Here is a 288,358-nt window from a genome sequence, read left to right as displayed (position 1 = left end):
CAGTTGCAATGTATGGCTGCGAAAGTTGGACCATAAGGAAGGCCGAGCGTCAAAGAATTGAGGCTTTTGAACTCTGGTGCTGGAGAAGACTCTTGCGAGTCCCTTGGACTGCAAGGCGAACAAACCGGTCAGTCCTAGAGGAGATCAACCCTGACTGCTCTTTAGAAGGCCAGATCCTGAAGATGAAACTCAAATACTTTGGCCACCTCATGAGAAGGAAGGACTCCCTGGAGAAGAGCCTAATGCTGGGAGCGATCGAGGGCAAAAGAAGAAGGGGACGACAGAGAATGAGATGGCTGGATGGAGTCACTGAAGCAGTAGGTGCAAACTTAAATGGACTCCGGGGAATGGTAGAGGACAGGAAGGCCTGGAGGATCATTGTCCATGGGGTCGCGATGGGTCGGACACGACTTCGCACATAACAACAACAACAACAACAATTAACTTAACATTGGTCTGTCCTTCAAGTCAACTCAGAGGTTCCAGTGGTACAAAATGATGCTGCTTGGCTACTATCTGGATTTAGCGTGCGTAGAACACTCATTCGGCTGCTCATCAGTTACTGGGCTCAATTCAAGGTACTGGCAATCAAGTACAAAGCCCCTGAGACCAAGGAGGATGAATTCTGTTTCTATCAGCTGCTGGATGTTTATTTGCACCACCTATATTTTTAATGGAACTATTTTACTAATCGTAGTGGCTTACTGTAATCTTACAATGTTGTTAGCCACCTTGGGATGCAAGTGAGGGGAGGGATATAAATCAAATAATAAATAAAAAATAAATACAGGGCCTTGGACTCTCATACCTGCAGGACCACTTCTATTCCTTGCCATGACAGTTTTGTTCATCTGATGAGGACCTTCTGTAGATACTGCCCTGCAAATATGTGAAATCAACAACTGCCTGTGCAAATGCATTTTCTGTTAATGCCCCCAGCTTGTGGAATAGCTTGCTTAAGGAAGTCAGGAAGGCCCCACACCTATTTTAAATAGTTTGTGGAATGCCGGAATTGTTCAGGAGGACATTTTAATATAATATAGGGCTATATTATAATGCAGTGCTTCATGAAGGTGCTTAAATAAAAAGAATGGGTCTGTAGCCTGCATGACTGTACAGTATATATTATCTTTTTGTCATTTATTATCTTGCTTTCACTACATTATTTTCTACCTAGTCCATGTCCCTTTTTGGCATTGACATAATGTCTATTACTTATGCTTTCTTCAGTTTATCAGATGTCTTCTGAGTACACCGGCTTGATGTTAGCCATTCAGTGGTGTCGGACTCTTGGTAATCTTTTGGCTCAGCTGTCTCCACGTCTTTCAATCTTGCACCATTCGTTTAGATTGTATAACACATTGGGCGGTGCCCATTTTGATCATAACTAACCACCATGTTCTCTGTCAGCCTGGTTTCCTTTTACCACTGACCAGTCCTAGCATAATTGCTCTCTCCATTGAGTTGGATCACAAAGTTCGCCAAAGTAAGTGAGCCGGAGTTTCATAATTACAGTGATCAGGCTTTATGTGCTGTAGTATTTCCTTGGTCATGATTTTTGCTATCCATGGAATCCACAGAAGCCTTCTCTGGCACCAGAGTTCAAACAAATCAACTCTCCTGTCCGGTTTCCTTATCGTCCAACTTTTACAGCCATAAGTAGCTCCTGGAAATATGATAGATTGAACTAATCTATATTTGGTAATGAGGCTAATGTTCTTGCTTTTCCATACTCAGTTCAAACTTATAATTGCTGAGCAACCTAGAGCAATTTGACATATTCCATACTGCAACCAAGAGCCTCTTGTGGCGCAGAGTGGTAAGGCAGCCGTCTGAAAGCTTTGCCCATAAGGCTGGGAGTTCAATCCTAGCAGCCGGCTCAAGGTTGACTCAGCCTTCCATCCTTCCGAGGTCGGTAAAATGAGTACCCAGCTTGCTGGGGGGTAAACGGTAATGACTGGGGAAGGCACTGGCAAACCACCCTGTATTGAGTCTGCCATGAAAACGCTAGAGGGCGTCACCCCAAGGGTCAGACATGACTCGGTGCTTGCACAGGGGATACCTTTACCTTTATACTGCAACCATCACTCTGATCCATTTGTGATCCAAGAAAAATTAATTCTCTTTATAATTTGCTATTGTGACATGTCTGTTCTTTGAGGTCATATTTTTGTCTTTAATTTTTAACATTTAAGAAAAGGCCAAATGTCTTGCTTTCTTTACTGATTTTTGTAATCAGCTGTTCTCAGCCTTCCTTTAAAAAAAATTAATATCTTTATTTTATCAGAATTTACAAAAAGAAAAAGTTTCAAACATAGTATTCCCCCTTCCCTTTGCGACCCAATCTTTTCTTATCTCACGCCTCATTTAGTGAGTCCAAATAGAAGCGCCATTGCTCTCGAAATTCTTCATCAGACTATCTATTTACCATAGGTGTAAGTTTTGCCATTTTTGCCAGATCAGCAAGTTTGTCTAGTTAAGAGTCAACCATTGGTATATCTTGGGATTTCCAATTCTTGGCTAATACTAATCTTGCCGTCGTCATAGTGTAGAAAAATAGATTCCTGGTATGAGGGGGAAAAGATTCCAGACATATACTTAACAGCATAGATTCAGGTTTCAATAGAAACTTATGAGTAAAAATTTCTTCTAAGATTGCATGTATTTTGGCCCCAAATCCATACACAATACCATATCTCCATGTATCAAAAAAGGAACCCACTTTTCCATGACATTTTCAACACTTATTATCACAACCTTTTGACATTTTTGCCATTACATTTGGTGTTATATACCATCTGTAAAACATCTTCTCTCAATATCTGACTATTAGTTAAATTAGGCGCTTTGTGTCAGGAACCAAGCAGCTGAGACACAGCAGATTCACGCAATAGGCATCACTCTTGAGCTTCAGGTTAAAGCTTTAAGCAAAAGTATTTATTTGGAGAATCAGGATAGGGATTATCACATCATGTAAGCTCTTAGGAATCTTGACAGAGAAAGGGGCTTCTATAGAATATATACTTGGATTGGGTAGGGGGGGGTAGAGGTAGCATTTTGGCGGGAACACGGATTTACACGGAAAAAGGCAATATTGCTCTCTGATCTAGAAGATGCCAAAACAGCCCATCTCAACATCTGTTGTTTGGGCTGCATTTAGCCTTGAACGAGGAGATAAGGGAGGGACTGTGGGATGAGCCTTTGAAATGCAAGGAGGAGATGGGAGGGGGACTGCCAAAAGGACTTAGGGAGGTGCCACAGCTCAGTGGGAGATCCGGGATCATAAAGAAATAAAACAACCTCAAAGGGGATGGAAACCACACGTCAGGAACTAGGGGTTCATGACACTTTGGCTCATGTATGCTCCCATGATTCTAATGTAACAGTGGTTCCAATATTCTGCATCTATTTAATCATACAATTCTTAACCACTTCTGTTTCGGTTCATATCTTAACAGGAATTTATATATCTTGACTTTGTAAGTGTGGTTTAGTTTGTACAAGTATATTCTGAAATTCTGGAAAGGGAGCTCCCAGTTCTACCAGTTTGCTAAACTCTGAGTTGAATCTGGAAAGCAATTTGTTGTACTCTAAGCATTGAATATTCAATCCTCTTAAGTTTGGGATGTTTTAAAGTTTTCCTGTCTTAGTTAAAATGTCTTTATATTTAATCAGGAAGTGTGCCTCCCATGCCTGGATGGGGTGCAATTAAGACTGGCACCAGTATCCAGGATTGCAGCTGGTAAAAAATGCGGCTGCAAGGGTCCTCACTGGAACACTGTGGAAGGCCCAAATTCAGCCGGTGCTACACCATCTGCACTGATTACCAGTCTGCTTCATTATCAAGTTTAAGGTTTTGGTTCTAACCTTTAAGGCTTTACACAGCCTGGGTCCTACTTATCTGCGGGATGGCTTATCTGCTTATGCCCCCTGCAGGGCTCTTTGTTCTGCAGGTATGAATTTACTGGTTGTCTCAGGCCCCCCCGGACATACACCTGGCCTTGACCAGGGCCAGGGCTTTTTTGGCCCTGGCCCCAACCTGGTGGAATGAGCTCCCGGAAGAGCTATAGGCCCTGCGGGATTTGTCAGCTTTCCACAGGGCCTGCAAGATGGAGCTCTTCCGCCAGGGATATGGTTGAGGCCAGAGTGGGACCCGATGGTCTCAGCTGAGGATCTCTAGCTGAAATCAACTAAGTTCCTTGCTCCCAGATAGAGTGATAGACCCATGCTGAACGGAGAGGGGAATGGGTATGTATTTTATTGTCTGCCATCTTTATATTACGTTATAGTTCTAATTTGTTTAATGGGTGATTTTAGGGGATTTTATTGATTATATGGATTTTGTAAACCGCCATGATACATTTGAGAGTGCCGGTATATAAATATAAATACGGTAAATAAATAAACATCAAGAAATAAATAGTGATGTAAAATGTTTTTGGGGAGGAGAAAATAGTATTTTAAAATCATGTTTTAAGGTATGAATTCATTTAGAAATATGGGTTTTGGAACACAGCTTCGTTTCTCAGTATCTTGCATGCAATCTATAGGCAGCAATAATTTATTTCCAAAGAGCACCATATGTGAGCAGGAAGCCCTTTATTGTCTATGTTGGATAGCTGCCTGCCTTTACTGCTGTAAATCACTTAGCTCTAGAGAAGGAGAACTGGAATAGCTCTGATGTGTAGATGTTACTTACACAGCCTCTGCCAAAAAAAGGAATTACTTCCCATAACAGACAAATGGACAAGAAGATTATGGCATACAATGAACAGATTTACATATTTGAAGCTTATTTGAGTGAAAGTATGTCAAAAGTACGATGACACCCTTTGTATTTTGGAATAGAATTAAACCGGAGAAAATGATAGGAAGTTTTGGATCTGGACCAAATGTAATTTTTCACTATGAACAGTTTAAATTTTAAGGAAATCTAAAGTCCTGTTCAGAAGAGAAAGTAACACACTTCTTGGTCATTACTGAGGCTTAGTTTGACCCATTATGCATGGGGGGAATAACGCACATTCGGGGTGGAATGGCGGCGACTAAAATCACCGATAACGCACGGAGCCGGCCGCAACCGGCCGCAGCTTTGGTGCATGCCGCCGAAAAAGCCACGTTAGTGAAACACGGAAGAAAGCGCAGCTTCCGGGTGACCGGGGCGCAACCAGAAGCGGCACTGGGATCGCCGCATGCATAATTGGTTACTCTGGGTTTTGCTGCCGTCGCGCCCCGTCCCGTGCATAACCGGTGTGCTTCGCGTCTTCCCCCTCCGTGTTTTCCATGTGACCCGAAATCGCCGTTTCGGCGGCCGTGCATAATGGGCCTATATGGTATTTTCTATAGGCCAGGGCTTGCTTTGTATTCTCATTGCTAAAAGTTTTATGCTTCTTAATTGAGTACTCTGGTAACCTTGTGAAATGCTCTGTAATTCAAAACTAGATGTTTTAAATTCATTGTTTTGACTGCAAGACATATATACATATAACTTACATAATAAGGATCATTGTTTAGAAAGTGAGGATCTAGAGCAGAAAATGTGTCTATAAGCTGACTGTAACAATGAAGTTACAAATGACATATTCATAACTCCTTTTTAAAAATCACTTCTTGCTGTAGCTCTACAAAATTTGGTACTTCTAAACTTCCTATTTTGATTGACTTTTATGGTCAAGGGTGAACAGGAAACCTAAATATTTATAGATGAGGTATTCAGCTTTAATTTTATTGCTTCCCTCATACTGTTGTTTACAATCATTTCATAATTAGGGGTAGTATAAGAACTTCAATGAACATTATTTCGTGTACTGAGAATTCCAGTTCAGTTCTTGAGTTCATGTGGAAAAATGACGTCAGGATTTCATTGGACCAAGTGTATTAGTACCTTCTAGAGTTGCTGATTATACATACCATATTCATATAATGAAAGTACTTGGAATGAAGTAGTTCCAGCGAATGGCGTGAAAATATTGAAATCTAGATGCAGTAGTAATGTTGAAATCTGGTTTTCTAGGCCTGTTCAGAAAAAAATTCTGTTTAATAATTACTCAAACTCCGTGGTTTACAGTAGTGACAAGGAGTATAAGTTGTCAGTGCAGTCACATATAAGTGCTTCCTTGGTGTAGTCTTCTGTGACAATAGTATGCCCCATATGAGAAGAATAACTGAGGTTGAACAAGATAAATCTATTTATCTGGTACTTTACCAAGCTACATCCGTTATTTTTTTAATCTAGAGTGAGAATTGTGGAAATTAAGTCTTTTCGAGTGCAGAAAACAGGTCCTGGACCATTTGCACCAGGGGTGGCTTGTGTTTTAGCTGTAAAGGCTAAGCTACTTTGTCCAATTAGCTGCAGAAGTAAGAAATCTGCAATGTGAAGCTAGTAAAAGTAAGTGCTAATTTGCCCATAGGCCTGGCTGTAATAGGTGATAGCCATATCAGCAAGTGGTGCAGTGTCTAGAGAGCTTGAACCCAAGAATAAGATCTGCATTGGCCAGATTTCTGCTTGGGAGTTCCTAAGAAAATAAGGGCTAAAGAAGTGGTTCTCAATCTTCCTAATGCCGTGACATTTTAATACAGTTCCTCATGTTGTGGTGATCCCTAACCATAAAACTATGCAAGTATTCTTTCCCATAAATTAAACCGAAACTGACCAATGGCATGAAGATCCATTGTTCATTGTTGTATATAAATTGTTTTTTTTCTGGGGGCATTGCTGGAGCGGCTGAGCAGGCACCTGCATGATGTCATGAACCCCGGTTCCTGACCCGGACTGTTGTCACAAAGCCATAAATCGCTTGTTGGTTCCTGTCCTCCCTCTGCATACCAAAGTGTCTCACTGCCAGAACACCTTATCTATTCCTGCTCTCACTGACTTTGCCAGAAGCTGTGAAGTCTCAACACTTGTAATGGCCCTTCTGAGAACCAGTGTACTTTCCCGCCTTGTGCACCCCTCTTCGCCCTTCCCCTATTTGGTCTCCTGTATAAGTACCCTATGTGGGGCTATTGATCCTTTGTCTCTGCCAAAGAGGTTGTTCATCGAATTTTGCCTGTAGATGCCTTCTGTGTTAGTCTTTTGGATAAAGTTTCCCTTCGGATTTCACAATCCGTTGTGGTCTTGGGGATTGGCCTTTGCAAAGACTGTTACTTGGGTGCGCCAACAGCGGCAGTGCCCCCCCCCGGTCAAGATGCTCACCCTGCCGTGACCCCTGTGAAAGGGTCGTTCGACCCCCAGGTTGAGAACCACTGTGCTAAAGAGAGTAAATATCTAGAATCTCTAGTCTGACATACACAGACTGAATATTTTTAAATGATTAGTAGGTATATTCAAATTTATATTTTTTGTAGTTTTGAAATATTTTAATAATTGTAATTCATTTTGTAATGGCTTATGGCTATATGCAAATAAGCTGACTACAGCTTGGGAGGTTCTGCATTGTAGGGGCCAAATTTTGTATTTGGAGTGCTGACAAAATTGCTCATTAAACAATGGCTACGTTGAAGATTTACATGCATCAGACCTAAAAGAGACAATTATGGCCTATGTGGGTGGTGTTTGCAAAATGATGAAGTTACCACATACAAAACATCTGTATCACTTTTTCAAATGGGAGCAACTTCATGGTCTCTCTATCTGGGCCAATTTTAGTCCTATACTAAACTTCCTGCACAACAGGAAGTAGTATAGGCAGAGGGTCCAGGGGCCACACAATGAATCATGCTTGTACCTGTTCTCTCCCCTGTGCAAGAGCTAATTTTGGTGCTGCTTTGAAAGCAGGAACGCTTTCAGAAATATCCTGGGATGAAAGCTAGGAACCTCAAAGCGGGGCCTGGTGTTCTCTTATAGCTATTAGTGATAGTGATGGCTGATGTCCAGACAAGTTTCCTTAAAGGAAAACCAAAAGAAAGCCTGGAGAGGACAGGGACCTTAATGAGGTACAACAGCACAGCAACCATCTTTAGATGCCAGCCTCCAGGTAGGACCTGGAATCCCCCAGAATTACAGTTTATCGCCAAACTACAGATATCATTTCCCTTGGAGAAAATGGCTGCTTCGGAGGGTGGATTCCATGGTACTGTAACCCACAGGAGTCTATGCCTTTCCTGGGGTCTATCCCCAAATCCCCAGGAGTTTCCCGACCTGGATCTGGCAACCCTACTCCTATGGCACCGTACCCCGCTGAGATCCCTGTTGTTCCCGGGCATATGCCCGCATCAGAAGTGGGCTCTAGTCTAGTCCGAGAAAGCTGATAGTAAAGTAAAGCGCGCACGCGCAGGTTGATCCTGAATTTGCTCGGAGCCTGGCCGTTTAGTCGCCTCAGACCGACAACCTCCCGGATCTCCTCGCCGCACTTGGCTCCTCCGAGCACCAGGGGCCGCTGCGAGCTCGCCTACGGAGGTGGGGGCGGCCTCTCCTTCCGCCCTCGGTTCCTCGATTCCTTTCCTCCGTTTGCGTTCCGGGGATGTCGCCGCTGAGCCCGTGAGGGGTCGCGCCAGACCGAGCAGGCGGCCGTGCTGTTTCTCCGCGCGGGGCCGCCATGGGCCGGGAGTCCAGGTGAGCGGAGGCCGCGTCGGGGGAGCCCGGGCGGGCGGGCGGGCGGGAGCGGGGCAGGGAGACGAAGCCGGCCCAGGATAGGCCTCTCTCTCGTGGGGAGCGGGCCTGGCCTGGCCTGGCCTGTAAGGCGGCCGAAGGAGGAGGGGGGCTCTCCATTCGGTTGCCCCTCAGCGTCTCCGGGCCCTCGGGGGCCCCTGGTGCTTCCTGGTGGTGCGAGGCGTTTGGAATATCCTTCCCAGCCCCCTCGTGCTGCTTCTCTATTGTGGACTTCTTTGAATCTCGATTTTCCAGTCCCTCTTTTCTCCAGGCCTGCGGATGGGGCGGTAGTAACTATGATATACTAATGTACTTAGTGGATTTCCGTTCTTGTACATTTCAGCGGCGCGTCTGTTGTCACTTATTGTTAATTGGGGATTTAGAAAATATAATTAAGCTCCAGTTCTTAGTGTGGTGGTTACACAAGCAGTAAACATCATTTTAACAAAGAAATAAAATACAGTGGAACTGTGAAGTGCAAAATTTTACCTTCTGTTTACTGTGGACTTTCTGGAATATATGCTCAAACAGGGTTCCAGGAGCAAGAAGCTACTACAATTACCTTGAACCTTCTGTTCCTATTTACCCCACACACGGCATTTATTTATCAAGTTATGTCAAGTAAAGTAGCGATCCCCAACCTGTGGGCCACAGACCACATGTGGTCCGTCGACTAATTGGAGGTGGGCCCCGAATGACACCTTCTCCCCCCCCCCCCCGCCCTTTACTTCATCACCCCCGGCCTTTACAACACACTTCGGGTGTCATTGTCTCACTCCCAGATGGGACTATCTTGATGCAGAGAAACAAACTCACGGTTCCCACTGATTTGTCATTGTCATGAGTTAATATTTCCATGAAAATAAAATGTTCCTTATGTTCATTGTTGTGGCGTGTCTGTATCTTATTTTGAAGGGATGTTTAAACATTACCATAGCGATCAGAGAGCATTAGGGCAGTGGTTGAGAATAGAGGAGTAAACTCTCCCTCCCCCCTCCCCCACACCGGGCCTCAGTAAAATTGTCAAGCGTTGAGTGGTCCCGGTGATTAAAAGGTTGGGGACCACTGAAGTAAAGTATCCCCAAAAGTCAGAGATTGGGAAAATAGATAAAATATTGAGTTTTAGTCTAATTCTGAGGTAAAAACTATCATTTTGAGCTGTGCCTAGAAATGTATTGGCAATTCAGGCTTTTAGGTATAATTGTTGCATGCTCATACTAGATCAGCCATGGTAGGATCCAAGCTGTTGTGTTTTTGTGGTAGTGGAAGCTTTGACAGCCCCACATACAGCAGTAGTGTAATCATAAACTTAATTAGAGTACTTTTTAAACCTTATCTCCCAACATACTCTTACCATAATAGATTTAGGCCGTGATAAGCCATTGTTTGTTTAGAGAATCTGGAACCATGAATTTAGCCCAGTTTGGTGTAGTGGTTAGGAGTGCGGACTTCTAATCTGACATGCCAGGTTCGATTCTGCACTCCCCCACATGCAGCCAGCTTGGTGACCTTGGGCTCGCCACGGCACTGATAAAACTGTTCTGACTGAGCAGTGATATCAGGGCTCTCTCAGCCTCACCCACCTCACAGGGTGTCTGTTGTGGGGAGAGGAATGGGAAGGCGACTGTAAGCCGCTTTGAGCCTCCTTCGGGTAGGGAAAAGCGGCATATAAGAACCAACTCTTCTTCTTCCTCTTCTTAACCAGGTCTTTGTGACAGCCCCAGAGTGGTTTTGCTGATTAGGTGGGAGTTAATTAATTTTTTATATATTTTTTAAAACATTAAAAATGTATTGGGTGATTGACCATATATGGTCATATAGACCAGGGGTAGTCAACCTGTGTTCTTCCAGATGCATTTGTTGGCAGGGGCTCGTGGGAATTGTAGTCCATGGACATCTGGAGGATCACAGGTTGGCTACCCCTGATATAGACAACCCCTCCCCCAGTAGCCAATGATGGGCATGGAGGGGGTGGAGAGGGGCCCCCAGATGGCCATGGCTTGCCATATGTGGTAGTGATTGGAATTGGAATACAGAGAAGTAAGTACTCTCATTTTTACTTAACTGTGAGTGGGAGAGGGACATTGGGGGAGGTGGAGGTGGCAGAGTGGCATAGGCCTGCCCTGGCCCTGTTTCTGCAGGCTCACACCTTTGATGAAGGAAAGCAAACTAGTAGCCAACCCAGAACGCAGGCATAGTTCTGTTAACAAATAATCTCGAAATACTTGTGTGCTTTCACTTCCAGGGCTGTGGGAGTGGTCTGGTAATGTCACATCCAGTGGGAGTGTCTGGGTGATGCCACTCCTGATTATATGTAATTTCCAGGGGGGTGGCAGGAAGATGTGGCCTGCTGACATAATTTCTGGGCTTTCTCGCAGCCTGAAGAATGTTTCAAGGGTTTCTCAATGACAAAAAGGTTGAGAAAGGCTTATTTAGCCTGTGGTTTTTAATATTGGATTGATGTATGAATGCATGCAGTCCTATGAATAGTTGAGGTCAGAATACACATACTGTGGTTATCGAGATATCTAATTTCACTTAAAATACAGTGGGGGGTCTCTACTTGCATGTATTTTAAAGTAGAACAGGGCTAAAGGGCTTATACTTGTTTCATTTTTGTTTAATGTACAGTATGGTTACTTTGAGCATTTCATTCCTGCTTACAAAAATCTCTCAACAACTATGACTATATCTCCTCTAGTATTCATGAAATTTGCACATCAGGTGTTGAAATTCTGTTAGAGCAGTTGAGATAGCTGGTTATCTTGTACATGTGAAGCCTGTCCTTTAAGGCAAATGGATTCGCTATGGTTGAAAGCCAATTTCATACTACATAAAGTACGTATCTCTTGTCTGGCATGGCACATTGTTTGTGCATATGGCCTATCCAAACAGTTAATACTGTCTGAGTTTCAACCGAGCAAAGGAAACGATAAAACAAAGAATCCTAGATATCCATCGCCAACAGGATTTCAATCAAGTAAAAAATCCACTTTTTCCAATGCTTCCACTTAATAATTTGAGGCCATTACCTTATTTATCTAATCTTGTTTTCCCAGAACATAGGAGATCATTTACTCTCTTACGATATAACATGCTCCCATCCGCTTTTAGGGAAGGCTTATTCAAAAAAATACCCATCTGTGATCGTTTATGCATCTGCCAGGATGGGAGCATTGAGACATCTGAACATGTATTACTCCAATGTAGGCTATATGATCAATTCAGGGGAGAACTTATACCTTCCCTACAGAATAAGCCCAACTCAGAGGCAATCACAGACATGTTGTCAGACAAAAGCACAGAAATAACTTCTGTTGTGGCCAGATTTGCTTGGAGAGCTATCAAAACAAGGAAGAGCTGGGTGGATTTGGAGCAACTTAGGTAGAGATAGTCTCAATTGCTTGAGATAATGCTTGTGAGTTTTAAAACCAGAATGATTCTTATAGCTGGAACGTTTTTATCTTCTTTTATAATATTTTAGTTATCAATTATTCTTTTATCTTGTTAATGCCAGATGTTTTTATGTATCTTGTAATTTGACTACTGGTCTAGTACCATAATAATAAAGACTTGACTTGACTTGTTTGTGCATTGATTGTAATAGGTTGCACATAGATGTGGTTTTAAGAAAAACTGGAGGAAAGCATGCCTGTATTGTGGCCTTTTATGTTAGGCAGAATTAAGGAGTTTCATGCAGAATCAACAGAAATTGGTCCACTAGAACAGGGGTAGTCAACCTGTGCTCCTAATTTGCTTACCCTAATTTATCTCTTTTTCTTAGATCAACAAAGCAGCAGTTGTCCAAACAAAAACAGTGAGTTAATCTGTTTTAAATTATAGTTTTTGATCTTTGTAGACATATATTTTGATCTTTGTAGACATATATTTCAGCCTAGAGTGTTAATTGGGTTCTATGTATGGCAAGGTAAAATAAGCTTCTTGATGAAAAAGCTATCACCGTTTCAGCACACATTTTCTCTTTTTCCTCTTGCACATTCTCCACATCCTCCCGCTCTCCATTTTGAAGTGTGCACGTAAGAGGCTATCCCATCTTTTCATTGTGGGTGAGCACAGAATGCATTGAAGTCTGCTGTGGGGACAGACTAGTTGGCCTGATGAAGCTGCCAGGTCTTGGTTTTTTTATCTCCTGTCCTGATCAGTAAGCCATGTGGGATATGACGCCCACAGAATTTAATGCACATAGTGTGCTTTACTGGAAATGCTTCAATGGATATTAATGTGCCATTTGTTTTGCCTTTTCTCATTATGCCATCAGTGCTTTAGTTGCTCTTCTCTTCTTATTGTTGTGCCTCTTTGCCTGGAGACCTGCTTTATATGAATACTAGATTTTTCAAATCTGAAAATAATAGGGGGCTGCAAAGGACCAAAGCTATGTTAAATCAGCCTCCCTACCAAATTATAAATTATACCTTAAGGCTAAAGAGTCAGTGACACCACTGAACATTATCAAGAGCTAATTCGACAATTAAAATGTAAGGTTATTTTAAGTTTTTGTATCCTTTCATAGTACTGCATATCTTAACTGTCGTGTTTATACACTGCCACAGGCATTATCGGAAGCGCTCCTCATCACGAGGGCGCTCTGGTAGCCGTTCAAGGAGTCGTTCTCCATCTGACAAAAGAGCAAAACGTGGAGATGACAGACGCTCTAGAAGTAGGGACAGAGATCGCAGACGTGAAAGATCACGCAGCAGAGATAAGAGGAGATCTCGATCACGTGACAGGAAGCGCGTAAGGTGAGCCTCACACTTTTCTTGTATGGGTAAAGTAAGTTTTTGCGTGTTGTTAAATTAGTCTTAAAACCTGATGCAAAGATCCCCAGTGTCATACTTGTGGGTGCCATGATGTCTGCCTAGTGTTTTTAGAAAGTGGGTGGGGCTTTGCTCAGCAAGGCTTCTGATTGGTCATCAGAGATTCAATTGGCTGCACAGATTTTTTAAATGTTGCTTTGGCTGGAGCTGCCACCACAGCACAAGGATCTTGACTTTGTATGAGGGTGAGCTGCAGCACCATTTTGTAGTTGGCTCCACCTTCAGCGGCAGCCATTTTGCACACCCATTCCTATGTCAGAAAAAAAGGTTGGGGACCCTGACCTGATATATGTCAGATGCTGTAGTAATATCTTTGAAGATATCTCAGAAGCTTTAATTAGTACAAAATGTGGCAACATTTCATTGTATTTAGACAGTGGTTGGGGCATGCAAAATTCTCAGTGTGAGCTGTGTCCTGTGCTGTGTCAGTTGCACTAGATGCATTTGTTTCCACAATCAACTCAAAGGGTTAGTTATTATCTTTAAGAGCTCTCATACTTACAGGACTGCATCTACAGACAGATTCCCTACATCAGTTGCATTTCTAAGACCGTTTATGCACTGGAGGTTTCATGCCAGGCTGCAGGCTGGAGTTTTAGTCATAGCAGGTTGCCCCACCTGTTCCTGCACCCACATGGGGGAACACTTGACTTGGTGCACCTCATCCACTTCCAGTGCATAAACGGTCTAAGACAGATTTTTGTTTGTAGTGTTCTCTTTTGTATTGTATTGTCCATATAGCAGCAGCCCTCTGGAATGGTTTACCAAAGGTGGGTCTGAACAGCAAGACAGGGTTTTTTTAGAGGGCATTTGATGGTTTGAACTGTACATGCAGATCTAGCTGCATGTGTATGTATGTTAATCTGGGTTGTTGGATTTTTTTTGTTTTGTGGTGACAGAAATACCCTTGCTTAATGTTAGGAACTGTTTTTGAGTTAGTATAATCACTTTTAGCTGTTGATTACTTGCAGTAGTTAACTTTAATGTTTCAGTGATGTACAGTGTGCTCATTTAGTCACATGAAGGTGCCATATACTGAATCAGACAATTGGTACATCAAGGGCAGTATTGTCTATTCAAACACTATTCACTGGCTGTGGCTCTCCAGTGGCTTAAGTGGAGTTCTTTCATATCAACTGCCACCTGTTTTTCTTTTTTAAAGCTGGAAATACTGGGGATTGAACCTGATCTGCATCCCACTGAGCCATGACCCCTCCCAAGCAGTTTCTAAAGATATTGTTCTCACAACGTTTTGCCATCCAGTGTCCAGAAACTGGTGTTACATTCTTCAAAGAGGAGTTGGTTACTGAAATAACACTTTTTCAAACCAGAAGAGCAATTTCTGTATAGTACTGCTTAAAGACCTTTTCTACTTTTTGGCAGGCGTTCCAGAAGTAGAGAGAGGGAACGGAGTAGAGAGAGGAGACGATCACGAAGTAGAGAGAGGAGACGATCACGAAGTCGAAGCAGAGGGAGACGATCCCGATCTTCTAGCCCTGGCAAGAACAAGAAAGTAGAAAACAGGTAACTTATTGCTGTATAGTATTTTATACAGTTGTGCCAATAAAATATCCAGGACAAAGTAGAAAGTGGCTGCTTCATTTTGCAAGATATGGATAATTTTTATACAATTAATTTAATTTAATATGGTGTTTATACAATTAAACATCATAAATTAGATGTATTTCCAGACAAGAGAGAGTCCAGCATTAGTGTGCAGGAACATCCACTGTTTCTCCCCTTTTTTTACACCTACTGGCAGTCTGGGGATTATTGGGAAAGATTTTGTTTTGAGATAAGGAGCAGCACAGAACATATTTTCAAAAAGTCGAGAAGGAACTTGTATTAAAGGAATTTCTGGAGATGGAGAGACTAAGAAGTAGAATGTTAAATAAGGCAGGAAATAATGTGAAATAACTCCCTCTGTAGCATAGGAAGGAGCAGTTAAAACAGTCTTTGAGCACTGAAAAAATGTTTGCATTGCCTCCTTCTCGTATGCTTGTATCAAGAAACATCACATGTGCCCTTCATACATAATCCCCTGTTTGGATCCAGTTAGTGCAGAATTTAGTTCTACAGACTTGTTTATAACCAGTTTGAGAAATGTTTTGTAATTGCCATCTTTCATGTATTTGTTCTGCTTCCCCTCTACTTTTGTGGATGCCTTTACCCCTTTAAATTTAAGCTCATGGTATTTGCAGTAACTTATCTGTCCATTTAGTTACATCAGGAGCTTCATTTCTGCATTTTTGCTCAAACCCCAAGCCCTTTCCCACATCTCTGTTAAGTCAGCTAACTAGTTGTAGAAGGAAAGAGAGTGCACAAGATACTTCAAAGGCATAGGAGAAGGTAATCTACAGCAGGGCTCCTCAGCATGATACCTGAAGCCACCATCGTGCCCACCATTACACTTCCTGGCCCTTGCCATGTTTCATAGAAAGTGGGAGGAGCCATGGTAAGGTAGGGTTGTCATTGGCTGTCATCAATTAAAAGGAAAGTTTTTCCACTACCATAACAGCCACTATATGATCAGGCACGCAGGTGTGCATCTTTGTTACCTTGGTATATTGTTCTACTCAGTTCTTTTTCTCTGTCCTTCCCTCCTCCAGGCTTTCATTCCTGTCATGTTAATGCCCTGCAATTCTTTCACAAAGCAAGGACAAGCCTTGGCGTTGCCTCCTGCAACAGCCATTTGGGGTTTGGTTCCACCCTCTCAAAATTCCAATGGTCCCTGCTGGCTGAAAGTTTGGGGATTCCTGATTTATGGGTTGTGATGAATGCTGATACAGAGTATTGATGCCTGTGGCTGGTACAGCGTATTGGTCCCATTTCTATTTATTTTATTTTATTTATTGAGATTTATATACCGCCCTCCCCGAAGGCTCAAGAGAAAGATTCCATCACTAGCATCATGGATTCATAGGATCCAACCCAATGACTAATCATTAGAGTGGACATAAATCCTAGTCTTTTTATTTGTGGAAATTCCTCTGCCCACAATCCAAAACCCCCAGTATAGTATTATTTATTTATCATTTGGAATGTGTTTAAGTCCAGCTAAGAAAATAGAAAACTGGTGCTTATAGGGAAAGAATGTTTAGTATTTATGGGGTTTCCCTACAAGCACCAACTATTTTTTCTATTTTCGTAATGTGTGTAATGTAAGAAGAAGAAGAGTTGGTTCTTATATGCCACTTTTCTCTACCCAAAAGAGTCTCAAAGTGGCTTACAATCGCCTTCCCTTTCCTTTCCCCACAACAGACACCCTGTGAGATGGGTGAGGCTGAGAGAGCCATGTTATTACTGCTCAGTCAGAACAGCTTTCTCAGTGCTGCGGAAAGCCCAAGGTCACCCAGCTGGCTACATGTGGGGGAGCGGAGAATCAAACCCGGCTCACCAGATTAGAAGTCCATACTCCTAACCACTACATCAAGCTGACTGAGATCCTATGATTATCTGGCTGCCAGGCAAGAGATGTTCAGAAATGGTTTGCCATTGCCTGCCCCTGTGTCACAACCATGGTTTTCCTTGGAGGTAGCCCTTCCAAGAGCTAACCAGGACTAATCTGGCTTAGTTTCTGAGATCTGATAGGATCATTCTTGCCTGGGCTATCCAGGTTAGATATATATAGTGATGATTAACACATACATTAATCTTGACATAAAAAGATAGATGGTATAGTATCAAAGCACAGGAGAAATGTATAGAGCTGGTTATAACTGCAGAACTGAAGCAAAAAAATAATTTTCCCCTGGAGCAAAGATTCTTGTGCCAGAGGAAAGCTCTGCCACTAATAAGATGGAGTCACTGAGTCCAGCCTAACACCAGGCCCTGAGTTTATCACACTGGCGATTTTCAAGCCACCTTAAAATTAGAAATAGTACAGATGTAGTGGGACACCAATATGGCAATAATAAATCCAAATAGAGTTGTCTCTCTTCAGTTTCAGATGTTTTTAAATTCTTACTTCATATAAGTCCCAATGCGTTTTGCTTGCTGGCTTTGTCAAGGGACAAATTATTAGTGTTTCAGACAAACTTCATATAAACAAATACTTGTCTCTTGGACAGAGTATAAGGTCATATTAACCACAGCTACTCCTAGCTAATGGTGTCTGGAACCTTTTCATATTTGTTTCTTCACTGGAACCTACCCCTCCCAGTTCATTCATTTTTACCTTAAAATTAGAGACTTCTTTAGAACCTGCTCCCTTTATTCCACTGGGCATCTCTTTATGAGACCAGGCTGGGGAAAACTAAATTAGTCCTCTTTGTTCAATAGGTCAGAGTTCTAAAAATTAAAATCAGGTGTGTGAAATGAGAAATATTAGCAAGTATGCAGTTAGGTTATTCATTTAAACCATCTAAACCATACCTGAAAACTATATCAACTTTGTTCAAAGTAATAAAAATCACATTTTAAAACTTCAGTGATGCAAATTCTGTCTTAAGATAAGCATATGGTTTTTGTTAAAATAGTTCAGTGGGCTCTAAAGAGAACTTAATAAGATTTTACCAACCAAAAAATGATTTCTACATTTATTGCCTTGGGTTAGCACATGTTTCAATTGGATTTGTCCTTTTTGTGGTAGAAGGAGTGGGAATAATAAAAATCCATAATAAACATGATAAACGGTTTTCATATTGACGCTGTGTGTGTCCGATTCTGAAGGAAAGGGTTTTTTGAGAAAAAAATCAGCCGGCACTAATTCCTTAGAGGACACTAACACTTCCAAGGCAAGTGCTAAATCACTTAGAAAAACTAGCATTCGTTTTTTTTAGCTGATTTGCACATGTTGCTGCCTTCAAGGAGGTGTAAAGTAAACATTAGTACCCTTAGAGTATTGACCCTTAAGTCTTCTGGAAATGAAATTTGCAACTGGTAAAAAAAAATAGAACTAAGTATATACTCCCAATGGTTGTATGTCTCTAAAACTGATGCACTTGATAAGAGATTAAGGCTACAATCAAAGTTGGCTTTGCAGCTCACTTTCCTTTCCTGCTCCTGTCCCTTGGAAGGCCATTTGAGATGATACCCAGAGGCTGTGGTAGAAAAGAATGCCTAGAAATCTGCAGTGGACACACTGACATTATGTTCTGATTTCAGGCTGCAGTGCTGTGTATAATTAAAAGTAAGTCCCACTGAATTCATAGAATTTGAACACATAGAATCGGGGTGCAAGTATATAAGCAACATCCTGTGCAGTGTGTCTAAAACCTTTGAAATCGGTGTGGTTTGCATGCAGTGGGCTATTTCAGGCAGATAAGTCATTGTGTAATGTCACTGTTTCTGTTCTTTCCTCATACAGCTTCTCAGGTGAAGCTCAAGTGCCCTGACAGTTAACTGCAGCTCTTGAAATTGTCTTTTCAGATCACGATCTAAAGAAAAGGTAGAAGGAGTAGAGGTTACCAAGGAGAAGAAAAAGGAGAAAGAAGACAAAGAAGAAGAAAAGGATAAAGATGTTAGCGTATGTACAGTGACATAGCAAACTGTTCTAATCAGGAAGACCAGGATATAAGAATAAAGATTATTATTAATAATATCAATAATGATTCTGGTTTTCCAGCTTTTAAATCTGGAAAGCCTCTTTAGTTTCCATTCCGGACAGAGCACAAACATTGTTCGGTGTTTTTCCTGATAAAAGAATATAATTACTTAGCATAGGACTTTATAACAAGTAGGAGATAAACTGCAGCTGGAATGTGACTACAGTCTAATAATGTGGCCACTTCATTTGGAATTATGATAATCCAACTCAGGTGGTGCTGTGTGCACATTCTTTTGATTGGCATTTATCAGCAAATCCCAAGAAAACAACAAGCATCCAGAGCTTTTAATATAGTTGTTCCTCGTGAACAGCTCACATAACTGTTTGGCATATATACACAAGAGTTTCCACCTCTGATGATTTGCTGTTATTAAGTGTCATCAGTTTCTTGCAGTACCCTGGGAGCCATTCTGTTCTTCGGCTGTTAGGTTGTCAACTGTTCAGTATGCCATTGAAAGTAGCTAGTGATCATCTGGTTACCATGTTTTTGCCATGTGTTGGTTTTGTATATTTGCTCTTATTGATTTCACCAGTGTTGGTATTATTTTTTATTTATGAGATTTTTAGGCTGCTCCTCTCCAGAGGGTCTCAGGGCAACTTACATCAGGATATTTAAAAAAAGCTAATGCAAAACATCTAAAGCAACTATATACTAAAAACAACCTTTTAACATTACTGTGGTTGCTCTGTCTTGAGCACAACCAAATGCCACCTACCAAACCAGAAATACCAATTATGATGACACATTGTATAGCGTGGCTCAAGATGAGGGCTCACAATCTGGGTTGAAACAGCACCAGATGTGGGGCAGTCAGGGGCCCCAATATCGATGCTAGAAGTGCGATCCTGGCTCAACTAAATGCCTGGAGGAAGAGCTCCATTTTGCAGACCCTCCAGCACTTCAGTAGCTCCGTGACTGACTTGTCAGTGATAAGTAACTTTTCTTTGGATTGCTTTTTCCCCCTTTAAAGAATTTTGATCAGAATAAACTGGAAGAGGAAATGAGAAAACGAAAAGAGAGAGTGGAGAAATGGAGAGAAGAACAACGCAAGAAAGCTATGGAAAATATAGGAGAATTAAAAAAAGAAATTGAAGAAATGAAGCAAGGAAAGAAATGGAGCTTGGAAGATGATGATGGTATTTTTATATAACTTATTTGAGGAAGAATAGGCTTTATGTGAACTTATATAAGCTCATATAAACTTTATATGAGCCTCTTGTGGCGCAGAGTGGTAAGGCGGCAGACATGCAGTCTGAAAGCTCTGCCCATGAGGCTGGGAGTTTGATCCCAGCAGCCGGCTCAAGGTTGACTCAGCCTTTCATCCTTCCGAGGTCGGTAAAATGAGTACCCAGCTTGCTTGCTGGGGGATAAACAGTAATGACTGGGGAAGGCACTGGCAAACCACCCTGTATTAAGTCTGCCATGAAAACACTGGAGGGCATCACCCCAAGGGTCAGACATGACTCGGTGCTTGCACAGGGGATACCTTTACCTTTAAGCTTTATGTAGCTGTTGAACGTGGCCTAAAGGCCTACCCAACCATAACGGAGTTTTGGTGGGATGTGAGGATCAGGATGATTTTTGTTCAGGGGAACTCTTGGACATATTTTGGGTCACTTCCTGGAATATGCATCTGCAATATGGAATGTGACAAATTCAAAGAGGATGGTTCTGCAGGGCTTATAACATGTCTGGAAAAGCTTGTCCTGTGCAAATGTAAATTCATATTCAAAGTGGTGCCAGAAATAGCAACCTGAGTAGGAGACCTTGTTTGACTTAGGTGGCTAGGGAAAGGGTAACTTACATGGGACAGCTGATCAATACTGGAAAATGAGGAGGCCATCACATGATGGTTTAGTAGATTGTCCTGGTGATTTACTTGTGTAGTGTGCTTTGTAATAAAAGTGGGACTAGAATGGCAGCCTGCTGAGTACGTTTCACATTTTGAGTAATTATTTTACCAGATGCTTTTGTAGATAAATGTACAAAACTATTTGAAAGAGAGCTTCTAAATTAGGTTAGCCAGATTTTGCAAGATTTTTTTTCAGAAAGTTCTCTCTCCCTTCTCTAAGTCCAGCTTAGAAAATGTTTCAGCTGTGTCCATGAAAATGTGTTTCTAGAATAGTTTTGAATAGTATTAAATGAATAAATTGTTGTCTATGTATTGGATAATATTAAAACACCCTCTTTTTGGATTAGATGATGATGAGGAAACAGCAGAAGGGGAGAAGGAAGGTAATGAGATTGAAGATGAAGAATTGGATCCATTAGATGCATACATGGAAGAGGTCAAAGAGGAGGTCAAGAAATTTAATATGAGGAGTGTAAAAGGTGGAGGTGGAAGTGAAAAAGTACGTTTCTTTGCACAGAATTTTCTGACTTGTAGATTTTATGCTTTATCATTTTACAATATTAAGCAAAGATAGAAAAAGATTTGCTGAATGTAGAATGCTTAGTACTAAATCTTTTTCAGAATTCAATTTGAATATGTGCGAATAAAACCAATATGCATATAGTTGTTTAGAAAGATGAATAATTTTGTAAGTTTTGTGCAGGATGCTGTTGAGTTAATTTCACTTCTTTGTGACCTTCTTTTTAGAAAACTGGGCCAACAGTTACTAAAGTAGTTACTGTGGTTAAAACAAAAAAAGCATCTCCAGAGACCGAAAAGAAAAAAGGAGAACTCATGGTGAACGACCAAGATGCAATGGAGGTAACTAAAATGGCTTAGATTGAAGTGGGTCTTTCCTTGGTAAAACAAGACGTTTTAGATTATTTTTTTAACAACTATAGAATTGCATTTAATTTCATGGAGCAGACTATACTGAAGGTAAACGTAAAGGTCATGTCTGACCCTTGGGGTGACGCCCTCTAGCGTTTTCATGGCAGACTCAATACGGGATGGTTTGCCGGTGCCTTCCCCAGTTTACCCCCCAGCAAGCTGGGTACTCATTTTACCGACCTCGGAAGGATGGAAGGCTGAGTCAACCTTGAGCCAGCTGCTGGGATTGAACTCCCAGCCTCATGGGCAGAGCTTCAGACAGCATGTTGGCTGCCTTATCACTCTGCGCTACAAGAAGCTCCAGACTATACTACGCTGCCTTTATTCTGGAAGTCAAGCAAATTAAGCCACATTTTGTTTAAAATTGATAGTATAAAATAATTTGGAACCAAGGGAGGAAAGAAGTGTGACAGATAGTAGGGTAGACTGCCAGTACGATTAGCACTACAGAGAACAGCAACTGTGGAAGGTGGAGACCATGCTTAGGAAAGGAAATCCCTTCTGCCTAACCACTGTAAATTTGTTAGCTACCTTCCTATATTTGAGTGAAAGTTTAGATTTGTAGGTTGCTACACTGTTTTCTGTGAATAGATACTGGCCTAATTCCTTGTTAGGAAGATCTCCAGAAAACTTGTATAAGGAACAAATGTATTAAAGTGAGCCAGTAAACTTGTGTTTTTGGAGAGATCTTTATAGCAAGTAGGGGTTGATGAAGTGATAAAAACAAACTGCAAGTTCTTTTCCTGAATGTCTGTGATTTTGTACTCAACAGTATTCCTCTGAAGAGGAGGAGGTTGACCTTCAGACTGCGTTAACAGGCTATCAGACCAAACATAGGAAACTACTGGAACCAGTTGATCATGGAAAGATTGAATATGAGACCTACAGGAAGAACTTCTATGTTGAAGTTCCAGAATTAGCTAAAATGACTCAAGAAGGTAATTGTTCAAAAAGCAGGTAGAGTCAGAGTACTTTTACTGGCACAAGAATGGCAAAGCATAGAAACTAAAATTTTGAACAATTACACTTACACATTCTATGATAGAAAGATTTTCATTTAATATTGCAAAGAGAAACTTAGCTACTTTTAGAATTATTGCTGAGCCCTTCACACAGTATTGTTTTTATCCAAAAAGCAGCTATTAAATATAATTGGTTGGCTTCTCCAAAGTGTGATCATGTAGTGCTTGTTTAGGTGTTCTCCCTCACCAGCAGCTCCTTTTGATCAGTGAAAAGCTGATGTCAGCAGATCTGCATGAACAAAAAGTCATTCAGGACAGGGAGTTGCAATGTAGTGAGGGAAATTAGACCTTCTCTTGCCAATAGTGCTGATGCAGGAAGTTAGTTTATGTAATTTCTCTTGCTGCAGCCTTGCATCCTGCCTTTTTTGCTTATTTTTCCATACGCGGGTCTCCTGACTCCAAGCATCAGTTTTTTACAGCCAAGAAGGAATTACTGATTAATGCCCCCTATGCTGAATTGGACAGCACTCTAGAGTGTCCCCTGACTTTGGGGTGTAAATTTGTACAAGAGCTGGAAACAATAACAGAAGAGAGGGAGTCTGAGCCATGCATGTGTCTGGTTTCAGATCCAGCTGAGGACACCAGCCCTCCCCCCAGCTCCCAGTTGTCAGGGCTGAGAAAAGGTCACAGCCAGGCATCTGTACATTGTGCTTGCCTCCAACTGAGAATTCTCTTCCTGAGCAGAATTTTGTATTATATATGTAGATGCTCCCCATGTAGTGCTTACGCTTCTGTTTTTTCAAAGCTCTTTTCAATAGTGCTTTCTGATGTCCTTTCTTCTTTCCCCATGTTTCAAGTAGACATTAATGTAGAAAGGTAGTTACACTTATTTGCCTTATGTTTTGCAGAGGTGAATGCATATAGGCTGGAAATGGAAGGAATTACTGTCAAGGGTAAAGGATGCCCTAAACCAATCAAAACGTGGGTGCAGTGTGGCATTTCTATGAAAATACTGAATTCCCTGAAAAAGTAAGTGAGCAATATAATGCATTTTGTCTGTCTTATGGTAGCTATGACTCTTTCTGGGCATGGTCCTTTTTGTTTGCAGATAGTAATTCTAGTTTGCCCTAGAATTATCATGCTTGTGAAAGATTTTAGGGTAGATCTAGGATATGAGCTATTAGGTATCATGTAATAACTAATTAGACAAATATAATGCAAATACAATGCTCCGTTCACACACACACCTAATTATTTTTGCTCTCTTTAAGGCATGGGTATGAAAAACCTACCCCCATCCAGGCTCAGGCTATACCTGCAATTATGAATGGACGTGATTTAATTGGCATAGCTAAAACCGGAAGCGGGAAGACTATTGCTTTTCTGTTGCCCATGTTCAGGCACATTATGGATCAGCGGCAATTAGAAGAAGGAGAAGGTCCAATAGGTACTGATGACTTTGTTATGACATTCTTTTGCAGAAGTCTTTGAGTGCCAGATTTGGGTTAAGATGAGACTTCAGGTGATCAATGAGAGAGAAATGTAGGCAATAATTGTAATGCCAACAAAATACCATAATTAACATCACCAGACTGGTTTCTGTGGGGAATGAGTTCTATCATTTTGGTGACACTGTTAAAAAAATGCCTTGTGGCTAACCAGCAATATCACATGAGGAAAAGAGCCTCAGAGGCAGATTTTAGGATGCGGGTAGACCCCTAATGGAAAAGTGGTCCTTCAGGTTTCCTGATTCCAGAGCATTTAGGATTCAGAACTGGCACTTCAGATACAGGTACATTCTGACCACCATTTCTATATTGCATTTGTTTGGACTCTCACTGTGTTCATATACATGAAGCTGCCTTATACTGAGCCAGACCACTGGTCTTTCAGGGTCAACTTTGCCCACAGCTCTCCTGCATCTTAGAGGTCTTTTATTCATAACCTACTACCTGATCCATTTAGCTGGAGATGCTAGGGATCAAATCTGGGATCTTCTGCATGCAAAGCACATGATGATTTTTATTATTACAACCCTAATATTTGTTCTGTTCAGCGGTCATCATGACTCCTACTCGAGAGCTGGCTTTACAGATTACAAAGGAGTGTAAGAAGTTCTCAAAGACTCTCGGACTTCGAGTTGTTTGTGTATATGGAGGAACTGGAATAAGCGAACAGGTGTGTATAAAACTCCCATCTTTTAAATTTCGTAATTTAACTCATGTAGACTTTAGAATTTGTATAAATCAGTTTTACCTAATTTCATATTTGGATCTGTCTTGAGCTGTAAGAAGTTATGTATGCAAAGCAGTAAGTCCTGCTGCAAGGCAAGATGAGCCATTCAGGGGTTAATCCACAATCTCAAGATCTCAGACAATAAGTAAGGTGTCTGCAAAGTATTATAGATGAATCAAATGAGCCAAGCCACATGCTGCATGGAACTATAAGCTCCAGACTGAGAGTTTTAACACATCCTTTATGTCTATAACTTGGCATTTTTAATGCTAAAATAAGTAATTTAAATATTTTTGGGTTATTTTTCATCTAGATTGCTGAATTGAAAAGAGGTGCTGAAATAATCGTTTGCACGCCCGGCCGTATGATTGACATGTTAGCAGCTAACAATGGTAAGAATGGAATTTTTCAATTAATTATATTATTTGTTACGCAATCTTCAATTTTTCTCTTGCTTTAAGACGTTTCATTGGTTGAAGCTGTGATATCTAATATGGTGTAGGTAGCCATAACATGGTTCTTTTCAGTGCTTTTTGGAAGGGATCCTAAGAGTTCTTTGAAGGATAGAAATGGATTAGTAGTTTAAAAATATTTAAGAGTTAATGCGTGCATTTTATATTTCAGTTTCAAAATTGGCATACTTCAGTTAAAGATTTCTGTAATTTATTCTGAAGTAATGCTGCCTGCTTGCAGCTTGCGAGAATCAATGTGATTGATCAGTTCACATTTGTCTGAATACCTGAAGCTTATTATATAAAACTAAGTTGTCTTATTTGATGCAACTTAACTAAACTAGAGATATTGCAGCTTTAAAATACTTTTTACTGTAATATTGCATGCTTGTCATATTGTTTGACGATTTATTGTAAAATTGTGCTTCAAAACCTCTACTAAACTGTTGACATTTGACTTCTGTGAGAAAAGTCTCTTCAAGAATTATAGAGCTGTGCTTCTGGGACTAAGCCGTCAAAGGTAGGTGCATCAATGCTGTTTGCAAGTAATGAATATTTAGATTTAGATACATGACAGTGAAAAATCTGTTTTATTAATATCCTGTAAATTATATACTTTAAAATGTTGTGTGAAGAGAGCTTTTTCTGTTCCAGTTTTGAAAAAGGTCTTTCCCTTGCTTCAAAATAACTTGCCACTCCAGGGTAACTAAGCCAATCAAATGCACGTATTTAATATCCATCAATAGCTAGCTGGGTGAATGTCTATCTTACATATTATTTAGGTGAGAATAGAGGTTATTTAATAAATATGCACTTGTGCCTTTGGGGATCAGTTCAGAATCAGAGCACCCTTTTGAAAGGGAATCTGGTAGTCACTTCCATTTTCCTTAGGCAGAGAGTTCTATTAAAGTTTTGTAGATGCAGAGTAGTGGGAAGGCCTTGTTTTTTTTGCCCCAGTCCCTTGACTATTCATGAAGAACAATAGAAGCAGCAACAGACGCACTTGAAAAACATTCCTAAGCCCTGTTTTTAAGATACTAGGTTTTCATAATGGCGCAGAGTGATAAGGCAGCAGCCATGCAGTCTGAAAGCTTTGCCCATGAGGCTGGTAGTTCAATCCCAGCAGCTGGCTCAAGGTTGACTCAGCCTTCCATCCTTCTGAGGTCGGTAAAATGAGTACCCAGCTTGCTTGCTGGGGGGTAAATGGTAATGACTGGGGAAGGTACTGGCAAACCACCCCGTATTGAGTCTGCCATGAAAACACTGGAGGGCATCACCCCAAGGGTCAGAAATGACTCAGTGCTTGCACAGGGGATACCTTTACCTTTAGGTTTTCATAAGTCTTCCCCATTTCTGAATGTTCAAGCTTTGGTGTTAAATTCTTAGACTGATGACTCCTAGTTACAAAGTACATGAGTTTAGATCCAACTGGGAAGTACTTACATGTATTTTGGAGAGAATGTTGCAGATTTGTGTTCTAACATCGCACAGGAAGGTCTTTTATCTCTGCAGCTACTTTTCAAGGACTGTAGTAAAGGAAAAAATCAGTATCTCCTCTGGCACCCCAACAGTATATGTGGAATTCCTTTCTGCTAAACATACAAACATACATGCATTTAGTATCATTGAAGTGTAGTCTGAAATACATTTTGTCCTACATTACCCTAAAAGCAAAATCCTTGTATGCATCTTTGTGAGTGAGCTAATTATTTAAGATAAATTATTTATTATACATAAGTCCAGTAGTCACTGTAGGTGAATGATTCTTGTTTTTTAGACTTACGCCCTTCTAAGCCCATTGATTTCAGTGGCCTTTACTAGAGTGTAATTCAGATTAGGTTTGTACTGAAATTGACTCCTTAGCTTTTAACCTGTGTTTATAGATGTAAAAAGTTTTGCTTATTCAATTCTATACTACTCATTGGTTAATTATGTAGAACTATCAGTGATTATCCACAATTTAATGGGAGAAATTCTGCATGTGTGACTAATTAATGAAAAGGTTGTTGGGTTGCGTGTGGTCAGATTTTTTCATCCATTATGAATATTTCACAATATGTCTACATGGAGATGTTCTAAGGCTTCTTCAGTTGAACTTTGCCTTCCACACATGCGCTGTAATCTCTAATATGTTTTTTCCTAGGTGGCGCTCTCAGATAATGGCTGATGTGGCTCGTTGCTTCACCTCAGTCTTAGTTTTATGATGTGTTTTGGTGAGGGCTGTTTTCTGAATTTTACAGGTTCTTCTTCCCCTATGCTGATATGCAAGAGAGGACTTTTACAAAGTAATAATTGCCAAATTGTTATTGGAAGAGAGAGGGCATTTAGTGAATTGTTTTTCTAAACTAGATATTATTTAGATGCTAGTCAGAATCTGTATCATTTTATTATTATTTGCAGTTGAGAAAAATAGGCTTCATGTTTATTCTGTTTCCCTTTGTCTTTCTCTTTCCTTTCCACAGGTCGAGTGACAAACCTTCGAAGAGTGACATATGTTGTCCTTGATGAAGCTGATAGAATGTTTGACATGGGTTTTGAGCCTCAGGTGAGATCCAAAAATACCAAGAAGCAAAAGCCTAAAAAGGGCTGATGGGGAAAAAACCCTGATTAAAACAGAAACAGATTAAAGCAGCCTTGTCACATAGCATGATGAATGGAATATTGTAAATCTGATAAGTATGCAATGTATTGGCAGTTTAGGTAGCTCTGTTGTACAGAATTAGTCTAGGAATATTTGAGGGTGTAGTCCAGTCTCACCCAATGTCCTCATTTGCATTGTTCTATTTAAACTTGCTAATTTTCACTGCACCCTTAATGACTCAGAGATATATTTTATAATGCAGGTGGAAATAGTGTTGCAAGTGGCATAGGCATTGGAATAGGAGAATGGCCTACTATTGATATTTCAGGTAGCCCTGAAGGAACAAGCTGTTGATGATACTCTGATTATTGGATCATTATCCTGGCCTTGAAGCTAAGGAAGGCTGTGTAGAGTCAGTGCATAGTCAGAAGACTTCCTTGAAATTTGTGTACACCAGTTTGAGTTTTTCCTGTTGGGGGAAAATAAATTATCAGGATATGTAATACTTATAAATAAGAACATGCTTGCTCCTCAGTTAACCAGGAAAGATTGAAACCGAGGTATCTGGGCAAGAGTTTACATGTGTACTATACCATGATACCACTTGAGGGCACTAGCTCTTGCTTCAGAATGCTAGCACACTTATCAAAGCAGTTGGCCACCGCTGGCCTACAAGCAGAGGCATGTTGAAACATTTCTTTTGTAGAATACATAGGCTGTATCTTAAAATGTGAATAATTTGATTTGAGGATTTTGATGGTAACCTCAGTTTCATTCTTGCAATAGGTGATGCGCATTGTAGACAATGTAAGACCTGATCGCCAAACTGTTATGTTCTCTGCTACCTTCCCAAGAGCTATGGAGGCTTTAGCTCGTCGAATATTAAGCAAGCCCATTGAGGTCCAAGTTGGTGGCAGGAGCGTTGTCTGTTCTGATGTAGAACAGAAAGTGGTAAGTTGCAGAACTTACACCCCTTGTAGCTCCTGCTTTTATGCTAGCAGATAGTTCATAATATTACATATATATTCTCCTTTGAACTGTTTGCAGGAATAGGATCATAAAATATATTAATTTTAAAATTAATGTCTCAGTATTTTATGATAAATTTCCATTATCTTTAACAATAAAAATCTTGACATTCAGAAAAGTAAATATAGTTACTGGGAAGCCTTGCTCTGACAAGAAGACAGAGGGTCCATTTAGATGTTTATATCCTGCTTTTCTCCCCAGTGGGGACCAGGAGCAGCTTCCAACATCATTCTACTCTCCTTCACTTTATCGTCACAACAAACCTGTGAGATACTTGAAGCTGAGAAATGGCAATTGGCCCAAAAGTTGAGATTCATACTTGGGGGTCCAGGATCATAGCACAACACTCTGCAACTAACTATACTGTGATGGACCTGGCTTAAGTCTCCTTGTATATTAAAAGAAAATTGTTGGATTCCTTGGCTCTGTTTCTCTGGTTGTGGAGGTTTCTGCCAGCAGGCAAGGCTTCTTACAGGAAAATCTGCCATTGATATGCCCCAGATATGCCCTTCAATGTGCAAGGAGGAAAAGCGGAATGCTATCTTTGTTTCTGACAAATAAACACAGGTCAAGTCAGGCATGGCTACCCATAAGACGTTGTGTGAGTGTCAGAAATAGGTTATCTGACAGACTCCACATGAAATCAGCAAGAGACATGGGAGTAATGTAATCATTTGCACAAAAGGACCGGGCAGGACTACTGGACTACTGGCAGATGTAGTTAATTATCCTGTATTATTTTTTCTTGATAAAGTTATAATCTAGCAACTTCCTTCTGTCTTTAATAACTGGCACATCAAACTTCCATTAACAGGAAGTCCTCACACCTGGACTTCCCCTCCCAACCAGGTTGCAAATGAGATCCACTCCTAAGGACTCACCCAAAGTCTTTCATTGACCCCAGATCCCTAAATGGCCCATTAGAATTTCATTATCAAAATCTGGTTCACTCATTAACAAACCTCTGCTTCGACATTGCCTTCCTGATAAGATCAAGGCTTTGTTTTAGGGCTGCCTGTCCCTAACTACAAGGTACAAAACAGGAACCCACAATTTTTGATCCTATGTTCCACAAAACCTAGCTTGCAATACAGGCTGCCATTCTGTTGCTCTCCATCCCCCCTTCCTGCTGCTATTCTGGATCAGATAAATATTAATATCACCCAATATTCCTCCATCTTTCCTTTCCTTTTTTTTTTTTTAGGAATCTGTATGTTTTTGCTTGTGTGTGCCCAATATTTTCCCTAAATAAATCTTGAGTGTAAACTTGTCATCATTATTTAAGAAGGGTTTCTCCCAGGGAAAGAATCCTGCAAAAATTGGTGTAGTGGTTTGATTCCCCATTCCTCCACATGTAGCCAGCTGGGTGACCTTGGGCTTGCCACAGCACTGATAAAGCTGTCCTTACTGAGCAGTAATATCAGGGCTCTCAGCCTCACCTACCTCACAAGGTGACTGTTGTGGAGAGAGGAAAGGGAAGGTGGTGTAAGCCACTTTGAGACTCCTTCTGGTAGAGAAACACAGCATATAAGAACCAACTCTTCTTCTAGAGAGATCTTACATTACCCAGCCTATTGCAGTATTCATAATTCCCATAATTCCCTCTGAGGGATCTATTTTGGGTAATACCATCAGCCCAGTGGAGTTCTTGGAGATCAAGCCTGCTGTTTTGCCTGTTCCTCTGCCCGGGGGTCTCTGTTCTTCCAGTGTCAGAATCTGGCCTTGATTAATAGCACCCATGCAGCAGAAAAGCTTACTAGAAGGGATAAGGAGCGATTCCTCCTTGAAGATGTTCAGAAAGAAAAGATGTTTAATTGATGTTTGGGTTTTCTTGGGTTGCATTCTTGAGTATGTTACTTTGAATGTATTTATTCTTATTGTTTGTTGTAGAATATATGGCAGTATAATAGCTGCCATGAATCCTGGAGGGGGGAACAGGGGTATAAACTTGCTGATTAAAAACTCATCTAAGAAAGAGATCCAGATCACATGCCTTGGTTAATAGCTGCTTGATTTCTGTGGTCTCACAATCCCATCTTTTTTCTACCTAAATTAGTGAAGAGTAGCAAAACGATAGTAATGGTAGGGTGGGAGGAGATCTTGTATATCAGTTCGGTGAGTAGCCATATGCAGTATCAAATAGTAGCTATTGCACATCAGAAACTAAAGCAGAATTCACAGGATTGGGATGCTTAAGAAATGAATGTCAAAATGCTTGGATTGAGCTGATTTTTAAAATTACAAATAGAGTTATTGATATTTAGGGCCAATCTTATTGGAGACTAGTTAAAGTAGTTCTGTGTTGCTGTTTTAGATTGTCATTGAGGAAGAGAACAAGTTCTTGAAGCTGCTTGAACTCCTGGGACATTATCAGGAAAAAGGAGCTGTCATCATATTTGTGGATAAGCAAGAACATGCAGATGGATTGCTGAAAGACTTAATGAGAGCCTCTTATCCCTGCCTGTCACTGCATGGAGGTCGTATAATCTTTGTGCCTCTTAACCGTTTGACTAGATAAAATAATAAGAGCATGAACTGTTCTTCAACATCAGTGTTGTCTGTTGTCTTTTCAGGTATTGATCAATATGATAGAGACAGCATAATCAATGATTTTAAGAGTGGAGTCTGCAAACTTCTTGTGGCCACATCTGTAGCAGCCCGAGGCCTTGATGTAAAACACCTTGTGCTTGTAGTCAACTACAGTTGCCCCAATCATTATGAGGATTATGTACACAGGGCAGGCAGAACTGGACGAGCAGGCAACAAAGTACACAGCTTTTTTTTTACATGTTCAAAGCTATAGTCTGATTAAGAAGCTTATATTGTTTGGCATCACAAAAGTTTACGGGATGTCTTCTCTCCCTCTAGAGACCTCTGCGGTACACCTATGACACTGATGGCTGTATTTCCATAGATTAAATTTAGAAATCATGAGTGATGTTGTAATATAGCTTATATTTAGTTGCCTCAATACCTTAAATTATTTGTGTGTGTTGTCCTATAGTTTACTAGAATAATGGCCTTAAGTATAACTTTCCGCATGAACTAGTTTGTTTGGCTTTAGTAGATGCTGTTTCCATGACAAACTATACATTTGATTTTGATGACAGATAGTTAAAATTTTAGTATATGTGCTGCTGAAGATAGTTAAATACAAAATTTTCTTTGATTTCTCTTAAAAATGTCAAAAGTTCAGTATTTGTTTTTAAGCAAGATGTAATTAGACATCAAAGAAGTTTTTATTTGCATACAGATACATAAACATTTATCATTAACAGGGATATGCATATACTTTCATTACTGAAGATCAAGCACGATATGCAGGTGATATAATTAAAGCTCTGGAGTTGTCAGGTACTCCAGTTCCTGCCGAGTTGGAGAAACTTTGGAATGATTTCAAAGATCAGCAGAAGGCTGTAAGTAATCATCCTTTTGATGTTGGTTTCAGTTTACATAATTATACGCACCAGGAGCTAGGGGGTGATTTCACCGGGTTACTTCTCCATGATACAGAACTGCGCCTCCCATGTGGTATGGCAAATTGTTCAGAAATGTTCCCTGTGCCTCACTATTAGCCAGGGGGGCTCAAATGGAAGGAAGAGAGCAGGAGACAACTGAATCTCTTAACTCTTTCTGCCTGAATTTCTGATTCAGTCCAAATTAGACCATGGAGAAGTCTTGTATCAACTACTGTAGATTGCAGATGATGTTTTTCAAAGAATACAGTATTCCTTGTGTATAAAAATCTAGATCATCAAAGACCAGACTGGACGAGAATTGTTCTTTTATGATTCTGATTTTTTTTTTTTACTTTCAGGATTTTTTCCCTTCTTTTTTTACATAGGTTGAGCTTTTTAAGTTCATTCTTTTATGTATGTAGACTGGGCCATTATTAGTATGTTGAAAAATTTTGTACATAGCCATAATAAATTTAACACAGTGCTTAGGTTTTTAGATTTTAAATGAAAATATTTACAAAAGGATAAAAGTCAATAGGCTTGATCTATGAACTCTTTCAGACTTGTACTATCTATTCCTCTTAAGAAAATGGTAAGAGGGTGCTGGGAGGAGCTGGACTCATCATTAAACCACCAATCAGGGAGGGTGTCCTGGCTGTCTCATCCCTAATTTGCCATCTGTCCAACAAACGGCCAATCAGGAGGGATATCCCACCCCTCGCATCCCCCTCCAACTTCTTCCATATGGAAGAAATGCAAGCCCCCAGTATGGTAGGCAGGCAGCTGGAGCTGGGAAGGAGGGCAGAGGGTCAGGGGCTGCAGCTGGGGATACTGTGGGGTGGAGGGAGGGAGCCCCCGTTAGCACTCCTGCTACCTCAGAACAGCTCTGGCCACGGCCTTGCCAGGCCTTGGCAGGGCTGTCCAGGGTGGTGCGGCGAGGAATGGGATCCCTGCCAGCGCTCCCCCGCAAAAAAGGCCTGCAGAGGCCTCAGTGAGCCTTTGGGGGGCTGTGGGGAGGAGGCCTCGGCTGGCCTGCCCAGGGCAGGGGAGGGAGGCCCTAGTGCATGCTGTATTGTTAGCTACAGCAGGCTTTGTTGCTATTATATTAATAATAATTGGTGATCTGTTCTGACTCCAAGAGAAGATAGCTATTCACAGGTTACAGCCCATGAAAATCACCAGTGATTTTCCCACAATTCACAATTGTTACTCTTTTTCATCATTATATGGCAGCATCATACTAATTTCTGTTGGGGCACGTTCTGGGTTGGCTTACATTTCTACCTGTCCAATTGAATCCAGTGTACATTAGCATGTGCAAAATATATTTTTTTTTACTTGCAGCTGATTTTAATTTAAGCTATATCTTTAAACCGCTCCGCGGTATTAAATAAAAGAGTAAGGGGTAAGTGGGAGGAGAGTGGGCGGGTGCTGTCCGGGATAAAACCTTGGAGGAGCGAATCAGGAGCCGCAAAGCGGCTCCTGATTCGCTCCTCCGCCACTCCAGGACCAGGTGGCCAATGGGAAGGCGCACAAAGCGCGCCTCCCCATTGGCCACTTGGCCCGCGCCGCCAACTCTCCACTCTTCCAAGGCTGCCATCGTCGTCTCAGCACCCGCAGCACCGTCAGTCAGCCACGGGCGCTGCCATGGCCGCTGCGGATGATCCTCCCCACACACCGCTGGCCTGAGGGAAACCTCCTTTCCCTCTGCCCGCCGACACCCCTTCCCCGACCTCTGCACTCGCCCCTCCCCCCCTGCTCCTCCCCAAATGGCTCTCCGCGCCCTGCCAATGAGCCCTTCCCACCCCGGCCCGCACGGCCCTTCCCGGACCCCATTCGCTTACAATTTGCCCCCACGCCGCTTTGGTCGCCTCCCCGCTGCCGCCGCCACGCCACCAAAGCCGCCTGCCCACATGCCGGTCCGATTCCCTCCGTGCCATCGCTGCCGCCGCTGTCGTCCCTGGCCCCTGGCCGTACCGATAGCGACACGCCGGCCCCACGCGCGCCAATGACGCCAAGCCGGCCCGCGCTTGCCTCACATCGCCCCCGGACCCTGGCCACACCGATGGCTACAGGGCGGGGCCACGCCCGTGAACAAAGCTGAGCCGGCCCGCCGCCTCTGCCACACCTCACTGCAGTCGCTCCAGGACCTGCCCTCACCGCTGGCTACAGGCCGCGCCCGCGCCCTCTAACGCCGCAAAACCGAGCTGCGGCCGCGCCCACGCCCATGCCTTGCTGCCCTCTTCCTCCGGCCGTCGCCCTGCCGCACGACCCGATCCTCTGGCCTGCGACCGCACCCCGGGCCTACAGGTACTAGCGCCCGCTGTATTCTACGGACAGCGGGCTTTATTTCTAGACTGTTAGATAATTTGAATTCCCAATTCTACCTTTGGAGTATCCTGTATTTGTGTAATAGAATACTTAGCATGATTTTTAACAGGGGTAGATTTTGCCCTCTACAGGCCTGCTAGATTGGCAGAACCAGAGTTCACTGGCACTGTGGAATGCCTGATACAATACATCTTGACATCTTTGTAAAGAAGCAAAAAGGATCTCAACAGTTTTTTAAAGGAGTATTTATATGTAGAAAGTGGTGTTTGATCAATTATTCTTTCTTTCTTAGGAGGGAAAAACAATTAAAAAGAGCAGTGGTTTCTCTGGCAAAGGGTTCAAATTTGATGAAACTGAGGAGGCTTTGGCTAATGAGCGAAAGAAACTACAAAAAGCCGCACTTGGTTTGCAAGATTCTGATGATGAGGATACAGCAGTTGATGTATGTATTTAAACTTTATTTGCTTTTTCTTGTTATCTAAATTTTTTTCTTTCATTCAGGTCCTATTGAGAACCTTCATGAATTCTCATGATAGTGCAATAAAGTTTATTGTCTGTGGCCAAAGGCTGTTACAGTCTGGCACATATACATAGCATAATTATAAATATCAACATTAAAAGTCTAAAACATCAGACACAGTCTCAAACATTAAAACAATCTAACTGGAAAGTACTACTTTTTTTAGATGCAGTTCTAGCCTGTATTTTTTGGCTGCTAAAGAAAACAAAAGGATCAGTATCCGAGAGTAGAAAAAGCAGAGTCTCAAGAGTCTGAGAAAGAATTTAAGCCCTTTAAAAGCACTGTTAGAAATTTGGTTCATGTTATTTGCTTTTTATAGTAAGGCAAAATAGATAGCAATAAAGGTTTTCCACTTTTCCCCACAACTCAAAAGGAGATGATAAATTTATTTCTCAGAGGTGTTCTTCATGTAAAATGGAATAGACTCACCCTTGCCAGATACTTGCATCTTTTAACATGCCATTTATTTCCCTTTCGATACATATTTCTCTGCATTATATCTTATTGACTTTTCTCTTTTTAAATAGATTGATGAACAGATTGAAAGTATGTTTAATTCAAAGAAAAGAGTGAAGGACATGGCAGCACCAGGTGGAACATCTAATGTTCCTGCCCCAACTGCTGGAAATGCAGAAAAATTAGAAATTGCTAAGAGGTTGGCATTGAGAATCAATGCCCAGAAGAATCTTGGAGCCGAGGCACAAGTATTGGTCTCTTTTCAATTTAAGGTCACCCTCTTCTACAAAGCAAATTTTTCCAAATGTTTATTTTTTGCAAACAGTTAGGCAGCAAATTCCTCATTTTCTGGATACCTCGAGAGACGTGGATATGATCGCATGTTTTATAAAGTTCTGTACTACCATCAGACTTATTGGTGGCCTTGGTTTGTTTTGATTTGTTTCCATGCAGGCATAAATTCACACAGTGGAAAAATAAATTCAGGTTTTGTAGTCTTGAAACAGAAGTAAAAATTTTTATTTCTCTTATTCTTGTGCCTACCACATGCTTATAATGAAATTACTGTTGAATTACTTCTGTAGAATTTGCTAATCTTGCCTGCCTTTAAATATTCAATTGGGAGACATTAGATAAAGAAAAATTATATATGGGAGGTTTAGAGAATGGAAGTTTTACTGTGTATCTGTTTGCAATGTTTGAAGTATTCTTTATGTGACTGTTGATGCAGAATTTCAAATTGCTATTGGGAGTAATGTAAAGGGTCAAAATGTTTTATAATCCTTTAAGGGATTCTAATTAACATTAGTTTATTTGCAAACATACCTATCTATGTACCCATTGTTTTTTATATTCTGTATAAAGTAATTTGTGAAGGACTATTTCTGCATGAACAGGGTTTGTTGTTGTTGCTGTTGTTGTGGATGGTTTTTGGTATGCTGAAAAATTTCCATTACTCAGGGATTTACATTTGCAGTAAATCATATTGGAAGGGATCTCCAGGGTCATCTAGTCCAACTCCCTGCACAATACAGGAAGTCAAAACTATTTGCCCACCCACATTGACCTCAATTTCATGCCCAAGTGATCCCTCCCCCCAAAATCTCCCGAATCCAACCTGGCCTGGAGGGTATTCCCCTAGCATCCCACAGACCGTTTATGCACTGGAGGTTTCATGCTGGGCTGCAGGCTGGAGTTTTAGTCATGGCAGGTTGCCCCACCTCTTCCTGTACCCACATGGGGGAGCATTTGGACTGTTGCACCTCATCCACCCCCCATTTGTGCTCCTGCACGGGAGCTGGAGCAGTGAAGTTCCCAGTGCATAAACGGTCACAGTGGTGATCAACCATTTCCTGGGTATGCAAGGAAGGACCACAAGAGACAAACACTGACTCATCCCTTCCTACCCACCCACTCACAATCTGCTTAAGTCCATAAAATCAGCATTTCTGTCAGATTACTATCTAGCCTCTGCTTAAAAACTTCCAAAGAAGGAGACCCCCCCCCCCACCTCCCGAGGAAGCCTGTTCCACTGAGGGAACCGCTCTGACAGGAACTACTGGGTGTTTAGCCAAAAATTATTTTGAATTAATTTCAACCCATTGATTCTGGTCCGATCCTCTGGCGCAACAGAAAACAACTCTGCTCCATCTTCTATATGACAGCCCTTCAAGTACTTGAGGATGGTTATCATATCACCTCTTAGTTGTCTTCTCCCCAGGCTAAACAGACCAAGCTCCTTCAACCTTTCCTCATATGACTTGGTCTCCAAACTCCACACCATCTTTGTGGCCCTCCTCTGGACATGCTTCAGTTTGTCTACACATTTCTTCAGTTGTATTGCTCAAAACTGAACATAGTACTCCAGGTGAGGTCTTACCAGAGCAAAGTAAAACAGTAACATCGCCTTGCATGATCTGGACACTGTACTTCTGTTAATACAGCCCAAAGTTTGCCCTTTTAGCCACCGAGTCACACTGCTGACTCACGTTCAGTGTATAGTCTACTAAGACAACCCCACCATGTACTTCTGCCAAGACAAGCCTTGCCCATCCTATAATGATGCGTATGAGTTTTCCTAGTTAAATCAAGAACTTTCCAACTATTGAAATTCATTTTAGCCCAGTTTTCTATCTGAGTGCTTTCACCTATCCACGTATATATGCTTTACATAAATTTTTAATAAAAATTGAATTGGCTTCTTTCATAACACACTCCACACAAGAATATATAGCAGCTTGTTTGTGTTTGGCCTCAGAGAGGAATAAATAAAGTACGTTAAAAAGAGTGAAGTACACCAAATTGCAAAAGAAAACTAGAGTAGGGCAATAGATAGGAATGGATATGAACCAATTCATGAGCCAGAATTCAGCATGAACTTGGCCTGATTCTTAACCCTCCAACAACTCTGCAGGGGAGGTGCCTTCTCTGAACATTTACTGGGCTTTTGTCTGGTTCAGTTTGTCTGTTTGGGCCATTTAAACTGAACACTTGAGCAGGGTGGATCTGCTGCGAGTTATTTAACCCATCTGTTTAACTCCCCTTCATGAAGCAAAATGGACCAATGAAATGGCTGCCAGCAGTCTGCCTACCAGCTGTTAGGTTTAAATGGCATCATGTGGCTTAATTTGGATATTATGACATAGTTTACTACTTAGCCACAATTTGCTTTTGCCTTATATCTCTACAGTTATGGTGGTTGTTCATTTTGTCTGCAGAAGAGTGCTTGCACTCAAAAGTTCACACCTTGAATTAATCTTTGTTGGTCTTAAAGGTGCTATTGGACTCTATTGTGCTATCTCAGACTGGCTACCCACTTGAATCCATTGCTAATGAGTTACAGTACCTTCAGAACCGTATGCTATGTGTTGACTCCCCATTCTTACAGCAGCCCCTGAACCACACTGTTCTGGTGTATAACTCTTTAAATGGCAGCTTTTCTGGATGAGTGCAGGGCTCTGTCAAAGGGAGAAACCAATAATTACGTCAGTGAATTTGCTGAATTCACAAAAGCATTTGAGCTAGCCCACTATGATCAATGCAGTGAGTACTGCTGGCCTGAGCATTCTCATGGCAGAGGTAGTATCTCCCCACAGCGGTTGTACCAAAGATATGAGTATTGCATTTCTGATTAGTGTATATGATTTCGGCATGAACATCGTAATAGCTATATCAAACATTTCATATGTGTTATGCTGTGTCTGCTTTCTTAACTTAACTGTTGAAGTGCTGTGATGGTCAGAATTAAGTAATTTAGTTATCTTGGGATAACAAGGTATCAGCCTGTAAGCCTGTTCAAAGATTCAGGGGGTAAACTGAACTGAAATTGAGGGAGAGAGGTGTTAGAAGCTAGGAGCTCATGTAAGTGATCTTCCTTATGCAGAGAAATAGTTAGTGATCTGTGAATGATCCAAAATAAACAGTGAGTTGGTTGAAATGCCTTGAAATTCCTGATTCATATAAACAAGCATTGTTATTTCAAAGTAACTGAACGTTAGTTATCTCTGAGAGAAACTATACATTCTGATTTATATTGCTTTTTAAAAAAACCCAGCACTTTGCATGTGCACAGAATGTTTAGTGTGGATATGCAAAAATATTACAAGACAATAATGCCCAAATTTTGACTCATTTTTCTACTGACTTGTACTGTAGTATGTTTCTGAAATTAGTTTTTCTTTTCTTAAAAAATACCTTATTACAGGATGTGATGCAGCAAGCGACAAACGCTATCTTGAGAGGAGGTACAATTCAAGCTCCAACTGTGTCTGCAAAAACCATAGCTGAGCAGCTGGCTGAGAAGATCAACGCCAAGCTCAATTATGTGCCGATTGAGAAACAAGAGGAAGAAAAACAGGAAGGGGGACAAAACGAGTCTTTTAAGAGATATGAGGAAGAATTGGAGATCAATGACTTCCCACAGGCAAGAAGGATTTTTCATTAATGGCTGTTGTGCAGCACAGCACTTTGGTTATAAATCATATGCATATATTCATTTATCCCCCTGACACAGACTACCATCACCACCCTGAGCTCAAAAGGGATTTCACAGGTCTCCTGTTGTGGCTACTGCCACTCCTATAACTAGAACTTTTCCTGGGGAACTCCCTTTTTTGCTCAGTATCTATTCTTAGACCAAGCTTTCTGATAAGGCTGCTAAGTTTTGTGTATGATGTTATCTTGCTAAGGAATTTGTCTTTTAGATCTACTGTTCAGTAAGTTTTAACTGAAGAACTGTGAGCAGAGCTCCACTTGTGGAATGGAACTTTCCCTCTCTTCTGTAGTCCCCCTGGGTTCTCTGAAACACTGTTCCGAGAGCTGAGCAGACGCTTGGGAACTATATGGATGCAGCTCAAGAGGCTGAGGGTAAAGTCTGTGGGAACTGCCAGCATATCCCCAACCCTATATTTTTTTCCTTTGCATCTTTTGTTCCACAGACTGCTAGGTGGAAGGTAACATCAAAGGAAGCATTGCACAGAATAAGTGAATATTCTGAAGCTGCCATTACCATCAGAGGAACATATTTTCCTCCAGGCAAAGAACCCAAGGAGGGAGAACGAAAAATTTACTTGGCTATAGAGAGTGAGTATTACTCTTCATATCTGATAATATAATATCCTTATACTATACTATATAACATCCTTCTACTATACTATAACTTCTACAGTTATAGTATAGTAGAAAGGAAATGGCAATTGGAACATGTTCCTACTGAGCATTAAACTTATGTCAGTATCAAGTGAGTTGTGCTGTAGTAAAAATATTTACTGGCACAGTTTGTACAAAATTCCTGCTGTTTCAAAACAAAGAAGAGAAAGATCAAATTTTGTTCTAGAAGAGTAGAAGCAGGAGGTAAGATATACTCATTATGTCAGTGGAATGAAAGTAATGGTTAATGCAAAGAATTGTTTGTAGACATACACAAGATATATATGATGCAATCCTACCTCATGCTGCAGAATATTTGCTGTAGTCATGATCAATTTGTTGTGACAATAAACACCATTTTTTAAGAAAGCCAGTGCTTCAGAACTTACTTAGTAGTGTATAAGTTAAAGAAACCAGGAAATGTGATCAGTCCATATCTCTGAAATTGGCATCTTTCCCTGTGGTGACTCTCCATGACCTACTGTAATGTGTTGCTCTGTTTCTTATGTGGAGCCATGGGATAATTCATGTTCAAGACACCTTGCAGAGTACATCTGGAATTGGCTTGAGAACTCTCTACATCATCAGGAGTGTACATATATTAAGCAACACCTAGTTTTAATACTGTTTATTACTTGGCATTTTATAAGCCAACTAATTTCATTAGTTATACCATTTCTATAACCTGAAAGCACAAAAAAGGCATTATAATGGCTCCATGAAAAAATTTGAAGAAGAGCAGTAGTAATTCATTTGATATTGAATGGATACTGTGTAATAGGTTAAACTGGTGGTAATCTGTTCTTTGTATGGTTACTGGAATTGTATTGGATGATGCCATGGAAAAGACAATGTTATTACTCCTACATAATAAGCATAGATAAGCATAAAAACAGTCTAAGGCAGAAATGATTTTGCAAGGATTGCTACTCTGCAGTGCCCCTCTTCCCACTGGGTTTTCACTGTGATTTATATTTATTTATTTCTCATGTATTTGTATACTGCCGTCCCATGTGGCTCAGGGCAGTTTACATTGAATAGCAAAGAACAATACAGTATAACTCAGAAATAACAGAGAGAACATAGTTTGAGAACATCAACATTTTAACAGTCCCATGGTTGGTCGACTCCGGTATTTGCTTCATGGAGAGGGGTTCAGGGTGGCCTGTAGATGTTGTTAGTTTTGGTCGACCTCAAATACCTGGCAGAACAGCTCCCTTTTGCAGAATTGATCTTACTCCGGCAGGGACCCTGTTGTCCTCTGGGAGCTCATTTCACCAGGTGGGGGCCAAGACAGAGAAAGGCTGAGGTCAGATGAGCTTCCTTGGGGCCAGGGATCCCCAGTTGGAGGTGGTGGAGCATAAAGCTCTTTGAGGGGTGTAGGCAGAGATGCCTATATAAGCTGATGGGAAGCTTTTTATATCACTGATTTAAATCAGTCTCTTTCTTTCTGTTTATTATTGCCTGGATTTGTACCTGCTTCAGTTGCTGCAAATTAAAGTGCTTTTGATTGTTAGATACAATTAAGAATGATAATTGCATACTGATAATTTTTTAAGATATTTATCATCATGATGTATGAATTATTAAAGTAACTTATTGGCTTCTTGGTATTGTTTGCTTCATTTTGATAAAAAGAGTTTAAAAGTTTGACTGTCTGCTTCCAGGTGCCAACGAATTAGCTGTGCAGAAAGCAAAAGCAGAAATCACTAGACTCATCAAAGAAGAGCTCATCAGACTGGTACGTTAAATGTTCCTGAAAGTAGCATATGCAACTTTTCTAATTGCTTCAGAAACTTTAATAATTTGATAGCATGGCAATGTTATGTCCTCAATAATACCTTAAAGCTATCTATATTTAATATTGCACATCCAGAAATTATTTTGTCTTCTGTTATTTTGAGGCAGAATACCAATGGGCTTTTGTGCATGAAAATTCTAGTGAGTTAGCAGATATGTTCATCTCCAATACTGGTTTTGATCTGATACTCTGATCTGTGCTATCCAAATGCTATTATAGTGCCAGCTTCCTTTTGTTGTTCAGTATCATTTACCTTCCCAAACAGACTCAATTTTATTTTGTCTTTACCTGAAAGGTTTTCCGTTTCTCTAATTAACATTAGTTGCTCAAATAACAACATACACTTTTCTGCTTTGCTCAGTATTGTCTATTGTGGTGTTCACAACATCAGGCTCTGTAGCTCTCCCAAAAAGGTTACAACATTGAGTTTATTTTTTGAGCTTTTTACATTAATAATTTCCAGTTTAGGCATATTTTAATGGTTGTTTCTGAATTGTTCTAGTTACGCTAGTTCACTCAGTTCGTCAATAGTATATCTGACTGCATACTTTTCCTTTTTTTTCTTTTGCAGCAAAATTCATACCAACCTACCAACAAAGGAAGATACAAAGTTTTATAAATGCTTGAAGTAAATCTGTCTCCCAGTTGCTGATTTGTGAATGTTTGTGGTTTCTCTTTACCTTTGCTATTTACTCCGCTTATTGTAAATTAAGGTTTTTCTTCAAAAAATATTGTCATGCTGTATTTTTTTTTTAAGATCAGAATTGCTTTGTCAAGATCTTTGTTTTCTGCGCAGAGAAGAACAAGTTTGGTAGAGAGCATGATTCTTTAAAATATTGTATGCTTTCCATACTACCTATGTGGAATAAAACCCATTATAATTTTCCTAGAAGATTGTGATACAGCCTCAGTTTGGAAAAGCTTGATATGGGGTTGGAAGTTCTTACAGTTCTTTTTGGTTCACAATTTGGAGTAATGAAACAAATGCTTTAAAATCAGGGCTGAGTTTTCTTCACTTCTCCTTTCCTTTCGGTGTAAAAATTCCCAATAAGATCACTAAGAGCTTGTGATCCCCCTAGAACAGCTCAAATACATTTTCTGCAAAATGAGATATTTGGGGTTGCACTTATATGCCAGGATATTTACGTATGATTGCCAAGTTTTTTTTTAGAATTATGACTGAGAAAGGAGAGGAGAATTGCTCATTTGATCAAGGTAGCAATAAGAAGGGTTAGTAATTCATCTCTCTCACACATATTACTCTTCCTGTCTTAATAGTGCCATTCTAAGCAGAGTTGCACCCTTGACTTCAGTGGACTAAGAAGGCTGTAATTTGATTGTACTGTTAATTATTTACCCAGCTGCTACTTACTCTGGGGGGGGGGGGGCATATAGATGTGATAATCTGTACCTGATTCTCCCACCCCACCCCACACACACACACAGTAATTTTGGGGTTGGGAAAATTTTAAACGCCATGTTCTCAGTCATATTAGCACTGATTCATTCAAATACTTAAAATTTTAATTAGTCTTTGATCCCCAGGCATAATATATAGTCTTGCCATCAGACTAGCTTTCTGTAAATATCTAATCTCAGGCTTTTATCCATAAATTATGAATTTATTATTTAATAGAATAATTGCACTTTTATAACAGGAGAAACCTTTTCTTAAGAGCAGTACATAATCAGGCTTATAGTGTGTGTATGTTTATATGTATACATTCTTTTTTCTCTGTAGGATTAGATGAGAAACATTAGTCAACCCTATCCCCTATTGGTCATAGACTGTACTGGAATATAGTTGCCTATTTTTTACAGTCTTTCTGGGGAACACTTACTGGGGAATCAGTTCTACCAGTTTCAGATTGCAGCCTGCCTCTCCCTGGTTCACACTCCTGTTTCTTACAGAAACTCAAAATGAAACATTTTCAGATTCTTGTAATTTTGGTTTAATACAATTTAATCAGTGATGGTGTATTTAAATAATGGCAATTACTACTGGCGTGAAAAGTTGTCAGTTGTCAAAAAAAATTGTGGAAAGGTGTGTTGCTGTGGGACAAAATCCTAGTTTTAAATGTACAAACTACGTTACCTTAATAAATCAGGTTTTAGACTGAACAAATGTCAAGACCAACTCATGGACTTTTTTTTTTGGTAAATTTATAACAAGATTTTCCTTTAAATACCTTGGGACTCTTCTTATAATATCAGACTTCCTTACATATTCTTTTAAGATTTTGCACTTTTAGATTAATACTATCTTGTCATACAGTGGGACTGTGGCTGTTTAAAAGCACTTTCAAGGAGTCCTAAAATTAATTGGGGGTAGGGGAGAAGAGGCAAAGGCATGGTTTTGGTTTGAAATGTTTTATGTTTGTACTTGAGAAAGGCTTGCTGGAGTCATTTTAAGATTTAAAATTGAACTCCTGCTTGTAATTTTTCAGTTTTAGAATGAATGCAAGGTCTTTGTAAAGAATAATTTCACTATATAAATATTTTCTAAATTCTTCTTAAAATAAAATCATTGTAGTATATTTTTTTTCTGAAAATGTTTTGAAAAACAAGCTTTTGTCCTACTTACTTGGCTACAGACTTTGACATTTCCCTTTCAGTAAACTGTTTTACCACATTCAAAAAGGTTGAGATGCAAAGAGCCTTTCTGTGATGAGCCAGTGAAATAAGAACTGCAGTTGTCAGACTGGAACCCTACTGCTGCATAAGACTTCATATGCTGAAGCAAGAGTTGGTTTGATTTTTGTAACGCTGCAAGTTCATTGACAAAGCAGTATATCTGCAGATGTAGAAGGAGCTGCACTGAATATAGATTAGTTTTCTCAGTGAAGCATCTTTATGAAGGTTGTGCATTGGAAGCACTGATCAAAGCTTTCTGTAAGTCAGTAGGAACAAGTACTGACTAACCATCAATTTGTCACCCTTTTCCAGCATAGTGTAACGGTTAAGAGCAATGGACTCTAATCTGGAGAACCAGGTTTGATTCCCCACTTCTCAACATGTGGTCAGCTGGGGGACCTTGGACTAGTCACAGTTTGCTTAGACCTGTTCTCACAGAGCAGTTCTGTTAGTGTTCTCTCAGCCCCACCTACTTCACAGAGTGTCTGTTACAAGGGTAGGAAGGGAAAGGTGCTTATAAGCCTCTTTGGGACTCCTTCAGGTAATGAAAAATCAGAATATAAAACAGCTCTTCCTGATTTTCTAACATATCCCTAATTTACTAAACGACCAGTGGTCTTACCTGTGAGGGGTCATTCTCCCCAGAGGTATAGGAAGACATCTTGGGTTGTTCCATTCTCCGGTTCAGGGAGGCAGGCTCACATTTTCCCCTCTCCTTCTTCCTGAGTGTGTGTGCCTCTCTGCTCCAGTTCGAGACTTCCACCGCTAGATCACAGTATTCGCCACTCAGATCATCACCCTAAACTCAAGTGAAAAATAGGAAAGGGAACAGAAAACAGTAAAAGGTGCTAACAGGCCAACAGTAATAGGAAGAATAACAACTTGCAACTTCTAGGGGGGATGAAGATGTCTTCCTATACCTCTGGGGAGAATGACCCCTCACAGGTAAGACCACTGGTCGTTCTCCCCCAGAGGCGGAAGACATCTTGGGACTTTCCCGAGCAGTGTCCCCAGGGTGGGAAGTTGCTCACAATGAGATGACCTCCTGTAGAACCACTTGCCCAAAGACAGCATCAGTGTCTATCTAATGGTAGTCTATGGTAGTCTAATGGTAGTCTAATTGTAGTCTATCTTGTAGTATCTTGTAAAAGTGGAAACCAAAGTCCAAGTGGCAGCCTTGCAGATTTCTTCCACTTGCACATTAAGAGATGCTGCCGTAGTTGCCACACTATTCCTTCCGGAACTTGGACTCTCGAGGCCTTGTAAGCTTCCACAATGCAGTCATTCAGACACTTACTGATTGAGGGTTTGGACATCCTATTACCCTTGTTTGGATTTGTGATTGATATGAAGATCAGTTCTGTCTTTCTAAACTCTGCTGTCCTAATCAAAAATGCCTTCAGAGCCCTCCGTATGTCCAAAGTATGCTAAGTCCGTTCAAGAGGATACTTTGGGTCAGGAAAAAAAAAGGATGGTAAGTGAATCTCCTGAAGCCTATGAAAGCTAGAGTTGATCTTAGGCACGAAGGCCAGGTCCAGTCGAAGTGTGATCTTATCCCTATGGAACGTGCACAGTTTTGGATTGGATGAGAGAGCCCCCAACTCTCCAACTCTTCTGGCTGAAGTAACTGCAACCAAGAATAAAACCTTCATCCTAAGAAACTTCAAGCTTATTTCAGCTCTTGGTTCAAAAGGAATATTTCGTCAATGCACTGAAAACCAGGTTGAGTTTTCATGTAGGGAATCTATGACGTATCGGAGGCTCAAGCACTGAGGCTCCCTTCAGAAACTGGATTACGTGGGGATGATGTGATAACTTCTTCCCTGTAATTGTTGGGAGTATGGTAGCTATCACTGCCACCTGTCTCCTCAGTGTAGCTGCCTTGAGACCCTGGTCAGCTCCATCTTGTAGGAAGGCCAAAATATTACCTATGGTTGGTGAGTATAAGGGAACTTTCTTCCTTCTGCACCAGCCCCTGAAGACCCTCCTCATGAACCCTCCCCTGAAGACCCTTAGGACCCTCCCCTGAAGACCCGTATACTCATAGATGCAGTTTGTGGATGCCTTCCTTGCCGCCAACATGGTATCAGTCACCTTTGTTTCATATCCCTTCTTCACATAGCGCTGCCTTTCAGCCTCCAAGCGGCTAAGAGGTACTATCCAAGATCTGGATGCCAGATCGGACCCTGCTGCAATAGATCCAGCACCGAAGGTAGGTGAAAGGGATCAGTGATAGCCATCTACAGAGTTGTGGAAAACCACAGTCTTCTTGGCCACACCGGGGCCACCAGTATCAAATCTGCATTGCCCTTATCTTCTGTAGAAGCCGTGGAATTATTGGGACAGGTGGGAATGTGTATAGAAGCCCCTCCGGCCGAGGAGAAGTCAAGGCATCCATTGCCTCTGCTTGATAATGTAGATATCGGGAGAAGACTCATGGTACCTGATGGTTCAGTTGAGATGCGAAAAGATCCACTATTGGGACTCCGAATCTTTCCGTGATGCTCAGGAACACTGACCTCTTGAGTGACCATTCTGTCTCTGAGAGAGTAGACCTGCTTAGCCAATCTGCTTGACAGTTCTCTACTCCCCGAATGTGCTCCACCCGTAGAGATACCAGATGACATTGCGCAAAGCGAAGAACCTTCAGCGCCTCTTTGTGCATCTGGACTGAGAGCCCCCCTGGTGGTTTATATATGCACGCATGGCTATGTTGTCTATCCTTATTAAGACGGCCTTGTTCAGCAGAGATGACTTCAACTTTGAGAGAGTTAAGAACACTGCCCTCATCTCCAAAACATTTATGGGGAGACGACTCTCATGGGGTGATCAACGCCCTTGAATCAGGTCGGTCCTGGATGTGGTGCCCCATCCGGTTAGGCTTGCATCCGTGAAGATTTTCTCTTCCTTCAGAAGAATAAACTTCTTTCCTTTGGAGAGGTTGTCTGTTTGGGTCCGCCAACGCAGACTGTCCCAAACCCGAGAGGACAACTGTAGCAGGATGTGCTTTCTGTGCACGATGCTCACGTGATGGGGACACAAGAAGGCTTGTAGCTCCCGTGAATGAAGCCTGGCCCATTGGACCATGTCCAGGCAAGAGATAGGCCCATCAGTCTCGCTAGAGTCATGAGTAGGGAACAGTCTTCGTTGATGACCTGTGTTGCTAGGTCCTGTATCTTCTGAATTCTCGTTTCTGTAGTGAAGAGTGCTCCTGCTTGCGTGTCTATCAGCACACCTAAATGCTCCATCCTCTGTGAAGGTGATAGAGAGCTCTTCTGGAATTTGACTATAAACCCGAACTTCTGGAGAGTTTCTACCACCAGGTTGGTATTGGTGATTGCCACCTCCTGTGATGGAGATCTTATCAACAGGTCGCCCAGGTTTGGGCGACCTGTTGAGGTTCCTCAGGAAGGTTCCTTGAGGTTCCTCAGGAAGACTATGGGATTTATGAGGACCTTTGAGAATACTCAGGGAGCCGATGGCAGACCAAAAGGGTAACGCCCGGAACTGATAATGTTGGTCTTCTACACAAAACCTGAGAAATTGCTTGTGCGAGTGATTTATAGGCACATGGAGATAAACCTCTTGTAGATCTAACGAAGTGAGGAACTCTCCATGTTGGATGGCTTCCTTTATCGAGAGAAGGGTCTCCATTTGGAATGTTCTTGTTTTCACCGCTCGAATGAGTCGCTTCAAGTCTAGTATTGCCCTCCAATCATCGATCTTTTTTGGAACTGTGAAGAAAATAGAGTAGAGGCCTTTTCCTCGCTCGTGATTTGGGACCTTTTCTATTGCCCTTATTTGCAACAGGTGGGCAATGGCTTTTAGTGACCTTAACCTTTTTTCTGGATGACTGCTCAGTGGTGAGCGAAGGAAGAGTTCTGGTGGCGGATGTATGAACTCTATTGAATAGCCCTTTGAAGTTACTTCCTTGGCCCGGTTGTCCTGGACATGAGCGGACCACAGCTGTGCGAAATATTGTAGTCTGCCCCCCACCGGAATGTCGGCATAGTCAGTCCTTGGACTGTTTAGGATCTCTGTCTGTCTTATCAAAGCACTGGCTTTTGTAACCCTTCTGGCCAAATCCACCCCTCCTGTAGGGTTGTGATTGAGACCAGGCTTGCCTTCTATCCTGTCTGTTTCTAGGAAAGGATCCACTGCTCCAAAAGGAATACTTTGAATAAGATCTGCGATCATTCTTCCTAATAAACCTGGGCATGCCCCGCTTCTTCTCCTTTGAGTCAGTTAAGACCCTGTTTAGAGGTTCTCCAAATAATTTCTCCCCATGAAATTGATAGGCAGTGACAATCACCTTAAACCTGACATCTGCTTGCCATGCCCTAAGCCAAAGTACCCTGCGTGCTGCAGAGGCAGAAGCTATGGTGCAGGCATTAAAAACTGCTGCATCCAGAGTAGCATCACTGGCAAGTGACACTCCCTGCAGCATTCTATTGGCTCCCTCAAGAAGGTGCTTATCCTTCTCCCCCAAGAGCTGGATCATCTTCCTAGCCCACACTATCATGGCTCTCATCACAATTGAAGACACTGAAGATGTTCTCAGCACCATTGCTGCAGCCTCATGGGCCTTGCGTAGAGCAAAATCTGCTTTCTTGTCCGTGGGATCCTTTGCGGAGCCTTCCCCATCTTCTGAGAGTAGACCAGGTGCTTGTAAGGCCACTACTGCTGCAACCACGACTGGAACCTGCAAAAAACTTTCAGTGTAGTCAGGAAGCGCGTACAACTTTTTAGCATAAGATGGGAATTGTTTATTTGCCATAGGCTTGACCCATTCTTTTTTTGTTTGTTTTAATTTGTCTTTCAAAATAATCAGGAAAGGGTAATATTCTGAGAGAGTAATCCTCTGGTGGAAAAAACTCTGAATTCCCTAATGGTCTTTTTGGTCTGCTAGGCCCTTCCTCTGGGTCCTCCAGAGGGTTTGGCTTTAAATCAAGAGCAGCTAGTGTCTTATCTAACAGGGAGGAATAATCCTCCAACTGAAAGAAACGTTTTGAAGGTTCTGGGAGTTCAAAATCAACCTCCAATTCTTCAACAGTAAGAAAGACGGTGTCCTGTCTAGGATTAGCATTAGAATCTGAATCAGAGGAGTGCTGTGAGACCATGTCTTGTGGCTAGCTCCTCTTCCTTACTGCCTTAGTGGGCCGTGAGCGCCTGGGGTGAGATCTTCCGAGTCATAACCCCTGGAATGAGGGGGAGAGGGAGAAGAATCCGAATGCCCCTTACTCCTATTTCCCAGAGCCCTCCATGTGGGATGGAGTTGACTGGAAATGGATTGGTTAATGGCCTCTAGCAAGGCATTTGGTAAAAAAGCTTTGCCCATCGGGCCTTACTGTGTCCTGCGCCACTGCACCAGAGCCAGTAGGGGGTCGTTCTGGCTGCCTGGGAAGCCTGCTGAGCTGCTTCTTTTTCGGTGGGAAAATGGCCACCGCCATTTCCAGCCATGTTGGGGGGGGGGGTGCGCTCTGCCGCAGCTGCAGCCGATTTTCTAGTGCTCTTTGAAGCGCAGTCCGGCTCCGACCAGACGCAGGACAGCCTTCCCAGGCGCGCCCGCCGGCCCCGGGAGCTGAACGGTGTGTCCCTCATTTCCTTCCAGCACATGTACTGTGACATCCTCTTCAGAAATAAATTTCTCCTCCCTTCTAGTTGCCATGCCTTCTTCTTAAAACGGTACAGCCGTCCAGGCACAGTCAAGGTGGGTGGGGAGTCCCAAATGGCTCGTAAAAAGCCGCTGTCTCACCTTCTCTATGGTAATATCTAACATTCTTTGCCTCCACTTCTCCTTGTCCATATTTTCTATGTCTATACATGTGAACAAGTTTAGAAGTAGCAGCAGCAAATGGAGCATAGATTATTAATGACTGCTCAGGTTGCCATAATCTATTATTATTATTATTATTATTATTATTATTATTATTATTATTCCTCACCTCTCCCCGGAGGCCCGAGGCGAGTTACAGATATATAAAACCCCAATAAAACATACAATGAAACATAAATATATATCATACATAAATCCCCAGACAATAGAACAAGATGCGGTAACAACTCAGTTCATAACTACTCTACCCCTTGGTAACCTACTATCGAGGGGGAGAGAGGACAGAGGGTGCCAGATCGAGTCTGCTACTGCTGCTGTAAGGAGGGGCTAGACTCAGACATCATGGATGGAATTTATAGCCAGGGTGCTCCCCCCAAATAGGACCTGGGCACCTGCTTCCTGCTCACTGGGCAAATAGAGGCCTATCACCTAGATTACAAATTCTGGAAGCAGCAGCAATGAGCCACCAGCACTCCCAACCCTGGCTGGATGGGAGGAAGCCCACCTGGAAAAACCCCTCCTCATCTCCTGGGACCAGAGAGCGAGCGGTGTCACCAACAAAGACTTTGCATGAAGTGTGGGGGATCAGGCCATTTTGCTGCCAAGTGTCCCAAGAAAAAATGATGACAGGGTAAGCTGTCTGCCACCAGCCCAGACCCCACAGCCAAAACAGCCCACACATCTGCTAGGTCCCAAGCCACAGGTTCTACTCGCCCCGGTCTGTATAGATGACTCGCTAGGAGAGGGCCCCCAAGAAGAGGAGGGTGACCACATGCCCACATTGCTGCTAGAAACTTTCCCGACCCACAAAGTGAGGCACTCTTCGGCAGGTCATACTGATAGGTATTCTGGCGCCTCCACATCGAATCCTTTCCCCTATCTTGTTACCCGCCAAGCTGATCAACAAGAGCAGTTGCTCGCAGATAGATGTGCAGGTTTGCGTACACTCCAGCTGTTCAACCACCCTGATTAAGCTGGAGTTGCTATGAGATTTGGGTCTAGAAACGGTGAAGCTGGACAAGGAAATCATAATGAGGCAAGTGGATGGGGCTCCAGTGGTGGGGAAGGCCATTTCCCAGGTCACGCTCCCCTTAGTTATGGCCATAAGGGTCCACTGGGAGTGTATCTCCATGACCATAGCACCCATTGTGGGCTTTTCAATCTTGTTGAGGATCAACTGTTTGGATACCCACAGACTGGGATGAGAAGGTCTTAACTTTCCAGCACAAGTGCTGCCTTCCCCACTTTTGGTTCCAGGATGAGGATGGAGACTCCCCTAAGGTCCGTGGTTGGGGTGGCAGTTGGGGAGGGCAATCTCCTGGCCCAACTCAACCCCTGGCTGAGAGCATTGGGTCTCCATACAGGGAAAGAGAGGAATGAGATCCCATGTTGCTACCGTGATCTTACCTGGCCCTTCTTGGAGGAAGAGTGCAACCAACTTCCATCTTATCAGGCCATGGACTGTGCCATAGAGCTGGTCCTGGGGCCACCTTGCTTGAAGCCAAACTATATAACATTAGCCCTTCCAAGCTGGAGAAAATCAGGAACTTTGAGGACAAAAATTTGGCAAGGAGATTTATCCAACCCACAATGTCCCCCATGGCTGTTCCAGTGCTGTTTGCTAAGAAGAAGAATAGTATCCTCCATCGATGCACAGACTATCAAGCCATAAATGCTACCTCCCGAACAAATGCATACCCCCCACCCTCTCATCAAAGATCTACTGAGCAGTTTGGGAAGTTGGAGTGTTTTCACGAAACTTGACCTCAGGGAGGCTTATTACCGGGTCCGTATCGCAGAGGGAGATGAGTGGAAGACCACCTTTAACACCCTCATGGGACAATTCAAATATCTCGTGATTCTGTTTGGGTTAAGTGGCTTGCCGGGAATTTTCATTAATGTCATAAATCAAGTGTTGCATAATTTGTATCGGGGTGGTGGTTCACTTGATGACATGTTAATCTATAGCAAAAGTGAGGTGGAGCATATCCCCTAGTACATGAGGTCCTTAGGAGACTCAGGGGTAACAAACTTTACGCCAAACTGTACAAATGTGAGTTCCACAAAGAGAAAATCAACTACTTGGGGTGCCACATGTCTGCAGAGGGTATTCAAATGGACCCTGCCAAAGCACAAGATGTCCTAGCTTGGGCATCCGCACACATCAGGTACCAGTTCCAGTCATTCTTCAGATTTGCACATTTTTACTGGGATTTCTCACCCAGGTACTCCCAAGTTGCCCTCCCCCTCAGTGACCTTTTAAATACCAAAGCAAAAGGGAGACAGAGAAAAAACCAGGCTCATCACTGGCTTGGATAGAGCAGTATACCCGGGCATTTGAAGAATTCAAATGCTTGTTTACTATCAAACCAGTGCTGGCCCACCCCAATATGTCCTGCCCTTTATTGTACAAGTAGATGCTTTGGACTCAGTGGTGGGTGGGGTGTTGTTACAGAAAGATGCAAACAGGAAACTGTGCCTGTGTGCTTACCTGTCCCGCAAATTTACCCTAGTGGAGAAGAATTGGGCCATCTTGGAGAAAGAAGCTGCCACTGTAAAAATGGCCCTCACAACCTGGCAGCATTTCTTAGAAGGCTTCAAGGAGCCCTTCCATGTTAGGACAGACCATAAGAACTTGGAGGGTCATCCGAAAACCCCGCTAGCTAAATGCCACACAAATCAGATGGACAGAGTTTTTCTTGTGGTTCAACTCTACTCTGAGCCACATTCCAAGCTGCTCCAACTTTCTAGCAGATGCCCTATCTCGCCTCCCTCAACATGTCTGCGGAAAAGAGGAGAGGGTAGATACTGTGTTCAACTCTCACGAGCCAGGGCTCCCCCCAAACGTGAAGCCAGGTGTGGGCAGGAGACCCCTCCACCCGGACCTAAAGGGGCAGATGCCCAATGGTTTCCACCAGGTGCTAGCTTCCAACCCCAATCTAGACAGTCTCAAAAGTTCCATGGCTGAACACAATGGGTTATGGTACCACCAGCCAGCGTGGGGGGAGGGGAGGTGCCCGTGGCAGAAGGCACCTCCCCCCCGTGCTGCACCGCTGGCTGCTTCAGGTGCAAACGGCTGCTTTGGACAACCCTAATCTCTGTGTGTAAGATTGAAGCAAGTACGACTTTAGTATGGAGCCTGGCTGTATACAATGGATCATTCATTATGTTTAGGATGGTAGTTAGAGTCCTGTAGGTACATTTGTTAGTCAGTAGGTAAGAAAAAGAGCTCATTTTATGTGCTGCTTTTCTCTTCCAGAAGTCTCAAAACAGCTTAAAATCACCTTCTCTTTCCCCTCCCCACAACAGGCACCCTGTGAGGTAGGCGAAACTCAGAGAGCCCTGATATTACTGTATCCATCAGAACAGCTCTATCAGTGCTGTGATGAGCCCAAGGTCACCCAACTGGCTGCATGTGGAGGAATGAGGAATCAAACCCAGCTCACCAGATTAGAAGCTGCCGCTCTTAACCAAGCAGGTTCTGCATCCATTGCTTTGTTTTACAGTAGAGGCCAGAAAATGTATTTCTTGCATAGATTTATCAGGTTGACGATGTCGTGAAAGTAATTGGATGCCTGGTGGAATATGTCCAGGGCTTCTTTACCCTGTAGAGTCAACAAAAATGTCATCAATGCATTGCTGGTATAAGAGGGGTGTGAGTGGGCAGTTTAAGAATCATTGCTCCAAATCAGCAATAAAGATGTTAGCATACTGTGCGACGATGCAGAATACCACTGATCTAAAGGAACAAGCTCTCACCAAATCTGAGGTAATTATGGGTGAGATCAAAATGGCACAGTTTGGTGACAGTCAGCTGTGGTATTGTCAGAAGTCATGTTCCGTATGGATTGTAATCTATCTTTGTGTGGGATGTTGGTATATACAGCATGGTTACTAAAATAGTATTTTCTGGAAAGCTATTTAAAGATTCTATTTTGATCTAAAAGTCTGTGGTGTCATACAAATAACTAGGCGCGTTGATGGCAAAGGGTCTTAAGACAGCCAGTTTGGTGTAGCGGTTCGGAGTGCGGACCTCTAATCTGGCATGTTGGGTGACCTTGGGCCCCAACCTTTTTATCACCAGGGACCGGTCAATGCTTGATAATTTTACTGAGGCCCGGGGGGGGGTAGTCTTTTGCCGAGGAACGTTGCCACCACTTGAACCCTTGCTCCACTTGCTTTCCCGCCGGTGCCCCAGACTTTCCGCCACCTGGGGGGGGGTTCTGCTAGCAACAGCTGTGCAGTGCCACGCTGAAGGGGAGCCCCAGCCATGACAGCCACTGGAGAGCATCAAATGTGAGCCGGTAGCAGAGTGGCAGGGCAGCCCCCGAGGCAGCAGCCAGGGAGGAGGATGAGGAGGAGCCGCAGCCCAGTACTGACTTATCCATGGACCGGTCCCGGTCCCCGGACCGCGGGTTGGGGACCAGTGATATAGAGGATGGAGCAGAGTTGTTCTCTCTTGCCCCAGAAGGACAGACCAGAACCAATGGGATGAAATTAATGCAAAAGAAATTCTGTGTAAACATCCGGAAGAAGTTCCTGACAGTTAGAGCAGTTTCTCAGTGGAACAGGCTTCCTCGGGAGGTGTTCCTTCCTCAGTGGAACAGGCTTCCAAAAAATCTTTGGAAATTTTTAAACTGAGGCTGGATAGCCATCTGATGGAGAGGCTGATTCTGTGACAATTCAAGAGGGTGGCAGGTTACAGTGGAGGGGCGATAAGGTTGTAAGTGTCCTGCATAGTTCAAGGGGTTGGCCTAGATGACCCAGGAGATGCCTTTCAACTCTATGATTCTAATTTGCAGCTATTCACAGGTCTTACCAGGCTTTATTCCTGTTTTAGCTATACTTATTGCTCAATTACTTATGCATCTTTAATTAGTCCTTCCTGGCAACCAACCACCTTCCCAAATCTTTTCACTAACTATATGTAATAGTTGAGGAAGTCTAGTTTCAGTGTATATGAAGAAGTATGCATGCATGTTAAATCTTATACCCAATTAAACATTACTGGTTTTAAAGGTGTCACTGACTGTTTACGCACTGGAGTTTTTATGCCAGGCTGCAGGCTAGAGTTTTAGTTGTGGCAGGTTGCCCCACCTCTTCCTGCACCCACATGGGGGAGCATTTGGCCCAGTGCACCTTATCCTCCCCCTATTTGTGCTCCTGCACGGGAGCTAGGGCAGTGAAGTTCCCAGTGCGTAAATGGTAACTGGGGTCAAACTTTATTGTATAGGGTTTGAGGGGCCTTCTTAAAACTAGCCAAAAGTAATTTGGCAGAGTTTACGGGCTTTGTGTCGGGAGGCCCTTTCAAGTTTGCACATTTCTTTTTACATCTTCATATAATCAAAAAATCACCAGTTGTCTGTCATGATGTATTTCCATTTTTGTCTCACACTATTGTTATATTATCGCTACACTATTTTCTTAGCTTCTTGTGTCAACGCATTTCTGTTTCAACTGCTGTTTATTCAGATTTTAAGAAGTCTAACCTTGCCAATTGCACGTGCATTTGAGCAAAGACATGAAGCTGCCTTAGACAGATTCCGTTAGTCTATCAAGGTTAGTATTGTCTGCGCAGACTGACAGTGACTGACCAAGAATTCAGGCAGAGGATTTTACACCACCTTCTACCTTCTCTTTTGAAATGGAGGTGGCATGTCTTGAACCTAGGACATTCTGCATGCAAAACAGATACTCTTGTCACTTAGCCATACCTCTCCCCTGCTTGTTTGTCCACTTTTCATGTTCTTCCCCATACTGCATTTGTCCTGTGTTAATTCAGTATTCTCCTGTTCTGTCCAACTGCCTCCTACCATTCCTTCCTGTTTTTAAGTAGTCTCATCATACTCATTTTCAAACTGATAGGGCACATATATCTTCTCCAGTGTTGTACTGTGCATGTATGTGGAGCTTTAGACTTAAGACCTGAGGGCAGCCCTACGCCTTACTTTTATTCTTACATTAAGCACCTGCAGGTATTCTAGAACTACTCCTGTGCTGCCTGCTGATCCTCATTGGTAGCATTTAATTCTAACAGACTTGGAGAGGGAGAGGGGGTGTGCATGCCTATGTGTGCATGCACATATTCACTGACTTTGTTTTCCAGTCACATGACTGAAGAGGAATGTACTGTTTCACTGATTATTTTTCTTGACTAAGAGCTCTTCCAAATATGGTATCAACTTAAACAAGTTTGTGTTCTTAAAGGTTAGTGTTTTGTTGAGGAAATTCTGACTTCTACTTAACCCTGCTTTAGAAGAGCGGGAGGGTGCTCTTTTGCCACATGCTCTTTTATTATAAAGGCCACAGATAAAATTTGAGTTAGAGTGCATGTTTTAAAAAATACTTTCAAAACTTCATACTGAATTAACCTTTTCTTTGGAACACATTCTGCTAAACAAATTCCCTGCACAGGATCAATTCTATAATTCTCTCAATACCGCAAGATGGAAATGGCAAGCAGAATGGAGAAGAGGGGGTTATGCTATATGTCAAAGAGTGGAGTTTCAAAAGGTACAGAATGAACTTTAACATGCTGGGTTCCATTTTCAGTGGATACTAGTGATATGTAATGTATATTTAATTTGGTACCTCCTTCCCAAATATTAGGGATTCATGGAAGGGTCAATGAGTAGAATCTCCTGAAGTCATTACTCCAGACTGCATTCATTCTGATTTCAGGGGGATGAGAGTACACATGTGAAGCAGAAGTAAACTGTAACAATAACCCATCCATTCTGCACACACTGCCCCCAAAATATCTGTCAAAGCAAGTGTGATGCAGTGACAGAATTTTGGGTTTCGATATAGGAAAACCCAGTTTGGTTTTGTTGGAACCCTTAGCCTCACATGCCTCAAGGTTGCTGGGAAGCAAGAAAACTGCTCCAAGATGTGGATGAAACTCGGAAGTAGCAGAAAGAAGAGTTCTTTGAAGAGCAAGAGGCACATTGAATAGCAGATTTTTAAAAATCCAAGTGACAACAAAATAAAACAAAATCACACGTCTTATGTTAGGACTGTCAGAACAAATTTTTGTTTAATGTTGATTTCATTATGGTTATCTGAGAATACCCCTAATCTATTTGTTGAGCAACTATAATGTTTAACACCTATGCAATAGTAAAACAAACCTTTTCAGGTTTTTATTCTAAGAACCAAACTATCTGGATCTTTTAATTTTAATTTATAAAATGTAGCCATGAAGCTTACAATTGGCTGTGGAATTCTGCAGTCCTCCTGATAAATACCCTCCTCAATGAAAGCCACCCCAAGGATTCTGATGTTGTAGGTGAATTATGACTCTACCATGGACCCCTATATTCAATATAAGGAAAGAAGTACAATATGATTAATTTATATGTGAACTTATTTTTTTTAAGATTTAAGAAACATCTATAATTTTATATTACGTGATTGATGATTGTTTTAAACCACTTTGTTACCTACCCTTAGCTATACTGGAAGGGTGGGCTATAAAAATAAAGTTTTTAAAAAATTATTATTGTTATTTCAAATCAGGCACTGCAGATGACCACCTAGTTCACCTACATGGCTAGACAAGCTATGTCTCTTTTTGTTTTTTTCACGCAAGGGAAGAATTGTTTTTTAATACCCTGCTTTTCACTGCCCAAGGGAGTCTCAGAGTGGCTTACAATTGCTTTCCCTTCCTCTCCCAAAAACAGACACTCTGTGAGGTAGGTGGGTCTGGGAGAGCTCTGAAATAACTGCTCTGCAAGAACAGCTTCTAACAGTATTGTGACTAGCCAAAGGTCACTTAGCCAGCTGCATGTAGAAGAGTAGGAAATCAAACTCAGCTTGCCAGAGTAGAAGACATCACTCTTAACCACTACACCAAGCTGGAAAGATGTAGAGCTGTATTCCACCATAATTCAGCTGATGGAAGCAAACTGGTTCCCACTTCTGTCCATAGTGTCCTATGCCTACTAAACAGCTGATGCTGAAGTTTTTGTGATCCTCATGAAAGTGATTCGTTGTTATCAATTAGGAAAGGAAGCAGGGAAACAGTAAAACTTTGCCTTGATACAGCTCTTTGGTACCAGTCTTGGGTTAAGAAGCCTACCCAACAGCATTGTATCACATTACAGCCCCCACAGCTCTATTTTGTAAAAAGAAAAAAACTACACGCATCACATAGCATTTTACTCAAAGTAAAGAAACGAGAAGGAAGTAAGGGGATTAGAAGAGGACAACATTGGGGAAAAGCATTAATACAATATTTATACTGTATAAAGTTGTGATGCTTTAGAGAAAAACAGCAATCCTTCACAACATCTATTCATTCATTGTGCTAATGTGCAACTTGGTGCAATGTTAGACTCTCTGCTGCCACTTCTGTAGAATCTACAGCCAAGAGATTAAAACCAGTAAGGCAGAAAAGTCTCATACATAATTAACAAAATCATTATGAAAGCAGGATTGGATGAAAACATCTTTATGCTGCTTCTCAGTATTTCAAAACAGGTAAAAGAACCATGCCATTGTTTCAGCTCTTGCTGATTTTCTGAACAAGATCTTTTGGTACCAGCAAGATAACTGACTACATTTTGTAACTGCTTTTGAGCAAAAAACCACCCCAAAGAGGGTTGCAGTAAGAGACCATACCATATCATGCTTTTGTTTAAGGCTGTGTCTAGTAGCAGTGCACAGAGACTTCCCCCCACTTTCCTAAAGAATCCCCAAATTCAGTATAAAGTAAGAGTAGCATAATCTTGAGAACTGATTTAGCAATACTGGGAAAAAAATTAACAACACTGACTAAAGCAATTTATTCCTGTTGTTGTTGTCATTAGCCATTCAGTTGCGTCAGATGCTAGGTGATCCCATGACAGCCGTCACCACAATCCCCAATACTACCCTGCCTCTCTAAACTGTGCAGTATTCTGGCCGGTGTCCATTTTGATTGTGTCTAACCACTGTGTTCTTTGTCGGCCTGGCTTTCTTTTTCCACTGACCACTCCTAGCACAATTGCTTTCTCCATTGAGCTGGATTGCATATGGCCAAAGGAAATGAGCCCTGGCAAAGTAAGTATCCCTGGCATTCACTAACTTCCCCAGTAGGGCTGGCTGTTGTGCCCCAGACCAAGAGAAGCTCTTGATCCAAACATGAGGGCAGATGTGGTTTTGGGCTAGAGCTGAGGAGTAAACTATTGTTTGTAAACAAAATCTGCTACCTCTGCCTCTTATCACTCTGCATTTCCCTACTTCAGATTACTGGCTGATGGGAGGAGGCAAGGAGATGCAGAGCCCCATTGCCTCACTTCATATATTTTCCTAACAAGGAGATACTGAGGAGATGCAGAATGACAGCAGTTCAATTCCTTGTGTCTAATTTGGCCCCTGAGAGACCAGACAAATGCTTCTGTGCTAATAACAGCAATCCATAAGACCTTGTCATCTGCCGACACTGATGGAACCTTTCTACCCCAGTGGCAAGTATGTTTGTATAGAAATGTCCTATTGCTTTGTGGAACTTGCTTGTAAAGAAGCATAGCATATCAGGTTATAGTCTTATACATTCTTGTACAAAAAAAATTGAGTCCAATGGCACCTTTAAGACCAACGAAGATTTATTCAAGGTGTGAGCTTTCATGTGGATGCATACTTCCCCAGACAATGCTTACTTGCAAATTCCTTCAAATAATTTGGATTTATGTTTAAGTAAATCAAAACAATAGAACTGGACTGTTAATTAGCTTCTTTTTTTCTTTTTTAGCCAGTCTCCTTAATCAAGGACTTTTCTGGAATGAAAAATAAAAGTTAACTGTTTTAACTGATTCTGCACCTGAAATTGTAGCTCATATTCTAAAAGGGAGCATATGGGCTGGGAATCCATTTTATGAGAAGCCTCTTTTATGGAAAGAAACATAGAGGGAACTACTCTCTGGCTCTGTTCAGCTTGCAAGCCCTCAAATGGAAAGTGCAGTAGATAAATATTTAATTGTTTATTTGCTGCTGCATAGTCTCTGTTGCCTGATGCTGCATGTACCCTGCTACTTATGGATAATGCATAGCAGCAGGGGAGCAGCTGTCTTCCTGTCCAAAAGAACATTAGATAGGGGTTTTAAATAAAGACCCCCCCTTCCAATTACTTCCTTTAAAACATGTTTAAAGCCTAATTATTTTTTAAAGTGTGGGGTGGTGAACCTTCTGAAGGGGATGCTGTAAAATATTTTTGAGGCAGGTTTTCTACAGGATTAAATCTTACATGTTCCTTTAAAATCTGTCTATGACTGAAAATGTCTCAAGAGTCTATAAATGACAAATAGGTACCTATCAGCCTGACCCAAACACTTGATGCATCCTCAAACAAAGCACAGAATGAGCATGTGCCCCCTCCAAGCATCACTGTAAAACATGATGTCACAGCAGATAAATATGCTTGCTGAATGTTTAGGATCAAGCTGTTAAGCACATTATGCTTTAATTTGTAGGCAGTAATATTGTTGATTTACTGTAGAATCCGTATGGAAGAAATGGAGTTCACATTAAGAAACAAGACCACACTAGCTCTGACCATCTGCTTTAAACATCAACAACACAAGGGCCAATCCTGAAAACTGAGGATGGGTTACAGCTCTATTAAAATAGCAGCAGCAAAAAGAAATCTAAAGGATAATGCAAAGCTTTATTTATCTACATTTTCACTGAAAGACACCACGGCAATTCAGAATACCTAGCAGTATATTCAAAGCATCAGTACATGTTTTCATTTGCAAAGGAATGTTGTAACAAAAGCATACAGGGGGCAGACCTTTATAGCTCTGCCTCACTTGCTTTGTATAGGATGCCACTTTGGCTATCTTGATGAAAGCCCTTGACTGGAGGGTCAGTAGCAATTTTATCAAGAAAGTTACTCCTTACCGCTGTGCAGTATACATATATTATGTGTTAACATACATTAATTGTTGACTTAATAGGCCAATTTTCTACTTAGAGTACACATGAAAATGCCATAGGGCTGTTTGTTCTTCCTGTAGCAAATGGTGGGTGGGTTAGCTGGCCAGCCATGGGAAACTATCTCCTCACACATCTTTCACCGTTCCCATGCTTGCCTTCTCTCAACATTTCTGCCTAGCACACAAATTTGTGTGAAGACAGTCCACTATAGTGAAGTAGCGGAACATTTTCACTTTTCACTTCCTATCCTATGCTTTATAAAGGAAGAACTGTCCCTAATTATACTCATGCCATACTCCCTTCAGGTGCAGTTATGACTTGAGGAAGCACATCTCCCCTAACTCTAATTAATCTCCCTCCCTGCCCAGTTCTTAGACTTAAACGTGAACAGAGTGTGTGGTATCCTGGCCTGGAGGAGTGGAGAATTATGTCCACTCATCATTTTTTCAGGAAAATCATGGCTCCCATTCCTAACTTCCACTTGCAGGATACTATAAACTTCTATTGGTTCAAGAAGGCCAGCTCCTCTTACCTTCTCCCCCCCCCCCTCTTGAATGTATCAAGAGTTTAACTGCGGTTCTCTCTCAAGTGTAGTGAGCATTCTTTGCTTCCACAGAGTCAATGGTTACCACTAACTTTTCTGCAGTTCCCTAACTCTGGTAAAAACTCTAAAAAGATACATCAAAACTACTTGTTAGTGAATCAAACTATGTTATACACTATTATTAAGATCAAATGTTAGTATCAGGACATCTACAGCTTTAGAAACATTACTCAGCCTCTCTAGAGTAGTGTTTATACCCATCCTAAACATAGGCAAACTGTTATGCGGATGTCTTCATCCTGTATGGTCTTCCACAGAAAAAGCTGTTTCTGATCAGTTGTTTGACCACTGTGACTGCAACGTTGCATGGATCCTTTGGTGGTGGTGCATTAAGTGCTTTACAGTTTTAAAGGTTTTCTGCAAAGTATATTCCTGTGAACCACTTTCAACGTAAGAAATGCGGTGCATAAATCTTTTGAAAGAAACGAGTCCTCCAAGGGTTTTGGGCCTTAGTCGTTCAGGAAGCAGGATCGCCTGGTGAAAACCCAAGCGTCCCTTTCATTAGGAGCCACCAAAGCGCCTTGAAGTCGTGAGCAAGCTGCCCGCTACTTTTGACGTCTGAAACGTCCCTAATCCAAAGGAACCCCGTTGGGCGGAAGCCACATTCCCGACTCTCCCATACCCTTCACCCCCGGCCGCCCCGCCTGCAAATTCCAGCGGGGTAGCCATGCTTGGCTGTGGCCACAAGCAACAAAAGGGGAGGCGTCCTGCCGGCACGGGCAAGGTCGGAGGCTTGCGCTGCCAGTGCTGCCAGGCTGTGCTCGCACCCCAGAGGGCGAGGCTTTAAGGCCACAGCCGTGGTATCCGTGTATGCCGGACCTGCCAGGGGGTTGTGCGTGTGTGGCTGCTTCTCCACGAGGCGGACGGCTTCCCACCCCCTACGACGCCTTTTGTTTGCTCCCTGCGCCGTTTCCTCGGAGTTGGGCTCCCCCGCCGAGCGGCCCCTCAGCCGCTCCCTTCCTGCTCCCTCCCTTCGGCCCGCGCCTCTCCCGCCTGCTCGCGCCCGCGGCGGCCCTGGCCAGGAGCGCGCACGTCGCCGCCACGGCTCCCTGCAGCTGCTCGGCCCGCTTCTCCGCCTGCGTTTTCTTGCCTGCCCGCCCGGCCGCTCGCGCGCTCGCCGGGCTGCGAGGGAGGCTCAGCTCACCGGGCCGGGGCCGCGGGGAGGGGCCTCAGCGCCCCGCCAGGCATCGCTTCGGCCCTCTGGGAGCTCCGCGCCTGACCGACCGACCGACCGACCGACCGGCCGCCGTGTCCCCGTCCCCCATCCCGCTCTGAATCCCGCAGGTAGGAGCCGCCCCAGGCCTAGCAGCGCCCTCCCCCCCCTCCCGCTGGCAAGATGGAGCCTCGCCCGGTGGCCTCCGTGGGCCCGAGGGGGAAAGGGAAAGGGGCAGGGGCGCCGTCCGTCCGTCCCTCCCTCCTGCCCTCGGGAGCAGTTCTTGAGAGAGCGCCTCATTCTTCCCTCTCGTGGAAGAGCGGCACTGGGGAAGGGGCTTTCATTTATTATGTTACTTCTCTCACCCCGTCGGTGGCTGGAGGTTGCTGTAGGAATGGAAGATCGCTTTGCCTCCGAGGGGGAAAGTGGCTCTGCAAATACACACCCTGAGGAGGGTACAAAGGCTGCCTCTCTTCCCTCCTCCTTTCCCCAAAGGCTTCCCAATTAAACTCCAGTTGGCGTGTATTGGGCTGAGATCACATTTCGAAGCAACAAAGTTCTGAATTTGGAACAATCGCTGCCAGCTTTAAAACCGGTAATTTAAACAAAGGCAGGCGCTGGACGCTTGAGAGAGAGGGTAAACAAACCAACAAACCTTTCTTTTTCCTTTCTTGAAAAGGGGTATGTAAGAGAAAGTTAAAGGGTAATTTCCGTGTTAAGCTATTGTGGATAATGCAGGAGTACATTTCTAGCAATCTGTTTTTAAAGAAGCCCCCTAAAGGGCCAAAGTTATAGTCCTTCGCCCACTTAACAACCCACCCCCCCATCCCCTGGTGTTGATTGAATTAAGTGCTGCTAGCTAAGCAGCCTTTCTCGCTAGCGTCTCAGGAACGGTGTTTAGACTCCTGGGCTGTGGGGGGCAGTGATGAGGATCATAGAGAAGAAAAAAGAGCTAAGCAGCTGCCATTCTGGCTTGTCTTGCTTTGTTGTTATAGCCATTCGGACCATCTTGTAGTCCTGATACACAGCAATCTGTCTGGTGTTTGTAACAATTTATAAAGTATTCTCTTGTTTTATCTTATTAGTTTGCATTTTTTCTGCTTGTGTATATCTAATATAGGACATATTTAATGGAAATTGATAGCTGACCCTGTATTTTGTACAAGCCCGTATGTGCATATTTAATTTACATTGTGAAAATATGTCTTGCTGTTCAAATTTAAGCTTGGTTGGCTGAGCTCAGTCTTTACTTGCATCATTTCTGGCTTGCCTTTCCTGCTGAGATTTAAAGCAGATAATAAAATATTTAAAAAACAATTAAGTCAGACATCATAAATCATCCAGTAAACAATGTGATAAAGCTGGGATTACAGAGTTAAAGGGGAAAACTACCAGAAATAACACATCATAATGCCGAAAGTGGATTACAGAGGTAGGAGGTAATGGGCAAAAATCAAGGCAATACACACAATAAACTTTGCAATAGGCAACAATCTTATTCTAAATAACATCCTCTTGAATTGTTCCACATAATACAGTTCTAATCCTTTTAAAAATGCCTTTCTGAATGTTTCCTATTTTATACAAAACCTGTAATTGGAGTACATCTAATCTGGACCAATACCTCTGTAGTGATAATAGCTGCATATGTAATCCCATTGATTATGGGAGCCACATTTATGGTTTATAAACATTTCATGTTTTCAGTGGATATAGCTGTTGCATATTATCTAGTGAGAGTCCTTTTTTCTTTTTGAACCATGTGTTAATTCCTTCCTTTTGATGTTAAGAAGAAATGAATTCTTATTCCCATCATTTATAGAAATACTGTTGTAAAGAGGGCTAAATCTTAAGTTTCAGTACATGTTTCTGGTTCTGTTACTGCTTTTGTTCTCATTTTGTATCTTCAGGTTATGGGTAAAATGTTATATAGCTTCATTTGTACAAGGATCTAGCAAATGCTGTTGAATTAAGTTGTGTGTAAGAAGTTACTTATTTAATGATTAAAAAACAAATTTCAGCAAATTAATTTGTGGAACTATAGCAAAATTATTTATCTCCGTTAAATTGCTTAGGACAGAAGGTAACTTTTTACAAGGAAATCCTTACCATCCCTGGACTCCCTGTGAGTAAGCACTCCAATCTGCAGTTTAACACTACAGACTAAAGATGATCATAAAATAATATTTACTCACTAGTAATAGCAATGCTAGGAAATGTTGAAGGCACCTAGAAAAGATGAAGACTCATTTATTTATTTATTTATTTATTTATTTATTTAGATTCATCATGAGATGGATTGACTTAGATCTGAGCAAGGCTTTTGATAGGACACTTTGGAGGTCGCTATAAGTCTGAAGCTATTTAACAGCACTTTGCATACACACACACAGAGTAATTTTATTCTTTGCCACATGGGTCACATAAATGCATAAAGATCACTGTAGAAGTTCTGGGACAAGTGACTATGGAATTATGGATTTCTTATTTTGGAAACAGTATCGAGGGAAAATACTGATGTAGGCACAGCCATATTGAACCTACTTTACTCCTGAAAAAAAAAATCAGCTTTTTATTTTTCACATTAAGACAAGAGAATTATGCTGTTAGTTCCTCTAAGATCATACCAGTCCTGCTTACCACTCTGCTCTTCTTTAGTCCTTGTGACAGTAATTATTATTATTATTATTATTTATTATAATTTTATTTATATCCCGCCTCCCCCGAAGGCTCGAGGCGGCTCACATAAAAACCCCTCCCTTAAAATCCATAACAATCACATAAAATTACAGTAATTAACAACCAATTAATCAACAATAACAACAATAGATGGCAATACTAATCATCGAGTCTCCACCGCCTCAGCTACAGGGAGGTGGAGGGAGCTATCACTCACTCACTACCGCCAGATTACATGAGGGGGGGGCCTGATCCTCCTCACCGCCCAGCCTCACCGTAGGCCTGGCGGAAGAGCTCCGTTTTACAGGCCCTGGGGAATGCTGGTAATTCCCGCAGGGCCCTCAGCTCTTCCGGGAGCTCATTTCACCAGGTCGGGGCCAGGACCAAAAAGGCCCTGGCCCTGGTAGAGGCCAGACAGGCTTCCTTGGGGCCGGGGATAACCAGCAAATTGGCCCCACCCACCATAAAGCCCTGCAGGGGATATAGGGCGAAAGGCGGTCCCTCATATATGCTGGGCCCAGACCACGGATGGCCTTAAAAGTCAAAACCAAAACCTTGAACCTGATCCAGAATATAACCGGTAACCAATGCAGCTGCCTTAGGACTTGATGGATATGGGTCCTCCACAATGTAGCTGTGAGGACCCTAGCAGCCGCGTTTTGGACTAGTTGCAGTTTCCGGATCAAGCCCAGAGGCAGGCCAGTGTAGAGCGAGTTACAGAAATCTAATCTGGAGGTGACCGTCACATGGATCACTGTGGCTAGGTGTTCAGAGGACAGATAGGGCGCTAGTAGCTGGGCCTGGCGAAGGTGGGAAAATGCCTGGCCAGCTACCTCCTTAACCTGTGCCTCAAGTGTTAATGAGGCATCAATGGTTACCCCCAAGTTCCTGACCTGAGACACAATATTAAGTTGCGTCCTGGCCAGAGAGGGTAAGTGCGCTTCCTGATCTTCTCCCTTATGGCCCAACCACAGGACCTCCGTCTTGGAGGGGTTGAGTTTCAGGCGACTCTGCTCGAGCCATCCAGCTATGGCTTCCAAACATCTGGCAAATGGATCTGGGTGGCCATCCATGAGGAGAAAGAGCTGGGTGTCATCAGCTACTGATGACAACCCAGCCTGTAACTCCGTACCAGTTGAGCCAGAGGGCTCATAAAGATGTTAAATAATGTGGGAGAGAGCATCGAGCCCTGTGGGACCCCACAAGGGAGCCGGTAAGGGCCCGATAACTCCTCTCCCACTGCTACCCTCTGAATCCGGTTTTGGAGGAAGCAGCGTATCCAGCGTAATGCTGTACCCCTTATCCCTGTACCGGCGAGGCGGCTCGCTAGCAGCTCGTGATCGACCACGTCAAACGCGGCCAACAGATCTAGAAGAACTAGCACAGCGGAGCTGCCTCGGTCAAGCTGGCGACGGAGGTCATCCAACAAGGAGACCAAGACCGTCTTGACCCCATGACCAGGACGGAAGCTAGACTGGTATGGATCGAGCGCTGAAGTATCTTCCAGGAACGCTAGGAGCTGGTCCGCCGCAGCCCTTTCTACCACCTTACCCAGGAACGCTAAATGCGCTACTGGGCGGCAATTACTTATTTAATTGCAAAATATGAGAAGGAAAAATTAATCTTTTAAAATATACTTCACTCACAGGTGTCTAATGAAAAGAAAAAAAAATGTTGGAAACATAATTCTCAGGCTGTTAAGACAGATATCCTACATAGAAACTAGAAGAGCATTTCTGTCCCATGTTATTTCACATGCCTGCATATTTACCAAGGACCTACTGATCTTAGCTGGGGCTTTTGAAGGGATGTAGGGGATACAGTTGATAGGTGAAGACAGGAAAGCCTGAGAATCTTTGATTCCAGTATGAATTTATATACAGATTTTCATTAAAAATTCTCCCATAATTTACAATAAAATGTAGTGAATGCTTACAGGCCTTTACTGTTGTGTATATATTTACATGTTGAGAAATGGTGATTAGTGCTAGCTTGTTTTATTACTATTATTATTTTTTATTTATTACTTTTGTTGTCTGCAGTATCTGTGGATTCAGGACAGAATTACTGTATACAAATAAAATTAAATAGCTAACAGTTAAATATGTTTTAAAATTAAAAACATATTTGAACCACCAATTGCCCAATTTTTCTGTTGACTGGAGAGGAGGCAAGAGGAGGTGGGAGGGTCATACATGCCTGAGATGATATATATGATAGCAGGGTTTTTGACAGGGAGGCCAGTACAGTTAAAATGTTGGTTTAGACCTCAAGAATAGGCCTAGTGGAACAGATCCACCTTGCAAGCCCTGAGGAAATGTCTAAGGTCCTGAAGGGCTCTGATCCCATTTGGAAGAGCATTCCACCAGGCTGGGATGTTGAGGCCAATCTAATCTTGGGATTGAGGATCTTGAGCAAATTCTGCTCGCTGGATATTAATACTCTTTGGGAGATGTACAGGGAGAGGTGGTCTCACAGGCACAATGATCTCAAACCATTTAGGGCTTTAAAGACCTGAAATTTGATTTGGTTTCCAATCTGGATTCAATGCTGCTGAGAGAGCACCAGTCATATATTAACTGTCCACTGGGTCCCAGTAAGGACTTGCGCAGCTGCATTCTGGACCAGTTGATGTTTCCAGAGCAGTTTCAAGGGTAGCCCTGTGTAGAGCGAATTGCAGTAATCCAGTCTGGAGGAGACTGTTGCATGGATCACAATGGCTATGTCAGACGCTGATAGATAGGGTGCTAGCTGTCATGCCCAGGGGAACTGGTAAAAGGCCAGGTGCGCAACATTTGTAACCTGAGTCACCATGGACAAGGAGGCATCCAGGATCACACCCAGACTCTTGACATTTGCTGAAATTGTTATCAGGACCCCATCAAGAGTCAGTTGTAATGGCCCATCTAGGGCATGCTGGCCCAATCCAGAGGACCTCCATCTTACCTGGATTCAGCTTCAGCTGAATCTACTTGAGCCACTCCACTGCTGCCGCCGAACATCTGGCCAGAGAATCTGGGGGTGAAGACAGATGACTGTCCATCATCAGGCGTAGCTGAATATCATTAGCATATTAATGTCACTCTAGCCCAAAACTCCAGATCTCTTGAGGGAAGGGAATAGCATGTTTGCCCAAAGTACAAATGGAGTTCATGCAACTTCATATATATAAGATGCTTCAGTGTGAAATGTTTTGTATGAAGCAGCCCTATATTTCCATCCCAAATGTAAGAAATCTACCCTTTAGGAAAAGTAATTTTAAACACCAGAACATGAAATGCCTTGTACATTTCTAAAATACTAAATTTTATTAATTTGAAGCTCCTATTGTGATTTCAATTGGAGTACTGAAAACGAAACATGATTAAGGATTTGGGTAGTTTTGTATGGTAAAAAGGTAAAGGTATCCCCTGTGCAAGCACTGGGTCATGTCTGACCCTTGGGGTGACTGATGCCCTCTAGCGTTTTCATGGCAGACTCAATACAGGATGGTTTGCCAGTGCCTTCCCCAGTCATTACTGTTTACCACCCCCCCCCCCCCGCAAGCTGGGTACTCATTTACCGACCTCGGAAGGATGGAAGGCTGAGTCATGCTTGAGCCGGCTGCTGGGATTGAACTCCCAGCCTCATGGGCAGAGCTTTCAAACTGCATGTCTGCTGCCTTACCACTCCGCCCCACAAGAGGCTCTTGTATGGTACAGAGCTATAATTCTAACTTTATTTGAAGTGTCTTCTCTATTAGTAGCCTGTGCCTTAAGTGAGAATCAGAAAGACAGAGCCTCTAATACCTTGAATTCTGATTTTGCGTGTAAAATAGTAATCCCAAAACAGAGTGAATACAATTATTTTGTCTGCATCTAAGTAAGCCTTTTTAGCAGGTGAATAACAACTTCCAAAAATAGAGTCCAATAGCACCTTTAAGACAAACAATGATTTATTCAAGGCATGAGCTTTTGTGTGCATGCATACTTCCTCAGACATAATGGATTAGTTGCTTGCCCCATCCGTCTCCACCCAAGCGTGGAAGCATCCCTGCAGGTGACGCTGTGCTGTCAAGTTATCTTGTCCTGAGACCAGGGAATTAGATTCGAAATTATATCACATATTACTAACATCACATTACAAGCACAGCTTGTCACTTGCAGTGATGCTTCCACGCTTGGGTGGAAAAGGATGGGGCCAGGAACTAGTCTCTTATAATTATTTATTTTCACAACTGGGAAAGTATCTGCCATTAATTACCAACATGTACAGTTTTATTTCTCCATTGTTTTTGTGAACTACAACTGAACTCAAAAGGACTAATTGGCTGTTTTAGCAAAGAATTATCATATGGCATAATTTGGATACTATGACACAGTTTGCTAATGCCAATAATGTATCTTTTCTATATATCTGTACACTCATGAACTTTGTTTCATTTTGTCTGAGGAAGCGTGCATACACAAAAGCTCACACCTTGAATAAATCTTTGTTGGTCTTAAAGAAGCTATTGGACTCAATTTTTGTTATGCTATTTCAGACCCACATGACTACCCATTTGAATCTAACTTCCAGTGTCGTCACTCTGGTTCACCAGAGCCCCTAGATGGCACTTCACAGACACCATGGCAACAGAGAAAAGACTTCTTTGCTACCTACATTACAGTGTATATATGTATATTAAAATGCTGTGTCCTACAGATATTGAGCTTTGAGATTTAGGTTCCACCAATATTCTGATCTGCTTTCTTGCTTAATTCCTTGTTGCTTCCCGGTAAACCAGAAAGGTCTTTGGAGGAGGAGGAGAGTAACTAAAAACCATATTCCTCATGCCCCAACTTAATCTCCTATCCATAAATCAACAAAACCACTGAATAATAGTAGCCTTCAGCTGCTGTCAGTAGGGAGAAATCCTCTGAAGAGGACAGGGCTCAGTGGACTTCATAAGTTTCTGAAGATGGACCATCCTTATTGGTTGGCTCACCTTGACAGAAGCACAAGAATGAAAGGATCTGTGCCTTGAAAATTGATAATTCTGTTCGAGGCCATTCTATAATGGTTCTTTTTCCATGCTACTGTAAATTGGAAGATTTCAACACCTTGAAGGCCACTTGCTCTGTAGAACTGTTACACTGAACCAGTAGTAGTAACTCTAGTCTTCCAACCTCCTCTACATCAGGCAAGTGTGCTAAATACCTTTAAGAAAAAGCAATCTTTAAAGGTCATGTAATGATTTCAAATTACATAGTCTTGAGAGCCATAGTACTCTATAAAGAAAATTTTGATTCTGATATATTGATGTGATTCATTTTGGTATTTGCCTGGGAAGTGAAAAATTCATAACCCATCAGTTAACTTTTAGAAAATGAACGACAGAGATATTAGGATTGATTTGATTGGTAAAATTACATGATAATTGGTTCATATCCTGTCAAAACAGCTCCACTATTTTCAACACTTCTTATTTAGTAGTTTTAATTTCACTGTACATATTAAGATCACTAATCATTGAAGTGTGAAGTTATTTTGTGCAAAAGAAAATCTACATATAACACTAATTTTATCTTTTTGTATTAGATTGTACTAGATGCTAGGTGCTTGCTGATGGTGATTTCAAACCACTCTTGTTTTTAATTAATATTTTGATATTAAGATGTATTTTTAGTCATTTGTTTGTGTCTTGAACCAATGTCTCTAATTTTAGAGAACATTCATAACTTTAAGTCAGAAAAATATTTCCTTGTGAATGCTGGTGTTTGTTTTATACAACTGTGTCTCTGATTTTTTTTCCCCTGGGTAGAAAATGATGCATCCTGTTGCCAGCGGTAACTCCCCTTTTTGTGGGACTGGAAAGAGTTCTTGCCTTAATGATGACAACGTAACGCCTACTGATCAGTTTGACTTATACTCCACACAACAAACCAAGTATAGCCACACAGTCAGCCACAAGCCAATAACATGCCAGAGACCAGATGTGTTAAGTGAACCACACTTGCAAACCACAAGTGGCAGGAGTATAGAGACGAAAGATGAACTAAAGAAAAAGAAAAACCTCAACAGATCTGGTAAACGTGGAAGACCGTCGGGGACCACAAAATCAGCGGGCTACAGAACAAGCACAGGTAGACCGCTGGGAACCACCAAAGCGGCTGGATTTAAGACAAGTCCGGGCAGACCCTTGGGTACAACTAAAGCTGCAGGATACAAAGTCAGCCCAGGGAGACCACCAGGTAGCATTAAAGCTCAATCACGGTTTTCCAATCTAAGTTATACTTGTAGCAGTGCAGCTTTTCCTTACTCTGTCGTGCATAACAGAGGGGTGCTTGCTACTGGTGAAACAAGTAGCAAAATCAAGCAACCCAGTGAATGGAAAAAGGAGGAATTGGATAACATTTCTTAAGTAATTCTTTTTAAATTATCTGATTTGTGGCATGTTTTTTCACTACTTTTGTAACTTTTCCATAGCCTTCTTTCCTACATTTTTAAAAAGATGTCATATCTTAGTCACTTAATGTTTCTCATGTTTACAAGAGGACTCCTCAGCGATGCCCTTGTGTTTCCAGAAAGTAATTTCTAATATTCTAAGTGTCAAAGTTGATGTCTGGCCATTTTAGTTGTTTGCTTATTCATTTAGCAATTCATAAAGCAGACTTCTGGTTCCTAAGTTATTTAAGATCACAATAAAGACTTAGACAAAAATAAATCACAATAAGATTAAGAGAAACCAGAAATTCAGACCTGATCTACCAATAAAAGCCGTAAATATTTTACAATATGTGTGTTCACTTTTTTAAAATGGAAGGGAGAAGAAAAATAACTGAATTTTCCACAATTGCTGGAACTTAACACGGACCTCAGATATCTGTAGATGTTTTGAATCTTTCAGAATTATATTTTTTAAAAAGCGGTCATTCCAGGCAGTCATTTTGTTAAAATGCTATCAGTTTTAATTCTCAAATATTTCCCCTCCCAAAATATTCCATGTAGCTCCTGATATATATTCTATTTTGCCATTAATGGTAGCTCTTCTATTTATTCTATCAAATACTGAGTTGCAATTTATAAAAGCCTAAAACTATATATACCAAATTGTTTTACAGGCATTTTTTAAAAATGCTGTCAGACACATAAAATCAGTCATAATAAACATGGCTGAAAAGTGACGGTTGGCATATGCAAATATGTGCAGAATTGTGTCCTGTATTCCAAGCTCTGTCAACAAATAGGATTTTTAATTAACTTTGCAATACCTGCATAAACAGTAGCAGTTGTTAGGATTTCAAATATTTGATGTGATTGGAAATTATACTTTTCAGATAGATGACAATGACATTTTAAATAATTTTGCCAGTAGGACTCTTTGTTAGTTATCACATATACTGTATCTAAGACAGCATATATCTACCAAAGGATGATGTTTACTAGTTCATAATTGAGAACTACGCAGTTGATGTCCAAGCAAGTTGCAATTTGATGTGTTTATGGACCCCAGATATACAACTGACTATATAGGAATACATCTATGCATGGAAGGCGCAGAATTATAAATAAATATCCTGATATTTTGTGCACCTAAAAAAATGTTCTGCATTGAACTGGCTATGTTTTTTTAATGTGTGTTGAGGGACAATATATAATGCACACATTATGTTGTATGAAAAGTCTCTCAATATTGAATATATTCCAGATATTTCTTGCATCCACCTAAAGTTCCATTCGGAAAATAAATTTGCATATAGTTGTAGATTAAAATTCTAAATTTGTATCTTCAGATACATAAGAGGGGGTTATAAATAAATATTTGCTAAGTAATGGAGACAGAACTCTTTCAGGTTAATGAGAATAATGACAATTAACAGTATTGATTCCTTTTTTTTTTCTTTGTAAGATAAATGTTGTGGCCTGCTGACATTTTGATGACACTCTGATTTGGATAATGACAACTTAAGAAATGGATGTCATTTCATGCCTTTTTTATCAGGAAAAAAAGCAGCAAGCCTTCAGGTGTTCCAGTGATGCCTAACTCATATAAGCTGGACTTTATGCTGTATTTTATAATAGATGTGTTGAGTTGATTTGGGGGGACTATGTATGCACTGGCAACCATGAACCTCAACAGTACTGGAAGGCTCTTTAGTCATGTAAACTGATGGCAGCTACACTGCTACTAAAATAGTTTTTTGCTGAAACTATGAAGCTCTTTATATATTTCGTTCTTCAAGAAACTTTGGAAGTATGACATCTTTATTAATTTTTCCCAAAATGGTGCAACTTCTGACACACACAAGGTTAATATGAGCTAATTCGCCCTCAGGATGTATATTGTGCTGGCTGTTTCGTTACATGATTTTTTTTCCTAACCAAAAGGCTGCTTCAGACCCTTTATGAACCTTCTCTTGGAAAGCAGCTGAATGTAAAATCTACAGAAATGGCATACCTTACTGGCAAGGAGAAAGTTGCATGTCACCAGTGTACCTTTGAATAACCTCCTGTTTTTCTCAATCTGCACCTCTTTAGCTTCTCACTCGTGCATCTGGTCAATGGTGCTATGCAGTATACTGGGAGATAACGTAGACACATTATTCCTCTAGCATAATGAATTTTGTATTCAAGTATGATGAGAAAATAATGAAATCATCTAAGCAATTTATGCTCGTTTCTAGTGCTTATTAAAAACACAAACATTGTCAGTTGTGGAAACAGAAAAAAAAGTTTCTCTAAAGGGCAGTTTAATGCCCTGGATTTGTTAATGAGGCCAGAAGAACACTGTTGGGCATTTCTTGATTCCAGTTTAATTTTATCCTCTGCTGCCGTTTACAAGTGCCATGCTGTGGGGGGGCGGGGGGAGAAGTCAAGAACCAGAGATGTTTGAATGGTATATTCAAATATTTTTGCTACTCCTGTATATAAACTTCAGAATACATTGTGTTTTTCTCTTTTTTTCATAACTCTTGTCTTGTCATGACAAACATTGAAACAGCATGTTGATTCCTATACCTTGATATTATTGGAAATGGGGATGGGAATGTCCCTTGCCTCCCCACCCCAGTACCACTACATGGTTTATAACAGTGTTACTCACTCTGCCGCTAACATTTGCAATTGCCATAAAGCAGAAGTCACATTATTCTTGAATGCCCTTTAAACCACTCCACCAAACTACTCATATAAAATAACTACTCATATATAAAATATAAAACTGTAACGATTTGAATTACTGTAATATAGCTGAGCATGCCAACACTGCCTGCCCTAAGTATCTGGAGTGAGGCTTGCCTGTCAAAAGTCATGGCATGAAATTGTACAACCTTTCATGTTCTCCAGAACTCTCTATTGGCTGGGTGTTAAAAAATAAATTGGTTCACTATGATAAAATTGACCTTGAAGTTTAACCCTGATGTTGAAGGAAGAAATAGGGTGATTAGAACCTCATTCCATTCTGAGTTGTCAACAATGGTATGCCCTATTCCTCTGCATCTTTCTGCTGCATATGCTAATCTAGTCTCAAAACACATAATGCCTATATCTCAGAATAAACCATCATAGTTTGTACTATTTTTAAAATATAAAACCATAAGTTTTCATCATTACGGTTCTCTGTAAACCATTCTGAGCTGCAAGGGACTGGTGGTATAAAATATAATAATACGTTTTAAAATTGATATGGACTCAGGATGACTACTCCAATTTTTAAAGAGTTCATTGTAACTTTCCCTTCTTTCTTCATCTCAGAAATCAGATAGGGCCAGATGGCTTGAGAAACCACCATATTCAAATCCCCCTAATCCAGGGACTGTGGAGATGCTAACAGGATCATTCTGTGCATGTTTACTCAAAAGTAAGTCCTACATTATTCAGTGGGACTTGCACTTAGGTAAGTGTACAGAGAATTGAAGACTAAACCATGCATTTATAGATGTATGGAGTTTAGGAGATGTCTGAAATGCATTGCACTACTGCCCAGTGAAGTACTTAGTGGGCTGTGCAGGGGACTGGATGGACAAAGTACCTGCATTTTCTCTGCAGAGCTTGCTCTGCCTTGTGCTGGGGAATGAGCAAGGAGAAGAGCTGGATTTTTTATACCTCGTTTTTTACTGCGCGAAGAAGTCTCAAAGTGGTTTAGAATCACCTACTCTCCTTCTCCCACAAGAGGCACCCTGTGAGGTAGGTGAGGTTGAGAGACATCTGAGAAAACTGTGAATGGTCCAAGGTCACCCAGCTGGTTGCATGTGGAGGTGTGGGGAATCAAACCTTGGTCTCCAGATTAGAGGCCACCACTCTTATTCACTACACCAAGATGGCAAAGATGCAAGTAAAAGACAGTAAGTCTTCCCAGCTGAGGTGAGAATGAGATGGTTGAGACTTGAAATTAGTATGTCTCAGGAAGACAAGGGAAAGCAAGAAGACAGGAAAGTAAAGGGAGCTCTGACTTCCCACTGCAGCAGCCTGCTCTGAGCCAGCCAGCAACAATGCCTAGCTTCTCTTCACAAGAAGCCTGTCTCCCCAGCATAAGACACAGCACTTCAGTTGACACAGTGAAAGTGCTATGGTGCCTGAAGAACAAATTGGTTGTAGATAAGAGAGAATAAAATCAACATCCTGGTGTGGCCAGCTTGCTCTTTTCATGGGGAGCTGCTTTTGTGTAGCTGCTTTCTCTATATCCAGCTTGTTCTCATAGTTGACCAGGTGGATAGGTGAAAGTGCAGAGGATGGGGTTGTACAAGACAGTGGACCTTTCTGTCTGCCATGAGGTCCTCACCTCATAGAAGCCTGTAGCTTACCCATCCTCCGGTCCCAATGGCAGTGGCTGTTTAAGATGGGAATCACCTACCAACCCCAAGCAATGGCCTCGCCCATTTCCCCTGAAATATGGGGTGGGTGACTCATTAAGCACGGGTGTTCAGAGGAACTGTCCATTTCTCTGGAGCCATTGAGTGAGTATCACTGATTTATAAAACAAATAGATAATTTTATATGCTATACCTTTATTCTGCTCTTCATAAGCTAATATTGTTGATGTGTATTGGCACTGTTCAGAAAAATTTATATGTCAAATTTGTGTTCATTTTAAATTTTGGTTAAATATAGAATTTTTAGTTCTGTCTTTTAATAAAACATTTAGTACATTTGAAGACAAGGTTCTGCATCACAATCATTGTTTTAAACACAGATTATGGTTCACTTTCTGATGAAATTTAAACTGTAGAACCAAATAACTTTACTACTTTTTTGAAGTCTTGCACTGGATATTTTCAGATTATTGACACACATGGGCAGAAGTTACATAACAAAGATGCTAATTGTGGTGACAGTGGCAATTTTTTTCTTATTTGACTGACAATTTTCTCTGTGTGCAATCAAGTTATTTAATGTGCATGATTTTGGGAAGATAAGATGTCATCAGTCAGACATTGTTTCGTAGTGGTCCATTTTGATCATATTTTAAAGTTTCCGTTAGTCATAAACGAACCTAGACCAGTCAAAGTAATGCAAATGAGATGAGAAATTCCATGGTCTAAGATGCAAAAGATCTTTGGTATTAGAACTTTTTTTTTAGTGTGAAAGTTCTTGAAACGCAGGAAAATGGATATCACCAATAGTTCTTAATTTGTCATTCTTTTACTGTGTGTAGAGTGCAGCATCATGCCGCTTATTAAATACAAAGCAATTGCTTGCTTTATGATCACATGGCGCTTCTTTGTATTATGCATATATTTTACATAGCTCAAACATTATTATACATATCAAAGAATACTAGAGCAACCTTTCCTTATGATTTTTGCCCAAATAGATCTAGGTTCTGCAATGTGTAATCTGTTTCATCTTGAAAGTAATAGTCATGTTACCAAATTTAAGAAATGCTTAAAACTTACGCGGGCCATCCGAAGGTTATTTTCTTCCACAAGTTGCTATTCCCGAAACAATTACCTATTAAATATCATCACCCTGTCTTCTGCTGTAAAAAGTCTGATTAGATACTGTATATGTTCTTATGTCCATGAACTTCAGCTACTCATGTGCAATTGTCTGTATGGGAATGGAGTAGTGTTCATGATCTGTATTTACGTCATCATATGGATGTATATTTATTAATAAAGTAATTGCTTTAAACACTGAACAGCGTATTTTATATTTCTTGGCATGGCAAATTTTAGCCAGCTTAAGCAAGTGACTGTATTAGTTTTTCGCTTCCAAGAGCTTTAATTGGTTTTACATGATTTTTGGATGCATAAATTTAAATGAGTCTGCTTTTCTGGTGTGTGTGTGTTTTAAGTCACTAATCCATAGAATGAAAGAAGATTCCCAGTTACTTTTATGAAAGCAAATAGATTCTGAATGCTTGCTGCCATGTTCCCAACTAACTGGACAACTGGAATGCCACAATATACAGTATTTGCTGGCGTATAAGACTACTTTTTTCCTGGCAAATAGATGGGGAAGAAATGGAGATAGTGACAGATTTTATTTTCCTGGGCTCCAAGATCACTGCAGATGGGGACTGCAGCAAAGAAATTAAAAGACGCTTGCTCCTGGGGAGGAAAGCTATGGCAAATCTAGACAGCATCCTAAAAAGCAGAGACATCACCCTGCCAACAAAAGTGCGTTTAGTCAAGGCTATGGTATTCCCAGTTGCAATGTATGGCTGCGAAGGTTGGACCATAAGGAAGGCCGAGCGTCAAAGAATTGAGGCTTTTGAACTCTGGTGCTGGAGAAGACTCTTGCGAGTCCCTTGGACTGCAAGGCGAACAAACCGGTCAGTCCTAGAGGAGATCAACCCTGACTGCTCTTTAGAAGGCCAGATCCTGAAGATGAAACTCAAATACTTTGGCCACCTCATGAGAAGGAAGGACTCCCTGGAGAAGAGCCTAATGCTGGGAGCGATCGAGGGCAAAAGAAGAAGGGGACGACAGAGAATGAGGTGGCTGGATGGAGTCACTGAAGCAGTTGGTGCAAACCTAAATGGACTCCGGGGAATGGTAGAGGACAGGAAGGCCTGGAGGATCATTGTTCATGGGGTCGCGATCGGTCGGACACGACTTCGCACATAACAACAACAACAAGACTACTTTTCCTCCCTGAAAAACATGCCTCCAAGTGGGGGAGTCGTCCTATACACTGGGTGCACTTCAGTTGGGATAGACATAGCTGCCCATAGTGGCCCATAGTACTGTAATGTAACAAACTCTATATTTTGAGTGGAAATGTTGGGGGGTCGTCTTATACGCCCAGTCGTCTTATACGCCGGCAAATAAGATACATTTTTTTCAAAACAGTCTGGCCCCTACTATGCCCAGGATGTTGATTTTTTGAACATATTAATTGTTCAGTAAAATTATTTTTGTATTCTTAGTAGGTTCCTAATGGCTAATTGTAGCTGGATTGAAGTGAAAGGGTGATTCAGATTTGCATGTGCCTTAAGGGGTTGTTGTGAGGGTTTCATGAAAGGCATGAGAATCATGTAAACAGTTTTCCCATGAGGGAAAATTCATGCTTGCTTCCATGTTCTGTCTACTTATTGTTCATAACATATTCCTCACATGCATGCCTTAATTTGGGGGACATGCCAGATTGCACAGCAGAGATATGATGCCTTACAACTTTGAAATAAGATCAGTTATATTTTTTCTGAGGGGAAAATAGTGGAATATCTTATATTGGCTGGGGAAAGATGTTATGTTACAGGATGTTGGGGGGGGGGGAGGTGGGATGCACATTATTGGAGGACATGTTCGGGAAAGGAGACAGCGGCCAATCACAATGATTTGGGATTCACCTGGAGACAGACCATTGCAGAAATTGATACTAGGAATTTTTTTACAATGGGGTAGGAGAGACTAGTTGTAACAATGAGAAATGAAAGAGTACCGCAGTCAGAATGATAACAAGGGAAGAAAATATTAATATTAAAGGTGTATTATGCAGTGTCATTCAGTATTATGACCATATAAAAGCTAATATCCTTCACTCCTTGTTCATGTACCAAGGTTTGCCATTGCTATAGGTGTTGGGGCCTGTTCTATTTAATTTATTCATCAATGATCTGAAACTGGAGGTGAATAGTATAGTGCAGCATAGTGGCCAAGTTTGCAGAAAACACCAAATTATTCAGGATGGTGAAAACCAAGGCTGACTTTGAAGAATTCCAGGAGGAACAAACTGGGTAAGTCACTATGTGGTAAATGTAAAGTGACTCACATTGGAACACCCCCCCCCCCAAGTATAGGCTAACAGAACATACTATGATTAAGAAAAGATCTTGTGGTTGTAGTGAATAAAGTGTCAACGCAGTGTGCTGCAACGGAGAAAAAAGCAAACTATGCTAGGGATTACTAGGAAAGGGATTTAGAATAAAACAAAATATTGCAATATCCCTGTGTAGATCTATGGAGAAGCGTCATTTGGAATACTGTGTACAGTTCTGGTCCCTGTATCTCAAAAGAAATTGCAGAGCTGGAAAAAGTAAACAGAAAGGTATCTAAGATTAGGGCATCGGAGCATGTTATGAGAAATGGCTGAGGTGTCTGGGATTTTTCAGTTTAGATAAGACGTGACTAAGGAGGGACATTGACAGAATTTTTTCTCCCTCTTCCAAACTACTATTTATTGATTTGATTTATATCCCGCCACTCATAGCAAGCTGTCTCGTGGCGGGTTACTTGATAAAACCCTACATAAAAATACAATCCCCCCTAAAACCATCCTCTGTCCAATTTCTCTTCCCCAACCTGTGTGGCTACCACTTAGTGCGCCAGGGGGATTTTTTAAGCCACTAGCCAGATTATCTAAAATGTAGTAGCAGTATCTTCCCAGAGGGCTGTCTGATCTTCCATGCCCTGGCCTCAACTGTACACCGGATGGAAGAACTCTCAAAGGCATCCAATGAAGCTGATGGATAGTAAGATCAGGATGGATGAAAGGAAATATTACTTTATGCAGGGAGTGATTAAAATATTGAATTTGCTTCTAGAAGGCATGGTGATGACCACATGAATAAACAGCTTTAAAAGGGGATTAAATTCATGGAAGATAAGTCTGTCAATGGCTACTAACCATGATAGGAACGTTCACATTCAGAAGTGCTCTCTGAATCCCAGTGCTAGGAGGCAAACTTGACTTCTGTGTCCTCTTGTTGGCTTTCCAGAAGAGCTGGTTGCCCACTGTGTATGACAGGATGCTAAATTAAATGGCTTTTCTTAAGAGAATAATAAATAAGCATACATCTCATTACTGTAAATCTCACTACTATATATTGGATGGTGTTCCTTTATGAAGCAGAATAGAGTGAAAAATTTGATTCCTATCTGTAGCAAATTTTTTTGCCATTCCCAACATGATGTTTAATTGAGTGTTTCCATTTTAGCTCATGTAAAATTGATATTTAAACAAGACAATTCTTATTTAAAATGTAATTGCTTTTAGGGATTTGTTTCAAGTACCTGGGCTACTTTGTACTACTCTGCTCAGTTAAGTGTAGTCCTTCCTTCAGCACAAGGAACTTCCATCAGAAGACTGCTCAACTGAAAAGTAGGATCAATACATGTGTGTCCATATGTCTCGATACCTTAGAGCCCTTGTTTTCTTCAGGTTAATTTAAATCCCAGTGACTGTGATAGGCTAAATGTTTGAGTCAGTTTGAGGTACTTTCCAGTATGAATGTATAATCTCAACTAGATATATTACCCTAACAATTAACCCAGTGTTGAGGATGTGAACTGATTTCTGCTGTTGTAACAGTTTGCGAGTTTATTTTTTGCTAGTAGTCTGTAGCATGCTAACACATCTAAAAATAGCCCTCTGATGAAAAAAATGCTATTTTCTCATTTATCATTTTTAAGGCATTGGGTTTGGAAAATAAAAATTCCATGTTCATTAATATCATAGCGCAGCCTGTTCAGTTGTGCAGAGCTGCATTACTATTTGTAACGTAACGATGCTGTTGTATGGGCATTGTTACTAACTTTGTGCTGCATGATAAATCAATGGAAATTGCAAGGCAAGTATTTAAGTGCCCTTTGCCAGGTGCAGAACTGCTGGCAATAGACCAAACTATGGTTTATTCATGTTGAGAGCCTACAGGACTGTCAGCTTTTTAAAAACACTGCTTACAATAGTATTATGATGGTTCAAGAGTAATGCAGTCCTAGGAGACTTTTGTAGGTAATTACTCGCTTGCTTTATCAGTAACTTTGTTTACATAATGAGGTCATCTGAAGCATTCCCTTCCTTGTAAGCAGGCCAGATTTCTTATGTTTTTACTGTATTTGACCTAAGAAGGTTCCTTTGTTTGGCATGACAAATCTGTTCCACACATAACCTGTATGGCTTCACTTAGAAAGGAGTACCAGAGCCAACATCAAATGCAACATCAAAGTGTTTCCCAGATCAGTAACCACATTTATAAATGGTTGAAGTGAAGTAGGGAGGGATCCAAAATGTAGATTTTATGGGTGTCATGGCGCCTACTGGCACCTTTCTTGGTACCTGCCAAATGTTTTTAGAATGTAGGTGGGGCTAGCTGGGGTATCTGCCCCACAACGCTTCTGGATATTTAACTATGTATTAAAAACAACACTGCTTTAGCATCAACAGCCACTACAGCACAAGGATCTTTTCTCCCTCTTCCAAAGGGAAATTAAGGATCCACCATCCTCTGTTGGAATTCCATAGGTGCCTGCAGGTTCAAAAAGGTTGGGTACACCTGAAGCAAAGGATGCAGAGGAAGAACCCACAGCTTCTAGAAATACAGATTTGGATAAAAACTATAATGATGTTAAAGAAGTATTTTATTTTTCATTTTGAAAGGTCTGAATGCTACCCTAGTAATCTATATTTAAAAAAAAATCCACAGCTAAATTGCAGAAATTTAACCTACTTTAACCTACAGTAATGGTGAGTTGTTAAATTATTGTTAAAAATCTCTGGTCTTAAAACACAAAATATAACTTCCAAGCAGTATCATATTGAGGCAGATGGGTTCCCTTTTGGACCATTCCAAGCTTCTGTAGCATAAAAGCCTATAGTTTTTGTCGTGGTGGAAATAAAAATAAAATCTGTTTTTATTTGGAGCTGATACTTGCACGTTGCAAACAATGTGTGGGTGGCCTGTGTCTACTTCAAACCTCATGCAATTTGTATTAAAATATGTTTAAAGTGGGATATTACATATCTGGTGGATAGATGTAAGTATGTTTCAAGAGAAACTGGTTTCTGGAGGGAGGGAGGGAGGGAGGGAGAACAAAGTATGTTTAATGTGTTTACCTAGGTGAGTTCAAGCAAAAGTCTATGGACTACATTGCAGCAGGTGAGTGGCTTTCTTGCATCACTCTCATAAGATCAAAGAATATATTTAAATGTTGTTGTGGAAAGACATTTACTGGCGTGCTCTCTGAAACAGGAATGACTATAGACTTGACATCTGTTTGTCCTGCCCCAGGAGCACACCAGTAGATGGCAAGGCAGACGAGCAGTGACCAGTGGAAAAAAGTTCTATGAAGAGCCCAATGCTCTCTGCAAATGCTCAGTGGCCCCTCCAGTGGCTCTTGTCCATGGATTGCCTGGGGTAAAGAGATTCCAGTTCTAGGCCCTCCTGTGCCAAGAGGTACCCCTACAGCCTTGCTGTGCTTTCCAACAGTGGGTGGAGCCCACTCGGGATTTGATGCCACCCCTTAGTCAGCACTGCTGGGGAGGAGGAAGAGCTGGGCTGAGGTCATGACTCATGAGCCTAGGCTGGATGAGGCAGAATCTGGCAGGGCTGGAGTAGAAACAAGTTGGCTGTGCAGTGGTGGCAGTGAAGGAGGCTTGGCCATGGCGATGGAGATGCCAGCGGTAAACCTCAAGGTGAAAGGTAGGCACACATAGAATGAGTTACAGAAATCTAACCAGGAGGTGACCATTGTATGGATGACTGTGGCCAAGCAGTCCGAGGACTGATAGTAGCTTCGCCTGGCACAGATGGAAGAATGCTGTGCATGCTACTTCTGTGACCTGGGCCTCCATAGAGAGTGAGAGGAATCCAGAGCCATTCCCAGGTTCTTGGCACAGGGTGTGATGTTGAGCTGCACCCTGGCCAAGATAGGTAGGCTTGCTTCATGATCTGCCGCCTTCCTACCCAGCCACAGGACCTCCATCTTGGAAGGGTTGAGTTTCGGGTGACTGTGCTCTAACCATCCAGCTACAGCTTCCAAACATCTGGCAAATGTATCTGGGGGGAGTCTGAGCGGCCACCCATTAGGAGATAGAGCTTGGTGTCATCCACATTTTGGTGACATCCCAGCCCATAACTCTGAATCAGCTGTGTGCAAGGGAGCATAAAGATGTTAAATATGGGGGAGAGGTCCACACCCTGAGGAACCCCACAAGGGAGTTGATAGGGATGCAGCAACTTTTCTTCCACTGCCACACTCTGTCTGGTTGAAGAGAAAGGAGCAGAGCCACAGTAAGGCTCTCCCCTGTATTCTGGCCCTGATGAGACAGCAGGCCAACAATCCATGGTTGATCATGTCAAACATGGCTGACAGATCTAACATCACGAGGATAGCCAAACTGTTATGATCCAGCTGGTTCCAGAGATAATCAAGATGACCAGCACCATCTCTACCCCATGGCCAGGACAGAAGCCCAACTGGTATGGATTGAGCACTGAAGTTTCCTCCAAGAATGCCAGGAGCTGGTCCGCAGCAGCCCTTTCAACCATGTTACCCAGAAACACAAGATGTGAGACTGGGCGGTAGCTGATTGGACCCTGCGGATCCAGCAATGTTTTCTTCAGTAAAGGGTCCCAGGAGTGCTGCGCATGCACGTTTGCAGCCATGCGTGGCACAAACGTGCATGTGTGACCCAGCCGCACATGCATGCATGCGCGGTCGGGCAATCGCCCTCCCCGCCGCCACCAGTCCACAGCCTAAAGAAGGTTGCGGACCACTTTCTTAAAGCATCCAAGAAAAGTGTGTATCCAACCTTTGCTTGAAGACTGCCAGTAAGGGGGAGCTCACCACCTCCTTAGGCAGCCTATTCCACTGCTGAACTACTCTGACTGTGAAATTTTTCCCCCTGATATCTAGCCTATATCTTTGTACTTGTAGTTTAAACCCATTACTGTGTGTCCTCTCCTCTGCAGCCAACAGAAACAGTATCCTACCGTCCTCCAAGTCAGTGGTCCCCAACCCTCGGTCCGGGGACTGGTACCGGTCCGTAGATCAGTCGGTACCGGGCCGCGGCTCCTCCTCATCCTCCTTCCTGGCTGCTGCCTTGGGGGCTGTCCTACTACTCTGCTGCCGGCTCACCTTTGGTGCTCTCCAGTGGCCGCCATGGCTGGGGCTCCCTCTCGGCGTGGCACTGCGCAGCTGCTGCTGGCAGGGCCCCCCAGCGGGTGGCGGGAAGTCAGAGGCGCTGGCAGGAAAGCAAGTGGAGCAGGGGCTCAGGCGGTGGCGACGTCCCTTGGCAAAAGACTACCCGGGCCTCAGTATATCTGTCAAGCGTTGACCGGTCCCCAGTGATAAAAAGGTTGGGGACCACTGCTCCAAGTGACAACCTTTCAAATACTTAAAGAGGGCTATCATGTCCCCTCTCAACCTCATTTTCTCCAGGCGGAACATTCCCAAGTCCCTCAACCTATCTTCATAAGGCTTGGTCCCTTGAGCAGCCAAGGGGCTTCCAGTTCACTTTCTGTAAGGTTTTCCCAGGTTCAATGTGTTGAACATTCAGCTAATGAATATTCAAGTATTTTAATGAATATCTAAGATTATATCCCAAATATATCCTGTGAATTGTGATGGTAAAATTTAAATGGCTTGAATTTTTCAATTTCAGGCACATTAACATCTCATTTTATATGTTTTTATCTTTGCAAATTTTGTCACCAATTCCTTTAGGTCAAGAGATGAGCTTGGGAATGTTTGATTGATATAGTTGCCAGACCAGCTAGTGTCTTTTGCAGCACTGTTGAGCATATGTAACATATAATAATTAAACAATATTAAACAAGCGGGGTGGCTGGGAGGGGGGGCAATGGGCCAGCCCCAGGAAGGCCAGTGAGTCTTCTAAAGCTGCCTACTTGCCTGAGATCCTGAGGGTGGGGGCAGGCAGCTGGGAAATGGATGCCTGCCAGCAAGATGGGGCCTGCAGCAGTGGCATGGCCCGCCCAATTTGGGGGGGGGGGGTCCTAGAAGGAGACAGAGATAGTATTTAATTTGTCCCAACACTCATTAAGTGAAGTTGAAAGTAAAGTACTTGTGAAAGATATAGGTTTTTCCCCAACCTATAAATATAATTCATTTAAAATTCATATTGATTTATTTAAATTGGTTAGAACTTTAAAGTTGAAGCATTTCTTTTCTAAATTTCTGAGTGTACCAGATCAATCTCAATTTAAAATAAAATCATCGTACAGGAGATCACAACATTTTTAAAAATGGTGCTTAGGAATGTTAGCAGAATAGAGGCACAGAATAAAGGTTTATCTCTTAATTTAACTAAGCAGGCATTTGAATCATTGTGGAGCTTGCAGTGAGATAAAGAAATTATCAAAACCTGCAGATAAGGGGAGTGGGATCATAATTATGAACTGTATGGACTACGTGAAAGAATTTAAAAGACAATTGGCAGACACTATGTATTACAGATCAGTGACTTATGACAAAATTGATGAAACTGAGGGATTGGGGCTAAATTATATTTGTAAAAAGGAGGCAGCTTATTTGGAAAACAAATACCCCAAAATTCCATTTATATACATTTTACCTAAAATTCATAAAAACAATAGACCAATCCCTAGATGCCCCATTGTATCCCAATATAATTCCTTTTTTGAGCCTCTTTCAACATTTGTAGATTCCCACATTCAGAAACATATGCCTATTTCAAATGCCTTACTCAAGGATACTACTCATATATAGGGTCAAGCAAGACACTGCTGAATTTCTTTCCATCCCTCTTTCTCCTCTGTTACTATTCAAGACATGCACCTTCACCATAGACCTGGTCAACATGCCTCCTGTCGATAGGAAGAGAAGACACTTAGATGTTCTCGGCAGGAAAGTTTATTCTTCCTCCACCCTGAACTTCAGGATTGCCAATTACCAGACCATCAACAGGGGGTATCAGTGTTTCTTATGGGATCGTATCTAAATATGTTCCCAGAGGAATCCAGACACTTAGTTCGCCTTATTTACTCAGGGGCTATAAAAAAATTAAACAGGCAATTAATACCAGTTGACATCCTGCCAAAGTGTCTGCAAAGCCTCAGCTGTGACCATCAGATGCAACTCCTAGCTATAGAACAACTCTCTCCGCATAGAGACTTGGGCTTGAATTGAGGACTTACCTTTTGAGCGCACCTCTTTGTTTGTCCAATCTACAGATGAGTACCTTAGTACCCTTAAGAAAAGCAGACAGACGGCTAGGACGCTAAGCGCCTTCCGCCTTTACCATTCCAGCAGTACCAGGGCCGTTTCTAGCAGTGCCATCAAGGCTACGTCACTCCTTTCTGGCTCAACTTCCACAGCGCCAACAGTATCCTCCCAGGAATTTCTCCCAACACTGCCACAGGAGGTGTCAAGGCCCTCCATTCCCCAAGCAGTCCCAATCTACTCAGGAAAATTCAAGGCAACAGCCAGTTCTGACAGCTAGTTCCCTCAGAGGAATCATAGAATCAGAGTTGGAAGGGACCTCCTGGGTCATCTAGTCCAACCGCCTGCACTATGCACGACACTCACAACCCTATCGCTTATCCAGTGTCACCTGCCACCCTCTTAAGCCTTCACAAAATCACGTCTCCGCCAGATGGCTATCCAGCCTCTGTTTTAAAATCTCCAAAGATGGAGAACCTATCACCTCCCAAGGAAGCCCATTCCACTGAAAAACCACTCTAACTGTCAGGAACGTCTTCCTGATGTTTAGACAGAATTTCTTTTGAATTTCATCCCATTGGTTCTGGTCCATCCCTCCGGGGCAAGAAAGAACAACTCTGCTCCACCCTCGATATGGCAGCCTTTTAAATACTTGAAGATGGTTATCAGATCCCTTCTCAGTCGCCTCCTCTTCAGGCTAAACAGACCAAGCTCCCCCAAACTTTCCTCAGACGGCTTGGTCTCCAAACCCCTCACCATCTTTGTTGTACTCCTCTGGACACACTCCAGTTTGTCTACATCCCTCTTCAATTGGGGTGCCCAAAACTGAACACAATTCTGTGAGGCTGAACCAGAGCAAAGTGGTACCATCACCTCCTGTAATCTGGACACGACACTCCATTTGATACAGCCCAAAATTCCATTTGCCTTTTTAGCCACCGAGTCACACTGGTGACTCAAGTTCAATGTATGGTCTACTAAGACTCCTAGATCCTTTCCACACATGCTACTGCCAAGAAAAGTCTCCCCCATCCTGTATTGGTGTATTTGGTTTTTCCTACCTAAGTGCAAAACTTTACATTTGTCCCTATTGAACATTTTATTCAGTTTAGCTCACTTCTTGAGCCTATCAAGATCATCCTGTGTTCTGATTCTGTCTTCGGTTGTGTTTGTTACCCCTCCCAGTTCAGCAAATTTAATATCCCCTCTAAACCCTCATCCAAATCATTTATAAATATGTTGAACAACACAGGCCCCAGGACAGATCTCTGGGGAACTCCACTTGTCACTCTTCTCCAAGAGGATGCTGAACCATTAACAAGTACCCTTTGGGTACGATCTATCAACCAGTTATTGATCCACCTGACAGAATTAGGATCCTTACCACATTTTACTAATTTGTTAACAAGAATAAAATGTGGAACCTTATCAAACACTTTACTGAAATCCAGATAAACTATGTCCACAGCATTCCCCTGATCCAGCAAGGTAGTCACATTCTCGCACAAAAGAGATAAGGTTGGTCTGACATTTGTTCTTGCGAACCCCATGCTGAGTCTTGGAAATCACAGCTCTCTGTTCCAGCTGCTCAAGGACTGACTGTTTGATTTGTTCCAAAATTTTGCCAGCTACAGATGTCAAGCTGACAGGTCGATAGTTACCAGGATCCTCTTTTTTCCCTTTCTTGAAGATGGGAACAACATTTGCTTGCCTCCAATCATCTGGCACCTAATCTGTTCTCCAAGAAGTGTAAAAAAGAATGGACAAAGGTTCAGAGATTATATCTGCAAGTTCTTTTAATACTCTTGGGTGCAATTCATCTGGCCCAGAAGACTTTGTTACATTTAAAGAAATGAGGTGTTTGTCGACTGCCCCAACAGTGATCCTAGGGCATCATTCCCATCTTCCTTGTTGTGTTATGTTTTTTCCACATTGAGCAATATTTCTCTCACAAGAGAAGACTGAGGAGAAATAGGAGTTAAGCAGTTCAGCCCTCTCTTCATCATCTGTTATAATTTCACTTTCTTGTCCTAGCAGTGGCCCTACCATGTCCCTAGTCTTTTTCTTACTTGAAATATAACTAAAGAAGCCTTTTTTGCTATGTTTAGCACTTCTTGATAGCCTAAGCTCATATTAAGCTTTAGCTTTTCTAACACAGTTCCTACAATTAATGGCTATTTGTTTATACTCATCCTTGGTAATAAGGCCTTCCTTCCATTTCCAAAATGACTTTCTCCTTCCATCTTTTCTTCTCAAGGGAATTGTTCGCAATTGAGCCTTTAGTATTTCACTTTTAAGAAACTCCCAGCCCTCTTGGACTACCATCTCTTTAAGTCTTTCTGACCACGGGACTCTACCCAACATACCTTTCAGTCTGTTAAAATTTGCTTTCCTGAAGTCCAGTTTATACATCCAACTACATAAAGGTTTTCTCTTTTCCACAATTGAAAATTCCAAAAGTGCATGGTCACTGTTACCAAGTGTGCCCACTACTTCCATCTCATCTACCAGTTCTTCTCTATTGATAAGAATCAAGTCTAAAATAGCAGAGCCCCTGGTTCCCCTCTCTACTTTCTTGGAAATGAAGCTGCCGGCAAGACAGGTTAAAAAATTAATGGAGTTTGTATTTTTAGCAGAGTCGGTCTTCCAACAGATATCTGGGTAATTGAAGTCACCCATGACCACTGTTTCCCCCCTCTTTGAAATTTGAGTAATCTAGTCTAGCAGTAACTCATTCAAGTCCTCTGCCTGCCTTGGTGATGCCTCTAAGTTTCTTGGACCGTTTATCCATGTTTGTCCCTAGCTGGTCCCTGATCACACGATTCTTGAGTGCTCTCTATTGTTAATTATGGTTACCGTTTACAGTTCCATCATGCTCCTTCCCTTATTTTGGGTTCCTGGGCCACAGATAACTGTTTTTTGGAGTTGTCTTCCCAGATCCAGGACCTTCTAGGAAAGGGAACGATAGAGGAGGTCTCCCAGAGTATTGAGGATTTCGTGTTCTTCTCCCATTTTTTACTGGTGGAGAAGAGAGATGGTGGCTCATGCCCTATCCTGTACTTTAGGGTTTTAAATAAACATTTGTTTCCAAATTTTGTATGGTTCTCTTCCTTCTATGATGGAGTTCCTTCCGAAGGACCAGTGGTTTGAAGTTCTTGATCTCAAGGATACATATTTCCATGTATCAATTTATTCTGATCATAGGAAATACCGTAGGTTCCATCAGGGATCCAAGATTGTCCAGTGCACTGTTCTACCATTTGGTCTTGCCACTGCCCACTTTAATACAATTGCGGATAAGTTGAATAAGCGTTTTTGCCCAGTTTACAATTGGTCCATGAACGAGGAGCACCTCCTTCCTACTTTCTAATAGTGGGGATTTCTGGCTCTGGACCTGTTCGCAGACATACAATCCACGAAAATGACCCTTTTTTGTTCCCTGTCAGGGGAGAAGGCTCCTTGGGAGACGCTTTCCAATTCAGATGGCAGGGCTCATTTCTTTACCTCCCCTCCCTGCTTCTTTCCGACGTATTGCACAAGCTAGCCTAGGATGGAGCAGATGCGATTCTAATAGTGCAGTCTGGCCCTGCCAACCTTGGTTCCCCATTACTACAGTTGTCGAGGGGCACTTACATTCCGTTTCCTCAGATAGCTGATGTCCTAGATTTTCTTTCCCCTCTGTTCCTAGACCCTGCCTGTTTGCAATTGGCAGCTTGGAGGATCAGGAACTGAATATTCAGCTTTCAGAAGGGGTTCTGCTACACTCCTGCAAGCCATCGACTAGGCATACCTATGCTTTGAAAAGGGAGAGGTTCCCAGCTTGGGCCCTGCAGAAGGGTCTTTTCCCCTTTACATGCCCCCTACTTCAGGTGCTGTATTACCTACATTCTTTAGCAAGGGCTGGTCTATTCATCACTTTGGTGCATACCCACTTTGCTGCCCTAGCTGCCTTTCATGTGGAGGTTCAGAGCTCTTTTTTCTCATAAGTTGTTGTACCATTTTCTTCAGGGTTTGTTACACTTATATCCCCCTAAACCTTGCCAAATCCCCAAATGGACATTGCAGGTGGTTTTATCGGCCTTGTTGTCCCCCACCATTTGAACTTTTGGGTTTGGTGTCATTGAGGGCCCTCTCTATGAAGGTTGCCTTTCTGGTGGCAGTCATATCTGCCAGGCGGGTTGGGGAGTTAGCTGTCCTCTGTTTGGACCCACCTTACATGCAGTTTTTCCCAGGGCAATTAGTTCTACGCCTCTCAAGAGATTTCCTCCCAAAAGTTGCTTCCCAGTTCCATTTAGCTGAGGAGGTTTTTCTCCCAGTTTTATACCCCTATGCCTCCAAAGAGTCAGAACATTCTCTCCATTCGTTAGATTTGAAAAGAGCCTTATTTTACTACTTAGACAGGACACGAGACTTCAGGAAGTCAAAAGTTTTATTTGTTATTGGGGTCCAAGAAAAGGGGGATCTGCTTTGGCGGGTTCCATCACCTGATGTGTTGACTCTGCAATCCAGTCTGTTTACAATGCAGTGGGATTGTCCTGCCCTCTAGGGATCCATGTACATTTAGCTCGGGCTGTTGACTCTTCTGCAGCTTTTCTCTATAAGGGTCCACTGCCAGAGATTTGTCGTGCTGCTACGTAGTCTTGAGAGGACACCTTCATCAAGCATTATGCACTGGACTTTTGGGATAGACACAATGCCTGTTTTGGAAGACCAGTTCTCCAGTCCTTGTTTGGCTAAGGGCTCACCCCTCCTCTAGGGTAAAAGCTCATGATGGTCCTAATGTGGGGTTGGCAGCACAAGACGGATGATGAAAATGGGGTTGCATTTGCCTGTAACCGTTGTTCATTGACATCTTGTGTGCAGACACATGTTTTCTCCCTGCTGTGAGCATGTGGTGTTTTGTTGCATTGACCTTGACCGAACTTGTTTGGTACCACTTCGTGTTGTCACAAGGCTCTGCCCTTGGAACATGTGAGGCGCCAAGCGGGAAGACTGGCACATGGATGGTTCCGAGCGGTCGGGAGCTTTAGTGAAAAGTCTTCTGCAGCTGGCCTGCACTTGTGCAGTCCCAATGTATGTCTGCACCCAAGATGTCAATGAAAAAAGGTTACAGGTAAGTCCAGGAGTCTTACTTTTTTGGGGGGACTGAACTGACAAAACAAACTCATTAAAGGATAAATATGGAAAGATTACTACTACAGAGGGGAAGTTTTTATATATTGCACTTAATATTATGGGAGAACAGAGTATAAATACCAATGGGGATTTAGCCTGTTTTCGATGAGGTGGCTCTTGAACTGGCTTGAAAACCTTGCACCTGTCATTTAGTGAGTTTGTGGCCAGATCATTCATATTCAGGATATAGTTAATTACTAATGGGGACCTATTAGTAACATTTTCAATGGATCCTCCATTTACTTATTGAACAGATGGCCATGGTATATTATGATGTAATTATATTGTTATATTTAATATTACTAGGAAGTGAAACAGTAGGTGTTTTTTTGAACTTATATGTTTAAGGTCTTATTTTTTAGAAATATGGAGACAATAGTGAGTATAATTGGAAGATTAAAAGTTATGAAGGTGGGATATTACATATTTCTGTGATAGGATATTGGTAAATTTGTTGAATGACATTATTTCTAATATTTTTATGTAATATGTTTGACAAACAGGAATACACCACTGATGCTGTATACAGAAAATGGGATATTGTGTACCTGGGATCCGTTCTGGCTTTACCAATTAAATTAAAAGACATTCATAATAAATTAATAACGTACACTTTATTAATTGTATTACAACCCCTGGAGACAATCTTTTCATTTTGGGCTTTCTCCGGATTGATGGACTTTTTACTGATAAAATCTGCTTTATAGCATCTGCTAGAAGCTGTGTAAGTTCATTTTGGATAACTTTTCTTAACTATTGTTTCTTAATCTTTAACTCTGCACAAATGTTCATTCAGGATAGGATAAAAAAGGGCTAAGTATTCTACAAAATTTTTAAAAATTCCATTGTTTGCACTGTACAACTTTTCACTTGTACCATAGATTGCCAAGTATCTTCTTGCCTAATCTTTTGCTGGTTAATATAATCAATTGTTTTTCTTTTAGATGAGCGCAATTCAAATTCTCTCCAAGTCTGATAGGTTTCTAAGTGGAGAATATTCCTCTCATGTAAAGACAGAATTGCACCAATGTTCTTCCAGTTTTTTTAACCTGGTTCATATAGAGTTGATGCACTATTTCTTTTGCTGTACAATTTACAGCAAAAAACCGAAAGCCACATCTTTTAAGGTAGAATATAAAAGCCATTAATGGCATACTTCTTCACCATTTGCTAGTCTTCTTTTATAGTGTTTAGTAGAAAATCATCTGTGTCTTCTGTCTCTGGGGAAATCATAGGATACAAACTACAGTGGTCCCTGTTGTATTATAAGGTGGCACAAATTATCACTGCAATAGTTAGGCCAATTAGCAAGGTCACTGTAATTCAAATGTGGCACAATACCATCTGCAGTCTACAGTACTCACACTTTTCTTCAAATCCTCTTTCTCCTCTCTGGGTTTTACTGAAATATCTCCAAATTGTGAAACTTCAGTCTTAGAATGTATATCATTTTTAGTAGGAGTACCACATTCAGCTTCCTCAGTGGTAATTTCAATTGCTTTCTGTGTATAGAGGTATGTCCAAAAGAGCCCCTCTTGCTTTGCTTGCTCCTTAGCTCTTTCTACCTTTTGTTTGCAGAACTGAGCTTCAGATGGTTGTTTTATTAGCTGTATCTCCCTAGAAGTTTAAGATCAGTCTAGAGAAAATCTAGAACTATAGTTAGCACATACCCACAGTCCAAGCCAAGCAAGTCCAGGAGACAGTTGGGTTTAGGGTGGAGCATGTTGCCTGGGAATGAAGGTGAGAAATAGAGAGGTTATAGTATCTTATAAGCCATGTTATGTGACCCTTCACCCAAGGCTTTGCTGCTGGTTGAACAGATCAGCAGATCAGCTAGTGCTCTGCACACTGCTACAGCAGAATTTCCCGCCTTTCCTCCCTTCACTTGTGACCATGAAATTGTCTTTCCACCCATTTCATTGCAGACATACAAAACAGTTGTGGAGATGTATGGCTTTCCACTCTGGCTGTCCTCTGGGATACATTTTGCTATATGAAGGCTGTTCCCTCCCCCTCATTTTCCTTCATGCTTTGCTTCCTCAGGTTGCTGAAAAGTTCCTTATTGCAGCATTGGAAGCTTTGCCTTATTTCCTGGGTGGAATTAGTGGCTTCTCTCTCCCCCCCCCCCAGACAAAGGGAGGGTTATGTTGTAGTTGACAAGGAGATATTTTGCTTGCTTGCTTCTTTTAACCGGTCCTTGGAAGGTTAAAAAATAGTGGTTTTACTGAGGCTTGTTTCTATCAAGCTGATTGAGTCTCCCGGGATAAATGTGAGTCTCCTAGGCTATTTTGAGATACAGCAATGACTGGCAACATTATCCCAAAGCAGGATGATATAATTCATAAGATGTACCGCTTTCTGAGAGTTAATGAACCCATATTGCCTATCCGAAGCCATGCTATACTGCTGTTTCTCAAAGAGCAACATCTACAAATTGCTAACATTTTCCACCTTAATAATTACTCCAATCACCTCATTTATGGTAGCTTTCTGGCATTGGGAAATGTCTTATTAAAAATGTTAGGGTGAGGCTTAGGCTACTTAATTGTTCATTGAGGGGACCATTCCCCTATCCTGTTGGGGGGTGCACAATACATTTTCTCAACTGCTGCTCCCTGTGGCTTGCCCATTACTCCTGTTTGCTGATTTATAATTCCCAGGAGGGAGACCACCGTGGCTGGTGCCTTTGGGACTCTTGTTAGTGGAAGGGGGCAGTGGGCACAGTATATCGAAAACATTTATATAAGACTTTACAATTAATTATATTCTACAGAACTGTTTTGATATTTATCTTAATTTTAAAAAATCAGTTGCATTTTTTCAAGAAAACATGTCCCAGTCTCAGGTCTGCGCTCTAGGTGGCCACCTAGTTGGCCTTAATGGTACCACCAGCCCTGACTGCATGACACCCTAGGCATCACATGCATTCAACTCAGAGATTTTAAGACTTATATTGTGGAAGCTTGGCATAAAAATCTGAAGAATGGCCAGCCAGTGTGGCACTTGGCCTTAACACCTGTATAAAGGCATGCTCATGAGCCTCTTGTGGCGCAGAGTGGTAAGGCAGCCGTCTGAAAGCTTTGCCCATGAGGCTGGGGGTTCAATCCCAGCAGCCGGCTCAAGGTTGACTCAGCCTTCCATCCTTCTGAGGTCGGTAAAATGAGTACCCAGCTTGCTGGGGGGTAAAACGGTAATGACTGGGGAAGGCACTGGCAAACCACCCCCGTATTGAGTCTGCCATGAAAACGCTGGAGGGCGTCACCCCAAGGGTCAGACATGACTCGGTGCTTGCACAGGGGATACCTTTACCTTTTTAAAGGCATGCTCAAAGAAAAAGGACAGCAGTAATTTAGTCGGTTAGATACCGGAAAACAAGAACCCGGTAAATAGGGACACAGGGACCTTATGATGTCCGACATGCTCAATTTGTGCTAATTAAAAACACATCAGCAACTCTCGTACCCGCGTTATCCCATTTGAAACCTAGGCTATTGGGCAGCTTCTTAGCGATCGCTACCGGTGGGAGGAGAGCGAGGGAGCTGTCTGTGGCGCCCAGGCAGGTCGGATGCGGTTGCCCTTTGTGCTTTTGCAGGGCACCTCACGAGGGCGGGGGAAACGCCCAGCCCCACAGCATTCGCCTTCGGGAACGGTCGGGCGGTTTCAATCCGTCCGCAGCACCGGCAGATTCTTCTGACCCATCGTGCGCAAAGCCGCAAGGAACAGAGGGGCCGCCCGTGATAAAACCGGCAGGCGCACTGCGCTGTTTCCTAAACAAGCAGGTGAAACTGTTGCCTCTCCCTCCTAACTATGGGCCATCAGAAATGTATAAATAAACCCGACGTCCGGGTCTTCTCGTGAGTCTCCCCGGGACTCTCCACGCAGCCGGGCAGAGCACTGCTTTCCTAGACGCGGCGGCTACTCGGCTCCCCCCCCCCCCCCGGCGCCCTTGCACGTTTTCTCGTGTGCGGGAAAGTGATCGGGTGGGGGGAAAGTGCGGGGTTACAAAAAACCGCCTCCTCGTCATTCCCTCTCTCTCCCCCCTCACCATAAAAAGGTTGTATCTCTTTTCTGCAGAAAGCATTATCTGCGCTTTTCTCCCCCACCGGATCAATTTCCCGCACATGAGAAAACCTGCAAAGGCACGGGGGGGGGGGGAGGAAAGAGTACTCTGCAAAGCACAGTTTAAGATTACCGCCACAGTAGTAGTAGCCGGGCTTTCTCTACATGTTGCCTGAGGTCCCTTTTAGCTCCACCCCTTTACCTGGGACGTCACCAGTCCCCCGGATATCCGGGATACGGTTGGACAGCCGCCGCTCCTCGTATCTCCGCCAGTCCTCCGAGTTACTCCCTTGTCATCTCGGAGCCCCGGAAGCGGAAAAGAGCGAAGACCTGGAAGCGATTACGGCTGTCCATTGGCCGGCTGCTTCGCTCCTTCTGCTCTTTGCGCCCCGACCCCCTCCGTGGCGAGGATGAATCCGTCGTCCTCGCGCGGGCGGGGGTGGGTCCTTTGGACCGCCTGGCTGCTGGGGAGCCTTTGTGCAGGTTAGGAGGCCTGGTTGCCATGGCAGCGCCGCAGGGAAGGGGCGGGGGGAAGCGGTTACGGGAAGGTGGCGGCCTCCCTCGTGCCTCCTGCACGCAGCCGGGCAGCGCTGTCCCGCCGAGGATTTTAATCAAGCAGTCTCTCTCCTCGACCCCGACAGAGGTTCCTTCTGGGATCTCCTTGTGCCCCCAAGACTCAGTTCAGATATAGCAGAGCTGCAAATCGCATAACGTGGCTGATTGCAGGGTCCCAGAGTTTTGTCCCCGTTCTCTTTCAGCAAGCCTGCGAACATCATGGTTCACTAGGAAGCAGATAGTTTCTGGCAAAGTATCTCCTGGGATTTGCTTGGAATTGTTTGCAAATAAAAGGCTAGATCAGGGGTGGCCAGACTGGCTATCCAGATGTCCATCGACTACCATTACCATGGGGACTCCTGGTAATAATAGTGCAAGGACATGTGGAGAGCCAGTCTGGCCATCTCTGAGCTAGATAGACCTCATTCTTATCCACGAAGGCCCCTTGTATAGAGATATGTTCTTAAGGAAGAATAACTTAGTTAAGAAGTCTGCCTCACCCACAGTGGCTAACCTGTTCCTCTGGACAGCCAACAACTTGGTAGAGAGTCTTAATCTGGTGTTGACTTCTAGCTTTTGGATCCAGAGGATCTGAATATGGAGGTTCACCTCAGACACCATGGCTTGTAGCCATTGATAGACTAAAGAATATAAGATGAGATTTGCTTGATGAGGCCAATGACCCATCCAGTCCAACACAGTACCTTCTAGGGTTCGGTGCTTCAGCATCCGAAGCGGCCACTCGTGCCCGACGCAGCCAGTGTCGTAGGGGGGGAGGGGAGGTGCGTGCGTCAACATGCCGGTTGGTGCACACACTTGTGCCTCCTGCCCCCCCCCCCCCCCCGAGACGTGGCGCTGGCTCCTTCGGGCATAAGTGGCTGCTTCGGATGCCCAAGCGCCCAACCCTAGTAACTTTGCCAGTGGCTCTCCAAGGTAATTCTGATAAAGAAAAATCTTTTCTTTTGGTGGCAACCTGAAATCTTAAGTAGAGAGGACAAAGATTGATCTGGGATCTTTTGCAAACAAAATATGTAGTCTACTACTGAAACACACAACCTCTCCCTTTCACTTAAGTGGTTGTAGAAATAGTACAAGTATGCGAATGAGCTCTTGCTTCACACAAGTGAAGGTAGATGATGAGTCTGTATTGCTTGTGTTGAATAATACTGAAATCCTTGTTTCTGTTTGTTTTAAATAGGAGCAACTGAAACAAATGATCCGTCTGAAAAATTGAGTGAAACTACTCTGCCCTTTACTGTAGAAAGCAGTTCTGCTTATGTAAGCGATGACAAACCTAAGGAGTCTATCCAATACAGGACTGCAGAAATTGCAGATGCTATGATGGGTAGTGGTGTTCCTGAAGGACAGCCTGTTCTTCTGTCAGTTATTCCAAGTGAGACAAAGGAGAGAGATGTCTCAGAATCTGATTCTGGTACCTGTGAAGCAGTCAGTGGTGAATGCAGCACTGAAGGTGTTATTGCATCTCTGTCTCAGCCTGGCTCTTCTGCTCAAGAGCGAAAAAGAGACACAGCTGTAGTACTGGAGGCTGTGCATCCTTCTTCAACAGATGACTCTAATAGCACAGAAGGTATGAAAACACCTAAAGTAAATTGTGAAGAAAGAAACATTACAGGTATAACAAACTTTACACTACAAATTCTGAATATTTCCCAGGTAAGTAGAAACATTATTTTTGATGTCTGCTTTTCTCTTAAATTAGTAATCTAGTTTTATTTTATGAATACTGGGTTAGCTTTGGTTTGTTCAGGGGGTTTTGTTGTTGCCATTCCAGAAGAATTATTCTATATTCTCTAGCTCTATTTTGTTAAACCCATTGGATTTCTGGCAAGTAGCCTTGTTAGTCTGTAGAAGCAGCCATGACCCACATGCTGAATGGGGGAAAATAAGAGGATTGGTATTTTATTGTTCACCATCTTGATTATATATTAAGGGGTATTTTTAGGGAGGTTTATTATGTTTTTACTGACTTTTGTAAACTGCTGCGAGATATTTGGGAGCGGTGGTATATAAATGTAAGAATAAATAAGTCCGGGAGGTCAGGAGTGTGCTTGTGTGATTCGGCTGCCGAAGCAGCCATTCCCTCCAAGTGCAGCCAGTGCCGCGCCACGGGGGGGGGGGGGAGGGCGGTGCGATGGCGGCTGCAACCACGCATGTGCGGAACTCCAGGCCTGCGTGGTTGTGCCCGCCATTGTGCCACCGCCCGCGCCGCCCCCCCCCCCGCAGCGCAGCACTGGCTGCGCCCGGAGGAAATGGTTGCCGAAGCGGCAGAAATGCACAAGCCTAGTTGGGAGCCAGAGAGACAGTGCTTGCAGTAGGTGGGATGGGGAGCAAGGTCAAGCCAACTTGGGGTCAGGAGCCATGGATGTAGTAAGGAGCCAAGCCATAGATCTGAAGCTGGGACTATAGTCAGGAATCAAAAACCAAGGGTCTAGAGCCAGGAGCATAGTTAGGCTGAAGTCAGGAACTGGGTGGGAGGCTGGCTGGCTTTTGCTGTAGCAAACTAGAATACAGAGTTGTCCAGGAAGATAGGCGGGATACACACACATTGCACCCACAAAGGACCTTTCCTCAAGGCACTTCTTAAATACAGCCAAGCCAGGTGGGGCAGCCATCACCCAGAGGGCTTGCAGCTGGTCCTAGTCCTTATCAGAAGAAGGAGGTATAGCTGAGCCCCATCTACCCTGACAGCTAGCTGCCAGGCATGCTGATTTCCTGACTGCTGTCAGAGTAGATTGCCCCCTCTGATGCTGTGGGACTCGATGAGGTCTTTGCCTGGGATCAGCGGTGCTTGTCTTGATTTAAAAGACCCTTATATCATTTGGCTATTTCTCTATCTGCTCTCTGTTATTTTTTTTTAAATAAAGTGCTTTAGCATTTTTTCCTCTGCTAAACTTCCTCTTTCTGTGTTTTGTAGTGGCCTGACAGCAGGTAGGTTTTGCTTACTTGGTAGTATCCCACTGGATATGAATGGGCTCTGCATTAGTAGACTTTGGCAGCAAGGCACATTCCTACCTTATAACTTTCCACTTATAAATGAAGTTTATAAAGTGTCCCTAATGGTATTTAAATTTTATTTATTGCTAATAGCCTTTTTCTAAAAATACATTAAAACAAGCAAACCCTAATTTGTAGGTTGTGTTTCAACTGCTGGAAGAGAATAGGCAATGCTGATCCTTTTGATGAAAATAGATTCCTTGTTTATTACTTGAATTTTTTAATGAAATAGCGACACATTGCATTTTTTAATGATCTCTGTACAATTGAATTGGAAGCAAGACTCTTGTTGAAATACACTGGCCTTCTCAAGAATTAGTTTGATGCATATTGGCCATGCTAATATTCTCTGTATCATTCCAATTTTATTTATTTCCAATAATTATTACTCTCCAATATTTGGAGACTTAACGAATCCCTGATAGAACAGGTTCAACAATACAAATACCTTTGTGTCCTATTCCAGGCAAATTATGCAAGATCCGCCCATATTAATAACATTTCCTTAAGTGCACAGAAAAGTGGGGGCGCAATTTAAAAATTATTTTGGCAGAAAGCAGGTCACTGTATACCAGTTGCAATGAATATCTTAAAAACTAAAGCTCTTGCTCAATTGACTTAAAATTGCTTTCCCAACAGCAGGGCCTTGCAACTTTAATTCTGATGGACTCATTTGTTGCACTCTGGCAAATTACACTCACAAAAAAGATGTGCTGCTATGACCTGAATAAAGAACATACATAGATGCAGATTGGCAATAAGGTGTTTAATTTTTTTTTTGTTTTATCATAGGATCTAATGGAATTCTTAAACCCAAATGGCAGTGATTGTACCTTAGTGCTGTTTTATACTCCTTGGTGCCGTTTCTCAGCCAGTTTGGCTCCCCATTTTAATACATTGCCCAGAGCATTCCCAACTCTTCATTTCCTGGCCTTGGATGCCTCACAACATAGCAGGTAACTTCTTGTTTTCCTGTCTTTTAGAAACTTGTTTGCTATTAACTTTTTATTGTAATGAACATATACATTCTAGCATATGTTGACAGAACAATGATATGTCATTCAGCATATATGGTTTTACATGAGCTGTCTGTCCTTAAAAGTTTCTTCACTTAAAAAAAGAAATACCTTTGAATAGTCAGTCATTGAACATGTTCTTCAAAATATAGGCTGTTTAACACTGAGTAGAAATTCAGTAGTGTGCATCAGTGGTATACTCTGACCATTTAATCTTATACCATGCAACTTTATTAGCACATATGAGAGTTTAAAATAGACATGACCAATGTAAAAATAAAATATCCTTTACAACTGCAGTGCTCTATTTCCATCCACCCTGTTAAAGGCTCATTATGCATGGCCGCCAAAATGGCGATTTTGGGTCACATGGAAAACGCGGAGGGGGAAGACGCGAAGCACACCGGTTATGCACAGGAGGGGGTGAGATGGCGGCAAAACCCAGAGTAACCGATTATGCACACGGCGATCCCGGCGCCGCTTCTGGTTGCGCCCCGGTCACCTGGAAGCTGCGCTTTCTTCCGCGTTTCGCTAACGTGGCTTTGTCGGCGGCATGCACCGAAGCTGCGGCCGGCACCGTGTGTTATCGGTGATTTTAGTCGCCGCCATTCCACCCCGAGTGTGCGTTATTCCCCCTGTGCATAATGGGCCCATGTCACACAATATTTCAATAAAAATGAAAAGCTGTTATTTTGGAATGAGGTTAAAGGTGATTCTAATACCATAATCTTATTTGTTCACAGTTTGTCAACCAGATTTGGAACTGTAGCTGTTCCTAACATCCTTCTTTTCCAAGGAGCCAAGCCTATGGCAAGGTTTAACCATACAGATAGAACCTTGGATACACTGAAAGCTTTCATCTTTAATCAGACAGGTATGATTTTTGTTACAGTGAGGTGGGTAGTTATGTTGGTCAGAAGCAGCAGAACAAAGTTTGAGTCCAAACTTTTCACTGTATCTGAAGAAGTGTGATTGCATACGAAAGCTTACATGTAAGATCAGGCAGTAAGACTGCTTAGGCATATAAAAGCTGTGCGGTAGAAAGCATTAGAAATGTCTAGTGTATGTTCCCATGGATTCCAAATATGGCTTGTTTCACTAATTTGAAGGATAAAAAGTAAAGGTAAAGGTATCCCCTGTGCAAGCACCGAGTCATATCTGACCCTTGGGGTAACATCCTCTAGCGTTTTCTTGGCAGACTCAATATAGGATGGTTTGCCACCCTTCCCTTCCTCAGGTCCTGCTCTAGGGGGATGGGGTACCCAAGTGCAGCATGAAGGAGAGTTGGAGGCCTCCAGTTTGCTGGGGAAATGGCAAAAATCACCCCCTCTTATCTGTGGAAGTCTTTTGGCAGATTCAAGCTGTAGTCACAAATTTCAATCTAAATATGCGTGCATATGTGGGTACCTGTCAACTGAATGCAACAGCTTCATGCATCTGATAGAGTGGCTCTGCCCCTTAAAAGCATATAGGAATACATTTAAGGTAGCATAACACATGTTCTTAAATATTTATGGTGATATTATAGAAAATATGATCATATCTCCAGTTTAGATTTTCATATACCTTTCATCATACTTTACTGCTTTGTCTTCAGTAGACTAGCACCATTACCCTTCTGGGATATGTTCCTCTAATATGTCAGTAGGCAGTGAAAATGTGACTTCTCCTTGTATTTTGAAGTCTACAGAGCTGGAGTGATATCAGGGTAGGTGATTAATAATGAACATGCTAAGTCTAAATGCAAGAAAAGAGATAACTTGCATGCTGTTTCTTTTTAAATCTCTCATTAAGTTAATAAGTGACTGTTTCTTTCAGGAATAGAGCCCAAAACTGATGTGGTGGTCACTGAGGAAGATCAAGATGGTCCTCTGCCTAGCACTTTGACTAAAGGAATAGACTGGCTACTCTTATTTTCTTTACTGTTTCTTATCAGTTTCATCATGTATGCTACAGTTCGGACTGAAAGCATCCGGTGGCTAATACCTGGTCATGAGCAGGAGCATCAGGAATAATATGAGAACTGTACCCTTTGAGAACAAGTTATAAATAGCTTAAATTGTACAGTGGATTGACTGTGATTTCTTGTGAATGCAAGCCTTATCGTATTCCTCACATGTTCAGAAGCACAGAATATCACACAACCAAAAGTTACATATGGAGTAACTAGGAAAAGATATGACAACACTTTTCTTAATAAAGTAGAAATGGGAGAATGTTCTACAGATAAATATCTACGCCTGTTGTAGGTTTCTCCTAATTCCCATTTTTTAAAGGGAAATCATTATTTATCTGGGGTTGTTTGACCGCTAGTGAATGGATTGCTGCTTCTTATGGTAGAATACCATGAAGTTTTTGTGCCTTGCAAAGTGGCTGAATGTGCATTTTTATGATGTGGTAAAGATTTAAAATATAGGTAATTGAAAGCCCCCTGAACTTTTGCCACTTGATTTTGCCTCTTAGATGCTTGGAGTATATACTGTGCATCCTCCCCTCCAATGCAAATTAGAGCTGACTTTGAGTACTTTCTTGATACTAGCATTTTGACCTGGGAGTCACTGACACTGTCATAATTATGGTGCTCAAATAATAGCATTATAATGTTGCTGTTAAAGCATCAGAACTTGGAGAGTTTCAGTAATTGCTGACATGACAACATAACATTCCTTTGTGTACTGCAGTTGTAATATGTTTAGCCTTTTAAAACTGCAAGAAAGGACACAAACAATTTATTGGTTAGCAATTTTAGATTCAACTTTCAGCATGGGTGTAAATTTGTATAGCATTATGGTTCTTTATTGTCTTGATGTTGTCTTTTGATTAATTTTTCTATATCATGCATCAGAAAACAAGATGGCTAATACAGAAAATCAGCAAGAAAAGAGGATCAGTATGGTTATATTAAATCCAGGAGGTTACACATTTTGTAGCATTTATCACAATAAACTAATTAATGTCAAAGAACCAGTTTTTATTGCTCTGTATCTCATCATTGGTGGACTACAGAATGAAAGATGGGCAGTCCAGTGAGGCACATATATAGTTACATTCTAATTTGGCATGGTCTTCTTGTCCCTGTGTTTGTTTTTCATGTCTGGGTTACTGAGAAGTCTATATGCAAGCTGAAAGTAAGAAGAGCCCATGTACAAGTATTACAGAAGTCGCACTTTCCAATACAAATCAAGTCCAACTAGTATTTTTGTTGTCTTGAGCCATAATGGGTGGGAATGGGCTGGGGGTGAGATTGCAACCTGTGCAGGCTGCTGTAGTGACCCAAGGGCAGTATGGGGCTTCTTTCCCTATCTGCCTGTTTACATCTTTTTGTGGGCTGCTTTATTCAGGTACTGCTGTTGGGGAAGTGTTATGGAAATTACCTAAGGGGTATTTTACGTGGGATGGAGTGAAAAGCATTAAGCTGCGAAGACAGGCATGGACGGGAGTCACGGCCAACTAAAGTGAGAAAGGAAGGTGGCAGTCTTGTTTCTGGAGGGCACTTTCTTGGTGTGAAGGTGGTGCGTTGAGGAGCGGGGGTTCTTCTCAGGGAATACTTATGAATAGTTACATACGGATAACGGGGCAAAAACCCAGGACTCGCCGCCCCCAACCAAAAGCCCCGAAGCATCGCAAAAGCCCCCTCAAAGGCGCGGGCTCCAGCGCGCCTGCCCCCGCCTCCCCGCGTCGCGGCTCCGGCGGGCATGAAGGGCGGGACCGGCCTTGCAGTGCCTCCCTCGTGGCGGTGACGGCGCAGGCGCACGGCGGCGGCGACACAAGCGAAAGCTCATGTCTGGAGGTGCGCGGAGGCTGGGGTGCCTGGGGCCGCTCCGGGGGGGACTGGCGGCGGCGGCGGCGGCGGCACGATCAGGCAGCAGTGGGAGCACCTTCGCCGCTATGGTGAGAGGCTGGGCGGGAACTTGGGAAGGAGCCGCCCCGACCCATTCCCTGGGGGTCTCTACCCCGTGCACAAAATGCGGCCCCACGGATCTGTACTTGTTTCACATTGGAACTGGGGACAGTAGGCGGCGGGAGGCGCCATTTCAAATCCTTGCTTACAAAGATTTTCACGCACTCTCGGACGGCTGCCTGCCTCCAGGTGGCACCTGGGCATCTCCCGGAATTACAGCTCCTCCAGGCTGCAAACATCGGTGCCCCTGGAGAGCATGGATGCTTTCGAGGGTGGAGTCTATGTATGGCATTGTATTCCATTGAGCTCCCTGTCCTCCCCAAGCTCCATCCCCAAATCTCCAGGACTTTCCCAGCCTGGATGTGGCAGTTATACCGGTGGCCAGGGAAGACGCGGCAACCCTAATGCAGAGAGGCATCTGTATCCGGTTTGTGCACGTCCCTCGTAACACTCCGTTGCAGTTAAACACATTCTCTTCTAGGCACTTTGCTTGTATATGTTTATTTCATTTATAGCCCATCCTCCTCGCTGAAATACCAGGCAAAATATAAAAAACAACAGAAGGCATCCAGTAAACGATGCGGTAGGAATGCAAACATGCATTTGGTCTGTACCTAGAATTCTTCCCAAGAGAGGAGGGAGGAACAGCAGTAGGGAAAACTAGCTTGTCTGGAAGGAGGCTAGGCTTCACCTCTCTAATCACTTATTTACTTTGCGAAACTGCATTACTCAAACTATCAGGCAATGGCGGACAATAGCTTGAGGTGGGTAGCTGTGTTGATCTGAAGCAATAGAACAAAGCTTGAGTCCAGGGGCACCTTTAAGCCCAGCAAAATTTAATTCTGGGTATAAGCTTGAGGAATCGGGCATTTTGTGAATGAATTATTTTGTATGGAAGCACCATTGGGTTTTATTTGCAGCTGGAAGGAGCATAGCAAAGGAAGATTAGCTGCAGGCTAGGTCTCACACAGGATTTAAGGTTTCATATATTCCGCATTTGTGTCATTCACACTGCAGATTTATGCTGAATTGAAATCATAACTGATTTCTGGTTTCTGAACTTCTATTTATTTATGTATATCCTGCTTTTCACCCCAATGGGAACACAAAGCAGTTTACAACTTCTCCATTTTGTCCATATGGCAACAACCCTATAGGGGAGGTTTGACTGAGAGCCAGTGATTGCTCCTGTGTCATCCAGCAAATTTCCATGATGGAGCAGGAATCTGAGCCTGAGTTTTACAAGTTTTAGCTGGATGTTCTGGCTGCCACATTGCAGTGGTTCTCTTACTCCAGAAGAAAGTGCAACCTTCAGCAGAACACATTCATGGGATTTAGCCCAGTATGTTGAATAAAGAAGCTATTGGTTAAAATTAATATTTGTAAACAAATCAGTGTAGTTTAACTATTATTTTATCCTAAAACCAGTTGTATTATTCTTAGAATCATGAAATCATAGAATCATAGCGTTGGAAGGGACCTGATTGGTCATCTAGTCCAACCCCCTGCACTATGCAGGACACTCACAACCCTATCGCTCATCCACTGTAACCTGCCACCCCCTTGAGCCTTCACAGAATCAGCCTCTCTGTTAGATGGCTATTCAGTCTCTTAAAAATTTCCAAAGACGGAGAATAGGGTTGGGCGCTTTGGCACCTGAAGCAGCCGGTCTCTCCTGGCGCAGCCACGAGGGAGAGGGGGGAGGCACTGGTGTCAGTGAACTGGCGGGTGCACGCACGCAGGCGTGGAGCTGTGCCGGGAGAGACTGGCCGCTTCAGGCGCCGAAGCACCCAACCCTACGCTCCTGAGGAAGCCTGTTCCACTGAGAAACTGCTCAGGAACTTCTTCCTGATGTTTATATGGAATTTCTTTTGAATTAATTTCATCCCATTCATTCTGGTCTGACCCTCTGAGGCAAGAGAGAACAATTCTGCTCCATCCTCTATATGGCAGCTTTTTAAATACTTGAAGATGGTTATCAAATCCCCTCTCAGTCGCCTCCTCTCTAGACTAAACAGACCAAGTTCCCCCAACCTTTCCTCATACGTCTTGGTCTCCAAACCCCTCACCATCTTTGTTGCTCTCCTCTGGACACACTCCAGTTTGTCTACATCCCTCTTCAATTGGGGTGCCCAAAACTGAACACAGTTCAGTGAGGCTGAACCAGAGCAAAGTGGTACCATCACCTCCTGTAATCTGGACACGACACTCCATTTGATACAGCCCAAAATCCCATTTGCCTTTTTAGCCACTGAGTCACACTGCTGACTCATGTTCAGTGTATGGTCTATGAAGACTCCTAGATCCTTTTCACACATGCTACTGCCAAGACAAGTCTCCCCCATCCTGTATTGGTATATTTGGGTTTTCCTACCTAAATGCAGAACTTTACATTTGTCCCTATTGAACTTCATTTTATTCAGTTTAGCCCACTTCTTGAGCCTTATTTCTCCTAAAGCCATATTGAGTTTCCAAAACCATTGTCCCAAACAGTATTTTTGTTTATGTTATTCAAGACTAACAAAATTTTATTATCGCAAATGTTTCTCTCTTTAGCTGTTGTTAACTGCCTTAGCAAAACTTGGGACGCTTAGCTAATTAATACCTCCTCTATGGGCTGCCTGTATTGCATCTACATTGCTTCTGGGTCACTGCATTGCATCTGAAGAAGTGGGTTCTAGTTCACAATAATTTTTGCTGGGATAAAATTAAAGAACTACCACTGTTAAAATATTTTTTTTGTAATTCTGGTATGACTTCAGTACTATTAGGTAAGATTTTATTTCATATTGGTGATGATATTCTACACACTGTAAAACATTAATAAATCGAAGGGAAAATCAAGCATCATTAACTTTGTAAGTAGAGGTCCTTTGTGAATAATTCAAGCATATACTCATATAAGAGGCAATAGGATTAAACATGCCTGTCATTCCCTTTGGTATGACCCCCCCCACCCGTTTACAGCAGATAAATGTTTCATACAGTGAGTGTGGTACTTACTGTTGTATATAGAACTCTATTTCTTCTGAGAATTTCAACTTCTGTATGATTGCAAAAATGGACTTGAAAATGTGTGGCCAATTGTTTGTGAAATCTCAGAATTCAGGCACAGAATTTCCAATTATCAGATAATGGCATCCGTGATCTGCTTAACCACAGTTGACCCTCCAGTGGCTTGCAAAATAATGATGTTACTCCTTTCCAGTGTATTACAATTCTAGGCATGAAGTATACTTCATTTTTTAAAAGTCTGGGATGTATGAAGCATCCAGTAATGTGAGAACTTTCTTTTCAAGTGTTCTGTGAGTTTGGGGTGAGCCTTTATTTAACATCCTGTTTCTTTTATTTTGACAGGCCCTCAATAACCAAAAGCATGACAATTATAATGGAAAGAAATTTCAGAAAAGAACACAGTCACTGTGGTTACATATTGTTTCCTTTGAGCTGGTATAAACGATCTCAATGCCAGCCATTTAGTTTAAGGTGTCTTCTAGAATCTGCTATGGGCACTTGCACTTTTTTGTGGCTCAAAGGATTTTTCTAGGAACTAGACAACCTCAACTTTTAGTTTTCTATTTTTCTTGAAACTTGTCATGACAATTTATAGTTTTACTAGCAAGCAATTTGCTTAGCTAAACAAATTCCAAATGAAGGACAACTATTACATTTCTAAATGAAAATATTTTTCTTTAGAACCAATGCCAGTCTTTTAATTAGCCTCAAATTTGCTGGAGATTAAAAGAAATTTAAATATTAATTGCAGTGTTATTTGGGGGGGGGTCAACTTTTGGGGATGGGTGGATTTCCCCCTCTCTTTCTGTATTTCATTGTTTATTCTGTGGCTGACTTGAATCAGTCAACAAGTGCCCTGAGTTTTCTGTAAAGGGGCAAAATACAACTTTCCTATTTCCCAGAGTTGTTTACTGGTGGCTTCCACAACTACAGGGAGAATGATTTACCCAGTAACTTCAAAACAAACATTGCTTGTTTGGCCAATTTTTACTGATGTGGTTTTCCTCTACAAAACCTCTGGAAAGGAAAACAGAAATGTATAACAGCCAGAGCAAACAATATCTGGATATTGAAATGTCAACACTGGACAACCAAGGAAAATAATCGTGCTTGATTCCTGATTTAGTGATTTTCTTAATAGTTAGTAAATAAAGCAGAGCTGTTTGGAATCATCCAGTAATCCCTGAGTTTAGTTTGGCATCCGTCAGTTACCTGTATCAGAGGATGATGTCATTGCATTCACAGGATGTAAAGCACTGATTTGACATATGTGAACTTTTGTTCAGGCACTAACAAAACATCCATAGCTTGTCAGCTAGGCTGAAAAATCATGGCCCATGCTTCTCCCCCCCCCCCTTCTAGTTTTTCACCAGTTCCCTTATCTTTGCTTCCCTCTTTCCCCAAAGAAAGTTTGAACTATATTGAACTAAAACTATATATATATATCTTTGGATATGAGATATATTACATGATATAGGATATATTATATATCTTTGAATATGAGCCAGGAGATATAATTTTTTGGATACATCCAAATTGGGGACACTTTTACTGCTTTATGAAGCATTGATCATTCTGTGCTTAATTTCACTACCATATTCAGCTATGAGGGAAAGAATGGAAAATATTGTGGAATATCTCAGTTTCTTGTCATAGAAGTAGTGAAATTATATACTGTTGCTGGCAAATAAGCTAATTGGTCGCACTAACTGAAAGGTTGTGGAATTGTATGGTTAACTTTTTAAAAGTTTTTGAATGAATTGGAATAGTGATACAGATTTGAAGTACAGTGCCATCTGGTGGTTAACATTAACCTTTTGTACATCTAGAAATGCAGTTGCCCGAATATGTAGCAGAACAAATGTAGAGTCTAGTGGCACCTTTAAGACCAACAAAGTTTTATTCAGGATATGAGCTTTTGTGTGCACACACACTTCCTCAGAGACAATGTCATGGAATGGAAGTGATCAGTTCACACTTATAGGCAAAGTGTAAAAGTAAATTAACATGTAGCATAATGAAAATGGTTAACGAATTCCAGAGGTAAATTGGTAGAAGCAGCAATTTGGATTTGTTTGTGTTCACTTGAGATTGAATTGCATGGGAAACATTTTGGGTTCTATAAATATTCCACATTAAGAGAATAATGGGCAAATAGATAATCAATTGCTGACAGAAATTAACTGAGACCTTGCCCTTTTGCTCCCCCCCGCCTGTCCTCTCAAGCACAGAAGCATCTTGTGTCATCATCTTTGAAGTAGAGCAATGCTAGAACAAATCCGAAATTATGTTGCAATCAGTTTTAATCTTATTCTAAGCAAAATATTTTTGCCATTACTTCAACACCTTCCTTCTTCAAATCTTTGCTACCAAAATAAAGCTCAGAGTAAAATGTTTTGGCAATGTCTTCAGTAATACTTGCATTGCCTATAGTGAGTTTTCCAAGAGCTTAGAGTAGTCCCCAGAGATCTACAGATTTTCCATATGGATGCAGTACTCAGAAGTGTTGTACTGAGTTTGCAGTTGGACATCTATGGTAAAATTTTGTCTAAAATATAATACATTTGCTCACTATCAAAAGGAGAATGTAATACTAATTTGGAAGGATTATATATTAGACTAGGGTCCAAGCCCGTTGCATTCAGGAATACAATGGGTGCTAGATGGGAAGTGTGTGTAGAAGAACTCTGAGAACTGAGAACATTGAGAACATTGTCCCCCTCTCCCCAGGACCTGGAAAGGCTGCAGGCAGCTGTTAGATAACTCACTGTTGTAGGCAGCTCTCACATGGCAGGGATCCGCAGACTCCAAGCCTCAGAGGGAAGGAAGTGGAAGGAGGAAGGGGTGGTCAGGGGTGGGGGATGGAAGGCTGCTGGACAAGCAGACAAGCCAGTTGGAGGAGGAGGCACTCAGTGGTGGGTAAGCCACTTTAAATGGATGTTAAGTGCTGAGTGGCACTTAAGCCATGAGACATGTTCGTCCTCCAAGGCCTTACCATAGATATTATTATATATTAGATAGAATAGCATCAAAGCCCATTTTAAAAAATGGGCTTTGAATGTGGCAGAAGGGGTAAGGGAAAGGGCAAGGGGGACGGCCCCCCCAGGCGGCAAACATCTCAGCGTGGCATTAGCGGGCCAAAGGGCAGCCCCCCCGTCGCCAGCTGCTCCATCTGAAGAATGGCCCCTTGTCTGGCGAAGGCCTGTCAGCGCAGCTGCAATGTGGTGAAGGGAAAGTTCCCCAGCCTCGCCGCTCGCAGCAGCCAGAGAGCTTTCCCGGTGGCGTTGGCACCCAGAGAGCTGCTCCTTGGGCTGCAAAGTACTGTTTCTGTGTCTGTGTTGCGGCGAGAGACCCTCCCGGGCCAAGGGGCACCGGGTGTGTGACGCGGAGCACTGGCACTGCTGCTGGAGGATGGGCTAGGGCTTCATGTATAAGAGGAGCTGCCGCCCCATGGCCAGAACATACTGGCATGCTGTGGCTGCTGCTGGCCGTTCGCAGGGGGAGAGTTGGGGCCGAGGGCATGGCCCTTGGCGGAGTGGGCCCTCGGCCTGCCCTGGGCCCTGCCCGTGGTGCCGGTCTTCGGCACCGGCTAAGGTCTCACCAACGCCGCCTCTCCAGGTCCCCCGCAGGGGTCCACGCGCAGTCCCTGTGAAGAGTGGCGGCTGGGGCTGGGCTCAGTGGTCTCAGGTGAGTCCTTGCCATTGTGCAATGCACCGCTGCTGGTCGCCGGCATGAAGCTCCAACTCTGGGCTGTGGGCTTTGTGCTGCCAAGCTGGCCTGGCTCCTGGAGGTGTGCGCTCCAGGGACTGGCCCAATCCAGTTCAGATTGTCCAGCTGGAGCAGAAGCACTGGCCAGTCAGGAGGTTCTGGACAGGGTCCGGACAGCACCCGGACTGTGCCGCCCAGATGGCGGTTTCAGAATTATTTAGAGGAACTAAGGTGGAATTTGGCTTATATTTAGCAGTTGGGTTTTTTAAACCTAACTTTAAACTCATTCAGTACTAAGGCAAACTGAACTGACCATTCTGATACATATGAAGACAGTTTCAGCTTTATTAGTAGTCATGTTTGATGTAGGTTAAGCTTGATATGTTCTTATTGCCAGAAGTAAACATCTGGAAGGGCAACCGTAGTAGGTGCTTATAGCAACATCAGTATACTTTTTGAGGTGCCTTATATTTTTATGGACTTTGTAAAAGGGATGGTAGCCTTCTGAGAGAGTGATTGTGGTATTTTGATATGCAAATATTCTATGTATTTCTGTTTTTAATATGTTTAACCTGTTTTATTTCTAAATAAACTCAATAACTTTATGTTTAAGTGAAAAGAACTTTTATTTAGATTGAAGGATCAGAGCCACCCTGACATGCTGACCATTTGGTCATTCTCCCAAATATAACTAAGCCATCCTGTTCTTTGGGCCCAACTAAGAACTCTAATGCAAGAGACTGCAGGCAGTGAAAATAAGTAGAAAATGCGAAAGAAGGCGAGGCAGAATGATACACCCACTTCAGAACACTAAAGAAAGGTGTCTTTGCAGGTGTTACACATAAGGGTTCACAAAGAGCAATACGTTATATTGTTACATAATGCTCTTGACCCCTTCACCATGGTTGAGGACCAGGTTGCAGGAATATGTTTATGTTCCCTCACTGTCTTCTTGCTAGCATTAACTGTTGTTAAGGGTAGCAGCAGTATAGGCTTTATCTAAGATAAATGGTAACCCAGCGTTGCTCTTCACCAGGAATTCAGTCTTTAGTTTCACATGAAACTTTCAAATCCTTTGGAGAAATTTTGTTATTACCACTCACTACAATCCTGCCAGCAGCTACATGGGGAGGAGACAGGAAGATCCTTGCACAGTGAGAAAGGGGAGAAGCTAGGTTAGGGGAAGGTCAGAAAGGAGCACATCTTGCAGCCTGCTTCTGTTAACTTTAATCATGGTTCTATCATGGCTGCAAAGCTGCAAAATGTGCAGCTCAAGTAAATACCGTATTACAAAGGGGTTTTTAAAGGTGTACTGCTTTTATAAGAGGAAATATACAATCACATACATTATATACAGTATATAACAGTCTTCCCCAACCCCCGGGCGGTGGACCAGTAGCGGTCTGTTGAGGCCTCAGTACTGGGCCGTGCTGTGGGGGGGTGGCAGCACGGCCCTGTGTGTTTGTGCCTACCAGTGTGACGGTGGCCGCACCTCCCTCCCCCAACACGGTGCGGCAGGGGGGAGGCGCCTTTCTTTCTCCCCCACCTGGTCCCCAGGACTCCCTCTCCCCCCCTCTGGTCCTTGGCCCGAAAAAGGTTGGGAACCACTGCGAAATAGTCTTTATTATAAGACGAATAATGTTTAATTCTGAGTATAAGCTGTCATGTGCATGCACACTTCATCAGATGTTCGCATGCACACAAAACCTTATACCCAGACTTCTACTTCATTGATCTTAAAGGTACCACTAGACTCTAACCTTGTTCTATTGCTTCAGACAAATATCTATTGTTATGTTTTATTCCATTTGGATAAATTAGCAATCTCATTGTTTCAAGGTCAGCATTTTGGTAACTCCACCCATACTAAGAATGGGTGAAGTTAACTAGCAGTAAATACTTAAAGATTAACAGTGTTAAATAGTTTTAAATCAGCCAGCTATAGCGACTATTGTTGTACAAAATCTTCATGGGATAGTTTTTGGCAACAAACTATGTATGATCCCACAAAGCCCTTTTAAATTAATTTCAATGATGAAAGAGAATGAAGCACTCAGTTCACTTTCTTATGGAATGAATGGGATTTAAGTGTTTGACATTCATACACAGCTTCTGCCCCATGTCTTTAATCTTACATATAACCTTATATGTTCTGTAAATTGGTGGATCTTGCTTGTCTGATGCTTCAAACATGTAATAATGAAGCCATATAATAAATTTTCTGCCACTCATGCCCTGCAGAACTTTGTTTCTGTTAAACACAGTTCTGTATGTCAGGAAATATGTTCTTATTGTTGTTAAGAAATAGCTGTACTAATTTTGATTTGGTGTGCATTTTCTTTCTCCCCTTTCCTCCTTCCTAGTCTTCACAGTCTCACTGGCTGACCGCAGAAGAAAGGAACCAGGTCTTATGCGACCTGAAAGCTGCAGGATGGTCTGAGCTAAGTGAAAGGGATGCTATATACAAAGAATTCAACTTCAAAACTTTCAATCAGGTAAATTCTGTGAACAGTACCTATTCCCAATTTAAAGGAAGTGTATTTATTTAAATTTGATTTATCCTCAGTTGCAGTTGAAAAGATTCATAAGACCAGCTGTGTTTACTCTTCAGAGGCATAATATGTTAATGTAAATATTCTGATTTTGAAGTAAAAGCTGTGGACTTGTGAGAGGGGAAAATGTGGAAACCTCCAATGTCCACTGTTTTCTTTCAGCTGACTTCTTCTATCAATATTCTATACATTCAAAACACACACATAAGCAAAAACATACATACACTAAGTTCTACAGGGAGACAAGTTCAAGATACTGCACCTTTCTTGGATCCAAGCAGCCAAGACACAGGGTTGACGGCATCAGGGGAGGACAGGATGCCGGGTGTGGAGGCACAACAACACACACACACACACACACACCTGGAGTGTGCGCAAGGCTTGATATAGTGTTTGAAATTCCCGGGCCAGCCCCAGGGACTGCCCACTGGGAGGACCCTGACTGATGATTGGTCTCTGATAATATGAGTACCTGATAGGTGAGTTTGAACTGTGAGGTCACTAGAGTGGGAGGTGTGGAGTAATCTCATCAAGTAGAACAATACCTTGGCTACGTGTAATGTGTTGCTAATGGCCCTGTCTTTGTTTTATCAGGAAGGACTGGGGGGAGACATTTGGGGATAGACAAAAGAAGTTGCAATTAGTACGTGGAAGGGATATTCCTTTCTGTAATCTAATAGTCTTTGGCTGGGTGGATTTAGATAACGTGCACATTTAGCTCAGTCAGTTGGGCAAGAAGGAAATGTAAGAAATCTAGTGAAGACCAAACAAGATGGAGACCTGGCCTGGCTTCCTAGGTTTGCTCAGGGTGAACCCCTTATTCAGGCCCAAGATAGACTCTCGGTTTCATCTATCACAGGAGATTAGTCTGCCCACCTTTCTTCCCTATCTTTCTTCCCTTTCTTCCCACAGAGCAGGAGCGGGGGTGGCACAAGCTGGATGTCAGGTGTGCCCTCAAGGTGTATATTAGGAGAACAGTGGGCATCAGGAAGTCAGATTCCTTGTTCATCTTTATGTCAGGGCCAAAGGTGGGTGGGCCCTTGACTAAGGCAGCCATCAGCAGGACGGTCAGGTCTTGCATTGTTGAGGCCTACAAAGCTGAAGGGGAAGAGGTGTCACAGGGCATCACAGCCCATTCATTATGTAGTGCAGCGGCTTCCGTGTTTTTGCCAAGAACGCCTCCGTGGAGGAGGTATGCAAAGCAGCTACCCTCTACGTTCGTAAAGCACTATAGAATTCAGGAGTTGGACGCAGAACAGTTGGCCTTTGGCCGTAGGGTTCTGTCTCATGTGATGGACTCCATTTAACGGACCCTCCCTGGGTTAGGGACTGCTGTCCCATCCAGCTGGTCTCTTGACCCGGAGGGAGAAACACCACTGGTTACCTACCGAGAGGGGTCCTTCTCCTCAGGGGTCAGAAGGACAGCTGGTCCCATCCATAGGGTTTGGTCCATCACAGTCAGTTATTGTTCACTGTTCACTTTGCATGTTCGCCTATGGTTGGTGGGGCCAGTATTGCTTAGCTGCCCCGGGGGTTCATAGTCAAATTGCCTTCCGTGTTTGTCTCTCGTCTGTCACATTAACGCAGGTTGCTTTCTAGAATATGTTCAGTGAGAGATGAAGGGATGATGCTCCGGAAGTTTCGACTTGTTGGACGTTTCTCACCGGAAGGCAAAATATGCAAATTACCTGCCTCCCTCAAACAGAGATGGGAAACATCCATCAAGCTGTCCTCCTGCCCCCTAGGAGAAGGACCCCTCAGTGGTCGTTATTGTTGTCAGCCATTCAGTTGTGTCCAACTTGGCAATCCCGTGACACAACTGTCACCACGATTTCCAATCCTGCACTGCCTCCCTCAGCTGTGCAATGTTCTGGCCAGTGTCCATTTCACTCGCATTCAGCCACCATGCTCTTTGTCAGCCTGGTTTCCTTTTTCCACTGACAAATCCTGGGATAATTGCTTTTTCCATTGAGTTGGATCACATGATATGGCCAAAGTAAGTGAGCCAGAGTTTCGTGATTCTGCCTGTCAATGATATATCAGGCTTTTTGCGCTGTAGTATTTCCTTGTTTGTGACTTTTGCTGTCCATGCAACCCGCAGAAGCCTTCTCCAACACTAGAGTTCAAAGTAATCGATTCCTCTTGTCTGGTTTATTCATCATCCAGCTTTCATAGTCATAAGTGGCTATTGGAAATATGTCATAAATTAGATCTATCTACATTTGGTAGTTAGGCTTATGCCTTTGCTTCTCCATGTTTGGTTCAAGCTCATCATTGCTGAGTGATCCAGAAGAATTCGACGTTTTATTTTCATACTGCAATTGCCACTCACATAAATTTATGAAGCAAGAAAAATGAATTCTTGAATGCATTCAGTCTCTTCACCATCAACTGTTATTGTGACATGTCTGTTTTTTGTAGTGGTTATTATTTTTGTCTTTTTATTGTTTAAGAAAAGGCTAACTATCTTACTTAGTTTATTAGCCTTTGTAACCAGCTATTCTAGGTTTGCCTTAGTTTCTTACAGGAGGGTAGCATCATAAGCATACCAAAGACTATTTATATTCCTTCCTCCAATATTAATTCCAGTGTTTGATTCTTTGAGTTCAATCTCATAATAATCTCAGCATACAAGTTAAATAGGAAGAGGGAAATAATACAACTTTGGTGCACTCCTTTCTCTATTTTGAACCAGAGTGTCACAGAATGGTGTATATACAATGGCTTCTTAGTTTATGTAGAGTGACTGTATCAGTTTGATAAAATGCACTGGCATCCCCAATTTTTGCACAAGTTGTTGTGTATAGGCGATGTTAACGCTGTTTGAAACAAGTGTTCATGATTCAAAACCAATTTTCATGACAGAATTGTGCCACACGATCACCTGCATCATTCCTGGTTAGGAGTGCGGACTTCTAATCTGGCATGCCGGGTTCGATTCTGCACTCCCCCACATGCAACCAGCTGGGTGACCTTGGGCTCGCCACAGCACTGATAAAACTGTTCTGACCGAGCAGTGATATCAGGGCTCTCTCAGCCTCACCCTCCTCACAGGGTGTCTGTTGTGGGGAGAGGAAAGGGAAGGTGATTGTAAGCTGCTTTGAGACTCCTTCGGGTAGGGAAAAGCGGCATATAAGAACCAACTCTTCTTCTTCTCCTTCTCCTTTCTCCAAGCCTGAAGTTGCCAGTAATGTCTCTCTCTGCATCTGAGCCAACTTTTGCATTAAAGTCACCTATTATGTACTGTATATACTCGCATATAAGCTGACTGCATATAAGCGGAGGCACCTAATTTCACTCCAAAATGCTGGAAAACATATTGACTCGCATATAAGCCGAGGGTAGTGTTTGGGTAATGGCTTTTTCTCCTTTCCTCCCCTCACTGCCTCCCGTCCTGCCTTCCTCCTCCCTCTTTTCTTCTGAACTGTCTTGCCTTTTGATATCCAATCCTGTACTGCTTCCCTTCTTCTTAGCTTGGGTGTTCTGTTCCCTCCACTTTCCCTGCCTTCCTCTAGGGGTGTTTCCTCCTTCTGCTCTCTGTTCAAAGAGCTTCAGAGCTTCCTGCAGCTTCCTGCACATGCTGGCCTCGTGCTGGCCTCGTTAAGGCAGGGAGAGGGGGAGGCGGAGACTGTTCTTTCCCTCCCGGGCTTGCTGCGTGTCTCCTTTGTTCCTGCTTCTGCTCTTCAGGCAAGTAGACTTGTCTCCCACCTTCCTGTCTTGTCTGGCAGCTGTTTTTTTTAAATACCCGCATATAAGCCAAGGGGGACTTTTTCAGCTTATTAAAAGGGCTGAAAAACTCGGCTTATAAACGAGTATATACGGTGAATGACATCCTTCTTGAGTACTTGTTTTAAAGTGACTTGAATTGTAGTATAGAAGTCTTCAATTCCTGCCTCTGCTGCATTAGTTGCCAGAGCATATACTTGAACACATGTGATATTCAAGTGCTTGGAACAAATTCAGATTGTTATGAATCGATCATTGATCATCAAAATTTTTTTCACTGTTCAGAATTAGTTTTTGCTTGCAATGAAAGCCACACTGTTCCTTCTTATGGAATTGTGTCCTGAATAGATGGTAAAATCTCATCCATGCACACCTGAGCATGATGGTCTCAAGCCCAGGAGAGTTACGGAAAGACCTGGCAACCTATCGTGTAAAAAGCTTTTGCCAAGAAGATCCTATGGTACAGCTCTCAAACGATTTTGATATGGTGCCCAATGGTGAGCCCCACAGGCTAGAAGGTACTCAGCAAGTTGATTGAGGAGCAACAAGGACATGCAACAAATAGCTCTGGATTTTATGAGGTACCTGGGGAAAATCCAGCCGGAACCCCAGGTGCTGATGCTGCCAATGGTGAAAATAAGGGTCTGCACTTTATGAAGATGCACCAAATAGCAACTTGGAATGTTAGAGGAATGTCTCAAGGAAAATTGGGAATTGTCAAAAAAGAAATGGTCAGGTTGAACATTGACTCCCTTGGCACCAGTGAATTACATTGGACAGACTAGGTAGGTATATAGTAAATTAGCCAATTTTAGTTGCCAGGTAGAGAACTGGTTATTTTAGTGAAATTTTTAAGAAGGTTAATGAAATTAATAAAGTATGTACTTATGTATCTTTTAACGTGTTGTAAACCACCTTGAGTTTTATAGGAGAGAGGCAGTTTAAAAATAATACCTCTCTCATATGTAGTTTTAAAAAGCAAATGTATTCTTAGTGCATCAGTATTTCAAGCCTTCAAGCTTTGGTCTCTCAGCAAAAGGCAGGGGGAGAGGATAAGCCCTTCTAAGGGATGTTTTGGCCTCTGAGCAATGACTCATTTGTGCCATGCTTCTCAGCAACCACCATCATCCTTGCATGACTCATCCAGTACTGGCTGCTTGTTTCTGTTCAAGATTAGCTCCCTTACAAAGCAAGTTTGGTATAGTAGCTAGAGTTTCAATAAATATTGACAACAGCACGGAAATATAATACTAAACATTTTAATTCACTTTCAATATGGAAAATATTAGATCAAATATAGAACATTGCACAACTCTAAAGTAAATTTCTGCTAGTTCTAGCCATACATCTCACCATAAAACAACAGGACTTTGTCATGTTACTTCCTACACAGAAATCAAGTAGTCTTTCAAAATTTAGCATATGTGTAAACTTTACAGTGGTAAGACTTGTACATAAGAATGTGAACTGTGTCAAGCAACTTTGAAGAGTGGTAAAGTGGAACATTTTAAGCAAGAGTAGCAGCTACATGTGCTACTTCTATTATGGGGGGAAAGTTAACTCTCCATTGTAGCTTTTTAAAAATGACTTCACTCTCCCCCCTAGAAACCTGGGGCTTTTCTCAGGTTTATTGAAAGCTCTTTCTTGTTGGTTCATGGCCCCAGTCTCTGGATTTACATATTCACAGTTAGTGTCAAGTGCTAAAAGAACTCACAACAAAAATTCTATAATAAGAAAGCTTTAATGGAAGTTTACTCTAGTCACTATAACTCAAGAAGTCAAATCTGCTCAACAATGGAATTGCAAGCCCTTTTCAATCCAATTCTCCCGCCCAAAACTTGAATGTTCCCAAGGGGAGGGGTATCCTCTTCCCCAGGTGCCATCCCAGGCATCCTGCCAGAGGTGCTACAATTCGCACATCCTTGGACTGGCCGGCACCAGGGACAAGATACACTGTTGCTGTTACAATATGCAGAGTGAGCAGACAAAGATCAAAGCATAAACAATTCAGAGCTGGCACTACAAAGCATGATAACATGGGAACAGAGAGCAGGCTTTGGTTACAAGGAAATCAGGGAAAAGAATAGTAAAATACAGACAAGATGGAGTGACCCCTGTTCATAGACAATTCATGGAAGAGAGCAGGCACTGAAGACAATTCATGGCAGAGAGCAGGCACTGATCCTGACATTCCTCCAACCCAAAAACAACTTCCCCTCACTCGTTGTCCCTGGGCCTAGGGCACATTGGGAATTCCCGGTGAAAGGCACGAAGGAGTCTGGGGGCCTTGATGTTGGGGGCACCAACCCACTCCCTATCCCCCATAGGGAAATCTTTCCATTCAATCAGGTACTGCAGTTTGCCCTTATGCCAACGAGAGTCCAGAATCTTGTCGACCGTTTCAGCAAGCTCGTTTCAGCAAGCTGGAATGAAAAACAGGGTGTACATTTCTATAAGTCGACAAGTTCCACCGTTACAGCATTTATCAGTCGGGTCACCCGGAAAGGGCCCACAAACTTGGCCCCTAATTTGCGGGAGGGTTGTTGGCACCGTAGGTTTTTCGTGGACAAGTATGCCAGGTCCTCCATAGCCCAGGCCGGGTTTGCCACTCGTTTCTTGTCAGCTTGAGCCTTGTAGGCCTGCTTGGCTTCCTCCAAGCACTTCACAATCTCTGGCCAGGCTCTGGAGATCCCAACAGCCCACTTCTGCACATCGGGGGCCTCGGGGGAGGAAATTTCCCAGGTGGGTACAGCTAAGAGGTCCGCCCCATAGACGGCTTTGAATGGGGACACACCAGTCGAAGCATGTACCCCGTTGTAGACAAATTCAGCCAACGGGAGTAGGGACACCCAGTCATTTTGTTGATGGTTGATAAAACAGTGGAGGTACTGTTCTAGTATCTGGTTCACCCTCGTTTGCCCATTCGTCTCAGGATGGTAACCAGAGGTGAGAGCCTGCTCCACTCCTAGCAGTCTCAAGAGCTCCCGCCAGAACTTGGCAACGAACCGTGGGCCCCGATCCATGAGCAGTCTACTAGGGATTCCATGTAGACGGTATACATGGTTAATAAACAGGGAGGCCAGCTTCACAGCCGAGGGCATCCCTACGCATGGAACAAAATGGGCGTGCTTTGAAAAAGCGTCTACCACCACCCAAATTACACTTGCCGTGGCTAAGGGGCAAATCCGTGATAAAGTCCATGGTGACATACGACCAGGGCCGAGAGGGGGTGGGCAGTGGCTGCAGCATGCCCTTCTTCTTACCCCCCATTGGCTTGGAAGCCAGACAAATGGGGCACCCCTGTATGTAAGTCTCGACATCTCTCCGCAGAGAGGGCCACCAATAGTGCCGCTGGGCTAGGTGGAGCGTTTTTACAAAGCCAAAATAACCAGCGGGCTTAGAGTTATGGCACAGTTTCAAAACCTCCTTCCTGGCGCACAAGGGAACGTACAAGTGGTTGTCTTTTAGAAACATGCCCCCCTTTTCCTCGAGAGAGGGGCGTAGCATCAGAAATGCAGTGTCAGTTAGAACGTCCTTCTGGACCCAACCCCCTGGGAATGATCTGCCCCCCTTCGCTTTACTGCGCATCATGACCATCAGTCCAAGTTGGGGGGGCGTGAACACCGTGTCCACCAATGGGTCTCTTTTACTGTCATACTGAGGAAGGCACAAGAGGGCGTCGGCCAAAAAAATCATTTTCCCCAGCAGATGTTTGAGAGTAAAGTTGAACCGGGAGAAAAACTCTGCCCACCTCATTTGCTTGGCAGAAAGTGAGCGGGGCTGTTTGAGTGCCTGCAAGTTCTTATGGTCCGTCCATACAACGAAAGGGAGAGCTGCCCCTTCCAGCCAGTGTCTCCAGGTTGCCAGCGCCAGTTTAACAGCGGCAGCCTCTTTTTCCCAGATCGCCCAGTTTCTTTCTGGGCCAGAGAACTTTTTTGACAAATAAGCAATTGGGTGCAGCTTGCCATCCCCCCCCCTTCTTGGAGAATCACCGCCCCCATCGCTACATCCGAGGAATCTACTTGCACTGTGAATTGCTTTAAGGGGTCTGCGCGTGCGGGTACTGGCTCTGAAGTGAACAGAGCTTTCAGGTGGTTGAACGCTGTTTGGCATGCCGGCGTCCACCATAGAGGTGCACCCGGCCGCGCCGCAGCTTTGCCGCCCTTCTTGGTCTTTAACAGGTCGGTCAGGGGCAAGGCGACCTTAGCAAAATTGGGGATGAAGGTTCTGTAGAAATTGGCGAACCCTAGGCCACTTTGGAGCTGTTTTCGGGGGTTCCCATGCCAACAAATCCCGAACCTTGCCAGGGTCCATTTCAGTCCCCTTTCCCGATACCCCGAACCCCAGGAACTCCACAGCATCCCAGTGGAATTCACACTTGGAAAGTTTGGCAAACAACTGGTGCTTTCGAAGTCTTTGAATCACTTCCCGTACTAGCGACATGTGTTCAGTTAGGTTGTCTGAATACACCAAAATATCATCAAGATAAACTAGGGCTCCTCTGTATAATAAATCATGCATAATTTCATTAATCATATTCATGAACATGCCCAGAGCGCCGGCAAGGCCGAATGGCACGGCGGTATATTCAAACTGTCCTAGGGGCATGTTAAACGCGGTCAAATACTCATGCCCCTTCTTAATGCGCACCCTGTAGTAGGCTTCGTGCAAGTCCAATTTGGTGAAAAGTCTTGCCTTTCCCAAATGCCCCAACAGGTCTTTTATCAAAGGCAGTGGGTAGGCATTACAGGTGGAGACTGCATTCAGCCCCCGATAGTCCGTGCAAAGACGCAATGTTCCATTCTTCTTTTTCACAAAAAGAACAGGTGCCGCCAAAGGGGAGGTGGCCGGCCGGATGAATCCACGGGCCAGATTCTTGTCTAGAAAAGCCTGCAGCTCCTGCATCTCCCTTGGGTTCATGGAGTACAATTTGGCCTTTGGGAACGGTTCCCCAGGGTTGAGCTCAATTGCACAATCCATTTTGCTGTGGGGGGGGCAGTTGGTCACATTCAGTCTCTGCAAAAACGTCCTGAAATTCCCAATACTCTTGAGGCAAGTCCTCACCCCCCGCCGCCGAGATGGGTGGGGCGCAACCCGCTGGCTCTGGAGGCTCAGCCCGCCGGTGTGTCTCACACCCAGGGTCTAGGAATTGGACCGAGTCCTTCTTCCATTTTACGGTGGGGTCGTGCTTGCGTAACCAATCAAGACCCAGCACACACAGGAATGCGGAGTTGGGGGCTACCACTGGCTGTATCCGTTCCCAGTGCTCTTTAATGTCCATCTGTAATGAGAGCGTCTTGCTTGTCGCCTCCCCCCCCTCCGGGGCACACTTCCCATCCAACTGCGCAATGCGGAGGGGTTTCGCTAAGGGCATTCTCCCAACTCCCAAAGTCTCGGCTAGTGGGGGGTTAATCAAAGTCTTAGTGCATCCAGAGTCCACAATGCACTGCACCCTCAACTGCTTCCCTGATTTGGGCTCTGTAAGAGTCACGGGAAGGAATATCAAAGGGGGAGCACTCACCGAACGTTTGCCCCTGCCCGGGACCTGCTGGCGGGGTGTTCTCACAGCAGGTTGCCTTTGTTTCCCGAATGTTCGCTTGAGCTTGGCTCCTCGCCTGTGCCGCTGCTGCTGGAACTTGGGATTGCTGTGGCGCCACTCAATGGTGCCACCAATGAGCGCACGGCCTTCTTGGGTGCACTCTTTTGCGCTGTTCCTCCGGATGCCACCCGTGCATGGGTAGCGGTTCCGCTGGTTGGCCGGCTTTCCGCAGTGGTGACTTGCTTCTTGCTCTGGCACTGGGCGAGGAAGTGCCCCATTTGGCCACAACCGAGGCACAACCCTTTCTCCTGGCGTCGGGCTCGCTCGGCGGCGTCCGCTCTTGCCGGCTGGGCTGCTCTCTTCGGGGTGGAAATTTTCAGTGGTGGTTTGTCTTTCCCACCTCCTAGCCCGGCCGCCACCAGTAGACGTTGTTCCACTTCCCCAGCCAAGCGCACCCATCCCATCACTGTCTTCGGGTTGTCGAGGTGTAGGCACTTGCGGGCCAAACTGTCGTTTAGTCCCTCTCGAAAGGTGTGCACCCTCTGTGGCTCGGTCCAGTCGGGTACCGATGCCGCCAGCTTCCTGAATTCCCACGAGTATTGGGCCACCGTTTTCGAGCCTTGTTTGATCGCCTTCAGTTGGTTTTCTGCTGTCTCGCGCTCGAACGGATCCACAAACATCTCACACATGGCTCACATGAACCGGTCGTAGCTCCTCACCGCCATGGGGTTGTAGCGGTAGAGGTCAATGAACCACTTGGCCGCCTCTCCATCCATGCAGTCACCCACGAAGCAAATACAATCCGCATCGTCTTGGAAGGTGAAGCCCACGTCTATCAAGAAGGACGTCGATAAAATTGAAAGGGTACAGAGGAGAGCGACGAAGATGATCTGGGGCCAAGGGACCAAGCCCTATGAAGATAGGTTGAGGGACTTGGGAATGTTCAGCCTGGAGAAAAGGAGGTTGAGAGGGGACATGATAGCCTTTAAGTATTTGAAAGGTTGTCACTTGGAGGAGGGCAGGATGCTGTTTCTGCTGGCTGCAGAGGAGAGGACACGCAGTAATGGGTTTAAACTTCAAGTACAATGATATAGGCTAGATATCAGGAAAAAGTTTTTCACAGTAGTTCAGAGTAGTTCAGCAGTGGAATAGGCTGCCTAAGGAGGTGGTGAGCTCCCCCTCACTGGAAGTCTTCAAGCAAAGGTTGGATACACACTTTTCTTGGATGCTTTAGGATGCTTAGGGCTAATCCTGCGTTGAGCAGGGGGTTGGACTAGATGGCCTGTATGGCCCCTTCCAACTCTATGATTCTATGATTCTATGATCATATATGCCTGGAGGTGAACGAGGAAACCCGGGAAGGTTCCAGGGTCCCTGGTGAAGCGAGTCTTGAAACGATAGAGTCGCCTAATCTCCGCTCCCCTCAGTTGCGGCGGCAACCTTCCCGGCAGGGCATTCTCCCAGTCGTGGTCAGGCGTGCGTGGTCGGGGGTGTGCGCCCCAGCGCCTTTGCCCTCTCCCTACGCCGGCTCCGAGCCCGCTGGCTTCAGCTCCTGCGCCGCCGCCAGCAGCTCCTTGGCCTCCATCGCTGCCTCCTTGGCCACCGTCACCGTCTCCTTGGCCGCTGTCTTGATCCCCGCCATCTTGCCCGTCAGGCCGGGGTTCCAGCTGGTCCCCGGCCGCACCCGCTCCCAAGTCAGCGTGTTGCTGCTCTTCGTCCTCCGACGCCGACGATCCCGTGGCTCCTCCGGCTCCGCCGGTACCAGCTCCCGTCCCCGTTCCAGAGGTTCCTGCCACCGCCATCTGCTCCCCGCGAGTAGCCGGCGCCTTGAGTGCGGGGAGCGGCTTCACTCCAGGTCAACCGGAGGTTGCCTGCAAATCCCGGAGCAGGCGACGTACCGCTCTCTGGGACTCCGGCCCCAATTCTCCAGCCACCGAATGTAGCCAATCTCCTACGCGACTCATTTGATTCCGGAGTTCCAGGACCTCGAGCGGTGTCGCGGTTCTGCGGTCTGGAACCCCTTTGGGGAGCTCTTCGGACCAATATTCGTCCCCGGTGGGTTTGTCATATTTGGACAGCCGCCGCCGCTCGGTGACATGCTTCTCCAAAAACTCCACAGGGCCTTAGCTGAAGCTTCCCAACGCTTTCGACATCCCGGAGGAGCCACCGAGGCCGAGGGAGCCCATGGCAACGAGGTCTTCCCCGATGTCGCTCACATACTCATCCCCCTCGTCCTCTTGGTCGCTAAAAAGGGTGCCCTCTCCCTGCTTCTCCATTATGCCTACAGAAGGGCGTTGTGAGATTTGACTTAATGTCAAACGCTAAAAGAACTCAGAACAAAACTTCTATAATAAGAAAGCTTTAATGGAAGTTTACTCTAGTCACTATAACTCAAGAAGTCAAATCTGCTCAACAATAGACTTGCAAGCCCTTTTCAATCCAATTCTCCCGCCCAAAACTTGAATGTTCCCAAGGGGAGGGGTATCCTCTTCCCCAGGTGCCTTCCCAGGCATCCTGCCAGATGTGCTACAATTCGCACATCCTTGGACTGGCCGGCGCCAGGGACAAGATACACTGTTGCTGTTACAATATGCAGAGTGAGCAGACAAAGATCAAAGCATAAACAATTCAGAGCTGGCACTACAAAGCATGATAACATGGGAACAGAGAGCAGGCTTTGGTTACAAGGAAATCAGGGAAAAGAATAGTAAAATACAGACAAGATGGAGTGACCCCTGTTCATAGACAATTCATGGAAGAGAGCAGGTACTGAAGACAATTCATGGCAGAGAGCAGGCACTGATCCTGATAGCTAGGGCTATATTAAGAATTAGATATAATGGAAGCTTCCAAAGTCACAAGAAGAAAAGATTATGCCTAAAACTTAGCTATGTACCTATATTGTATAATGTTTCAGTCAGCATATTTTGAAGAATAGAAGTATGCCTTTGCCTGTATCAGTTTTCCTCAAGTCATTAAATCATCTGTTTACAGAACATAGTGTGAATATTTAACCAAAGTCAGACAGCCGAGAAATATACCTTTCTCAATGATCTTCACCTTCACCTTGTAAATAAATGGCATAAAATCAGGTGTGTGAAGAGTTGTGAAGTTGAGTTGACAGTTCTGATTTATGTGTTGCAGATGATATTGAGTCGATCTGTTCACTGAAATTTTATTGCTTTCACAGATAACACAAATGATGCATAGAACACTCTATGTTTCTATTCATACCAGGCTTGGAAGACTCTGTATATCAACAGATGTTAAAATTATAAACACTGCCTTCTCTGTAAAGTTTTGGAAGTCTATAGGCATAAATTTGGGGTTTGTGTATTATTTTCAATAGTAGGAAGAACAGACAGATGCTTTGCAAATTTGAGTTAATTTGGCTGACAGCCTTTCTTTTTGTCCTTGGGAAAAGCCTTTCATCCATAGGCTGGGTTTTAAATAACTGTTATGAAATTGTTCTTTAACGCCATGTTTAGAAATTGTGACAATTTCATATTAAATGTTATAAAAATGAGCTATGGAGATTTAAGCCCAGAAACCAAAGCTGAAGAATCCACTGACGTTTTTATGTAGCAACTTACTGCAGGGATTTATTTTTACTGTTTTTCTCAATATCAATCTGACATCTTAGTAATGTCCACAAGTTAATTGTCTCTTATATACCATAACATTGGTCCTGTTTTTTTTTGTTTTTTAAATCAGAATGTTAATGAGATGCTTGTCCAAGTAATTAACTTGCCAAAGCAATTCTGTCTTTGTTGCAGTGTGTCTGTGCCAGTAGAGAACCTCATCTCTATGAGCAGGGGTTTCTTGCAGGTATAATATACATTTATAGTTACCAAGTCAGTCACCTGAACAATCGAAAATTTTATGGAAGCATGAAAGCTGATATATCTGTGGCAGCTTATTTGGTTTATCTCATTATGTGTCACTTGGGAGGCTTTATGTGTAAGGACAGGCCCCTTGCTAGTCCATCAGTTCAATCAGGCAAATATAGTAACATAGCAGAGGTGCCAATGATAACTGGAGGTATCGCCTCGTTGGCCCATTATGCACGGAGGGGAAGGTCCACATTTGGGGTGGAATGCGTCTCCTAAAATCACGGATAATGCACGGCGCTGGCTGCAACTGAACGCAGATTCGGTGCAGGCCGCCAAAAAAGCCACGTTAGCGAAACACGGAAGAAAGCGGAACTTCTGGGTGACCAGGGCGCAACCAGGTCCCGTCCCATGCGTAAGCGGTTTGCTTCGCGTCTTCCCACTCCGCGTTTTCCATGTGACCCAAAATTGCCATTTCGGCGGCCATGGTGTTGATCACTGCCTAGAACCTCTCATGGTATCCATCTGGCTTGCTGGAGGCACCAGGAAATATCTGTCTTCATGCACTCTGACTCTGTAAAGCTCTTGTGGTGGGACTTGGAACAAGAACAGTTTGTTACCTGCCTATTTAGCATGACTATTTTAAAACTAATGTGCTTTCTTTTAAAATAATTGTAGTTAACTATATATTCTATTCAAAAAAAATTTGTTACGATAGGTATAGGCCGACTCTCCTTTCCACAGTAAAAGTCAGAGAAGAACTGACCATTTCATATTGCCACATTTATAGAAACCATACTAATAATTACTAAAGACTTTATAATAACAATTCATCACATTTTTTTAAAATAAGTTTTCTTCACTCTTTTAGAGTAACAGTAAAGTAATTTGTTTTTGTCATTATCATGCTGTAAAATAATACTTGACCATTATTAGTCCATTTTTTATCCCATCTCTTTTGACAGGTCAAATGTTAAATAGTCTCATTATAAATATATGTAAGACTCCTGCTCATTTTGTGGTGGATACTAATAATTGCTGGAAAGTTCAGTTTCTGATTCAGGGCATTCCTTTCGAGGATGGGGAACATTTCTGATTCAGAGATTGGCTTATGCAAATCAGTTCCTTAACTTAATTGATTAATAGCATAAAAGAGTGGATTTGTATCTGCCAATAATAGTTGAAAGGGTAGAGGAAACATTGCTTCTTAGTTTTGTAACCTTTTTTGCCATTTTCTTCTTTCTCCTGTATTGTCAACCAGGTTTCCTGTTTATTTTGGCCGAACAGCAATATAAGAGAAAGATATTTAGGAAAAAAGGGGCAAATGAAGAACTACAGAACTGGCTGGAATACTTCAAAGCAGTTTACAAAAATGTTTATGTTTATTAAATAAAGGCTTCAAGTTAAAGACTTTCTTTAGCTTTTAGTACAACTTTTCTGCTTCTTGTATCTGATGCAAGAAAGTAAACTGTGTGAATATGTCAAGACAATTTACTATTTAGAATTGGAAAGTATTCAGTTCTGAGGCTGCTAGTTTAAATTTAGTATGCATTATAAGGTTAAACTTTATCATTAAATGCATAAATAATCATTTCAGGCTGGAGCTCCAGGCAGTCAGGCGAAGGGCCACTGGGCAGGTGCTTTGCGCCTGCTGAGTGGCCCTTCGCCTGACTGACTGGCTGGCTGGCTGGAATGCCTGTCAGTCGGGGTGAGGGGCCAATCGGTGGTGGCCCCCATCCCGGGAAGGTATGGCCTACAGTGGCCTTACTGTTTTATTTAAGAGGAACGGATATCTGTACAACTGTGGCATATGTTCACAATATGGGCCCACATATTTTAAGGACTGCCTCTCTTAGTATAGACGTGAATTCAGCAAAATACTTTTGCAGCCAGGAGGATTTTTGCCCATAGAATACAATTGTCCTGCATCTCCCTGCCTGCAGCAGTCCAGAATCTTCTTCCATGCAGTCCCCTGTATGCAAGAACTGTACTAGAGAGGGGAGGGATTTTGGGCTGCCTTGGGAGGGGAGAAGGAGGAAAATTGTACTCGGCAGACAGAAATTCTTTCACCCATGCTGTTCTGGATTCAGGCCATGATTCAGTATGCCAGTCTGGATCTACCTACCAGTTTCTCCTGATTGTCTGCTTTATTCAAAGGTTTGGTTGGTTTGGGATTTTCAGTCCCCAACTTACTGGATCCATTTACTGGAAGATATGTACAAAATATCTTCTTTGATGGCTTTTCAGAAGATGTGCAAAATGCTTCTAATTCTGACAAAAGGAGAATCTGGGTTCAGTCTATAACTCCTTTTCCAAATAACAAATGATTAGTGCCCTGAAAGACTTGACACAGAAGCCGGTCACTTTGGGGAAATCAAGGACATTTTTGCACATTAGTAAAAAGAGCGCCATGCCCACAGAATGGCCTACATCCCTCCATTGTATCCAATAGCGAGTCCGTCCCATAGAATATAATGGAACGGATGGGGACACCCTCTTTAGGAACCCCTAGACGTGGACCCCTTGGACCAATCATTTTGAAATTTGGAGAAGAGTCAGGGAAGAGCCTCTTGGAGCTACCCTGAAAATTTGGAGGCTGTACCCCAGACCCCACCCCCCTGAGGCTCCATCGAAATTCACATTATAGTTTATGGCACCATTGACTTTCATGGGCGCCAAAGCCAAAGTGGCTGAGTCCTTTGATAAGTGAGTAAATTAATATTGTTCCTGATTTTTTTTTTGGGTGGGGGGAGAAAACGTTCAAGAGGCAACCTTTGTTGAATGAAATATTCTCTTATTTCTAGTATCGCCTACACGTGTGTCTGCCTATTCTTTGCTCCAGGAAGTTAGCCATTTTTTAAAAAGTAATTCTCCTCCATGGAAACAAGGGAGGTGGGAGTAAGGGTGGGATGCTGCAGATGACATTAGTGCGTTTGAACCTCCATACCTTCCTTCTGCTGGTTGCCTGCTGGTTGCTCTCCGATTGCTAGTGCTTTTTAGGGTGGTGAATCCTCTTTTTAAGATTCCCAGAGAAGCGCTTTAAAATGGAGGATGTAGCGACCAGTTTGCTGCCCAGATGCGGGATGTGGGCGACATCATGTGGAGGGACCGGAATATAGCATCTTCATTAGGTAAGCATTACTCTACATTTATGGCGTGCGGAAATGCTCCAAGTATAGCAACAATGCACATTTATGTTCTTCAGAAAGTTAGACTTCATGTCAATAGTAAATTCCTGAATTTGGGCTCAGAGATTTTAGGGCAGAGGTTCATCCTGTGTGCTGTTTCTCTTGCAAGGCATGGAATGCAGGTAGGCAACCATAAGAGTACCTGTTAAAACAATAGGACTGGTTTGATTCTGGGTTTCTGGTTTGAATAGCAGGGGAAAGCTAGAAGAAGAGATGGTTTTTATATGTCACTTTTCTGTACCAGGACTCCCAAAGTGGCTTACAATTGCCTTCCCTTTCTTCTTCCCACAACAGACACCCTGTGAGGGAGATGAGGCTGAGAGAACCCTGATATTACTGCTCGGACAGAACAACTCTATCAGGGCTGTGATGAGCCCAAGGTCACCCAACTGGCTGCATGTCAAGGAGTGGGGAATCAAGCCTGGCTTGCCATGTTAGAAGCTAGTGCTCCGTACTACATCACGCTGACTCTACTATTTTCCAGTCAAAGTACTAAGAGATTAAGCATGTAAAACAGCTATGAAATATATCCATAAAAACAGAGCAGAGAAGACCAATGTGATGTGTTGAGAAATCTAACCAGCTTTCCTTGCCTTTCCCTGAACTGGGCAAAAACTGAACTTGGCAGTGACCCTGCATTTTGGGGCAGTTGCAGCATAAGAAATCTACAATGAGTTTCACTCTGTTTTTCTACTGCTGTTTTCTCCCAAATACCTTGCCACCAATATACTTTTTCTCAGGTCCATAGGGCTGCACATTGTGTTTTGTGTGTACCTGGGAAATTTCAGGTCTTTGGGAAATCTTCCCTGGTAATAACTGATATAGTGTGATATATGTGCAGGACTTTTTGGGTGTCAGGTAAAGCTATAAATATTGCAGTTTTGCAAAATTTGGATAATTTAAAGCATAAAATCTAAGTTGTAGTAGTTGTTTTCCCTTCAGGCTGAATTTAGAAGTTTTCAACTCCAGACAGCTTGCTTATTTATCTGTAGAGCATTTGATGGCTAACTAGATGAACTGTACCACAAGGACTGGTCTCTACTTGTTGTAAACTTCACACGGTGACAGTTTCTTGACATAAGCTATTTTTGTATGAAGAAAATATTTACCAAATGATGACATTCAATTTTTTTGTATAGCCTTTAATTAACTGGTGCATTTGTTCAGTTTAACTAGCCTCTTAGCTTAGTTCAGCTAACAGGGTAAAACTGGTGAATTCATAGGAACCTAAAAAGCGTTGATACATTCTCTCTCTCTCTCTCTCTCTCTCTCTCTCTCTGATTTCTCAGCACATCACATTGTCTTCTCTGATCAAAGACTACAAAATGTGTTTTTATTGCCATATTTCATAGCTGTCTTGCATGCTTAATCTCTTGGCTCTTTGACTGGAAGATGTCCACGCCTTTTAATGTACTGAAAACATAATATCTTTTAGCTTACAATCTGCAGAGTTAAAATGAATTTTATGTCAAATACTCAATTGCGGACCACATCTCTAGTTTTTTATATGTCACAGTGGCCCTGTGTTTCCCCTTTCCATTGTCTGATAGTGAGGTCATTTCTAGTCCTCTGAGAAATTTTATTCCCAGCCAGATGCAGCCCATATATTAAAAGTAGCACCTGTGGCTAATATCTCAGCAGCTTACCATAAATTTACATGGTAACCAGGATTATATCTGTCAAGACTATAAGAAATGTCTAGATTTAATTTGATTTCCAGTATTGAAAGGGTTCTCCCAACATTTTGTTTCATAACTATATTTTAAAGTTTTAGAAATCACTCCGTTGTAAAGGTTTTATGGTACTCCCAGCACCCATTAAGTTGATTTGTTAAATAGAGGTCAGAGTAATGCAACTTGGCTACATTAGGATCGGAAACGAACCCATTTGTGACAAATTTAGTCCTTGTGTGTGAATCTTCTTGGAGACACACCAGTGATTAGTTTCAGGTGTAGCTTATGTCAGTTGTGTTTAAACTCAAAAGAAGAGCACTGGAGATCTGATAGTAAAGACAGGTTGACATTTCAAAAGCCAAGTCAGTTTTCATTGATTTTAGTAGATTCATTGTTTTAAGCAATGCTGTTGACTAGTTTCCCCTTCCTTACACTGTTGCATTTGATTACTGGTTGAATGAGTTTTATATCCACCTTGGTAGGGCCTGTGTTTTTCATATGCTCTTTCCTAAGCTGCCTCATTTCCCATTATCCTCTGAGTCCTCTGCCATATGCTGTGATTTGTGCACCTGCAAAGTTTATAATAGTGTTTCTTGGGGTAGTTAGGTTGTTGGGTACCTCCATACATATAAGAATAACACAGTCAGTTTGCTATAAATCAAGTTTACTTATGAGCCCTGTTTCAAAGTGAAGAAAAATGTCTACATATGAAAAAGTTGGTTGAATATTGAACTTGTGGGATTTATATCTGTTAGTGATTATTTCTTCTAAGAAAAGCTGGTGATAAAATCTCCAGCGCTCAGAGATATTGATTCACAGGTATAATTATAGTGTAATTTTAGTGCATAAATAACATCATAGTACAGGTATCCATAATGGGAAAAGTGACTAGGGCCTCTTTTTGTTTATAATTGCTGACAAATAAATAAGAAAAATTTGCCCTGTTGTTTTCTGAACAGTCAAAATGTTACTGCCCCAGAGGCACACCTATGAGACCTGGACACTTTCTACTTTTCCAAGTGCTAAAAGGCTAATTAATTGTCAAACTGATAATAGGAGGCCTGGAAGCCTCTAATAACTAAAGCCAATGCAGAAATATTGGGGAGAGTGGATCCCTTTGACTGTTCAAGCTTCTGGAACTTGGGTAACAACATGTTTGGTGCAAAGAATAACACTAAAACCTTTCCCCAGAATATTTAAACTGACATGCAACAATAAGGGATGGAAGTTTTAAGAAGTAAAAGCTAGGATTCTCATTATGTGAATCCCATGAACTGCACAGTTGAGGGTGGGGTGGCAGACAGAGAAATCAGGGATGGGGAAGAGATCCAGAAGGATAACCTGTTCCCTCTTAATAAAACAGTAAGGGGTATTGGGGTGGGCTGTGTCCGTGATCAAAACTCCTGGATTGGCCCCTTGATCCCGGACTGACAAGCGGAGGGGCCAAGTGGAAGGCATGAAGCGCCTTCCAATTGGGCCCTCACCTGGACAGACCAGAGTTCCGGGGCAATCAGGAGACATGCCTGCAAGTCTCTCTTGACCACCGCAGGGAGAGGAGGTCAGCAGAGCTGCCAAGGGGGCTGAGAACAGAGGCTGCACCAGTCCTTTTCGCCCCAAGGCTGTAACTTTGCCTCAGAATCCTGACAGAGCTGGCAGAAAGCTGCTGAGTGCGCTCCCTCCCCCTCACATCAGGCCTGCTGCGAAGGAGCCTCTGACAGACCCTGACTGAGGGGAGGGAGGTATTTTCCTTCAGAGAGTAATGCAGGGGATACTGAGGGCATTCCTTTTGAGGATGGGGAACTTTCCCCTTCTGCCAAACAGTTGGCTGACAGGGAGGCCACAGAAAAGCCCCTTCTCATTTAAAATACTGCTCTGGTCGGGGGTTAGACACAGCCAAGCCATGTTTCTTTCTTCTTTGCAACTCTGCAGATTTGAGGCCACTCCACAGCGTTAATCTGCAGACGAAACTGGTTCTTTTGTCTCCTGTTTCATCTGCACAAAAACCCTGTGCAGTAGGCCTCAAGTCTTTCAATTCAACAACAACAACCTGTGTGGGAGGCCTTAAATGTTTCTTCTCTACCACAACCCTGTGCAAAGTAGCCCTTTCTGCCTGGGGAGCTGATCTTTATACTCTGCAGGTGAGCTGTAATTCCAGGAGCTCTCCAGGTCCCACCTGAAGGTTGGCTACCCCTGGGTTGGAAATATTCCTGGAGGTTTGGAGGTGGGACTTCAAAATCATACAATGCCTCAGAGTCCAGCCTTCAAAGAAGCCATTTTTGCCTGCAGTTGGGAGGGAGTGGTGCAGGTGTGTCCCTCCTGGGCTATGGGCTATGACCAGCCCTTACCAGCAACTGTTTGTATTCTGGGGCGCAGACAGGCATACGAGCATCTGTCCCCTGAGTCTGGAAAGTGCAGGAAGATCTAAATAAATATTTACAGCCTGAAACTATAAATAGTGAACAAGTAAATGGCTGGAGACACATGGGAACTGACTTGACTTTTTCCAACCTTGGCCTGGCAAATAAAAAACCAGTATAAAAAACATTACTAAGGTCAAGACTGCTGTGCACAGAGAGTCTTCCTCTTAGGGTTGCCAGAGGGGAGAGGAAGGGAAGGCGATTGGAAAATGCTTTGAGACACCTGAGGCCTGCTGGGTCACTACGGCCCATTCCCAGTTCTTTCAGACCTCTCACAGCCCCACATAACTCACAGGTTGACTATTGTGAGGAGATAAACAGAAAAGGTGTTTGCAAACCGCTTTGAGACTCCTTTGGGTAGTAAACAACAGAGTACAAAAATCCGTTCTTCTTCTAAGGAGCAACCATGAAAGAAGCATGGGGGTACATAACATTTTATTAACAGTGAAAAAATGGAAAAGAAGGAACATGGTGGACACCTGTGTACTGTGACGACCCCATGTGTATTAGGGCAGAGGGGCATTTCGGTGTCTGTGGCCTAATTCACACAAGAAGGGAAATGACGCAGAACTGGGCGGAATTTGTTGCCATGTAATCTTCCCCTAAGAAGAATCTCCAGTCTGATTTTCCCTTCACATATCTGAAGACATGGCTCTGGAAAGCTCATCTGTAACCACTATGCCACAATTCCCAAAGGTCAGTCCTCTCCCATAATCAATGAACATTCCACACCACAGGTTCTTAACACCCATATCTCCATACCCATACCCTCATTTTCCACCATGCCACCACAACCTCCCACACAACACACACATTCAACCCCATGTCCTTACAGACTGGACAACTCCTCCCCTTCCTCTTCCCACTGCCAAGCTCTAGCACCCATTGTATTCTTGGATACAACGGGCTTTGCTCCTAGTCACCAACATAAAAGGCTAAGGCCTAAGTGGGTGGAGAGTGGGCAGGGCCAGTCCAGGTGAGGGCCCAATTGCGCCTTCCGATTGGGCCCTCACCAGGACTGACCACAGTTCCAGCCAGTAGGGAGGCGTGAAGCCAAAGTTCTGACAGGGCCCGCCCACCCAGCCCAGCCAGGGGCAATCTGGAGACATCGCTGCCAGTCTGCCCCTGACCACTGCAGGGAGAGGAGGTCAGTAGGGCTGCCAAGGGGAATGAGAATGGAGGCTTGGACAGGCTATGCCAGCCCTTTTCACCCCAAGGCTGTCCTAACTGTCATGTCCAACTGTAACTTTGCCTCAGAGCCCTGACAGAGCTGGCAGGAGGCTGGTGAGTGCTCCCCCTCCCCCCTTCAGGCCTGCTAGGAAGGAGCCTTTAACAGCCCCTGACTGAGGGGAGGGAGGTGTTTCCAAGAGCAACGCAGGGGAGACTGAGGGCCTTCCTTTTGAGGGGGGGGAACTTTCCCCTTCTGCCAAACAGTTGGCTGACAGGGAGGCCACAGAAAAGCCCCTTCTCAGTTAAAATACTGCTCTGACCGGGGGTTAGACACAGCCAAGCCATTCCAAACCACAGGTTCTTGATACTGATCTCTCCACACACATGCCGTAATTTCTCACCATGCCTACACAATCTACACAACACACATTCAACCCCATGCCCTTACAGACTGGGCAACTCCTCCCCTTCCTCTTCCTACTGCCAAGCTCTAGGGCCCATTGTATTCTTGGATACAACGGGCTTTGCCCCTAGTATTTGCATACTCTGCCATATTATGTATGCTGGAAATCACTAGAATATCTCTCTGTTGTGGCTTATAATTGGTAACCATGAAATATTTATTAGTTTGTTATTATTAAATAATTTGCAGATAACTGTAAGTCCTTTCATCCAAGGAGAGCAGAGTGATGTTAGACTCTTAGTACCTCTGGGAGATAGATTATGCTGCAAGATACTGATCTGCCTAAAGCTCACAAGTAAGATTTATCCAGAGCAGGTATTATACCTGGGGTGGGGTAGGGTGAGGGGCTAATATCCAAAGCCAGCCCTAACAACTGTACAACACTGGTGTTCATTCTCTCTCTCTCTCTCTCTCTCTCATATAAATACTCTTCTAGAATTTACTGTGGCTGTTGCAACTCAGGTTTTGGTATATTAATTCTTCTCTATACAAAATAAATAGATCCAAGAAGTTTTCATTTGACCTTCAGTTTAGCTCTTATAAAACATTTTGAAGGGTAGTATAGTTTTATTAACTTTTACGTGCTATTGTATTTATTTTGAAGTTAATCTTAAGTATGTGTGAGAACATTTGGTATAATTCAGAGGATATCATTTTTTAAATTGGTATTAAGGTACACATTTTGTAAATGACATCTTCCATACCTCACATTAGGATGCTATGTTTTGGAACTTGGGAGGATTTCAAATTATATTTTGTGTTGATGTTGATGTTGAATGGTTCAAAGTAAGAATGCAAATGCTCTATAGATATCTCTCTGGATTGTGTCCACAGTCTTTACCAATTTATTTGAAAGGACTAAATGGTGTTTCTTTACGTATAATAAATTTAATTTGTTGTTTTTAAAACATTTATTTATTTTCTGCCCATCCTCTCCTGCTTTTCAGCCTCTACTATGTCCACAAATACTATGTAATTACTTGATTTTGTGAATGCTTTCTAAATTCAGGGTTGGTCATTACATTCAAAAGGAGAAGGGGCACATGTGTTTCAGTCAATTACAGAAGGAAGGCAGCCATTTATTCTTAATTTAAACTGCCGAATACTTGTAAGATGGCTTGATTAACTAACATTTGGCATTCTGCCATGTCTGAAACACCCATCTCTGTTTATTCAATCTGTATCATGTATTCTTTTCAACTGCTTTGTTTCAGTTGTACACGTATGACTAAGCCTTGCATTACCTTTTGTCTTCCAATATCCGACAGACATTTATTTTTAAAAACACTAATGATTTTTTTTGCCTTCTAGATTGGATAAATACTTTTGATAAATATTTGGCATCCTGGAAGCAAGTTGTAGTGCAGAGAGTAAATCTAAATCTCTTTAACAGCCTTCACCTACTTTGAAATTGCAGTCATGAACAAGTTAATAAAAACTGTGTGGAGTAGCTTTTCCTTTCTCTCTAAAAGCATTTAAAAAAAATCATACTCTGTAATTAAAATGGACTCTGGCTGGTAAAAAAGGTATAAAGGGAGAGGGGGGGAAACCTACAATTATACCTATTTTAAAAATTAACCATTACTTGCCAAAAGAACATCAAACCCACTTAGCGGACATCCGTTAATCCAGTGGTTAGCTGTTTCAGGCTTTAATGCACACTGTTTTACACGTTAACGGTTTTGAAGTTCCAGACCCAGGCTGACCTTTCACATCTGCTCCTTTCACAGTAGGAATCTCCACTTACTGCTTCCTGTCAGAGTGGATTACAGTGACGAAGCGCAGAGCTTGTGCCGGCTGCAATTTCGTTTTTGATCAGAATTATTTCTTTCACAAACAATCACATTTGCTAAAATGTTACATCTGCTCTGAAAAACCACTGGCAGCCCCATAGTTTATCAATTGGGATGCAAGTACAGTTTTTCATTTTTATCTTTTCATAAAGCTATATATCAACTTTATGTGCATTTGCCAGTGCTTTCTATTTTTAGTTTTCCTCTACATTGCTGTTTTACTGGCCTAAGGATGAAAACATACCAATATATCAAAGTAGCATGTACCTGTCGAAAACTTTTAGGGTGATTTGGCTAATTTTTTTCCCACAAGGGTTTGAGGGGTTTAATTTTAGATGTAGCTCTGATGATGTCTTACACATCTATCTTAGTTTAAAGCAACAGCTACTATAAGATTAGACTACAGCTGTGTTTGAATTTCAATAGCACAGTATTGCTGCCTAACATTTTTGACATTGTACTTTCTATTGGCAGTTCCAATAATATCTCTTAGTACACATTCCGTGTTTTAAAAGGTGTTACTCCTTTGAAAGGGATAGTAGTAGAAGGTCAAGAAGTGTACAAATAAATTCTTCATAGAAATGTCCATGGACATCATGGAAGATTTTCTCATGTGCATCAATCCATATGAAAAAGTGCTGATATCACACCTTATTGTCTTCTTGCACTGTGAAAGTGCTTGTATTCCCATTACTTTGTCTATGAGTGCAACATATTTCTTCTGTTAGAATTTCAAAAGCAAATTAAATAAAATTGTGTCAATCGTCTATTGTACATTGTTGTAACTAATAAAAAGTTGTATTGAAGTGCTATATGTTCTTGTAGCCCTTGTGTAAATGGAACCGTGGTGAGTATATTTTTCTTTCCATTCAGTATTGCTGGATCCAGCTTGTATTTCCTTTCATTGGGGTTTGATGTAGATCACAGTGATGATATAAATGCAAAACCTTTCCCATAAATATAGATTTGTGAACGAACATTGTAAATTAGGGCTATGAACCAATAACAGGTTTTGATATACAATTTATTGGCTATTATGGCAGAGTAATTTTTAGGTTGAAATAACATGCATGTTACAGAATATCAAAGGTGGCTTTTGTGACACTTTAAGAAGGGTGAAAGCCTCTCTTAAAATATCTTACAAATCGCTTGCTAGTTTTTTATAGAAACCTTTCTACTTCATCAGATTTAACACAGGAAATAAGGAATGGCTAACTTTTGTGTAGGGCACATTGTAAGAGAGTTTTTTTTTTTTTTAATGATACCGAAACCAATATTTCTTTTCTTGCTATTAGCTCAGTCAATTATCTGGGAAGAGGCAAGTTTTTAACCATATGGTTAGTGCTTTAGTTGACTGATTATACTAATAACAATTTTAAGCCTTATAAAACCAAGCCCTATTTGTTACCAAAAAAGTAGCACATTTGATATATCCCTTACTGTTTAGTTATTTGAGGCTCACCAAACTTTTTAGTGCTGAAGGAGAGAGATGGAGCTAGGTTCAGTGCTTTATTAATACAAAAAAAAATGACATACATTTTCATTCACATATATTGTTTAAAGAACAGTAAGTAATAATGAATGTCCAATTTATCTGCATTTTTTAGGCTTGGGTCCAACCAACTATGCATGAAGTGAGTTTGCACAAAGGATCTTTACCACATTCTCCTTGTAGCCTGCTGGGATCCCCCAAAAGCTGCTTCTGAGAATTAAGGGAAACCTCCTGAAATAGTATAGATTTCAGCATAGGGAAGGTTAAGTAGTAATCAGTGGAAGGCTCTGCCTTGTATCCAGATCAAAAGCTTTTACCAATGAATATAACAAAGATTTTGAGTAATTATTTCTTTTCATTGTTGACTTCCATGCGACATCCCATGCATCTGTACTCCCAGAAGTGAGTTTTAGGTGCACATGAGGCAGCAAAGATCTCTTTATGAATTCTAATTTGTTTGCAATTGGTCAGATCCAAGTCAGTACACTTCAACATATATACAGAAAAGAAACATAATAAAATATGGTAGTTATATTAAGGAAATTTGTGCTTATTTTGCTTTTCTTGATTTATTGTTTTAGTTTGTTTATGGTGTCTTCTAAAATTTTATTTGGTGATGGCATAAAGCGCTGTCAAGTCACAATTGATTTATGGTGACCTGTAGATTTTTTAAGGCAAGAGAGATGGATTGCCATTGCCTGCCTCTTTGTAGTAAACTTTAACTTCCTTGGTGGTTTCCCATCCAGTTACTAACCAGTGTCAACCCTGTTTACCTTCTGAGATCTAATCCAATTGGGCTAGCCATGTGAGAGCAAATTTATTTACATACTAGCTTCAAAGCCCGTTCCTAAGAACGGGCCTTCAAAAGGTCCCCTCCCCTGGCCCCTGGCCAGGCAGCTTAAGGTAGCTTTGGGCCGCAGCTTGCAGCCAAATCAAGTGGGGCGGGCAGGGGCTGGGCAGCTTGTTAGCAGGGCCGAGACTTAGCAGGCAGTTAGCAGGCCGGGAAGCTCTCGTCAGCAGATGCAGGCTAGGAGGCCCTCCACCATGATACTTTGCCTAGGACCCTCTCACCTGCTGCTGGCTCCAGGCACTGAGGCGTCTGAGAGCAAAGAGGCTAGAGACCAGGGCAGGAGCTGCAGGGGCAGGGCCAATCAGGGCAAAGCTGGCTGCACCCCGATTGGCCCTATTCCTACTTGGACAGCCGGACACGTCCCACCACCTAGGCTGTTTCAGAAATATATAGACGAACAACAATGAATAAGGATGTACACATGTTATCTCTACATAGTTCATATTGAAGGCATTGCTAGACTAGACTGATAGTCACTATCATCAGTATAAATATAGTATCTGTATACCATCTACAGTGTCAGTAATGGTAATTCCCATGTATAATGGAGACCCCAAAATGGTTGCCATGGGTATCTTGGCTCTCACCAAGTGTTTTTAGAAGGTGGGTAGGGCTTTTGGCAACTGACCATTTGATAGGCCTTTGAACATTTGGTTGGCTGTGCACATTTTTTAAAAACAGGGCTTTGGCAGCAGTTGCCACCACAGCACAAGATTCTTTAGTGTCCAAAAGTAAGCTGTGGCTGTTCCATTGTTTATTTTTTCTTCTCTTTCATTTGACAAAAAGTGAGGCATATATGCTAAAACGGCATAAGATGCAGCCCTTTTTCTCCTTCTAGTCCTAGGCGCTTTGTAATTTTGTTTGTAGAAACTAGTGTATTTGTACTCTTAAATGTTATGCCCAATAGTGCAATTTTATATTCTTGGTTTTAAATCATGCACTGTATTCTATTCAACCAGTAAAATAAATATAGGCTTGTTAAGATTTCTAAGACTCAGCATGGGTTTTGCAAGAACAAGTCATGTCAGACCAAATCTCTTTCTTCGAGAAAGTGACTACCTTGCTGGATCAGGGGAATGCTTGTGGACATAGTTTATCTAGATTTCAGTAAAGCTTTTGATAAGGTTCCACATGATATTCTTGTTCATAAGTTGGTAAAATGCGGTATGGATCCTAATTCTGTCAGGTGGATCAATAACTGGTTGACAAATCGTACCCAGAGGGTACTTGTTAATGGTTCAGCATCTTCTTGGAAAAGAGTGACAAGTGGAGTACCCCTAGGATCTGTCCTGGGTCCTGTGTTGTTCAATATATTTATAAATGGTGGATTAGAGGGGATACTTTTTAAATTAGCAGATGATACTAAACTGGGAGCGGTAGCAAACACAACAGAAGACAGAATCAGAATACAGAATGATCTTGATAGGCTCGAGAAGTGGGCTAAACTGAATAAAATGAAGTTCAATAGGGACAAATGTAACATTCTGCATTTAGGTAGGAAAAACCAAATACATTAATATAAGATGGGGGAGACTTGTCTTGGCAGTAGCATGTGTGAAAAGGATCTAGGAGTCTTAGTAGACCACACATTGAACATGAGTCAACAGTGTGACTCAGTAGCTAAAAAGGCAAATGGGATTTTGGGCTGAATCAAACGGAGTATCGTGTCCAGATCATGGGAGGTGATGGTACTGCTGTACTCTGCTCTGGTTCGGCCTCACTTGGAGTACTGTGTTCAGTTTTGGGCACCCCAGTTGAAGAGGGATGTAGACAAACTGGAGAGTGTCCAGAGGAGGGCAACAAAGATGGTGAGGGGTTTGGAGACCAAGACGTATGAAGAAAGGTTAGGGAAGCTTGGTCTGTTTAGCCTAGAGAAGAGAGGACTGAGAGGGGATTTGATAACCATCTTCAAGTATTTAAAATGGTGCCATATAGAGGATGGAGCAGAGTTGTTCTCTCTTGTCCTGGAGGGACGGACCAGAACCAATGGGATGAAATTAATTCAAAAGAAATTCCGTCTAAACATCAGGAAGAAGTTCCTGACAGAGCAGTTTCTCAGTGGAACAGGCTTCCTTGGGAGGTGGTGGGTTCACCATCTTTGGAAATTTTTAAACAAAGGCTAGATAGCCATCTAACAGAGAGGCTGATTCTGTGAAGGCTCAAGGGGGTGGCATGTTACAGTAGATGAGCAATAGGGATGTGAGGGTCCTGCATAGTACAGGGGGTTGGTCTAGATCAGGGATCTTCAACCTGTGGTTCTCCAGATGTTCATGGACTACAATTCCCATGAGCCCCTGCCAGCAAACACTGATGGGCTCATGGGAATTGTAGTCCATGAACATCTGGAGAACCATAGGTTGACTACCCCTGGTCTAGATGACTCATCCCTTCCAACTCTATTATTCTATGATTCTATGATTATATTCTAAGAAAGTATATATTTCATTTCCTCCCTCAAAATACTGGATTCCCTCCCCCAAGAAAAAATGAAAAATAAAATTCCCCCTAGCTTCCAAATTAGTAGGACGGAGTAGGAAACTATGATCTGGGAGACACAATCAAATAACTACACTACTTCAAAACTTACTGGGTGACCTTGGGCTAGTCACAGTCTCTCCACCTAATCTATATTACAGTTTATTATGATAAAATGTAGGCAGAGAGACTAATGTATGCTGGCCTGAGTTTCTTGGAGTAAGGGCAGGATAAAAATGTACTTAATAAAAGGCCAGGAAAGGCAGCTGTTTGAAAGCCTTTGAGTCCTGCAGCTGCAAATGGGAAGCCTACCAATGGAAAGTGTAAATTCGCACATGAGTAATCTGGTGTGAACGTAGTAGGAAGCGTTGGGTTCATTCTAGCTTGGCTAGATTTCTTATTAGAGTTCACTGGAGTTCCAGTTTATATTTTTAAATCTTGCATGAACTTTTCACAGGCTCTATATAAAACTAGCTGCAAAGCCCATTTATAAAAAATGGGCTTTGAAAGGGGTAAGGGGAAGGGAAGAAGAAGGGGGAACCCCCACACCCCTGCTGCGTACCTTCTCCGATGTGCATAGGTTTGCAATCAAATTGCCTCAGTGAAATGCACAAGGGCGACGTGAGAGTAGCAGAAGAGCCGTTTTTATTGCACCCCACTGTAGACTATGCAAAGGTGTCACTAAGTGGTTTATAGTTGCGCGAAGAGGCTGAATGGCGCTTGCAATGAAATGGACTTTTGAGGCAGAAAAGTAAATAGATGGGATGCAGGGTCATAACTTCCCTAAAGTTGAAAGAGAGTGGGAGGAGTGTTGGTGGCACGAGAGGTCAGAGGAGTCGCAGCCGCCACAGCAATGGCAGCCAATTGATTGCAAACCAGGCTGTCAGCATTTGTCTTATTGGAAGGAGGAAATAATTGGATGGTCCGCGAGTTGCAAGTGATCTGTTTGGGCCGTGCTAGCAAGGAGTTGATCTCGAGCAAGAGCGCGATTAGCACAAAAGGAGAAGCTTGATTGCGCCACGTGTGCTCTGGTAGGAGAGATGGGGAGGGGGGAATCCCTTTGTAGGGAAAAGCCCTTTCCATTTCTGTTTATTGTGGTGGGAGATCTAGGGACGCAACGGATGCTCTGTGAAAACAAAACCAAGAGCAGCCTCTCCATCCCTTTGTGCAGGCCGATCCTCCGAGCAGGTTTCCTGCGACTTAAGTGGCAAAGACGTCGTCCTAAATATATCCAGGAGTGCAGCTCACTGTAGTGCCTGTTAAATCAGGGCCATTCCGCACCAGGATCTATGTAGCAAATTGGTTGCGGAAGGAAAAAACGCCGTTTTAAATAGGGGAATTCGTCGTTATGCATACCTGCCTTTGTAGTGGAATCCAGTTGCGTTTCTATCGTTTCCCTCAGGTTTCTGGTCTCGTCAAAAATCGCTAGCCAGGAAGCGATATTGCCGAGCTTTGTCCTGCCCCTGGCTGTCAAGCAGCCAATGGGCGGCCGTTATCATGCTCCTGAAAAGCCCCTTTTCCTTTAAGGAAGGTTTAAAAACACACACACACACACACACACACACACACACACACACACACGTTGCAATGAATCTGTGTTGATTCGTTGCAACGGAGAGACCCATCTAGATAGCAAGTGGTGTTTGAGCTGCCATTTCATCGTTGCCACGCTCCCCCCGAGTGAAAAAAAATACCCCTCCGCACGGGCGCGATTTTCAGCCGAAAAAAGAGTGAAAAATAAAGGGAAAATAAACCAGCAAACGGGGCTGTGTGTTGCTTGGTGACTTAAAACAGCTCTGGGGAGGGACTGCAGCCAGGGAAGCCTCGCTGGGTAAATGAAGGCTCACCGGTGCGTTGATCTCCGCTCGCTCCGAGAAAATAAAATGGCGATCGCTTTGCCGGAAGATCAGAGGAGAGAGCCAGGGGGAGGGACTTTGCAGAAACCGCAACAGTGGTAACGCACAGAACTTTCCCGCTAGTGTTGCAGATTGGTTGCAAGAGTGTAGCGCTTTCCGGAGGGTGAATCCACTTTTTGGGATTTCCCTGAAAGCGCTACAACGAAGCGCTTTTTGCGGATCGGTTTCAGGAGTGTTGCAGATTGTCAACGATGTTGTGCATAACAGCAAATCAGTAGCGATTTCAATTTGCAACCATTGTGCAAATTTGAACGAGTGCGGAATGGCCCTCAGTTTTGCCCCACGGACTTCTGTAGCAGGGAGTTTTACCAACTTAGAGGAGGCCAGAGCAAGAATGGTTGTATAGGCGACCTTTGCTTCTATGACTTCTGCCTGAGCAATCTGTAGGCATGGCTCAGTTGTAGGCCCGTCCCCAGGAAACTGGGGTGGGTGGAGAGGGCAAAGAGAGACTCCCCCCTCCCATTGCTTGTCTTTCAGCCAAATGGTTGTGACGATGAGTGTAGGTGGCAGAGCTGAGACTACAGAGAGCAGAGGAGCTGGGCAGGCTGTCCCCACTTGTTAAAAACAAAAACAAAAACTGTTTCCTCAGGCACTGTTGTATGTGAATGTGCGAGGGTGGCTGATTTGGTGAATGAGAAGCGGAGCTTTTGTTTTTGAGTAAGGAAGTGCTGCAGGTTGAAGGCTGGTTGGGAGAGCCCGAGAATAGGAGGATTGTAGTCCGTAGTCAAGTCTTCAACGACGGTAATGCCATAGATGCAGATGGCGTGGCTTCGGCAGTGAAGAGGCGCAGCTGGGCCCAGGAAGGCTTTTCGCCGCTTCTGTGACGCAGTGAAAGGCTTTCACAGGCTCAGGGGAAGCGGAGATGCCCATGGGTGGGCGCTGTTTGGGGCGGGCCAATTGGCCATATTCCTGCTCGGACAGCCGGACTCGCTCCATCCCAGGGCCAGTTTCATAAATATTGAGGCACCACATGGATAAGACTAGGGGCCAAACCCATTGCAGTCAGGAATACAATGGGCGGTAGATTGGGGGGGGGGGTGGAAGAACTCTATGGATGGCCTCTCTCTCCTCTCAGGACCTGGAAAGGCTGCAGGCTGGAGGCCTCCGGGCAGGGAACTCACTTGCAAGGGCAGCTCTCACGCAGCGTTCGACACATTTGACAATGAGCTTCTAGCTCGCTGCCTCATCGATGACGGAATACAACGGACAGCCCTTCAGTGGTTGATCTCCTTCCTCTGGGATCGTGGACAGAGGGTTGCAACAGGAGTGAAAACATCAGACCGCCAGCAACTTACTTGTGGAGTCCCACAAGGAGCGGTCCTCTCTCCTATCCTATTCAACATCTTCTTGCATGGAAGTTCGGGCTGGGCTGCCATCAATATGCAGATGACACCCAGCTCTTCCTCCTGATGGATGGCCGCCCTGACTCTCCCCCAGAAGCATTAGCCAGCTGCCTGGAAGCAGTGACGAGATGGCTCAAGCAGAGTCATCTGAAGCTCAGTCCTTCAAAGATGGAAGTCCTGTGGCTGGGTAGGAAAGGCCCATGTGAGGAAGCGCGTCTGCCTGCCCTGGATGGTGTGCAGCTCTCTATGGCTCACTCCGCCAGGAATCTAGGCGTGATTCTGGATGCTTCCCTCACAATGGTAGCCCAGATCACAAAGGTAGCGGGCTGGCATTCTACCATCTCCACCAAACCAAGCTTCTAGCGCCCTACCTGGCCCCGGAACACCTAGCCACAGTGATCCATGCGACGGTCACCTCTAGACTGGACTTTTGTAACTCGCTCTATGCAGGCCTGCCCTTAGCCTTGACCTGGAAACTACAGCTGGTTCAAAATGCAGCGGCTAGGATCCTCACAGCAACACTGTGGAGGTCTCACATCCGGCCCATTCTCCACCAACTGCAAAGGTTGCCAGTTGAATTCCAGATCAGACTAAAGGTTCTGGTAATTACCTTCAAGGCCATACGCGGTCAGGGCCCAGTGTACCTGAGGGATTGCCTCCCCGCCTATGCCCCCAAAAGAGCTCTGCGCTCTACTGCCACCAACCAGCTAAGGATCCCTGGCCCTAAAGAAGTCCGCCTGGTCTCAACCAGGACCAGAGCATTCTCTGTTCTGGCCCCCACCTGGTGGAATGAGCTCCCGGAGGAGATCAGGTCCCTGACAGAGCTTAAACAGTTCTGCAGGGCCTGCAAAAAGGAGCTCTTCCGCCAGGCATTTGGTTGAGACCAGACGTAATCAACAGCGATTAAAGGGCCCCTGCTCCCCCCCTCAGAATTCCACCAATGCTCTGGACCTGTTTGTATTGTTGCACTGTTGTATTGTCTACATTATTTATACTGTTACATTGTTATACGGTTACAACTATTAGTATTATTATATTGTAAGGTATTCACTTGTTTATAGACTGTTTTATGTATTGTTCTTTGTTCCAATGTAAACCACTCTGAGCATTCGGGGAGGGCAGTATATAAATATAATAAATAAATAAATAAATAAATAAATAAATAAATAAATAAATAAATAAATAAGATGGTTGGAGGAGGAGGCACTCGGGCGGGACAGTCACCCTGAGTGTTAAGCACTTAAGCCATGGGACACATTCCTTCTCCAAGGCCTTACCGGAAATATATTATGTGGAACAGATATCTTATGGCTGAAAATTATAATAAGTTCATTAGCAGTATGAAATCGATTTAGCCACATTATCAGCATTTTCTTAGCTCTCGTATTTCATAATGTACTTACAATTTTGCTAAAGTTCGTGACCTATTGGGTTCATGGTAATCACAATAAATGATTGGTACAGTGACTACTTGTCTTATCCATTGGTAAGGTAAAGGTATCCCCTGTGCAAGCACCGGGTCATGTCTGACCCTTGGGGTGACGCCCTCCAGCGTTTTCATGGCAGACTCAATACGGGGTGGTTTGCCAGTGCCTTCCCCAGTCATTACCGTTTACCCCCCAGCAAGCTGGGTACTCATTTTACCGACCTTGGAAGGATGGAAGGCTGAGTCAACCTTGAGCCGGCTGCTGGGATTGAACTCCCAGCCTCATGGGCAAAGCTTTCAGACGGCTGCCTTACCATTCTGCGCCACAATGTAGTAATTGTTTGATGTTCTTAGGACAGCAGTTGGCAAGTATAGAAAAGGGCCTCAAAGGATTACCAGTAGGCAGATTGTATTCCTATGTTTTTCTTAGATAATACAGTGCATTCTTCAACTACACTTCCAGGTAACAGATGCTTGTTGTGCTAGACTAAACCTGATTTACAGTGAATTGAATCCAAATACTTCTTTCTGCTAAGTGAGAGTGTTCCTTTGTTATAAAAAGAATCTCTCTTAGCACAAGTGAATCCAGTTTGGAGCCAAACCATTGTCTAACAAATGCTTCTGCTTTCAGAACACCACTCCATGAGATAGTGTTGTTTATTGCATATGAGATGAAAATACTCTTCATATCAATATAGTGGTTTTCAGTGAGTTTAGTCTGCACATAAATATGTATTTACAAACATGGTATGCACAAACTCTTGTCACTTTCCCACCTCATTCTTTCCTCTTCTCCTTCCTTCAAACTCCCCATAGCCTCTTCACTTGTCCTGCTTTACTCTCTCCTTCACACCCACCAGCATCTTACCTTGATCTGTGTCTCTGTCTTCAGCTTCCTCTTCTTTCCTGCCCTGGTACCCTTTCCCTCTAGACAGCGTCAGTCATTGGGCTGTTGCATAGTGGGGGATCTGTAAACACTGGCAGCCTTCCCTGCTTCTTCCTTTCCTTTCCTTTCCTTCCCACCCACCTTTCATGTGTTCCCCCCCCATCTAATTGTATTTATTATTTACTTCTTTTATACCACACTTTCCTATACAATGGGAACCCAAAGCAACTTACATCGTTCAACTCACTTTTATTTTATCCCAACAAAAACCCTGGTTAAGGGTTAAGATCAGAATTTGCAACTGGCCCAAAGTCACCCGGTGAACTTCCACAGCATAGTGGTGACTCAAAGCTGGTGCTCCCAAATGTTAGTCTGAAACTCAAACAACACCCCCTCTGGCTGTTGCTGAACAGTAGCAAACAGCCATGCATTAGCAGAGTGCTAAGTGGTTTCTGATGGGCCTGGCCCTTATGAGTCTTCCCTCAAAGGCCAAAACAGCTCTGGAAAGTAATGACTGGGAAAGGCACTGGCAAGGCCACCCTGTATTGAGTCTGCCATGAAAATGCTGGAGTGCATCACCTCAAGGGTCAGACATGACTCAGTGCTTGCACAGGGGATACCTTTGCCTCGTGGGTTCTGATGGGCATGGCCCTTATGAGTCTTCCCTCAAAGGCCAAAACAGCTCTGGAAAGGCTGCTCTCACCTCCCATTCACTTTTACTGACAGAAACTAAGGCTTGAAGTTTCGCAACACTATTATAGCTGGCTAGCATTCTCGCAGTGGTCACTGAGAGGGCTTATTGCTTATTATTTCTTGAGAGTTATCTTGCTGTAGTGGTTAAGAGTGGTGGCCTCTAATCCACAGAACCGGGTTTGCTTCCCCATGCAGCCAGCTTTGGCTAGTCACAGTTAGAGTTCTCTCAGGCTTACCTATCTCATGGGCTTTCTTTTGTGGGGAGAGGGGTAGATGATAGTAAGCCACTTTGAGACCCCTTTAGGTGGTAAAAAAGCAGGGTAGGAAAACAGCTCTTCTTCTTAAAGCTGCCGGCACTTCTTCTCTGGGGAGTTAACCCCAGTATGCTGCCCTAGCTGGCCACACCTGGTAGCAGCTGCCTTGGTGAGGCCTGGGCGGCCAGCCCAGACAGATATAACGTTCAGTCCAAGTCACCGGGAGCTAATAAGAACAACGTAGAGCCAGGCTAAGAGTAGTCAAACAGTCCAAAGGTCTGAGTCCAAAAAGTCCGAGAGTTCACCAAGCTAAATCACTTTATCAAAGTCCGTCGTCAGGTCCAAAGTCAGGGGGTCAAGGATTAAGCAGCAGGTCACAATAGCAGAGCCGGTCCAGGGGGTAGTCGCATAGATTGCTTCCATGCTGGCTAGCTGTTTCTGTCTCCCTAAATGCAGCCCATCTAATGAGCTGCACCTGCAGGATGACTCAGCCCTCCTCTCCCGGCATGAGTCCAGCTGAAACCCATCACTTCTGACTGCTCGCCTGCAATCTCTGACTCCTTCTGCGTTCTGTCAGCCCCACCCTGTGGCTTCATCTCAAACGTACAGCCACTTCTTCTGGATCCGATGTATCCTCCTGTTGAGGTCTGTTATCTGTCAGCTGCCAGGAACATCCCTCCCCCGGGTCCATCTCATTCCTCAGATCTGGCTGGGCTGTTGACCCTGATTGCTCCAGCAACCCCGGGGAATCGGGAGGCAGCAGCGGGGGTGTGACACCCAGTGTAATTTTCTCCCCAGCATTTCAGTTTTTTCAGCAAACTTGCATCTTTTTCAGATTTGTAGAAGTATCTGCTTTGCCTTTTGATGGCTCCAATATCTGTATTTAAGTATTCATGGATTTGGCCATGATGATAATTTGAAATATTTTCATTGCTCCTGCTATTTTCATTGCTATAGCACTTATAATTTGCAAATGTAATTTACTGTCTGTTTTGTGTTTGTTCTGGTTACAGCTCCATAGGAAACATTGCTGTTTCCATTTTCTAGGGAGCTGAAGCTATAATAAAGGACATATATGATAATCTGCTATTGGGTGAAGAATCTTTTACAGGAAAAACATGCCAATTTTTTCTTTTATTTAATTTAGTTACCTCCTTGGCAACCTAGTTATGTTTTTGAAAGTTGAAGAACTATTAGTGAGTAGGCTTCTGTATTTGAACCTTCTTTTCTGTATCTGTTTTATGCTCCTCATCTTTATGTTTCTGTGTGCTTATTATTGGTTTAACAAATGTTCTACCTTGAAGAATAATGCAGTAGCTGTGCTCCCCTAGGCTAACTATCACCTATGAGTATCTACCGGGGTAACAGTGAATGCTAGTGGAAGAGTTGAGGGTGGATATAGGGGAAGATCTTAGATTGTTGATTGCTGCCACCATTTTGTGGGTTTTATTGGGACCTATGTTTTTATGTTTATGTTTTTATGTAAACTGCCATGAGCCAGCCAGGGCAAGAGTGGCAGTCTATAATAATAAATAAAATAAAAAATATATTATGCTTTAACACTTTTTCAATACTAATTAATGTGTTCAGTTTTGACCCGGGTGAAATATTTTCTGCATTGTGTACAGAATATTCAGATGAGTACAACTCACATGATGTAACAGTTTACAAATACATGTTTTAAGAACAGACTCAAAATGTCTACTTTTCTTTGACAATTCTAGTACAGCAGTTCTAAGGTTTCTGATTTTATTTATTTAATTGATTTCTATACCACCCTTCCATATGGTTCAGGGTGGTTTACATACAACATGGGGGATACATGGAACGAATTAATACATAACATAAACAAATACAACAACAACAACAACAACAACAATCCAGTACCACAATTTCAGTGATCATAAACAATACAACAGGAATGGAACCCAGCCAAGGCCCCCTAAGAGGACAGACTGGTTCAGGCCATGGAGGGGGGACCTGTTGACAGTCTCAGGCAAATGCCTGGTGGAGGAGTTCCCTTTTGCAGGCCCTGTGGAATTTTGGGAATTTGGACAGGGCCCTGATCTCTTCAGGGAGGGGTGGGGGCCAGGACAGAAAAAGCTCTGGCCCTTGTTGAGGATCGATGTGCTTCTTTGGGGCCAGAGATCACTAGGCAGTTGGCATTAGCAGAGTGTAATGCTCTTTTGGGGGTATAGGCAGAGAGATGGTCTCTTAGGTACACTGGGCTAAGACCGCATATGGCCTTGAAGGTAAGATCCAGAAGCCTGATCCAGAATTCTATTGGAAGCCAGTTGAGTTGTTGAAGTACAGGCTGGATGTGAGATCTTCACGTGTATTGGTGAGAATCCTGGCTGCTGCGTTCTGGACCAATTGCATTTTCCGGATCAAGGATAAGGGCATGCGTGTGTAGAGCAAGTTGCAGAAGTCCAGTCTAGAGGTGTCCATTGCATGGATCACTGTGGCTAGGTGTTCTGGTGCCATGTAGGGTGCTAGTAGCTTGGCTTGACGTAGGTGGTAGAAGGCCTGCCGCACTACTATTGTGACCTGTGCCTCCGTGGAAAGGGAGGCATCAAGGATCACCTCCAGGTTTCTGGCAGAGTGGGCTACTGTTAGACGCACTCCATCCAGGTTGGGTAGGTGCGCTTCCTCATTTGTTCCCTTCTTACCCAGCCACAGGACCTCTGTGTTTGAAGGGTTGAGCTTCAGATGACTCTGCTTGAGCCATTTCGTCATTTCTTCCATTTCTTCTGGTTAAGGTTTCTGGGGGGGGAATCGGGGTGGTCAGCCACCAGGAGGAAGAGCTGGGTGTCATCTGCATATTGGTGGCAACCCAGCCCAAACCTCCGTAGCGGCTGAGCAAGAGGGCGCATGAAGATGTTAAATAAAATAGGAGAGAGGTCTGCTCCCTGTGAGACTCCACATGTGAGCTGATAATGGTTGGATACTCTCCTATTTCAACCGTCTGTCCACGACCCTGGAGGAAGGAGATCAGCCATTTGAAAGCTGTCCCCTGTATCCCGGCATTGACAAGGCAGTGGGCTAGGAGCTCATGATCTACAGTGTCAAACGCTGCTGAAAGATCTAATAGTATAAGCAACGCTGACCCACCTCGGTCTAGCTGGCAACAGAGGTCATCCATCAGGGCGACTAGCGCTGTTTCCAACCCATGGCCAGGCCAGAAACCTGACTGAAATGGGTCAAGGGCTTACGTTTCCTCCAGGAATGCTGATATTTGGTCCGCTGCAGCCCTTTTAACTAACTGATTTGAAGAAATTTCACCATTCTTTAAATTGTCCAAAGACTTACAATTATGGATTAGTCTAACACAGATGTCCCCATCAGGAGGCCTGTAGGCCCAATGACGGTTGCCAGCACCTACCAAGGTTTTTTTTAAGTGGGTGGGCTAATATGGTGCAAATATCCAGTAGGACGTCTGATTGGCCTTTAGAGGTCTGATTGGCAGTGCAGATTTTTAAAGACATTGCTTTGGCGGCAGCTTCCACCACAGCACAAAGATTGCCACTGTGTGACTAAAAAATAAGTTGTATGTAAGTATTTTTTAACATTTTCATTTTAAGAGGCATCCTGTTAAACAGAGCTTCTGCTTGAAATCAAGTTACTAATAGAGTTATGCGTGAACTCCCTCCCTGACATTTTGTGGTAGTCTGCTCCTCCTGTGTCGATTTTTTGTGGTTGGCCACGCTTCCCTAGCAGCCATTTATGGTGTGCTCACCACCCTCTGTCAGAATTCCAAAGATGCCCCAGACTCAAAAATGTTGGGAATCCCTGCTCCAACAGTTGTTGACAAGGGCTTATCCCAACCGAGAATTCACCTGAAATGTTTTGTTAAGTGCTGAAAGCCTATTTTATTTTATTTAAAATTAAAAAAAACAAATCTTTAACCATGACTCAGGCATGTAAATGCAAGTTAAGCATTCATTTTTCTTGTTTTTGTGCACAAAGTATGATAAATAACATATGTGGGAGGAGGTGATATAAGATCGTCAGTTGGTGTTATTTCATCTGTGTTCAGATATGCCAGTTCTCTTTCCCTTTTCTTCTGGTATTCTTAAGTACCTTAGTTCAGGGGTAGTCAACCTGTGGTCCTCCAGATGTTCATGGACTACAATTCCCATGAGCCCCTGCCAGCAAACCCTGCCGTAGTTGATAATAAAAATTCTGTTAATAAAAATAACTTCACAGAACACTTTCAAAAATTGAGCTGAATAAATATGTGAATTTTAAAAAATATTGATATTGTGTATCAGATAATAGATGTCCTACTTGTTTTCAATTATTTCCATTTGACTCTCTATGCCATAACAATTGGGTTTTGGGAAAACATGGGGCAGGGTCCAGAAACCTTCTCTACAATCATCCAAGAGCTTGTGTGAGGCATTTCAGCTCAAGCCAATGAACATCTGATTCTTGTGCCATATTACAGACTTTCTGACATTCCTTTCAGGTTAAGGATTTCTGCAGTGTAGCATTGGCGATGCTATTTAAGGAAAAAATTTGAGTTAAATTTGTTTCAAGGTTGCTGGAACCCGGCTTCAAGGTTTCCTACTTTTAGTTGACTTTATCTTATACTTGTAGTTTGAAGCTGCTGTTTTGTTACCTGCTTTCAATTTCAAATAACTTCACGTATATCAGAAAGAAATATATTTTTCATAATGTAACAGTGAAGGTTCCTATGTTGAATCCCAGCAGTGAAAAAATTGTCATAAAAAGGGGAATATTTACCACATATTTAATTTTGGTTCTCTCTGCCATCATGGTATATAAATGGCATTTATTTGCATAGCTCCTTAATGTCAACTGAACACAAGTTACACTGGCCCCTTTCACACTGTTGTTTTAAACCGGTTAACTGTTGCTGGCCTGATTCCATGGAGAATGACATGGTTTCAGACAGCATTTTAAAATCTGTTTATGTGCTGTATTTTAAGCCCCTTGCCCACTTCAAACCACCACTTTTCCCCCACCCTTTTTGTAATGTTCTATTTTTTGAATGGCAACAGAAGTTTCAAACACCACACTACATTGATTCAGAAGTGCAAAGAGCACCCAAAAATGGAAGAAAGGAGGATTTAAGAAACAAAACGCTCAACCTCACTTTGCAAATGGGACACAAGTAGCTTTGTTTGAAAAGTTAAATAAAATATGATAGCAGCTAGCAGCCAAAACGAATGTATCTGAAGTAACATAAAAAGCAGCTGGCAGCTAAAACAGTTTACAAAGGCTATTTAAAAGGGAACATCGCAAACATTCATTTCGACCTATTTTCTGATCAACTTCCATCGTTCCTTACCTCCCCTCTGGACAAGGCTTGCAGTGTTTTTAAGCCTATTATTTTAGTAGTATTGCTGTTTTGAAATATGTAGTTTCTAAATTGATGCCAGCATCAAATTGAACTGATTTAAGCTATTTTTTCCTTCATAGTGATTGATTTTTTTACAGATAAATATTTATACTATTATTGCCTTCCTTCTCCTGAAACTCTTGATGCAGTACCTATGTATGAAAATATTCTGTTGTGTAATAGGCCATTCCTCTTAGCCACAGTTTGACTTGACTGCATTTATTCTTCATGTCCTGAAAATTAGCAAATCATATGACAATAAACAGAAATGCCTTCAGTGAAGAGAGAAGGGGAAACTGTTGTTTATCTGGTCAGGTGGTTTAGATTAGCCATGGTGCTGGTCTGTATTATGTTACTTTAAATCATGGTGTCCCAACAGGACATAAATTATGAAGATTGTTACAGTATGTTTCATCCAACAAATTGGAATAATTTTTATAGGAAAATCACAGCATTTTGGCAGGACAGTTGTTAAAGAATTTGTTCTACTGTGGAGTTTTGTTCACACTATTTCTTAATATGTAAAACATTGTTGAATAACATACGAAGGGTAAACATTCTAAATATCAAAGGCTAGAATGGCTTTTAAAAGATTATACAGAGTGGCAAACTACTTAAAATAGATCAGTGTTTGTGCTTTTGCTGTCAAAATATTTGATATAGAACTGACTAGCTAGTTTCTGCACTAACATAATTGTAAACAAGTGTTACAAACTAGTGATGGGCATGAACTGGTTAAAAAGTCAAAATTCGGCACAAATTCAGCTCATTTCACAGTCCCCAAATTGATGTTCAAGGAAGAAACCTTCCTTGAACATTTACTGGACTGTTGTCCAGGTGTTGATGCCATTTAAACCTAACAGCTGAGCAGTGTGAGTCCACAGCTGACCTGTTAGGATTAAATGGCAACAAGCCATTTCACTGGCCAGACTGGTGGACTGGCTGCCAACCATTTCAGCCCAACAGCTGATGGGCATACCCACCCTACTGTTGGCTCACCAGTCGTTTCCCTTGCCCTTCACTTCAAAGTTTGGGCAACAACATGGACAGATTAAATGGCTGGATGATCCCTTATATAAAAATCCATACTTTATCTTGGTTATAAATTTTGCCTCCAATTACTATTGGTTTCAATGCACTTAGAATGTTTTTCTGTCATCCTTCCTCATTACCTGGTTGCCAGATGTTATCTATAGTGCTTGTTATGTAGTCTTTCTAGTGGTTTCCTTTCTCTTCTGAGTTGCTAGTAAAAGCATACAGTATAAATCTCTGAATACAGTAGAACATCCAGTGTCAGTTTTTGAATATGAGACTCATTATGCACAGGGGGAATAACGCACATTCGGGGTGGAATGGTGGTGACTAAAATCACGGATAACGCACGGCGCCGGCTGCAACCGGTCACAGCTTTGGTGCATGCCGCCGAAAAAGCCGCGTTAGCGAAACGCGGAAGAAAGCGCAGCTTCCGGGTGACCGGGGCGCAACCAGAAGCGGCGCCCAGATCGCCGCGTGCATAATCAGTTACTCTGGGTTTTGCCGCCGTCACGCCCCGTCCTGTGCATAACCGGTGTGCTTTGCGTGTTCCCCATCCACGTTTTCCATGTGACCCGAAATCGCCGGTTCGGTGGCCATGCATAATGGGCCTGACTGAATACCAAGATGGCCCAGTAGAGCTAATTTGGGGAGCAAAGGAGAAGTTAATAACTGTGGTTTAAGAATGAATAGGTAATTTAATCTTCTTGAAAATCTGTTCTTTTTGTATATTTTTTTCTTAGTGTTCTTTATTTGATATCCATGAAAGAAATAATCTATCTAAACCTAAACAAAAAACAAATAGTGCATAAGAAAAGCCCTGCTGGGTCAAACCAAAGTTTCATATAATCCATCTATGACTGGTCACTACTATATTGCTGCAAAGCCTTTTTAGTTGTTGTCCAGCATCTTGTGTTCAGAAATATACTGCCCAATAAATGTGCAGGTTACATTAGTCATGACACTCGATAATGATTATGTTAACCATTCAGTCATTACCAATGCTTGGCGATCTTATGGCATAACTGCTGCCACGATTTCCAATCTTGCACCACTTCATTAGTTGTGTAATGTTTTGGCTGGTGTCCATTTTGTTCGTATCTGACCACTGCATTCTTTGTCGACCTGTTTTCTTTTTCCACTGACCTAGGATAACTGCTTTCTCCAATGAGTTGGAATACATGATATAACCAAAGTAGGTAAGCTGGAGTTTCGTGATTTTGCATACCAGTGATATATCAGATTTTATGAGCAATAGTATTTCCTTGTTTGTGATTTTTGCTGTCCATGGAACCCGCAGAAACTTTCTTCAACACCAGAATTCAAACGAATGAATTCTTCTCTTGTCTGATTTTTTTCATCATCCAACTTTCACAACCATAAGTGTCTGTTGGAAATATGATAGCTCTAATTAATCAGGTTTATGTCCATGCTTTTCCATGTTTGGTTCAAAGTCGTCATTGCTGAGCAACCCAGAGCAATCCATTTTTTATTTCCATACTATAATCACCAGTCTTGTCAATTTGTAATCCAAGAAAAATGATTTCTTGAATGCATTCGATATCGTCACCATGAATTGTTAGAATCATAGAATCATAGAGTTGGAAGAGACCTCATGGGTCATCTAGTCCAACCCCCTGCACTATGCAGGACACTCACAACTGTATCGCTCATCTACTGTTACCTGCCATCCATTTACCTTCACAGAATCAGCCTCTCCATCTGTTTAAAATTTCCAAAGATGGAGAACCCACCACTTCCCAAGGAAGACTGTTCCACTGAGAAACCACTCTGTCAGGAACTTCTTCCGGATGTTTAGATGGAATTTCTTTTGAATTAATTTCATCCCATTCCTTCTGGTCTGTCCCTCTGGGGCAAGAGAGAACAATTCTGTTCCATCCTCCATATGCCACCCTTTAAAATACTTGAAGATATCAGATCCCCTCTCAGTTGTCTCCTCTCTAGGCTAAACAGACCAAGCTCCCCCAACCTTTCTTCATATGTCCTGGTCTCCAAATCCCTCATCATTTTTGTTGCCCTCCTCTGAACACGTTCCAGTTTGTCTACATCCCTCTTCAATTGGGGTGCCCAAAACTGAATACAGTACTCCAAGTGAGGCCGAACCAGAGCAGAGTAAAGCGGTACCATCACCTCCCGTGATTTGGACATGACACTTTGTTTGATACATCCCAAAATCCCATTTGCCTTTTTAGCCACCGAGTCACATTGCTGACTCATGTTCATAGATCCTTTTCGCACATGCTACTGCCAAGACAAGTCTCCCCAGTCTTATATTGGTGAATTTGGTTTTTCCTATCTAAATGCCAAGCTTTACATTTGTCCCTATTGAGCTTCATTTTATTCAGTTTAGCCCACTTCTTGAGCCTATAAAGATTTATTTATTATTAATTTATTTATTATTATATTTATATACCGCCTTCCTCGAGGGCTCAGAGCGGTTTACAGGAAACAGGAAAAGATACAGATACCATATGGTAACAGGTGATAACAGTAATAACATTATAACAATAATAACATGATCATAACAATAACATTAGAAAATAGTGCCTCAGCTCAGCTCTTACTGGGACCCAGTAGGTAAGGCCGATTAGTGTCAATTGTAGTGGGGGGGGGGCTTGGGGCCAATTGGAATGGATGGTTTGGGTCGACCTCAACCAAATGCCTGGCAGAGGAGCTCCCTTTTCTAGGCCCTGTCGAACTGTTTAGGTTCTGTCAGGGCCCTGATCCAGCTCTGGCCCTGGTTGAGGTCAAGTGGGCTTCCTTGAGGACAGAGACCACCAGGAGGTTGGAAGTAATAGATGGCAAGGCTCTTTGAGGAGTGTAGGTGGAGAGGTGATCCCTCAGGTATACTGGGCCCAGACCACGTGTGGCCTTAAAGGTGATAACCAACACTTTATGCCTGATCCGGAATTCAACCGGGAGCCAGTGCAGCTGCTGGAGGATGGGCCGGATGTGGAACTTCCGAGGTGTTGCTGTAAGGACCCTGGCATCTGCGTTATGGACCAGTTTCAGTTTCCTGTATTCTGTTGCTGTCTTCAGTTGTGTTTGCTACCCCTCCCAGTTTATCTGCAAATTTAATAAGTATCCCCACAGTTGTGATGTCTGTTTTTGCAGTGCTCATTATTTTTGTCGTTTTAGTGTTTTAGAGAAGGCCAGATTTCTGCCTGACATTTTCCCAGTCTTTATCTATCTTCTAAAAGAATATAATTCATCTTCCATCATCTTATCCCTGCTCTCAAATATGTTAGTTGAAGTTATAATGGGGCAGCATATGTGTTGGGCAGGATATCCACCTTATATACAAAAGGTATCATTGCTTCAGAGAGCCAACATTGGTCGATTCCAGAATATTAATTCTGTCTGTTAGGGGAAAAAAGTATAGTGATGCTTTTTTGGATTCATCTCTCTCCACATATCTACCAACATTAATTGCCTTAAATCAGTGGTCCCCAACCCCCGGTCCGGGGACCGGTACCAGTCTGTGGATCAGTCGGTACCGGGCCGCAGCTCCTCCTCGTCCTCCTCCCCAGCTGCTGCCTCGGGGGCTGCCCTGCCACTCTGCCGCTGGCTCACCTTTGGTGCTCTCCAGCAGCTGCCATGGCTGGGGCTCCCCCTTGGCGTGGCACTGCGCAGCTGCTGCTGGCAGCACCCCCCAGCAGGCGGCAGGAAGTCAGGGGCACCAGCAGGAAAGCAAATGTAGCAGGGGCTCAGGCAGCGGTGACGTCCCTCTGCAAAAGACTACCCCCCCTCAGTAAAATTGTCAAGCGTTGACCGGTCTCCAGTGATAAAAAGGTTGGGGACCACTGCCTTAAATTATCAATGGCTGACTTAGAAATCTTTCATCCTGGTCTCTTACATGATTTGTCTAGTGTCACATTTGGAAAAGCATTGAAGTCCCCGATAAGAACTATATCCTGATCAAAAAACTCCATAGTTTTAGAAAAAAGTTTTTAAAAAGCTTTATTGTTGTTTGGAGCATAGATATTTATTAATATCTATTATTTACTTTGGGGAAGAATAATTTTCAAAACAATATATTATCCATCTTCATCTTCGACCAATATTTCTGTATGTTTGGATTTAAAATGTATGTCACTACCCCTTTACGTTTAACATTGGCTGAGACTGCATAAATTCTTCCCAGTCTCTTTATGTGTAATAAGTTCTGATGTCTTTTTTTAATATGAGTCTCTTGGAGGCATATTATATCTGCTGCTGTCTTCCTTAATCAATTAAAGATTTTTGATGTTTTAGTCAGGGAGTTTAATCCATTAATTTACAGAAATTATCTTATACTTATCCATGATATCTATGAGTTACTTGAGCTATCTCTTAGCTGAGAGCCCTGGTTCAGGCTTAGACTTCAGAGCTAGAAATTGTCTCTATTGATCTGGGTTGCTGTCCGTGCGCTGAACAGATGGAGTTTGGGCAAGTTGATTCACCAATTCTTGTGCTTGTTGCAGTTTCCTAATAACTTGACTTCCTGCTAATAAAAGAACTAGCACAAAAGGAATCTTCCAAAAATATCTTATTTCCCTCTGAATGAGCTTCTGTCGCAGAAAGTTAAATTCAGTCCTTTTATAAGTATTTGCTGGAAGATCTTGAAAAACTTTGACTTCTTCACTCTTTTATTTCAGTGGCTCTGTGTAATTCTTTGTAGGGACTGAGTCTCTTCCCTGTTTGCTGTCGAAACAAATTATCAGATCTGTTGTTTGTTTTGTTTGTTTCGTAATGCTGCTCTGGATAAAATCTGAAAGGTCTTCTCTATTTGAATATGAGGTAATCCTGGATTAACTCTAACTTCTAAACGCAGATCTTGTTTGCCAAACTCTTCAGAGGCCCCTTTCAGTCTCAGGTTCCTTGACCTGTTATGTATCTCCAAAGTTTAAATTTTTTCTTCTGCTTTACTTTTCCAAACCTTTAAATCAGCTACCTCTTGCTCTACTTGTAATACTTTAGTCTGGTTTTCTTCTGTTTGCTTGGAATTAGTTTCTACCTTTTTTAAGGTCATCAATTCGGGATGCCAAATCTGTTTTAGTATCACCAATTTGTTTAATTAGTCTTCAGTCAGTGTTCTTTAGTATGTTTGTCTAATCTGTGCGGTGTCATTTTCTGTTCTTCAATGTCTTCTATTATTTTTGTTGTTGTTGTTGTGCCTGAGGCTCCCAATGCTTTCCTGCCTCGAGACATATCTTTCTTTTTTCTCCAGAAGGCTGTTAGACACTTCAAGCATTTTTTTGTGATTTTGCAAAATGCCTTAACTTTCCTTACATCCATTATTACTGATTACCTCTATATTAGGTTTAGAGTCTCCAAATTAATTACAAAGGACAGTTGGTATTATACAATCACTAATCAAAAAACTAATCAATATTCCACAATTAATATACTTTCAAATCAAGTTCTCAGATTTTCAATTCATTTACTAATATGTTTACTCAGTTTAATCTCAGAAATTCATAACAGTACTAATCCCTAAAGTAATACCATAATATATGCAAAATCCCTATTATAATATATAAAGAAGTTTAATCAAAAGTCAATGTATATATAAATCTCTTTTAACAATTTTTAAACTGTCACTTGCATTTGTCAATAGTTATAGGGATGTTCTCAGTTCTATTTTTCAATGTTTCCTCTTATGTCTGCTTCTGTCCTCTTCTTTTCACAAAATGACCTTTATAATCCAGAGCCATTCTCCAGGCAACAATGTGAAGCTTAAATGTGCTGGCTCAGAGCTGCACTCAGGCTCCGTCACCTTCCCAGGAATTATTCAAAAATTTGTAATCCACGAGCTCTGGTGTGATTCTGGTCACATGTATCAAGTGTAATCCACAAGCTGATTTCTTCTTGCTTGTCTGGGCAGCATCACACTCATTGGTGATGTTTCAGCCTTCTCTGGCCCAGAAAGGAAGTCTCTGTGCTTTATAGAAGCAACCGCTATAGCTGTAGTCTTGTAGGCTAATTTCCGGTTCTTAGTCTCAGCACTAAAACTACAAGGGCTTATTTTCATAGGAACAGATCTCCACGAATGTAAACAATGTTTAAAACAAGGAACAAGTACTCTTTTAGTTCTCCACCGACTCCAAATCCCCCCAAAGGTTTTCAGTCAGGTAAGGACAGCTGCGTCACAAAGTACAAAAAGAAAAAAGGGAGGGGAAGTCGAGAGGAAGAAGTGAGTTTGTCGTGAGTTTTTAATACACAATCTTGGAGATTCTTTAAAACAGACAGCCAAGCAAAAAAGGTGAAAGTTTGGCAGATGGTCAGAGGGAAGATTGCACACCCCACACCTCTCTACAAGACCCAGCGACCCTGGTCTTTCCTACCTGGTGTCAGGGATAAGAAAAAACCCATCCAGTTACTCTGCCATGTTGCTTATTTCATTGACCTTTGTAATCAACTGTTCTAGGCCTTCCTTATTTTCAGATAGTGTTATCAGCATATCAAAGATTATATATATATTCCTTTATCCAATCTTAATTCCAATGTTCAATTATTTGTGTTCAATCATGATCTCAGCATACAAGTTAAACAGGAAGGGTGAAAGAATGCAACCTTGGTGCACTTATTCTCTATTTTGAACCAGTCAGTGTTAGGAAATGGTGTATATACAATGGCTTCTTGGTTTGCATAGAAGGGCTGCATCAGTTTGATGAAATGCACTGGCACCCACACATTTTGCAGGGCTTCCTTCAATTTGTTGTGATCCACACAATCAAAACTTTCTCAGCCAAATGCCTGGTGGAAGAGCTCCTCTTTGCAGGCCCTGCGGAACTGTTTTAGTTCTGTCAGGGCCCTGATCTCTGGGAGCTCATTCCACCAGGTGGGGGCCAGGACAGAGAAGGCTCTGGCCCTGGTCAAGGCCAGGCGGACTTCTTTAGGGCCAGGCACCATTCTTGATGCTCTGTTGGTCAGTCAGTTCCTTCCCCTGTTTGATAATGCTTTTGTGAGCAGCAAATGGCATTCGGAGCCTCTTTATTTGTGTGAAAGCATTTTTCGTGTGTCTCTTGTTTACTTGTGTGAAAGCATTTCTACTGTGTCTTTTCTTCTAATGGCTTGCATCTCTGATTCCCGTAAACTTCACTGTCTATTCTTGCTGCCCTTTGAAACTGCACATTTAATTTTCTTGCTTCCTCCCTTTTGCCTGCAGCTTTTGTTGCTTTTCTACATTCAACTATTCTTATTGTTTCATCTGAGAGCCATTTGATCTTTTTTCTGGCTTCTTGTATGGTATATGTTTAACTACTGTTTCATCAGGAAATTCTAGTGAAGGAGAGCATATCTACAGTGGAAAGCATCTGGGTGAAAATAAGCGAGGGGAAAACAAACAGTGTGGTGGTTGGTGTCTGCTACCGACCGCCTGACCAATGAGAGGATGTGGATGCTGCACTTGTGAGCAGCTTGAGAAAATATCCAAGCGTCAAGACCTTGTCATCATGGGTGACTTCAATTTCCCAGATGTGTGCTGGGAAACAAACTCTGTGAAGCATCCTCAGTCATGCAAGTTTCTGACCTGCCTGGCTGACAATTTCATTTATCAAATGGTAGATGAACCCACAAGAGGTTCAGCCATACTGGACTTAATACTGACCAACATTCAAGAGTTGGTGGATGAGGTGAAGGAGGTGGGGACCCTAGGGGGAAGTGACCATGTCCTCATAGAATTCCTTTTGGGATGGGGAGCCAAGGAAGCTTGTAGCCAGACGCGGATGTTGGATTTTCGTAGGGCAAACTTTAATAAACTCAGAGACATGATGAGCGTCATACCATGGACGAGAATGCTGGAAGGGAAGGGAGCATGTGAAGGGTGGGTGCTACTCAAACAAGAGCTATTGCATGCTCAATCAATGACTATCCCAGAAAGACGAAAACACTGCAGGAGCTCTAAGAAGCCTATTTGGATGAACAGAGAACTTCAAGAGGAACTAAGAAAGAAAAGGGAAATGGAGGGAAATGGAGGGAAGGACAGAGCTCTAAAGAAGAGTACCTACAGGTTATTAGGCACTGTAGATCAATCATCAGAAAGGCCAAAGCTGAGAGTGAGCTAAGATTGGCCAAGGAAGCCCATTGTAACAAGAAAAGATTTTTCAGTTATGTGAGGAGCAAACGTAAAGTAAAGGAGGCAATAGGCCCACTGTTGGGTGTGGATGGACAAACTCTAACAGAGGATGCAGAGAAAGCAGAAAGGCTTAGTGCCTATTTTATATCTGTTTTTTCCCCACAGGTCAAAGTGTTTAGGCACGTCTAGAGATGGCCGTAGCCAAAGGATAGTGTCTGGGTGGCAGGTTAACATGGATAGAGAGGTTGTCGAGAGGCATTTAGGTGCACTGGATGAGTTCAAATCCCCTGGTCCGGATGAAATGCACCCGAGAGTACTCAAAGAACTTTCCAGAGAACTTGCACAGCCCTTGTCCATCATCTTCGGAACCTCTTTAAGGACTGGAGATGTCCCGGAGGACTGGAAGAGAGCAAACATTATTCCAATCTTCAAAAAAGGGAGGAAGGATGACCCGGGAAACTACAGACCAGTGAGTCTGACCTCTGTTGTGGGGAAGAAAATGGAGCAGATATTAAAGGGAGCGATCTGCAAACATCTGGAGGACAATTTGGTGATCCAAGGAAGTCAGCATGGATTTGTCTCCAACAGGTCCTGCCAGACCAACCTGGTTTTCTTTTTTTTTGACCAAGTAACAGGTTTGCTGGATCGGAGAAATTCGGTTGATGTCATTTACTTGGATTTTAGAAAAGCTTTTGACAAGGTTCCCCATGATGTTCTGATGGATAAGTTGAAGGACTGCAATCTGGATTTTCAGATAGTTAAGTGGATAGGGAATTGGTTGGAGAACCGCACTCAAAGAGTTGTTGTCAATGGTGTTTCATCAGACTGGAGAGAGGTGAGTAGCGGGGTACCTCAGGTCTCAGTGCTCGGCCTGGTACTTTTTAACATATTTATTAATGATCTAGATGAGGGGGTGGAGGGACTACTCATCAAGTTTGCAGATGACACCAAATTGGGAGGACTGGCAAATACTCCGGAAGATAGAGACAGAGTTCAACGAGATCTGAACACAATGGAAAAATGGGCAAATGAGAACAAGATGCAATTTAATAAAGATAAATGTAAAATTCTGCATCTGGGTCAGAAAAATGAAAAGCATGCCTACGGGGGATACGCTTCTAGATAACACTGTGTGTGAACGAGACCTTGGGGTACTTGTGGATTGTAAACTAAACATGAGCAGGCAGTGTGATGTAGCGGTAAAAAAGGCAAATGCCATTTTGGGCTGTATCAACAGAGGCATCACATCAAAATCACAAGATGTCATAGTCTCATTGTATACAGCACTGGTCAGACCACACCTGGAGTACTGTGTGCAGTTCTGGAGGCCTCACTTCAAGAATGACGTAGATAAAATTGAAAGGGTACAGAGGAGAGCGACAAAGATGATCTGGGGCCAAGGGACCAAGCCCTATGAAGATAGGTTGAGGGACTTGGGAATGTTCAGCCTGGAGAAAAGGAGGTTGAGAGGGGACATGATAGCCCTCTTTAAGTATTTGAAAGGTTGTCATTTGGAGGAGGGCAGGATGCTGTTCCTGTTGGCTGCAGAGGAAAGGAATAAATTTTTCACAGTCTGTTCAGCAGTGGAATAGGCAGCCTAAGGAGGTGGTGAGCTCCCCCTCACTGGCAGTCTTCAAGCAAAGGTTGGATACACACTTTTTTTGGATGCTTTAGGATACTTAGGGCTGATCCTGCATTGAGCAGGGGGTTGGACTAGATGGCCTGTATGGCCCCTTCCAACTCTATGATTCTATGATTCTATCAACAGTTGATTGAATTGCCTGCCACAGTTCATCAGGAGTCTTCTCTGTTGCGTCCAGTAGCTGAAATTGATTTTTTACTTCCACTGCATATGTGAGTAGAATTTTATTTACATTGAACTACCTTAACCCTGATGTCTCCTTGATGCTGCAGAGATTTGTTTATTATTTTAGCCAATAACAGTTCATTATCTGAACTGCAGGGATTCAATCATTGTTAGCCAAAAAGCTTTCCACTGTTCAAGAAATTTTTTGTTTTGTTTTTTATATATTTTTTTATTTTTATATAGATATGGAAAAGAACATAATATATTGGATTACAATATCACCCCCCCTCTAACCCCCAAAGTCCCCATTTGCTTGGAATTTTGTTTTGCCAAATATTCCAAATATATCTGTTGCCTGTAAATATAAAAACAAAGCAACAACAAAAAAACCCCTTTTACATAACATTTCCTACACTTACAATCAACCTTGGGTATTACAAAAATTACCCTTAAACTTGAACCAAGGCCTATCCTTAAGCTAGGAAATCAACTGGCTTGTTTACAATAACATATTTTAATGTACTTAAAATTAAATGTTTCTTATAAAACAATATGTACTTTAACCCAGTATTTATAAAAAAGGAAATGAAAAAAGGAAAAACCCACTTTTTTTGGTTTTGTTTTTAATGAAAGCCACACCGTTCCTTTTATGGAGTTGTGTCCTGAATAGTATATGGTGAAATCCTCTGATTGAAAGAAACCATCATATTCCCATGTAATTCACTAATGCCAAGGAGGTCAATATTAACCTGACCGTTTCTCTTTTGACAATTTCCAATTTTCCTTGAGTAAGTCCTCTAACACGGGGGTCATCAACCCCCAGTCCGGGCCACGAAGTCCTTGGTACCAGGCTGCTGGCAGCCACGCCTGCCTCTCCCCATCCAACATCGAGAAGCTCGCCAGGCCGCCGAAGCAGCCATTTCGCTTGCGGCCTGGCTAGCTTCTTGCTGTGAGAGGGGGGGAAGAGGCAGGCGCGGCTGCTGGCATGCCGGCGGACGCAAACGCGCATGCGTGGCAACTGCGCATGTGCGTTAGCACCCACTGTTGGCGCAAATGTGCATGCACATTTGCACGCAGCTGCTGCGCGTGTGCGCGCCCGGGTCACCGGCTCTCCCCCACCCCCGGTGGCAGTCCTCAACCGCAAAAAGGTTGGGGACCAATGCTCTAACATTCTAAGTTGCTATTTGGTGCATCTTTGTAAAGCACAGACCCTTGCTTTCAGCACTGGCAATATCAGCACCTGGGGTTCCTGCTGGATTTGCCCCAGGTACATCATAAAATCCAGGGCTACTTGCAGGTTTTTATTCTTCCTCAGTCACTTGTTGGGTACCTTTTGATCCGAGGGGGCTCACCATTGGGCACCATATCAAAGACATTTGAGAGCTATATCATAGGATTTTCTTGGCAAAATGTTTACAAGGTAGGTTGCCAGGTCTTTCCTTAATGCCCTGTATTTATCTGGATTTGGGCCCAGCATGCTCAGGTGTGCATAGCAGGGTTATGGCATTCAGTAGTCATTGATAAATATTTCAATGAAGAATAGGTCAAGCTTCTTTTAAAAGCCGTCTGAGTTAGTGGTCATCATTGCAAGTTCCAATGGTGCTTTCTATAACTTTAACAATCATTTGTATAAAGAAGTGGTGGGGTGGATCCACCATCCTACAGGTAACTTTTTTGCAGCCTAAGGAGCCCTGTTTCCTCCAATGGGCAGCCCAATACCAAGATGGCAATATTGGTGTGTTAGCGCTGCTTTGGTGGAAGTTTGAAACTAAATATCATCATTTAAGTCACGTTAGTGCTAGAAAATTGGGTAGGACAGGAGGAGGAAAATTATGGAATGGTCACTAGCAAGTTTGGGGTGAGTTTTATGGATGGCAAGTGAAGGTCGGAGGGAGAGCAGACGCAAGGCTCAGAGGGGAGGTGAAGGCTGGCGCAAGCCTGCACATGGGTAGAAAAGAGCTGCTGAGAGAGGAGCTTGTGCTGTGGGAGAAACTTGCCACCAAGACTGGCATGTTGGAGGACTGGATTAGCCCAGGATGTTTAAACCCAATGCAAGCCCTCTTTAGGTTAAAGACTCTTTGGGCTCCTATGGAGACAACTTGCAGCAGGGCAGCGCGAGCAACCCAATGAGCCCCCCCCCCCAGACTTCCAACTAGCCCCCATTAACCCACCACTGTTTCTGGGCCAGGAGAAGAGCTCCCCCACAGAGGGGAGAAGCCATGGGGACATGCAGCTCATGACCAGATACCACCCTCGGCAGAGGAAACCAGAAAGCAATCAGTGAGTCCTAACAGCACCAAGGTAGTAGGAGGCAGTGCTCATGGGAGGTTGAGCAGCAAGCTGGATCCCTGACCCACCTTTCTGGTCCATCGATGGTTCCTGGGTCATGTCAGAAGGAAGTGCAGGAGGAAGAAGCGCCTACTGATCACAGAAGATCAAGAAGGATGGAGTTGTGACCCAGACAGAGATCTTACTAACCGTGAGTGGAGTGTGGATTGGGCAAGGCTGTGAGTGGAACACTGAGGACATCTGGTGGTGACACCCGGAACTGGCAGCTACTGTAGACTTATGAAGTTTGCTTGGTCCACAAAAGATCTGACCGGAACAGCAGGGAGGGGAGTGTTGGGTAGTCCTAGGGTCTGGCAGTGGTGTGCATCTTGAGAGACCCGAGTAGGGAGATCTAGGTGCCCCTCACTGGAGTTTTTACCTGTATTAGAATTAGTTGGTTAGGGTGGGTGGTGGGTTTCTTGTGGGCTGGGGCTGTTAGGTTAGGGGTGGGTAATTAGTTATACAGGCAGATAGGGCTAGACATAGGATGGCTGCTCCATTCTGGGGGGACTTTTCAAGCGGCAAAAGTCCTGTAAGAAGTGCACAGATGGGAGTACCAAGGATTATGGGCTGAGGGAGATATAACGAGTTGAGGAGATTTGACAAGAGAGGGGCAGGGTCCAATAGACCCATGGCTGTGGGGTTCTGATGGCTGCCGAAACATCAGGACTGGATCTGCTTGCCACCTTTCTAATCTCCGTCCCATTCCCAGACAGGTGGTGATGGAGGCTAGGAATGAACAGGTTGAGTTGATCAACAACAAATCCTCCACTTTGCTAGATTATTTCGCAGAGCACAAGGTAGACTTGGAATGTCAATCAATCAAACTTTATTACAGTTGTTCAGACCAAGTTATATGAAGTCGATACATAAGACACCAAAAGAATATGGTCATTTAATGTGATACAATTTAAAACAGATCATAAAATAGAACTTAAAACTATGCTACTTTAGAGCATTGGATTTTTATGGAGGCGGCACAAAACTTAGCCAGTTGTCACCTGGGGGGACTCATCACTTAGCAGCCTCTTTGCAGACTTGGAATGTGTAACTGAGACCTGGTGAGGGAAGGCGAGATGGTCGACCTTAAAGATTTGGGTTTTGCGGTCCTTTACCAGTTTTAGCTCCATAGTAGGGAGAGGTGGCAATTCTGGTCTGGAAGGCTTTCTCTTACAGGGCTCTTCTGGTGCTATCAATTGTTGGAGTGCAGTGTGTCACAGTGGAGTGGGGGTCAGTGGGAAACTTGACTATATGGGTGGTTTACTGTCTGCCCAATGCTCCCCCAACTACCTTGCCAAGCCTCCTGGAGGTGGTGTCCGCATAGGCACTGCAGTATCCCAGGCTTTTGATCCTGGGGGACTTCAGTGTCTATGCTGATTCGCTGTCCTTTGGGTCTGGTTCGGACCTGGTGTTGATAATGGTGGCACTAGGGTTCTCCCAGCTTGTTACTTGCCCTATCCATTAGGCTCTGTTTGATCTTTGGTGCCGGAATAGAGGTGGATGAGGTGACAGTTGACCCAATCTCATGGTCTGACCACCATGACCTGAAGGCCCAGCTTAGGATACTAGCCTCTCCATGTGTGGACAGCGTGCACATTTTAGCCTGCTTGCGGAGACTTATGGATCAAAGCAGATTCCTTAATGTGGGATCTGATACCTCCCAGTGCTGCTGGGCCCAGCAGGGCTCTTGGGCTGCACTACTGCAACTGCTGCCAGACCCAGTGAGGGTTTCTGGCTACACTTTTGCTGCTGCTGAACCCAGCACAGCTTCCCTGTACCACCAGTGAAGACGGGAGGCAAATGCATTCTCTGCACTTGCACAGAAATACTACTTTATTTTGGGGGGAATTACTATCCTTTGCATATATATTTTTTAATTTTACAGATTTTTCTGCATACCTATGGAGGATCCCAAGTGTGCAGAAAAAAATCTGTTTAACTTCCATGTGGCCCAGATCTGCAGATTTAGGTATCCTTAGATAGGAAATATGTGTGACTATTAGGATATAAGATAAATGGAGTGGAGTGATAGGATCCACCCCATTTAATTTTGCTGTATTGAATCTACAATTTATTGGGTGACCCAAAGTTCTGTCATAAGAAAGAGAGAAGAACTTTTTTCTTTCCCCATCTTTTGACATGTTCCTTTTAGTCACCTTTTCCCCTAGACTCAAATTCTCAAACTCTAAAGCCTTTCTTTGTAGAGCAGATAATGTTCCTCTATATCATTTTGGTTGCCTTTTTCATCTCCTAGTTAAATCACATTAGTGTATATGTGTAGCTGAAGACTTTGTTGTTACCAGAAAAGTTTCCAAACTTCTGTTGATTCTCAGAACTTGCAAAACAAACATTCAGTAGGGCATTTTTATAAAGTGATCTGTTTGATTGAATTTTTTTCTTATTTTATAATGTGTCTCAGCTCTCATTGAGAAAGGTGGGCTACAAATGAATACAATCATAATAATCATAATTAATAATAACGTGCATAATTTCACACTGGTATTGAATTCATCATTTTGTTGGCCAGTCCTCCAGTATGGAGAGTTTCTCTTTGCAGTCTGCTTTGGATGTACACCATCGTGAGCAATTTGGTGCAGATCAAGGCACTTCATTGGTGACTCCAGTTCATTTATAAACAAATGAATAGGCATTGGTCCTAATGCTTATCCTTGGTGGACTTTGTTGCTTACCTGCCTTCATTGGGCTTCCAGTTGTCTAAACCATGAAAGGACCCATCTTATCTCATGATAGCTATGTTTTCTTAAGGACTTTGTCAAAAGCTTTTTTGAAGTATATGTCTGTTTACCTTTCCTCACATATTTGTAAACCTTCTAAAAGAATTCTAATAATTTGATCACAAAAGACATCCTTTTGCAGAAGACATGCTGATTATTCCTTAGTAGGTCTTCCAGTTGCTTAATAATTCTGCTTCTATTTAATAGTTTCCGCCAATTTACCCAGAACAGATATTAGACTAGTTTTCTGGATATCCCCAACTCACTTTTAAAAAATTAGTGTTAGATATTCTACTCTAAATGGACTCCGGAGAGTGGTAGAGGACAGGAAAGCCTGGAGGATCATTGTCCATGGGGTTGCAATGGATCGGACATGACTTTGCACCTAACAACAAATACTACTCTATAGTTATCTGATTTATGTTTTTGCTAAGTGATTAACAGTTTCACATTTGAAATCTCTAATACTATCTGAACCTGGTGACTTGTTACATTTTTATTTGTCTATTGCCCCCCAAACTTTATTTTGTGTAGCTTCTATTCTTCAGATACCCTTCCTGAAAATAACCTCTACTGTGTTGATTCCAGTTCTTTTCAAATCAAGGCTGAAGTATTTAATTACATTTTTCTGCAATCTTTATGTCTTCATGTGTCAATTCCCCCACTTAGTCAGCCTGACAACCTTCTTGGCTGGTTCCCCACTTCTGATATATTTTAAGAATGTTTAATGGTTATTATTTTCTAGAACATTATTATTTTCTAGGAATATACTCTCCAAATTATCCTTTTGCTTGAGTCAGTTTGCTCTATCTCTTCATTTGAAAGCCTACTTTTCCTTGCCTTTTATTGCTTGCATGACACAGCTCTACCATGATAGCATCCTCTTAAATGATACGGTAGCTTTTCTAATTAATGAAATATATTCTATATATGTTTTCAGTACTGTGGATTTAAATTCCAAGCATTTTGAGACAATTTGATCCATCTCTTTTAACTCTTTTATCCTCCTTTTTGGGGGAAAGACAGTTCCTCTCCTGAAACAAATTGTGGTCATATTGGATTTTTTAAATGCAATTTTTCATTCATATATCTTCAGGATATTCATTTATTTATTGTATTTATATACTGCCCATACACTTGGTTTCCCTCTAGAGGTGTCCTTGGCATGCATATTTTCCTTTTCAATCCTTTGGTCTCTTTAAGTGACTTTAATTTCCTTCAGTGAGCTCATTGACAAATTCTAGCCTGTCCCCATTTAAATAATCTGGAACATTTATGCCATGGTTCTTCATACATCAATCATTCTCATCTGGATGGTCCACAGATCATGTCACCTTTTTGCCAATAGCTAGTTTTGTGAATATGGTTTTATGAAATCCAGTCAAGACCTCACTTTATAGCCAAAGTGGGGGCAGACCAAAGGGATGACTGTTGCCTTCGTGCCCTGATTGTGAGCTCCCCAAGGTGTCTGGCTAGTGTCTGTTCAAAACAGAATGCTGCACTTGATGGCCTTCTGTTTTGCTTCAGCAAAACAATCTTGATTTTTTTCCAGGGTGAAAAAAAAGGTAGTGCTACTCTCACTGGGATGTGTAAGAAAGGTTGGGGAAGGGTTGCTGAAAGAGTGGATGCTTAACCTTTTCCTCTTATATTGTTATATTTAAATAACCCCTCTGAAGCTGCATGAATTCTGTTGGTGGGAAAACGTAGGGAATGTGGTTCAGTGTCTTGTTTATTTATTTGTGCCCCTTACTCATCAGCATCAATATAGAGGTAGCTGCTAGCAACCAGAATTAGAGTAAATATCAGTAATCAAAATTTCATAAAATCTTTGTATCAATTGACTTAAGTTGTCTTCACACAGAAGTGTAGCTTCTGCACAATATAGTACAGTTGTCCACCCTGCCTGTCTGTGTTTTCTGTTAAGATCATTCTCAAAGCAAATTTGGTCACAGTGTGGAAGGGAAGCTGCGGATTTTGTGACCTCATTTCCTGCAAAAGTACATTTTTCTTTTCCTATCTTCTCATACCTATCTCTTCTGCCAGTAGACTTTTTGTCAGCTTTGTAAAAAACTCAGCAGTCACTATATCACTATTATGTAAAAACTCTATAGTGATAGAGCTACTACTGATCAAAAAAAGCCCACCAGTGGCATGGAGAGAGGGGGGATGGCAGGTATGAGGGGATAGGGATGGAAAACTGGAGAATCTCTCATGTGGATCCTTTGTTGCTGCTGCAAATACCTCCTGAGTCAACTTGGTGTAGTGCAGCCTTTCTCGACTTTTTAACTGTTGAGAACATCCTGGAACATTCTTCAGTCCTCAAGAAACTCCAGAAGTGATGCAATCATGCAGAATATGGTAGGGAAGCAAAGCTGTGTACACGCCCACCTGGGGCCCTTCCCCTTCTTACCCCTCCAGGACCATCATTCATCATTTTGGGAGGGAGGAGGGATGGGTCAACATGACCATATTTGGTCATATCACCCAATAAATGTTTAACAAATAAAAAAAAATTAAAATTAATTAACTCCCATCCATTCAGGAAACCCTTCCAGGGCTGTCAAGAAACCCTAGGGTTTCACGAAAGCCTGTTTAGCGGTTAAGAGTGGCAGCTTCTAATCTGGCGAGCCTGGTTTGATTACCTGCTCCCTCGCATGAAGCCAGCTAAGTGACCTTGGGCTCACCACAGCATTGATAAAGCTGTTCTGACTGAGTAGTAATATCAGGGCTCTTTCATCCTCATCTACCTCAAAGGGTGTTTTTGTGAGGAAAGCGATAGAGACTCCTGGTAGGGGAAAGTGGCATATAAAAACTAACTCTATGGTTGGAGCAGTGGTAGGAATCTCCATTGTATGGATGCAGTCCATGAATCACATCTCATTTATTTAAATTTAATGTAAATTTAATTCTTCTTATGTAAATTGAATTGCAACAGGTATTACGAGCATGAGAGTGTAGTATGAAAGATGTTGCTGTCTACATTTAGTGCAAACTTGATTATTTCTCCCCTTTCCAAAGAAACTGAAGTCAATAGTATACATATGGTTTGCAAAATCGAATAGTAGGATATGGTATGCAGTGGTAATAGTTAATTATGCATAAAGAAACTAAAATATACACATTGAGACAAATTATTCGATTCTTCACTGTACCATATATAATACAGTTTTAGGGAACCCACTTACCACAATTAATGCAGACTCATACAGAGTATTCGCCTATTGGAAATAGAGTTGGTAGAACTAGCCCCTTTCCCACTAAATGTTTTAAAGATTGTGGGGCCTAAGGAGTGTCAATAAATAAAATAGTTTACGCCTGGGAGCTACTTGTTGAATAATTCTTCCTTTGTTAGTAACAAATGTAAGAATATATTAGCCCAACATATTTTATTTTATTATTTTAATAAAAAATTACTTGTAAACTTTAAGTTGGTGACCATTGTATAAGACACATAGATGAGTGAATAGCCAAGAGAGTTTGCTATCATCCCAAAGCTCAGCATTTTGAAGTGCAAGAGGCACAAAAATGTCATCTTTTTACCTCATTTCTGTTTGTGAAATGCATAAGAAAGCAGGCTTCATAAAAACATTTGATAACTGCACTGTTTCTTTAGAAGTCTCCCCTTTTCCATCTAAATGTCTATCATTTATGCCTTTTGGAAAGAAAACAGGTTGTTCAGCAAATTAAGTCAGTTGCCCATTTCTAGTAAAAAAAATTTTTTTCCTTGAAGGATAGTAGCTATGCAAGGAAGTGATATTCAGAAACTTAGGGGGAATGGAGATTCTATCTTATTCTCTCCCCCTTGTCCCTAGTTCCTTTTGTAGTCCAGGTTTTCCCCATCCTTTGCAGTTGCTTCACCTCCCCACCACATTGTTCCACCTTCCTTCACTTCCACCTCATTCTCACTAATACCACTGTCCAGGCTCCCTCACCTCCCATTTCAGGTGCTGTCTTTGGCTTGCATCCTATTGGGAGTGGCTGCCTTTGTTGCTATGGCAACTACTGGAATTTTGAGGTTTGTGATGCTTGTATAGGAATAGGCATCACTGTTAATATTAGGGGATGCCACCTAAAATTATTCAGGGGATTCAGGGGATGTGTTATTGAGAGTCACAGCTCCCTTTGATAGACTTTATAATAAATCAAAGGGCAGATATATGATAAAATCCTTGGAACTGGCTTTCACTGATCTACAAACCTCTAATACTTCAGAAGCACCTGAATAGATGAGAGGATTTTTTTTAAAAAAACCTAATTTAGTATGTATTTGTCTTGAACGTGTAGGTAAGTAAATGCACCGCTTTCAGAATTGTTCAATTACAATAAAATATACCAAGATTGTGTTGGTGTATCTGCTGCAGTTATGCTTCTAAAAATACTGGTTTGATAGTATTGAGGGTATCAAGAAATTCTCAGCAAACAATCAGAATGATTTCTTTCAAGGATGCCATAGGCTCACATAGTCTGTACTTTTCCTTCTCTTTTGCCCACTCTTTGAAATTAACATGTTTACAGGTTGTTCAACTGTGTCTGTCTTGGCTTTGTTTTAATCTGAGTGTTAAGAAGGGTCAGGTGGGCTTTATTTGTCTTTTTGACTTTCAGTCTCCAGGACAAAGAGAGAGACTTGTGAACCGGCTGATTTACTTGGGAAGTGGATGCTGAGTTATTTGCCACCGAGTTGCTTTTAAACGCTGTTAAATGGCTGTAAAAAATCCCCAACTGCCTTTGCACATTAAGGATGCTGAAATAGTCTCATTGTGGTAAACTAGAATGTTTGCAGTGCTGGTATGGAGGTCAAGGCCATGGTGGAATTTTTTTCAGAATAAACAAAACACTTTCCAACATGAAGTGTTTGGCTTTATGGTAAACAAAACCCACCAAAACTAATCTGACACTACTGCCATATCATATATGCTTGACCGTGATCTTGGCTTGCAGACTGCTTAATAATATTCATTATTTTAAATTAAAGTTGAAGAAGTGCAGACTCCAGTTCAAATTAAGATTGGTTGTGTTGCCGGAATCTGGTAATTACTTTAATTGATCACCAGATAGTTTCCTTGATCACCAATTACACCCAATTACTGATCATGTTTCAAGACGTGAAGAAATGTCCAAACCGATTATGTAATAATGTTTCATATATAATCAATCCTAAATAGCCTTTCCCTCTACTGCCAATTGTATTTTTAAAAAGGGAAGGTTACAGGCCTACAGATAGAAAAGGTGATCCATAAACAATAAAGTTCTAATTTCATTTAATTAGCAAGGGAAGTATTTAGAGGGTTTAATGGAGATTGCTCTGGTGAAATTACTTCAGCAAGTCCTCATTTTCATGTTGGAAACTATATGTAATAGGGAAATGGCTGGGCATGTCAAAAATGAACTGTAACTAAAATGCTTGAATTTTAGAAACCTGATTTGAATCGTATTTCATGCTATATGGGTGGAGTTATTTTTAACACAAAACATTTGTAATTTATACATTCCATTTCTGTCTCACCTTAGAACCCAAGGTAACTTACCTAGGGTTCCCAGGTGATCTCCCTTGCAAGATCCCTCACAAGATCCAGACCTGCTTGGCTTTAGCAAGGCAGTATTGTTGTTCTTAGCCTCTATCTTGAATAGTAAACATCCATGAATGGAAGGGAAAATAATTTTTGCTGCTTCCTGCCTTCCACTACAGACCTACAGTTTGTAACTCATGCTGTTGCTGCGGGCCCCCAGTACTCCTGGAAGCAGCATTTTTAGGAAAGTTTTGACCTGCATTGTGAGGGGGTGGTCACTAAGGAAGTCCCATTCTCCTAATAGAAATGCCTTCCATTTGTAGAGACTGGCCACAGAAACCAGTCCTTTGAAGGCTGAGGTGTTGTCTAAATTCTTTTTTGGTAACAAGATGAGCCATAGTACACATTGACTTATATAGGATTTCAGCCTGCTTAATTTTCTTTTGACTGTACAAATGTACACAGAATTCAGCCCCTTGCATCTTATTGCAGTAGTGCAACAATTCTGACAGCCTGGCTACAAGCTCCCATTTATCTTCACATTATTTATCCTAGTCTACATGTAACAACATAGAAGATGGGCCATATATAGCATCTAGCCATGTGTTGAGGAAAACCTTCCTTGCCTCTGTTTTACTCAAATTCTAGTAACAATCAGGGCAAAGGAACACTGTCCTCAGTGCCTGCTTGGATGATAACTTCATCCAGCTTTCATGAGTAGCAGACTAAGAAAACACTATAGAAATGCCATGTTTATTTGTAGGGATTCAATTTGTGTCAATAGATACCTTTAAGGTTATTAAATGCAGGCTAATCCCCTTTGCTTTTAGGAACTGAATATTGTGAATGTGAGGCACATTCCAAAGGTAAGTGTGCTCTGGCCCACTAGAATAATTGAGATGAGTATGTTTAACTTTTCCTGGACTAACATCTTTGCTGTCACCTGTGTTACTTCTTGGTAATAACTTTGGCTGCCTTTGATACAGGGGGAGGGGGGAGAGCGTGTTTTCACATTCAGATTTTTATTTTCACAACCAGGGTGATTCTAGAGGAGTAGCCATGTTGTTGTAGCAAAATTAAGCAAGAATAGCACTTTAAAGACTAACACAACTTATTCTAGGATAAACTTTACTGGATCAGCTCATCTCATCAGATGCAAAGGCGCTGTGTCCAGGGTGATTTGTCACTGTTGAACCTGATAGGTACATACCTCTCTAGTTTACACTGTAGCTGTTTCATGGCGATTAATAGGGATATCTTTTAAACCAGGACATCAGTAATTATTTTAACTCCATCACCATTTCCTCAAGGTTGATATGTGGTATGGGAGAAGCAGGGACAAGATAACTGGGTCATTTCAAGATGACTGATAATTTTGTGACCTCTGAATTATCTAAGCCAGTGGTCCCCAACCCGCGGGCCGCGGCCCGGTGCCGGGCCGCGAAGGCCTTGGCGCCGGGTCGCGGGTCCTTCTTCCCTCCCTCCCGAAGCGAGAAGCTCGCCAGGCTGCGAGCAAATCGGCCGCTTTGGCGGCCGATTAGCTCGCGGCCCGGCAAGCTTCTTGTTTCGGGAGGGGGGGAAGAGAAGCTTGCCGAGCCGCGAGCTAATCGGCTGCTTTGGTGGCCGATTTGCTGGCGGCCCAGAGGGGCCGGGAGGGGGAGCCGCAGCCGCCAGCATGGCGGCAGCGCAAACGCATGCGCATTTGCACTGGGACTGCCGCGTGTACGCGGGCCCGTGGGCCGCCCTCTCCCCCACTCCAGAGCAGTGGTCCGCGGCAGCCAAAAGGTTGCGGACCGCTGATCTAAGCAATTAGGGAATGGCTGACTTGATGGAAGAGATGTTTGTGCAGAGACCTGAGTTCAGCTGTAAGTAAGCTGAGTTACACCATATGAATTATAAAATATTTCAAAGTTAAGTCATTGCAGAAATATATCTGGAGGAAAATATTCAATGGAAATATGAACCTTTCAGCTTTTTGTATGAACAGATTATAGTGTGGTGGTGTCACAAATTCTATTTTTGTGTTTTGTATGGAGATGTTATTTTTAGTGACTAACAGGCAAGACTGATTTTAAATATTTTTCTCTTAAAATACCTATTTTTGTCTGGTCTAGTTTTTAGCAGTTATAGGTGTTTATTTGTATAGGATTTTAAAACATTCTTTCTGACCACCTGCCAGAATAAAGGCCATGCACAACTACATAAGTATATTATGGATTGTTTAAGAAAGGGAAATTATTTGTGTGAGTTACAGCATAGTTCTATACATGCTTATTCATAAATAGGTAAAATATATTAAATAGCACTTATTTGCATGTACGAGTGCAGAAAATTAAAGCCATGTACATTTCAGTTTTAAGAAACTGATGTTAAGGCATTAGTCACTCTAAAAAATTAAGTTAAAATGTGTTTACATGAAATCCATGTTTTAAAGCTATCAACAGTTATATAAATGAGGCTAACCATAAATGTTTTGCATTCATACCTTTGCTGAACATTTAACTGCTCTTTTTTTAAAAAAATAAAGCAACATTTGGAAGCATGGTTGCAAATGAAATCAATGCTGTAATCCTATATAGCCTACTTGAGATCCAGGGCCAAAGGACCTTTGGGGTTTACTTCCACATAAATGTAAATAGGACCAGGCTGCTGAAAAAAAGATGAATTTTGGGGAAACCTTATTGGAATGCATCTGTGTCAACACCATAAACATTTCAATTACTGGCAGTTTGGTGATTTTTAAATGAAAAATTTCATTGGAATAATTTGTCCTGATTGTAATGACTGCATTCGTCTGACTGGGAGTTAGAAAGTCATACTTCATCCAGTCACCAGTGCTTTCAAAATGTGATGGAGAATGGAAAAAAGGGCACTTGGCCATTGTGCTTAAAAAAAAATTGCTTGAAATTGCTGTGGTAGGATGGAACATGTGTACGAAGACTTTTTCATAATGAGAAAAATTGCTATTTCAGGGGAAAAAACACGTTTAGTGCATGATGGACTGATTTCTTTTTAAAATAATATTTGAATTAAGTTCTTGATCTTGTGCAGAGATTTGGCTTTGGCATTGGAAGTCCAGTTATCAAATTACACTATATGTGTAGAGTGTTGATTGCTGATGTGCTATGTATGTATGTACAGTGAAGATCTTGTTTGCATTGCACAAACCAGAGCAGTTGAGTGAATTTGCTATTGGGAAGTCTCTTGATCTAATCTGTTACATCAGCCGTGACCTTAAACCCAGCCATAGTGCTCTGCCTCTCTGCATCCCATCTGTACTATGGCTACAATACTGACATAACTTTTAGAACTTTTTAAGGACTACCATGTAATGTAAGTGAAGCAGTTTAAACATTTGAACTGTATTTTACAAATTCTTCTTACTGAAAAATATGAAATGCCTAGCTGAGGTTTGATTGTTGGGCCAGCTAGCAAATATCTTATGAATTCTGGATAATAGCTTCAGCATGCATTCTTGACTACTTTTCTTTATCCCATAATTTTTACAAGGATTTTGGTTTATTCACGGATTTATGCTTAAGGGTATCTAAAATTGTACATTTTTTTTCAGTCTGGCACAGTTGAATAATTGTTGCAGTCCCTCCTTTGTTCTTTTGCATTTCTCATTAAACAACCCTAGAAATTGTCACAATGTTATAAAAGTTACGAAGGTAGAACATTTTTAACAATATTTTTCTGACACAGGCATTTGGCTTTATGACTCGAATTGCTCTGCAGGCAGAAAAGATGAATCATCACCCTGAATGGTTTAATGTGTACAATAAGGTAAGGAGGTGAATGATAATTTACTGGTTTTCAGTGGCACCTGAGAGACTGGCCAGTGATTGTGACAGCAACTTTGAAAATCATTTGCCTTTTGATTTTAAACAAAATGTAAATGTGAATTTAAAATTCACGTTTGTTTTCACTTTTCCAAAATGTGCTTCCTTCAGTCGCACCAAATTCCATCCACCTTCCACCCGTGAGATATACCGATGCCTGTGATAGAATGGAAGAATACTTGAGAGGCAGTGTAGTGGCCTGCTGGTTAGTCATGTTTACAAAAATGTTTGTTGGGCAAGGTTTTGGGAAAACATGCCAAGTACTTGAAGCTGAAGATGAGCAATAGTTCTAAATAGCTGAAAGTAGCTTAGGTGAGGCATTGCTTAGCATTAAATGTACACATGTTCTTTTGTTTCACTGCTGCTTTTGGTCAAGCATAGAGAACATGTATTCAAAGCAATGCAAAATCTTGTTTACCAGAGATAAAATGAGATGTATCTCCACATCATGTGTAACAAACCTCTGTAAAACCTGTCTCAATGAGAGTCCCATTTAAAGCAGAAAAATGTATCTACCATTCATACCATCAAATATTTCCAGAATCGTTTTCTAAATCCTTCATCCAGTTCAAAAACATTTGCAAGAAGAACTCGGGAATCTTAGCAATCATAGTATCAAAACATACCTCTCAAACTTTGGCTTCTAAAACAAGGAATGAAAAAAGGAAAAAAGCACTTCTAGCTGAGGCAAAATTTGTGAAACACCTTGAAACAAAAGGCACAAGGAAGAACCTCAGACTTTTAATGAAGAGAGGCTCATGATGTGTGTGTTAGGAGTACTGTTTTCCAACCCTTTCACATTTCATCGTGAGAAATGTTTACTTCCAGCTAAATATTTATGAGACATCTTAAACCAAATCTAAGAGTGGCTTGTATAGCCACATATATACAGCATATTTTCTGATAATAACAAACTGCTATGTTTGCATTGAAATTTATATTCAGTAGTATTGGAAAGAAGGCAGGCAAAATAAGCACATTTTAGCTATCCTGGCACAGTTCAAATATTATCTCAAAGATGGACAAAGATCATCTAGACTTAAATGCTGTATTTTACCCTTCCACCCATCACCTAACCTCTGCTTCCTGGCTAAACAGGAACATTTCATAAATGAAACACAATATTCAACAGTGAGGAAGTATAAATAATCCCTCACACGCACCTTCATTATACCAGTCTGGTTTGTTTTTTCCCTTCAGAAATCCACAAAGTATTGCCAGTTGCTTTACCTTTAGGATGCTGGTTTGGTTTGTGTAACTTGGCAATTGAGGTTGAGTTGGTGACCTGATTTCCTTCTGAAACTGTTTTTAATGAATGAATAAAATAATTGGATAGCTCTTTCCGGAAGAAGCACAAGAATCCCAAATCTAAAATTTTCCATGCTCAATGCTGGAGCACTTGTTGGTTAGTCTCCACGTTCTCTCAGGGCTGCTCACCTGACAGCTGTGTTGTGTGATGACTTTTATTTGAAAAAGCCGTGCCATTCCAAATACAATCAGCAGAAAGAATTTTTTTTAAATCAATTTGTAAATATACAAATCAAAATACATGAGAAAGTGTTTCCGACTGAATCTGGATTTGATCAGTCTTTATAGAGTACATTGGCTGATGAATAATAATGCTCTTTCTTATCCCTTGTTAACAGATCCAGATAACTCTCATTTCCCATGACTGCGGAGGGCTGACAAAACGAGATGTCAAATTGGCTCAGTTTATTGACAAAGCTGCTACATCTGTCTAACAATGAGGTGTTGAAATTATGGAACTAGTTCTTTCAAAATGTTTTCCCTTTGCATTATGTGAGACATGTATTCAGTCTTCTCTGTTTCTGTGGTTTTGAGCCTTAAATTACCTCCTTCCTCTGGGGCCATACGTAGTATATGCCAGTCTACTGTAGATAGATCCTGAGATTGAAGTATATGTTCAGAAAGTTTTCCTAGGCATATAGAATAAAGAGAACTATGGTACTCAGAAGCCCTTCATATCCTCTGTTCTTGTGCAATGTCAGCCATCTAATTTGACTTCCCCTACCTTGGGTTACCAGGGATTTAGCTTTTACACTTGAGACAGGATCATTGCTTGTATACACTAAGAGCCCTGATGGAACTGGATCAGTTCCACAGGGTCTGTAAGATGGAGCTCTTCTGCCAGGCATTTTGTTGGGACCAATGAACATCATGATGATGCTGGCATCATCGACTGCTTCTTCTACGTGGATATCTCCTGAAATAGAGAGCTAGATGCTCTGAATGAACCAGTTGGATGATCAGTTGGCATGATCAATTTTAAGATTTTATGGTTTTAAGGTTTTAATATTATGTCTTAAGTTAAATTATTGATAGCTTGTATCTTTTATTATGAATGTTTTATGGATTTAAAATGTTGGAAACCACACCAGGCCAACATGCTGGGAGGAGGGGTCATGTATCAATCAGTCAGTCAACACAAAACATAACAATGTATGGGCAGCAAGAAGAAGGGGCATAATCCAGCCAAAATTAACTTTATTGATTTCATATGCTTAACCTTCAGTTATGATCTGGGGCCCTTTCTGAGAATGGCAGCCAGCCTTTTTCAACTTTGGACTGATTCACAAGCAGAAGAAACGTGCCAATCTTGGAAGAATTCTGCCACCAACCTGTATATGAATGGGTACTATTGACTAACCACCAAAAGTATAAAAGAATGGCACAAGCAGATTAGTCAAGATTTGGGAGCAGAAGTCTTGGCTTTTAAAGCAAGAGCAGATGATTGAAATAAGTTTATTTGAGAGAGCTAATTCTAAGCATAGACTTGTGTGACCAAAATAACGCAGAAACATATATTCAGATATATTAAAGTACATTTGCATGCAGTATTGCTCTTTCTTTTTTTAATCACACACAGCCAGAAGTTGTATCTTGAGCAGAAAACTTATATGAGGAAAGGGAAGGGTTCACAAACCTATCTTGTTGTGAGTGCTGCCTTTACCATAGAAAGGAAAAGAAGATTGGAAACACACACACACACACACACACACACACACACACACAAGAGAATTGGCTTTCTTGTATCACATTTGGTTGTCTAAAATATCCTTAAAAATTACATGCAACTAAACATCACATGCAGCTTGGACCTAATTAAACATTCTTTAAGTCTGATGCAATAAAATATTGAAGAGCAGGCCAAAGTTCTTATTTGGATTAGAATTTAGAGGGCTTGGTCCTTAATCGTGTTCAGCAATCAAAAGAGGTATCTCCTGTATTCCAGTGAATACTTGGAAGTTTCCATGAATGCTCAGTTAAATGACACAATCATGCCAACATTTTTTCCTGGATCTCTGTTATTGGAGCAAAATAATGCAAACAAGGACTTGGACATTGAATTTAGGAGGGTCAGGTATACCCTGTCAAATCTGAGAACATTGCCGCACCCTTTAAATATAGTGTAACACTTACCATTAGTAGTTGTTATATTCTAGCCCCTCCACATGACATTGCCAACATCCAGCGTCTGGGCAGTAACCGGCCGGCTACATCCTCCAGGCGCTAGTTGGTGAATCCCAAAAAGTGGATTCACCAAGATTTGTAGCGCTACATAATGGAGAGCAGCTATCAGCCAACCAGCCAAAGAAAGGTATTGAGGCTCAGATAAGTGCAAGGCATCTGCCTCGTCCTGCCCCTGTTCCCATCCCCCTTTTCTGCAGATGGGAATGTCTTTTTTTAAATGTCTGACATCTTGGATAAAGGGAAAGGTGGACAAGCGTGCAGGTGATGGCAGAATTTTTTTTTCCTGGGAGGAGGCAGGGTGAGGAGCCGCAAGCCCAGAGCAAGAGACAGCCAGCCAGCGAGAAAAGCCCCCAGGCAGGCACCCATGCCACTCACAGCAAGGGAACTCCACGGACTGTACGCACGTGTTTGTGTGAGTGCAGGGGAGGGGAGGCAGCGGCATCAAGCCCTCACTGGGTAGAGTGTGTGTGTGTGTGCACTTGTGTGCGTGTGAGGGGGGAGGTAGTGGCAGCAAAAGGGACTTTTTTTTCTCAAGTGAAATGCCTGGAACAACAGATAAGCATTCAATCATGCAGACAAAGGCCAAAAAAAAAAAAAAAAAAATCCCCAAAGTTGTAGCACAAAGCATGCCTCTCCAGGCTCAGGAATGAGATTTTTTTAAAAAAGAAGCAAGCATCGTGATTCCATAAGCGGAGGCAATAAAGAAGCACTATGCATCTATGATTAGATGCATAGTCATTTCAACAGAGAACTACTGATTTTTTTTTTAAAGTAGAGAGCATTGTGGGCCCTTCAAAGCATGGAGACGGGATTGACTGTCTGACATTATTGACCGCCGAAAGAGATTCGCTATAAATCATGTTGCTCTCTTCCGCCATTTCCAGCAGCACGTGTGTGTGGGGGAGAAGCAAGAAATGGTGGCAGAGAACAGCGAGACAGCAAAAAAGGTGAGGACGGTCTGGGAGGCGCAATTATATGCAGCGTTATGCCACACAGCTGGCATAACACTATTTTTAACCATATTCAGAAATGCCCCAAGTTCCTGGCATTTCATGAAACCCATCAAGAGTTTTCTGATCCTTATTTTTGAATCACCTTCTACTGTTTAAATAACCCTTTTATATATATGTTAATAATCTGAGAGCCAACTTTCTCAAGAACCAGTGTGTGTTCTGTTCTTTGTAAGTATATAAATATAAGTTGGATGCTTTGATAAAATGCCTAAATAATTAGTTTTACAAATCCTACTGTGACTCCTCTTTCCGTTCTGTAGTTGCAGTGGAGAAAAATAATTTGAATACTTGGGTTGAAATTAACAAACTGAGTGCTTCTGTCATTTGCGCCTATATATTCTTATGTATTATAGCAAGCATATGTAATAGAGTGACTAATAGTGCAAGAGTTAAATCATTTGAAGTTAGTGGACTTAGCAGCCTGTATCTCCATTTTGGATTGCACTGTTAGTATCAGTATCCTGTTGTACTTTTATTTATTTTATTATTTATTTTTTTGGATATATAACCCGCTGCTCTCAGAAACCAGCTCATGGTGGGTAACAACAATAATCCAACAATAAAACCTCATAAATACCCATTAAAACTCATTAAGACCTTGACCATTTGTTCTCAACAATGTACCATTTTATGTTGCATCTTAAGAGAAGTCAGTGACAATAGCTACATAGGTACCATAGACTTGTATATAAAATATGTACATGGAGGTGTGTATAGAAAATGAACACATCAGAAACCATTTGAACTGATGGCCACTTCTGACCTACAACTTCCGTTCTTCAAGATGGGATTATAGGTTATTTGCTCTGCAACATTGTTGGTTGAACCTTTTGTCTCTGACTCTCAACTCAACCAAAACCTACTTTCTTCACTATGCCTACTCAGGAGGCAGAAAGGACTCTCCCTCAATTCAAGGAGAACACTAGCCTTTTATGTGGACCATGCCTTCTCTTTCGCATTGCATAAATGGCTTTTTATCTCATAGGCAAGCAGACACAAAGGCCACTGTATCCTCCCTAGAGGCCTTTCACTGGATCTCGTATGCTGTTGAGTTGAATTACCAGTTGCGTGAAAACTGCCACCACTTCTATCCAGAGCAGATTTGGTCAGATCAGTGGCAGTGTTACAGGCCTTGATGGAGGGGATCCTACTTCCTGAATTCTGCCAAGCAGTCACATGGGCATAGCCCATAACCTTTGTGAAGTATTATGTATTCAACAGAAGAGTTCACAGGGATGCTTCATTTGGGTAAGCCATTCTTGAATCCATCTTCCAAGCAGGCAGGTGCTAGTATTCACCCATCAGTGTGATGCACAGAGATCACAAATAAAATGGTCATTTGTAAATTGGCATCATCTGCCCTCTTTCCCACCTGCAGGTAGTATGCTTGTTGGCAGTGTCCTCAAATTTGAAGGTAACTGAGTGGAAAAGGTACAATCCCATCCTCTTTGGGTATGCATAGTGTGTCTTCTCCCTAAAGGGAAGGAGATTATGCCTTTTTAGTAGCTCCAGAAGTTTCTAAGATCAGCAGATGACAGACGACCACTCAAAAGAACAGCAGTGACAGGTTAACAGCCTGCCTGAGGTACCTTATTTTAATAAATATTGATTATGGGGAGAGAGACTGTTGTCTGGATGCAAGTCTCTGACACTTTCCCTGGAACCTTCATTTCAAAAGCAAAATAGAGCACTTCTAATAAGTAAAGCAATTTATAATTAATCTGCTCTCCTTTGAAGCAATCATTTTTGGTATTTCAGAGGTTCATAAAATTATTCCCAGAGTAGAAAGAGTTGACAGAAATGTCTGGACATTCCTGACATCCCGGACCTACAAGTGGCAGCTACCTACCAGTCATAGCAATCCCCTTATCATGTGATGCAGGGAAGGCAGCTGTGGAAAGGGCAATCCAGAGGAGTGTACCAGGCCAGGGTGCACCACAATGAGGGGGTGAGGGGGCAACCCCCACGATGAGGCAAACCACCTACACAGGTTTTGCTTCAGGTATGAGCAGTATAGCTGAGAGACAGGGCACTGGGATCCTAGAAGTGGATCAGCCCTGCCATCTTCAGCACACGCTGGCCCTAAGGAAGATAAACTGCCCGAATCACTACCAAGGGCTGACTAGGTGTGGGTGAGGAGGAAGTGGGATGGAAGGTTTGCATTAGTGAGAACTGGCCAGGAGAGAAAAGGAGCTGCTTAAGAGCTCTGGCACCCATTCTGAGGCATGGGAAGCATCCTGTTAGTAATGGAAGTCATGGCGGAGGGTAGAGATTTGGGCGAGGCACCAGACATTCCTCACAAGAAATTTTTCTCTCGAAAATATTTAAAACAGTGGACAAAAGAAACACTTTTTTGCACAGCAAGGAATTAAAATGTGGAATTCTCTGTCAGAGGATTCATGATGGGCACAGGTTTGAAGGCAAATTAGACAGATTCATGAAGGATAGGTCTATTAGTGGCTATTAGCCATGGTAACTAAGGGGAACCTTCATATTCAGTGGCAGTAAACCTCTGTATCACAGTGCCAAGAGGCAATTTCAGGAGAAGGCCTTGGCCTCTATGCCTTGTTGGATCTCCAGAAGAACTGGTTGATCTGTGGTGAGACAGGATGCTAGACTAGATGAACCACTGGTCTGATCCAGCAGGGCTGTTCTTATGTTCTCAAGTCCATACAGGGAATCCATATCTGTGGTAGGTTTTCAAGTCAGGTCTCCTAAATTTTAAATCTGTATCATATAAAATCATTCTAATTTTTGAAGGCATCAGGAAACTACCTAATTTTTCCAGACCAGGACATCACCTCATCAACGCTTGCTTTTGCAATGCAAGAGATGATATTGATTATTTTAAATTTTAGGGTTGTATACTTTTTCCTACTATGCAGTTTTATATACTTCTTCTTTTCTATACCTTTTAAACCCATTGCCTCAGTCTCCCATTTTCTGAACTCACTAGGACAGGGTTCTAAAAACCACCTGATATGAAGCTGGGTACACATTGAGGCTAGTGGGACCAACAGCTTTGCAAACATTACTATTATAGTTGTAAGAGACATGGCTTCATGAAAAATTCAAGAGTAATATTGATTGGATTGGCTGTATGACCATATCTAACATGATAGAAGCCATGTGGAGGGAAGACTAACACTAGCTTATTCTAGTCAGTTAACCAAGGCAACTGTGAGGAGACAAATCCATTGTTACAGCTAAGAACAACATGAGTAAATGTTTTATGGGGAAAACGTTTGCTATAGGAAAATGCATTTTAGCAAAATGTCACAATTGAAGAGGTTCTGAGTTGGAATTAGTTCTAAACAAATATGATCCAAAGAGGTGCTTTGGCTTTACCATTGACCATTCCCAGTGGAATTCTGTTTTTTCTCTTTGAGAAGCAAACCTCCTTTCCATATTTTAAACTATATCTAAAAATTGCCTGTTTCCACAAGAGGTTTGGGTTGAAGCAGTTGCTTTTAACAAATATGACTCTAAATCATGCTGAGTCTTCAGATTTGTTTTTGGTTCTTTGGGTCCCAACGGATTTGGGAGGAGAATAGATGCTTTCGAATTATGGTGTTGGAGACAAGTGCTGCGAATACCATGGACACCCAAAGTTACCAACAAGACAGTTTTAGAGAGGAGCAAACCAACTATGTCATTAGAAGACAAGATGTTATTGCTAAAGCTCACTTACTTTGGACACATCATGCGATCAAACTTGCTAGAAAAATCATTAATGCTCGGCATGGTTAGTAGGAAAAGTAAATGTGGTCACCAAAAGATCTGCTGGCTCGACATGATCAAAGCTGACACAGGGATGACCATGAGCCAACTAACAAGCGGTCATTGACAGACGCATGGCGGAAACTTTCCTACAAAATCGCCGAGGGTCAGACATGACTGAATGGATGACGTCATCAAGTATGTTTTACCTAAGATTGCTTTGATGGATCTTTCAAGATTTCTGAATTGTCTTGACTTTCAATGTAAAATGCTTAGCATGCTTTTATCTAGTTAACTGTACTTTTCCAATAGTAGTTATTTTACCTGTTGTCATAAGTATGTTTCCTTTATTTGTGAATGTATATGAGTTCAGATCCTGTGTTCCATTCCTGAGCTGTAGATATGACTTCACAAAGTGTGTGAGGTCACATAGGGCATTCTACTCTTTTTGTCTACTATGCTGTGTTGTTCCAGCATCCAGAGAACTTAAAGGAAAAATATAATCAACTCATCCATAACCATGTTCATATATTAAAAGAGATTATGGAGGATGTGAGCGATTTTGAAGAAGGACACCTTACTGAAAAGTTGCCTATTCAGGCTTTTAATTCTTCCTCTGAAGTTAAAGAAAAACTTCTGCTAGGACGATACAGGTAATGTGTATCAAGAGGTGCTTTGAGTATTACTTGTAGCTTACGTTCTGCTCCCCCTCCCCCACCAAATTGCAGAGAACCATCTCTCTGTTTGAACAAGCAGTTATCCTGTACGATATCAAGTAGTTATTTGAAACTCCATTCATATATTTTTGGATCTGTGTGTGGGTTAAATCAGTGGTTCCCAACCTGCGGTCTGTGGCCCGGTGCCAGGCCGCGAAGGCTAAGGCGCCGGGCCGCAGTTCCCTCTCCCCGCCCCCCCCCGCAGTAAAAAACTTCCCAGGCCGCAAGCTTGCGGCCCGGGAAGCTTCTTACTGTGGGAAGGGGGGGGGAGAGGGAATCAGGGCCGCACGCGCATCATGCATGTGCGGCCTGGCCGCACATGCGAGCTGCGCGGCCCGAAATCGCGCATGCGCGGCACAGTGATCTATGCAACGGTCACTTCTAGACTAGACTACTGTAACTCACTCTATGCAGGCCTACCCTTGACTCTGATCCGGAAGTTACAGCTGGTACAAAATGCGGCCGCCAGTGTCCTTACTAGGACACCTTGGAGGGCCCATATTTAGCCAGTGCTCCATCATCTACACTGGTTACCAGTCTGTTTCCGGGTCAAGTTTAAGGTATTGGTATTAACCTTTAAGACCATATGTGGCCTGGGTCCTGCCTACCTGCGTGACTGCTTGGTTGCTTATGCCCCCTGCAGAGCCCTTCGTTCTGCGGGTAGGAATTTACTGGTTGTCCTGGGCCCCCGGGACGTTCACCTGGCCTTGACCAGGATGAGGGCATTTTCGGTCCTGGCCCCAACCTGGTGGAATGAGCTCCTGGAAGAGCTGAGGCCCCTGTCAGAGTTACCAGCTTTCCACAGGGCCTGCAAGACGGAGCTCTTCCGCCAGCATACAGTTGAGGCCAGGGCAGAGTCCCGGATTTCCACCTTGGATTCCAGGGTTTATCGGACCAGCTCCCTCTCTCACTGGAGGGATGGTAGGGCCTCAGGCTGAGCAAGATGGGATTAGAATAGATTATAGACGATGTCCACTACTGCCTGTTATATTGTTTTTTACTGTTAGTTAGGAAAATTATGGGGGTTTTATTGTATTTTTAGATATTTTATTATGTAAACCGCCGTGAGACCTGCTGGGGTGCAGCGGTATATAAATCTATAAATAAATATATAAATAAATAAATAAATAAATACAGTAGATTTGCCAGGGCCCAACTACGTAGGTCAAAATATGCAAGCTAACCTTCTGGCTTGGATCAAGGGAGAAATCCAGAAGGAAATAATATCTTCTGTCCGCCCCCGCCCCCTCGTTAACCTCACTGTCACAGAGCCATGTGATTTCATCCTATCATCCTCCCATGGGACATAGCCATGCTTATGGTTTATGTTGTGGTAATTATAATTTGTACTAACCAGAATTAGCTTGTGCTCAAGATTTTGAAACCAGAGTTTGAAACAGACTTCGGGTTCTTTGCTAAGAGTAAACCATAGTTAAGACCAGCAAAAGAGGGGGATTTCCACATGAGAACAAAGGGCCTTTGGTGGGGGAAGGTGCATTACATAAGTGCAGCCTCTTCAGTAGCCATACTAGACATTATATAGAAAACCACATAAAGAGCCAGTTTAGGAGTGAATGATAGAGCACTGGGAATTTATCTGAGCTGAAAGTTAATCTGTCCCTAACTCACTGTTTTCCTGGTACAAATTTAGTACTTTGCCAAGATGTTCAAAATAGTCCCACCACCTGCTACTACTTTGCTTCAAAGTTTCCTTCTTACAAAATGTTATTGTTGCATGCAGTATGTACCATATCATTTTTAGTATATGTGCAACCCAAGTGAGCACTGAATATAGTTTGGTCCATCTGATCAATGGGATCATGCTATATTAGCCTACCTATATTAGCCTTTATTTGAATTACATTCCCCAATTACTTATTATTCTCCAACTGGACTTCTCCTCTTGATTAAACAATTGAATAGCAAGCCAACAAAAGATTTGTTGTTTTAGAATCTCAACCCATAAGGTCCAAACGCCTTCCCAACTTAATTGCTCCAAGAAATCCTAATTGTAAAGTTCAAAGTTTTTACCTGCCTTTGAAACATAGCATGAATGTGCATTTCTTTAAATCAGGGGTAGTCAACCTGTGGTCCTCCAGATGTCCATGGACTACAATTCTCATGATCCCCTGCCAGCGTTTGCTGGCAGGGGCTCATGGGAATTGTAGTCCATGGACATCTGGAAGACCACAGGTTGACTACCCCTGATTTAAATAATCAACTGCCAGTCTGGCTGAGATAACCCTTGGACTGCTCAGATAAATTGGGACTATTGTATGATTTATAGATTCAACTCTGCCATTATATTTCTCTCCCCAGGAGGACAGACACTGAGATATGTGAATATATTAAAAAAATATTAGGCCATCCACTGTTCAAATCTCTTATGATCAGCACCATCGCACTCAATGCAATATTTTTGGCTATAGAGACAGACTTCAAAGTTCGATCTGAGTCATATTACTTCCTAGAGGTAACAAAAATTTTATGCTATAGAAATGCATTAACTTTCTTGTTTTATTTGGTTTCTTTTAAAAGACAAAACGGGTACTCTGTTTCCCAAAGGGCTAGATAAGAAAACCGAATAACAAAATACAAGATGCATAAGGCAAAATTCCCCTCTCTCTCGACAAATCATGATGTGGGTATCTTATCTTTATGTCTGCTAACTTTTAATTAATCAGTTGAAAACAGTATCCAAAGATTATCCATATGTGATACCAGATGGGAGTTTTGGGACTACTTGAGGAAAATGCTAGATATTTTAAGACAGATCATAGCAATGACTAAGCAGTTTTCCATGCAGTTTTACCGTGTCAGTTCTGATCCCATACTGCTTCTGTTTATCTCATCTTTTGCACTTTTTCCTCTTCCATTTTTAATGTAGGCCCATTATGCACGGCCGCCGAAACGGCGATTTCGGGTCACATGGAAAACGCGGAGGGGGAAGACACGACGCACACCAGTTATGCACGTGGTGGGGCGTGGCGGCAGCAAAACCCAGAGTAACCGATTATGCACGTGGAGATCCGGGCGCCGCTTCTGGTTGTGCCGCGGTCACCCGGAAGCTGCGCTTTCTTCCGCGTTTCACTGACGCGGCTTTTTTGGCGGCATGCACCGAAGCTGCGGCCAGTTGCAGTCGGCTCCGTGCGTTATCGGTGATATTAGTCGCCGCCATCCCACCCCGAATGTGTGTTATTTCCCCCGTGCATAATGGGTCAGTGTTGGTTCATGGTCATTCCTGTATCAGCTTTGATTGTGTCGAGCCAGCAGATCCTTTGGCAACCACATTTCCTTTTGCCAATTACTATGCCGAGCATTAATGATTTTTCTAGAGCGTTTGATCGCATGATGTGTCCAAAGTAAGTGAACTTTTAGCCGTAATATCTTGCCTTCTAATGACATAGTTAGTTTGCTCCTCTCTGAAACTATCTTGTTGGTAACTTTGGCTGTCCATGGTACTCGCAGCATTTGTTTCCAACACTATAATTCAAAAGCTTCTATTCTCCTGTCTTCCTTCTTCAGGGTCCAGGGAAGACAATGGTGTTGACTAGCCGGCACTTTGTATTAAGGCTGATATCCTTACTCTTCCATATTCAGTTCATGCCTAACATTGCTTTCTGGCCCAGTGTTATTCACGTTTGATTTCACGGCTGCATCCACCGAGTGATCATAGAGCCAAGAAAGATGAAATCATCAATACATTCAATGTTCACATTGTCAATTGTGACTTTGGTCCTACTGCCAGTAGTTGTCATGATCTTGGTCTTTTTGATATTTAGGTATAGTCCCATCTTTTCACTATTTTCTTTTAGTCTCTTTATCAGGGTCTTCAGATCACACTCTGATTCAGCAAGTAGCGTTGTATCATCTGCATAGTGGAGATTATTGATGTTATGACCTCCAATTTTGACTCCGATCGTAGATTCTTCTAGATTAAGCTTCCGCATAATTACCTCTGCATAAAGTTTAAAAAGAAAGAGTGAGAAGATACACCCTTGTCTCACTCCTTGGCTGACCTTGAGCCAATCAGTGTCTCCATATATTGTTCGTATTGTAGCCTCCTGGCTGGTGTACAATGTGGTCTTGGGTGCCATGACCATGTCGAAAAACAGCCTGGACATCTGGTAGCTGAGCATCAATGGTTGATTTGAGACAGTTCTGGATGATCTTCAATAAGATTTTACTTGTGTGGGAGATCAGGGCTATAGTTCGATAATTTGAGCAGATGCGAGCATCACCTTTCTTTAATAATGAGATAAAAATGGACCTTTTCCGGTCTATTGGCCATGTGCCAGTTTCCCAGACTTTTTGGCATAATGCTGTGATTGCTGCTGGTGGAAGAGATCTGAGTAGTTCCACTGGAATGTTATCTATGCCAGGAGCCTTATTATTTGGGAGCTGTTTCAGAGCCCAGATTGATATTTTAGGACCTTAAAAAAGCCTTGGTGCCATGACACCACAGATGATACTACTGCTGATGACAGTACCTTCCCTTGAAAATTCTCATCCTTGAAACCAGTCTGCAAGCTCAAAGCAAGGTACTTGGAGGTCAGGAATTCATACCATCGCAGTAAGTAAAAGATAACTTGATGGTACATAACATACATAAATGTGTACATTTGTATTTCAGAAGAGACCATTGGGATCTGGACTAAATTTTTCACTCACTCAAGGCATTTCGGTTAGTGGAAGGAACATTCCTCCTTCCCATGGAACACCCTTATCTCAAGGGACCATCAAGAACAGGATGAGAGGCAGATTATGGGTCTGCAGCAAGAAGGGGGGGATTGGTGGCAATTATCCCTCCCCTTTCATTAGCAAAAAATTTAGTCTGGATCCAGCCTATTAATACTGAAGAGTGGAAAGACAGGTTTGGTTAAATTCAGAGGGCACAGTAAAATATATTCAATAAGGCAGCTCTTTAGGGCAATGGCAACCTTTTGATCTGGCAGTTATTTTTGCCCAGTGGTATCTTATATTGTTGCTCCTTCCCCTACCTATTGCAGAATTTGCATTTGTGGAATATTTGTTGAACCATCAGACTTTAATAGAACTTACTGGCACATTTCTGAATTTGAAATGAAAGTGTTCATATTGTTAATAATCTCCATCTCATGATTTAATTTTCCTCTTGAGAAACACTTATCTTCCACACACCTTGAATGTTTTAATTTACACAAAGTCAGCTACTGTACACAAACCTCTGGGCCTTAATTATATATCCTTGTGACATGGAAGCCAAAAGAGAAGTCTGGCTAATGTCAAATAGTCCATTCATAGTTTGCATTTTCTTTTTCTTTTTTTTTAAAGTCAAGCTTTTGAGAAGGAGACGATTAACAAGTTCTCATATTCTATTTACAATGTGAACATTACTGGAAGTGGATAAATATTTTTCACCTTCGTTTCCTTACCTTTACTATATTTCCTAAAGAAGCTCACTAGCCAATTCTTGTTGTAGTGCTGATTTTTAATTGTGTCGTGATTTTGCTATACTTCTTACTCTCCTATTGGCTTTTATCCTTGTCACAGTTACTGGTGCTATGACTCCTACTTTTTAATCATAGAAATCATTAAGTCCATATAAGCATCATGTCAGCGAATCCATCATGAAAGAATCAGTGACTAGGGTACCTTTTTAGTCCCTAAAGCAGTTGGTCACTGACTTAGTTAAGAGTCCAGGTGTTGTAGTAGAACTAGTATTAGTCCTGGAGAAGCAAGTTAGTGCAGTTGCAAAAATTGTTTTCTTCTACCATTGTTTAGCCTGAAAGATAGCTCCCTACCTTGACTAGAATCAGTCTATCTACATAGATCCATGTCACAGTAACTTCCAAGTTAGACTATTGTAGAGCAGTGGAAATGCATCTGGCGTTAAACTGGGACACTCTGCTTGGTAGAGGACATTGCTGTGGTGGAATAGCCACACTGACTTCCATGTATCTGCTCCATTTGGCTCTCTGAGGCATCTAGGCATCAGAAACCACTTGAGCCTACATCTGGCAATGTACTGCTCTCCATGCCCACCTGGCCCTCAGACAGATTTTTGCTCCCTCTTTTGGTACCATTGCCACCAACTGGCCATTTTAATTATTGCCTGCCAAGAGGCCCAGTGATTTCATTTGCCTTGCTTAGGCTGGCCATAGTCTCAGTGCATCAAGAATTAATGAACCAGGCTAATACAACCAGTCTATGCCTTACACTTCTTGTGTTTTTTTTCCAGATAGCCGATCTGATCATTCTGGCCATCTACACTACGGAGTTTCTGCTAAACCTTTACCTGGACCCCATAGATTACTGGAAAGATGGCTATAAGCGATATGATGCAGTTGTCCTTTTTTTTGCTTACCTGTTATATGTTATTGACCGAAGCAATCCACATAAGTACAGATTTTGGAACCTGGTGAAAGGATTCCAAGCCCTCCGGATTCTCAAACTTGTCTACTATAGCACAGGAATGACGGTAAAATAATGTTGTTTGGAAAATATACTTTAGCTATAGCTCGAGATTCCCTTTTCTGAATTAATAACATCCTTTTTTGCACTGACCTTGTTCTTCTCTGTTCAGGATGAATTCCACTTCTGGTTGTAGGTTAGGAGGATGATAGTCTTTAATATTTTGCCATTTTAAAAAATCATCAGTGCACAGAAGACTGGCTATAGGGATATTATTAATGCTTCCCTTATTGAAGTAACTCAAAGTAATCTGAAGCACATTCTTAATATGGAGTCCTTTGCACAGTACACTCCTTTGCACAACGCACACTTATTAGCAGTGATATAATAATTCTGGAGGTATAGCTTGCCTAACGTCAACATATAATGGTCCCTGTAGGTGGAACACACTGCATTATCTAGCAACAATGAGCACATATTGTACAGGAAATATGGTTTTGAAAGGGTATTACCCTGCCCAATGATAGAATAATTTTAAAAACCCTTTACCTGTATATAATTTGAACACATAAAATGACAGTGCCCATTTTCAACAAAAACTGTGATGATGGTGTCTCATATGCCAAATTTTGTTGATCGATCATGTATGCAAGCTGTAGCACAGTCTAAACAGAGTCAATTGTTTTGACGACTTTGGTTTCTGCTGGGAGTTAATGTGCACAGTGGTTGCTCAGCCTAAGTTTCTGCTTGTCATTAATTGGTTTGAGAGCTCACCAGAAGTGGGACATTTATAGGTACAAACTCTTATAACAATTAATTTTGAGCCTTTATCCTGCTGCTTTTGATCTTGGACTTCAGTTATCAACAAGTTTTTATATGCTAATTATCCTGCATTTCTAGGAAAAAGATTCAGAAGGGGGGAAATAAAACAACCAGCGGTTTATAGAAAATAGATGAGGCATGTCTATTTATCTTAGCTAATAATTCTAGAGGAAAGGGGTAGAGAGTGAGCTGATTTAATATAGGGTATAATTGACCTGTGAAATACTTTTTTTTGAGAAACACCCATTTATATATGTAGATCTGAGGGCACAGAATTAAATAACCTGGATACAGAGCATTTTAAAATGCTCAATAAACTCAAGCTATATGCATCCTTGAGCAGCAAACCGCCGGTGGTATAGATCCTCGTAAGTTCAAAGTTTCCCATCCAAGTTTATTTTAGTGTCTCTAGTATCCTCCTCTAAGAGCTGTTGACCAAGTCCAGGTAAAATATTAGACTCTGAAAGAGTTTTGGCTCAAAATAGTTAGACAATTCTTCGGTGTTCTTTGGGAAAGCATTTCTTCCCCTAAAAATACTTTGTAATCAAAAATATTTTTTCAGAAGATGTTGGAGGTTGTACCTGTATATGCATTATAATTTATTAATTGCACTCTAAATTACCCCTTGGGTGGTAAGCAGTGCTGAAGGCTGAAAACATATAGTGCTGACTTGGTATGGTTCCCTTTATTAATTTAAAAAAAAACTTTTTACAACTTTCTGCCTTCCACCTTAGAGCAATAAATTCCCACCTTGAGGAAATAATTTCCTTGTTGTACTGCACACAGAGAAGTTTTGTTAGCCACAATCCTGGTTATGATGTAAACTCCATTCATCTGGCTTTTGGTTCAAAAGTACACATTTAGAATGCCAAGTTGTTCTAAAAATTGCCTCATTAGAACATATATTGGGGTTAATTTCAATGTAGTTTACAAGTTTCTGAGATCCAGAGACACAAGGCCACCCTTAATAAGAGATGCCTCTAGGAATACTGGTGAATCTTTGAAGGCCGGGGAGAAATACAGAAATGGCTGGGGAAATGGCTCTTAGATATAAGTACAGTATTTGCTGGCGTATAAGACTACTTTCCCCCCCTGAAAAACATGCCTCCAAGTGGGGGGGTTGTCCTATAGTTTCTAAACAGTGGAATGGAGACTGTGTGTGTGTGTGGGGGGGAGCCACTGGTGATGTGGCTGACTTCCAAGGAAAGCTCAAAAGTGACATCAGGTCTCTCTGTGGCAAAACTGTAGCGCTTCCAGTGATGTCATTTCTGGGTTTTCCATGGAGGTCACATGACAGCATCAGCCTGACAACTTATTTTGTTTATTTTTCTCCCACTACTGCTCAGAGCAGCATTGGGAAACAGGAGCTGGGGCAGGGGATCCCCCAGATGGGCTTAGAAGCCCTTTCAGATCTCCAAGAGGAAATGGCAGCTTCAGAGGATGACAATCAATGATAGAAGGGATACAGTGTTACAGATTAATACACAAATGAAAATACTATGAGAAAAAAATTGTAGACCACTCCTGTGCTTTCAAAGTTGAATTCCTAAATCAAAGTATTCTGATAAAAACATTCAATTTATATGGAGTGATATAAACCTCCAACAGTTATTCAAGACAAACCAACCTGGTACATTAGGTACCAATGTTCCAACCTTAATAGTTCTACTCCCTACAACACATAATAACAGACACAGCTCAAAAAACAGCACCAAAGAACAAAAGGTTCTTATCATTCTTAACAGTGTAGAATAGTCCACAGCCAGTAGGTCAACACATGATGTTTGTTGTCCTCAATTGCCATTCTGTATATTTCTAAATAGATTCAAGGCTGTCTATAGATTAATATCCAATAATGTTATTTTCCCAGAAGCCCAACAGAAACTGCTGTCCAGTCATTGACTGAGATTATTTGTTTATTTATAAATTAGCTTTTGTTAATGGCCACTTGTATAGCTGCTATTTGTGCACATTTTGTGTGTATGTTTTCTTAGCAAAAAGGGAGCAAGAACTATGTAAGTACCCTTTCCCTGTGGGTGCAGTTTCTATATGAGGTGCAATAGAGCTCCATTTCGCCTGCTTCTGCTTTTGCATATGTGAACAGTATGAGAGGCTTATGTATGGGTTGACCACTCCAACTTGGGAAATTCCTGAGATATGGTGGTGGAGCCTGGGGAGGGTGAGGTTTTGGGAGGAGAGGAACCTCAGCAAGGTCTAATACCAAAGTGATTTGGGGACAGGTAGGGTGCTGGTAGCCTCACTTGGTGCAGATGATAAAACGCCACTTGGGCTACTCTAGTGACCTGACCCTCCATAGATAGGGAGGCATCAAAGACCACTCCCAGATTCCTGCTGATAGGTACAGCTATAAGCTGCACCCATCCTCCATGGGTAAACATGCTTCCTGATCCTACCCTCTTTTACCCAGCCATAGAACCTCTATCTTTGTTGTTGTTAGGTGCGAAGTCGTGACCGACCCATCGCAACCCCATGGACAATGATCCTCCAGGTCTTCCTGTCCTCTACCATTCCCCGGAGTCCATTTAAGTTTGCACCTACTGCTTCAGTGACTCCATCCAGCCACCTCATTCTCTGTCGTCCCTTTCTTCTTTTGCCCTCAATTGCTCTCAGCATTAGGCTCTTCTCCAGGGAGTTCTTCCTTCTCATGAGGTGGGCAAAGTATTTGAGTTTCATCTTCAGGATCTGGCCTTCTAAGGAGCAGTCCGGGCTGATCTCTAGGACTGACCGGTTTGTTCTCCTTGCAGTCCAAGGGACTCGCAAGAGTCTTCTCCAGCACCAGAGTTCAAAAGCCTCAATTCTTTGACGCTCAACCTTCCTTATGGTCCAACTTTCACAGCCATACATTGCAACTAGGAATACCATAGCCTTGACTAAACGAACTTTTGTTGGCAGGGTGATGTCTCTGCTTTTTAGGATGCTGTCTAGATTTGCCATAGCTTTCCTCCCCAGGAGCAAGCGTCTTTTAATTTCTTTGCTGCAGTCCCCATCTGCAGTGATTTTGGAGCCCAGGAAAATAAAATCTGTCATTATCTCCATTTCTTCCCCATCTATTTGCCAGGAATTGAGAGGGCCGGATGCCATGATCTTTGTTTTCTTGATGTTGAGTTTCAAGCCAACTTTTGCACTCTCCTCCTCACCCGCATCAACAGGATCTTTAGTTCCTCTTCACTTTCTGCCATTAGAGTGGTATCATCTGCATATCTGAGGTTGTTGATATTTCTCCCTGCAATCTTGATCCCAATTTGTGACTCCTCTAATCCCGCCTTTCTCATGATGTGCTCCGCATACAAGTTAAATAGGCAAGGCGACAGTATACAGCCTTGCCGAACTCCTTTCTCAGTTTTGAACCAATCAGTGATTCCATGTTCAGTTCTCACTGTTGCTTCTTGACCTGCATATAAGTTTCTCAAGAGACAAATAAGATGTTCTGGTAACCTCTATCTTAGGGGGGTTGAATTTCAGGCAACTCTGCCATCCAGATACTGCTTCCAAACATCTGGTAAATGTTTCCAGGGCAGTCTGGCCATCCATCCATCAGGAGATATAGCTGGGTGTCATCTGCATACTGATGACACTCCAGCCCAAAGCTCTGAACCAGCTGTGCCAGGGGGCACATGTTAAATAATGTAGGGGAAAGTATCGCCGCCTGCAACACCCTACAGGGGAGTGCAAGAAGCGTGATAACTCCTCCACTGCCATCCTCTGTGTTCGGTTCTGGAGGAAGGAGATTAGTCACTGTAAGGATGTCCCTCTAATCTCCATCCTGGCTATGTGGTGGGCTAACAGCTGCCATCAAATGTAGCCGACAGATCTAAAAATACAAGGATAGCCGAACTGCTCTGATCTAGCTGGGGCTGGAGATCATTTATGAAGGTGATCAACGCAGTCTCCACCCTATGGCCATGACAGAAGCCTGACTGGTATGGGTCAAGGGCTGAAGCTTCCTCAAAGAATGCCAGGAGCTTGTCCACGGCGGCCCTTTCAACCACCTTGCCCAGAAACGCTAATGCAAGTCCAGGCGATAGCTGGTGGGGTCCCGCGGATCTAGCAATGGTTTTTACAGAAGAAGGTGAACCACTGCCTCCTTAAGCCCTTTGGAGAACTCTCCAGATGACAAGGAGAGGTTGACAATATCTCTCAAAGGGCCTTCTATCTATTGGTTGCCCAAATTGAGCAGCCACAACAGACAGGGATCCAGGTGACAAGTGGTTGCCCTACTAACCCCAGCAACTTGTCCACTTTGGTTAAAGAGAGCTGCCTGAAGCCACTGAACTAAGCAGTTCCGCAGGGCCTGCAAAAGGGAGCTCCTCCACCAGGCATTTGCCTGAGGCCAGGCACAATCAGCCAACGACATCAGCAGGGCCCCTGCCCCCCTCTCCCCCCCCCCAGAGCTCCACCAAGACTCCTGGACCTGTTGTATTATTATTGTTTAATGTTATACATTTATATCAGTTAATATTAATGTTATAATTAGTTATATTTAATGTTTCCTGTATAGTTTTCAGTTCTATGTAAACTGCCCTGAGCCTTCGGGGAGGGCGATAAACAAACAAACAAACAAACAAATAAATAAATAAACAAATAAAAATAAAACATCCCCCGCGATGGCCATGGAGCTTCCAGTTCACAATCTGTGTCAATTATGGCTGTAAGATCATGGCGAAGTGACAAAACTTCATGCGCAAAAAAGACATACCTTGCTTTCACCTCATTTTGGATTTCCTTTGGATGTTGCGAGTTAACTCTAGCTTTTCCACTTTTGGGCTTTCCTCTCATTTTCCAGGCTGAAATTTGCAACATGCTTTCTGCACTGAGTTGAGTACAATGGAGACAGCCTCCTATCATGCTTGTTCCCTTTCCTTTTTTTAAAAAAATGTGTTTTTTACAAAATGGTGCCTGCTTGCACCTTTTTTTTCATTGCCTCCCTTAATCCCACTATTCTGTGTCCTTAATTCCCTCCCCTCTTCCCCCAAAGTGTCCTGTATGTATTTTTTTAAACTCTGTTATAACATTATAATGCTACTGTACAATATTGTTTTTTAAAAACTTAGAAACAGCATTGTAATATGATCACCCTTTTAAAAAAGGCAGATTTTTCAGGAGGGAGGGAGAGGGGAGGGAGGATTGCAATGAGGAAAGGAGCATGCTCAAATAACACAATATGGCAGACACGGCAAAAAAAACTGAATGCACACATTTCTACACTGGACAGCCCTGGATTAGACCTTGTTAGACCCTGTTTAAAAATATGAATTTTTTTTTCCTGGGGATTCCTTTGCTGTGAGGGGGCAATTTGCATCTACATATTTCAGTGTGGAAATGGATGAAACATTTGATTCTTTAAAAATGAAAATCTGAATGATTTTGCTAGAGCAGAAACAGTCCTAATCTGATCTCATCAGATCTCAGAAGCAATGTAGGGTTGGGTCTGGTTAGTACTGGGATGGGAGACTACCTAGGAAGTCCAAGGTCTCTGCATTGAGGCAGGGCAATGGCAAACCATCTCTGAATGCCTGTTGCTTTGAAAACCATGTGAGGTTGCCATATGCTGGCTTGCCTTGATGGCACTTTCCACCCCCACCCCCAATAATCTATTGGATAGTGAGAGCTAGTATTTTATAGTGACTTGGATCCAAAGACACCCAGTGCAGGTGGAAAGTGCTTTTCAAAGTGGGCTTCCAGTTTCCATCATCATCTCTCCAACTGCTCCTCTCTCTCAAGCTGCATCACAGACCTCTATGGATGATCCCCTATCCATCTGGAGTGGCTTTTCAGTCGAAACAGGCCTGGTGGAGGAAGGGAGAGGAGGAAAGCCCTGTTGTAGTAGAGTGTTATAGCAGAACAAGAAGAAATGTCCTCAGGAATTCTTAGTTCCATGACAAAGCCGCCGTACTGTTGACTGAATGCATCAGTAGTGTTTACTGTGAAGCAGATGTGGTCTTGTTGGTTTTTGGCACTACAGTAACTTCTGCTTAATGTGCCCCTAGAGAAAGCACTGCAAAGCACAGGGTCATTGGGTAAGAACTCTAAACAAAATGAACTCTTATAAAGTACTACAAATTACATCAGAATGTACACTAGACTCTCTTAGGAATGGATGGGAATACTGAATTGAGTGAGACTGTTGGTCATGGATCTTGGCCAAGATCACAAACATTTCTATTAACTCTAAACTACAGAAGACTGCACTGCTTGAGTGTTACAATGCTCCAGAGAATGGCTAGAGAATGGGCTGGCTGCCCTTTCTGACTACAGAAAGCCTACAAATGCCAAAGAGTTTCTTATACAATCTGCTGTTTCTTTTAAGATCAGCATATGTGTCTGCCAACACCATCTCATACTTCAAATCCAAAATCCATTTGTTGGTCTGTTCAGGTGTCATTTCCTGGTTAATGGGTCTGTGCAAAGCCAGGATCATATGCTCATCTGTATCTCCTGCATTGTCAAGGCATTTGTTTTGTTTTGATAGATCAAGTATATCACCACCTTGTCAGCTTCCGTGCTTTGTGTAAGGACACATATCAGTAATTCCAGATGCAGTCACATTTCCTTATTGATTCATATGTTATGTTTTGTACCCAGGAACCCCTCTTTGAGTACAAAATGTACACCTCTGGTGTCAGAAACAATGCCTATGTGTGTATGTGGCAGCTTCTTGTGGCTAAATTCATAGGATCAGTGTCTGAGAAATGTTCAGAGTTAACTACAAATAGACACAATTAATACATGATAAGCATGTTTGTTTTGTTTTCTGGCTTCAGTTCTGAAGTCCAAAAGGCAGTGTTTGAAGTAGATCTTAAGGCCTGCTTGTTTGTATCCCTCCATAGTTATGCATGGCTTATCATTGGCAGCTGATAGCTCTCTGCTTGAGAGGTTACAAGACTTAACCAGTTCTACTTCTAGTTCCATTTGTTTTAAAATGTACTTGTGTTTACTTCATTTTAATACTCCAGGTTCTGATGACAGCCCTGGGCCAGACTGCGAAGAATGTGATCTACGTCCTTGTCTTGTTGTTCCTATTAATGTTCATCTTTGCGATTCTGGGTCATGAGTTGTATGGAGATCCTGCTACTGGGGATATGAGGAACTGGGGGAACCTGCCATCGGCCTTTTTCACTCTGTTCAGTTTAGTAACGGTAATTTTTGAAAGCTTTTCTGTTCTCAGTCAGTTCTGTCATACAAAATTTGCCATCCAAAATTCCTGCCTTGGAAATGAGAAAGATGGACAATTAAACCATGTAATAGTGAAATTAACTCGGAGGGAACCTTTTCAGAAGATGTCACTGTAAATTGGATATATCTCTGCTGTTTCCTCCCAGGACATTTTATTAGGATTCCATTTCTGTGCCCAGTGAGGATTATACTTCAGGATTTCATACCAATAAAACCAGTACTTCACTAATGAAGCTCTAATTTTCTTGTAGTGTTCCTCACAATGTGTGAACAGAGTCTGCAAGCAACAAAGTTCTGTTTCATTTTGTCAATTGCCTCTGTTCTGATCTTTGCATAAGAGCAAATAGATGGAACAGCAGAAGGAAAAAATAAAGAAGAACAAATGCAAAAGACAAAACCAAAAAATGAAAATATATGAAATGGAACAAGGGAAATAATTTGTATAAGCAACAATAATTATTAATAACTGCTAATTATAATTAGTAATAGCAGATATTTTGATTCGGGAGGCATTTCACTGTTTAGTGAAAGTCATGGGGGAAATTGTATTGAATAAAGAATCTGGCTTGTGTGATTTTTGAGTGATAGAGTCTTTTGATCTTAATAACCAATCTGACAAATTTTCAGGTTGATGGCTGGACAGACTTACAGGATGAACTGGATGAAAAGGGTCTCACCTCAAGCCGGGCATTCACAATAGTCTTTATTCTCCTTGGATTCTTTGTATTTTTCAATATGTTCATTGGAGTTGTCATTATGGATATTCAGGTAAATTGACTTTTTCTGATGGCAGTGCATATTACTTGATAATTACCTTTTGATGAGTGCAAAAAACCAAGCGTACATGAGAATGAGGGAAAGGGAGATTAGAATTCTCCCGTTATAAGAGCAAAATGGAAACTTGGATGGGAGTAAGTGAATGTGCTATATTAATGTTCTCTTTGTTGGGGGCAGAAAAGCTGATATGGTGTAGCAGTTGGAGTGTTAGACTAGGATGTGGGAGGCCCAAGTTCAACCTCACTCTGTCATGGGGGCTTTTTGGGTGACCCTGGGCCAATCCCTGAATCTCAGCCTAACATACTTCACAGGGTGGTTTTTGAGAATAAAAATGGAGGTGGGAGGAACAATGTTGTAAGCTGTTGTGGCTTTCCACTGGCAGAGTAAGAATGTATTTCCGAAGTCTGCAGAGCTTCCCTTGCTTGAAAGGGTTGCCTTTGTCTTTGTGCCTGTGTGGCAAACCTGTCTGAGATTACTACAAAAAGAAAAAATGCATGAGACACTTCTGGGAATCTATTAATTATGTCACGTTTTATTGCTTTCGGATATGATGTTATGACCAACCATGCTGTTCTGATACTGTCCCTGTAGCTTTAGCCTGACTTAGTCACTAATAATAAAATGCAGAGTTTTATTCAAGGTATACACTTTAATGTACATGCACACTTCCTCAGATAAAATGAAATGGAAGTTACCAGTCCATACATATAGGTAAAGGGTGAGCAGTAAATTAGCATACAACATAATGAAGGTGTTTAACAAAATCAAGGACCAAACAGGAATAACAAATTTAGGTTACCATTTGTTTTGGGTTTCATTCCAGGGGAAAATATAGTGAAGGAAATAAATATGCCAAAACTGGAGATTAATTGACAGATGTATTCTTAATGGAGAGTGATTTAGAGCCTGATATTATGCTCTATCTATCTCCTCTCAACCATATGAACCTGGGTTGCCCAATCTGAAGGGTGACTGTAAACTGACTAATAAATCAGTTTGAATTTCAAAAGATAAAAACTGCACAATCTGAGTTTCTCTTTAAAGTTTTGTTAAGGCTTCTGTTGATTGGTGACTGGTGCTTCGTGGAGTAAATCCAGCTGGTGTAATCTGAGCTCTGGAGTTAGATTTGTTTGTCTCACATTCAAATCTTTACTCACTCATAAAGATCATTGGCTGATTGTCCAGGAGTCCAAACTTGGACCCCATGGATTCCGAGGGCAAGTGTGCACAAGAACATATGAAGTTTATTGGAATAATTTTCAGAATATAAATTTATCAACTGGCAACAGTCTCTCTTTCTTCAAACCTTTAGGCCAGTTATAGTTTTTGGTGCAGCTAGATCAGACAATGATGATGAACCAATCAAAATGTATCCTGGGTAGAACTCTCTGGAAGATTACCTCACTACTCCTGATTCTCCCCCTCCCATCATGTGGCTTACAAGTTCCCATGATGAGCCAAGTAGACCCTTCCATACTTTGGTCTTGGAGATGATAGGAGGTCTGTAGGCTGAGAGGCCCAATTAGTAACACCTGCAAGATGGAACACATTAGTTACTACACACATTAATCTTGAGGGGAGGAATCAGGGGTGTTTTATTTCAAGTTGATGTTGTGCCAGGCACACTCTCTCAGCATAAGCAACCTCACAGGATTGCTGTGAGGATAAATAGAGCAGAAGATAACTATGTATGCCTCAATGAACTACTTAAAGGAAGGGGTGGGGGAAATGTAATGGATAGGTACTGGGTAGAACCTCTACAGTGGCTAATCCCTTATCTTTCTATTCACATGTGGAGGAAACCCAGAATGAATTGGGGATGTAATTTACAGAAGTCAGTCAGTCAAACTTTATTGCACTAGGCAATAGGCCATCACAAGGTCAGATAACAATTCAATTGTTCAAAACAACACAGATTATCACTTAACCAGAATAAAAATTACACTTGACCCAAACATTCTGCTCATTAGCCCACAGTATTTGCCACAAGGCCAGCTCAAATCTGTCTTGTGGCCAAAGCAAAGGTGGTAACCCTTTGTGTCATAAATGGGTCCGTATCAGAAAGCAAATACCATAATTTGTCATGAGCTGAAGAAAATGACCCTGGAATGATCTTATTTAGAAATGTCTTCCTTGGATCTCTGTAGAGTGGACATTCCAATAGATTACAGAAGTAAATCCCAGTATTTGAATAGCAGGGTTGTTTGATCTTGCCACCTATCTAATCCAGGAGTGGATTATAGAATCATGCAGGTTCCACATTTATTTATTACTTTCTATATATAGTATGGAGGTGGTTGAAGGGTGGGAGACTCAAAGAAGGAGCACAGCTGCTGGTGGATACTCTTACTGGGCTGAGAATTCTCCCAAGATTATGGCAAGTAAGTAGCATCTCCATCTCAAGACTATTTAACTACCTTGGGTATAGGATACAACTGAAGAATATGAGAGAAAGCTTCAAGCAGAGAGGCGGGCCACTCTTCACACAAAGAAGCAGGCTATATTAAGAAGGCAACAAGAAGAAATCAGTGCATTGATAAAGCAGCAGGTTAGTTTTTCTATTTTCATGGTTCTGGTTGCTGATGAGAAGTGCTGTGGTGGAGTTTAGCAAGAGCTTATTATATATTATTCATATTCTATTTCTTCTTTGTTATGTTGGTTAATTTAATTTTCTTATGTTATATTTTAGGGAGGCATGTTATGCTTAGGAAGTTAATGACTGTTGGAGTTTAACCCCTTGACTTCCCTTTTGAGTGTGTTTTTCTTCCCGGCTGCTGCTTTGATAATGCTGCCCTTGAGCAATTGTTTTGTCTGAGATTTAATTTTAATATTATTTTAACAAATAATTATTTAGGATTGGATAGAATGAATTCATTAAATATGTTACAGGTCAACTTAGGTTGACATTAACTTCTAACACTTTCATTGTTAACCCCTTTAATAAAACACCTTTTGTAAAAATTATCTTCCCATAATTCTGTTTTTGTTTTATTTTCTTAAGTATTCTCAACTTTCCAGTTGTTCTATTTTCTTTTAGCTATTTTAGGATATTAAGTAGCAGGGCTTAATTTAAATTCAAATTCAAAGGACTTCTAGAAACCGGAACTAGAGAAATGGAATTGATGTTAAGTTTTAGACTGAAGGCCCTCTATGAGTCCTGTATATTAGCCTCTGACAATTAATTGTGCTAACTGTTTTAATTTGGCTGTAGCCTTTTATGAGTATTTTAGGATAAGAAAAGGGAAGAGGAAGTAGTAAGGTGAGAAATGGAAGGAAAGGGCTGTGGGGCAGGAAGAGGTACAAGAGGAAGAACGAGAGGAACAGTGGAAGGGAAAGAGAAAAAGTAATCATACAGAATAAGTGGTTTTATTTGTTTGCAACTATGAGCAGGAAGACAATTCAGGCCTATCTTATTCTTTCAAAATAGATCTTGAGGTGCCCACAGGAAAAAAAGGAAACTTTCTGTTGCTTCCAAGTAGAATTTTTTGGCCCATAATTTACAAGCTGTCCCTTATTGGTTAAATCTGAATCTATGTCAGCCTACTTTACAGGAGAAAGCAGTTCACTGGAAGAATAAGTTATTCTTATTCCTTCTGATCAAAAAATGACCAACTGGATTCTGTGGATTCTAATCTTCTGCATTCGTTTTGCTTTCTTCCCTCAGATGAGCAGGATAATATAGCATGCTTTGGAAAGTGCAACAGGAACAAAATCACTCTTGATCTACTAGGACCAGTTTTCAAAGCAACATGATGGGAAGAAAACAAGCTCTCTCGGGATAGTGGGAGGAATTACTCTCCATCTAGTGAAAAAAAAAGAGTCCCATGATTTTACTCCCCTGAGGGTATAACCCCCAATTCATCTTCGGTCTTCTGTACAATCCCTCATTGGGACTGTGCTTGCAGAGGCCAACTACCAGAGAATTCCTATCCGACTTTTACTTTTAAATAAAAGCTGAAGGGGAGGCCTCTCACTGGAGCTGAAGTCATGTTTTCCTGCTGAATGGGGCATATGCTCTCCCCTTCCTTCCCTCCCTCTGTTCTTTTTGTCACTTTTGAGCAAGGACATCCTTACCAGCTTCTCTTCATTGTTTTCTTCAACTCCACCACAGAAGACATTATTCAAAACATGTTCTCAGTGTGGGACTAAGATGACCTACTCTGATGGGTATTCTTTATGACTCCTTAGCCTTGGTGAAAGGCATAACATGGTAAACTGCAAATTTTTCATTCAGTTTACTCTCAAGATGAGATCTGACATAATGGGGAGACTCAAGGCTAGCCTTTGGGGGAAAGCTTTTTCATGTTTTAAGAGCATGGCTACAGAATCTTTCATGTCAATGAAGTGATGGTATATTGCTGATCGTAAGTCTCTGGCCTTGACTGATGTTCCTTCTCACCCACTATTGGTCATTTCGGTCCCATCCGGTCTGTCCTCAGTGTGAGAGACTTTGATTCTAAATAAGTAAACACTTTGAATTAAAGTTTCTTTATTAGAAATGCAAGCTTCTACTATGAAGGCATAGTCAGAACTGGCTCACAAAGCTTAGGGTGGGGAATATAGAGGCATGAGGGGGTCTCCTCCTCCCCTGGGAACTCAAACCAGGCACAATTCAAAAGAAGTCATAATATGGAGATAACAGTCCAGGCATTAAGATGTGGGCAGACGTGGGAACTAAGGACACCGAACGGGGTGGGAAATAGAGGGCAATAAGGAAAGGGAGGTGAGGAATGTTTGGGGAAGTTGGTATGCATAAAGTGCAACAGCAGGAAATCAACCTTGAGATGTCAAACAAAAGCATCTGGGTACATCAGGGCATACATCAAGCTAGATGGACACACTAAATCACTGCAGAGATATAATAATGGCAGAAATACATGGGGGCAATCTGGTAATGTTACAATGAGACTAGAGCAGGAGTAGTCAACCTGTGGTCCTCCAGATGTCCATGGACTACAATTCCCACAAGCCCCTACCAGCATTTGCTGGCAGGGGCTCATGGGAATTGTAGTCCATGAACATCTGGAGGACCACAGGTTGACTACCCCTGGGCTAGAGTACCATGGTGTCAGTTCAAGCTGATTTGACTAGAGCATAGGCTGCATTATCTGCATCTTTGGAGACCTTTGTGAAGCACTATGCAATTGATATTGATGCCAGAAAAGAGACTTCAGCAGAGTGTCCTGCACTCTGTTCAGCCAGGAGAGCATCACACTTCCCTCTATGTAAGTAGATTTTCAGTCTCCCAATCTAATAATTGCAGATGATCGACAGACATAGCGTTATGTCGTTAACATACTTAGCTGAAATATAGCAGGATGGGGCACTAGAAATTTTAGTAAGGAAACTAAGATTTTTCTCTCCTTCAATATAATATTCTTTCAGAAAGGAGTTGACATATCTGCAGTTAATAATAACAATAATGACAACATAACCTTTTGGTGCGTTGTCAATGCTTCCATCAATCCATGTATTACAATTCCCTTCTGCATTGCCCCACATGTCTGGGGAAATGATTGTAAAGTGTCATCTTCAGATGATGATGCTATCATTACATCTTTCTCTACTGTTTCTCCTGGTATAGTTCTCCCTTGACCTAACATAACAAATTGGGCTTTCCATCTGCGCTCTTCAATCAGGCAAAGCTCCTGGGGCTGACTTAACCCCCTAATGAATTATTTAAGGCAAACTCTTTTTGGTAGACCAAAGCAAACCTTTACCTCTATTAGTTCCTCTTGTCTGATTCCCACAACTGGTGACATGTTGTTATTGTTCTAATTTTCAAAAAAGTAAACAGATCAGACCCTGTGCTATTATCGCCCAATTAGTGTGTTTTCCTCATTGGATAAACTATATTTTTCCTTTCTATTTCATATATACTTTGGTATTGAGTTGAGTCAGAGGCCATTTTAGGGAATGAGCAAATCAGATTCAGCAGGGGCTGTTCAGTGTTAGACCATGTCTGATTTTGTATCATGATTATACATCTGACCAGGGTTGCGAGTGAGTGGGGTTGTATACAGGTTTATGGACTGAATGGAGCATTTGACTCTGTCAGCTGTGTTAAGCTATGAGAAAAGTCAGGGAAAACCTGACATACAGCCTTTTCTATGGTGGCATTTAAATTATCAGCTTTCAACATTCAACATTCAACATTCTCAGCTCCTGATCTTAGAGCTAGGTGTAGACTAAAACCTTGTTCACTTAGACATTTACTTGAATGATTTTTTAAAAGCACTTTAGATTTTTATTTTAATGACTAACTTATTTTATCTACTGTTGATGCATTTTAAAGACATTAGTCATTTACCAAAGGAGGAAGTAATTGGGCATGTTCATTAGTTCCGAGGAGCAAAATATAGCATCTCCTTAGCTGTTTTTAAACTGTGTTTTTCCATACCAGAAATCGAGCGAATATAAAACCTTCAATGAATTAGTAGAAGATTTTAAAAAGACCCTACACCATTCAGATCCTATGATCTTAGAAGAATTTTGTGCCAGTATACCATTCATTGACCTGTATTTGACATCCCTGGATCGTCAGGATGCCACAGTTTATAAGTAGGTAACTCTTCTTAAGCTTCCTAAGCGCATGCTCACATAAACGCCTATCAAGTGCTTAACACTAATTAATTCCTATGTTATTCACATTGAGATGTCCTTAAAAGTTCAAAAAGGCATGTATCTCAGCACTATACCACTTCAGAATGTAGGTAGAAGATGGAATTTTTGTATGTTTTCCAGCATCAAAACATTTCCTTGTACCTAGACAATGAGGATCTCAAGCTAGTGTTCTCCTTGATGTGAAGCGTTTTGATACACAAGGAGTTTTTGAAGAAGGTTGGTTTTTATACCCACTTTTCTCTACCCTAAGGAGTCTCAAACGCTGCTTACGATCTCCTTCCCTTCCTCTCCCCACAGCATTCACCTTATGAGGTAGGTGGGGTTGAGAGAGAACTGAGCCTAGCCCAAGGTCATCCAGCAGGTTTTATGGGGAGGAGTGGGAAATTAAATCCAATACTTTATATTAGAGTTCACCACTCATAACTAGGCATGTGCATTCAGTCTATCCAAGCTGGAAAAACTATTTTTTTTAGTCAGACATAGATAACTGAATAAATACTGGCTATCTGAAATGGCCAAGCCCCCAAAACCCAGGACTGCTGGATAGGCACAGTAAAAGTACATTTAAAGTGGTCTCAGTTCCTTTAAATGTCTTCGGAGTGAATTCTCAGCTTGGAGAATGCATTTAAAGGGACCGCGAGTCCTCTAAATGCCTTCAGAGGTCACTCGCAGCTTGCAGAAGGTGTTTAAAGGGACTGTGATCTTGATCCATGGCTTTCATCCTATAAAGTATTCAAAGAAGGGACCATGCTGACTATTAGCTATACTGATTGAATCTGAGTGCTAGAACTTATGTATGAAGGTATCTGGAATTCTTGAAAGCATGTTGTCATTATATAAAAGCCTTATATGCTCTGTGAGAGAATACTATGGCACAGAACTACAGGTTATACACTAAAGCATGACATAATAGCCCAGAGGATTTTTGTCTCATGTAAAGAGAAAGCTAAGTAGATACAGGGATATAAGAGGGAAGAATGTTTTCCACTCTGTTATACCACAATGAAAATTTCACTGAAGATTTCCGCTTATTGTTGTCTTGCAGGCTGCAAGAACTCTACTATGAACTTGTTGCCACTTTGACTACCATGCTGAAAGAGTCAGAGGAGAAGTCTTGGCAATCTCTTCGGTCAAAAAGCAGCCACCACAATAAATAAAAAGCATTGTTAAAAATGGTCTCTCTCCATTTTGTCCCTCTCAATCTTAACACTTAATAAAACCAGAGGTTAATGACAGCTCCCATGGACATCAGCGTAGCTAGGAGTCTTTTGATTTTGTTCCTATCTTGGAAAATCAAAATATTATTTGCCTGGTTTGCAAATGTATCTGTGTATATCATATCCCGCAATTTGATCTCCAGACCATGTGGTAACTGTTAAGTGGTAAATTCCCATGAGTTGCAAAGTCATTCTGTGCGAGCATCCCGGTGTTTCTCCTCTTGGTTATGAGGAAGAGCATGGGCCCTGTAATCATGTAGAATCCTGCACCCTGGTGCTGTCAGTGAAAACATATAACATGCTTGTATCTTAGATCACATATAAAGTATAGTTACATATGCTCTGTTGTTTTGCATGCTTGATCATGGGTTGCTGGGCATGTGGCACTGAGTGAATTTTTTTAAAGTGGTCCTGTCTTCGCTTCAATACATTCCCATTTATGAATCATTCCATTGTAATTGGATGTACATTGGGATAAAAAAACAACCTTGAGTATAGACTAAAAGGTTAAAATATCTTGTGGTCATAGTGAATAGCTCAATGAACGTCTCAACCCAGTAAGCTACAGCAGTGAAAAAGGCAAACTTTGTGTTTGGGAGTATTAGGAAAGGAACTGAATATAAAACAGCAGCTATAATGCCCCTGTATGGATCTGTGGTACAGCCATTCTGGTCTGCATGTCCACCCCCCAAAAAAAAAATTGTGCAGAGGTAGAAAAAGTACAAATGGAGATCTAGATGATTAGGTGGCTGAAGCACCTTCCTTATGAGGGAAGGCTAAAGAGTTTATTTTTATTTATTATTTCATTTATTAACTGCCACTCTGGGGCCAAGCTGGTTCATGTTGGTTTACAATAAAACCCCAGGAAAACAACACTAAAATTACACAATCTCTTATCAGCATAATCCAATCTAATCCCTCCCAACTCAACAGTTCAGCCTAGGCCCAAACGGGCCTACCCCCAATGCACGCCACCGACCAACCTTGGTGTGTGTGTGGGATACCTCCAGCCCTTGGTGTTCAGGACATCCAGGTGGCATTTGGAGGAGAGACCCAAAATCTTCCAGTTTGGGACTTTTGAGTTTAGAAAAGAAACAACTATTGGGGGGGCATCATGGAAGTTTATAAAATTATACATGGGTTAGAGAGAATTGGCAATGATTTTTCTCCCTGTCCTAAAATACTAGAACTCTCAAGGGCATCCAATACAGCTGATGGGCTGCAGGTTCAGGATGGGAAAAATGAAATATTATTTTACACCGTGTGATTAAAATATAGACTTCACTGCCAGAGTATGTAGTGCTGGCCTCAGGAATAAAGAGTTGAAAAGGGGATTTGATAAGTCTCACAGAGGAAAAGTCTATCCTTAGCTATATCAGATTCAGAGGCACCAATTCAGAGGTACTACAATTCCGAGGCACCACATTCAAAGGCACTACAACAGAGGCACTACACAGGAGGTGGTATCAGGGGAAGGACTAGACCTCTATGTCCAGCTGTTGGCTTCCTTCCTCATACAGTAGCATCAGTCTTGGGTTTTCAGTCCCCATCTCTGATTTCATAAGGATATTTCTACTCAGTATCAATGGTGTCAATGAAGATTTCATGTTTCTATAACAATAATTCCTTGCACAGTAGTGCAGGGGGTTGGACTAGATGACCCATGAGGTCCCTTCCATCTCAATTATTCTATGATTCTATGTAAGATCCTATATCTTCCAGAACAGGATGTTCAATGGAAATTAGTTTTAAAAAGGTATTGATGCTGTGTCTATACTTTATTTCAAATTAATTTTTCACAAAATAAATATGGGCAGTAATCACATGAGTTAGTCTGAGGAGAGAGTGCTTGGGAATAAGATGTCTATCTGATGTTATACATTTTCCCAGCTCTCACAGAGGGCAAAGCTAAAACGGGGAGAAATTTAGTTGAAACACATATTTGCAGTAATGTGCTTAGCCATTTTGGACAGGATGGAAAAGATTTTTTTAGTGATTAAATCTATAGCTCCATAGCCAATACCTATTCAAACAGCGGGTGTATCGAATTTTAAGCATATGTCATTCTTGAACTAACCCAAAAGTGTGAGAAACAGCAAGGAAAACACTTGTAGGTCTTGCAGGATGGAATATGTTTTTGAGAATTTCATAGATGGAATTTAGCAGCCCCTCCCAAGGAAAAAAAAGGTTATAATATTTGATGCTGAGTTTTCTGACACATATAATTATTATATTACATCTGTGAAGGACTTTATGATTCCATGTAGTGGACTGGCATATAATGTTACAAAAGGAACCTCTTGAAAAATGTCTTCTTTAATACTGAGTGGTTAGGCTCTGTGGCTTTTTAGTAGTAAAATAAATTGGAAACAGATATCTGCAGTATATGATTCTAGATTCAGAAATATTTGAAAAATGATGCCCATAAAGCAAAATTATTGACACTTTCTAACAGATATCAGCTGAACCTTTTAAAATGGAACAGAACAAGTTCATTATTACACTACACATGTCATTCTGAATGCAACTCATATAGCCAGTTTTTGTTTTGCTTAAATTGTCTTAAATTTTGTCGAAATTCATTGCATATAGCTCTATTTAGGGCAGAACTCTAAATTTTATTGAGTATGTAGTCTGGTCCATCAGTAGAAATCTTTAGATTGTAAAGGTCATGGGGTACATAAAAATGGGGATGAGATGTCCCCAATTTTAAAGGTATGTCAGCATATTTAATTTTGTAATTTAATCCCTTGCTGATTTAAAAGAATGGCTTCCAATCCAGATATATTCACATGCAGAACAGATTGTATTGTCAAAGTTGTACATTAAACAGTCCTTGCTGAACTAGTAGTTTCAGTGTCAGTCATGCATCTGTGTGTTTTTTTGCCATCAAGTTGAAAATGACTTATGGCAACCCCTCAAGACAAGAGACATTCAGAGCTGGTTTCCCATGGCCGCCTGTCCATAGCGAGTCTGGACTTCCTTGATAGTCTGTCATCAAAATAGTAACCATAGAATCATAGAATCATAGATTCATTGAGTTGGAAGGGGTCATACAGGCCATCTAGTCCAACCCCCTGCTCAATGCAGGATTAGCCCTAAGCATCCTAAAGCATCCAAGAAAAGTGTGTATCCAACCTTTGCTTGAAGACTTCCAGTGAGGGGGAGCTCACCACCTCCTTAGGCAGCCTATTCCACTGCTGAACTACTCTGACTGTGCTTTTTCCTGATATCTAGCCTATATCGTTGTACTTGAAGTTTAAACCCATTACTGCGTGTCCTCTCCTCTGCAGCCAGCAGAAACAGCATCCTGCCCTCCTCCAAGTGACAACCTTTCAAATACTTAAAGAGGGCTATCATGTCCCCTCTCAACCTCCTTTTCTCCAGGCTGAACATTCCCAAGTCCCTCAACCTATCTTCATAGGGCTTGGTCCCTTGGCCCCAGATCATCTTCGTCGCTCTCCTCTGTACCCTTTCAATTTTATCGACGTCCTTCTTGAAGTGAGGCCTCCAGAACTGCACACAGTACTCCAGGTGTGGTCTGACCAGTGCCGTATACAATGGGACTATGACATCTTGTGATTTTGATGTGATGCCCCTGTTGATACAGCCCCAAATGGCATTTGTCTTTTTTACCGCTGCATCACACTGCCTGCTCATGTTTAGTTTACAATCCACAAGTACCCCAAGATCTCGTTCACACACAGTGCTACCTAGAAGCGTATCCCCCATCCAGTAGGCATGCTTTTCATTTTTCTGACCCAGATGCAGAACTTTACACTTATCTTTATTAAATTGCATCTTGTTCTCATTTGCCCATTTTCCCATTGTGTTCAGATCTCGTTGAACTCTGTCTCTATCTTCCGGAGTATTTGCCAGTCCTCCCAATTTGGTGTCATCTGCAAACTTGATGAATAGTCCCTCCACCCCCTCATCTAGATCATTAATAAATATGTTAAAAAGTACCGGGCCGAGCACCGAGCCCTGAGGTACCCCGCTACTCACCTCTCTCCAGTCTGATGAAACACCATTGACAACAACTCTTTGAGTGCGGTTCTCTAACCCAGTGGTCCCCAACCTTTATTAGGCTGGGGACCGGCAGGGCATTGGGCCGCGCCCGCGAGGACCGCGCCCGCGCGGGCCACACCCACGCTTCTGGCCGCGATCGCGGGCCGTGCCCGCGCATCGAGCCGCGCCCGCGCATCGAGCCGCGCCCGGCCGCGCCCGCGAGCCGCACCCGCGGATCGGGCTGCGCCAGGAAACCACGCCCGCGGATCGGGCCGCGCCCGCGAGCCACGCCTGCGGATCGGCCCGCACCCCCGGGCCGCGCCTGCGGATCGGGCCGCGCGGGCGCGGCCTGCACGGGCGCAGCCCGGCCCCGATTCCTTCTCCCCGCCCTCCCGCAGTAAGTAGCTTCCCGGGCCGCAAGCTTGCGGCCTGGGAAGTTTTTTACTGCGCGGGGGGGCGGGGAGAGGGAGCTGCGGCCCGGCGCCATGGCCTTCGCGGTCCGGCGCCAGGCCGCGGCCCGCAGGTTGGGGACCACTGCTCTAACCAATTCCCTATCCACCTAACTATCTGAAAATCCAGATTGCAGTCCTTCAACTTATGCATCAGAACATCATGGGGAACCTTGTCAAAAGCTTTACTAAAATCCAGCAAACCTGTTACTTGGTCAAAAAAGGAAACTAAGTTGGTCTGGCAGGACCTGTTGGAGACAAATCCATGGTGACTTCCTTGGATCACCAAATTGTCCTCCAGATGTTTGCAGATCGCTCCCTTTAATATCTGCTCCATTATCTTCCCCACCACAGAGGTCAGACTCACTGGTCTGTAGTTTCCCGGGTCATTCTTCCTCCCTTTTTTGAAGATCGGAAGAGCTAGACCCCTTCTTAGCTTCTGATGAGTTTGGACTAGTTTGGACTACCTAGGTCATGGGGTACATTAAAATGGGGACTGGATTCATCCCCCTTGCTCTTAGTGTGGTACAAACTGTCAGAGCTGCTTATGTGGATCATATGCCAAATTGAGGCAACAGCAGCCCTAAACTGGTAAAAGCACGCAAAAACAGCCCCAAATGGATTATATATAGATTATTTTATTACCTGCATCATCCATTTACAAATGTAGATTTTGATATTTCTGGGAATCCACATAAAGAAGCATGATTTAATATGCAGATCACCTTGCTGGATTGGCAGAAACTATTGTTTTGTAAGATGTTGTAACTTCAAAGTTTTAATGTGCACATTCATATTCAATTGTGAACTATCTATCCTTATACTCCAGGTAGACATTTATGGTGGCAAACAGAAGCCCCTCATTAAAATCCTAGAGAGAAACCAAGGGTGTTTCCGCACAAGGACCAATATTGCCAATTGGTTCCACAAAGCGGAAACGCTATTTTAAATAGTGGAATCTCGGCGTTATGCATACTTGCATTTGTAGTGGAATCCAGTAGCGTTTCATTTGTTCCCCACAGGTTTCCAGTCTCGCAGAAATCGCTAGAAAGGAAGCGATTTTTTCTGTGCTTGGTCCCTGGCCGTCAATCAAACAAACGGCCAATGGGCGGTTGTTATCATGCTCCGGAAAAGCCCCTTTCCCTTTAAGCACAGTTTAAAAAAAAAGAAACACGTTGCAAAGAATATGCGTTGATTCGTTGCAATGGAGAGACCCATCTAGCTGGCGTGTTAGCTGGTGATTCATCATTACCACGCCTCCCCCCAAGTGAAAAGAAAAATCACCCCCCCCCCGCACAGGCGCGATTTTCGGCAGAAAATAAAGGGAACTTGCAAATGGGGCTGTGTTGTGCTTGGGGACTTAGGGGAGCTTTAAAGCACTTCTGTGGAGGGACTGTAGCTGGAGAAGCCTTGCTGGGTGAATCAAGCCTCGCTGGTTCGTTGCTTTCCCCGCTCGCTCCGAGGGAAAAAAATGGCGATTGCTTCGCCGGAAGTTCGGAAGAGAGAGCCAGGTGGAGAGACTTTGTTGGAACCACAACAATGAGAATGCACAGGTCTTTTTCGCTAGTGTTGCAGATTGTTCGCAAGAGTGTAGCACTTTTTGGAGGGTGAATCCACTTTTCCCCGATTTCCCTAGAAGTGCTACAACGAATCGCTTTTCGCGGAACTGTTGCAGGAGTGTTGCAGATTGTGTGCGACGTCTTGCGGAACTGCAAATTAGTAGCATTTACAATATGAAAGCCTTCTGCTACATTAACCTCGTGTGGAATGGCCCCAATAATACACATCCTTACTAAATTTTGATTTTCATGTCATTTGCAGTACTTTCATTTTTATGAACAATACTTCCTCAAACTTCTGCATCATAATGAAAACACATGTCCTAGAAGATAATGTGACCATTCTCATGGAATGATTAGATCAAAACCTCCTTTCCCCTCTTGACAGTTATATGGGCCACATATCAGTGAGTCAAGCAAACGGAGAAGCATATTATCAAGAGTAGTACTTCTTGCTTTAACTATACCTATTTTTCATTTTTAATCCAAAATGTTTCTTGCTATCTAAAATAATTTCATAGTGAATCATTTTTAAAACATAGGTTTTTATTTTCTTAAATAATTACTCATATTATAGCATAAATGAAATATGATGATGAATTAAAATATTATTTATTTGGACTAGTGTTGGAGAGGGTAAAGCTACTACTGGAAAACAAATTAGCGATTATAGTTTCTCCTCCCTCTTGTTTGCATTGGGTGTTATTGATTTAATTTTGTTATTGATTTTGACTGCAGTGAACTGGACATTTTTGGGGCTTAGGACAGAATTCACCTGTGGTTGCCTCATATATCTTTGGCCTTACTCTTGCTTACTGGAGTTCCATACAATGGGGAAAGTGGGTAAAAGTTAGGCCATTGTCTCTGGTGGATCAAATTTGGATAGACCATTCACTTTCTGGTAGTACTTGGGGTTCCTGAAATAAATGTAAGGCTTGGGGGGACCTCAATGTAAGGTATTTCTTGGGTTCTTAAGCAAGAATAACTACTCAGGTGTACTTAATACAAATTTGTTGTGCTTAGGCTGCTAAGAAACCTTATCAATGCACTCTTGCTTTTAACATTTTTAAGGAACTGGAGCTCTGCAGGGATTGTAATTTGTTTTAAAACAGGAGCAAGACTGAAGTTAGCCCACTCCTGTAACAGAATAAATATCAGTTGTTTCAGACGGCACAACCCTGAAAAGGCCATAATGTTTGGAATACTCATCTGAATCTAAATTCTCTCCTATAGTTAAAGGTAAAGGTATCCCCTGTGCAAGCACTGGGTCATGTCTGACCCTTGGGGTGACGTCCTCTAGCGTTTTCATGGCAGACTCAATACGGGGTGGTTTGCCAGTGCCTTCCCCAGTCATTACCGTTTACCCCCCAGCAAGCTGGGTACTCATTTTACCGACCTCGGAAGGATGGAAGGTTGAGTCAACCTTGAGCCGGCTGCTGGGATCGAACTCCCAACCTCTTGGACAGACAGATTCAGACAGCATGTCGCTGCCTTACCACTCTGCGCCACAAGAGGCTCTCTCCTGTAGTTAGGGACACTATAAATAGGCTTTTTAAAAATTATATAGTAATGCTCATGATCATTGTTTAGTGATTAAGACTAGGTAGACAGTGGCACAGACTTTTAACTGATATTTTTACCAGAGGATTGCAATGCTAATAAAATACTATGATTAAAAGGAGTATTTTTCAGCATAATAAAGAACCAAGCAGATATGTTAAAAATGATTCTGTATGGGAGTATGATTGATGAAGAGCTTTCATGGTGATCGACTGTAGAGGTCAGCACGCTGTACAACTGAATTGTTTTCTGTGCAGATATAGAGCAGGCCCATTAACATTCTCATCACAATGTATTCCCCTCCCTTGTCTCCAAGTCCTTGTTCAAAGCTAGAGATCAACTATGAAGCCTTGAAAGAAATGCTCTTGATCTATTGACTCAAACTTGGCCTTTGCACTGATAACGAGCAATTATAAACACATCATATCTGATGGAGTGAGCTTTGACTCATGAAAGCTTATACTCCGAAAAATTTCTTAACACAAATACTCTTAACACACTTATTCAATAGAATCTTCCTCAATATTAAAGGTAGTGAACTGGGGACTGAGTAAATGTGGCCACAGTCTACTATTCTTGCATGTCCACTACCTTTAATATAGAGGAAGATTCTACTGAATCTTTCAAACATTGGTCGAGAAAGATATTTGGTTATACAAATTATTTGTTGAATATTGATTTGATTGTGCCACTGAGGAAAACTTCATTGAAAATGCTTAATAACCGGTTTGCGTTTTGGCATAACAAGTTCTTGAATAAAGAAGAGAATCTTTTTGATAAACTTTTGTAGCCTTTCTGCTAGTTTCTTTGGTCTTCTGCCTCCCGCAGTCCTGGCAGGTCACTTTCTCTTTCCAGTCAGGAGGTTGGCAACCCTACATAAAGGATGGCCTTTCTCTGCTGCAACCTCCAGATCCACATGGGGGGGGGGGGCAGATAGCTATTTGGCCTGGGCCTCAAACTTCAAGCAGAGCGGGGAGGGAGGGACACTCAGATTTAAATACTTGTTTTTGTTTAGGCATTTGGTAAATTTCACAACTTGTTTTTATGTTCATCTTCATCAGACCAAGATGTGACACACATTCTCATTTTTTTTTTTGGCTGGGCGTTAGCCTTTGTTTAGCAAGAGTCAGCTGCTGTCTGTCAGAGATATGATTCATGTTTATTGACAATAGTTGCTGTGGGAACAGGCATAGTGGTTCATGTAATTTGTTTATTGGTATGCAAAAAACTGACGCCATTGTGTACATGCTTGGTCTCACGGACCCACCCTAAACAGAAGAGGAGGATTTCTACTTCCTCCCTTTGTTCAGAAGAAGAAGAAACTGCTTTGAGCAGTGAGAGAGATCCCTCAGACTCCAAACATGTAACAGCCGGGACTGTAGAGTTCCTGTATGAGTTATAGGAAGTTATGTATTTTCTTGTTTTATTTACAAGTTTTCCCTACCCTGGTAGTCTAATAAAACGGTCTTTGTAATACTTTAGTACTACCCTTGTCTTGTCTCATCATTTATATATTAACTTTGCTAACTAATTTTACTTTTACACAAAATGTCCAACACGGGGAGCCTCAAAAGCCGCATGTGGTCTGGGAATCTTTGTTTTCAATGGACACATCTTTTCTCCTTTAATGTGCTCATAGCAAAGCAGGAAATCCAGTTTCAAATAGCAAAACTGAGTGGACTTCAAAGTTAACTCTCCTTTCCCCTTCCTAGCATGTCCTGGAGGCAAAGTGAGACTATTTAGTTCTGTCAATTGCATTTTATGGACAGAATGATATGTGTAATCTTATCAATTTGAGTGATACTAGAAAAAATCAAAATATATAACCAAGCAGACCCTTCTGCCAGACATGGCCTCCAGCTCATTGGGTATATTTCATTTGGAAAAATGTATCTGAGAGGCAATCTACTCATACTATCTCTACTAAGAGTTATTTATTTGTTTGTTTGTTTATTTACTTATTCGATTGTATGACCGCCGCTCTCGGAAACCAGCTCGCGGCGGTTCACAATGTTTCAATACAAATCAGTACATTAAAACCATTAAAATTCCCCATTAAAACCCCATAAACAATGACTCAGTCACAATGATGGTGATTGAATAAAATTATTCCCACACAGGCCCACTGGATGGGCAGAAGGGAGCGGATGGATAATTGGCCATAGGGTGGAACCATCTGGGGAACCAGGCCAGTCTAATACTGGCCTCTCCCCTAGTTGGCCTCCCCCTCAGGGAGAGGGGCCCGATCTTAGCCCCCAGGCCACCACCCGGCCTCAGACAAACGCCTGGCGGAAAAACTCTGTTTTGCAGGCCTGCAGAAATCAGAGAGCTCCGACGGGGCCCTCAGCTCTTCAGGGAGCTCATTCCACCAGGTAGGAGCCATGACCGAAAAGGCCTTGGCCTTTGTCGAGGCCAGGCATGCCTCCCGGGGTCCTGGGATCATCAGCAGATTCTTACCCGCAGAGCCAAGTGCACTGTGGGGGGCATAAGAAGGTAGGTGGTCCCTCAAGTAAGCAGGACCCAAGCTGTATAGATGGTAGTATCTATAATGGGCTTCTCACCTCATATCATTAAGCATTTCTTGTATAGTAACTGACTTTATCCCAGTGGTGGCCTTCAGAGAATTTTGTAGTGGCAATGAGGTGGCTAGGGTGGCCAAATCTGGATTGGGAAATTCTTAGAGATTTGGAGGTAGAGTCTAGGGAAGGACCTCAGTGGAGTGTAATACCATAGACCCCAGCCATTTTTGTTCAGGGGGAACTATGTAGTCTGATAATTAGTTGTAATTCTGGGAGATCACCAGGCCCCACCTGGAGGTTGACAACCCTAGGTGCCTGGAATTCTTGATGGGTTGTGATGATGGCAGTCCTGTGAAGAAAGTATACTAAAGTGGGGGTATAAAATAATTATTTTATTTATGTGGTCACAGACAAGGATGCAGAAAAATCTTAAAAACTTTTAAATATAAAAAAATTAAAATTTTCAATAAAATTAGCTAAAAATACATGGTGATGGTGGCTGTAAGTATTTATGTGAAGAAAGTATATCTTGACCAGTTCTAAGGGTGACTTCTAGGAAGATAGATGAATTGCCCCATCTCTGACTTGTTTACTCCTATATGCACACTCCAGATGTGACAAAAGGAAGACCAGTTTGAAACCAGGAGATATGAGAGGAAAAACAGCATTTAAAAAAGACAAACAAACACTGGAAAAAGTTTTAACTCTGCTTCTGCATATGCATTAAAAGCTGTATGGCCATCTGCTAAGAGTGTCTGTGCACATCAGAAGACTCAAATCCAGTTTTACTAATCTGTTGCACAACAGGTTCTTGTACTTATAAAACTGTCCTTAATTACTTCCAAAGTTACTGAACAAGGTAATGTTGATTTCATCAGCCATACTTTCCCCCCTTTGCCTTTGGAAACGAAGGTGAGGATATCTCCAAATACTGCATTTGCAAGTTCATTTTCTTCAGTAAAAAATGATCTGTAGTTATTTTTTTTTGCTGTTTAATGTTTTAAAACATGTATTGTTTTAAATCTTGTTACCTCTCCTGAGCCCCCAGAGTTAAAAAATATAAAAGAAAACATTAACACGAACCTACTAAATCTGCTCTTGTTGTTCTTATTGTTGTTGTTAGGTGCAAAGTCGTGTCTGACCCATCGTGACCCCATGGACAATGATCCTCCAGGCCTTCCTGTCTTCTTCCATTCCCCGGAGTCCATTTAAGTTTGCACCTACTGCTTCAGTGACTCCATCCAGCCACCTCATTCTCTGTCGTCCACTTCTTCTTTTGCCCTCAATCGCTCCCAGCATAAGGCTCTTCTCCAGGTAGTCCTTCCTTCTCATGATGTGGCCAAATTATTTGAGTTTCATCTTCAAGATCTGGCCTTCTAAGGAGCAGTCAGGGCTGATCTCCTCTAGGACCGACCGGTTTGTTCGCCTTGCAGTCCAAGGGACTCGCAAGAGTCTTTCTCCAGCACCAGAGTTCAAAAGCCTCAATTCTTTGATGCTCGGCCTTCCTTATGGTCCAACTTTCACAGCCATACATTGCAACTGGGAAGACCATAGCCTTGACTAGACACACTGTTGTTGGCAGGGTGTTGTCTCTGCTTCTTAGGATGCTGTCTAGATTTGCCATAGCTTTACTCCCCAAGAGCAAGCGTCTTTTAATTTCTTTGCTGCAGTCCCCATCTTGGAGCCCAGGAAAATAAAATCTGTCACTACCTACATTTCTTCCCCATCTATTTTCCAGGAATTGAGAGGGCCAAACTTCTTTCTCTCTCTCACACACACACACATAAAGAAGATTAGCAAAATGAACAGTGATAGTCAGGATACATCAATCAGTTTAAGTTTAAAAACTGAAGACAAAAATTCAGCCATAATAAAGGTGACATTGGCATCCTTATGGCTCAACAAAAATTGGCAGATCAGGTCTTTTGAATGATTTCTCCATTTGGGTATAAGGGGTATATCATACTTTCGCTGGACAATAAACAAGGGACAATCCAGTAAGATATGTTGCATGGTGTCAGGAGTGTTTAATTCACAGGGACAGTCTATTTTCGAAAGGAATCTTGGCAAATCTCCCTTGTAATACTTTAGATGGAAAGGTGTTGAGCCGCGCAAGTGAAAACACTCTGCGATAAAGGAGATTTGCCAAGTTATAGAAATAAGTTGGCATTATCCCATGCTTCACTTGGAGACCAAGAGCACAGGGAGAGCAAATTGCCAGAACAGTAGGATGGACTTTTTGGAATTCCTGATCATGAAGCCTTTGTTTAATTCGGCACATAATGGAAGATTCATCAGAGATAAGATGTAATTGTAGTCAATGCCAATTTGTTGGAATGTAATCAGGATGGTAGAGAGCCATTTAAATTTAAAAGAGTCTCTCAATAAACAGACCAATAGACACCTGGAGATTAAATGCACTGTTGAGGTCAACAAAAGCTGCATAGAGTTTCCTCCTACCTGTATGAAGATATTTGTCTGCAAGAGAATAGAGGGTTAAACAGTGGTCTAGAGTAGAACAATTTTTAGTAAAGCCAATTTGTTCGGGGCCTATTAGGTCATTTGAAGTCACCCAATCTAGTAGCTTAAGTTCTAGATGTTTAGTGTACATTTTACTGGTGATAGATAGAAGGCTTATAGGATGATAATTTACTGGAGAACTAGAACCTCCTTTTTTGTAAATAGGCACAATGACTGAGTTAAGCCAGGATTCAGGGAATATTCCAGATTGGTCGATAGCTGTAAAAAGGAGAGCCAGAAGCTGTTTCCACCAGTTAGAGTTTAGTTTAAATAACTCAGCTGGTAGTCCATGCCCAGTTCTCACTGTTGCTTCTTGACCTGCATATAGGTTTCTCAAGAGACAGATAAGATGCTCTGGTATTCCCATCTCTTTAAGAACTTGCCACAATTTGTTGTGTTCCACACAATCAAAGGCTTTAGCATAGTCAATGAAGCAGAAGTAGATGTTCTTCTGGAACTCCCTAGCTTTCTCCATGATCCAGCGTATGTTGGCAATTTGATCTCTAGTTCCTCTGCCTCTTCGAAATCCTGCCTGTACTTCTGGAAGTTTTCGGTCCACATATTGCTGGAGCCTAGCTTGTTGGATTTTGAGCATAACTTTGCTAGCATGAGAAATGAGTGCAATGGTGCAGTAGTTTAAACATTCCTTGGCATTGCCCTTCTTTGGGATTGGAATGTAAAGTGACCTTTTCCAATCCTGTGACCAGTGTTGAGTTTTCCAAATTTGCTGGCATATTGAGTGTAGCACTTTTACTGCATCGTCTTTTAAGATTTTGAATAGTTCAACTGGAATGTTGTCACCTCCACTAGCTTTATGGTTGCTCAGACTTCCTAAGGCTCATTTGACTTCACATTCCAGGATGTTTGGCTCCAGGTCAGTGACTACCCCATCGTGGTTATCAGGGATGTTAAGCTTGCCCTTCTGTATAATTTTGCCACCTTTTTAAAATCTCTTCTGCTTCTGTGAGGTCCCTACCATTTTGGTCCTTTATCATACCCATCTTTGCATGAAATGTTCTCTTCATATCTCCAATTTTTTTGAAGATATCTCTGGTCCTCCCTATTCTATTGTTTTCTTCTATTTGTCTGCACTGTTCATTTAAGAAGGCATTCTTATCTCTTCTAGCTATTCTCTGGAATTCAGCATTCTGTTGGGCATATCTTTCTCTTTTTCCCTTGCCTTTCACTTCCCTTCTCTCCTCAGCTATTTGTAAAGCTTCCTCAGACAGCCATTTTGCTTTCTTGCATTTCTTTTTCTTTGGGATGGTTTTAGTTGCTACCTCTTGTACAGTGTTGCGAACCTCCATCCAAAGTTCTTCAGGCACTCTGTCTATCAGATCTAATTCCTTAAATCTATTTGTCACCTCTACTGTATATTTGTCAGGGATATGATTTATTTCTTACCTGAGTGGCCTAGTGTTTTTCCCTACTTTCTTCTATTTGAGCTTAAATTTTGCAACAAGAAGCTGATGATCTGAACCACAATTGGCTCCTGGTCTTGTTTTTACTGACTGTATAGAATTTCTCCATCTTTGGCTGCAGAGCACATAGTCAATCTGATTTCTGTGTTGACCGTCTGTTGTTGTCCATATGTAGTCTCGGGTTGTTGGAAAAGAGTGTTTGCTATGACCACTGTATTCTCTTGGCAAAATTCTACCAGCCTGTGCCCTGCTCTTATGAGTACTCCAAATTTTCCTTAGAGATCAGATACAATCAGCATGTCCAGTCCTCACAAGCATATGTGGGTCACAGATATGAGAGAAAGTGGACGCAGCAGTTCATTGTGAATTGTGCTGTCTCACCAAGTGCATGGTCACTGAGAAGATTTGGTGCTAAACTACCCCCACTTACTTCTGAATGGAAAGAAGCTACCTTGTGCATCACCCGTCCACTTGCCTCATTGGTCCACCATGCAAGAAGTTATCTACATTAGTCTAAGTGGTGGCAGAACTGGGAACTTCTAAGTTTGCTGCAGGCCCACTATATCTTCAGGAGAGTAGTTTCCATGAGAGTTCCCAGCACCAGGAGGTGAGTCTGGTCTTAATCCAGACCAGGATCTTTTTGACCCTGGCCCCGACTTGGTGGAATGAGTTCTTGGAAGAGACCAGGGCCATGTCAGAACTCAGTGAGTTCCACAGGACCTGTAAGGTGGAGCTCTTCCCCCAAGCCTATGGTTGAGGCCAGCACAAGAAACACCTCCAGATTTACCACCAGCCTGGACCTTTTGATTCCATTCCATTCTATTTTTCCATTATCTCTTCCCTATTTTACTTTGGGGCCAGTTTAATTTGAAGAAGAGTTGGTTCTTATATGCCATTTTTCTCTACACGAAGGCGTCTCAAAGTGGCTTACAGTCGCCTTCCCATTCCTCTCCCCACAACAGACACCCTGTGAGGTGGGTGAGGCTGAGAGAGCCCTGATATCACTGCTCAGCCAGAACAGCTCTGTCAGTGCTGTGGTGAGCCCAAGGTCACCCAGCTGGCTGCATGTGGGGGAGTGCAGAATAAAACCCGGCATGCCAGATTAGAAGTTGGTGCTCCTAACCACTACACCAGGTGAAAACACTGATGCGGAATTTTAATGTTTGAAGTATAATTTTAATGTAATGGATTTTACAATTTTATTGCCAAACCTGTGAATTTTAATTTGTTGTTTACTGCTCCCATATGCCTGGTCGAGAGGAGGTGATATATAAATCAAACATAAATAAAATATAACAAATGATGTGTCTCATCTCTGTTATGGGCAAATTCCAACATGAGCAGATATTCCATTGTTTCTAAACCATGTCTATTTATATAGTTTTAATGTCCTTTTTATTTCATGATATATATGGAATTCTTACTTAATGTTAGAACTGGTTTGCCCCTGGAACTTATTGAAATTGGCTGATGTGAGAAACGTATCTTGTAACTTTCTCAGCATGCATTGAATCTGGAAAATAATATTTGTGGAATGAGGCATCACACTTGCAAAGGTGGAAATATCTGCATGGATGAGTTAGGAGAAAGTATTGCAATGACTGTCAAGGGAAGACTTTAGTGGCTAAAGAAGTTTCTTTGGTAGACATTAATGGGCAGAAGATGTTTTAGGTGGTGGGTCCTAGCCTCAACACATCAGAACCAGTAAAGGAGACAGAAACTTAAATTTTGCAGCTAACTTGGGCTTTCAAGCTTGGTGTATGGGCTTTAAAATCTAGCATGGGTTGTTCCCACGTGCTTATCTTCTCCCTCCTGTTTATCTTGTATGTTTATCCTGGCTAGTATTTGGATGGGAGATGTCCAAGGACTTGAGTGGTAGTTCCTCCAAAGAACATTAGGGGTCATGACAGAGCCAGGAAATGGCAAGCCACCCCTGAAGATCCCTTGCCTGGCTGCCAGACAATCCTCAGATCTCCTAGCCACACTACACATGCCACATGATAAAATAAATAAATGTATATTTATGAATATACAGGAATGTTGAACATGAAATTAAGTTTTTACGTGACTATTTCAAATATACAATGGCAGAGCATGCCGCCATCTCTGTCCCCCCTTGGAAGTAATCCTGCTGTACTAGGCACCTTTTGCTAATTGAAAACAAACCATCCATTTTCTGATGTCACATGTTTCAGGTTGTAGGCTTTGGAGAAGTTGCAGCTCCTTTTCAGCAACTGCAGAGAATAAAAAATTTCCCACAACCTCCGAGTGCCAAGTAATTTCCCATCCTTCAAAGCTGAGACATGTCTAATACCACTTGCTCTATGCTGTAAGGGAGCTCCTAGCAGCGGTTTCAGGTGTCTGTACAAATCTGGCACCTGGTTTCATTAACAGTTCAGTGTGCTAACAGAATGACAGGTATTACCTGCTTACTCACTGACGCTAGTTCCTAGGGTGGCCCAAATTTTCCTTTAGGCCTCCCTTCATAAGTATGATATTACTTAGTGTCAGAAATCTGTTGCTATCCCAGACAAAAGCGTATGAAAATAGAACACCAGTATTCTGTAAGACAAATTCACTCACTGCAGCGGTTCATGTTGCTATGTCAGCTTTACATGAAAGATTATGCAGATAATTGAAGGCATCATGTAATTCCTGGATGGTTGGCTCTGCTTGAGATGACTGTCACCAGTTTGATCCAACTGGAATACATTTATTATTGATCTACGAATACAACTACAAATAGTTTTTTTCCCTTTAAAGTTGCTGGAGAGGAACAATTTGAAAAAAGCATTCATTTTAAAAGGCTAATACACAAATGGGAAAAGATGTATTAGATGTCTAATATCTCTGTGCTTAAACATTCCCTGAATATCCCTGAACATTCAATATGTAATCTGAAAGATATCATAGTGGTTGTTGTTATAAGTTGTATAAAGCCCTGTATCTCTAAAATGCGAAGGCAATGAGTACATTGTTATGAGTTCCTGATAGATCCAGTGATAAGTGATACTGAAAAAGGAATGCTCACTGCAACTTTATAAGGATAAAGCGTCCTGCTGGAATAAAATGGCTACCAGTAGGATAGAAGTGTGTGTGAAATAGCTGTCAACATAACAGAAGGCAGAAAGTTACTTGGGATTTTCCCAGAAGCATCAAAATCAGGAAAAAGTAAGTTCTGTTTCCTGCATTGTAGATCTCCTGTAACACCTGCCAAGGGAGATTCCACATCATTTCTGGGGGAAGACACTGGGAAAGAGATACACAAACTCTTGTTTTGAGCATTATATTGGGCTAGTGAAAACAAAAAGAATAGCTCATACGTGTCTTTCCAGCTATTTCTTTGAACATTTCCGCATGGAAGGCTATATCATGTGTTGTCTCCTTCCCGCAGTTGTGGAATAGGAAATTACATTTTTTCGCCCCTTCATACAGGAAAGCCATCCTGCTTTTTTCAGCCACTGCATCGTGCCTTTTCCCCTCCTCACTAGTGGGGGGAGAAGGCAGAAGAGAGAGCAATGTGCTCTTTACTTACAACTCTTTGGTCTGTCAATCACTGGTGGCATCCAATCCCCTCTCAGCGGAGGTTTGGGGGTCTTCAAAGTCTCTCCAAGCTCAAAAATATATTTTTTAATGCAATGCATCAATATAACAACATTAAGGCATTGCTTTGTTCAACTGCATGGATAAACTGTCCTTTTTTGTTTTGCTGCTCGATGTTGTGTCAAGTACACATCCTCATCCAGAACACCTCCCCATGCTACCTGTTTAAGCCCGCCAAGCAGCACATCTTTTGGCTACTTTCCTTTGTTTCTGGAGAGAGGCCATTTTGGGAGCACATTTACAATGGAGAATCTCCTGATTGTCATGTTGGCTCAGGTAGCATCCATTGTGCAACTACTTTTTTGCCATCCTAGCTTGGATCAGAGAGGACACTGCTGTTTTCTGTGGGAGGATGATCCTGCTAAGGCACAAGTGGACCCCTTGCAGAACTGTACCCAGGCAGATCCATGCTGCACAAAGTTCAAGTGGCTGAAGCTGGACATTTAAACAGCCTGGAGGCTTGGCAGGGCATCCCCAGAGAGAGTGGCAGGATTCATTTCGATCATAAGATGATAGAGATCTGGGAGGCAGCAGGGCACCCTTCATGGGAGCAACGGAGACACCTATGTGAGTTCTTCCAATTTGCCACTGATACTACTTTTACATGATGTTTAGATTCCCCCTGTCCTCCAAAACTATCCTGCATTTTACAGCACACCTTCCTTTAAGGGAGACTGCTGCTGTGCCCATAGACAAGACTTGTGTGGGTGTGTAGCAACACATCTACACACAGATTACATGGGAGTAGACTTAAAACTTCGGGAGGGGAGGAATTGCCACTTTGAGAGCGGTCTCACAGAGTATGGTTTGTTGATCTAGGAGCAAGGTGGCGTTCTACCACATAGGATCCATCCCCAAGGGACATCCCAAAATTCCCTGCCCCTCTTTCTTACTTTTCAGGCTTGTGTTATGAGAGGTTGCCACTAAAGATGCCAGTGCCATTGAACTGCTGCCCAAGATTTTAAAGGTGTTGCATAGGCGTACAGCCAGCCCTACAACTTCTTCCTGATGTGAGCCCCTTAGTTGCAGGCCACCCCACAGCAGATCCCAGCTTCTGGCAATTATCCTCCCCTTTCTTGGCCTCATTGGGCACACATGTCATTGAGAGCAACAGGAGCTGAGATCCTGGTTTTTTTAATCCCCTGCTGCCTCTTTCTTCTGGCCTCTACAGCAACCATGGCACCCAGGAGAGTGGCAGAGCCATTCCCTCCCAAAACACTAGAGGAATAACAGCAGGGAGGAGATGCTATCTTCCCCCCCAAGAAAAAGCAGAGTTTGGGCATAGCATGGATGTGGAGGAAAATGCCCCTGCCAGCACTCAAGGAACACAAGGTATGTCCCTGAAGGTTCCCAGCACATGGCAAGGGGTGGTTTGTGGCTGGCTCCACCATGAGCTGGTCTGTGGACCCACATTTGTAACTTTGATGACCCAATTTCAAGCCAACTACCTGTCAATGCAGTGCAGGACATCCTGGCAGGAATTGATGGCCTGCAGGAGAGGACCATGTATGCCCGTAAGTGCCATCTGTCTCTGGGGAAAACTCCTATGCCACTGTGTTCCTCAAACCATCTTGGGTGTCCCATCTAACTAATTTTCTCCTGTTTATCCGCTATCCCACTGTGCATGCTGTAAGTGCCCGGGTTGATGCCCTGGAGTGGTGGAGGACGACAGCATCTCGGATGATCCGCATCCAGAATAGGAGGCTGCAAGAAATGAAAGAGATGCTGGAGGGCATGGCCACTCAACACGGGGTGGGCAGGAGGATGAGGGGCAACAAATTGCTGTTGGGGTTTTTCAGGTGGTAGGGTGGGTGGTTGGGAGGGTTGTTTGGGGTTAATTGTTATTTCTGTCCTCCTATTTAATGTTTTTTTCTTGGGAGTTTTGGGAGGAAGGGTGGGTGGAGAATCAACAACCTCCCATTCCGTTCCCAAGGATAGCTGGTGGGCAAGTGCACCCGTGGCAGAATCACTGCCCTGCAGTTCCTCTCTGTGAGCAGACATCTCCTGGGATTTGTGGGGTGCTGGTTTGGGAGTAGGATGCCCTGTGAATAAAAAGCAGATGTTGTGGCCAGCTGACCCGAAAAGTTCCCAGGGCTGCCAACTGGACGCACAGAGGTTGGGAGGGGTGGGGAATAGTAGAAGGAAACCTTTTAGCTATCCAACACATGGCGGGAGATTGAAGAGCAACAGAAGGGCAGGGTTTTTCACTCAGATTCCCCCCTAAACAAAGCAACAAATCCACATAGAAACTCCGGGCACACATCAATGGTCCAGTCACCCCAACCCCTACCCTGGGGCTCCTGGCTTATGTGCAGCAAAGGGAGTGGAGCACTGACAGCCATGGAGTTCCCCCTGCTGTATGAAGATGAAGTCCATGGTTATGAATTAGGTCCCTGGGCCCCTCTCCAGGGCAGCTTGCCTCTATGGCTGTTCTCTGAAAGTGGAAGGCTCCTCGTCCAAGTCCCCTGGCTGCTGGTAGCAGCTCAGTGGCAGGCTTCCTCACTTTTAACTTGAGGCTGTGAGCCACAGGCTTAGGTTGACCAGTGGCATCCCCATCACAATAGATGCCCCTAAGGATGGTAAAGTAGGGGCAAGTCACTGGTGCAGCTCCAGAGCCTTGTTGTGGTTAACAAAACGGAAGTACTCTTACCGCAGGGTCTTGGTGTGGAACTCAGGCCTTGTACTGTTGTGCCTGAGAGCCCTCATTTGGCTTGCCACCTCCTTGAAGACCTTCTGGTTGTGATGACAGGCGTTGAGAGTCTCCTGGACCTTCTCATTGGAGAAGATGGCCAGGAGGTCTCTAACCTTATTGTCCATGTGAGGTCGATAGATTGGATGCTGCCTGTGAGCTTGAATCCATCTTGTTCATCCAGTTGCTTACAGAATATGGTTGGGAAGTTGAGCTGGTTGCCTATTCTTTCTTCCCACCTCGCCCTGCCCAAGTGGATTCTCATCTCCTGACTGGGTTGAGAGCCTTGTCCACCAAGTTGATTGGACTACAAGGATCATGAGTTGGCTTGAGTCATATCCTGCAACATTTCTCTCATCTGTGGAGCATATGGCCACCACCGTTTCATGTAGTGGTGGAGCAATGCATATGCATGTCCTTGGGCAGTAAAGTGAAAAAAAAAATTGCATATTCTAAGCATGGGTAAAAACACTCCCACAACACACAGTGATGGACAATATGTGGACAATATATGGACTCCCATATAAAGTCCTCCTTCTGACGTGTCCATGTTCTCCCAATAAAAAATCAACAAATAAATGTGCATAGGTGGTTGCTGCCATCCATTCCCAACATAATCATGTTCTCTTAAACGATAAAATTGTTTAAGATAAAATTGTATTGTGTAAATTTATACAATGTAATGTGTAAATGCTCATTTTGCATGCCACTTTAATTTGAAAATGATTTTTTCTTTTGGACATTTCGCCTATATACGGAGGTGCAGATGCATTGTTGCCAGGAACATGGGAGAGGGAGGTGGGTGTGAGGGCGGTACAAAGCTTCCAAGACTATTGCGCGTTTTGCCCTCCATACGGTCTTATCCCTGGTTGCTCACTGGTTGCTCACCAATGGGATGCACGATTTAGGGATGTAAATCCAGTTTTGGCAGTTCCCGAAATCACAAGTTAAAAATGGCCAAAACTCAACCTCTGAGTGCCAAGTAATTTCCCATCCTTCAAAGCTGAGACAGCCTTGGGATGCAGGCAACATCATGTGGAGGGAGCTCTAAAAGCTGCCAATATACAAAGGCTGTCCAGGAACAGATTCCTCGTGCAGAACTGGTCTTTGTTTTAACTCAATCAAATTCTCATTCATGGTGAAAAGTGACGTTTCAACTGACTTATGGGAAACTCAGACCTGGATGTCAGAATCCAGGGTTTCTGCCATATGGTTTGAAATTGATTTCTGTGATTGATGTCTGCGGCTGTCTGCCTGGTCTGTGATGTTTTCCAGTTCCTGTTCCAGTTCATACCTCAGGGCTGAATTCTCTAACTTCTGTTTTATGGCTTGAGCTTCCCACTCAGCTGTGTTGAGATACCATCCTCCCTTTGCCTCCCTGCACCTAACACCTAGATTACAGAAATGTTTGGTTTCCCTTTGAAACCCGAGTCATCACTTTCCCATGGGAGGAAGGGAAGGGGATGAGCTTGTGTTTTATACATGTGAACTCTTGCTTGTACCCTCAGTTCTGCCTATGTTCCTGCTGGATGTCTTTGCTTGAGAATAAAGAAACTTTCCAAAATAGAAGTTTTCTTCCCTACAAGTCTAGTACTCTGACACTGTAGGGGTTTCAAAGCAAGAGACAAACAGAGGTGGTTTGCTATTGCCTGCCTCTGCATAGCAACCCAGAATTTCCTTGGCGATCTCCTGACCAATTACTAACCTGGATCGAGTGTGCTTAGCTAGGAGCACCCAGATGAGGGTTGCATTCCCCTTACAATTCCACAAATTGGATTTTTCCAGCCCAAATTCAAATCCTAGGAGTCCACAGGACCTATAATATAGTAGGCGATTCTGGTACCCTTGGGAACAAGGAATGGATTCTGCTCTCCCCACAGTTGATCTTTCCCTTCTATGATCTTCAAGAAATAGCGGCCGTGATTGAACGCGGCCGCTGTTGACGCGGCAGTGGTGCCCGGGAGCGGCGCAGACCCAGCTGCGTCAGCGGGCCGCGGCGCGGCGGGCTGTGGGGAAGGACGGGGCTGCCAGCCTTAAAAAGGCTGTGAGCAAGCATCAAACCCTCTTTCCCCTTGGACCACATGCCCGGACAGCTTGCTGTTCGGGCTGCGCAGCAGGTAGAGTAGGGCTGGACAGGCAGACGGCGCTTCGGGCGCGCGCCTGTTCCGGGGCTCAGCCGGGAGGGGGTGGTAGGCAGTTAGGAGCCCCACTCTGCCCCGTCCGCGAGACAAAAAAAAACGCCAAAGGAGGGCGAACGTGGCTAGGGGAAGGAGGATCGGCGGGATGCCTCGCCGCCCGAAGTCGGCTGCCACCAGCTGCGGAGGCGGGGAGGCGGCAGGCAGTTCGGGCCGCGGGGAGGGGGGCATGGAAAAGAGCGGGGCCCCCACCACGGCTTCCAGGCCTGACAGCTGGCCCGGCCCTCCTGGGCCCGAGGGGCGAAATGCGGGGGGGAGGTCTACCGGGCCTTTGTTGGCGGCGCGGCCACGTCGGGGCTGCCGCAGCCCGGCCCGGCCTCCTTCTTCATCCCGTGGGGGCTGCGGGCCCGGGCGGGCTCGGGGGAAGGCTTGCTCCTCCCCGGCCTTGTCCGGCACTAGCGGAGGGGTCTGGGGCCTCGGGGATGGCCTCCGACGAGCACCACGGGTCAGGCACCCAGGGGGGTAAGGGGGCCTGGGGGCAGTCCAGGTCGCCTGGCTGGTCCCGTCGCGGCCCTCGGGGTTCGCGGTCCCGGTCACCTGGGTGCCCGGAAGCGGGCCTGCGCCCTGAGTGCTAGTCGGGCCTGGGCGTCGGCTATTCCGACGTCCCGGGTCCGGGGCACCAGGGCCAGCTCAGGGGATGCCCAGCCTTCGGGCAGGGGCGGCCCCAAGGGGTGGTCTTCACAAGCTGCACGGGGCGAGCCAGGGGGAGTTCCTCCGAGGGGGTGCACCCCATGGGGTCAGTCCGCCGTGATCTCGGGGTGGGTCAGGGGGGGTGAGGGCCCCAAGCTCGTCTGGGTCCAATTCCAGCGGGGGCGACCGGCGTCACCTGGGGGCCCCTAGGGACCGGGCCAGGGACGCCTACAGCTCTCCGTCCCCCCTGCGTCGTCCCGGTCGGCTCCTCCGGCAGGATGCGGATGGGTCCAGTGGGTCCTCCCCGCGCCCCTCCCGGGGTCGTCCGGTGGGCCAATGGGTGGACTTTGGCGCAGGCGGCAACATTCCAGTCGCCGCGGGGTGCGTCGTGACCGGTCGTCCCGTTCCACCTCGTCCGGTCTCGGCCATTCGCGCCGGTCTTCAGACTACTGGGCGGGATTTGCCGAGGCCAAGGCACTTTATGGGGCCAGGCGGACCCACCAACACAGCCCGGTCCGGACCGATGCATCACTTTCTGGCAGCCTGCTGGGGAGTGCCGATTCTCGGGCGCCTGACAGGCCAGCAGCCGCTTACTTGGTGGCTGGATTTTCGGAAGGTTTCCGGATCCTGTTCACTGGTGAGCGGGTGGCGTCCACAAGTGGGAACCTGCGGTCGGCCCGGGAGCTGCCGGATGTGGTGGCTGCCAAGTTGGCGAAAGAACGGGCCGCCGGCCACATCGCCGGACCTTTCAGTGGATTGCCTCTTCCCAACTTGAGAATTTCCCCGCTTGGCGTCGTGCCAAAAAAGGCACCCGGGGAATTCCGCCTCATCCAGCACCTGTCGTACCCGAGGGGTGGGTCAGTTAATGACTTCATCCCACCAGAGCTGTGTGCAGTAAAATATACGCCATTCGATGAGGCGGTCACCATGGTTCGCCGATGCGGCCATGGGGCACTGCTCGCGAAGTGCGACGTGCAGTCGGCCTTCCGGCTTCTGCCCGTCCACCTGGATGATTTCTGTCTTCTGGGCTTCTGGTTCCTCGATGGATGGTACGTAGACAAGGCCATGCCAATGGTTTGCTCCACTGCCTGCGCGGTCTTCGAGGCGTTCAGCTCATTCCTTGACTGGGCAGCCAGGGCCTGGGGGGGATCCCCGAGCTGGCACATTTTTTAGATGATTTTTTTTAATAATTTCAAAATTTATTTATAATCCATTACAAGAAAAATACATTTAGCCATCTCCAAAATTACATGTTAATAGATTATATTACATTTATAAATAATAACTTCCAACTGTACTTGTTAAAGAATATACGAGAAAAATCCATTAATTCTCCTGTACAAAATTTCAATCCATTCTCATTTCCCCTTATAAATTATAAATCATAACCAATAGTCATAAATCCACAACTATACTTTTTTCTAATATACTCTATCCATAAATTCCATTTTGTCTTAAAGTCCGTTATTAGTTTATCTTCGACATAAGTTGTCAATTTCGCCATCTGAGCAATTTCCAATGTTTTCAACTGCCAATCAAATATGGTGGGCATCTCTTTTAACTTCCATTTTTTTGCCCAGACTATCCTTGCTGCCGTTGTCAAATATCTAAATAATTCTCCATATTTTTTATCTTTTTCATTTACCAGAAAACCTAAAAGATAAGCTTCAGGATTTAGAGCTATGGAGTCCTTAAAGATTTTTGAGATTTCTTTGTGGATATCCTGCCAAAAGTGTCTTGCTCTTTTGCATGTCCACCACATATGGAACATTGTCCCTCTCACTTCCCCGCATTTCCAGCATTTGTCCGATAGGCTTTTATTCATTTTTGATAATTTGTGCGAAGTCATGTACCAACAGTAATGCATTTTATAATAGTTTTCTTTAATATAATAACTGTTCGTAAATTTCAGATCTTTACTCCACATTTTTTGCCAGGTTTCCAATGGAATGTTATGACCAAGATTCCTTGCCCAAACAATCATAAAATCTTTGACCACCTCATCTTCTGTGTACAGTAATAAACATAATTCATACATCTTCTTGATTAAATGATTATCATATTTACATAAATATAACTCTAATTGTGATTTTTATACTTCAAATTCCCATCCCTTTCATATCTGTCCTTAATCTGTCTATATAGCCACCAGTCTACATATTTATATTCTTGCGCTAATTTCTCGTGAGATTTAATTCTAAGCTGCATTGTTCCTTCTTGAGTAAAAGTCTCAATTATATCCTTATAATTTAACCATTTAGTTTCTGATGTTGCTTGCCCTCTGAACAGAGCTTCCTGTGGTGACAACCATAAAGGAATTTTAGAATATAGTTTTCTTTAATACTTATTCCAAACCTTAAATAAAGCAAATCTTATAACATGATGTAAAAATTGTTTATTTGCTTTCTCTTTTTCATACCATAAATATGCGTGCCAACCAAACCTCAAGCCTGCACCTTCTAATGTTAATAATCTCTGTTCTCTTAAAACTATCCATTCCTTTATCCAAACCAGACTACATGCATCAAAATACATCCTTAAATTTGGAAATGCCTTTCCTCTCCTCTTTTTAGCATCACAAAGAATTTTCATTTTTATTCTAGGTTTTCTCCCTCTCCAAACCAAACTTGCCAAATCCCTCTGCCAAATTCTGAATGGCTTATCTGATTTAATAATTGGAATATTCTGAAACAAATACAAAATTTTCGGCAAGATATTAATCTTTATGGCAGATATTCTACCCATAAAAGATAAATTGAGAGTCTCCCATTTTTTAAAATCTTTTTTGACCTCTGTCCATAGTTTCTCATAATTATCCTAGAATAGACTCAAGTTTGTGCTAGCAATATTGATACCTAAATATTTATAAGTTTTAACTATTTGACATCCTGTTTTCCCTTCTAAACCTTTCTGACTCTCCTTATCCATATTTTTCACAATTATTTTTGATTTGGTTTTATTTATTTTTAAACCAGTTACCTCTTCAAAATCTTTAAGCTTGCCTAATACCACATCTATACAATCTAAAGGATCCTCCAAAATCAATATTAAATCATCTGCATAGGCCCTCAATTTAAAGGTCTGTTGTTTAATTTTCAGACCTGTAATATTTTTGTCTTCTCTTATGTCTTGATTAAAGACTTCTAGAGCCATGATAAAAAGTAAAGGTGAGAGTGGGCAATCTTGCAGTGTTCCCTTCTGAATATTAAATTTCTCTGTAAGCTCACCATTTACTATTACTTTTGCCCACTGTTCTTTATAAATCTGCCTTATCCAATTTATAAATGTTCCACCACATTCCATCCTTTCAAGTAAGCTAAATAAAAAACTCCAATCAACAGAATCAAAAGCTTTTCCCATATCGATAAAGAATAAAGCCAGTTGTTTATCCAGTCTCAGCTGGTAATATTCGATAACATTTAGTATTATCCTTATATTATTTCTAACTTGTCTACCGGGCAGAAAACCCACCTTGTCTTCATGTATTATCTTAACCAGTATCCCTTTCAGCCGATTAGCCAGTATATTAGTAAAGATTTTATAATCTATATTTACTAAAGAAATAGGCCTAAAATTTTGCACCTCATTTGTCTCCAGTTTAGGTATAACCGTAATATGTGCCTCTTTCCAGGAGTCTGGGATGCCATCAATTATAATCTTGTTCATTGTCTCCTTTAAAGCTATTAATATTTCTTCTTTAAAAACCTTATAATATGCACTTGATAACCCATCAGGTCCCGGAGCTTTACCATCTTTTAGATTGTAAATTGTGTTTATAATTTCCTCTGAATTTATAGGCTGATTTAATAATTCTAACTGTTTTGAGTCCAATTTCAAAATATTCTGTCTTTCTAAGTATTTCTTTCTTTTCTCCTTAGAGATGTCCTGCTTCTCATATAATTTTAAATAAAATTCAAAAAAACCTTGTTTAATTTTTTCTTCCTCCAGTAATATATTCCCATCTTTCTTTAGGGCTGTAATCAATTTATTTTGTTGTTTCTTCTTTAATTTCCAAGCGAGCCATCTGCCTGGTTTATTTCCCAGTTCAAAATATTGTTGTTTTACTTTATTTAATTATTCACCTAATCTGGCCACCTCTAAGAGTTCCAGTTGTTTTCTTAATAGCTTTAATTGTTGTAGAGTATTTTTATCTTTTGGTTTTTCCAACAACATTTTTTCCTTGTTTTTTATTGCCTCTTCTAATTTCTGCCTTTCTTGATTTTTAAGCTTTTTTAATTTACAGCTGTGGGATATCAATAGCCCCCTCATGTAGGCTTTACTTGTATCCCACACCGTTTTCATTTTAATATCCTCCTGCATATTTAGTTCAAAGAAGTCTTTTAGTTTCACTTTACAATCTTTCACAACTTCTTCATGTAATAGTAGACTATCCATCATTCGCCATCTTTGATTACTTTTCCTTCTCTTGGACTTAAAGCTCATTAGTACAGGTCTATGATCTGATATTAATCCCGGTAGTATCTCAATTTTTCTTACATCTAAAACAATATCTTTTGTAACCCAAATCATATCCAATCTGGACCATGAACTATGTCTCTCAGAAAAAAAGGTAAAGTCTTGCATAGTTCTATTATTATTCCTCCACACATCCACCAATCCCCAATTATCAACCAAATAAAAAAAAACTCAATGGTAACTTCCCTCGTTCTCTTCCAGTATTCCCATTATTTAATCTCTTATCTAATTTAGGTTCAGTTACCCCATTTAAGTCCCTCATTAAAATAACACTAGAGTATAATAAATTTGACATTTCACAAGCCAAATTCTCAAAAAATGTACTTTTACCTTCATTTGGAGCATATGTCCCTACCACCAATGTTTTGATGCCATTTATTTCCACTTCTAACATTATATATCTTCCATCTTTATCATATTTTATTAAACATGGTTTCAATTGTTCCTTAACATATAACACAACACCATTTTTCTTTTCCTTTTTCATTGCTGACACAAAATCTAAACCCAAATTCATATTAACTAAATATTTTTTAACTGATTCCTTTATATGTGTTTCCTGTAAGTAGATTATTTGGAAATTCCCCCTTTTCAAAAATTGGAACACTCTTTATGTTTTTTTGGGTCATTTAAACCATTCACATTCCAAGTTATTATATTCATATCTTTATTACACACCATAAGTAAGTTAGTTTTGCTCTGTTACAAACAGACCAATATTTTAATTCAGTTCTTTTTTATGTTTCTTTAGGAAGTCTCTTGCTTTCTGTTTGTCTTTGATCTTAACTTCCCTACTTTTAAATTGGAATGAAATACCTTCTGGTATTTCCCATTTAAAATATATCCTATACAGTTATAAAACTGTATTCCTTTCTCAATTTCAAAATCTTTGGTGGCATTTACTTCAACAAAATAATTTCCTTCCCATCCACTTGGAACCTTTTCTCATAATGTGCATGAAGTACAGCATCCCATATAGATTTCTTAACAAAACTTATAAGAATGTCTCTTGGCAGATTTCTTTCTTTAGCATATTTTGAGTTTACACGAAAAATTTCATCCACCTCCAATTTCATTTCTCTCTCATTTTTCCCCAACATCTCACACAAAATAGATGATTTTTTTGATGGCAGGCCCGGCGGTCATGGACGCCTGTTCCAGTGGTTTACGGGCGTTTCAGGGGGCGATGGCCGAATTGGGAGTGCCCTTGGCCGCAGACAAGACTGAGGGTCCTGCAACCAGGCTTACGTTCTTGGGGGTTGAGCTCGATACCATAGCGGGGACATCCTGGTTGCCGGCAGACAAAGTGGCCTCCCTACGGGAGCTCATTCGGGGCATTCGCGGCAGGCAGAAGTGCGCACTGCGGGATATTCAGGTGCTGCTGGGACACCTGAACTTCGCCTGCAGAGTGGTCACCCCGGGGAGGGCATTCTGCTTTTGCTTGTCTTTTGCCACCCGGGGTTTGTCCTGTTCTTTTCACCGCATCACCAAGGACATGAAGGCGGACCTGCAGGTGTGGCAGCAGTTCCTGGAAGGTTTTAGCGGCGTGGCCATTTGGCAGACGCCGTATGCCCCCAGAGATTGGCTACAGGTCCACTCCGACACCGCTGGGGGATGCGGGTTCGGGGTATACTTCAACGGGGAGTGGTGCGCTGCATGGTGGCCAGACGCCTGGGTGGTGGAGGTCCACCACAACATGACTTTCCTGGAGTTTTTCCCCATTTTGGTGGCGGTCCACATTTGGGGGCCGCGATTTGCAAATCGCCGTGTGGAGTGCATGTGCGACAATCAGGCCATGGTACAGATAGTGAACAGGCAGACGTCCAGATCCCCCAGGGTTATGCGCCTGGTTCGGATTTTCGTCTTGGCCTGCTTGTCGCACAACGTCTCCTTCCGCGCCAGACATGTCCCAGGGGTTACCAACGAGTTGGCCGACGCTCTGGGGGAAGTTCCTAAAGGTTTGAGGATGGTATGTTGTGAGGGTGGAATTTGTGGAGAAGAGGGAGCTCAGCACAGAATCTGCGCTCAGAAGCTGCCATTTCCTCCAGAGGAAGTGAGATCTCTGGTTTGAAGCTCAGCTTCTATTCTAGGATGATGCCAGACCCCATTGGTAATCCTACTTGCACCTGTCTGCTTGGCCAGTTTTCACTAATTGTATTTGTATAATGCTCATTACCAGAGAACAATAGGCATGAATTTGTAACATTTGGCTATCAGGATGTAATTAGCTGCTCCAAGTTTGAACTTTCTTCCTAAACTGAATCTTTTGCTACTTAAGAATCTTTCAATAAATAATGCCTAGAAATCAACAGAAATCTATTTTCAGGATATATCTTTCTGAAGGCTACCCATAAGGCTGGTGCCTTAAAGGCCACTTGGCTCAGGCTCTTCACTGGCACCAGCAAGGGCAATTGGGGCCAGCTCACAAAGTATCTTCTCCCACACTGATGCCATTTTGTGGGAAGAAACAATGGGGTGATCATGTCAGATTTCAATAATAATATATTGAAGGAGATATCAGGTTCAGGGTTTTGGAGGCGGAAGTGGCTAGCCTTGCCCCATCAAATGTGGCCGACACATCTGACAGAACCAGCAAGGTTGACCCGCCTCAATCCAGTTGGCACCGGAAGATGGAAATGATGGTGGAAACAGTGTTGCACTTACCTGAAACTTGTATATTGAGCAGGCACACATCCCTTCTTCCTCTCTCTGTTCCCAATTTTATTTTGACTCATAACAGTGTGTCAGGACGACAAACTCAAAACAATGACTTCTTTCAAAAGCAAGCATTTATTCATAAGCAGTTCTATCCAGGACGTTCAAAGCCGAATCTGGTTTCCAAATTCAAAACGCAGTTCTTATCCCCCACCAGTTCTCTCCAAAGATGTTCACACATTCACAGACACAATAAGCCGTACACAGCCCGGTGCAGCCCAGGACAGCTGCCAATTACGATAACATACACAATATTGACCTTGGAGCATCCATTGTTACTACTTGCAATGATAATACCAACTTGTTACTGAAATGAATACATGAGCAGACAGTTCAGGATTAGAGGGCAGACAGAGACCAAGATGGCTACATAACGGCTAACAAACAGATTAAATCATGGCAGCAATCATGAGATTCTGACACAGTAGCTCAAGAGACCTGAGAGGGAACAGGCGATTGTTAGGTGGGGATATGGCTCCAATGGCTCCAGATAGGAGGAACTCTTCCTGCTCTGTTATTAGGCTAACTAAAAAAATCTTCCAGTGGCTGACCTGCACACCTGCACAGTACCCCTGTGGAACTGCAACAGGACAACAATGAAAACTTTTTTTTTACATTATATTGGAAGCATTGATATATATGGAAAGATGGGCTTCCAATATGGGACGAAGCCATTTTAATGTTTTTCACAAGGCTCCATGCCAGGGATGGAAAGTGGTTTTAAAAAATGCAAGTCTGAAAGAAGATTTTACATGTATGAAAGAACCCTCCAAGAGAAGTTAAGGTCATCTGTACAGTATACAGTGCGCAACAGCCATCTAACGTACCACTGCTAATTCCAAACAAAAGTATGTTTTTCTGTGTTTCAGCTTTGTTGCTTTTATTCAGTGAAAACGGTGACTTCAAGGTGGTTAGGAAATCTGGACGAATGCATAAGAAATGTACCTTCTTTTTTGTTAATATGAGAAGCAACGTACTTAACTAGTGTTATATATTGAGAACAGGCTGGCTAATAATTCTGTTTCCTGCAGAATCCCAAGGAGGGTACAAGACCAAGATGCTAAGTAATGGGGGTTACCTTCCTGTCAAGATAACTGATGTAGCTGCTTTAAACAACACTGCATGGGAAAACAGGTGTTATGTTGGTCGTTCCTAATAACTGGTGGGACTCTTGGAACAAGCAGATGAAGGCAGATGCTATTCAGGTTTCTCACAGGAACCTCCCACAATGATTTTCATTCTACCAGATATTGTTTGAAGAAGCTCAACTATCACTCACTCCTTACACTTAGCAGTGACCTTGTGTATCACTTTGGCATAGAAACAGGCAGCCTGTGGGAAGTGTGAGGGAATTAAGCAGAGGTGGCAGAAATTTTACTAGCCATGTGCCAGATGAAAACCAGAGGCTTGGTAGAGTGGAAGAAGTCCTTGAAAGGTGGAAAATCGTTAATAGGTTTCTAACACCGATGAGCCACAGACAGGAACAGCAGCTGTGCAATTAATGGGCAACAGCAGGTGTAACAGGTGAATTCCAGGCCAGCGTCACAAGTCTGGTGTGCTATTAAAGGCAGCTGGACCATATTTTTCTAGCCAGAGCTGACCACTTCTAAGGAGATGGCCTGACTGGTCATTGTCCAAATCACCCAGAGGAGGTGGAGGCAGGTAGCTTCTGACAACCAGCCTGAGACTGAATAGAGTGCAGGGCACATGGGTTAACACATGGAATGGTATGGAACAAGAGCTGATCTGGGAATGCTCATGTGTAATTTAGCTGGCTAAAGGTTAAACATTCTTTAATTGCCCCTGGCCTTCTGTCAGTCATCTTGCAGGCTAATTGCAGCTGAACTAAATTGTAATAGTCATATGGAATGGGGATTCTCTTCTCCGCTAACAAGCCTCTATTGATGACAAGAGCTGTTTTGACTGGCCAGTCCATTTTGTTTTACTGGGTATAAACTGGTTACTTTGAGGTAAACATTCTTATGGGCAATACCCCCATGATGGGTGATATTCTTTTCCTGGAGGCAAACATTGCTAATGTTTAATGACAGATATATGCTAAGACTTGATTTCACAAGTTCAGCAACTGCTAACCTTGCTGGACTTTTTGCTAATATTTTTACAAATCCATTAATAATCCAATGGACGTTACCCTAACTAAGTTCAGGATTCCCGAAGTCTCATCTAAGGCAATTACTTAACTATTCAAATATAAAGTAATATTACCATTTCAATGATGAATAAAGTCAGCAGAGATATCTTGTCATGAGTTCTGTATGGCCGGATTTTTTTTAAGCCATGTAATATTTTTTATTGTATTACTGTGTAAAATGTGCTGAAGTTGCAGCCAACTTGTGGTGACCCCATAGGGTGTTGCAGACAAGAGATTAATAGGGGCAGTTTGCCATTGCCTTCCTCTGCATAGTGACAGATTCCTTGGTGGTCCCCCATCCAATTACGAGCTAGGGTCAACCCTGCTTAGCTTCTGGGATCTAATGAGATCTGGCTAGCCTGGGCCAACCAGGTCAGGGCAAAAGCTTCTTATTAAGACCAACTGAAATAACACAAAAGTGTGTCCTTTAGAACTCTTCATCAGGCTGGAGGTTAAGCGGGGTGGGGATGCATGAGATGGCATGCAGAACTTTATTTGAAAGCCTTTGATGACATCTTTTATATCCCAGCAGATTTGAGCATATTGGTGGAGCATGAAGCTAGTACCAAGTTACACCCTTGGTCTTCTGGGAAGAAGAAAAGGTGATGGCAGCCTCCAACTGAAAATGTAAAAAAATATTTGGGATCAAATGTTTTCTGACTCCAAATCTGAATACACAAATTCGATAAAAGGCTAAGGGTGGATGATAAATGTGGTAGTTGTTATTATAAATAATAATGATGGAAATGAACTTTAGTTGATGTCCGTGGAAGTCAAATTGAATATCATTATCCACAGGAAATCCAATAAGCAATGTGTCTCCCCAGGTCATTTTCCTCCAGTTGGAAAATAGTTGCCTGTGTATCTTGCAAGTTTTAAAGCTGGGAACAGCTGAGCCATAGGATTGTCAATTGACCAGGGGAAAATAGCCTTACCTGTAAAATAAGACAAATGCTGAATTGGATCTCAACAAAATTCCTTTTTTTAGTGGAATAGAACTTCACTATCTTCCCTGCCAAAGTTCTCCCCAAAATGTTGCTAAAGGAGATCCACAGAAGCATCATAAGGAGCAAACCTCCTATTGTTAGAAGAAAATACAGGAAGAATTTAGTCTACTATTAATATCTACATTTCAAGATTCTGCAAAAGACTGTCTGGAAGAAATGTTGTCAAACTTACTGTAATTTTAGGAAATCAAAAATTCCCCAAAGAAGAAAAGAATGAATGTGCCTAGTCAACCTATGTGTCTTAACCTTTTGAATGTGGTGTAACCCCTGAGATATTCTTAAGGCTTCAAGGAACCCCAGAAGTGATGCCAGCTGGCCATGCCTCCCTGCTATGCCCCCAGAAGTCATATGTTTACAGTGTCCATGGCAACACTTATAAACAGCAGCAGCAGAAGTCCCTTAATGGCATAAAGCACCATTAATAAAATAAAATGCTTATTAAATAAGAAGATAGTTTCATTGGTGTGTGCAGTCCTTTGCCTGAACAGAACAAGGAAGCATTCATCTTATCTCAGCTGTCATAAATCCCACCATGCAAAGCAGCAATTCTCCTCAGGTGAAATTATCTGTGGGATTTGGAGAGCACTTGTAACTTTAGAAGATCTTCAAGCAGGATATCTAAATTCCCCACCAAACCAAACATATATAAGCACGAAACCAAATTAACAAACACCCCCCCCCCAGTGACTTAAACATTTTGAGAAAATTTACATTCTAAATATAGCCTTTGCATGCTTAAAATGAGATGTTACAGTAGACAGTGAGCTCATCAGAAAATGACCATTATTTCAAAGATGGCACAGCTACGTGAGATGCTCAGATTTTGCCAGTTCATAGGTAATGCAGTTCTAAAGTGGCATGGTAATGAGCCTCTTGTGGCGCAGGGTGGTAAGGCAGCCGACATGCTGTCTGAAGCTTTGACCATGAGGCTGGGAGTTCGATCCCAGCAGACGGCTCAAGGTTGACTCAGCCTTCCATCCTTCCGAGGTCGGTAAAATGAGTACCCAGCTTGCGGGGGGGTAAAACGGTAATGACTGGGGAAGGGAATGGCAAACCACCCCGTATTGAGTCTGCCATGAAAACGCTGGAGGGTGTCACCCCAAGGGTCAGACATGACTCGGTGCTTGCACAGGGAATACCTTTACCTTTACCTTTAAAGTGGCATGGTAAGAAAAGGAATAATACTTGAGCATTTATGAACATGACCTGCTCATTGCTATATATAAACAAAATTGCATTGTCATTTCCGTTTAACAACAGATTGAAAATTTAATCTCTCATTGGATCTGGATGGCATCTAGGAATGAGAGCTCTCTACTCAAAGTTGGGGACCAGGGTTAGAACCTGTAGGTCAGATGCTTCATCTCTGCAATAAGAGTTTTAAGGGCTGGCAGAGGGCCCTTAACTGCAATGCAGTTCCAGCGCGGGGGCAGGGGGTCCCCATCAGTTTTAGACTCTCTGCTGTTTTAGTCCCAGTGAACTACAAAAACCAGGGGAGCCTGTCATGTTTAGTCTTTAGCAGGACTCAGACTGAATGGAGGCCTGAGGAAATTGTTTCCTTGTTAAAATAAAGGCATTAGTTTAATATGTACCAGGAGAGGATAGGGAGTGCTCTTGTTAAATGTTTACCAATCAAATCCTGATGAGGACATGCTTGGAGTAATTCAGCTTTAGCTGATGCGGTTTTGGGGTGAACTTTCTAGAAGGGCTGTATATTGCTGATTACTATGGTTGGAAGGTAAAGTGGGATTAAGATCTTGCCTCCTAGTAAATACTGGTTTAAAACACTTCTGAATACAGAAGGCATTCTTTGGTATCAATGGAATGTTTGTAAAATGTGCGAACTGGCAACTTTGACGTGGATAAGTCAGACTTTCACCTTTCACCAAGAATCAAAAAGAAATTAAAGAACAACAGTATGCCAAAATTAAGAGTTTGTGGCCATGGCATACAATTCTTTGTTACCCCAAGTGCATAACATATATTTCAGGGTTTTAGTTTTGATCTGCACCTATGGAAAGAAGCTATGCATGGCTGCAGGGAGAATGAGAAGAAAGAACTCATGTTGTGTTGCTGCTTTGGCAGGAGAGAGCTCTGTGCGGCGAGGGGAAATCCAGATCCGGGTTAGGAAATTCTGGGAGATTTAGGGGTAGATCCTCTGATGTCGGGATTGGGAAGAGGGCCCACTTCAGCAAGATGTAATGCCCTACTGTCCAGCATCCAAAGGAACATGTAGTTACCCTGTTTTAGTAGTCAAAAGTTAAACCCTGTTTAAAATGAATCATCACCTCTCGCCCATACTTCAGAGGGTTCTTGTAGCTAAGATGCCATGAACATCCTTCTAGAGGACAGGTAGGTAATGTCCAGAGGAAAGAATACAAGGGAAACCAATAGAACATAAAATGAGAGGCAGCCTTCACTTCAAATGTTTCTGAGTGCCTTGAAGGATGTTGAACTGTACTATCATTCTCCACAGAAATCAGGAATGTGCACAGTCTTTGTGGACAGTGTTAAATCCTTTCACAGTTTCCCTTCTTTGTGACATCAATACTATTGAGAGAATGGGATCAAATAAGAAGTCAATTTCCATGTAAACTTTGTCGGTACCTTAGCTAACTGAATTAGTACAGCCTATTTCAAAATTTCTAGATTTGGGGAGTATTTTTATACAAAGACACTCATTTATGTCTGCAGTAGAAATGTTGTGTGTTCCAGAGGCTCCTGGGAAGTTACTAAGCCATACCCTCAGTTTATCAAGATAATTGGGCAGGCATGTTGGGCAATGCAAGAGGTCAGTGTGAATGGAGATAGCATTTAACCCTCACAAGTGGCTGTGCATTTTAAGGGATAATTGGCAATTATTTGGTGCCTCCATTTCAGGTAACACCTTTTTAATTTTAAAAACTTATTTTTATTGTGGGGGGCAAGTATCATGTTAAGGCTTATTCCCTCCTGCATGAGAGAGAAAGAAGAGTGTGTGTGTCTTTTCCAAGGTGTCATTCTGCACAGGATTGCACTGTAAAGCTCATACAATTTGTGGACTGTTAATCAGGTGACAAAAACACTTTAACTTGATTTGAATTGTTATGACTGTTGCTGAATTGTTTTTTGATGCTATCCTTTTTATGATTTGTAAGCTACCTCATGGGCCCATTTTTTTTTGGGGGGGGGGACGGAAAGTTGCAAGTCAAAACGATTACATGAATTGTGATGGCTCACGTCTATGTCTAAAAACAATTGCTTATTTCTAGTTCAGACAACAGCCCTGAGGATCTGAATCTTATGGTTTTGCAGAACTCTGTTGAAACATGAAAAGGGGAGTTGACAAAATACGAACTTTAAAAGGAAAAGAACATTCTTAATTCAATTCAATTGGTCCCTTCCACAGGGGGAAATACAACCTCCTCTTGATTTAAGCACCTGAAAGGGAAGGTAAAACTAATTTATACACTCCTTGTTAAAACCGCTTGTTCTTGTCAAAGCAAACCAGTTTGAAGGGCACTGGGTAGGTAACCTCCTCCTAGTTGGCACTTCATCATGGCTACTTGCATTTTCTTCAATGCTCAGAGTTTACAGTTATATAAAACTTAATGAATCGGTATACTTTAGATTTCCTTCCTGATACATATGGGTTCAATTAACTGCCATTTTGCTTATTTAAGCATTTTCATTATATTGCTTTACTATATTTCCCCCTGCAACTGAAAGGGAACATAGCAGAGCTTATGCCGTCTGTCATCATCCTTTTAAGCTGAGTTTTCCCTTTGTTCCAGCCCTTTCCAGCATGAAAGGCCTGTCCCTTTATATTGGCACTGCATGCCATGCATTTATTGCATTCTCTCATGTTCAGTGCAGATACACAAATAAAAGCTCTGCGCATGGCTTTGCATGAAAGCATCACGTTACCTAGGATTTTTGTAAACCTTTTACAAGAACAAGTTGTGTTTTCCTGCACTCCCCCAGTGCTGGCCCCACAACTGCTCCTGGTGTGCAGAGCTCTTTGCTGCAGCGGCGTGTAAGTAATATTTTCCTCTGAGGCTACAGAAACCAAGTCCCGCCACTAGGTGCAGCCTAATCTGAAAGAGACTGCTTGAAGGCTGAAACAGTTGACAAGTAAATTAACCGGGCTGCTGCATGTTCCTGCCAAGGCAGTGGAGTTAATCTTTAAGTCTAAGGAGACTTTGGATATCACAGTATTCAAGCATCCTCAGAGGATTTCATACACTTGGCTGGCATATTCCAAAAAACATAGGTGCTCTGCTTCCTAATCTTGCACAGGATATGGTGGAAAGTACAAGATATATATTTAGTGTTTTTTTATTCATCATATCGCATGTGTAGCATAGCCAGGAGATCCAAGGATTGTTTGGCAGCCTGGCAAGGGTTGTTAGGAGGTGTTTTGCCATTTCCTGGCTCCACATCATAACCCCTAGGAATTCTTGTGGGGTCTCCCATCCAAATTCTTGGGGGTCTCCCTGACAGAACTTAAGCAGTTCCACAGGGCCTGCAAAAGGAAGTTCCTCCACCAGGCATTTGGTTGAGGTCGACCTATCCATCACTTCCAAATGGCCTCCCAAGCCCTCCCCGCCTACCATGACTGTTAACAAATCCACCCAACCCCTGGGTCTCAGTACAAGTTGAGCTAAAGCTCTTTGCAGTTTCAACATCCTTTAATTGTTATTGTTGTTACCACCTTACTGTTACCAGAATTATGTTACCTGTACTATTTTTTTATTTCACGTAAACCGCCCTGAGCCTTTGGTATAGTAATACAATGAATGAATGAATGAATGAATGAATGAATGAATGAATGAATGAATGAATGAATGAATGAATACAAGCCAGGGTCAGTCCTACTTAGCTTCCAGAATCTGACAAGATCAGGCTTGCCTGGGCCATCCAGGTCAGGTTTGTATTTTTAGTAATAGTGTGGAATGCCTGAGAGCCCAGCTGGTTCAGTTCACCCTCTGTTCACTGGTTGCAAACAAGCAGTTCTGATACTGTTCGTGTTTCTGAGCCTATATATCAGGTCACTTTTCATGTGTTCAGACTGTACAGTATAGTGCAACTGGTGATGTTTCAGGTATACTCATTCTCACAGAACCTGATGGCAGCCTCAAGTTCTTCCTTTCACAGCAGATCTGTGGTCACTGCATGCTAGGGGTGCCAGCCTTCAGGTGGAGCCTGGAGATTTCCCAGAATTACACCTAACCTCCAGGCCACAGAGATCAGTTCCCCTGGAGAAAATAGAAGCTTTGGAAGGTGGACTCCATGGAGTTGTAGCCAACTGAGAGGTCCTTGTCCTTCCCTGGCTCCATCCCCCCAAATCTCTAAGGGCCATTCCACACCAGGATCTATGTGGCAAATTCGTTGCAGGACGAAAAAACGCCATTTTAAATACTGGAATTCATCGTTATGCATACCTGGCTTTGTAGTGGAATCCAGTTGCATTTCTATCATTTCCCACAGGTTTCCGGTCTCTGCAAAAATTGCTATCCAGGAAGCGATATTGCCGAGCTCGTCCCGCCCCTGGCCATCAAGCAGCCAATGGGCGGCCGTTATCATGATCCCAAAAAGCCCCTTTCCCTTTAAGGAAGTTAAAAACACACACACACACACACACACACACACACACACACACACACACACACACACACACACACACACACACACACGTTGCAACGAATCTGTGTTGATTCGTTGCAATGGAGAGACCCATCTAGGTAGCAGGTGGGGTTTGAGCTGCCGTTTCATTGTTGCCACGCTTCCCCCGAGTGAACCCCCCCCGGCATGGGCGCGATTTTCAGCCGAAAATACAGTAAAAAATAAAGGGAAAATAAACCAGCAAACGGGGCTGTGTGTTGTTTCGTGCTTAGTGACTTAAAACAGCTCTGCAGCCAGGGAAACCTCGCTGGGTAAATGAAGGCTCACCAGTGCGTTTATCTCCGCTCGCTCGGAGAAAAAAAAATGGCGATCGCTTTGCCGGAAGATCCGAGGAGAGAGCTAGGGGGCGGGACTTTGCAGAAACCGCAACAATGGTAACACACAGAACTTTTTTGCTAGTGTTGCTGATTGGTTGCAAGAGTGTTGCGCCTTCCGGAGGGTGAATCCACTTTTTGGGATTTCCCTGAAAGCTCTACAACGAAGCGCTTTTTGCAGATCGGTTTCAGGAGTGTTGCAGATTGTCAACGACGTTGTGCATAATGGCAAAACTGTAGCGATTTCAATTTGTAACCATTGTGCTATTTTGGACGAGTGCAGAATGGCCCAATGAGTTTCCCAACCTGGAGATAGCAACTCAACCCCACTAGTGGCCAGCAGGGACCTTGCAACCCTACTGCATGTTGCTTGACAGCCAATGGTTTAAATCAACAGTAAGCAGGTCAGTCTGTCAGCTAGCAATTGCAAATAAAACAATCAGAATTTAAAGAAGTCTTACCGTCTGGTGTCTGAGTTTAAGTTATTTTTACCAATGTTACTGATGCATGTACATATTTTTGCACAGTCTTATGGGAGGCATAGTTCCTCATATTACTTAATGACCTGATCATCTGTGACTCTGGGCAGGGCGCACAATCAATCTCATCTACTCTACAAACACCCCTACAGAGTAAGGAAATGAAACCACCACAGTTACTACAAAGCTGCAAAGCAATCCAATAGCTGTTTATGGTGATCAGTGGATATGAGTTTGTTAAATTAGATGTATTTGATGATTTGTTTGTTGTACTCTGGCTATCTCTCGTTATAATTGCAGGTTTGGAATTATCAGTATAATGTGTAAAAAGTACATATGCTAGCAGTTTGTTAGCCTCTGAGCAGGTGAGGCCAAACCAGGCATCACACGGCATTTTTTGTTAAATAGATAGTTTGCCCGTCCTCCCCCACTCGATGAGCATTATGCTCGTCCAATGCCAACAGGCTGGTGATCCCTGGCCCCAAAGAGGTGTGGCTGGCTTTAGCTAGAGCCTTTTCTGCCCTGGCCCCAACTTGCGGAATGAGCTCCCTAACAAGAACAGGGCCCTGACTGAACTCCAGCAGTTCTATAAGGTAAAGGTAAAGGTATCCCCTGTGCAAGCACCGAGTCATGTCTGACCCTTGGGGTGACGCCCTCTAGCGTTTTCATGGCAGACTCAATACGGGGTGGTTTGCCAGTGCCTTCCCCAGTCATTACCGTTTACCCCCCAGCAAGCTGGGTACTCATTTTACCGACCTCGGGAGGATGGAAGGCTGAGTCAACCTTGAGCCGGCTGCTGGGATTGAACTCCCAGCCTTATGGGCAAAGCTTTCAGACGGCTGCCTTACCACTCTGCGCCACAAGAGGCTCTTAGCAGTTCTATAGAGCCTGTAAATCAGAGGTTTTCTGCCAAGCCTTTGACTGAGGCCAGTGCATCCACTGCATGTTTCATTATAGCAGATGGTTGGGCCTCCCCCTGTATGTATATACATACCCCAACAATTCTCCACTTCTCTGGGTCAATACTGTAAATTGTGCCTGGGTAACCAGGGCTGGTTCTGCACTTACTCCCCCCCTTCCGTTGTCAATCCTGCTGAATTCAGATTGATCTGAACCCATGTCTTCCTCCTTCCTTTTTCCTGAATTGAAACAGGCTGCATTATACACCTAATTGTGTGGCTGCTCTCTCCTTCCTGCTTGATTGGGGAAGCTAAGAGGGGGGAGGTGAGTGGTGGCTGCGAAGCTCCAGCCAGCATTGAAGGAGCAAAAGACTGGAGAGGGGTTTATTTCCTGCTGCTCATCTCCTGACTCTACAGCCAAAGCAAGCAAGGAGGGGGGGGGATGGAGCATGAGGCTCCATTTTTCTCTCCCTGAGCAAGCAAGGGGGGAGAACGAGAGGGGAAATACAATCCAAAAATAAAATCACAGCACATAAAAGTTTGGGCTTGGGGGGGGAACAAGAGGGAAAAGACAATCTGAAAGGCTAATCTCAGCACATAAAAGCATGGGTTTGGGGTGGGGGGAATGAGAGAGGAAAGACAATCCGAAAGGCAAATCTAAGCACCTATAAGCATGGGCTTGGGGTGGGGTGGGATGAATGAGAGAGGAAAGACAATCTGAAAGGCAAATCTTGGCACATAGAAGTGTGGGCTTGGGGAGGGGGGAACAAAGGGACGGAGACAATCCAAAAGGCAAATCTTGGCACATAGAAGTGTGGGCTTTTGAACAAGAGCACAATCACTTCAGAAATGAGGGCAAAAATAAGTGTTGAGAGGTAATGGCAACTGGAAACCCGGCAGTCTTTGAACTGACACCCTGACCAATCAGCGACAGACTACTGTGATACATCAGTGTCACTGTTGGAGGCATGGGGGAGAGGAGGCATGGGGGAGAGCGTTCTGGCAAAACACAGAACATCTACACTTAATATTGGGGCTTTCAGAGAGATTTTCTCAAATGTAGCAAGTTATATTCGCTCTTGGATATTGTGGGGGAAAGGTAGTGTCACTGTGGATCAATCATAGATGTTGCAGAGGGAAAATTTAAAGCACTAAATATCAGAATGGAAGTCAAATAATGGGTAGATTCCTTTTTTAAATTTGGGGTCACCAGAGATAAAATGCCCAGGGCAGATTCAGCCCAGATGTCTCCACATTGGGATCAAGGAGGATGGTAATCTGTTTCTACCAGCTGCTGGAAGTCTATTGTTTACTGTTCCTTATTTTAATGGGAACTGTTTTGTTAACTGGTTATGCCAATAAAGGTGTCTTGAGTCTTGTATATAAACCTGGAAAAACTTGTATTAATTATAGTGTTTTATTGTATCATAACTAAATGTTGTAATTAAATGTTGGGACATAGGTGAGGGCTGGGATATAAATCAAATAACAAACAAACAAACATAGGGTCCTGATTTGGATTGGGAATATGAGTGGAAGGGTTTAACCTCCCCTACTTTTCTCAACCTGAAACAGGGTGTAAACTGCACAGAGCTTTTATTCCAACCCCAGATCGATTCAGTCCCTGCCCTCTACACAGAATGCGATTTCCGTTTGGATTTGGGGCGATTTAAATTTTCCTTCTGCAGCAAGAAGGATTGATCCGGAGTGACCCTACCTTTATTGTGCGATATCTTCGAGTGCTGTTAATCCTCAGTATCCAGATTGGGAAAGAAGGTAGAGAAGCTCTGATAGGCTACACCTGGTCATGTGACACGCTTGCCTTAAAGGAGAAGCCCCTAATTTCTCTCAACTTCTGTCGGTCCTGGATTTTTCCTCCCTCCTCTGCCTTTTTTGAGCCTCTCTCCCTCCCCTCCAAGAAAAGAAAGAGGCTCCCTGCCTGGCTCCTCTCCCCCCCCCTTCAAGAAAAGAAAGAAGGCTTGGCTCCCCCCCCCCCACCTTCTGAGCCTCCCTAACCACAGAAGACTTTCCTGTTTCAATGGGGAGGAGGGGGGGAGAGGAAGACCAGAGTTCAACGCGATCTGAATTCAACAGGATTGACAATGGAATAAACAAAGTAAGTACAGACTCTGCCCTAATCTGCAAAATTGTTCTGTGTCTGAAATGCTGGGTAGATAGCAGCTCCTTGTGGATGTTTCTAAGTGAGAAAACAGAGTAGACAGGAAGCTTGACCTTCTTCTCTTGCTGGAAGTTCCATGCACAAAACTCTCAGGCTCATGACTGGTTTGGCCCTCAGAGCTGAATCAGGCCATCCTATGTTTACAGCAAGTTTCCTGTGCTGTTCACATGCACATTTTGTACCATCAAGTATAGAACCATGGATTCCTCAATGTGGACTCAGAAGAAAAAAGGAAATCACAAGGCATAATGATATAGTAGTATTCTCTATGTTTATAGGTGAAAAGGGTTGGTAATTCAGCTTGAATTATGGTCTTTCTATTGAAGGCAAGGGTGAATGTGGAAAGGGGTCTAGTTATCATGTCCACCCACAGAGATGCATTGACCCCACTGGATTCCAAACCACACTGTTGCTTAAATGGGATATTTGTTGTAGTGCAGCAAGCCAAACTATTTTCCATCTGCCACAGGATCATATTTTCCAGGGAGATGTGATGGAGCTCTTTGTATGTTCCCCATCTGCAGTTGAAAACTTAGATGTTAGTATTTAGGGTGTATGTAAATCATGAGAAAGTTGTTAATCCTCTATATTTTTTGCACATCCTCATGCATTTCTCACACATTGGATAATCCACTTTCAATCTGCTTTTGCAACTGGAGTTTTCTGTGCTAATAGTGCATTGAAAGTACATTATCCAATGTGTGCAGAATGAGCTGTTGTTCCTTTTCAGCTCTAGGAGGCAGTGAGGAAGGAGGCAGTGAGGAAGGAGGCAGTGTGCTGGTATAAGGGGACAGTTTTGTCTGATTTCCCTGCTGGTAGAAGGGGACAATTTTGTCTGATTTCCTTCCTCGTCTACAAGGCTCCTTTGACCACCAGCATTTGTGGGGTTGTAAGAGAAAGGAAGGAAAGATACTCATCCACTAGGCCTTCTGCTTGTTTTACTAACTATATATGGGGAACCCACAGTGCCTGTCTAGGTTTACCAAAGAAGATATTAATGCAGCCTTTATGCAGTCATTATCACCAGCGATGGCTGAATCAGAGGCATAAATGTGGCCTACTATACTGGGTTTTTCCTGGGCTCCAAGATCACTGCAGATGGGGACTGCAGCAAAGAAATTAAAAGACGCTTGCTCCCGGGGAGGAAAGCTATGGCAAATCTAGACAGCATCCTAAAAAGCAGAGACATCACCCTGCCAACAAAAGTGCGTTTAGTCAAGGCTATGGTCTTCCCAGTTGCAATGTATGGCTGTGAAAGTTGGACCATAATGAAGGCCAAGCGTCAAAGGTGTTTGAACTCTGGTGCTGGAGAAAGACTCTTGCGAGTCCCTTGGACTGCAAGGCGAACAAACTGGTCAGTCCTGGAGGAGATCAGCCCTGACTGCTCCTTAGAAGGCCAGATCCTGAAGATGAAACTCAAATACTTTGGCCACCTCATGAGAAGGAAGGACTCCCTGGAGAAGAGCCTAATTCTGGGAGCGATTGAAGGCAAAAGAAGAAGGGGACGACAGAGAATGAGGTGGCTGGATGGAGTCACTGAAGCAGTAGGTGCAAACTTAAATGGACTCTGGGGAATGGTAGAGGACAGGAAAGCCTGGAGGATCATTGTCCATGGGGTCGCGATGGGTCGGACATGACTTCGCACCTAACAACAACAACAAGAACAACAAGAACAACTATACTGGGTTATTGAGCACATGGGAAAACGTTATGCAGCATTGGTAACTTAGAACAAACTTAAAAATGCAAAACCATTAAGCAGACCCTAAAGATATCTTAGAGCCTCTTGTGGCGCAGAGTGGTAAGGAAGCTGTCTGAAAGCTTTGCCCATGAGGCTGGGAGTTCAATCCCAGCAGCCGGCTCAAGGTTGACTGAGGGCCATTCCACACTTCTCCAAAATAGCACAATGGTTACAAATTGAAATCACTACAATTTTGCCATTATGCACAACATCGTTGACAATCTGCAACACTCCTGAAACCGATCCGCAAAAAGAGCTTCATTGTAGCGCTTTCAGGGAAATCCCAAAAAGTGGATTCACCCTCTGGAAAGCGCTACACTCCTGTAACCAATCTGCAACACTAGTGGGAAAGTTCTGTGCGTTAGCATTGTTGTGGTTTCTGCAAAGTCCCTCCTCCTGGCTCTCTCCTCTGATCTTCTGGCGAAGCGATCGCCATTTTTTTTTCTCCGAGCGAGCAGAGATCAACGCGCCGGCAATCCTTCGTTTACCCAGCGAGGCTTCCCCGGCTGCAGTCCCTCCGTTTAAAGTCACCAAGCACAAGCAACACAGAGGCCCGTTTGCTGGTTTATTTTCCCTTTATTTTTCACACTATTTTAGGCCGAAAATCGCGTCTGTGAGTGTGGGGGGGGTATTTTTTTTTTCACTCGGGGGGAGCGTGGCAACGATGAAATGGCAGCTCAAACACTACTTGCTAGCTGGATGGGTCTCTCCGTTGCAATGAATCAATGCAGATTCGTTGTAACGTGTGTGTGTGTGTGTTTTTAAACCTTCCTTAAAGTGAAAGGGGCTGTTTGGGAGCATGATAACGGCCGCCCTTTGGCTGCTTGACAGCCAGGGGCGGGACACAGCTTGGCAATATCGCTTCCTGGCTAGCGATTTTTGCCGAGACCGGAACCCTGTGGGAAACGATAGAAACGCAACTGGATTCCACTACAAAGGCAGGTATGCATAATGACAAATTCCACTATTTAAAATGGCGATTTTTCGTTCCGCAACGAATTTGCAACATGGATCCCGGTGCGGAATGGCCCTCAGCCTTCCATCCTTCCGAGGTCGGTAAAATTAGTACCCAGCTTGCTGGGGGGTAAACGGTAATGACTGGGGAAGGCACTGGCAAACCACCCCGTATTGAGTCTGCCATGAAAACGCTAGAGGGCGTCACCCCAAGGGTCAGACATGACTCGGTGATTGCACAGGGGATACCTTTTACCTTTAAAGATATCTTATGTGCTATCTTTTTGTCTTGAACCATGATACTTTGTGTAAGTTGTTTCACCTACACAATGCTTATCAAACAAACAGGTCAGCCAACTCCAATTAAGATACGTTGTGTGTGTGGACTAGGTTCATAACCCTTCCAGAATCAAGGGGTATTCTTCTTCTTATCTTACCTGCCCTATAGATAAAGCTCAGTTCTCCCATCATTAATTACATGGAATAGGAGTATTCTTTTGCTGCTGAATGGTCTTATTGATGTGTTCAAGGCAATTGTATTATTGAACATAGGTCCCTGAAGAGTGAGCTGATAAAGGTGGAGATATGTCTTCAATGGGGATTTTCTTCTTCAGCATAAGATCAATCACATGGTTTAGGGATATATAATATGTCTACATTTTGGAGATCACATGGTTTAAAAGTACTGCTTGGACTGGTATTCCTTTGTTTGTGGTGCCAAAGAGTATGGTGTGAGTGGAACTGTAGAAATTAAGTGAATGGCTTCAAGGTAGATCATGTACAAGTCAAGGCTGAGGGATGTATTATGCTCAACCTTGAGATGCCAGCGAAAGTACTGGTATCCTATAATGTTCAGCTTTTCACCCAAGCCATAACATTTAGAATGATCAAGAATCAATAATTTCCATCACATTGTGATTCCCTCTGCTGCTACCAGTGTCCACTGAGAATGTGAAGTCAGAATTTATGGGATAATTATGTTGGTCCATAATTTTATTCTTAAAAAGTTCAAGGAAAGGCTTGTAGTGGAATGCTCAACAAAGAACTATGTGATATTTGGCAAAAGCATAACCCTACATGTTGGAGTTATAAATACTTCACATATTTTATGCTTCTGAGTTTTGAATGACTGTTTTTAGAAGGCTTTTGAATGCATGCTTTCCTAGGCCTTAGTTTATGCTACAGTTATTGTTTTCATATTTTTATGGAACAGGGCTGAATTATATTTCAGTCCAGTAATACAGTGAATCAGTCAGGACTAGGCAATTTTTTCAGCCCCACCCCCCTACATGTACCTTGAAGATATTGGCGTCCTGGCAAATACAAGGGAAGAGGAATGAGACAAGGCCAGAGACTCCAGGAGTGAGTCATGCTCCACTGGTGCTATCAGTACATCAGGGCTCACCTTCAGCCTGGCTGAGAGGTAGTGGTGGGCATAAGCCACATTATTTAATTTCTCATAATCTACTGACTCTAGAGGCACTGCCAGTACCTCAAGGACTTGCCTTGGTTCCTTGGGTGGAGTACCATCCCTGAGTGTCAACCAAAATGGTCTGGTGTGATATAATAATTTGGTGTAGAGTGGTGTAAGAGTGTAATATCTAATCTGGAGAGGTGGATTTCATTCTATATTCCTTCCCATTAAGCTATCTGGGTGATCTTGGCCTAGTCACAGTTCTCTTAGAGTTGTTCTCACAGAGTAGTTCTGTCAGAGCTTTCTCAGCTCCACCTACCTCACAGGATGTCTGATGTGGGGAAAGGAAGAGAAGGAAATTGTAAACCACTGAGACTTCTTCAGGCAGTGAAAAGTGGGATATGAAAAACAATTCATGTTTTTCTTCTAAATTCCTTTTTCATAAATGCACATGTAAAGTTTACTTACCACCACAAAGATCTATTAATGATTGCTGGTTTACCCTGTCTCCTTTTCTTCACACAAATCTGAAGAAGAGTTGGTTCTTATATGCCGCTTTTCTCTCCCCAAAGGAATCTCAAAGGGGCTTACATTCACCTTCCTTTTCCTCTTCCTACAGCAGACACCCTGTGGGGTGGGTGAGGCTGAGAGAGCGCTGATATCACTGCTCGGCCAGAACACCTTTATCAGTGCTGTGGTGAGCCCAAGGTCACCCAGCTGGCTGCATGTGGGGGAATGCAGAATCAAATCCTGCTTGCCAGATTAAAAGTCAGTGTTCCTAACCATGCCTTTCTTCTTTGTATCTCAAATGTAAAAGATTATTACATTAATAATTACTATATTGTTGTCTGTCAGCTATTGGCTGGAGGACTGAGGGATGCAGAAGGGGTCCTGTACTGCTCTACTAAGGAAGACTGAAGTCATAGCATTCATGGGTTGAGAGGATCTGTTGTTGCTACTTCCTCTAGAAGGCAGGAAAGGCAACATGGCAGCCAATCCCTTTCTCTCGACTGGGGTGAATAATTACAGCTTGGGGCAGGCTGATTTCTAGTGGAAAAATGGGCCAGGTGAAAAAGGTTAATTTCCCTACTGCCTCCAGCCCCAGTCCAAAATCTTCTCCAACTGCTAATGAAAAGGTAGAAATAAGGCTGGTGATGGCATCACAAATGTCCTGCATGATGTGCTACTTCCAAAGTATCCCTTCTTAAGATATCAGATTTTAAAAACAAAATTTATCTTCATTTCTTAGGGTGGAAGCATGTATGGGTCTGTCTGATATGAAGTATTCAGTTCTCTGCTAAACATGTATGCATATAGCATGCTCCCTGATCCGGTTACATATGCGCACAGCTGCTGGGGCTATCCACTTCTAGCCCCAATACGTTAATAGGAAACAGCACTGTCGCCTGTTCCTGGAGGATTAAAATCCATCTTCCCACCTGCCTCTGAACATCTGATTAGTGCTAGCCTTGATTTTCTCAATGGGATTATTTCCTAGCAGCTGGATCAAACCAGGAACTGCATGCACTGCACCTGTTGCATGCAAGTCGGCACACAGAAGAAGAATATATTTTTATACCTCACTTTTGTTTACCACAAGGATTCTCAAAGTGGCCTACGATTGCCTTTCCCTTCCTCTCTCCATAACAGACATCCTGTGAGGTCAGTGGGGCTGAGAGAGTTCTGAGTGAACCAGGACTGGCCCAAGGTCATCCAGCTGTCTGCATGTGGTGGAGCGGGGAATCAAACCTGGTCTTCTGCTTATACCACATTGCTTCTCATATCTGGGTGGGGATGGAGTAAACTTATTCGATGAAAGTAAAATGGTCAAAATAAACTAATATTTAAATATATGTCAGCTACTATTTACCTGAATATATTAATAAGTGTTGCCTGGCAAAGCAATAGATTTATAAGCACATTTAAAATGCACATTGAAACCCTATTAATTTCTCATGGAATCATTCAACAGTCAAATCCAGCATAAAATCTATTATTAAATCTATTATTAAATACAGTGTCAAGTTTGAAATGTCTAGGATGATGTTAAACGAATCTATGGCGATAGGTCTTTTCTCCCAGTCTATTAAATCAGATATTTTCCAATAAAGTATCTGAGAAGGCTGTCTTCTATTTTCTGTACTTCTAGTCATGAAGACATACAAAGCAGGGCTTATTGGACTTCCCTATTTTATCCTGGCAACAATCCTGGTAAGATATGTTAGGCTGAAAGTGAGTAATCCAAGGTCAACCAACAAAAAATAGCCATAGTAGAGTGGGATTTTGAACATGGGTCTTCCTGATCCTCCACAGGGTGGCACACAGTATAGTATAGACACTTCTACCCACACATCATGGGCAGCCTTTCTTTTAAGGGAGAGGTGCACAAATAATCATAGAGCTGGAAGGGGCCAGAAAGGCCATCTAGTCCAGCCCCCTCCTCAATGCAGGATTAGCCTAAAGTATCCATGAAAAATATTTGTTCAACCACTGCTTGAAGACTGTCAATGAGGGGGAGCTCACCACCTCCTTAGGCAGCCAGTTCCATTGCCAAACTACTCTGACTATGAAATTTCCCCCCTTAATATCTAACCAATACCATTCTAGAGGTAGTTTAAAGCCATTACCATGTGTCCCATCCACTAGTGCCAAGAGGAACCACTCCCTGCCCTCCTCCAAGTGACAACCTTTCAAATACTTACACCACTTCCACATGTGGGGCAAAATCGCATGATGTCTCCTACCCTTATCTGTGTGATAATAAATTCAGCCATTTCTCCCCTCCACACTCTGCCACGGCATCATGTCTTTCCCCCTTCTCACTGGTGGTGAAAAAGGCACCAGCGAGAGCAACACGCTCCTTTAGTCACCCCTCCTCAGCCTGTCAATCAACAGAGGCAACCAATCAAAGGTTTGGGTGCCTCCAAAGTTCCCCCAAGCGCAATTTTTTTAAAAAATTGAAACCTATGTGTGGCAATGAATATGCACAAAACACACAGAAAAAAATATCCAGCAGGTGAGGGAGGCAGATTCCCACTTTATCTCCAGTCGTCCTAAGTAACCACCACCACCACCACCATGGCTGTCTCACTGCCCAAGCTGTCAAACCTGCATCACTTCTGCTCCTCCCCCCACTCCACCCTGCTGGACTGTCCTCCTGCCACTCAGCCTTCCCCGCTTGCCTTGGCCCTCTTCCTCCATGAACACTTCAGAAAATTTGGCCATCACTGCCATCGCCTCCCCCCCCCCCCACATGCACACATGCTTCCCAGTGAGGCCTTGCTGCTGCTGCCACTGCCATCGCCACACCGCTTCTCCTGCACACCACACACTGCCACTGTTGCTGCCTCTGCCTCCCCAGACACACACACACACACTTCCATGCGAGGTGTGTGTGTGTGGGGGGGGGCAGTGGTGGTGGAAGCAGCAGCAGCGAGGCCTCACAGGGAGACGTGTGTGCATGTGGGGGAGGCGGTGGCAGCGAGGCCTCATAAGGAAGCATGTTTGCATGTGCAGAGGGAGGAAGCCCACACTTCAGAAGTGCTCGTGGAGGAAGAGGGCCAAGGCAAGTGGGGAAGGTTGAGTGGCAGGCAGACGGACCAGCGGGGGGGGGGGGAAAGAGGAGCGGAAGGGATGGAGCTTTGAAAGCTTGGATGGTGGGATGGCCATGATGTTGGCGTTTATTTAAGATGACTGGAGATAAAGATGTCAGTTGAACTACTGCAGGAAATGGTGAGCAAGCAGAGAGGGCAGGACATCATGCAAGAGACTATAGCATGTTTCCTCCTCTATATGTTCTTATCCCTGGCTGCTGGCTGCTTGCTCACCCCGGGATGTGCAATAGAGGGTAGTAAATGCACTTTCCTGGATTTACCACATTGTGCTTTAAAAATAGCTGCATCATGAAACAGCCTCCAAATGTTGTTGATGTCATTTGGAGGGGGCTCAATAAGCCGACAATGTTAGGTGGTTGTGATGCCAAAAATTCCTTGTGTGGAAATAGTATCAAGCAGAGCATCATGTCCCCTCATCATTGTCAAGAAGGGCATAGAACTGAATTTTCTCTTCTTAGCCCAAGATGGTCCATAAATTCTGTCAAACAATCACATGGTATGTGAAGCATCAACTCAGGGGTCTGTATTTCCTGTTTGGACAGCCATTAGAGTTATGAGTTAAACATTTTCCTAAACCTTCCCACCAATCTTCTGCCCATCCTGCCTAGCTAACAGTGTTGTTCTTGCTATCACCCAAGACTCTGTAGTGGCCCATCTAATATCACCTGACTGACCGGCAAACAACACTTCTTTATCTTTTTACTACCTTTGGCTCTTGTTTGCACTGGTCTTGTCACTGGTCTTGTCCCTTTCATTTAGCCTCCCTCATTAATCCAGCGCCAGAGACTTAGTGTGACATGTCAGTTCTGAGACATGCAGACTGTTCCAGTCTTACTTTCAGTGAACTATTGTTTTGTTATGCAGGTTATTGAATATGGACATAAGTGGATTGTCTGACGTGATACTGCGGTTGGTATCCATATATCCAGATACCAGTTTAGAGCTGCACCACAAAATGTTTTTCCAAAGCCAAATTGGAATTTGGGCGCATCAGCTGCTTTGCTCACTGCTATTATATTCAGTCCTGAATGACACAAAAAAGTCACCACAAATCATCTCAGCAATCAGATAACAGTTGAGTCAAGACTGGATATCAGACATTCACCTCAGAGGTAAACCACAAATGTTGTCAACTCTTTAGTCACAAATTACATCAGCACCAGCACAATGAAGAAGCGCTGAAGATGGGAAGAGAAAAGAGAAGACCAGATATTAAAATATTCGATAAAGGGTGGGACCCAGAGAACTATGAGCTCCCTCATAGAAAACCCTGTGGCTATACCCAATAGCCACTCTTGAGAGTCTCCAGGCCATCAGAAATTGTGTGCCTTTGTTCCAGAGAAGAATGCAGGGGAAAAAATCTTTCCTCTTGTACATACACAAATGCAGTGAAGACTTGTAACCCCTTTTTGTACACTCATTTAAAAATAGTTACAGTGAGCTTCTTATCACAAAAAAAGATTTTTTTTAAAAAGCACCTAGTGATTTGGCTCAGCACTCGATCAAACCACACCTCTGCCACAAACACACTAAATGGTTTTATACAAGTCTCTCTATCCCAGCTGCAGCCCTCATCTAGACCTATAACTACCTTGTCTCTCTGGGTGGAACGGCCACATTTCCAGGTGGGACTAGAAAGTGAATGGAAACTCAGTTATTTCCTCACAACAATGTCTATAACCTTTTTACTAAGCCTAAGGGTCTGGATGGGTTATTGATGCCAGAAAAATACTAAGCATTATTTTAAGTACATACCTTTCCCCCCCTGTGTACAACAAATCAACTCCTACCTTAAATAATAACGTCCTTATTTTTATCACTTTCAGGAACCATGCTCACGGTCATGTCGAGCAGTGGTCCCCAACCATTTTATCACCGGGGACCGGTCAACGCTTGACAATTTTACTGAGGCCTGGGGGGGTACTCTTTTGCTGAGGGACGTTGCCACCTGAGCCCCCACTTTGCTTGCTTTCCCGCCGGCACCCCTGACTTCCCACCACCCAATGGGGGGCGCTGCCAGCAGCAGCTGCGCAGTGCCATGCCGAGGGGGAGCCCCAGCCATGGTGGCCACCAGAGAGCATAAAAGGTGAGCTGGCAGCAAAGAGGCAAGGCAGCCCCCAAGGCAGCAGCTGGGGAGGAGGACAAGGAGGAGCCACGGCCAGTTACCAACTGATCCATAGACCAGTACTGGTCCTCGGACTGGGGATTGAGGACAGCTGATGTAGAGGGTTAGTTAGAACTCTCTGGGAAATCAGGCATTTAACTTTTTCACCAAAGTCAGTCTGCTGACCCTTTTAAATTGTCCCTTTAAAAAATGGTCCTATTTATGCATGTGTGCTGTTACTGCATTGTGTTTTTTGCCTACTGTAGTAAACAAATATGCATTTGAAACATTTAAGACAACAAATCTTCAAAACCTGGAAAAACCAGTAATCAGTGGAAAGGATAGTTCCTCAATTGTACTAGATGCTCATTGGTTAGCTGTGTGGACAGGCATGCTGCTATTAATCGCTGACTTTTCCCACTAGGGTTCACTGCAGCATTAGCTATCCAAGTTCATTGCAGCACTAACAGTTGGCCACCACGAGTGCTGTAACCAGATTCCAAGATTTCTTTTATCACTGCTCTTGTTTTTCCCTGTAAACTTGTATTTTAATAAATCCTATGGCTAGAAAAAAATTCTTTCTACGACTACACCTATTCAATCCAGGAAGAACAGCGAAGGGGGACAGAAGTGGGAGGGAAGCCATTACTTGCTGGCAATTGGTGAGGAGCATCTACTGAGGAATACAACTGGGACGTGTGTTTGCTTCAAAATGGGAGAAAGTCCTAGTGCGTCCAGCAGGGGTTCTTCTATCATGCATGATACTAACTTTCTTGGAGACATTATTCAATCACCACATATTTCTGGCCAACAAACGGCACCTTATGCTTCACTGGACTCTAAACGAGGCTTTCCTAACTATTGTTAAGCAATACTAAACTAGAAAACCAGTATCAAGAGTGGTGTGTCAGGACAAGTGCAAGACATCTGCTGGTGGCTGTTGCGGCCCGACTTAGAATCCCATACTGGAATTTTACATTTTTGACTTCAACAAGAAATTCCCATGAGGGTGCACAGCCTTTTGAATGCCGACCTGTATCCCTGGTAACACTTGTTTTTCCTTTACCTTACCTTGCCCCATTCAGTGTGGGTGAAGAAAAGGTGCCTGCTCCTTCTCCCTTCCCCCAACACAATTTTGCAGCTGGCAATCATTCAGTGCAGTGCCCTATAACTGTATGTTTCAAAAGACATGCTACAAGTGAGAGCACTCCAGCCCCCCCCCCCCCCGGAAATCATTCTCCTCTGCTGTCCATAAAGATGGGTGCTGTTTTTTAAATGGAGCAGGTCCAAGCACACCCAAACACTCACAGGTATGCATCTTCCTCAGTGCCATTCAACCATCACATGCTTCTGGCCATCAAACGACCCCTTATGCTTCACTGGACAGCCTAAACTAGGCTTTCCTGGGTACTGTTGAGCAAGACCAGGCTAGAAAGCCAGTATCGGGGTGGCACATCAGGACAATTCTGAGACATCTGCTAGTGGCTGTCATGGTCTGACATTGCGAGTTCAGATCCCATACTGGAATTTTATGTTTTTTGAACGCTAACCTGTATCTCTGGAAACACTACCACTTTTGCCCATCTGAAGTATACTGTTCCTCTTCAAGAGTGGATTAAAATGCCTCTGAGGGAATGACAGTTTAAGAGGGGGAGATGTCCACACGTCGCAACGAAAGAATATTGGGTTTTATTGTTCAGTTTGCACTTCTTTTTCTTAAAAGGATCTTGGTATGACCTTCGATGTTCTCACACAGCTCCAATTGAAATCTTCAGAGTTAAAACAACACCTTTAAGAAATAAACATTTTCCATACTCAATCATGCACTGTGCTGTGCTCCCATACATTCATTGCTGTAAAGTTAATGATCTGCTGGGTCCAGCATTGTGCACCCTGCTGGCTTAATGCTGTAATAGCAGAGGAGGGAGGGACATTACTGAACAAGGGGCATGTCAACTTCCAATTGGTGCACAAGGGGCTGCAAACAGAAAGGGGCTGTCCGTTCACCCTTTGGTGGACTGTAGCACAGGGGAAGAGAGAAAAAACGTGGAATGTTTATGCATGCAAAAAAGGCACCCGTGGTACCAATGTAAAGGAAAAGACATCACAAAGCAAGTTTAAACATTATAAGTAAATGACGCAAAAAAGGCACACTCACTGCCAGGAGAATTGAGAAGGCAGAGTTGAAAATACAATGGTGGAGTTTCTGTGGAGAAACTGGTGCCACATGCAGAAACAAAACAAAAACAAAAACAGGTTTATTTGCAGAGGTTTTGGGAGGTTTTCCCCAGTGCATATTTTCCCTCTGTCTCTCCTTTCTCTTAATAAAACTATTTTATTTTTTTTAAAGCAGCTTGCTGCTGAACTCCTCTTTGCAAATTTAAACTCTGCTAACAAAAATTTCTTTGGTAGGTAGGACTGGATGGCCAGGTATGTAGAGCTCAAATCACTACTAATTTGTAGGAAGGCATTAATAACCAATAGTTGTTTAGCCAGAAATGTTTCTATTCCCAAACCCTGATCTCATCCTATAGATGTAAAAACTTAAAAAACAAAGCGAAACCCAAGGTCTGACAACTGAGTATTCCAGGAGAGGTAATTCTCTCACTGGCCTCACTCTGGCTGCAGCCTTGCTCTCATCTGCAATATGGTGAAACTTGTACTACCTTACAAAAATATTGTAAAACTACTGAAAAGATTAACATAAAGCAATGTGAGTGCTCTAATTTCTCTAGATACACACGTAGTAATTTATCTCTTATGCATCTTTATGACACATCTTTGACTCCATCATGGAAAAAATCCACACTGAAGCTGTTTTACTGAGTGAAGTTGTCAACTTGTTGACATTCCCTTATTGTATGGTATAGTTATTTTAAAATGATCCTTTAGTTTAGTTTCAGTTTGCAACTTTTGTCTTTGGCTGCTGGCTGTGGTTGGTTATGGTTCAAACCAGGCCTTGCTTGTGTTCCATTTTGGTACCAGGTACTGTGAAGTTTCTAGAGAAATTAAACTCCTTTCATCTCTGCCTCTAGTTTATGGCTGCACCCTGGGCTATTGGATGATTTTTAAAAGTCCAAAAAGTATTAAAACTCCAATGGAAAAGAATTTCCTTCAGAAATGATGATGTGGTCAATAAACCTCTGCATATGAATTTATCTTTGGTTTGTGCGTGGTGAAGCAAGGCATAAATTACAATAATGATAAAAATACATTGTGCATTGAAACACAAATGTGCATATTGATGCCTCCAAGGGTAGAAAACCAACTGTGGAAATACTGCATTTTGGGGGCAACCCTGCTAACACAATATGAATATATATTCACAATTCCATGATAAAATAAATATTCTTCACTTTAAATAAGCATCAGAAAGGCCCAAGTACAATGTTTCGGGGAATAAAATTGAATCGGTTTAGAAATGTAGACAGCAGTTTGGCCTAATCCCTCCCAGCTGCTCTGCCCCCTCTGTCCACATAAGGAGGCCCTAAAAGTCTTTTCCATAATCCCACAAGTTGAAATCCAATCTTTTAAAACACATTCATCAAGAATAGCCTTTGGGCTCTTTGGAAGTGGGGAGCAGGGAAGAAAAAACTTCTTTTCCTTTGAATGCAGCAAAACCTTATATTTCAGGGGAACCCCTCCCCCAATTCAGTTCATTTAAACTACTATCCAGGGTCTTTAAGGTTTGTCTAGTAGACAATAAATATCTTAGAGGTATCTACTAAGTAGCTATCTTTTCTGTTCCTTTTGACAGGGAGGGCCTGGACAACTTTGTTTCTAGTTTGTTTCTGCTTTTATTATTTAAATTAAATCTGGACATGGATTCTACTGGCAATGGCAAAGAAATTCTGGCATTGGTTTTTGTTTGTGAATTCACACAGCAATATGAATTGAAACACTGCTGTCTTTTGAAGGCCACTAAGAAATTCCAATGCTTTCCGAAAGAGTTCCTTTTTGTGGCTTTTCTGACTCCCAGCCCAATCTCCCTACACTGGGGATTTTGCAGAACGCTCTTTGCCCTTATTATTACAGTTATAGCAACAGAATTAGCAGCAATAAATGGGAGGACTGTGACTCATTCATATGTTCCTTTTACTATACATAACCAACACGATTGTACAATATCACGATGAACTTGATAAGTGCAATACTATTTCAATGGCGAGGTGAGATATTGTGTTCCATCTTGCAAGAAGAAAATAAGGAAGAACAGGTTACGGCAAAGAAAGGAGATACAAGGAGACATGTCTTTTAGAGGCCAAGGCCAGTAGGATGGAACAAGTTTAGTATTCGCCCTTGATGGCACAGCCATTTATTTTTCCTAGTGTAAGTGAATTCATTTTAAGGAGAAAAGAGATATGCTGCATTTGGGAAGAAAGCTGGCAAATCATGTCATCGAGGATGTGTAAACTGAAAATCAAGGTTCCTGATTGCATGTACAAAAGCCAGAAAATATGCATTTCTATTTATGATACACGTACCCTACTGGACTTGTTTGGTTTCCACAGGTCATGGAAAGCTGAAATATTTAGGTTGGCTTTTGAAGAGTAACCATGTTTTTGGGTTGTTTAAATAGTGGTATGGTAACAGTCATATATTTTCATATTTTAATAATTTAATGTTTTAATACTGAAATTTTAATGTTAATATTTTAATGATAACTAAAAAAAACTAGCAAATAACATCTGTTAATTGTAGGGGGAAAGGCAGTTGTATGTATTGAGATAACTGTGTGTACAGCAAAGTCCTGGTATGCACGGCAGGATATAGTCATTGGGGTGGGGGGTGGAGAGAGCAACCACAGGCAGGAAAAAAGTTCTGCTGTTACTTCACCCTTCAACCTCCCCCCTTTAACCCTCCCTGCAACCAGCATTGCATCACAGCCAGTTAGATCCTAAGCTCCTAACACTCTTCCTTCCTTCTGAACAGGCAAAGCCCGACAAGCCAGGAAAACTGCACATTAGCAATATTATATTCAACACTATCATTTAATTGCTCAAGTGTGCATAAAAGTAATCAGTGGCCTTCTGTCTTAGCTACTGCTAAAATATACCCATTGAGGTGGAGTTACCTTATCTGCAACCACAAGGACTAGATATTTTAAAATGGAAGTTGACATGCTCAGGATTTCTACAAGAGCAACATTTCTAGCCCTCCAAAGAAGTTGGCTCTTGATGGGCCATAAAGGGCCAATGCTTAAGAAAAGAGTTTGAACTACAATCACATTTTGGGTGGTGATTCAAAATGGCAAATCCACCTGAAGAATATTGGTTGTTGCAGCATCTGTAAGGTAAATAAAAGAAGTTGGATAATCAGACCAGCTTCCTTGTACATTATGCACTCCAAAATGACTGGAGGATTTTCCTCACTGTAATAACAACACACATCACCTTTACTATTCTGCAATAAAGAACCAATTTTCTTCATGCACTGTAGTTGCAAATGACAGAAAGCACTAATGCATAGTGTGGGTTCCAAGACAATGTGTTTGATGTCTGCTTGGCAAATGCTAAAACACATGTTCTTTCTTCCATCTGACATTTGAGAGTGTTAATTGCTTTTGGAGTGGGAGGCTTGCCACTGGTTACAGTTGGGTTCTAGAGGAGCATGAAGAGACTCTGCGCCTCATGGGAGTAATTGATTCACTGGGAGAGGATTCATTCCACAGCAAGTATCTAATTAAATATTCCCAGCCCAGTATCTCTGTTTAATGTTTAAATAGTGCCGAACAGTATTAACCACTGCATGTTTTCAATTAAAATAAAGAGAACCCTTTTTTTCTTTTGCAGTAGTCAGCTGCAGCATCTTTGGGCGTCTCTATCCTTGCTTCTGATTCAGGGAGAGCAGGGCTGGAACACTGCGAATTAAAATAATCCATGAAAGACATGGTAAAAACTTGGCCATAGATTAATCCCAAGCAGAGATTTAAGACCAGTTTTATAACATAGCCTTGGGACAAAATGATTTGTGCTGAATGGATGTTTTCTGCAGAGAGTCTTACCTATCTGTGGTTCAGATTTATATTGAACGAAACTGGTCTCAGGGCTCTTATTTTACATTTCACCAAATCCAGGCATCTCAGGGCTTGTGCAAGGAGCTTTATCAGTCATCAGTATGTTCTAGTGGTTAACAATGTCAGGTGAAACCTGGGTTCGAATCCCACTCATGCTATCAAAGTTCACTAGGTGACCTTGGGCCAGTCAATTTACAGGGCTGCTGTGAAGATAAAGTGGTGGAGTGGGATGTCACTTTCAGTCCCAATTCGGGAGAATGGTGGGGTAAAAATGAAAGAAATAAAGTAGCCTCATCCCACTTGCCTCCCTCAGAGGCAAGATTTCCCCTCTGTTTTCCTTTCCTTTTGTGCCTGAACTGCCCAATATATCTTCTTTCCTTTGCTTCTTTCCTGAAGAACTCTGGCTATCCCACCCTGTCATAGTATGATATTTTGGCTGTTGACTCAGCTCAAGAACCTAAGGGAAGGATTGAGAGCCCCCTTTAACTTAAATGGTTCCTAAGGGAGCCATTCTGCACATCTAAAAACATAGCATTAAGCCAGCGCAATTGCTTAACGCTAATAAAAATCGCCCCCCCCCATTTCTCAACTCCTTTTTCTCTTGGTTTCTTCTTCAACTTTCTCTCGCTTCCTGGCACTCCTCATGGCTGATTAAAATGGCAGAGAGAGGGACTCGCTATACCAGTGAGTCTCCCCCCACCTGTCAATCATGGAATCCAGCCAATCAACTTTCTCCCAGGAGGCAGGCACAAGGGTGGGCGCTGGAGATGGAGATCACGGTACTTCTGGCCACTTTGGTTATGCACAGCTATCTGGCTGATGGTTGTTAGTTGCTCTTCTCCCACTCGCGCAACATTGTTGGGGGAATCCAGTTTTGTGGATTCCCCAACCAGCAATTTAAAATGGAGGATGTGGCTGCCAGTTTGCTGCTAGGATGCTGGATGCTGACAACGTCGTTTAAAATGCCAAAAATATGGCATCTGCAGAGGGTAAGTATCTCACTATATTTTCTGAGTGCGGAATGGCCCCAGGTGTTTTTAAATTCCAAATTAACAGAATATTTTATTCAAGATAGAGGGGAAAGATGAAATCAGGGATAACATTTCTGAGGTAACTCAATAAAGTGTTTTGAAGAAAATCAGTATATGCACAAATTTCTGGCTATTGAGTTTCATAAATTTTCCTAATGACTTAGGATTTTATTTATTTGTTTGTTTGTTTAGATTTTTATACTGCCCTTCCCTACAGCGCTAGCCGGTTTACATAAAACATTGAAGAACATTTACATAGAACAATATCAATATAACAAATAACAATAACATCTCAACTAGAACAACATTCCAACAAACAACAATCCCTGAGTAGGTTTGACCTCTCAGTCTAAGGGGGGGGGGGAACCTGTAGGTGTCAGTCGGCCTCAAGCAAGTGCCTGGTCAAAGAGCTCCCTTTTGCAGGCCCTGCAGAACTGTGGAAGTTCAGGCAGGGACCTGATCTCTTTGGGGAGCTCATTCCACCAGGTGGGGGCCAGGACCAAAAAGGCCCTGGCCCTTGTTGAGGTCTGACATGCCTCTTTAGAGCCAGGGATCTGCAGCCAGTTGGAGGAGGCAGAGCATAGAACTCTTCTGGGGGTATAGGCGGGGAGGTGGTCTCTGAGATACACTGGGCCCAGATCGCCTATGGCCTTAAAGGTGATTACCAGAACCTTAAGCTTAATCTGGAATTCAGCTGGGAGCTAGCCGAGTTCTTAGTGTACCGGCCGGATGTGAGATCTCCATGATGTCTTAGTGAGAATCCTGGCCGCGGCGTTCTGCACCAGTTGTAGTTTCCAGATCAAGGATAAGGGTAGGTCTGCTTAGAGCTAGTTGCAGAAGTCCAGTCCAGAGGTGACCGTCTCATGGATCACTATAGTTAGATGATGAGAGGCTTTTATTCCATTATTTCTTAAACACTCTAGCACACTTTCTTTGAACACTCACTGACTCTTTTAGTTTTCAGAAGGTTGAGACACTGTTACCCGAGAGAGAGAGAGAGAGGGAGAGAGAGAGAGAGAGAGAGAGAGAGAGAGAGAGAGAGAATCCAGTTTATTGTGCAGCCATAGGCCTTTACAAAGTATAAAAGATAACCATAAGGTCACAAGATAATAGCATATACACTGGAATCCTTACAACCGAATATCACAGATCATCAGAATCAGCAATTGCCCCTCACCTTAGACCTTATCTGTCTAACAGCCAGAGGAAACAGTATGACCCTATTAGATATGTATGGTTCGTTATCAGATAATAGAATAATAATATTCTCAGAATCTGGAATGCCAGGGACCATTGAGGGTAATCTACTAGGAAATTTAGTTCTAGAAGTTACAACTCAATATATAAAGGGTTTAACTGTATTATATTTCCACCCATATAATAGGTCAAATCCCATTATATATCCCATTATTTCCCCTTTGCCACAGCTACATAGGCATTGCTCATGTGGAACTTTTACTACCCGAAGAAGTCACGGCTTACATTGCTCATGTGGTTGGCCCTGCAGCATACCCATGCACAAAGCAATGGGCATTGCATGGAATCTTAGGTTGCTGAAAGCCATCCTCAACCTCAGGTGCTTCATTTAATAAATATGGAGATCTGTTGTGATCATTTCTGAAATATTTAAAGAAAAGGGCTACTTTGGATGATACAATATTGCTCCTATCTATTAAAGCATCCATTTGAAATATCCAGTCCCTCAATTCCTGGCCAGCTTCTTTATAAATTGGGAGGTCATCTGGGATTGTCTAAATGTACTGAATGTGTCTAAGATGGTCCTCTAGATGTTTCCCATCTCCAAGAAGAGACAGGAAGCTCAGCTGGCCAAGAGAGTCCAAGCCACTAAAAACATTTTTCAGCCATTATTTCAGGAAAGCTATGTTGGCCCAGGCTCAGAGAAGGGATGCCTAACTCTGCCCTCATCAGGGCTAAAGAAGGCCTGTTGGAAGAGCCAATATCCATCTTAGGAACAGGTTCTGGATTCTTTCCAGTTTGTCCAGGATCTGATCTCTGCAGGCCCCACATTTCAATTCCGTGGAGCACACCAAAAATCACCTTGTTAGCAAATAGCTTACTGGCTGAATCGATCATATCCCAACCCCTTGTATGGCTCCCAAGCTCCTCATAACTAATGTTATAACATCTCTGAAGTGGGCTTCCGAAGCGAAGGTCTCCGAGAATGTGATTCCTAGATACTTATACTATTTACACTGTTCATTCTGAGCATTTAAGGTCCTCTAGATTGATCTTTTTGGACATCTTCCAAACACCATCACTTTAGATTTTGACAAGTTTCAAGGCAGGGCCCAAGCCACGGATGGCCTTAAAGGTTAAAACGAAAACCTTGAACCTGATCCGGTCCACAACTGGTAACCAATGCAGCTGCCTCAGCACTGGCTGGATATGGGCCCTCCAAGATGTACCAGTGAGGACCCTGGCAGCTGCATTGTGCACCAGCTGGATTTTCTGGGTCAGGGACAAGGGTAGGCCCACATAGATTGAGTTACAGAAGTCCAATCTTGAGGTGACTGTTGCATGATCCCTGTGGCCAAACAGTCCAAGGGCAGGTAGGGCACTAGTAGTTGCACCTGGCACGGGTGAAAAAACGCTGTGCATGGTATTTCCACGACTTCGGATACCATCGAAATGGTGGCATCCAAGATCACCGCCAGGTCCCTGGCTGGGGGTGAGATGTCAAGCAGTGCCCTGGCAAAGATGGGGAGGCATGCTTCCTGTCCTGCACCTTTCCTGCTCAGCCACAGGACCTCCATCTTAGAGGGGCTTAGTTTCAGGTGGCTCTGTTTAACCACCCAGCAACTGCTTCTAAACATCTGGCAAATGTATCCAGGAGAGAGTCTGGATGAGTGTCCATGAGGAGATAGAGCTGGGTAACATCCAGCCCATAGCTTTGGACCAGCTAACCTAGAGGGCTACTTCAATCTTCACTGAGGTATTCCAATGTAATTGCTTAATGAGATAAACCAACCAAGCCTTGATATTCATGTCTAACAATTTTTGCCACAGCTTATCCCTATCCAAAGAATCAAATGCTAAGGCTAAATCTATAAAGGCTGCATAAAGAGCTTTTATTGATCCTTTGATGGCTGAAGATGCCAAGGTAAACAAGGTCTGGCAGTGTTTAATAGTAGAATTAATAGTAGAATGACCTTTTTTAAAACCCTATTTGAAGTTGTTCTCAGAAATAGCTTAAACATTTGCCATAAAGTTTTGAGGCAATGGGTAACAGACTGAATGGTCTAAAATTGGATGGATCATTGCTATCTACCTTTTTGTAGATTGGGGCGACAATACTGGGTCCCATTCTGCACAAGGATCAATGTTGCAAATTGCTTGCAGATAGAAATAACAGAATTTAAAATAGTGGAATTCGGCGTAACGCATACCTGCCTTTGTAGTGGAATCCAGTAGCGTTTCAATTGTTTCCCACAGGTTTCCGGTCTCACCAAAAATTGCTAGAAAGGAAGTGATTTTTGCCGTGCTTTGTCCCACCCCTGGCCATCAATCAAACGAACAGCCAATGGGCGGTTGTTATCATGCTCCAGAAAAGCCCCTTTCCCTTTAAGAACAGGTTTTTAAAAAAAAGAAAAACACCCGTTGGCTTCGCCGGAAGTTCAGAGGAGAGAGCCAGGGGGAGGGACTTTGCTGAAACCGCAACAATGGGAACGCACAGAACTTTTTTGAAACTGTTGCAGATTGTTTGCAAGAGTGTAGCGCTTTTCGGAGGGTGAATCCACATTTCTGGATTCCCCTTTAAGCACTACAACGAATTCCAGAAATTCCAGAAATACGAAAACACTGCAGGAGCTCTAAGAAGCCTATTTGGATGGACAGAGAACTTCAAGAGGAACTAAGAAAGAAAAGGAAAATGTTCAGGAAATGGAGGGAAGGACAGAGCTCTAAAGAAGAGTACCTACAGGTTACTAGGCACTGTAGATCAATCATCAGAAAGGCCAAAGCTGAGAGTGAGCTAAGATTGGCCAGGGAAGCCCACTGTAACAAGAAAAGATTTTTCAGTTACGTGAGGAGCAAATGTAAAGTAAAGGAGGCAATAGGCCCGCTGTTGGGTGCGGATGGACAAACTCTAACGAAAGATGCAGAGAAAGCAGAAAGGCTTAGTGCCTATTTTACATCTGTTTTTTCCCACAGGTCAAAGTGTTTAGGCACATCTAGAGATGGCTGTAGCCAAAGGATAGTGTCTGGGTGGCAGGTTAACATGGATAGAGAGGTTGTCGAGAGGCATTTAGCTGCACTGGATGAGTTCAAATCCCCTGGTCCAGATGAAATGCACCCGAGAGTACTCAAAGAACTTTCCAGGGAACTTGCACAGCCCTTGTCCATCATCTTCGGAACCTCTTTAAGGACTGGAGATGTCCCGGAGGACTGGAAAAGAGCAAACATTATTCCGATCTTCAAAAAAGGGAGGAAGGATGACCCGGGAAACTACAGACCAGTGAGTCTGACCTCTGTTGTGGGAAAGATAATGGAGCAGATATTAAAGGGAGCGATCTGCAAACATCTGGAGGACAATTTGGTGATCCAAGAAAGTCAGCATGGATTTGTCTCCAACAGGTCCTGCCAGACCAACCTAGTTTCCTTTTTTGACCAAGTAACAGGTTTGCTGGATCGGGGAAATTTGGTTGATGTCATTTACTTGAATTTTAGTAAAGCTTTTGACAAGGTTCCCCATGATGTTCTGATGGATAAGTTGAAGGACTGCAATCTGGATTTTCAGATCGTTAGGTGGATAGGGAATTGGTTAGAGAACCGCACTCAAAGAGTTGTTGTCAATGGTGTTTCATCAGACTGGAGAGAGGTGAGTAGCGGGGTACCTCAGGGTTCGGTGCTCGGCCCGGTACTTTTTAACATATTTATTAATGATCTAGATGAGGGGGTGGAGGGACTACTCATCAAGTTTGCAGATGACACCAAATTGGGAGGACTGGCAAATACTCCGGAAGATAGAGACAGAGTTCAACGAGATCTGAACACAATGGAAAAATGGGCAAATGAGAACAAGATGCAATTTAATAAAGATAAGTGTAAAGTTCTGCATCTGGGTCAGAAAAATGAAAAGCATGCCTACTGGATGGGGGATACGCTTCTAGGTAGCACTGTGTGTGAACGAGACCTTGGGGTACTTGTGGATTGTAAACTAAACATGAGCAGGCAGTGTGATGCAGCGGTAAAAAAGGCAAATGCCATTTTGGGCTGTATCAACAGAGGCATCACATGAAAATCACAAGATGTCATAGTCCCATTGTATACGGCACTGGTCAGACCACACCTGGAGTACTGTGTGCAGTTCTGGAGGCCTCACTTCAAGAAGGACATCGATAAAATTGAAAGGGTACAGAGGAGAGCGACGAAGATGATCTGGGGCCAAGGGACCAAGCCCTATGAAGATAGGTTGAGGGACTTGGGAATGTTCAGCCTGGAGAAAAGGAGGTTGAGAGGGGACATGATAGCCCTCTTTAAGTATTTGAAAGGTTGTCACTTGGAGGAGGGCAGGATGCTGTTTCTGCTGGCTGCAGAGGAAAGGACACGCAGTAATGGGTTTAAACTTCAAGTACAACGATATAGGCTAGATATCAGGAAAAAGTTTTTCTCAGTCAGAGTAGTTCAGCAGTGGAATAGGCTGCCTAAGGAGGTGGTGAGCGCCCCCTCACTGGAAGTCTTCAAGCAAAGGTTGGATACACACTTTTCTTGGATGCTTTAGGATGCTTAGGGCTAATCCTGCGTTGAGCAGGGGGTTGGACTAGATGGCTTGTATGGCCCCTTCCAACTCTATGATTCTATGATTCTATGAATCGCTTTTTGCGGATCGGTTTCAGGAATGTGGCAGATTGTGTGCGACGTCGTGCATAACTGCAAATCAGTAGCGTTTACAATTTGCCACACTCCTGCTACATTTAACTTGTGCGGAATGGGCTTGGTTGTCTACCCTCATGGGAGAGTGCCTGTGTTATTAATCTAGGGGGAAAGTCTGGCAAGTAGAGGGGTCCACCAGTTGATATGGGTTTTGAAGCATTCTGGCAGGTCCAAGTCCTCTCTTGGGGGGCTTACTCAAGGGCAATGATCCCACCAGGGCTTTTATTTTGTCTTCTGTTATGGAGGGGGGTGGATTTCAGGCTTCATTCTCTCACAGCCAAAAATCCTCGGGTAATGGTTGTGGAATCAATGCTTGTGGTCTCCCCCTTTGGGGGAGTGCAGATCCCAATACTTCGGAATATCAGATCCCAAAATTTTAGTTCATTCTTGCTATACACAGCCTCCTGAAGATCTTTCCAATAACACTTCTGTACTTCTGTTACTTAAAAAATAAATTAAAAAAAAACAGGTTGTTACCCAAATTGTTGTTACCCAAATTGCTGGGGAATCATGAATATAGCAAGAGGCTGGGTAACACAGGATCTTTTACTACCAATTTTTACGGGGTCCTTTCCCTGGAAGAAACCCTTCTTAAATGAAGAAGACAATTAAGCTTACACTCAGGGGATTTATTTGGGGAAAATATCAGGGTACATTCAAAACACACACATAAGCAAAACCATACATACACTAAGTTCTACAGGGGGACAAGTTCAAGATACTGCACCTTTCTTGGATCCAAGCAGCCAAAACACAGGGTTCACGACATCAGGGGGTGGACAGGATGCTGGATGTGGACAACAACAACAACAACAACACACACACACGCGCGCGCGAGCGTGGTATGTGCAAGGCTTGATATAGTGTTTGAAATTCCCGGGCCAACCCCAGGGACTGCCTGCTGGGAGGTCCGTGATTGTTGATTGGTCTCTGATATTATGAGTACCTGATAGGTGGGTTTGAACTGGAGGTCACTAGAGTGGGAGGTGTGGAGTAATCTCATCAAGTTGAACAATACCTTGGCTAGGTGTAATGTGTCGCTAATGGCCCTGTCTTTGTTTTATCAGGAAGGACAGGGGGAAGACATTTGGGGATAAGAGATGCTGCTAGGCAGAAATTACACTGGACAAGAGAGACAAAAGAAGTTGCAGTTAGTACCTGGAAGGAATATTCCTTTCTGTAGTCTAATGGTCTTTGGCTGGGGGGGGGGGGTGATTTAGATAATGTGCACATTTAGCTCAGTCAGTTGGGCAAGGAGTAAATGGTCTAGTCCAGCTCAAACCAGATGGAAATCTGGCCTGGCTTTTCCAGGCATGGGAAGAAATCCAGTGAAGCTCAAACAAGATGGAGATCTGGCCTGGCTTCCTGGATTTCTTAAGGGGCCCTACTGACTCCATAGTCAGTCTCTGCCAGGCTGGTTTCTGTGTGTACCAACCTGCTCAGAGTCCAGTCATGGGCTTCTGTGCATGAAGGTGTCTCTGTGTGAGGCATCCTTCCATTATGGGCTACCTTTAGGGTAACAAGGTCCTCATACTGACTTTTGACCTTCCTTAGTTGCTTTAGTGCAGCCTCATCTCTATCTGTCCTCATCCTCCTGGAATATTTCAACAAGGTTTCTTTCAGTGCTTGGATTCTCCATTGAACAAGGCACTCACAAATAAGTTGGAATTCGTACCTGGCCTCTTTTGCAAGAATATGGCTTTTAAACGGTTTGCTACCAGGCTGTAATGTTCTATGGCAGTAGTCCCCAACCTTTTTATCACCGGGGACCGGTCAACACTTGACAATTTTACTGAGGCCCCGGGGGGGAGGGGAGGTCTTTTGCCGAGGGGTGTCATCGCTGCCGCCTGAGCCCCTGCTCCATTTGCTTTTCCGCCGACACCCCTGACTTCCCACCGCCCGCTGGGGGGTGCTGCCAGCAGCAGCTGTGTAGTGCCACGCCAAGGGGGAGCCCCAGCCATGGCGGCCACTGGAGAGCACCAAAAGTGAGCCGGTGGCAGAGTGGCAGGGCAGCCCCCGAGGCAACAGCCACGGAGGAGGACAAGGAGGAGCCGTGGCCCGGTACCAACTGATCCATGGACCGGTACCGGTACCGGGGGTTGGGGACCACTGTTCTATAGAATCGAAGTCTGATTGTTGGAACACTTTTGGATCAAATAACCCTTTGGTGTAGTGGTTAGGAGTTAGGTTAGGAGTGCGGACTTCTAATCTGGCACGCCAGGTTCGAATCTGCACTCCCCCACATGCAACCAGCTGGGTGACCTTGGGCTCGCCACAGCACTGAGAAAACTGTTCTGTCCGAGCAGTGATATCAGGGCTCTCTCAGCCTCACCCACCCCACAGGGTGTCTGTTGTGGGGAGAGGAAAGGGAAGGCGACTGTAAGCCGCTTTGAGCCTCCTTCGGGTAGGGAAAAGCGGCATATAAGAACCAACTCTTCTTCTTCTTCTTTATCCTCTGACACAGTTTCCACTATTAAACTTTGGATCTGAGGTGACCAGTTTGATTTCTTATGTGCCATTACTCTATCCAATACTCACACCCCTTCTCTAAACAAGCTAGTACTCTTCTTGAATTTTAATTTACTCCTAAGATTTCACAAGGCAGTTTCTAACATCAGATGAGGGCTCTCTCCGTTCTTCAGAGCTATGTCCCTATTTAACTGGGTAGGGAAAATTTCTTCACTCTCTAAAAGATCTATCAATTTTTGGGGTCTCCATTTAACTGTGCATTCAGTCTTTGCCAACCTCTCCCATGACTGTGTATATAATAAATAGCCATGTGCAGAACCTAAACTAGCACCTGACATGCAACAGAAAGAGGATTTTCTTTCTTACACTCTGATTTATCTAGTAAGGACTGAAATAGAACCCAGACACATATAATAATAATCTCTAGCACAGAATTTACTTTTTAAAAAGCAGTAATTCATTAGGTTAACATTCTCTTTGAGCTACCATGATCTCATGAACTATTTCCTGGTTAGTTACTACTAATTCAGCCTTAGTTACTGAATATGTGAAATTAGGCGGGAGGAGGGGGGCAAAGTAAACCTCATCTTAAAATCACTTATGTTGAAGTAGCTTCCAAGATGCTTTAGTCTCCAAAAAGGGAACATGGTGGGAAAAAATCCAGACAATGCTTCAGGTAATCCATGTACATCAACAGAAATCTGGTGACGTACGGATGTAATGAATGTATATTACCAGACTTCTCATCATTTGATTTTTCAACACTTCATGACTCACCATTGAATGCAGGACCTAACTCGTTTTGGCATGTTCATAAAAGCTGGAAATCAGAGGAGAAAATTCAAATTATTATTTCTGCTTGCTGCTATACCGAATGGCAGCATTTTTTGTTTTCCAACATTAGTTTCACTGTTTCACTATTAATGTCAGCTGAAATGTTTTGATACTTGATTTTTCTGATCAAGGTGGGATCTGCAAAAATGTTTGCACCAGTAGAAAGAAATACTACTAGATTTGTCTTAAAGGTTGATGACTGACTGTTGTAACAAATTACTGGATTTAGGCAGGATATGCATAAAACATTATTTAGTTTTATAGGACTGAATTTTGTGTCTCAGAGATTCTTTTATGAGAGTTATTCAGCAAACTATTTTAACTATTTAACTATTCATCAAACTATTTTACAGAAAAATGCCAAGAAGTTATATAATAGAGCCATCTAAGATCAATAATAAAGAAATTAATATTGAACTTTCATGGTAATGCAATGAGGAAAACATGATGGACTTAAGGTATCAGCTTTAAAACAATTGCAGGTACCTTTATTTGCTATGAATACTTCTGAAACCAGTGTCAACTGATGTTGTCAAAAATATATAATTTGATTCAACCTGGGATTAAACAAATGCATAATAATTGAGTCTCTTGGGGAATGATAGTACAGAGGATTTGGGAATGCGATATCATAAATATTCCACAATTTCTGTGGCTTTAAAAGCAGCAAAAGTCCAAATATCTTGAGAAAATTCCTTGCTAAAAGGAAAAATGCCATGTGCAAAAAAGCACATGGTGTCTAAAAGCAACACTTACTTCTAACCACCCTACTGTTCTTCTTCAAGGTTCCCAGGCTCCTGTTGTAATTAGCCCTAATTCCCAGAAGTGCTAAACTTCATTTACATAGGCTGTAATTTTAACAATAGGGTAGACCTAAAGGCACCTTGGTTCCCAGTTTCTGCTGGCAAGGAGTATCTGTCAGGATTTCCCCCTCATGGAGAGCCACTCTTCCAGAGGAACAGAACCCTCAGCTAAGATGGGCAACATCTGGATTTGCAAAGAAGAAACATTTAACAAATATTGCCAAGAGGAACTGAGGAAGAAATACCTAAAAGAATGGCCATTGAATTTGCATACCTGCCCTGTTTTAAATTACTACTTGCTGCACCTAGGTAATGCAAATAAGGTTTATGTCCCAGCATAAAAGAAAAACTTGAGAAATCATTATATATGGATATACAGAGAGGATTGGTTGACACTCTGCTGTCTCTTTTTAATACAGAGCTAACTTGTGCTAGATTACCTTTGTTATTTCATTTCTGTCCCATGCTTTCTACAAGGATCATCAGGCCTGCACACATACGTCTCCCCTATTCCATTTTATCCCCAGAAGAACACTGTGAGGATGTTTAGGCTGAGATAAAGTGATGGGCCCACAGTCCCCCCAATCAGTTTTATGTGAAAGCCGAAAGTTAAATTCTGCTTTCTCTGGTTCTAGTCCAACACTGTCCAGCTACTATACCAAATGGATTCTCACCATATCTTACAACTTACATAGATTTATTTAGTGGTATTAGTACTGTACAGTTTATAAATAAGATAATGAGTTCTGGTTTTCCTCTTTGTTCTGTTGAATGTTGATAGATTATTTCATAACTCAATGTGGTCTTTTCTCTCCAAAACATTGTGATTATAGACAGGTGTGCAATTGTATCATCCTATTCATTACTTTCTATTGAAGTGCCATTGAAAAGGCATACTTGTAGCTTATTACAGGATTGTCTGTCTTGGCAGTGTGACTGTTAACTAGAGAGGAATGTTCTAATACAAATAATAATAATTTGATCATGTATTTAGAGGAGGATATATTTTTAAAAGCATTATTTCCATTTTCCATGGCTCCATGGGGAGTCTCTAAGAACACTCCTAAGCAAGAGTTACACCCTCGTTTAAAGTAACTAAGCTCTGAAGGGTGTCATTCTGCTTAGGTTGGCACCGTACATGGTCAGCACTTCTAAGATCAGGTCCATATCAGCATGTTCATCACAGCATAGCTGTGGAATCTAAACATGACTTGCATATGTAAATAAGCCATCACAGATCCAACATGAGAAGCAGAGCTTTTAAGGAAAGCTTTTATACCCTTACTAGCAAGAAAGCCCATTGCAACCAGGAATGCAATGGGCGCTAGGACCCAGGGGACACCAGGAGGTGCTTTTTTTTCCTGCTGCGTGGAGCTGTGAAAGGCTCCTACAGGGGTTTTTTTTTCCTGCTGCTTGGAGCTGGGAAAGGCTCCTACAGGGTTTTGTTTTCTGCTGCTTGGATCTGCGAAAGGCTCCTACAGGGTTTTTTTTTCTGCTGCTTGGATCTGCGAAAGGCTCCTACAGGGTTTTTTTTTCTGCTGCTTGGAGCTGTGAAAGGCTCCTGCAGGGTTTTTTTTTTCTGCTAGCTCTCGTGGGCGTGCCGGCTTGGAGCTCCTACAGGGGTTTTTTTTCCTGCTGCTTGGAGCTGGGAAAGGCTCCTTCAGGGTTTTGTTTTCTGCTGCTTGGATCTGCGAAAGGTTCCTACAGGGTTTTTTTTTTCTGCTGCTTGGATCTGCGAAAGGCTCCTACAGGGTTTTTTTTTCTGCTGCTTGGAGCTGTGAAAGGCTCCTGCAGGGTTTTTTTTTTCTGCTAGCTCTCGTGGGCGTGCCGGCTTGGAGCTCCTACAGGGGTTTTTTTTTCTGCTGCTTGGAGCTGGGAAAGGCTCCTTCAGGGTTTTGTTTTCTGCTGCTTGGATCTGCGAAAGGCTCCTACAGGGTTTTTTTTCCTGCTGCGTGGAGCTGCGAAAGGCTCCTACAGGGTTTTTTTTTTTCTGCTGCCTCTCGTGGGCGTGCCGGCTTGGAGCTCCTACAGGGTTTTTTTTTTCTGCTGCTTGGAGCTGCGAAAGGCTCCTACAGGGTTAATTTTTTTCTGCTGCCTCTCGTCGGCGCGGCGGCTTGGAGCTCCTACAGGGGTTTTTTTTTCTGCTGCCTCTCGTCGCGCTAGCGGCGAAAGGCTCCTCCGGGGGTGTTTCTTTTTTTTCTGCAGCTTCTCGGCGGCTGGAGTCTTGTGTTGTGTTTGCGGCGGGGGCTTCCTTGGGGCCGGCCTGACGCGGTGAGAGACGCTTCGCGCCTCTCACCACGTCAGGCCGGGAGCAACTGCGAGCCGCGCTGAGCGCGGCTCGCAGTTGCTGGGGCTGGGAATCGGAGGGACCAATCGGCAGGCGCTTCGCGCCTGCCGTTTGGTCCCTCCGGTTGTCTGTCATGAGGAAGGGTCCAATCCGGACCCTTCCTCATCCCGGACACATCCCGCCCCAGAACCCCTTACTGTTTTATTTAGTCCGTGGCGCCCGTGGCGCCACGGGCGGTGTACAGATGTCCATTGTAATAGCAATTTAGAGCCACTTGTGGCGCAGAGTGGTAAGGCAGCAACATGCTGTCTGAAGCTGTTTGCCCATGAGGTTGGGAGTTCAATCCCAGCAGCCGGCTCAAGGTTGACTCAGCCTTGCATCCTTCCGAGGTCGGTAAAATGAGTACCCAGCTTGCTGGGGGGTAAACGGTAATGACTGGGGAAGACACGGGCAAACCACCCCGTATTGAGTCTGCCATGAAAACGCTAGAGGGCATCACCCCAAGGGTCAGACATGACTCGGTGCTTGCACAGGGGATACCTTTATCTTTACCTTTAATAGCATTTTATGGCACTTGGCTACTTGACTGGAAAGCCCGGGGCTTAGATTTATGGCTCTGTGGGTGACAGTTGTTGCTTGACCAGACCTGAACACCAGACCTGCTCATTTTCTGAAGATGTTGGTCTTGGTAGCATCAATTTAGTTCTAATATTCACTTGGAAATTCATGAATATGAAAAAATATACACACTGAGACTCATGTAGGAATATGTAAAAATGATAGTTAAAGCTGCATAGTTCATAATGATACAAAACTAAAATAAAGTTTGGTGTAAAACAGCAGTCTCCAACCCCTGGTGTGGTGACCGGTACTGGTTCGTAGATCAGTTGGTACCGGGCCTCAGCTCCTCCTCATCCTCCTCCCTTGTTGCTGCCTCGGGGGCTGCCCTGCCACTCTGCCGCTGGATCACCTTTTGTGCTCTCCGACGGCTGCCATGGCTGGGGCTCCCCCTCAGCGTGGCACTGCGCAAATTTCTCCCCCAGCTTTAATCATTTCAGCAGAAACTTGGTCTGCTCCAGGTGCCTTTCCATTCTTCAGTGATTTTATTGTGCCTTTTAGTTCATTGATAGTTGTTTCACTGCTGATGAGTAAATTTTCTGGCAAGTCCATAAATGGTAGTTCTGCTGGTGGTCCCTGAGGTGCATTATAGTTGTATAGCTGGTTGAAGAATTATTTCCATTGCTGCAGGTGTTTGGTAGTAAATATTATTGCTACTAATAAAAACATTGAGGTAAATAAATAAAAACGTCTATCAGCATTTCAATGAAACTTGGTGGGGTAGCTACTTTCTTTAAATACAAAACTCCTTATCATTGGGGCAGTAACATAAAATATTTTAAACAAAAAGGCTAAAGAACATTTTATTCTATTTTAATAATATTATTATTTATTTATAACTTTTAATTATTGGCTGCCCATCCTGCAATGGTCTCAGGTCAGTTAACAGTAACAGCAATAATAAATATAATGTAAAATTGTTAAAACTTTGGTGAAGTGAAAGGGTTACCTCTTGCCCATGCTTTTTTTTTTATGGTTTCCATGACGACATCAGCATCCAGTGTTCCAGCAGCAAACTGGCAGCTACATCCTCCATTTTAATGCGCTAGCTGGGGAATCCAAAAAACTGGATTCCCCCAGCCTTGTAGTGTGAGCAGGAGGAGAGCAACCAGCAACCACTAGCAAAATAGCTGTGTGTATCCAAAGTGGCCAGAAGTAGTGTGATCTCCATCTCCAGTGCCCACCCTCATGCCCGCCTCCCTTTCCCTTCTCCCTGGAACAGGACTCTTTTTCTGTAGCAAGCTGCCTGGAGCAACGAATACGCGTTGCTTAAGACAGGCAGAGTAAAAAAAATTTCCACCCACCAGTTGCCGCACAAAGCATGCCTCTCAACCCTGCACCCCCCAAATCAGGGGGGGAAATTACTTTTGTAAATCTTCAAGCTTCATAATTCCAAAACAGGGTGGCATTAAAGTATGAACTATGCATCTATGATTAGATGCACAGGCATAGCAACATAGAATTTCTACTTTTTAAAAAGTTCACTTTTCCTTTAAAGCTAGCAGAAAGCTTATTGGCTGGCTGCCATTATTGACAGGCAGGGGGAGACTCGCTGGCATTGTGAGTCCCTCTCTGCAGTCATTTTAATCAGCCAAATGGAGTGCCTGGAAGCATGGAAAAGTGGGAGAAGAAAGTGAGAGAACAAGGAGGTGAGAAATGGCGGGGGACACAATTTTTAATGGCATAATGCAATTGCACTGGCTTAACACTATATTTTTAAAAGTGCAAAATGGCTCTAATAATATCTTAGATTTAAAAGACAAACCCAACACTATATGGAGGGGGGGGGGGTAGACCAGGAGGCCAACAATGGGAAGTATCTGTTGTCAACCATAAGCCTGTAAACCCATAATATATTCATAGACAGATGGAAAATCTAACATTAAAAAGAAATATCCATAAAGATGTGAGATATATGTGTATACATATGCAGGATTACAATTATATCATATGTTTTATTTTTAATATTGAAACCAAAATTCACAATACAAACATATTGTATAGACATGATTTTTTTTAAATAAAGAAATGAATCCAGATGCAAAGATTTCATACCTGTAGAAATCCAATTTCAACAGGTATGTCTACAGTACTTAAATCTCTTGATGTGCCCCCTCCCCTGACTACTGAAAGATTTAGTGAATAGTAGTTATTCAGTGTATGTCAAGCCCTGGCTGCACCCACAGTGTGGCTGCTGGTCAGGGTAATGGTGGCCCTGCCAACAGTCTCTGTATATTTGTTTGAAAATCCTTCAGGCTAATCTCAGTTGTTAGCATTACCAGACCTGCTCTTAGAAGACACAATGAGACATTGTGTGTGTGTGTGTGTGTTCTTGCATTAGACATACTTTTGTATGTCTTCATTTGTGATTATTCATATCTCTGCTCTATAGACTACCATGTCCAAATTAGTGTCCAAACAACACAAAGAGAATGGGATCAGCCTCAAATTGGCAGGATCTGCTTATTCATATAAGAGTGTCTCTGTAATTCTTGTGGTATGAAAGAGTCTAAGGTGTGTTTAGAACAGCACCAGTACTAGTAATATGTATAGAAGTCTATTGTTATATAGATAATGTCAATTACTCCCCTTTGCCCTCTTTCAGGTGAAAGAAAAAAGAGGGTGGCCTTTCTGGTTTCTCATGCTGCCACTTAGAAACTCCTTTTCTCCTACCTCTTTTTCAGCCCAGAGAAGGAAATTCCACCCACGGCTGAACTGAGAATAACTATATGATCATGAAAATACAAGGGTTTCTTGGCAGTCTTTACTGAGCAGGAGTTGAATAGGACAGATCTAATACGATATAACCTTTTATACCTAGGACAGACCATTGTAGAAATAGCTAATGGTACCTAGTTCTTTTCTAGTTCACTTCTGACTTGATGCACAGATTTTTGTAGCTCAGGCACAGCAACAAGTAAGGAAAGTCAGTCTAAAGCTATAGGGCAGGGTTTCCCAACCATGGTACTCAAGTACTGTACTGTGCTGCCATAGCCGGGTGCACCCACTGGCAGTCCTGATAGCTATACCCTTGGCCGGTAAGCCAAGCCCAACTCACAATCCAATAGCAAATTCAAAGTCTAGACCAGGAGTTTGCACTAGTTGGTCAAAACAAAGTCCAAGGGAGAGACGAGCGGGTAGTCAAATAGTCAGCTGAAGTTGGGAACTGGGGAGGCAGAGTCAGAGCCAAAACTAAGTTCAAATACCAGAGTTGTAGTCCAAGAAGCTGTAAGCAGAAGTCAGGAAACTGGAGATCAGTCGAGCAGAGCTTCACTGAAGCAAGGGCGTGTCAGAAACCAGGGTCAAGGTGACTGGAGCGCTTGCACACAGGTTGCACCCACGCAGATGGGCCATTTCTGCCTTGCTTAA

General features: G+C 42.7%; 3 protein-coding genes and 1 long non-coding RNA gene across 22 annotated transcripts in view; 3 read left to right on the top strand and 1 right to left on the bottom strand.

Moving 5' to 3' along the window:
* LOC143832419 (uncharacterized) overlaps nucleotides 1-8,289 on the bottom strand; it is a 53,250-nt gene extending 44,961 nt beyond the window's left edge. Inside the window, exons 1-2 of the long non-coding RNA XR_013229254.1 lie at nucleotides 8,176-8,289; nucleotides 5,911-6,015 (exon numbers count right to left, since the gene is read on the bottom strand). This is a non-coding gene — a long non-coding RNA (uncharacterized LOC143832419). The remainder of the gene's footprint in view (nucleotides 1-5,910; nucleotides 6,016-8,175) is intronic.
* Nucleotides 8,290-8,420: 131 nt separating this feature from the next.
* DDX46 (DEAD-box helicase 46) lies at nucleotides 8,421-44,354 on the top strand. 2 transcript variants are annotated; one of them, XM_077326817.1, is made up of 24 exons: nucleotides 8,421-8,554; nucleotides 12,375-12,407; nucleotides 13,162-13,350; nucleotides 14,809-14,949; nucleotides 18,796-18,892; nucleotides 19,945-20,110; nucleotides 21,174-21,325; nucleotides 21,574-21,687; nucleotides 22,529-22,694; nucleotides 23,627-23,747; nucleotides 23,990-24,165; nucleotides 24,775-24,896; nucleotides 25,267-25,345; nucleotides 27,868-27,950; nucleotides 28,773-28,937; nucleotides 31,330-31,492; nucleotides 31,589-31,782; nucleotides 32,294-32,431; nucleotides 35,097-35,246; nucleotides 35,852-36,028; nucleotides 39,484-39,702; nucleotides 40,217-40,361; nucleotides 42,095-42,168; nucleotides 42,800-44,354. In XM_077326817.1, exons 1-24 carry the CDS (start codon nucleotides 8,538-8,540, stop codon nucleotides 42,845-42,847), a joined length of 3,129 nt encoding a protein of 1,042 aa, XP_077182932.1. In that variant the 5' UTR covers nucleotides 8,421-8,537; the 3' UTR covers nucleotides 42,848-44,354. The 2 variants fall into 2 exon arrangements, with proteins under 2 accessions (XP_077182932.1, XP_077182931.1); XM_077326816.1 differs by having other exon boundaries at nucleotides 35,852-36,052.
* Nucleotides 44,355-62,920: 18,566 nt separating this feature from the next.
* On the top strand, nucleotides 62,921-104,164 carry LOC143832414 (UPF0461 protein C5orf24 homolog). 2 transcript variants are annotated; one of them, XM_077326813.1, is made up of 6 exons: nucleotides 63,028-63,503; nucleotides 71,834-72,263; nucleotides 98,368-98,843; nucleotides 100,977-101,140; nucleotides 101,944-102,074; nucleotides 103,019-104,164. In XM_077326813.1, exons 2-6 carry the CDS (start codon nucleotides 71,837-71,839, stop codon nucleotides 103,213-103,215), a joined length of 1,395 nt encoding a protein of 464 aa, XP_077182928.1. In that variant the 5' UTR covers nucleotides 63,028-63,503; nucleotides 71,834-71,836; the 3' UTR covers nucleotides 103,216-104,164. The 2 variants fall into 2 exon arrangements, with proteins under 2 accessions (XP_077182927.1, XP_077182928.1); XM_077326812.1 differs by lacking the exons at nucleotides 98,368-98,843; nucleotides 100,977-101,140; nucleotides 101,944-102,074; nucleotides 103,019-104,164 and adding an exon at nucleotides 73,922-78,151 and having other exon boundaries at nucleotides 62,921-63,503.
* A 761-nt stretch (nucleotides 104,165-104,925) lies between these two features.
* Nucleotides 104,926-212,130, top strand: LOC143832412 (pterin-4-alpha-carbinolamine dehydratase 2). 17 transcript variants are annotated; one of them, XM_077326797.1, is made up of 13 exons: nucleotides 104,974-104,990; nucleotides 114,188-114,319; nucleotides 180,070-180,150; nucleotides 181,853-181,955; nucleotides 184,583-184,645; nucleotides 188,906-189,084; nucleotides 191,467-191,620; nucleotides 195,368-195,607; nucleotides 203,337-203,519; nucleotides 204,184-204,324; nucleotides 206,762-206,881; nucleotides 210,737-210,894; nucleotides 212,003-212,130. In XM_077326797.1, exons 4-13 carry the CDS (start codon nucleotides 181,902-181,904, stop codon nucleotides 212,112-212,114), a joined length of 1,404 nt encoding a protein of 467 aa, XP_077182912.1. In that variant the 5' UTR covers nucleotides 104,974-104,990; nucleotides 114,188-114,319; nucleotides 180,070-180,150; nucleotides 181,853-181,901; the 3' UTR covers nucleotides 212,115-212,130. The 17 variants fall into 17 exon arrangements, 15 of the variants coding, with proteins under 15 accessions (XP_077182921.1, XP_077182920.1, XP_077182919.1 ...); XM_077326800.1 differs by lacking the exon at nucleotides 184,583-184,645; XM_077326796.1 differs by lacking the exons at nucleotides 180,070-180,150; nucleotides 181,853-181,955; nucleotides 184,583-184,645 and having other exon boundaries at nucleotides 104,929-105,091.
* Nucleotides 212,131-288,358: the final 76,228 nt, after the last annotated feature.

Source organism: Paroedura picta, chromosome 3, assembly GCF_049243985.1.
Source record: "Paroedura picta isolate Pp20150507F chromosome 3, Ppicta_v3.0, whole genome shotgun sequence".
Lineage (NCBI taxonomy): Eukaryota > Metazoa > Chordata > Lepidosauria > Squamata > Gekkonidae > Paroedura > Paroedura picta.
The sequence above is the reverse complement of the archived record's forward strand: the minus strand, read 5'-3'. Positions and strand labels throughout refer to the sequence as shown.

Bases quoted from the DNA above. Each gene is read 5' to 3' on its own strand.
- DDX46 (XM_077326816.1), top strand. The intron at 24,897-25,266 runs GTGTGTATAAAA...TTTTTCATCTAG, and splicing joins GAACTGGAATAAGCGAACAG to ATTGCTGAATTGAAAAGAGG. The intron at 35,247-35,851 runs GTATGTATTTAA...CTTTTTAAATAG, and splicing joins ATGAGGATACAGCAGTTGAT to ATTGATGAACAGATTGAAAG.
- LOC143832414 (XM_077326813.1), top strand. From the start codon at position 71,837: ATGATGCATCCTGTTGCCAGCGGTAACTCCCCTTTTTGTGGGACTGGA. The intron at 101,141-101,943 runs GTAACTTCTTGT...ATTTGTTCACAG, and splicing joins GATGCCTCACAACATAGCAG to TTTGTCAACCAGATTTGGAA. The intron at 102,075-103,018 runs GTATGATTTTTG...TGTTTCTTTCAG, and splicing joins TTTCATCTTTAATCAGACAG to GAATAGAGCCCAAAACTGAT.
- LOC143832412 (XM_077326796.1), top strand. From the start codon at position 104,981: ATGTCTGGAGGTGCGCGGAGGCTGGGGTGCCTGGGGCCGCTCCGGGGG. The intron at 189,085-191,466 runs GTAATGTGTATC...TTCTCTCCCCAG, and splicing joins CTTCTGCTAGGACGATACAG to GAGGACAGACACTGAGATAT. The intron at 210,895-212,002 runs GTAGGTAACTCT...GTTGTCTTGCAG, and splicing joins CAGGATGCCACAGTTTATAA to GCTGCAAGAACTCTACTATG.